This window comes from Trichosurus vulpecula, chromosome 4 (genome assembly GCF_011100635.1).
Source record: "Trichosurus vulpecula isolate mTriVul1 chromosome 4, mTriVul1.pri, whole genome shotgun sequence".
NCBI lineage: Eukaryota > Metazoa > Chordata > Mammalia > Diprotodontia > Phalangeridae > Trichosurus > Trichosurus vulpecula.
The window spans coordinates 253,253,091-253,487,904 of NC_050576.1; the positions used below are offsets into that span (position 1 = coordinate 253,253,091).

The 234,814-nt window shown below is 40.3% G+C and overlaps 3 protein-coding genes across 5 annotated transcripts; 2 read left to right on the forward strand and 1 right to left on the reverse strand.

Annotated features, from left to right (window-relative positions):
- The first annotated feature begins 20,155 nt into the window (after window positions 1–20,155).
- PIK3CA (phosphatidylinositol-4,5-bisphosphate 3-kinase catalytic subunit alpha) lies at window positions 20,156–111,499 on the forward strand. 2 transcript variants are annotated; one of them, XM_036753798.1, is made up of 22 exons: window positions 20,172–20,235; window positions 63,509–63,874; window positions 72,277–72,709; window positions 73,325–73,534; window positions 75,777–76,027; window positions 77,632–77,877; window positions 79,396–79,481; window positions 79,972–80,077; window positions 80,693–80,845; window positions 80,979–81,113; window positions 84,918–85,042; window positions 87,370–87,451; window positions 87,779–87,943; window positions 88,220–88,323; window positions 93,255–93,426; window positions 94,928–95,034; window positions 95,951–96,072; window positions 101,522–101,600; window positions 105,588–105,758; window positions 106,545–106,662; window positions 106,778–106,929; window positions 107,693–111,499. In XM_036753798.1, the coding sequence occupies exons 3-22, from the start codon at window positions 72,358–72,360 to the stop codon at window positions 107,961–107,963; spliced, it is 3,207 nt and encodes a 1,068-aa protein (XP_036609693.1). In that variant the 5' UTR covers window positions 20,172–20,235; window positions 63,509–63,874; window positions 72,277–72,357; the 3' UTR covers window positions 107,964–111,499. The 2 variants fall into 2 exon arrangements, with proteins under 2 accessions (XP_036609694.1, XP_036609693.1); XM_036753799.1 differs by lacking the exon at window positions 63,509–63,874 and having other exon boundaries at window positions 20,156–20,235.
- Window positions 111,500–117,251: 5,752 nt separating this feature from the next.
- KCNMB3 (potassium calcium-activated channel subfamily M regulatory beta subunit 3) lies at window positions 117,252–203,382 on the reverse strand. The gene is made up of 5 exons (XM_036753800.1): window positions 203,205–203,382; window positions 173,546–173,591; window positions 129,065–129,235; window positions 118,878–119,076; window positions 117,252–117,657 (listed from the first exon to the last, which is right to left on the reverse strand). Exons 1-5 carry the CDS (start codon window positions 203,233–203,235, stop codon window positions 117,283–117,285), a joined length of 822 nt encoding a protein of 273 aa, XP_036609695.1. The 5' UTR covers window positions 203,236–203,382; the 3' UTR covers window positions 117,252–117,282.
- A 261-nt stretch (window positions 203,383–203,643) lies between these two features.
- On the forward strand, window positions 203,644–222,369 carry ZNF639 (zinc finger protein 639). Of its 2 annotated transcripts, none has more exons than XM_036756268.1 (6): window positions 203,644–203,701; window positions 212,560–212,641; window positions 213,387–213,455; window positions 214,408–214,518; window positions 216,161–216,295; window positions 216,373–222,369. In XM_036756268.1, the coding sequence occupies exons 3-6, from the start codon at window positions 213,398–213,400 to the stop codon at window positions 217,524–217,526; spliced, it is 1,458 nt and encodes a 485-aa protein (XP_036612163.1). In that variant the 5' UTR covers window positions 203,644–203,701; window positions 212,560–212,641; window positions 213,387–213,397; the 3' UTR covers window positions 217,527–222,369. The 2 variants fall into 2 exon arrangements, with proteins under 2 accessions (XP_036612163.1, XP_036612164.1); XM_036756269.1 differs by lacking the exon at window positions 203,644–203,701 and adding an exon at window positions 204,038–204,230 and having other exon boundaries at window positions 216,373–222,011.
- Window positions 222,370–234,814: the final 12,445 nt, after the last annotated feature.

Here is a 234,814-nt window from a genome sequence, read left to right on the forward strand (position 1 = left end):
ATTCCTTAAAGTAAAATTCCAGCGAAAGGAAATTTCTCAAGCAGTTCCTAAAAAAAAAACCAACAACAATATTTCCCTCAAAGAAGTCCTGCATGTGGTGCACACTTCCCAGCAGCAGAGGGTGCTCTGGCACATCAGCCACAGTCACTGTGCTTCTCTCAGGTTCAGTTCACAGGTGGTATCTTATGTCATCATCCAATCAAATAGCATTGCTTGAGCCCTCATTCTAGTAACTCCTCCAATTTGTCCTTTACCTGCTGAGTTTTACTGAAAATCATTTACAAAGACATGCTAGAAAAAGGCTTTAATCAGAACAGTAGAAGTAAACCGGATTGAAAGCAATACACCCACTAGATGCATTATCAGCCTGCAATCCCTTAGTTCTAACAACCTGACAAAAGATGAACAAGGAAAGTCTTGAAGTTCTTCCCCATTGCTCAAACCCAGGTCTGGGCCAGGCTTTACTCAGAACTTTTCCCTCACAACCACACCCTATGCACAGTAATCAACTTTTGTTGATGCAGTGTTGGAACTCGGGAAGCCTTTGCTGGTCCCTTCCCAGGGAGGTACCAGATGTTGAGCAAGCAATGGTTTCACTTTCAGGCTCTGGTGCTTCCCCTCCCCAATCTCCAGCTTGCATTCTCTGTGGCTGCTAGGTTTAAGCATTTAACTTAATCTCTGTCCCTGTAATGCTGAGCAGGTTTGTGGAAGCCTAATGGTCCAGGCCAGTAATCTGGGCTCCTGAGGAGACTGAGGCTGGTGGATCTCTTGGGTTGGGGAGTTCAAGCCTGCAATGGGCTAGGCTGATCAGGTATCTGAACTGTCTGATACTAAGAGGGTGAGTGCCTGGAACCCAAAACCTGATCTCCCTGGGAAAAAGAGAACAAGTCTCAAAAAAAAAATACCAGGCAAGTCTGAGGCAATTTCCTGAAAAGATATATAAACTATCTAGGCATCACAGTCTCACCAGGGCAGATAAAGAGGCATGCACAAGCTGTTTTGAGCAGGGCATCACTTCCCCAACCTTGATCATTACGTTCAAAATCAATCTCCCTTAAAAAAATTCTCTCTGCCCCAGTTCATCCCTGTCACTCACACAAACATGCTTCCAGCCATGAGACTCATACCTGGAGCTCTATAGGAGGGGCGCCAGTTACTACATTCAAATAAGACAACAAATTTAAGCATTTTGCAAACTTCAAAGCACTATATAAATGCTACCTGTTGTTGTGGTCGTTACTGTCACTATATTCATAGGCTACCAGCCCTGATATCACTGTCCTCTAAGGTAAAACTAGAAATTATTGATGAATACCATTGATCACATAAGGACACTTAGGGCTGCATAAAACTGAAATGACAACTTATGACTCTACCAGAGCTCATTTTGATATTAGTTTCTCTTATTCCACCCCCCCAAAAAAATCACTGTATATGTAGGTATATAGATATAGATATCTTATCCTTCCCCCAAAATTACCTTGTATATATTTCATATAAACATATAAATATGTGTCATTTCATAGAAGTAGAATAGATTTGGGTTTTGAATGAAGGAATGATGACTTAGTGACTAAAGCTAGCCAAAAGGAGACTGGACTACCTCAGGAGAAAAGAAGTATTCCCCTCCACTGGTGAGATACTGTGATTGTACAACCTTGTCTTACCTTGTAGGGTTTCTGGTGGCTGCCAGCAATGACAGACTTCCTCTTCCCTTTTTTTAAATGCAATGTCTTATTCACCTTCTAAAATAAATTTCTTTCTCTTTTTGACTATCATAGGAATTTAGTCAGTCTACTCTCAGGTCTATAGGATGTGGCTAACAAAGTAATTAGGCTGGTTTCAGTAAGCCACACTTAAAAATCTGCCATCAGCTAATTATAACCAGTGCTGGTTTTTCCAGCCAATGCAAGTGAGCCCTTCCAGCCAGTCAGCAGTCCAACTCCTTAGGGACAAAGCAGAACATTCTTTATCCATTATGATTTCACATTTCTATGGCGCTTCAAACTTTACAATGTGCTTTCCTAATAATGCCAGTAGTATTATCTCAATTGTGCAGAGGAGGAGGGAAGGTTTCCCTACAGATGGCAAGAACTTTTAGATGCTACTGATTATGGATGGTGTTATGTTAATTGCATTAAGCCCTACAACATAGCACCTTCCTAAGTGAGATCATAATCACTCTAAAGGAGGGACTCTTAACCTAGCCTCCATTAACCAGGGCTTGTTTTTTTTTAATATATTTTGATAACTGTATTCCAATATAATTTGCTTCTTTGTAATCCCACATATTTAATTTTGTGCATTTAAAAATATTATTTGGAGGAGGGCCCCATAGGCTTCACCAGACTGACTACCAAAGGGGTCCAACACACACACAAAAAGTTAAGAACCCTTGCTCTCTAGAGTTTGGCCTATCTGCCCAGATAAAACCAAGTGGTTAAAGAATGATTGTTCTTTGGGCTTTGATAAGAAACTGAATAGACATTATAAAGCTTGCCCATCAATGTGTGTGCATGCATTCATGTGTGCATGCATACTTGTATATTTTTCAGTCAACAAAACTATTAAGTGCCTCCTATGTACCAGGCATTGTGCTAAGTGCTAGGGATACAAAGAAAGGTAAAAAGGCAGACCCAGAACTCAAGAGGCTCACAATCTAATGGGAGAGACAATATGCAAACAGCTATGTACAAACAAGCTACAGGCAGGATAAACTGGAAATAATCAACAGAGGGAAGGTACTAGCATTAAAGGAGCTTTAATTAAATTAAAATTAAAGCTCAATCCATGTGTCCCTGATAGAGATATTTACATACTTACACGTACATATATCACATAGGCACTGCAAATGAACAATGGGATGAACCTAGACTTGCTTGGGAAAGAGTGGAAGGATTAACTTTAGGAAATTGCAAAGTGTTTCTGATGACCCCAATCTTCTTGAAGCAGAGATTCGTTTTTTTAATACCAATATGCTTTTGATAATGTTGAATACCTATGAGTCATAAAGCACTACAGCCCCAAAGAATTTAAATTGAAGCATGCACGCTCAAAAGGCAATGCAAAACAAGCATGGTGGCCTTTAGCAAGCTGCAAGAATTAGGAAGTGAGAAAGGATGTCATCAAGGAAATGGATAAGTGAAAGAGAAGATGATTTAGTCATGTGGCATGCATAATAATGCACTGCAGAACTTCAAGTTTTATTTCAATATCATCTGTTGTTATTCATTATAAAAATATACATTCAAGTTTAGCTCTGACCTATAATTGACTGGTGGGCAGATGAGGTAGGAGGTCAGAAACTCTCCAGTTACTATTATCTCCTCTGCTTAAATGGACAATGCCCCTGTTCAAACTATGCTACTCCTTTATTTCCCTAAATGAAATGATATAACAGCCATCCCCATGTCCATTTTCTTCTATTTCAACCAATGACATTTTCCCCTCTGGGGATCTGGAGAAAGAAATGACCTTCAACAAAGTAATCATCAATATCCTTTGGCCAAAAATTGTTTGTGGGCACTGGAGAGTTGGTGTGAAGGGGGAAATCACAAGAATGAACTTTGTAATGGAGTTGAAGCATGGCCTCTGTCAGAGGAAGCTCTGAGGGGCCTCAAGCCTTGGATGGGCAGGAAGCCCTTCTTCCTGAGTCTCTTCCGCCACTGTGAGTTCTAGCTTTAAAAACAACTGACTCTTACATTTGTCTTGAAAGTCTCAGAATGAGGTCAGAACTGCCCTACCCAGCTAGCATTTCCTTCAGTACCAATCTAAGAATTCTAAAAGTACCCTGAAGCGCAGCCCCTTGGCGTCCTATTCCCAAAAGAAGCAAGACCCAGAATCTTAGATTTAGAGCTAGAAGTGACCTTAGAATGATTGAATCTAGCCCCTTCATTTAAGAAATGAGAATACAAAGACCCAGAGAAGGTTTATTGAGAGAGAAGTGACTAGTCCCTGTCACACAGATAGCAAGTGGTATGGCTAGAATGCAATCCCAGATCCTCCAGCTCTAAGGCCAGTGCTCTTTCTCCTGTTTTAAGGGGATGCTGTTATTTTATGCTAAATGATATTAGTCATGTTTCCCTGCCAGATCATCTGCCCAAAATCACAAGAGCTTCTTCCATTAACACACAGGTCCTCACTGAATGCCGCACTGAAATCCTCACCTTCTATTGCTCAATATATAATGGCACATCCACACAATATTCTCCCAGTCTTGACTCCTATTTTTACTTTTTATTCTAGTTATCCAGTTACCTAATAAGATTTCCAGGGGCAGTATGGTATAGTACAGGGGTGGGGAATCTGCCACCTCAAGGCCACATGTGGTCATCTAGGTCCTCAAGTGAGGCCCTTTGACTGAAATTCAGGTCTGTACTTGAGGTCTTAGAGGACCACATGTAGCCTTGAAGCCACAGATTCCCCACCCCTGGTAATATATAGTCAGTTTTACTAGGTTCAAAACTTGGGTTCAGACCTTCATCTGCTAGACAGTAGCTATGTAAACCATGGGCAAGTCTTTTAACATCTTAGTACCCCCAAGCAATTCTCTGAGGTGGTAAATTACAGAAGAGATGCCTATCAGCACTGGTAGAAAAGATTCTTGATTGGGAACTCTCTGTTCCAACAAAATCATAGTCTAATGGGGTGGGGGGGAATGGGGAGGGGTGCTACTACAATGCCAAAAATCTACTTATTAAAGTGAACATCACATAGAATTAGTATAATTGTAGTAGGTGGTAGCAAGCCATTAAAAGGCCGTGACAAATGGACATCCTTGTGACCCTGGGAGTTTCTTGGTCATATCTGAGAATTTCATGTTTACAAAAGGAACTACAGGCAAGGTACAGTAAAAGACATCACTCACATCTTATAGCAAGTCATTTATGAGTTTTGTTTAAGAATTATCAAATTCGGTGAGCTTGAAGATGCAAATAGCTCTGATGTTAGGAAACTGACTGCAAAGTCCAATGACCCACTCCTTATTCTGTACATACCCATGTGTTTTGGACTGATTTCAGTCCTAAGCATCATGGCTTCTAAAGAGAGGACTTTTCACACTTTTCTGCTCATCAAATCCCTACCCCATGCTCTGGGGAAAAAACTAGTTAAACCTTAGGTTATAGCTCATGTCACATATATCTCATATGTATTTCCCCCAAAGGGAGAGAGTCTTGTGCCTGATTCACAATGTACTATGTGATTCAGGCATGAAGCAGGTATTTATTCCTATATGATCTGTTTATAAATGCTAAACATAAAAAGACTCATGGTAGGTATTAACAGAATGACTTAAAATAGCACTCAGTGACTTATAACTACTGCTAGAATCTGCTGGAGATTACTACTTAAACATAATCAGAATATATAGGAAATTGGGGGGTTGATTAGGCATTTTGCATTTCACGTTGGTGCTGCACTGTCCAAGCAACATTCAATTCATGTCTATAATCAGGAGACTACTGCAGTAATGTAGACAAGAGGTGATGAGGGCCTTGAACTAAGATCGTGGTTATAGGAGTAGAAAAAAGGGATCTGATGCAAGGGATGTTGAAGAAATAGAAAGGAAAAGATTTAGCAACTGTCTGGATATCTGTGCTAAGGGAGAGTGAAAATGATAAGGAGAAAGGGGATGGTAGTGCCTTCGACAGAAATAAGGAAGTTTGAAAGAGGGAAGAGTTTTCAGGGAAAAGTAATTGTTTGGTTTTGAACAAGTTAATCTCTCTGAACCTCCTTTTCTCATTTACAAATGAAATAATAATTTCACAACCACCTCATAAGTTAGTTGTGAGGCTTAAGGGAGAATGTGTGTAAAGCATTTTGCAAAGCTTAAATAACTATGTAAATATCAGCAATTATAATAATAATAATGATAATTGCTGAAATTTATACAAAGCTTTAAGGTTGGAAGGTTGGCAAAGCACTTTATAAACATCATCTCACTCTTTCCACAGAAAACCCTTTGAAGTAGTCTCCATAGGTATTATTATCCCATTTTCTAGAAGACGATACTGAGGTTCAGAGAGATCAAATGACTTGTCTACAGTCATACAGCTATGAAATACCAATAATAAGATTTGAACCCAGGGGAAATGCAGAGATACATCTTCAGATTCATTAACATTTTCTCCATCACTTTAAGTCAAGACAATCAACAAAACAATAGGTCAAGCACTGGTTTGAAGCATTTATAGCATTTCTGAGGTGCAAGTGCTCACTTTAGCAATTGGCTCCATGAGATGGCTCCAGAACAACCTCGAAGAGCTCACTATATCTAGTCTGCCCCAGCCACCAGACCACAGAATCTTCCTGCCAAGCTACAGGGCATGAACTCCTCCTCCTCCTCCTCCCTTCCCATTCCTTTCTACCTCCAGCTCCCAAAGCAGTCTCAACCCAATCCAATTCTTCTGGAAAGGTCACATCATACGCTTGCCCTTGGTCCTTTCTGTCAGAGAGCTTACACTTACACTCGGTGGGGGGAGGGGAGGAGGAGATGATAAATTTAATTTCTTCATGACATCAGATCATCTCACAAGGAGGTGTTTTGAGGAATTTGTTGACAGATACTGGCTTGAGGTAGGATAGAAGGTGGAATAGCATTCCAGTTGGATTTTTGAAGGTTTTAATTCATTTCTTCCGCCTTTGATGGATTACAGTCTACTTCAGGTCACATTCTACGACACCTCCATTAAGCAGTTTGGTTTATTGGATAGAGGGTAGGACCTGGAGTCAGGAAGACCTCAGTTCAAATACCACCTCACCTTACTGGTTTTGTGACTTTGTGTAAATCACTCAATCTCTCTGGACTTCAGCTTCTTTTTCTGTAATATGAAGATGGCCTCTAAGGTCCTTCCAGCTCAAAATCTATTATCTACTTTCAAGTCCTTCTTAACTCATGGGTTCTGACATCACTGACTTGGTCCACACACCCTGAATTTTTTTAGTCTTAGCACCTATCATAAATGTCATTTAGCTTCATTTATATGTCATAATTCATTCACAAACATGCACATTTATTAGCATACATGCATATTCCTTTTTTCTCTGTTCTCTACGAGCAGCTCTTAGAGTCATTTTCATTAAAACAGTACTGATGTCAAAGACTTATAGAGCTTGCAATTGGATAGTCATCCTGATCACAATACTTGAAACTTATACAAAGTGCTAGAGTTTGCAGAACCCTTTCACATACATTATTTTTTAAAAAGGAACCTCAGAATTTCAGTTATCTAACTTTTCACTTTGGGGATTACAGTCTGAAGTCTTACCACAAAATTCCTTCCTGCTCATTTTCTTTTGCAGGAACTTTCTATCAAACTGTATAACCAGCAATACAGCATTTCTAGTAATGGCAAGAACTAGTATGAGGTCATGTAATACCCATTTAGCAGTTATGAATGTCAGTGTTTTCAGGTAGCAGCCAGAGTGAAATATTCCCCATTATTCTTTCTTGTTCTATTCTCTCTCAGCTCCACAACTTTGTTCATGATATGCTACATCTCTATCTGTTGAAATCCTTCCCTATTTCAAGCACCAATTTGGATGCCAGCTCCTGTATGAAACTTTCTATGGTGCCCCCAGATGAAATTTGTTTCTCCCTCCTTAAATTTCTCATGGCATGTTGTCTGGGCCTCTTCTCTGTTCTTATCATATTCTGCCTTAAATTGTAGTTATTTGTGTTTATGTCCTTGCATATTAGACTAGAAGCTACATGAAGTCAGGAACCACACATGCACACACACACTTTGTATTTTAGTGACTAAGACATCTTATAAATTATTAAATATGCATTAGATCAAATTATATTCTTGAACAGTGAAATAAATGGTATGCCGATGTTTCCATCTATGGGGTTTTTTTAATGTCTTCCTTTCATTTAAAAGGCCAAAGCTTTTGAGTGTGATTGTGAGCTGGTACTTAGCACATTTACTGAGTAGGAGGACATTACTACTGTAGTCTTATAATTCAAAAATTCAACCCTTGTTTTCAGAGGCTGTCACATAACAAGGACTCAGATATACTGTGGGGAATCTTGCACTTCTCAAGGGCAAGTGCAGATTCATGCCTCCACCCAAATATCTGGCACACACCCTGCGTGACACTACCTAGTTTGTTGTCACTGAAACACCCATTGAAAGCATTCAGTTCATGAAACTCAAAACAGAGAACTTTTATGTGTATCTCTCAAGCCCCATCTCAGTTGTGACCCTTTGTCAGCTCCCCCCCACCCAGGTTCTTGGTTTAGGGGTGGTCATCTTAGTAATCCAAATCACATGCCTGCAAATTCAAAGCAACTGGAATTAGACCAAATTTTAAAGCCTCCTGGCAGTCATTGCCAAATATCCCATCCTAACACACCTACCTTTAGAAGAGTACTAATCTCGCTTTCATTTAACACCTTAGTGTCTACAACAGAGTATGAGCATATTAGTCAATCATAGCTGGTGCAATAGCCTTCTTGTAGCTCTGGGTCCTCACTAATTCACCTGTTTGCAAGCTCTAAACCTGTCTCTCTCTCTCTAACCTCCAGCTTCTGTTTCTGCTCTTTCTCTAGGTATATTGTTATTGAATATTCATTCACTCCTTGCCTAGTTTCCAGCAGCCTTGCTCCTGTCCACAAGTTGCTTGCTTCTAGGCAACTTCTTTCATGAGTCTTTCCTCCTTTCCCCCTCCCCAGCAAAATTCCCATCATCTTTTTTAATTGGGCACATTTAAAACTGTTGACTTGTGCAAAGGCTTCTGGAAGACATAATTACCAAAAGTCAACATGGTGCTCTATTCCTTGGATTTTATCCCATTACCTACAGGTTCAAGAAAACAACATTCACTGAAGAGTTCATGGAAAATGACAACAACCAGAAATAAGCAACCCTTACTCAGAACACAGGGCTCCTCTTGTAGTTTATCATGGTTCCCAGCAGGAAGCATATGGCCTGCTAACTCTCCTCCAAAGAAAACACTTCTCTGTCATGGGCCTTGTCCATATACAACAAACATAATATTCCAGAGTGTTCCTATCCTGACACATAGATCTTCCAGCATTATAGCTCAAACATAGAGAAGGGAGCTTCTATCTGAAGTCTCATCCTTTTTTTTTTTGCAGTTTTGCAGTTCCTACTGACCTCTAGCTTCCTATTAAATTTACCCTGAAAATTGGTCCAGGGGTTTGCTGATGGTGCTTAAAAAAAAATAGGTAAGACAAAAGTTTAATCTGAATTATTAACATTTTCTTCATCATTTTCTTAAGTCTAAACAATCAACAAAAGAAAACAAGTTCTGATTTATAGCCTTTGGTAATTTCCAAGGTATAAATGTTCCCACTGAAAATTTAACAATTGGCTTTAGGGAACCAGTTTAATACTGGCACCAGCACGCATCCCTGATCCAGCTTGTATTTGAAGAATTCCAATGAAGGGGAATGAACTCATTACTCATGATATAATCCGTTCCATCTTTGAGACAGCTCTTATTGTTAGGAAATTGTTCCTTCTGTTGAGCCCAAATATATCTGCAACTTTGAGCCATTTTTCCTAGCTTTGTTCTCTAGGGTCTACCATGCTTATATGACATAGTAGAGTGGAAATAAGATTGAATTTGAAGGCTAAGATCCTGGGTTCAAATCCTACCTGTGATACTTATGACTTATGTAACCTTGGACTTAACCTCTCTGAGTCTCAGTTTCTTTATCTATAAAAAAAAAAGAAAAAGTGTGTGTGGGGGGGAGACAGTGAAAGGGGGTTGAACTGGATGGCCTTTAAGATTCCTTCCCAATCAAGAGGGGAGGTGAGGGAGAAAAATTTTGAACTCAAAATCTTGTAAAAAGGAATGATAATTATCTTTACACAAAATTGGAAAAAAAATAATGTTAACAATATTTTAAAAAGATTCCTTCCAGATCTAAATCTATAATTCCAGGTTTCACATGAGCTCTTCAGCTTGAAGAAAGTTATCAAGCCCCCATTATATTTTCTCTTCTTTAATTCTTATAAGTCATGGTTTGCTATCCTGTCTTGTTCTGGTCCCCTTCTTCTTGATCTGCTCCAGCTTGTCAGTGTCCTGCCTGAAGTGAACTAAAACCAACAATCCAGACTTGCTCTGACCAGAGCAGAGTATAACAGAATCAAGTCAAAAAGCATTTATTGAGTACCTGCTGTGTGCCAGGCACTGTGCTGAGGTTTGGGAATACAAAGGCAAAAGATAGTACCTGCCCTCAAGGAGCTCATAATCTAAAGAATTTTTTTCTTCCTCTCTTTGGACCCTAATTGGCCTAGTATAGCGTTAGACTGGGGGGCATTTGTGTTGCGCTGTTAACCCATGTCTTCCTTGCTATCCATTAAACTACAAAGGTCTTTTTCAGGTTAGCTGTTATATAGCTGTGCTCTGAAGATGGCCACTAGGTGGTGCTGTGGACAGAGTACCAGTCCTGGAGTCAGGAATACTCCTCTTTCTGAGTTCAAATCTGGCCTCAGACACTAACTCACTGTAACCCTGGGTAAGTCATTTAACCCTGCTTGCCTCAGTTTCCTCATCTGTATAATGAGCTGGAGAAGGTAATGACAAACCACTCCAGTATCTCTTCAAAGAAAGCCCCAAAGAGAGTCATGAGGAATCAGACCCAACTAAACAACAAAAAGCTATGTTCTGTTTGTAAATTAATTTTTAATCCAACTGTAAGCATTTTATATTTATATTTATTCCTATTCAGCTTCGTCGTAGTAGATTTGTCCCGTTTGCCTGTCAAGAAAACTTGGAAACCTAATTCTGTCATGCAACATATTAGCTGTTCCTCACAGCTTTGGGTCATCTGCAAAATTAATTTGTTTCAGTCACATGATACTACAGTCTAATTTCTAGCCCCCTTCTCAGATTAGGAGTGCATTACTGAATGGGACTTTTCGGAAACCAAGGTCTTGTCAAATAGTGTTCCTGTCTCCTCAGAAACAAAATGACCAAAGTCTTGGGTGCAGTTTCATTGAATATACTGCATTCAGATAATTGACTCAGTCTTTCCAGGAATGGTAATGTCTTCCCATTTCACTATCACTATACCATAAGTCAATAGCACATTCAATTGAATTCAACAAACATGTATTAAATATCTGTCATCTGGCCAAGCACTGTGCTAGGACCTGACAATAATAATAGCTTTATATATCACTTTAAGGTTTGCAAATAATTTTGCATATATCATTATCTCATTTGATCCTCGTGAGACCCTGGTGAGATAGGCATTATTATTTTCCTCCATTTTACAGATTAGGAAACAGGCTAGGAGGGGTTTAAGCGGCTTACCTAGGGACACATAGTATCAGGCATAATTTAAACTCAATTCTTCTTGACTCCAAGTTCAGTATTCTATCTGCTATATCGCCTACCTACCACTACAAAGACCAAAATTAAACAGCTTCTGCCCTCAAGGGTCTTACATTCAACTGAGGGGAGAAAACACATTCTTAAATTAGTAAATACCACCTATACACAAAGTTATTCAAGGAAGTGGGGCACTCTAACACCTCAGAGATCTGGAAATACTTCTTGTAGGAAGTATTTGAGCTGATTCTTGAAGGAAAGTAGGAATTCCAAGAGGCTGAGGTGAAAAAGGAAAGGATTCCTGCAAGGGGGACCAGATTAGGCAAAAGCCTAGAGGCAGGAGATGGAATGTTGTCAGCAGCAAATAGTGAGAGAGCCAGTTTGACCAGAACATAAGCTTAGGAGTGGGAGTAATGTATAATAAGCCAACGGGGAAAGGGTGGAGCCAGATTATGTCAGGCATTAAATGCCAAATGGAGGAATGTTTGTAGACAATTGGCCAAGTTAGGGATGCTTCTGACTACTAGAAAGTGACTCTTGGGAGGTGGTTGTTGCTGTTGTTGTAGGTGCTATTGTCATCTCCATTTTATTAGATGAGGAAACTGAGGCAGAGGGAGGTGAAATGATTTGCCTGGGATCACACAGCTGGTAAGTATGAGACAAAATTCAAACTTAGATATTCCTGACTCTAAGTCTAGCACTCTATCCATTTATGGCACTCTATCCACTTCTTGAAACAGAACTTCCTAGCATCCTGATTTTCATAGGATTGTTGGATTATATATTTTGAGCTAGAGGACACCTCTAAGGCTATCTAGTTCAACTCCATCATTTTAAAATTAAAGAAACTGAGGCGCAGGAGGTCACTCAAGCAGTAAGCGTCAGAAGTAGGGTTTGAATAATAAACTCCAGTGATTCCCTATTACTTCCAGGATCAAATACAAAATCCTCTTTTTGGCATCCAGTGCCCTTCAGCACCTGCCCCCACCTCCTTTCCAGTCTTCTTACACCCTAATATCCACTATGACCTCTTCAATCCTCTGACACTGACATCTTGGCTGTTCCACAAACAAGACATCCTACCTCTTGGTATCCCAGCATTTTCAGTAGCTATCCCCCATGCCTGGAATGTTCTCATTTCCCATCTCTACCTTATGGCTTCCCCGGATTCCTTCAAGTCCCAACTAAATTCTATCTTTCACAAGAAACCTTTACCAACTCCTCCTAGTTCTAGAGCCTTCCTTCTTTTAATTATTTCCTATATCTTCTATATAGCTTGTTAATACATAATTGTTTACTTGTTGTCTCTCCCGTTAAAATATGGGCTCCTTGAGGGCAGGGATTGACTGTCTTTTGCCTCCTTTGCATCCCCTCTTCAACCCCAGTGCTTGGCATATAGCAAGTGCTTAATAAATGCTTGTTAACTGACTGATTGAACCCAGGATCCTTCTGACTCCAAAGTCAATACCCTTTTCAGTGCACAGTTGGAGAAAATGCAGGTAGATATTCATTAAATTATTCCTCCAAAGAAAAAAGCTTGTCTGATTGGCATTCCTCCAATCCTTCAAGGAGCTATAATTTTATCAGTGTGAATCTCAAAGGTCGTATTGCCTGAGGATTAATCAAGAGTTACCCCTACAGCAAACCTGGGGATGAGCCTCCATATTTAGCTAGGCTGCTCCATCCCTGGGCCCATACTTGAAGCCTTTCTAGCTTGCTAGGAGCAGTTAAAACCTTTTACTTCATTGTGTGGAGAAAGGACACTTACACAATTGGTGCTGCCTTTGAGAACCCAGAGTTACATCCACACAAAGATTAAGCACTGGAAGGTAGAGGATGACAGCTATCTTTTTTAAATTTATTTTTTGTTTTTAGTGTACAACACTCAGTTCCACAAGTTTTTGAGTTCCAAATTTTCTCCCCCTCCCTTTCCACTCCGCCCCCCTGACAGCATGCAATCCGAAATAGGTTCTACATATACCTTCACATTAAACTTATTTACACAATAGTCAAGTTGTAAAGAAGAATTATGACCAATGGAATGAACCATGAGAAAGAAGAAACAAAACCAAAAAAGAAGAAAAAAAAGAGAGCAAATAGTTTGCCTCAATCCGCATTCAAACTCTGTAATTCTTTCTCTGGATGTGGATAGCCTTTCCCATCATGAGTCTTTTGGAGCTGTCTTTGAAGCTTGTATTGCTGAGAAGAGCCAAGTCTATCAAAGTTAGTCAGAGGACAACAGTTATCTTGATAACCACTTTTCTCTTGATCTATTTAGCACTGGAGTTGTTAAACATATTTCTTTCAAATATTCTTTTATAAATATGTCTGCCATTTTCTAGGTGACAGAATTGTCCTGGTTTTGAAGAAGGGATCATGGAAGCTGGAGGGGTAATTCTCTATTGCAAACTTTGAACAAAAATCTTCATAGCCCACTATGTATTCAGATGATGGTGACCAGCTGTTTTCTATGTCCAGTAAAGAGAGAATCAGAGGAAATGCCTTAAACTGCAGCATGAGGGACTTGGATGTAAGGAAATTTCCTGACATTGAGATCTGTTAAAAAAAAAACAACTTGTATGTGTTTGTAAGGGAATCTATGAAATATTCTCCCATGGAAGTCTTTAAAAGGCTGACTCTGAGCATGGTCTTTCACAACTAGAATACATAGGATATTGGATGTGTTAAGACTGGTGGATTACTTGAGCTCAGCAATTCTGAAGTACAATAAAATTAAACTCCGTTGAGTGTCTTCACTAAGTCTGAGACCAATATGGTGAGTGAGGGGCACCAGGTTCCCTAAGAGGAATGAACCAGCCTCGGTTGTGAAGGGAGTAAGTCAAGGCTTCTGTGGGGATCAGCAGTGATCTCTGACCCTATGCTGCACTTCCAGTCTGGGCAAGAGAGACAGACTTATGCTAAAAAACAAAATAGAACAAAACAAAACAAAAAAAAACCCCACTCATTTGTCTGTTTGTAAAATCCTGACCAAAGGTACAAGTATGGATTCTGTGACCTATGACACTGTACTTTAACAAAACCCATGCCACTGATTCACAAGTACAGGATGGGGGCTAGGACGCAAGACAATATAGTTCTTGGGGGGAATGCCTGTTTATTTGTTTGTCTTAGTAAACTTCAGGGTCAACATTAGTTATATAAAAGTTAAAAAAAACACCATAATATTATCTTAGACTCCTGCATAGAAATACAGTAGCCTAAAACAAGTAGATTACATAAAAGTAAAAAAATTAAAAATTAAAAAAACATACTATTATCTTTGACTCCCGAATAGAAATATAGTATCCTAAACAAGGAGGTTTATAACCCTCTGTACTTTGCCCTGGTTAGTCCACAGTGGTGCATTGTGTTAATCTCAGATTGTCATGCTTCCAGAAGGATATTAACAAGCTAGAGCCAGATCAGAGGATGACCAGAACACTGAGGGAGTTGGAAATCACAACATACAAGGATTTGGTTGAAGGAACTAGAAATACTACAGAGAAACAAAATGGTCTGCTGGAGAAAGCAGAACTAGAAAGTGACTAGAAAGTAATAGAGTTAAGTGTGATATAGTAGAAAGAGTATTGACGCTGGAGTCAGAGACCGCTGTTTCAAATCCTGACTCCCACATGTATTACCGGTACAATCTTGGGCGAGTCATTTAAAAATAGTTTCCATTTGTATAATGTCTGCATGGGGCTTTATGCATATTATCTCATCTGATCCTCACAACAACCCTGGGGGAGGGAGGGAGGAGCTATTATTGCCCACACTTTACTGCTGAGGAAACTGAAGCAACGAGAAGTTAAGTGCCTTGCCTAGGGTCATACAGCTGGTAGTATCTGAGGTCTGATTTGAACTCAGATCTTCCTGAATCCAAGTCTAGCATTCTATACTCTACCACTGAACTACCCCAATTTAACCTTGGGCCTTATTTTCTTCAACTGAGATGAGTTAGACTAGATTTCTTGTTAAGTCCTCTTCAGCTCTACTCTATAGAAAAGTCTAAGTTCAAATCCTGCTCAGATATTTATGAGCTGTTGCCAAGGCCTTAACTTCTCTGATCCTTGGTTTCTTCATCCATCCTCCCCCTCTCCCAGGTTTGTTGTGAGGACCCAGTGTAGTAGTTGTTGTTCAGTCATTCAGTGGTATCTGATTCTTAGTGACCCCATGAACCAGGGCACACCAGGCCTTTCTGTCCTTCACTATCTCTCAAAGTCCATGTAAGTTCATGTTTGTTGTTTCTATGATACCCTCTATCCATCTCAACCTCTGCTGACCCCTTTTCCTTTTGCCTTCAATCTTTCCCAACATCAGGGCCTTTTCCAATGAGTCCCATCTTCTCATTATAAGGCCACAGTATTTATGTTTCTTCAGTATTTGACCTTCCAGTGAATAGCCTGAATTAATTTCTTTTAAGTATTGACTGATTTGATCTCCTTGCTTTACAAGGGACTCTTGAAAGTCTTCTCCAGCACCACAGTTCAAAAGCATTGATTCTGCAGTGTTCAGTTTTCCTTATAACCCAACTCTCACAGCCATGTATCACTTCTGGAAAAACCATAGCTTTGACTATATGGAACTTCTCAGCAAGGTGATATCTCTGCTTTTTAGTATGCTGTCCAGATTTCCGTAACTTTCCTTCCAAGAAGCAATCATCTTTTCATTTCATGGCTGCAGTTGCTGTCTGCAATGATCTGTGAGCCAAAGAATATAAAATCTGACACTGCTTCCATTTCTTCTTCCTCTCTTTGCTGGGAAGTGATGGGACCAGTTGCCAAGCTCTAAGTTTGTTGTTGTTGTTTTTTATGTTAAGCTTCACGCCAGCTTTTACGCTCTCACCTTCATCAAGAGGCATCTTGATTCCTCTTCGCTTTCTGCCATCAGAGTTGTATCATCTACATATCTGAGATTCTTGATATTTCTCCCAGTAACCTTAATTATGGCTTTTGATTCATCTAGCCTGGCATTTAGCATGACTTACTCTGCATTTAAATTAATGAGGTGACAATATCTAGCCTTTAAAATTTTCTAATCTTAAATCAATAAGTTGTTCCATGTTAGTACTGTCCATGGGGCTTTCTTGGCAAAGACACTGGAGTGGTTTGCCATTTCCTTCTCCAGTGGATCACCTTTTCTCAGAACTCTCTACTATGACCTGTCTATCTTAGGTAACCCTACATGGCATAGCTCATAGTTTGGTTGAACCCCTCCACCATGACAAGGCAGTGATGGGGGTGGGAGGAGGGAATCTAATGTATGTAAAGCCTTACAACACTAAATAGCAATCAGCTACTATTGTGTAGAAGAGATTTCTGTTTCGGGTTGGACTAGATGACTACTAGTGAGATCACTTCTAGCTGGAATTGATGTAAAAACAGTTTTCCCAACAAGAACTAAAATTATGGTTAGTTGCTAGAGAATGAAATAAGAGTTGGATTAGGATGACAAGATAAAGAAAAAGGGATGAAAAGCATGGAGGGCAGAGAAATCAATCAAGAAGGGGCAGGTCTATTAACAGCAAAGTTGCAACCATATCATACATACATGTGGAACTATCATTTTATATGTGAAACAGGTATTCAAGCAAAGGCTGTCAAGGATGTAAAAAAAGAGATCTCTACACTGGGTTGGAAGTTTAATTCACAGGAATTAGAACCGTATGGGACATCTTGGAGACCCTAGTTCATGCAGTTTATCTTGCAAATTAATCCAGAGAATTTATGTGATTTGCCCAACAGACACCTCTGGAGTTCAGAGACAGGGCTTCTGATTCCCCACTACAATCATGTTACTGGACTAGAAGACTTCTGAAGTCCTTTTCAGTTCTAAGAGCCTACGAATTTACAGTGTGCACATGCTTAGGGATGTTGTTCCTCAGCTCACTGTTAATAGCTTAAGAAGGCCACTAGGGGGAGTAAACCCTAGAGGCTAGGCTTCCCTTCACATTAATCCGCTCCAAAGCTTGTAAGATCCTGTCCATCCATTTGGCAGCACTTAAAACAGGAGCCATCCCACATCACCTTGTGGTACTAAAAGACAAACGTTCACTAACTACACCCAAAGTCCCAAATTTAATCTTTAGCTAACAAATAGGCTCATGTGCTCTTTCAAGTGAAGGGCTGAAAGGAAACATTGGAAACCTACATTTTATAGATGAGGAAACTGAAGCCTGGAGAGGTGATAAAGCCCAAGTTTATATAAAGCATCTAAATAGATCATAGGATCATAAATAGAGAGCTAAAAGGGACCTTAGAAGTCATCTAGTCCACTGTCTTCATTTTCCACAGATGGAAAAAACGGGCCCAGGGAAGGTCACAGTAGTGCACTCTGGTAGAAGAGTCAGGATGAAACTCCAGGTCTCGATTTCTAATTTGATGCTTTTTATGTTCTCTAGTACAACCCAGAAGCTTGGGGGGGGGGAATTTGATGAGATGACTAAATCATAGGTCAAGAGCTGGAAAGCACCTCAGAGACCATTTGGTCCACACATATCAGCCCCTCATCATGTTACATATGAGGAAACTGAGGACCAGAATAGCTAAGTATTTTGCCCAAAGTCCAACAGATAAAATCAGAGGCTATATTTGAACCCAGGATCTCTGACTCCAGAATCAGTATTTCCTCCACCTTACACTGCTTCCCATCTTAGATTTAGAGCTGTAAGGCATCAACCTTCTCATCTCACAGAGCAGGAAACAGATACCTTGGAAAACTTAAACGACTTATCCAAACTTAGACAGATGTAATAAAGTTGCAAAAGGTAGATTTGAGTCCAGGTCCTTTGGCTCTGGGTCGAGTGTTCTTTCCATGATACCAAGCTGTGGTAAAGTGATTTCTCCAACATCACTAGTCAGGAAAGGGGCAGAGAGGAGGAGCAAATTCTTCTACCCAACTAGGATGGAAAGTATGTGTAAAGGTTAATTTATTGAGCCTCCTAACTTTAGACAGGATGGCATCTTAGACCAAACTGGTTCTAAAAATCTAAGGCACACAGCAGGTTGTGGTTAGTATAGCTGGTGAGTCTGAATCATAGAGCTCACCCAGAGTTTAGTCAATCAGCAAGTATTTACTAAATGCCTACTACCGTTGCTAGGCTCTGTGCTAAATAAACCCTGTGAATACAAACAATAACAGTTAGCATTTTTATAGTGTTTTGATGTTTGTGAAACCCCTTTACAAAAATCCCATTCTATCCTCACAACAACCCTGAGAAATGGGTGCTATTATTATCATCCACAATTTACCATTAGGGAAACTGACTAAAACAGAGATTAAGTGGTTTGCCTAGAGTCATATAGCTAGAAGTATCTGAAGCAGGATTTGAACTCAGTTTCCCTGACTCCCAAGTCCAGTAAGCTATCCACTGTGCTAGCTATGAAAATGAGACTCACCTGGATGCAATAAACTCCACCACCCTTTACCAAGACAACCCTAAAACTGTAAGAGAACTGAGCCACATACCTCACTACCTATACCCCTGCACACTCCTCTTGCACAAATCTCACTCTCCCAAACCTCCCCTGATATTTGGGCTTTAGGTTGGTGGGCTATTGAGCTACTCTAGCCGCCCCTCCCCCCCATCAGGGTCATTGAGAGCTACAATGTCTTTGTTAGGAGTCATACCCTTTCCCAGAAGTGAGCTCAAGGTGGCTAGAGGCCAAGTTTGATAAAACTTTGTGTCCCTTAGCGCACAGAGCTGCGCAGCTGGAGATCAGTCAATGTTTGTTGGGTTTCAATGAGGGAAAAGAGGAAAGAAAGAAAAAAGAAAAAGAGGGAATGATGGGGAGAGGCAGGCAGACACCGAGAAAATGGGCAGAGAGGAAGACCCATAGAATGTGAAAGAGAGAGGAGAGGAGAGGAGAGAGAGAGAGAATGCAAGAGAGATACACAAAAAGAATGTGAGAAAAGTGATCGAGACAGAGAGGGAGATAGAGAGGGACTGAGAGGCAAAGAAAGAGGCAGAGACACAGAGACAGAGAGGGAGATAGAGAGGAGCAAAGACAGAGAGACAGAAAAAGAGAGTGGCAGAGAGAGAGACAGAAACAGAGACAAAAGAGGCATAAAGGCAGAGGGAGAGACAAAGACAGAGAGAGAGAGGCAAGAAGAGAGACAGAAAGAGAGAGAGCGGCAGAAGGAGACAGAGACAGAGAGGCAGAGGAGACGGAGGAAACAGAGCAAAACAGAGAAGCTGAGAGGCAAAGAAAATGTGAGATAGAGAGAAAGAGAGAGAGAGAGACAGACAGAGATACAGAGACAAGAGAGGCAGAAAGACGGAGAGGGAGACAGAGAGAGGTAAAGAGGCAAAGACAGAAACAAATACAGAGATAAAGGGGGAGACAGAGACACATAGGATGAGGGAGGAGAACACACTCGAGAGGAGGTGGAAGCGCGCGCGCAGGCGCAGTGAAACACCGCAGCTCCCTCCTCTCCTCTCGGGCTCTCTCCTCGCGCCCCTTCTCTTCCCTCCCCACCCCCATCCCTCGCGCCCGGCGCCTCGGCTTCACTTCCGCCCCGCTGAGCCTGTGCTTCCGGGGCATGGCAGGCTCAGCCCCTGGGAGGCTGCTGGCTCTCTCGCTCTTCCCCTCCCGGAGCCCGCGGGGGGCGGGGGCGAGGAGCTCGTTGTTTGTTTACATGATGTGAGCGGAAAAAGAGACCAATAAAGTTTATTCTGGAGACAAAAGGGAAAAAAAAGCGGGGTGGGGGGGGGAGCCGGAGGCCGAGGGAGAAGCCGGGGCGGGGGCGCCGCGAGAGAGACGCGGGCGCGAGGTAGAGGCGCGCCCCGAGCGGAGCGGAGCGGGGAGCCGAGCGGGCCGGGCCGGGGCCGGGGCGCGGGGCAGCCAGCGGGCCTCGGGAGCCGGGCCCGATGCGGGCGAGCGGGCGGAGCCGCCGAGCCTGGAGCAGCCCGAGCCCGAGCGGAGCGTGAGTAACGAGGGCTGCGGGACGGGACGGGCTGGGCTAGGGCCGGAGCCCCGCGAGCCCGGAGGGGAGCGCAGCGGGTGACAGGGCCCGGGGTGGGGGGGAGTGTCTGCGGGGGTCGCCCCTCCCTCCCCTGGGGGGCCTCCCCCGCCCCCTCCCCTTCTCCTCCCGTTCCTCTTGACCCCCTGCTCCTTGTTTTCGTCTCGCCTCCCTCTTCCCCCTCTTCTTCCTCGCCTCCTCCCTTCCCTTTCCCTTGTTTTTCCCTCCCTTCTCTGCTCTCCTCTTCCTCCCAGCGCTCCCCGCTGTGTGTGCCCCTCACACACCCACCCGGGCCCGGCCGTGGGGCTGGGGTTGTTTGGGACCGAGGTGGAGGGGCAGCCCCTTCGTTCGTCTCCCGGGGCTCGAAGGGTCCTCAGCCCCCCTCCTCCCTTGGTGCTGTGTCATTTTCTCACGGGGTGGGGGGGGTGCGCTTGGAGGGGGCCGTCAAATTGCCCAGCAAGCTGGTAATGGGAAAACTATCTCGTCTTCACTCTCCCAGGGTCTTTCTTTTCTTTAACCAAAACAGTAAATCATCCTTCTGCTTAGAGAAACTCATAGAAACATTGTCTCGTTCGGCATGTGTTTGGATACTTATTATCCTGCCTGTGTCATAGTGTAGCTCCAGAGTGACCGAGGCATAGGAAGGTTAAGTGGTGCCCTGTGCTGGCCTATGTAAAGGGTAAGCATTTAGGAAATGTGATTTGATCGTAGCCAAGGGATTGTCTTAGGATGACACTGGTACTTAATGATAGAGGTAGGTACTAAGGCTTCCAGGCTTGTGAAACCGATTCTGTTCTCATTGGTTTCAAGAATTTGGAACTGTTTGTGTAGTTCCGGTAAAAAGGGGTGGGGTGGGGTGGAGTGGGGTGGGTGGTTGAGAGGATGCTTTTTAAAGTTCCCTGGTCATTTAAAAATATACATGTATAAACTGCAGTGATTAATTCTTTCAGCTGAAGCTTCCTCATTCCAACAATGTTTTTTTGTAACTGCAGGAAATCAGTATGAGGGGAGATGGTTGGAATACTATCGTTTCTATGAAAAAGAAACATCATTATTGATTCAGTGTAACTCATGCCAGTTGCTACATTTGAAGCAGCTAGGAATGATAGTATAGACCCCTTTCACTGCTAGGAAAGTGCCATAAGATGTTTTATTTATTTGGTAGGTTCCAAGCCATGGCTGTAAAGACTTAAAGAAATACAGATAATTACTACCATAAGTAAGAAAAAAAGCTGTTGTATATTTGTTAGAGTGACTACTGATCCATCGAGGAATTCAGTCGAGTCAGCAAGCATTTATTAACATCCTACTATGTGCAACACAGAGTGCCAGAAACTAAGACTATAATAAGTCATATTGTATATTGAAATTTTGGAAGTTTTTGATAAGGTGAAGCATTTTATGGGAGATTTTAGATTGGTGGTGTACTTTGTGTATGTATGTATGCTTATACACACACACACACACATATGCATGTACATAGTATGTGTGTAGACAGTATATATTAATCAATCAACAAGCATTTGTTAAATATTTATTATATACCAAGGACTATCTTGGAGCTATTAGGTGGTGAGGTACATAGAGTGCTGGACCTAGAGTCAGAAAGATTCATCTTCATGAGTTCATATCTGTCCTTAGACCCTTACTAGCTGTGTGACCCTGGACAAGTCACTTAGCCCTGTTTGTCTTGCTTTCCTCATCTGTGAAATGAGCTGGAGAAAGAAATGGCAAACCACTCCAGTATCTTTGCCAAGAAAACCCCAAATGGGGTCACAACTGAACAACAACAACAACGACTGTCTTAAGCCTTGGGAAAACGAAATAAAAAAGAAAAACCAGTCCCTACTGTCAGGGAGCTTACATTCTAATTGGGAGATAACATATACCTAAATAAGCATGTATGGAATATATACATGGAAGGTAGGGGGAGGGGGTGTACTAACAGCTAAAGGGGCTGGGAAGGCCTGTAAAAGTTGAGCTAGATCATGAAGAAAACCAGGGGTTTGAAGATGTGTCAGTCAAGAAGCATTTATTTAGTGTCTTCAGTGTGTCATGAATTGTGCTAGTTATTGGGGTTCCAAAAAGAAAAGACAGGTCATACCCTGAAGAAGTTTATATTCTGCTAGGAGGTTACAGCAGGTTCACAAGTAAGTAAATACAAGGTGTATACAAGGCTTAGTGTATAGAGAGCTGTGCAAAGAGCCGGAAAGATCTGGTTGCAAGGCCCACCTCTGAAACATATTCATGGTGTGAACCTGGAAAAGTCATTTTATTTCTCATTACTCCAGGCAATTCACTAAGAATATAAATTACAAAAAATATATCGCACTATATCACTTAAATTATAAGTCCTATTCATATAAATAAATAAATGCGCAGTGATTAGGGGAAGAGGAGTTACCAGTAACAACTAGGGCAAGGATTCTTAACTGTTTTTGTGTGTTATAACCCACCACCTTTGGCAGTCTGGTGAAGTTCCATGGATCCCTTCTCAGGATAATGTTTTTAAATGCATAAGATAAAGTACATAGGATTACAAAGGAGACCAATTACATTAGAATACAGTTATCAAAATAAAAAAAAAAGTTCATAACCCTTGCTTAAGAGCCCCTGAAGTAGGAGAATCAGGAAAGGCATCTTGAAGGAGAGGGCTCTTTTATTTGAGTCTTGAATGGAACTAAAAGTTCTCAGAGGTAGAGATGAGAAAGAAACAGCCCAGGCAAAGGTGTGGATGCAGGAGATGGAATGTTATGGAAGGGGAATAGCAAATAGCCCAACCTAACTGCGCTGGGGCGGGGGAGGGGGGGAGGGGGAGAGGAGGTAGAGGGGGATGTGAATAGAGAGAATAGGGTAGAGGTTAGAGGTGGGAAATGGATAAGATTTAGCAACTGATTGGATACATAGGGTGACAGAGACTGAAGAGTCAAGGCTGATTCCTAGAAGGCCAAACACCCAAATTGAAATAGCGAAGGGAGGGAAAGATAGCATGCTCTAATTTGGACATGTTGAGTTTGAGATGTCTATAGGACACCAAAAGTCTTAAGAGAAAGCTTTTATTTAAAAAAAAAAAGTTGTTTTTTAATCTGGGTTTTGTTTCTTCGCCAGTGCTGTAGAGCACTCCAATATCAGCATCACAAATGAGATTTTAGAGTTGAGTCTTGAAATATATCAAATAATTTAGAGCTCGATGTACCTTAGAGATCATTTAGTCTGCTTCCTTCATTTCTTTTTTTTTTTTTTCTTGTGGGTTGCAGCAGAAATAGAATGTGTTCTGAACCTGTGATTTCATCTGTCTAGGAAACTCCTTAGCAGGTTTTCTGTAGCATATAGTCAGAGTCATCTGGACTCATCAAGAGATTAGGTGAATTGGCCACAGTCACACATCCAATTTGTGCAGTGCTTCAACATATGTCTTCCTGACTCAAGGAACCTGTAAAACTTTGCCCCTTATCAGTAATCGATGAGCATTCTATTAAACACCTACTATGTGCCAGTCATTGTGCTAAGTCCTAGGGATACAAAGGCAAAAGTGAAATAGTTCCTGACCTCAAGGAGCTTCCATTCTAATAGAAGAAACAACACATTTAGAATGCATAAAGATGAATATAAAGTTGTTTTGGAAGGGGTGAAGAAGGTTTCATGTAGAAGATGGCATTTGAGCTGAGTCTGAAGGAAGTGAGGTATTTCAAGGAGTAGAGAAGAAAATAGAAGTACATTCCAGGTCTGGGGACATACAATGCTAAGGCATGGAAATGAAAATGCAGCATCATGTGTATAGAACAGCAACTGACCAGTCTATCTGGACCTCAGAAAGCATGGAGAGAAGTCAAATCTAAGAAGCCTGAGAAAGGTAGCAAAGACACAGGAAATGAATTGAGGGACCACAGTCCGTTTGTTTGGCCCTTTAAGTAAAGCCTGTAGAACAAACAGTAGGGCAGAGCAACTTTACCTCCTTTCTCCCTGTTGCCAATAAACGTCCTCAGTTTCAACTCCAAACTTATAAGCTAATACTTAGAGAATATAGTAAAGCCCGGTTGTCCTAAAGACTTTTGTCCTTTGTAGGAGTGACTGTTTCCTATTAATATCACTTTAACAGTTTTTGAATAATTGTAACTGATATTTATGTAGTGTTTTGTTTTATAAAGCACTTTGTCTACATTATCTCATCTGATTCCTCAACAAACACTTTGAAGTCGGTGTTATTATCACTGTCTTATAGACAGGAACTTGATGCTTAGAGAGGTCATGACTTGCCCAAGGTCATATAGCTAGGGGGTGTCTGAGGCAAGATTTAAACCTAAGGTATTACCATCTTGAAGGGTATATGTTCTCATTATCTGTTTATTTGAAGGGAGCCAGTTTCATTGGATTGTTGATTTTGAACTCATCTAGTCCTTATTCTACAGCTGACAAAACTGGCCTAGAGAGGTTAACTGATCTACTTGGCTTCATGCAGCTAGAGTAGCAGAGGGAGAATATCAGTGCAGGTCTTATTTTGCGTGCTCTAGAGTGACATCTCAAGGACCTTTTCCCTGTTACCTCTGTAAATAAATTTCTATGTGTGGTAGGACAACTTGGGTTGTTAAGTGATATTAAAGATATCGTCAGCAGGCAGCTAGGTGGCGCAATGGCTCTCATCTTTTCTCATCAGAAAGGCTTATTTTCTGGAGTTCAAATCTGTCCTCAGACACTAGCGGTGTGACCCTGGGCAAATCACTTAACCCTGTTTGCCTCAGTTTCCTTGTCTGTAAAAGAAGCTGGAGAAGAAAATAGTGAACCAATCCAGTATCTCTTCCAAGAAAACCCCAAATGGGACTTATTAAGAGTCAGACATGACTAAAAACAAATGAACAAAAAATATGTCATCTCCAGGGATGCCAAGAGGAGTTCTCTTTTGCAGTAGCAGCTGCCTCCATTCCCTCTTTTCCACTCCCATCAAGACCCCCCCTGACTCAGGGACCTCTTCATTTCACCTCATTGTAGTAGCTTTCTGACTATTCTCTTTGCCTTTGTTTTGTTTTTTGTTTTTGGCAGGGCATTTGGGGTTAAGTGACTTGCCCAAGGTCACACAGCTAGTACATGTATCAAGTGTCTGAGGCCGAATTTGAACTCAGGTCCTCCTGACTCCAGGGCCGGTGCTCTACTCACTGCGCCACCTAGCTGCCCCTTCTCTTTGCCTTTGAATGGGAGTGTGGCAAAGGACTCAGACCATCATCTAATACAGGGCTGTCCAACTTTAGTTTTTTATTGAAACAATAGACAATATATTTTGATTTGCGATTTTAGTGAGAGCTCTGTGGTAGCTCGGCTTCATTTACTAAAGCATTTATGTAAATTTCTATGCTTGTAGGTGGACCCCCATTTTGGACAGCCCTGATCTAATCTAAACCCTTTGCTTTTGAGATAAGGTCACTGAGACCCGAAAAAGTGGATTTGGCAAAGGTCATCCATCTCTTATACTTCTAGTGAGAAATTGTTCACAAATGTTGATTGTATTATGGATTAGAATTACTAGAATGATTTATTCGTTTCACAAAAGAGAGTCACTCTGGACATTGCTGCTCATGTGAACTTCAGTAAGAAGTTAAAATTTTAGAAATAAGATCTGTTTGCCCCCCATTCCCCAACAGTCAATTAGCAAACTTATATTAAGTGCCTACTAGATACCCAGAGCTAGGTTAAGTGTTACAGATAAAAGTAAAAAGTTCTCTCACCTCAGGAAGCTAGGTACACCTAGAAGTACTGTGTACAAAATGAATATGATATAGTTTGGTGAGGGAGTCAGTAGGAACTAGGGAGACTAGGAAAGACTTTCTTCCTGAAGAAGATAGCTCCTGAACTAGCAGGAAAAGAGGGATTCTAAGGGGCAGAGGTATGGCTGGAGCACAATCCAGGTATGGGAGACAGGAGATGGAATACCCCATGTACAGAATAGAGTGGGTCAGAATAACTAGATCACAGACTGCAAGGACTAGAGTAGAATATAAGGTGACTGGAAATGGAAGGAGAGGCCAGGATGGGAAGACATTTCAAAAGAGTATATATTAGAGCCTTTCTCTAGGCAGTACAGATATTAGGGAGGTTATATGGCTGGGCCTGCTTTCTACGAAAGGCAGTACAGTGTGAGTTTGGAAGATGGATTGGAGGGGGTAAGCTCCAACCAGGGAAGTGCTGGAGGACCCTCAGAAGGCATTGAGCCCAAACCCCTCCTTTTGCAGTGAGGTGTAGAGAGGTCACATGGCTCAGAGGTGGCTGAGGCAGGGTCTAAACCCATGTCTTCCTGGCACCAAGCCCAGTGACATATCTACTACAGCACGCTGCCTTTTCAAGTCAGCTATTACTTGGTCCAGATGAGAGGTAACAAGGCCTGAGCTAGGATAGTAGCTCTGTTGTCATTTTTTTCTATGTAGTGTGGAGATAGAAACAAGACATTTTGGCCAATGACTGGATATATGGAGTAAGTATGAATGAAAAGCTGAGGATGACATCAAAATTGTGAACCTCAGTGACTAGAAAGATGGTAGTGCCCTCAGCAGTAAAAGGGAAGTTTAGAAGAGGGATGGGCTTTGGGGGAAGAAAATAGAGTTCACTTTAGACATGCCTATATCTCATCCAGTTAGAAATGTATAATGGGCATTTAGTAATACAAGAGTAGAACATGAGAGAGACTAGGCCTGGATATATAAATCTGGAAGTCATCTGCACAGTGAAGCTAATGTTTTCAAGAGAGAATCTAGACAAAGAAGAAGATCCGGGACAGAACTGGGGTACACCTATGGTTAGTGAGCGTGGCATAGATGAGAACCAGCAGAGGATACTGAAATAGTCAGACAATTAGGAGGAGGAACAGGAAAGAACAAAAACTCAGAGAAGAGAGAGTGTCTGAGAGGAGAAGGTACATAGTCAGTAGGGTCAAGTGTTGCAGAGAAATCAAGGAGCATGAAGATGGATATTATCGGTAATATTGGTGAAAACAGTTTCACTTGAGTGAGGGGGTTGAAAAATAAAATTTCAGGGGATTAAGAAAAGAAGAAGGGGAGAAGAATTGGAGGCTAAGAGTAAAGATAGCTTTTTTCAAGTAATTTTTCAGAATAGGGGAGGAGAGATGTTGGAGGATAGCTTGGGGGAAGAGGAATGGTCAGATAAAGAGAGAATTTTTAAGGAGAAGACAGGGTGTGTTTATAGGCATCTGGGAAGAAACTAGTACATAGAGATTGGAGATAAAAGGGGATAGAGCTAATGTGCTAGAGAGATGAAAGGAGATTAGGATGAGGGGTACATGTAGAATGGCCCTGGAAAGGAGAAGAGATACTTCCTTATCAAAGACTGAAGTAAAGGAGGAACTGGTGGGAGTTTGTGAAATGAGGTGAAGATGGGAGAAGAGAGTACTTGTTAATTTTTTCAGTATAATATGAAGCAAAGACCTCAGCTGCGTAAGTGGGGTTAGAGGGTACAATAGATTTGAACAGAGATGACAAGGTTTAGAACAGCTGTCCGGAGAGTGAGATAGAGAATTAGGAAGGGGTAAAAGGAATGCTGCTGATGCAATTTGATCATAGAAATTCATAGTATGCTTAGTCAGCATGATTTTATTACTGCCTCCGGCTCTGTACAACAACATGTAGGTAGTGGCATTGGTACGAGCAGAGGAGGCAGACAGTTGGAATTTGGTGAAGTCTGAGTGGTTATAGGACTAGGGATCAGGGGAATCGAGTAGATGAATGTATAGATGCAAACTGGCTTACTGAGGAGTGAATGAAGGTTGGTCAGGGAGGTGAGTGTAGCTAGAGCCAGGGTGATGGCCTGGCAAAATACAGGGATGTGGAGAGATCCCAAGTGCAGATGAAGAACAGATTTTGTAAGAGTGAAGCACTGGGAAGACAAGATGGCATGCTTGAAGACAGTGAAAGGGAAAGGAATTTCACAGTTCTTGGGCATGTCAGTGATCTGTTTGTGGTAGTTGGCAAGACCAAGAGCATTTCCATCTCTGTGTATAGTTGATGTAAGGAGGGAGAAGGATGAGGAGGCCATGGAAGTAGATTGAAGAGCAGGGAAGTGAGGGTATTGGAGGAAAAAGCCATATACATGCTGAAGTCCCTTAGCATGAGCACAAGTATTGGAATGTGTGGGGAGGTGCTGTGAGCCAGGTACTGACCTCATTGAAAAAAGAGTGAAAGTACCCTGAGGAGTGTTAGATAATAAGCATGAGGATCTGGATGGAGTGATAAATTTGGATAACATGAATCTTCAAGTAGGAAAAGTTGCTAGAGTGATGGTGGTAGTGGAGGTCAGGGAGAATTCTGACCACCACCAAGACTTGGGGTTGGAAATATGAGAGAAGGTGTGACCAATTTTCCAGGGCTAGAAAGACGTGCTAGACCTGGGATGAAGTCTCATCAGAGAGGAGCTAGGTCTCAGTGAAGGCCAAAGAACAGAAAGAGCTCAAGAGGAAGAGGTCCAAGATAAGGGAAAATTTCTTAATTATAGAGTGGGAGTTCCAGAAGGCACAATGGAAAGGGTACTCAGGTATGGCATTAGTCATTGAAGTAGTAATGTTGTTGTTCATAGAGAAGAGAGAGTGCGCAACAGCTGTTTAGAAGGGAACTCTGAAATCACAGGTTTGTCGTGAGTAAGAATAACAGGGGATGAGGCTTTGCTAACTATTGGGGAATGAGTCCAGATGAAGGAGGAGCTCTGCTAATGGAAGTAGGTGAATAAGTTATTATTTGTGTAGTCTCACCTCATGACCTCCCCCATGCTGATGACCTTTCTAAACCATTTTTTGAGGGGGGAAGACAAGGCAATTGGGGTTAAGTGACTTGCCCAAGGTCACACAGCTAGTAAGTGTCGAGTGTCTGAGGGCAGATTTGAACTCAGGTCCTCCTGACTGCAGGGCCAGTGCTCTGTGTCACCTAGCTGCCCCCTTCTAAACCTTTTCATCCCTCTTCAAACCTCCCATGTCTGTCTCTTCCCCATCCTCTCAACTGAGAACCTTACTTCATGTTTTACTAAGGGAAAAAAAAAGCCATTCGCCAAGAGTTCCCTCTTCTCCCCTCCTCATTTCCCATCATCCAGAAGTCTTCTGCCACTTTGTCCTCCCTTCACCTGTCTCATATAGTGAGATAGCCCTTCTCCTTAACAAGGCAACTTCTTCTGCATGTGTAAGTGATCCCATTCTATCCTGTGTTCTCAGCATATTGTTCTTGATTGTCTTGATTATCTTCAGTTTTTCCTTGTCTACTGTCTGCTTCCCTATTATCTACAAACAAGTCCAAACATTTTGCCATCTCCCTTTCTCAGAAAACCCTTACTTGATTCATCCCTACTAATTATCATCTCATATTTCGTCTCTTTTTTGTGACTAAACTCCTTGAGAAGGCCACTAATAATCAATGCTTCCATTTCCTTTCGTCTCGTTCTCTTTTTAACCCTCTGCAGTCTGGATTTCAACCTCATCATTCAACTGAAACTGATCTTTCCGAAGTTACCTCTCTTATTTGCCAAATTCATTGGCTTTTTCTCAACCCTCATCCTTAAATTGTCTTCAGCCTTTAATGCTGTCAATCACCCCTTTTTCCTTATATCCTCTTCTCTTTGGGTTTCTGTGACTACTAAATCCTAGTTCTTTGCCTGTCCGAATACTCCTTCGGTCTTCTTTGCTGGATTATCATCCAAGTCAAACCTGCTAAAGTTGGATTATCCACCTACCCACCCACCCACCCAGGGCTCTGTCCTGGATCCTCTTCTCTTCTCTTGCTCTACTATTCCTTTTGGTGATCTCATCAGCTTCCATGGTTTTTGTTATCATCTCTAAGCTAATGATTCCTAGATCTACTTTTCCAGCGCCCTTGATCCCTGGACTCTCATCTCCAGTTGCCTATTAAACATCTCAAACTCTGTAGAAATCAAACTCAATATATCCAAAATTGAACTCAATTGTCTTTCACCCCAAACCCTTTTCCCTCTTCAGAACTTCCCTCTCACTGTCGGAGGGCACCACCATCCAGTCACCTAGACTCACAACCTAGGTGTCATCCTGGACTCCTCAATCTGTTGGATGTCCTGTCAATTTGACCATCCTAACATCTCTTATATATGCCCCCTTTTCTCCATCCTGGTGCAAGCCTTCATTATTTCATACTTGAACTATTATCATAGCTTGCTCACTGGTCTCCCTACCTCCAGTCTCTCCCTACTCCAGACAGGTTATCTTCCTAAAGCACAGATGTAACCTTGTCAACTCCTCCCTTCCCCCATTCAGTAAATTACTGTGCCTACTTCCCACCTCTAGGATCAAATATAACATCCTCTGTTTGGCATTCAAAACCCTTCATAGCCTAGACACTTCCTACCTTTCCAGTCTTATATTTTGCTTCCCCCTGACATACTCTGCAATCTAATGATGTTTGCTTCCTTGCTGTAGCTCACACTACACTCCATCCCCGAATTCCAAGCATTTTCACTGGCTATTTCTCCTGCCCAGACTACTCTCCTTCCGTAGCTCCACCTCCTGGCTCCCTTTGTTTCCTTTCAGTCCCCACTAAATCCCATCTCTAGAAGAAACCTTTCCTCATCCCCCTTAATACTAGGGCCTTCCCTCTATTGATTATCTTCAAGTTATTCTGTTCATGCCTTGTTTGAACATAGTTGTTTGCATGTTGTTTCTCCCATTAGACTGTGAACTCCTTGAGAACAAGGTGTGTCTTTTGGCTTTCTTTTATCTCCAGTGCTTTGCACAGGGCCTGGCACACAGCAGGCACTTAACAAATGCTTATTGACTGACTGAGCATAAATCACATTACTAAGCAAATTTCAAAGCATCAGCACTACCACTGCCCTTCTTTGATAGGTTCAGAAATGGAGAGATGATTATGTAGATGGGTCTTTCAGTGGGCTCCCCAAATCAGACTCGTCAACCAGAAGAATGGAAAAATTTAGAATTGAGGATTCTTTATTACAAGAGACAGATTTAACATAGTTGATGGAGAGCTGGAGCCAGAAAAGCCTGGGTTCTACTGTGTGAACCTAGGCAAGTTCCTTAACCTCTCAGTACTCTAGGGAAGAGTCAGACATGGCCCACATGCAGAGGAACCAGATTAAAATGTAATTGAGAGATACTTTACAAAATAAATAAAAGTACAACATAGATAAAGTCAATATGTAGTTTTCTAAGTCAGTATGCAGCCCAGAGCAATCCTTATATATAGCTTAGTGGCCCTGCTTCTATTTGAATTTGACACCACAACTAAGCAACTGTGTGTTGCAGAAAAAGTCCTAACTTGCATTGGCAGAGGGAGTTTTCTCCCATGGAAATTCCATATATCAATGAAATAACCAATCTGGTTCTTAGCCTTTTTCTTAATTTGAAGACCCTATACATAGTCACCAAAATAAAAAATTGGAGACCACTAGTTATCAATAGTCTGGACCAGAAGACTGATTTAGGGCATAGACCTGAAGAACAACTAGAACTCAAAAAGGCGTATACTAAGGCTGAATTATCTGTGTTAGATCAGCTGTGTACCAGGGCCTTATCAGGGGGAAAATGTTGATGTTATTCTGCCTCTAGGACAGTGTGCCATGGTTTTGTATGATGGCAACTACTTCAAGAAAACTTCATTTTTCATAATATTATTAGCAATAGTTTTACTTTAGTGAGAAAAGTATTATTCTATTGAAATATTTTGAAGATTATCTATGTTCTTTGATCAATGAAGAATTCTGTGAGAATTATATTTTGAAGTACATGTACATTTCTGCAAAAGTACTATACTGGTCACTATACTAGTGACCAGAAAGTTTGGGCAGAAAGTATGTGCCTTCCCTCTGAGATTACCTCCAAAGTACCCAGTATGTATACATCTTGTATAGACAGAGTTATTTGCATGTTCCCTCCCCCATTACAGGTGAGCTTCTTGTGGGTGGAATTTGCCTTTCTATTTTCAGTTCTTGGCACAGTGCCTAGCACATAGTAAGTGCTTAATAAATGCTTGTTGACTGACTTTTGTTGACTGACAGAAGAAAGTAAGGTGTGAAAGGACAGACAAGTCCCGGAGTATCCCCCATTTGAATGCCTGAAATTTTAATTACCTACAACCTTAGACTTAACTGTTGTACTTTGGTTTTGTTTTCTCAAATTGTGTGTATCATTTGGTTGTGGTGGTGTAGATGCATCCCTCTTTCACTTGTTAAGGAAATTCATTATTTGAATCCTTAGTTTTATATACTGCTTAAAGAGTGCTTCATTTCCTGAACTTCTTGTACTTTTTACAATTTTGTGTTTATTTCATAAATGCAATAATTAAGTATAGCCCAAGTCTATTAATTCGTGAAATTTCTTATTTTCATTTTGTCTTTATCTTAATAGCATCTCTCCTTTCTCTGCATGTAAATCATACTATACCTGATAAAAAGCACTTCATTCTGGAATTAGTGAAAATATTAGCTCAGAGCTGTCTTCCTATGAATTTTTTGATAAAACTATTTAATGTGGTAGCTTTAACTATGTTCTGTTATGCTTATAAAATGACACATGGTGAGTATGAGGCTGTAGCATGTTAAAAATAGTAATATAGCCACACGTAATAAAATAGTAAGAATAGCATTTATATAACACTTTAAGGTTTTCAAAGCATTGTACATATATAATCCTCACAACAATTCTGTGTGTTGGGTGCTTTTATTGTTCCCATTTTATAGATGAGGAAAAAGAGGCAGAGAGAGAGGTTAATGATTTGCTGAGGGTCACATAGCTAGAAAGTGCCTGAAGTAGGACTTGAATTCAGGTCTCCTTGGCTTCATGTCTCACATCATGTAGTGTTCCACATAGCTTTCCAAAAGATAAGAGAGATGTTATTGATTCCATATATGATCAGAAAAGGAGTTTTCTAGCCTTTAATTAAGAGCAGCAACTGGATACCTAGAGTGTTACCTTGGTACCTCCTAGATACTTTTTCCAAAATCTTAATTTTTATTAACACTTTTAAAAAATCCCTTTGATTTCTAGATATATCCTTCTCCCTTCCTCTACCACCAAGCCATCCCTTTTTAACAGCAATGAAAAAGGGAGGAAAAAAGCATTTTGTCAAAACCAACCAGCTGTCCCTGACAGTTCATAAAATATTCCACATCCATAGCCCTCTGCCTCCACAAAAATGGGAGGGCAGTGAATTTTTAGATTGGTCGTTATAATTATATAGTGTTCTGTTCTGTTCAGTTTTTGTTCTTTCTGTTTACATTGTTGCACATAATATCTAATGACTACCTCATGTGTAGAATTATTTTCCTGTTTCAATTTACTTCACACTGTATCAGTTCTCCCTATGCTTCTCTGAATTCTTCATATTCATCATGTCTTATAGTACAATAATATTCCATTACATTAGTTTATCACAATTTGTTTAGCCATTCCCCTCTATAAATGCTAGTTCTTTGCTACCACAAAGAGTGCTGCTATAAATATTTTGGTGTATATAGATAGGACCTTTCTGGTTTTGACCTCACCAAGTTGTTTTATTTTTTTAATGAGAAGGCTTCCTTATCATTGGATCAAGCTTCTGTAATTGTTATTAGTTTTACTATTATAACTGCCGTAAAAATTTCCAAGTGTATATATATGCATATATGGTGTGTGTAGATGTATTTACATATGTCTCTGGGGAAAAGCATATATATGTGTATATATGTGCATATATACATACAATATATTTTCTCATTTGAGCTTCACAACAATCTTGTGAGGCAGATACTATATGGATTGTTATCCCCATCTTGCAGGTGAGATAACTGAGGCTCAGAGATGCTAAGTGATTTTCCCATGGGCGAATAGCTAGTAAATAATAGAGGTGGGATTTGAATCCAGAGCTTCTTGATGCCAAGTCCAGCCCCATGCCTGCAGTTTATTGAAGAGCACTGACAAGAATAACATTGGGTGCTCAGAGGACTTTGAGGGTTTACAAAACTAATATAGAAGTGAGAATAACTTTGTTTTCTGGCCCAGTTGCCAACATATTCCTTTTGAGTTCAGCTACATCTGCCTCTCTCTTCATTAGTAAACTGGGAATTATTGGCAACCAGTATCGTGTTATGTAATTCAGATATTCTACATTTTTTTAAAACTCCTCACAAGAAAGGTACAAACACTATTATTCTAAAGAAATATCTGATGCAGAAAGAGCATGATAGATGCTTGGCTTAACTATAAAATACTTAACTATTTTTGTTGGCCATCAAAAACAATGTTGAATACTTCTAAATAGTTGTAGTTCTGAATAATTTTAATGATATAGTTTTACTACAGAGAGAAGCAATGTTGATAGAGTTGGAGTAAAGCCCCACCTCTGAAATTTTTTAGCTGTATACCCCTGGGCAGTCACTTACTCCTATGAGCCTCAATTTCCTAGCATTTCTCTTGTAAGTCAGAAGAGTTTTTGGTGTGAGTTGGTGAATGTTTTGCTAGTGGAGGGAGTTTCCTAAGCTAACAAAAGCACTAATTCTTATGTATTCTGTATTTTCAGGATGTAGCTGATTCAGATTTCACAGAGGCAATTACTTAAATAATTTGAAATACTTGTGGGCTAAAATCAAGAATTCCAATAAGAAGAATTTATATGAAACTTTTGAGCTCCACAGCTAAATGTGGTTGTAGTATTTAGGAGAAGGAAAGGAGAGATCTTACAGCTAGAAAGGAGTGTCCTCTTTGAAAAGAACCCTTCCCACCTATCCAGCCCCCCTCCCCATTTGAAAACAAATAAGCACAGTCCCAGCAAACAAATCCATGTCAGACAATGATGTGTGTCTCCTTCTGAACCTACAATCCGTCACCTCTCTGTTGTGAGATGGGTAGTGCATTTCACCATCAGTCTTCCGCTGTTGTGGTTGATCATTGCATTGATCAGAGTTACATCTTTCAAAGTTCTTTTTCTTCACAGTGTTGTCATTATAGAAATTAGTCTCCTGATTATACTTAATTATAATTTTGTTCATTTTGGAAAAAAATGTATTTTCAAAACTGCAAAATTCACTTTGATTGACTTTTGGTCATGCTACTAATGTTAGACCATCTATAGATTATAGCTTTAAAATATAGCTGATTTTTCCTTCTATTTTTAATTGGCAGGTTTTACTAATATTTGGAGGTGTTTTTTTTTTTTAATAGACTTATAGAACACAAAAAGGCACTGTGCTACAGAGTAGTAGAACCATGAGTCTGAAGACCTAGGACCAGCCCTTCCACTAACCAGCAATGTAACATTGGGCAGCTGAGCCACTCTGGGACTCAGTTTCCTCATCTGTAAATGACAGTTAATTTCTAAGATTCCTTCAAGCATTTGTAATGCAATAACATGACATGATACAATACAATAAACATTAAGTGTGTACTATGTGCCAAATACTGTGCTAAGTGCTGAGGATACAAATAAGAAAAAAAGAAAGAGTCCCTGCCCTCAAGGATCTTATAATTTAATGGGGGTGACAATTCATAAAAGAAAACTGAAAAGGGTGGAGTGGGGAAGGTACTAGGCATGGGGCATGATGATGGTGAAGGCAAAACCAAACACTCCAGTTGGTGAGAGATGAAGAATTGACTGAGCCTCTAAGACATCTTTAAGGGGAGGCTTTCCTTTAAAAGGCATCTCTCTGACGTCAGCAAAGAGCTGAATTTCAGAACACCTATTGCAGGTGGTTTCAGGAGCTGTCTAGAAATGTTGTTCTCACATGTTTGAAGCCTCTCGCAGGAAATTTTGCAGCTAGAAAAGTTGGTAACATTCAAAAAGCAGTGAAGTGGAAAGACTTTGCAAGCCAGTTGCTAATACTGTCAGAAACAGTAGGCCTTTCACAGTATCATTTAAATACCTACTAAGGTACCAGGTACTCTGCTAGGTCCTGAGAATACAAAGACTTTCAGGAAAGTATACGCCAAGATTTTCTTTGCCAAGTTATTTGCTTTTGTCCAGAAAACAGGTGTATTGTGCTGTTTTTCTTGTTGAAAGCTTAACTTCAATCAACTTATCAAGAGAAGAATCAGGTTTGAGAAAGGGGTTAATAATTGTAGAGAAACATTACTTTGTATATTGTTTTTGTTCCTGGTTTATTTTCAATCTTTACATGCAAATTATTCAGCTTTCTCTTGGATGCTTTAAACCACTAACTTTCTCAAGCAGTAGATAGTGTTCAGAACCACTTTGAATGTGTAGTAATTTTGCAGTAAAAGCAAAGATGAATTTTATGGCTTAACTTTCCAATGAGAAGAGAGATTTAAAAATTATTCTTAATGCTTATGGATGTTATCTAACTTTTGGTGTTCTGTAGGGTTTGGGGAGAAATCTATCAGCCCACTAAATTCAGTTAATGTTTAAGAGTCTGCTTATTCTGGCAAGTTACTATGCTAGGCACTGAAGATACCAGGACAAAAACAAACTAGAACTGGCCCTCAAGGAGTGTACATTCTGCTCAGCTGAATAATGTGCCATTACATTTGGAATAGACTGTTGCCCTTATTTTGCATACCTTGATTTCTACGCCTTATAGAACATAACCTTATAGAACAAAGTACCTTGTAGAATGTAACCTTTTCTCCCCAGCTGCCAATGCTGTCTGCTCTAAGGTTAAGTTCCATCAATTCTGTATTTATTATGTATGTTGTGAATTATGTTGTCTTCCCAATTAGAGTGTAGGCTTCTTGAGAGCAAGGATTGTTTTGGTATCTCAAGCACTTAGTACAATGCTTGGCACATAATGGATACTTGGTAAATGCTTGTTAATTAATTGATTAAATATACTGTTAATCATCTTGGAAATCTTTGTGGTGCTGTTACTATTCTACATAATAAGGTACTAGAATGCATTGTCAGCTAGTAGCATTACCAGGAAAACCATGAAAGACAAATTGAGATCAACAGCATGTGAAATCAAGCTATACATAACAGTGAGGAGAGCAAACAACTATATCCTCAGTGCTTTATTTTCTGTCTTGCAATATTACCTGAAAATCAGCTAGTAGCTATAAGGATGTATGACTGAAATATTGGCATCTGCTTCTTAAGGTATGTCTGAAGGTATTCATATTGGTATCTGTTTCTTAAGATATTCATGTTTAATGACTTTATCCTATAAAATACTTATACTTTTTAAGGGATATAAAAGACCTAGTGTTCGTTACTTGCTCCTTATCTATTCTTTTAAGAGCATCAAAAAGCTTTGGCACTTCCTTCACAGTAGGTGCAGTTACAGTGTTGAACATAGCATTTTCCAAGCAGGTTATGATAATTGTAATATCAATGGGAGACTAAAAGTAGTTTCAAATAGCATCAGTCCTTTTGAAACAATCAGAATGCCAAAGAGGCTTTGTCTTCTCCCCTGGAAGTTAATGCTTGGCTTAAAGAGGAAGACTACATTCCAATCTGCTTAGTTTTCTATGAGACTCCAAATTCCTTTAAAGTTGTTTTTTTAATATCTTTTTTGACTATATCTACATGTGTAAAATTAAGCACTGCCAAACCTTTCATCATAGCTGCCCTCATAGCCAGGACCTCCTAGCATCGCTCAGCTGTTCATGCTATAGTTATTTCATGCATGAAAATATAGTCTTTCACATAGATGTTAAAAATTAGCTCTCAACAGTGGAAAAACTAGATGGCAGTCTGAAAAGTCATGTATCCTTTCAATGTATACAAAGCACTATCCTCAATTACAGCTCTGTAAGGTAGGCAATATAAACATTATTATCCACTTTTGTCAGATGTAGAAACTACGACACACAAACATGAATGTGATCAGCCCATAACCACTCCCCTAGAAAGTGTCAGAGCTGGGGTGTGAACCACTTCTCCTCTCTAACTTTTAATTTTTTGTATACCACATTGCCAAAGCTACTGGATTTGCCAAGTTTACTGACAATCATGATTTGTTTCTATGTTATCAAACTGTCATTTGGTCCCTATTCTGTAGAAATCTAGGAGTATAGATTTGGATCGTCACTGAAGGAAGAATGTAAGGTGTGGAAGTAAATGGATATGACTTTTTGATGTGTGGACTGACTCGTGGAAAGCCTTTTCAGTGTGAGAACAGTCTAATCTTGGAACTACAGAGCCATCAGCAGATGTCTTTTGGAACTCTGCCATCCATGTAGTGTCTGCTCTGTACTCTTCCTTACTAGTCACAATTTTGTTCATGAAGTGTTCTTCACATAACATACCGTGTGAGAGTGTACTCATGAGTTGTTTTCAGGTTCCAACTTCCCAAAAGCTTAGTTTTACTCATCCTGGGGTCTTTCCAACCTTGAAGTCTCATTGGAACATCCTGATTAGCTCATTTATATTCCAACTTCTTGTTGCATTGTTTATCATTGACCCAGATGAGGTGTTGACTATACATGTCACTTAAAATTAACTGTGCTTCTATAATTTCCACCAAATCAGTGGAATCAGAGGAGTTAGCCTTTGCTTGTCTTTACATAACTATTGTCTACATGTTGATAAATTTTTCCATGCAAATACATCCCTATCAGTTTAGCTGAGTCAAAAATCCTTTCTCCCTGCAGTTTATCTGTCTCCTCTCATGCTTCTCTCTCTGCCCCTCCACAGTCCATATTCTCTTCTGCTCTCCAGAAACCCTGATCTAGTGTTAACATACTCCCCTTCATCCTAGATATCTTTGTTTTGTAGTCTTCCATCTGATACTCAAAAAGCCTTAGTCACCTCCAGAAGATATAGCTTCCCTGATCACTCTTAACAGTGCAGGCCGTTCCACCGAAACTTTTATTTTTTTTCTCACTGGCCTTTGTTCGTCTTTGTTCTCCCAGTCTATCAACACTGCTCTTGCTTTATTTTTCTCTTTTCCTGGTCTTTATAGTTGACCAGCTCAATTATATGTAGTCTTCCACAAGCAAGGCTTATGTGATGCCTCCTGCACCAGGACTTTCCTTACCCCACACCCTCCCTCCCACCCCTGGTTAATAACACGTTTTGTGTGTGTGCGTGTGTGTGTGTGTGTGTGAGAGAGAGAGACAGAGAGACAGAGACTGTCTCTGTCTGTATAGATTCGCATTACTTGTGTATGTTATATCCCTGTCCTCCCAGTGTAGTGGAAGTTCCTTGAAGAGGGACAGACTTGTTTTTATCTTTGTATTATTCCCAGTGCTTAGCACCAACCCTCATCTCCTCTCACCTGGACTACTGAAACAGCCTTCTAGTCAGCCTCCATAGCCTGACTTACTCCTTTATTCAGTCCATCCTCCACAGAGCTGCCAAGTGTTGTACTAACCATACCATGGTCCTGCTCAGTGAGTTCCAGTGGCTCCTTATTGCCTCAAGGATTAGTAATTATCTTCTCATCTTTAGTGATTCTTGTCTATATCCCCTCATCCTCATACATGCCACTATATTACGCTGCATTGTCCATCTGCTCTGGCTGCCCAGGCTATATGTACAGATGAATGATTGCTTGCCCATCCAACTGCATATCAAAATCTGGACTATAGGTGTTCTTTATACACTTAGTTTTTCCTCTATGGAGAGTTGGGCCAAACTTTCTATTGATTATGAACCTCATTTAAAAGGCCTTTAGTATTTTGCAATCTGCACGATGTCATCTTCAAACAGGAGCACTTGGAGGACCTCACCAACTATAGAGAATCTCTTTTCCATTTGGAACTGGATATCCTCCATAATAGTGACAGTATACTTTTGGTGAGCATCAGTCTCTTTTTCATTGGTCCTTTAACAATAACCAGAGCTAAGTCGTAAATGATTCCTACATTGGCAACCAGTCATTTCCTTTTTATTCAAATATAATTGATTTATTTTATTATGCTGCTACATGGTATTCAGTATGCTTAATGCCTCCTGACTTTTGTTGGATAAAATCTGTATCTCAGAAAACCTATAAGCTTAACCCTAACCTCATCACAAACTCTAGTCTTTTGTATCATGAATTACTTGCTAAAAACCTCTACCTGGATATCTCATAGGTATCTCAAAAATCAGCATATTCAAAACAAATCCTTGTCTTTCCCTCTAATACCTCCCCATTCAGCAAACATCACCGTTTCTGACAAGAGCTCTGTTATCTTACTATTCACTCAAATTCAAAGCCTCAGTCATCCTTGACTCTTTGCTCTCCCTCACCCTCTATTTTCAATCAGTTGCCAAGTCTCCTAGATTCTGTCCCAGACAGAATATTCTTGTATCTCTCCTCTCTTTTCCACTCATACTCAGCACCCTCATTCAAACTCTTATCACTTCTGCCAATACTATTGAAATACACTTCTAAATGGTCTCCTTGCCACTTGTTTCTTTATTTAATCTTACATCCTCTATTCAGTTGCCAAAAGACCAGTTTGGTTTGACCACATCAGAACCCATTTGAAAACCTTCAATGACTCTATATGGCCTGAAGAATAAAGGAGAAACTCTTGAGCTAGAAATCAGGGGCTCACCTTTCCATACATCTTTCATATTATCCCACACTCAATGGTTCAGCCAAATTGGAGTACCAGTTTGTCCTCATGTCATCTGCCACTATTGTCCATTCTCCCAAACTGTGGCCAGAAACCCTGAGGGTTTTCCCCTCCCAGATTGATTGTATTTTTGTGACTAGGTGAAAAAGGTCATTCTTTGCTTCATTTCTTCTTTCCTAGGCTTAATCACTGAATGGGCATTGCCTCAGACAAACTGAGACCTGGGAAAGACCTTAGCTTAAAAAGACCAAGCCCTCCCATTGCATCCAGGACCATCTCCAGTCATCCTGATCTATATCTCGCCATTGGACCCAGATGGCTGTGGAGGAGAGAGTGAGGCTGGTGACTTTGCACAGCCCTTCCTCATTTAAATCCAGTTCACTGCAAGTCATGGCATCTCCTTTCTGATGTCATGGTCCTCTTTGAGAATGAAGGACAAACAACAATCCCCATGCCTCCAATGCCTTGCCTCCTTATCTCTGCCTTTCAGACTCTTTATCTTCTTTAATGGCTCAGCTTCAATGCTACCACCTTCTTGAAGGGTTCCCTATTTCGCCCTTCCCCTGCCAGCTATTAGTCTATTCTTTCCCTCCTCAAATATTAATAATATTGAGATTCCAACTTAATCCTCCTTACTCCCCATCTGCGTTACATTTGAATTCTATGCATTTGTATTGTATGCTCATGGTGAGATCTAAGTTTGATAGCTGAAGAAGTGGATAGAGTGATGGATTTGTAGTCAGGAAGACCTAGATTCAAACCTCTTCTAAGTGAAACTTAAGATCACTTGCTTAACCTTTTTGTCCCTCAGTTTCCTCATCTATAAAATGAGAGGGTTAAATTTGATGTCCTTCCCACTCTGAATCTGTGACATTTTGATCCTGTGCTCTTGAGGGCAAGGACTGTTTCATTTTTATCTCACTTTTCTCAGTGCTTGGTTCTGTACCTCACTCAAAGTAGTCACTTAAAAATATTTTCTTGAATTAAGTTACCAGCATCACTTTTATTGGCCTGATACCCAATTTGTCATCAGGAACTAATTATTAAGAACTTACTCCCCTACTTGACAAGTGTAGAATCTTAGAACTAGAGGAAGCCAGCTGGCCTATTCCCTCATTTTATAGATGATAACATTCAGACCCATAAAAGTTAGATTCCTTGCCCATGTTGTCATTACTAGCATATAGCAGAGCCCTAGCCTAGTAGTCATATCACTGTATCACCTTAAGCCACCATTATGTTGAACACGATTGATGAAGAGATTGGACTAGATAAGCTTTAAGGCCTCTTGTATGAATTTGCTGACCAGGAACTTAGAGCTTTGCTATGTGGTTATGGTTAACACAGTTCTTAGTGAATTCATTGTTAACCTTTAGTCTTTGTGGCATCATAAAAAATGATAGCTGCCTAGCTGTGGTGGAAAGTTTTCTTGAGGTCTTCTGATACATGTAAGGGGAAGGCACGTACAGTTATCAGTGGTTGCCTGGAACTGATAGTCCAGATTTCTGAGAAAAGACCATATGTGTGCTAGTATCTCTTTTGATGGTGCCAAGTTCATTCTCCTGTCAGAGAAGAGAAGCAAGTAGTTATTAAAAATTAGTATCTATAGCTTATATTAAGCCACTTCCTGCTACAGCCTGCCTGCACTTCCTCTATAAGCATAACCAAATCTTTTGCTTGGACTGGAACTTCAAAGAAGAGAAATCAAGGTTGGCTGTAGGAATGAGACTTTTTATTTCTCCAATCAAGTTCCCAATCAATTAATTTTCTCTTCCATTAGGAACATTGGACCGTCATTGTTTTCATCTTGCTTCTCCTGTAGTTGACTATGATTACTTTCAGAAAATAACTTTTTAAATGCTATTGCCACATATTTCTCCTTTGGAAGTTATAAACCCTGTTATGGTGCCTTAATTTTCTTTTTAAAATTCAATTACATTTTATTTTCAGGTCCACATTCTCTTTCTCCCATCCCTTGCCCCTCCCATTTAAGAAAGCAAGAAACTTTTACAAGCATTTATAATCAAGAAAAACTGCATCTGGGGCCATCTCCAGTTGTCCTGATCTGTGTCTTGTCACTGGAACCAGATGGCTGTGGAGGAAAGAGTGAGGGTGGTGGCTTTGCAGAGCCCTGCCTCGCTTAAATCCAATTCATTTTCAAGTCAAAACATCACCTTCCTGATGTCATTGGTCCTCTTCGAGAATGAAGGACAAACAACAACAATTCCCACATTGGCCATGTCAAAAAAATTTTGTTTTGTTTTGTTTTTGAGGGGGGAAGGCAAAAAAAAGTTTTTTTTTCCAGGTTTCCAGTCTTTATTCTGAGTCTTTCACCGCTCTATCAGGAGATGGTTAGCATGTTTAACCATAAGTCCTTTGGAATTGTGGTTGGTCATTATGTTGATCAGAGTTCGAAATCTTTCAGGATTGTTTTTCTTTGCATTATTATATTATAAATTGTTTTCTTTATTCTACTCATTTGACTTTGCCTCAGTTCATACAAGAAAAACATCTCCTTCATTATTTCTTATAGCACAGTAATATTCCATCACGTTCATTTACCATGACTTGTTTGTCCATTTCCAATTGATGGGTGCTCCATCAGTTTCCAATTCTTTGCCGCCACACACACACACACACACAAAAGCTGCTATAAATATTTTTGTACATAAAGTATTTTTCCTCTTTCTTTGATCTCTTTGGCCTGTAGACTTGGTGGTATTACTCAGGCAAGAATATGTGCAATTTAGTAACTTTAGGGGCATAGCTGAAAATTGCTTTCCATAATGGCTGGACCAGTTCACAGTTCTACCAGAAGTGCATTATTGTACCTGTTTTCCTTCAGCCCCCCCAGCATTTGTAATTTCCTTTTTTTGTCACTTTTCCAGTCTAGTGGGTATGAGGTGGAATCTCAGAGTTGTTTTAATATGCATTTCTCAACTTCTTAGTCATTTAGAATATTTCTCATGTGGCTATCGATAAGTTAAATTTCTTCCTCTGAAAACTGCCTATTCATATCTTTTGACCATTTATAATTGGGGAATTAATCTCATTTTTATTAATTTGAATCCATTTCCTATATATCTTAGAAATGAAATGTTTTTCACAGAAACTGACTTCAAAATCCACTCCCATCCTCAGTTTTCCTGCTTCTCTAATTTTAGCTTCATTGGTTTTATTTGTGCAAAAATTTTTTAATCTAGATGATCAAAATTGCTTATTTTACCTCCTGTGAATGTCTCTATCTCATGTTTGGTCATGAATCATTCCCCTATCTATAGATCTGAAAGGCAGTTTCTTCCTTGCTTTTCTAATTAATTTATGATGTCACCCTTTATGTCTAAATCATGTACTTACTTAGAGCCTATCTTAGTATATAGTGTGAGATGTTAGTTTAAATCTAGTTTCTGCCAGACTGCTTTCCATCTTTCCCAGTAGTTTTTGTCAGATGATGAGGTAGTACCTTACTTTCCTCTCCTTTCCTTTCTCCCTGTTGAGTATCTGATCACTTCCAAAGGAAATGTTGCCACAATGAGCAGACATCCTTCTAAGAAGCTCTCTCTGAAGGGTAAGGTTTCTAAGGATTTCAAGTTTCTGTAGTAAGGAACTAGTTAGAAAATGGGTACACTGAAAGGCGGCAAAGCTCCAGTCTCTAAATTAGAAACACCTGACTTAGGACGCTACCTTAGTTACAAACAAATATCCTGAGGAATGGGAGGCCCTGTTCTCCTTGAAGTCCTAAAGCCCAACATGTTATTTTCCCCCAAGAGCCCATGTTCCTTAGTAGGAGTGGCAAGACTTGTTTTGTGCAGCGCTGTGTTCCTTTCTAGTTAGACAGTCATTGGCCAGTATGGCCAAAGGGAGTTATTCTTGGCATTCTATATTCCAAAAACAGTGACCTTGAAAGGAACTTATGAAATGCAGCATATTTGTAAGTTGGAGAATTCCTATATTAAGGAAAGGATAAGGATGGGAGCACTCTTAAAAGAGGAAATTTTTAGGAAAAAATAATATGGCTCTAGAATTTGTGGAAAATATCTTTACTAGGAAAGTATCTATAGAGAGACTTATAAAATAAATGTAAGTTTAGTATCTTTTTATCTCAGCATTGACCTTAGATTTGATCTGGGATCTGTATTTGTCCTTTCATCATGTTAAGTCAATGTCTAATTCATGTTTTCCCAAAATATCTCTACTTTTGTGAAATGGTTTGACTTTAGTGGTCTGACCTGAGACTTCCTTATGTAGCCGAAATATTTCAGGTAGTAGCTATCATTACATGAACAGTGACAAGTTATGTGTATATTTTAAATATTTATCTCTTCAAGGCTTAGCTCAGGTACCACCGTCTATGGGAATACTTTCGTGATTCTGCTTCTTTCCTAGCCCACCCCTCAACTGTTAATATTCTGTTTTCCCTTCAATTAAAGCTCCCTGAGGACTTACACAGATATATTTTTGTCTTTATACCTCTAGAATCTGGCATGATGTCTTGTACATAGTATGTTTTTACTAAGTGTTCATTGAAATAGCAATCCATTTATATTTTAATTCCATAAAAACTCAATTTCTAAAGTTTCATATGCATTCTATTAGTTTAGTATACATGGGGTGATGTGTTAATGGAATTCAGAGGCCAGCTGCACAATTTAGACCCCAGTGTGCCATAGAATACATGGAGCTGTGGTTTAAACCAAATGTTACCAATGAAATATTTAGTAGCAACTGTCCTTTTAAAAGACACATTTTAGAAAATTATAGGCATTTGTAATATCCTCATATCTAGCTGTCAGCTTTCTACTTCTTCAGCCAACATTTTAGGGTTGGAAACCAGAGAAATGGAAATCAGGGTACCACAGTTAAAGATTTGAGAATATTGTTATAGCCTATGAAAATTTCCAAATAAAGGCCTTCAGTGAATCTCAAAAGATTTTTAAATATGAATATTTATAACAACTTAACCCCAAATGTGATTAAAGTGTATGCTATTATGAGAGAGAGAGATGAAACAGACCTACAACTTCATTGGTACAGGGAACTCCCTGAAAATCACTGTGCTAATAATGTAGGTTAGCACCTTCTCTGCAACTTTTATAGTCTTAGAGAGTCACCAGAGCATTAAGATGCTAAGTGACTTGTTCACGGTCACCCAGTCAGTATGTACTTGAGCCCAGGTCCCCAAAGGCTAGTTCCTTCCCAAACCACTATACCACACTGCAATACATAAATGTGTATATGTGTATATACACACATATATACATACATACATGTGTACATGTGTACTTGCATGTATATTATAGAAGTTTATAATAGTGTTGAAATGGAGAATTTAAAGAATTTCCAGTTTCAGCAAAAGGTCCCAGCTATTAAACTTAGAGATTGTTGAAGCAAATCTGAAAATTCTAGTCCCATTTTAACAGTCTGTTCCACTGTTTCTTTGCCTTTAATCAAAGCTTAGTATGTAGCTATTGTAAAGATAGCCTGATACTAAGCTACTTCCACTATAAAAGGCAAGATAAATTCTGGTATTAAAGACACAGTTTCTAGAAGTTAAAACTCTAGTGTTGCAAGTGTGGCCTAACCAAAGGTAATGACAGTGGACAAGTGCATAGTAAAAATTTGCATATTTTGCTAATGAGAGAAATATGAAATAGTTTAAGGAGTCTAAGTTTCATGAGAAGAATTTACTAACAATCTCTACTTTTTCTGTACACTAGACTTAAATGGACATATTTTAGTTAATCAGAAATGTAATGATTAGAAGTTAAAGCAAATAATAAAACTAGTGGTTCATAAAACTGTCACTATAAAAATTCAGAAGAAAAAAATTCAGAAGAAAATTTATTTTTTAAGGAAAAAATTCACAAATAATATGTGGAGACTACTTCAACATAGTGTTATTTGTATATTAAAAGGGCATACTCATGGGGAAATCCAGAAATTATAGTGGGAAAATATTACGTAGAACACATGGTTTCAGATCAGTGGAGAGAGAGACAAAAGTGATTTTGTCGTTGCTGTATACTATATAACACCTGGACAGAAGGAGGTAATGGATAAGGTGTTTGGGAACCTTGAACAAAGGCATGATATATTATTGATAGTGGTGAGGGGGAGTCCAGTTATCTTGCCCATTGGACATCTTACCATCTCTCCCATTTTCCCTCTATTCTCCTTCAGGAACCACAGAGGCCAACTTTTTACCCCAAACCACGCCCTGCTACCCCCCCCCCCCCTCCACTCCTGTTTTCTAGGGTAGATAATCCACTTATCTTTGGCTCTTTGTCCTGGTGCTAAGCTGTTCTAATTAGTGGACGGATAAAAATTCACCTTGACTCACTATATCTTCATAGCTCCAGACCCTGCTTCATATCAATTCAGAAACCAGAGTACACAGCAAGGGCATCTTAACTATATTCTCTGCTGTCACTAGTGACCACCCTCTCTCAACCTCTTGTTCTTATTCTTGCCCAGGGAACAGTAATCAGATCAGTGCCATGCTCAGTGGTTCTTCTCACCATCACTGTAACTCCTTTCCCTAACCCCTGCTCTCCTAGATACATTGTCCCCCCCTTCCAGAATTTCAGCTCCTTGAGGAGAGTGACTGTCTCAATTTGGTACTTGAATCTTTAGTGCCTGGTACACAGTGGCCACTTGATAAATATTTCATTCATCCATATGTCTCCTGGAACTCTCTACTCAAAACAAAGCAACAAATATTTTCTTGACTTGCCTTAATGATTTTTTTAGTCCTTCAAAAGGTGAAAGGAAATTATATACTGGCTTTTTTTCTCACTAACAGGAATATTGCTCTGGGGGAAATGATGGGACTCTTGGGGGGAAATTGACCACTTCTTCCTAAAGCTGTGATAGAGGAAAACTGGACAGCAGATGTCAGAGAATTCAGAGGAAAGATAGGTGGGTTCCCCTGGCCTCAAATTCTTCATGGGAAGTTAGCTAAGGAGGGATAGGAAAATTCCAAGAATAAGAAAGAGTATGAAAAGGGAAACAATTCCAATAAAGGGGAAAATGGGAATTGTTAGAGACTGATGTGAGTGCACAAAGAATGGACAGGGAGAGTGCATTCACTAGCCCAAAGACATGGACAGAAGGTGGCAAAAAAGGCAGATCACACAAAGTAAATGTGAGAGTAGGCCCCTTCCTTTAAAATTAGTGTCAGAAGTGTAAAATTCACAATGAGTGGAGGCTGGAAAGGAAAGCTAAAGTTGGCCTCTTTTTTAAAAGTTTTATGGAGGGAAACAGGAGAGTCAGAGAAGGGGCTTGGGCTGTTGTTTGGAGGTGGATGGGACTGTGATAACTGACAAATGAGAAAAGCCAGAGCTGTGCAGTCCTGGTTTTGTTTCTAGTTTCTTTGCCATTAAGAGCAATGCTTGCACTAGAAATGACAACAAAAATGGCTCATAGGGAGTTGATGCTCAAGGTATGTAAGAACACAGAGAGCCCTTGTTAGCCCTTATTGAATTCAAGATGAACTGTATCCTTGGGAACTGAAAGGAGTAGCAGATACAATTACTAAGCCACTGAAAGATTGTGGAAAACAGGGGGCACCACAGGACTAGAGAATGTTGTTTAGATTTTCCAAAAAAGGAAGAAAACAAACTACAGACTATAAGCCAGTAAGCTTGAATTTCATTTCTGGGAAAATTCTAGAAGAGATGGTTAGCGAAGATCTGAGAAAGGAAGCAGAGATTACAAAGAGCTAGCCTAGCTTTGTCTGGGACAAATGATGCTCAACTAACCTTATTCCCATATTCAGGAGAATATGTGGATTACCTAGATTTTAGCAAAGCTATATCTCCAGCTGTTAGGAGGGATTTAGAGCTGGTCGAGCCGTGGGACTCAGTCGCCAACCATTTACTAAGTACTTGGTCTGTGCCAAGCACCATGGGGATACAAAGAAAGGCAGAAACTGCCCCTACCCGCAAGGAGCTCACATCCTAATGAGGAAGATTATGAAAATAACTGGGTACATAAAAGATATACACTAAGGAAATGGAAGGGGATGTGAGAGGGGAAGGCAGCTGAGGGGTGGGACATTGGGAAAGGCCTCCTGCAGAAGGGTCAGAGTTGAGCTGAGTTAATGAGGATAAATGTAAAGTCTCATACTTGAATTCAGAAAATCAGTTTCAGAAGGACAGGATGGGGAGGAGTTTAGACAGCAGTTTGCCTGAAAAAGCTCTTGGGGTTTTAGTATACTGCAGGCTTATAGTGGAATAGGCAGGGTGATATGGCAGCCAAGAAAATGAAGACAGTCTAGGGCTGAATTAAGAGAGGCTGTGCAGTCCCCCTGTCCTCTGCTCTCTAGCTCACATCTAGAGTGCTGGACACATATCTTGCTGGCATAGTTCAGTAAGGACATGGGTAAGCTAGGAAGTATCCTGAGGAGTATAGTAAGGATAAGGAAGAGCCTTGAGTTCATACCATATGACAGTTGATTGAAGGAACTGTGAATATTCAACCTTGAGAAGAGAAAACTCAGGAGGACATGATAGCTATCAGGTATTTCAAGAACTGTTATGTAGAGACTGGTTGTTTGGCACCCAGAGGGCACAACTGAGAGCAGCGTTGCAAAGAGGCCGACTTGGGCTGGATGAAAACTTCCTGACAAGGAGTTAGCCAGTCGAGCTAGTTGAAAGTAGATCTGACTGCCTTGGTTATTGAGAGGACCCTCGCTGGAGTACTGGAAACCTGGAATCACCTATCTGAATATGCTAGAGAAGGTATTCCATGGGGATAGGGGACGTGTCCTACAGATGGCTATTGACATCCTTTCCAGCTCTTAAATTTGATGATTCTATCATAGTACTTTAAACAGAATCATTGTTAGAAATAGAGATTTCCGTTACTGGGAGACTGACAGTGCTTTTTGTATGTAATTATTAAGCATTTAATAAATATTGAACTGAATTGAAAATTCCTAGTATATATTAAAGCATATATAATTTGTGTTCAGATGACTTCACTAATTTGAAATGTATAAATTTGTAGTTTGTAAAATTTTTTTTAAAAACATAGATAATGGTAATAGAATCATAGATTTAAAACTGAGAGAGACTTTTGAGGTCATTTAGTCCAATATCCTTATTTTGCAGAAAAGGAAACAATCCCAGAGAAGCTTAGTGACTTTCCCAAGGTTAGAGGCAGGAGAGTGCTGGCAAATGGTAAACATATAAAATTCATTTATTTATTTTAATTTTATTTATACATATACAATATATATTTTCCAAGAATTTAAGTTTAATCTGCATTATTAACATTATCTCCATCACTTTCTTAAGTCTAGACTCTAGACAGTCACCAGAACAATAAAATCAAGCTCTGCCTTGTAGCATTTCCTGATTTCTGTGATGTTAGTGCTCACACTGAAAATAAAACGATTGCCTTCCTTGAGTTTAAACAAGCAGGCTTTAAGACACCTATGATTACAGAATGGCAGACTTGGAATTTGAACCCAGATCCTCTGATTCTAAACCAACAGTCTTTATACTTTATTCTGTGCTGCCTTCATAGAAAAAGAGGATAAGAAAAAAAATGAGATTGTTTTCAGAATTGAGGACATTTGGGGGAGAAAATTGTGAGGTTGTTATTGCAACCTAAATAATAAAAATTCCCCATCATTTGTCAATTTTCCCATTTTGATGCATAAACATATTTGCTTTGTTTCATTGTACAACAACATATGAATGTCAGAGCTTTTTACCTACAATACTGTTGAATTTGTTTCACTGGCATTATTTCCGATTTTTTAGTGCCTTTGTAGTAGACACTTGCTCTCTGTTTGTCTGTGTGCCCTGGAAAAATGCCAGCCTGGCAGGACAGAGGAACAAAAGAGCCTGAAAATATCGAGACTGAAGGCTGTTTTCCTGTCACCACACCAGATTTGGATCATATTATAGCAAGAGCAGACAGATGGACAATTCGGCTAGTTTAGGAGTGACGAAGATGTTAGAATAGAGAAAAGAAACATTCTGTTCTTTTATTCAAAGAAGAATTTTAGGCAAAATTACTGGCATCAGTAATAAGCTTAACATTCTGACCAAAGAAACATTATTTTTTGCCCTAGGGATAATGACTCATACTCTTCTCAGAATTTTGCTTTTGTGGAATCCAGTGCAGTCATAGATACGGCTGGATTATTTGGAACACCATGCTGATGACGTTGTTGAGTATTCTAGTGATGGATAAAAACAGTGGTATAATGAACCCCACTGTAACAAAGGAACCAAAAACATGTTTTAATTATGAGTTAGTTGGTTCTCGGAGGAAAGTGAATGTTGTTTCTTTTTTTCTTTTAGTCTAATAACCCTAGATATTATAGTTCTTTCATCATAGAACAAAAAAGGGACTGTGTGACTTTTTAGTTTGTTCCCTTGTAGTTCTATCTACAGATCTGAGCTTCATCTTTATGGAGTTAATATAGAGAAGTAGATTTGTTATAGTGATTCTTAAGCCCTGTACTACTATCTAAGATTGCCTCTGGGAGTGTTTTTCTGTGTGCAATTGTTTCCCTGCCTCTTAAAAATCTCATGTTATCAGACTGTTCTTATGGACAATAAAATAGCTGTCACATAATAATAGAAGCAGACAATGTTAGACTTTGTTAGGTTTGCACTGGAAACCTGAAAGTCAAAGATTCTATTTCAGTTTTCTTAAATCATATAGGTGAGGAAATTAAGTTTCAAATGTGGCCCTGCACATGATCTCAGCCTCAGTCCTCACAAATAGTCCTTTGGGGGTCATAGGGAGAAGTTGAGTCTCCCTTTCTTGCCCAGGCTGGAAATGGATCAGCCACTTAATGGACCTGATATCAGTGTTAATCATCATGCACGTTTTCACCCACTCCATTTATCCAACATGTGTCAGTTTGCTCCTCCTTAGGCAACATGGTAGCCTTCCACTTCCAGGAGTTCATTTTGTTGGTACTACACTTAGTGTAAATACCTAATTGGCTTTAGTCCGACTGAAACTCAGAACTCCCAAACTCAAGGGATACACCAACCTTAGCTTCCTTAGCAGAGACTGTAACAGAGGCATGTGCCACCATGCCCAGCACAAATGGTACTTTTTAAAAATATCATGGACACTGCCTCATTTAACCATCCCTCTAATTATTTTAATGGGTATATATAACTCTTTGAAGTCCTCTGCATTAGACTTCTCATGCCTTCCTGCTACAATACTTCTCTCCAGCCCAGGATACCCCATAACTTCAAAGCCTCAAACTCCCTCTTGAGTCACATTTTATCTTGAAATACCCTTCTCACAAGCATGTTCCTTCATCTAACCAGGGCATATGTTAACTTGGAATTGTATATAACTCATGGGATTCTCCTTTGAGAACTTATCTCCTGCTCCTCCCATTTAATGTCAACAAAATATAGTTAATGAATCATAACTTGTGAAATTAACAGCTGCCACTATTATAAAAATTGATGAGTTGAATAATAAGCATAATGTTAAAAGTCTGTTTTCTGATTCACTAGGCAAATATTGAGGAAATACTTTTCACTGCTTTCCATTATTGGCTGATCATTTACTACTTCTCTGTCAGGGGAGTGACTCTGGGTGCTTTACAAGTCAGCAGAGTATAAAGCTCTAGCAGATTCTTTCAAGCTGGGAAAACATAGAGTATGGTCCTAAGGACAGAATGCGCCTGCTCCCCAAGGACCAGACTAATGAGATCTGGAGCACTATATCACTAGCAGGTTGAACATTAGGCATATCTTTGACAACTCATACATTTAATTTTTATTTCATTGTAGTTTTTGGCTGATTAGTGAGCTAAATATATTATTACAATATGAATATATTGTTTATTTTAATTGTTTATTAGAATTGGTAGAAATCAACAAAATGAGTTTCCTATGTCAGGTTTATTAGCTTGTTCATTAAAAATATCTTATACATTTCCATTTGGCATGTTTTGAACTCATATATTTGTTCTCTATCAAGAATAGATAAGTTTTCTGTGCATTTTGAGGAGGATGAACTTTTTTTAACAATTCAGTTGTGTGTGTGTGTGTGTGCGCATGTGCAGCACACACACACATATACGTACATATATATATTTTAAATTACCTTGGAAGTTCTGTGTTTTGGAAAAGATTACTGTCTCTCTTCCACTGTTTGCACACATTCATGTAACTCTTGATTAGTGTCAGTTGCAGCTCTGCAGGTTCTGCTGTTGTTTTACAGCCTCATGCTTTGGCCACAAAAAATGCTTGGGCTGAGATCAAGCCACTCTTTCTAGTTGCATAATCATAAGGTTTAGCCGTGGCCCTTACATGCCAGCCATCAGTGGCCACGAAGCATTGCTCCGGGTTGCTTTTGATTTTAATTAAATATCCCTTTTGCCAAAGAACAAATATTGAAGGATAAACAAATTATGTACCTAGAAACCATCGTTTAAGTTGGAGTTGTGTACAGTGCAGTATTTCCTTGTAACATTGCTAATAAAGTAGTGGAATGTACTGTTATTTCCAACAAATGATGCAGATAGAATAACATCAAGAAAAAAGGTTGCAGCTAGGGCTTAGATAGTTAAAGCAAAAGAAGTTATTTTCAGATTTCCATTGTATATAATGCCTTTCATCAAATGACACAATCTCCTTTTGAAATAAATCCTTTATCTGTGGATTCACTTTGGGAGCATTAAATTAATAAACATTCGTAATAACAAAAAATTCATAAGATTCAGAGATAAGAGCAGGACGGAGTATTTTCACTGCTAACTTGATAGTTTTGTGTGTAATTAGATTAAGCAAAGCTGAGAAAAACCAGTCTATCTTTTGTGCTGCAAAGTAAATCTGGCACTCAAAATAAGTATGGTTAAGAGAATGGGCTAAAATGAAATAAAGCTTCAATTTGAATAGACACCATGTTTTATATCTATGTATAAGAATGCCAGGATGTCATCTGTCAAATCAACAAGTACTTATCAAGTGACAGGTCCTGGGGATATAAAGAAAGGCAACAACAGTCCCTGTCCTTAAGGAACTCACATTCTAATGGAGGAGACAACATGCAAACGATGATGTGCATATGAGCTATCTCCTGGGTAGATGCCAGAAAAGGTATTCACATTTAGGAAGCCAAGAAAGGTGCTTTCTGGAAGAAGACAGTACTTTATCTGAGACTTGAAGGAAGCCAAGAGTCAGAAGTGTCGGGGGAGAGCATTTCAGGTATGGGGAATAGCAGTTAGGAGAGGATTATGTGGGGGGGGTGGGGAGAGAGGGGTAAAATGTAAGAAGACAAAGGGTAGGTAACGGCTAGATTATAAAGGGTTTTAAATGCCAAACACAGGATTTTGCATTTGTTCCTGAGTAGTAAGGAGTTTATTGTAGTTTCTTGGTGGGGGTGGGGGGGCATTGTCAGACCTGCACTTTAGGAAGATCACTGATACTGAGTGAAGGATGTACTGGAATGAGTAGAGATTTGAGGGAGGGAGACCAGCCAGAAAGCTACTGAAGTAGTCTAGGCATGAGGTGATGAGGGCCTGCACCAGTGTGGTAGCAAGGTCCAAAGGAAAGAGGGGAGCGTATAAAAGAGATGTTGAGAAGGCAGACTTGACAGGACTTGGAAAGAGATTGGATATAGGGGGTGAAGAAGAGTTACAGTGACACTTAATGTTATCAGCCTGGGTAATTGCAAGAATGGTCAGTACCCTCAACAATAAAAGGGAAGTTAGGAAGAAGGGAGCATTTGGGGTAGAGAAATGAGTTCAGTTTTGGATATATTGAATTAAAATTGTCTACAGCACATCCAGTTTGAGATCTCCAATAAACAATTGGAGAAATGAGAAGTCGGGAGAGACCATATTAGGTCTCTAGACCCAGTTAGGGCTAGCTAAGTAGATTTGAAAGTCATCTGGAGATAAGATGAGATCATCATAGAGAGAAAAGAAAAGTGGCCCAGGACAGAGCTTTTGGAGACATCCATGGTTAGCAGGCATGAACTGGAGGAACATCCAACAAAGGAGACAGAAGGAGCAATCAAACAGGAGAACAATTAGGATGGTGGAGTTTCCTGAAAACCTAGAGAGAAGAGAATATCAAAGAGAAGAGGGAGATTAACAGTGTCAAAGGCTTCAGAGAGGTTAAAGAAGATGAGGACTGAGAAAAGGCCAGTAGTTTTGGCAATTAGGAGGTCATTGGTAACTTTGGGGAGAGAACAGTTTGGGTTGAATGATGAGATCAGAAGCCAGATTGCATACAGTTACGAAGGGAGTGGAAAGAAATGGAAGCATTGATTATAGACAGACAGCCTTTTTAGGAAGTTTAGCTACGAAAGAGAGAAAAAAGAACAACAGCTATTGGAGATAGATGAATCAGCTGAGATTTATTTGACAATGGGGAAGACATAAGCATATTGTTAGGCACCAGGGGAGCAGCCAGTACACAGTAAAAGACTGAAGATTAGTGAAAGAGTAGAGATATTTGGGCAGTCTGCTGGAGAAGATATGATGGAGTGATCTCACTTGTGTGCATAAAGGGCTATTACCTTAGCCAAGAGAAGGTTCACTTCTTCGGGTTGGACCTTTGCAGATGACACAAAATGGGGTGGATGACAGTCAGGATCCTAGAAGAGCTTTACAGGTCTTTTGGTCGGTTAAATCTAACAAAATGAATTTGAATAAATATAAATTGCACTTAGGCTAAAAAGATCAACTACACAAGTATGAGGTTAGGGAGGCATGTCTAGAGAGCAGTTGGTCTGAAGAAAATGTGGGATTTAGAGGGCCAAAAGCTCAGAAGGAAGTAATGCTGTGATTTGGTAGCTAGGTGATGCAGTATATAAAGTGCTGAACTTGGAGCCAGGAAGACCTCAATTCAAATCCTGTCTCATACACTTAATAACTGTATGACCCCTGAGCTGCTCTTAATCTCTTTCAGCCTCAGTTCCTTCAGCTGTAAAGTGTAGATAATTATAGCACTCACAGGGGATCAAATGAGATAATGTAAATAAAGCATTTTACAAATCTTAAATGCAATGTAAATATTAGCTGTTATTATATGGCAGTCACAAAAGCAAATGGGATCTTAGGTTGCATTAAGAGAAGCATGTCGTACAGATTTGGGTACTACATTTTATGAAGGACATTGATAGGATGCTACCCTTCTAGAGAGGGTAACCAGGATAATGGAGAATCTTGAGCTCATGCCATCTGGCAACGAATTGGGAAAAAAGCTAGCATTTATATAACGCTTTGTGGTTGGACAAGTGTGTTACAAATATTGTCTCATTTGATCCTCACACTAACCCTCGGAAGTAGGGCTCCTGTTGGACTCATTTTACAGATGAGGAAACTTAGACAGAGGTTAAATGGTTTGTGCAGGATCAACAGCTAGGAAGTATCAGAGCCTGTTGTAAACTCAGATCTTCCTGATTCCTGGTCCAGCCCTCTATCTACCAATCAGTGTTTCACCTGTAAAAGATAACTCTTGGGGGATGGGGAGGGGAGGGAAGGAAATGGGCAGGAATGACATCTGTCTTTAAGTATTTGAAGGGCTAGCAAAGTCTGTTTAGCCCCCCAGGGCAGAACCAAGAACAGTAAATGAGCTGCAGGGGCAGGAAAAACTTTCAGACGATTAGAGCTGTGAAATGGGCTGCTTTGGGTGCTGGAAAGATCTAGTTACTAGAAGTCTTCAAGTAAAGGCTAGATCAGGGCTTCTTAAATTTTTTCCACTTGGGACCTCTTTTTGAGTTTCAGTAGCATTTGTGTTGGTGTTGTGTGGTATGACAGCATGCGCAGTGCAAAGTGCACATGCTGTGTGTTCAGAACCAAGGCTGCAGTGAAGTTGCCAGATGCAACATGGGCAAGCACTTCCAGAAACACCTTGGATTCACTAGGTGTTTGATTTTTAATTAATTTTTGGTAATTGCACATTCAGAAACCTTTTACTGTTGCCAAATTTTTCAGTTCCCATGTGGGGTCACAACCTACAGTTTAAGAAGTATTGTAGATGACCACATGTCATCCATAGGAATATAAAAGGGATTCTGTTGCCCAGGTTCGACTTGGTGGCCTCTGAGGACCTCTCCAACTCTCTCACTTTGTGTGCTTGTTTAATTTTTTTAAACTCGGTAAAGGGCTTCACAGTTTGCTTTCAGCCATTCCCAGCTGCCCACATATTCTGGCTGCCCTGAGTGGCTCCTTCTTCACTTTTCCTTGTACTGTCCTTGTTTGTGTTGCTATTGTATCCTCTGAATGGAAAGTAAGCTCCTTAAGAACAGGGAGGATTTCAGTTGTGTCTTTGTATCCCTAGAGCTTGGGACAATCTTTGTCCATAATAGGCATTTAATAAATGTGTGTTATTTTTTAATAACTAGGGACTAGGCCACCAAACCACTCCCTGGCCTGCTCCATGTCATGCCTTCTCTATATGAATAATTCCTTCTTCCACATGGGTAATTTGAACTCTGTCTCTGGGAGAGGATAGCTTTTGCTTTAGCTGGCTAGGAACCCAGGCCTCCCTGCCAGTGCCCTCCACCAGTCCATGCCACCACAATTCACATCCCCCTCTTTTCCAGCTCCCTTTTTCTGTGGTCTTTCTGCATTAGAATGCAAGCTCCTGGAGGTCAGAAACTGTCTGGATTGCTTTTATTTGTGTCTCCAGTGCTTGGAATATGCCTGGAATATGGTAAACATTTAATAAATGCTTTACCTAGCTGTCTTTGTGCTAGATATTAGCTATACCTACCAATTTTGTGTAAATGGCAAATTTAATTAATATGTCACCTACACTTTCACCATAAATTTTTTAAAATGTTGAACTGGACTACACTGCCTTGTGATACTTCATTAGAGACATCCCTCCAAGTTGGTACCCTTCACAATGGACTTTTCACTGAATTCCAAGGAGAACCAGTGAAGAAGAATATGTGAAGTTGCTATTAAAAATACAGTATTTAATACTATAGACTTAAGTCTTCTTCCTTGATATTCTTCTCTTCCCTTATTTCTATAACATTGTCCCTTCTTGGTTCTCCTCCTACTTCTCTGATCCTGTAAGTTTTCCTTCGCTGGTTCTTCTTGCCTCCTAAGTTTTAGTTGTTACCCCATGTTCTGCCTTTGGCTCAGTTCACTCTGTAGATTCATCCTTTCTTTTGGCTTCAGTTTTCTCCTTTGTTTAGTGAGCTCTCCCTCTTCTCTCCTGCTCCTCCCTCTCTGTCTCTCTCTCTGTCTCTGTCCTTCTCCCTCTTTCTCCCCCTCTCCCTTTCTCCTTCCCTCCCTCCCCCCTTCTCTCTCCTCCCCCCAACTAGTTATCTTGCCAACTGCTTAACTTCGAGTATAATCCTGAAGTAATCTCTCCTCTAAAGCTTGCCATCTCCTCAAATCCCTCTTGGTGCCACCTCTAGTCCACCAGGCTGGAAACTTCCCAGTCATCTTTCCCTTTTCCCATAGCCAGTCAGGTGTCAATTCCTATTAACTGTACTTCTGCATCGTCTGCTACATCGGTCCCCTCTTTTCTAGCCCTGATACTACGCACCGTATTTATGTCCTAATTGTCTCTTTTTTGAACTACTGAAAGGCCTTTCCGAACTAGATTTCCTGTCTCGAGGTTTTCCCCTCTTGAAACATGTTCTCCATATGGATACAAAGTAGGCTAATTCATAGATCATAATAAATGACAAATCATTGCTCTGTTCAGAAAGCGTCCATGGCTCCCTGGTGCCTACCCCTTTAGAGTGGCCCTCGAAGCCCTTTGCAGATGAGCTCTAACAGAGGTTTCTAACTTACCCTTTCACAGTCTGTTTTTTCACCTGTTGAAAGCTTCCCCTTCAAGGCCTAATTCTCACTGGAAGACAGAGTGTACAAATGAATCGAGACAGGAGAATCGAGGCAGTAATTGGATTGGCTGGAATATGGAATGTAAGAAAGAGGTGACCCCTTCTCCTTGGAAGCCTTTTCTGATTTTCCCTAAATAGAAGTTACCCTTTCCTCTTCAAATCACTCATGCTACTCTTTGACCTTTTATATATACTTATGTTAATGTGATTATTTCTGTTCATATATCATTTCTTGTATTAAATAAAAAGTTACTTTAGGGCAGGGGCTCTGGGTTTTTTGTTTGTTTTTAAATAACCTGAGCTTAGGCCAGGTTCTTCCACATATTAGAGGCTTAGTAAATTTAGTACCAAATGAAATTATTTTATTACCAGTATTAGAAAAGCAAGACAAAGTGCACTTGTTGATGGTGGGGCAATAGTATCTTTGCATATGAGACAGCATTAAATTCTTTCTTTAGTAATCAAATTGTAATGTAATATAGCCAAATTGTAATATAATACAGAGTGTCCTGAAAGTCTTGGTTCAATTTTAAGCTACTAAAGCTTAAACATTAAGTGTAATTAGTAATGAATAAACCAAAAATCATATAATAAAATAATACCGTAGTGGCCTAAGAGCTACCAGAGTTTCTAGAGTTGCCTAATATGCAACCAGTTTCTTCTGTGTGCCTGTGCACACTTGAAACTGTACTTTATCACGTTCTGTATTATAGAAAAAGAAATATTTATCTTAAAAGTCCTCACTCTTAAGATAAAATTATTTATGTTCTATTAAATATATAGTGCTAGAAGATACCTGATTGCCTTCTCTGTGTTATAAAGCCACTTTCACTTCCTGCTAGCCTACCCCTCAATACACTTGTGATAAAACCTACTTTTGGCTACAATGTAAATATTCCTTATCAGACATTTTGAATTTTTAAAGTCTTTTGACCTAAGAAAGATTGGGGGACCACTGACTTAGAGTCTAAGCACAACTTTTTTTTTGTATGCCTGATAAAATAATGAGAATTAACATTAGTAATAGGCATAGTCAGTTTTTAGCTGTCTTTTAAATTTTAAATTATTTGCAGCATTTCATTCTTGACCTTTCTTTGTACTCTGTTCTCCACGCCATTTGTTCTTTCCCTTCACAAAGAATTTTTCCAAATATTAGTAGATGATGTGAGAAGAATAGGATTGAAGTGAAAGAAGGAATTTTTTGTCAGTAATTCTAATATTCATTACTTAAGACTTAGACATTTCTGTATGTTGGTTCTAGTATCTCTGACACATTGTTTTGGCATGGTCCATCATGTGTACAAGGCCCCCTAATCATTATTGGAAATTCCAACAAACATTTTACTGTTCGTCAAAATTTGTTTAGTAAATTGAAGATATACTTTTTAAATTGCAAAACATATCAATGAAATTTAAATTTTCTATAATCTTGCCATAAAAACAACACTTTGTGCCTTGATGGAGTACTATGTGGGTAAAATCATCTTTTCATCAAATAGATGAGTTAAGTCTGCATTTTCATGGTTAACATGCAAAGGTCAGTGAAGGATACCAGTTTAAATGTAGTAGATAATGTGAATCCTTCCAGAACCAGTGCATATTACAGCTGTGCCTTTGAATTCTAGTCAATTACTTAGTGATTCCATTTTATGGATAAAGAATAAAATAGATTTTCAGGGGCTGACAATAGGCACCGAAAATTTTGCTCAAGTCCATTTATCCCTCCTTATAATTGCAGTAGGATGTGCGCGTGCGCATGTACACGTGTGTGTGTGTGTGTGCGCGCACGCGCGTGCACACACACACACACACACATATGGGAATTATCTTTAACTTCTTTCCCCTCAACCCCCATCATCCAATCATCCAGTTTTCAGTTTGAATCTTCCAGTGCATCATAAGACACAATTGATCCCTTTCTTTTCATTACCATCACCACTATACTCTACTATAATCACCTATTGGGAGATCCACTTATTTACACATCTTCTCCAAACACAGATTAATATTCTGACAGCAGAGCTTTCAGTTTTACTTTCTTGCCCCAAACTTTTCAGTAGTTTGCCAGTCATCTATCAGATAAAGTCTAGTGCAACAATCTGCCCCCAATATGCTCCTCCAGTTTTCTCTCCCTCACATACACGATGAAACGTGTTTCCCTTCTGTCAGGATAGAGACTAGAGACTGTTACATTATCGGACTAGGACATCATATGGGTTGTTTTTATGTAACATTTTCTTACAAAGTAGGGTTCCAGGAGTACAGAGTGGAGCATATCCAGGAATGTGTGTGGCATAAAAACAAAAGGTATCAGTAAAACTTAACTTAAAAAAAAAAAAGTACCTCCCCCTACTCCTGTCACAGGCTCTGACCAAATTGGTCTACTGACTTTCCCAAAGACTTGTTTATTTCTTCCATTGCTCATATCTTTCCTTTGTCTGGAGTGGCCTCATCCTTGCCTCAGATTATTGAGATTCTAATACATTCTTCAAGGCATTGTTCACATGTCATTATGGCTTCTGACATGTGTTGCATGGTGCCTTTTAATATGGTTGTTGTGTATCCGCTGCTTACCTCCCCTAGCACCTTAAGGACAGGGGACCATGTGTAATTCAGAGTTTTATCCCCAGAGTAATACAGCACAATATCTTGGACATATTAGGTACTCAGATACAAATTGGATGAATGATTATTGTGTTACCTTAATGAAAAAAGTTCATCTTCCTGTCTCTTAACTGTTTCCTCAGTATGTATGTGTACATGCACATACATTCACATACTTCTTTTCAAAATGTACTATTTAAAGAGTGCTGATTTTTATATCTTCATCCCTTTCAGTAAGAGGAGCTGTTAGGGTAGCACCTAATTCCCTAAAATGGGAGCATGAGAAGAATAGGAATATGGCAAGTGAAGAAATATGGGAACTAGTTCTGATCAGCCACTAATTACTAAGTAGTTGTATAACCTAGGCAGGTTACTTTCTCTGCACCTCAGTTTTCTCATCCATTATATGGGGAGGTTGGAATCGATTATTAAGACCCCTTCTAGCTCTATCATTTTGGGTTCTACGATTTCAATTCTGAACACCTAAGTTGACGAGCATGCCCCAGAGGAAGGCCATTAGGATGGTAAAGGGCCTTTTGTTCATGCTATAGAAGGATCAATTAAAGCAAGTGGAGGTCTGTAGGTTAGAGAAGAGGAAACTTGGTTGGAGAAGGTGTAACTGTGTTCAAGAATTTGAGGAACTGCCCTGTGGAAGAAGAATTAGGCTTGTTCCACTAGTCCCCAAAGAGTAGCATAACTTAGAGTATGGGAGTAGAGGCAGAGAGGCAGATTTAGGCTTGATATGTGGAAAAACTACCTGTTAATTAAAGCTATTCAAAAGTAGATTGGTTTCCATGAAGAAGTGGTAGCTTCCTTATTGATAGAGCCCTTCAAACAAAGGCTGGAGGACCAACTTCTGAGTATGTCACAGAAGGGATTCTTGTTTGAGTATAAGTTAGGCCTTTAAGGCCCCTTTCCAGTACAAAATGCTCTGATGCTGTGAAGTCTCCAGAACTATAACCCTGGGCTCTGATGAGTAAACATTTCACCTTATCTTGCTCATTCTCAGGCTACCATGGTACTTTGCAGCCATGTCTATGCCTTGCCTGAGACATCCTTTCTTACTCTAGCTCTGACAAGAGCAATCAAATCAGTAGTACTATTCCTGGCCAGCACATACCATCTAATTGCCCTGTTACTCCAGTTGATCTTTCCTCTGACTTCTCTTTCCAAAACACTCTTCCCTGGCCACTACTGCCAGATGTTATCCCAGATGTTAGCCTGTAGATTCCTTGAGGGCAGCAAAGAACTTGTTTGTTTGTCATTATGTTGATCTGCTTAGCATACTGCTGATATATACACTAAGTGCTTAATAAATGCTTCTTCGGCTTTCATTCATTAATTTAGGACTTAGCTACCCAGCAGCTTTGCCTGTCAGGAACCTGGTTGAAAACCAGAAAATAAACATAAAAGGCCTCTGAGTGTCCAAAATAGAGGGCTTTTTTACTTAAACCTGTACTTTACACACTTTTCTAACAATCTCGGATGTCTGGTTTCTAAACCTGCAGAAATTAGAATAGGGACAAAGGGCCATTAGGTACGGGGAGAGCAGATTAAAAATAACGGCTGACTCTGAGAGAGGAAGCAGGAAGCCACAAAGAAAACTCATAGTTTCTCACAAAACTGTGTAGGCCTGCTTGTGGCTGAGGCAAACAGTCCTGTGGACTTCAGTGACTCTGGAGGGGCATCACTGTCACAGTAGAGTCCATCTAGAAATAACTTAAGTTGATTCAGAGGCAAGAAAAGTCTAAATTGTGTATGTTCTGTTTTAAGGCAGGTTAGCATGTGATATGTTTTATTCATATTTGCATTCCAATTAGTTACTAACTTAAAGGCTTTCCTACTTAAAGAATGCAACATTCACTTATCCAGAAAGTCTGGCAATTTGCACAAAATCATGCATTCCTCAAGGGTTCCAAGTAACTGAGGTTTTACTGTATTGGTAACCACATAAACATTGAGTCCAAGTCACCAATATGTAACTCAATGGCTTTGGTACTGCTCTTCTTGTTTTGTTTTATATAGTAAACATAGCTACGTACCAGGTTCAGACAAGCCTTACAGTGTATAGGGAGGGGAATATCCTTAGTTAGATTAATAATTTTTAAAATTGTGATTTTTTCACCCTTTATCTTTATTCTTGATATCTTTTTATAAACCTGTTTCTCTACATGGAGATTTGGGGTTCTTTTACATTTGATATCATGTTGCCCATTGTTTTCTCAGGTTTTAAGGTTCAATTCAGATACTTTCTAATTTTGGAGTTGGGAAGAATGACATTAAAAAGTTATTATAGCTGAGTTTATTAATGTCTATTGTACATTTTTAAAAGGAAAATTGGTATGTTTTTCCTTCTGCTAGATTTTCATCTCTATAGAAATCTAAAGGGAAGAATAAGAAAATAACCACATGCAAAATTCAGGATTGGCAGTTTCATGCCATCAGCGAGAAGGAGAGGATCAGCAAGGGATTCCACCTACTCAAATGGCAAAGAGTCATCCTGGACCATATCATTATCCTGGAAGTCAAAGAGCTTTGGGAACTACAGGAACATCCACAGTTGGGTCTCCTTCATTGCTGTCCCAGGGTCTGCCCAGGAGGATTAGCACTCCCACATTCAGGATTGATTCCCTGGAAAGGCATACCACATGGAGCCCCTTGCTTCCCTATTTCCATTTGTAACTGAGCCCTATGCAGGGCCAACCATGGAGGAGTGACCCAAGCAGGGTTAGTGTCCAGTTTGTTCTAAAGATTCCAACCAAATCACGAATGTGAGTGGGCCACAGTTGATGCCAAAGATCTGGGGTGGTGTGTAATTCAGAAGGGTGATACACTGAGATAAAAAATGCACCCAAACTGCCTTTTTCAGTCATAACTATAGAATGTCAAAATTATGGCACTAAATAGTATCTTTCTTCCAAGATTTTCAAGGTGCCATATGAGAAATAACACATTGGTAAAGCACTTTATAATTAGGAAGAATTTTAAAGGTATTACTTCATTTTTATATATTTCATTTTCATAAGCTCTCTATAGTTTACGTAGCATTATCCCCATTTTGTAGATAAGTACTAGGTAAAATGAACTTGCCCATGATCCCATAATTAATAGGCAAATATCTGAGTAGAAACAAAGCCAGTGCCATTCCCACTGCCCCAGTGTATCTCTTTTGTCCCTATAAGCGGAAGGTATCTGTATGGTTGATTATTGGTATTTTACAACTAAAAGGGCTGACTACTAATCCTAGATCCCATTTCTGTAGCATTTTGAGGCTTTCAGAGTACTTCCTCCTAACTACCTCCCTGTGAGACATGGGCAGACTACCCAGAGAGGTCTTGACTAAACCCAGGCTCCTGCTAAACCAGGGATCCCTAGGAAACCAGTGCTCTTTCTACTAAACTTTTGCCCCTGATACTAGAGCTTCCTCTACTAAATCGGAGCATTTTCTACTAAATTACTCCCCCCCCACACACACACACACACTCTACAGCAGACACTTGAATGCCATTCTCCTTATTTATTGTATACGGTAGTTATCCCTACCATTGCATTACAAGTGGTATTCAAATTCAATAAGCAAAAACATAAACACAGCTGTTGTTTTGGTGTGGCTTGTGGTTTTGGTTTTGATTTTATTTGAACTTTTTAAAAATAGACAATTTGTCAAGCTTAAAATTAGTCTTTAAGCTCTTTTCCTGTCCATTTTTATGTCTTTCCTTAAAGTGAGCGTAGTGATCACTTCTTTCTATGCCAGCTTTAATGAGCTAACTCATTTTTCCCCACCAATTTAAATTTTGTTTCTAGAGAGAGAGGAATAAAAATGGCTTTATTTTTCAAGTCCCATGACTTTGGTAACTCCTTCTATAAGCACGAAGAAAAGCCAATATCACTTAAACTTAAATATTTCTTCTTACACTTTTAGATTTGAAATGGTCTTACATCAAAATTAATTCCCCTGGGGAAAAATTTCTACATTGCCCTCTGGGCTTCTCCTTCCTGATACTGTAACCTTGAAGGAGGCCACCAGAAATGGAAGTGCAGGTTAGAAATTCAGAGGACAAAAGTGCTACATAAAGTTCGTTGCAGCTTGGAATGTCTATGTAGCACTAGGGAAATAAGCAAAGAGTTATTTGTCCTGGGATAGTCTCAGAGATCCAGAGCTGAGCAGAATATGAGGGCATTGGTCAACCCTCTCATCTTACACAGGAGAAGACTGAGGCCAAGACAAGAGGCCAAAGGATTTGTCCAAGCAGACACAAGGTGTAAGGGAGGGTCAGAACTGGGATTTGAACCAAGTCCCTCTGATTCCAAATCCTCCACTTTTTTCACAGTACCACCCACAAAGAGGTTTGTTGACCCTAGCAGGTGGTTCTCTTAAGGTTTTATTGACACACAGACATGCCATCATACGTACACAAATACAAACATACACATATATACACATATATACATACACACATATATATTTCTTTACCTAGGTATTAGAGTTCAGCAGGAGTTACTTTTATTTCATGCTGTGTCTTTGATACAGTTATTCACTCCCCTTCAGTGGTTCCTATTACATAACATACCCTTAGCTGAAACTAACACTTGCTGGTAATCTGCCCTACGTTGATACCCAATTTGACTAAATTCAACAAACATTTATTTAATACATTCATTCACTGGGTGCTAGGCACTAACCTGTGTCCACAAGGAGCATACATACTTGTAAGGTGAAAAAAATGGGCCAAATTCAACAAACATTTATTGCTCACCTACTGTGTGCAAAGGTCAAGTATAACCCATCTCTACCTTCAAAAATCTTGTATTAAGTTGAGGGAGAGATATGGTGACTCCCTATTACTTCTGAGATCAATTATAAATTCCTCTGTTTGGCATCTAAAGTTTCTGTATCTTGACTCTCTCCTTCCTTTCCAATTCTTCTTATATATTATTCTCCTGCCACACACAGTAAGACTAGCAGTATTGGTCTAGTTGCTGCTCTGCCCACTTGACGCTCCCGTCCCACTTTTGTGCCTTTGAATAGAACAACAAGCAAACATGGGCTGTCCCCCAACCCTAAAATGCTCTCCTTCCTCCTTTTCTCCTCCCAGGATCCCTGGATTCCTTCAAGACTCTGTTCAAGTGCCACCTTGTCTTGATCCCCCCAGCTATTTGTGTCCTCCCTCCCCAAACTAGCTGGTATTCATTCTGTGTCTATTTGATCGACAGTTCTATGTGTACATTTTGTCTTCTCTGTGAGAAGGTAAGCTCTTTCAGGGCAGCGACTGTTTCACTTTTGTCTTCGTGTCCCAAACACTTAACACAATGCCTGGCACAAAGTAAGTGATCTATAAGGACTTTTTAATTATAAAGAGCAGTTGATTGATTGCTACAACAAATTTGCAAATAAGTAAATACAAAGTAACTTTAGAAAGAAGATATCACTGCCCAATGGGCTGTGCAGGAGAGCTTCATGAAAGAGGCAACACATGAACTGAGTTTGGAAGGAAAATAAGGATGCTAAGAGGCAGTGAGAAGAAGGAAGGAATTTGTGTCCACTTTGTCTAGAACATAGAGTACCTGAAGAGTATTAAGAAATCTGTTTGCAAAGGTGGGTTGGAACCAGGTGGTGGAAGGCCGTTAATGCTAGGCAGAAGAGTTTGCATTGTATCCTAGAGGCAAAACAGAGCCTCTTCTGGGTTTTAAGCAGGGATTGACATGGTCAGAGCTCTATCTTAGGACTAAAACCGGTGGTCATTAATGAAATACCTACTGTGTTCCAGGTATTGTGCTAGGTCCCACGGATAAAAACAAAAATAAAGCACTTCCTGTCCTAAAGAAACTTACCTTCTTTTCCTTTTTTATAGTTACTTTTCTTTTAACTTCACATTAAAAACAATTTGATATATCAGGGACCAATTTTAGTATAACACCACAGTTACTAATGCACAACTTCATCAGCAAGAAACAGAAAACTGCAACCAGCTGAACTGAGCACCCCAAACATCTCCCAGCTCCTTCCTCAGGTCACTGTCTGTGCTGTCTTGCTAGGTTGGGTAACACCAGTTCACAGTAGCTCTCAAGCAGCAACTCCATCCACTCACATTTCTCTATGCAAACTTGAGTTCTTTTTCAAGGTAAAGAGGCACATTTATTGTATACTTTCTGGTGTAGTTGGAGCTGTGGACTGAGGAAGACTGGTCCACTCCTGCCCCTTTCCTACCTTTAACCTTGGCTGAGGCCCCCTCACTCAGAGTTGTTGGCCATCAAGGCTCCACTCTCTCGCCTACATCGACTTAGCTTACTCAGCCCAGGTTCTATAGGAACTGGGCAGAGGCCGAGTAACAGCCTGAAGCTGCTACCATCATCACTGTTTTTTGTAGGATTTATGTATTTTTTAACCATTTAACATGTGTAAAATTGTGCTACCATTTTTATTAGGTTCCTGTTTTTTTTTTTTAATGTGTCACTGATGAAGATTTTGTTCCTAGATCTAGCCACACTTTCCCCACTAGCCCTATAGTTTTCATTTTGCAATTTTGCACAGCACAGTGATTTCTCAGAATGCGTATTTCACATTATAGCAGAACTGACTATATCCCTCTCACTCAGCAAGCCTTTCCTTGCAACAAAAAAAATTCAACAAAATCAACCAACAGATTGACCAAGTCTGATAATATATGCAATATTGTACATCCATAGTCCCCTATCTCTGCATTGAGGGCACAGAAATTTATTTTTTCAACTCTTCTCCAGGGCCAAACTTGGTCCTTATAATTACACTATGTTCACTTTCATTTTATGCTTTCCATTGACAGTGTTGTAGTCATTGTATATATTCAATCAACCATCAATCAGCAGGCATTTGTTTAGCATTATGTACATATAGGTATATACAGTGTAAGTGGGCAGTAATCCCAAAGAGTAGTAGGAGGAGGAAGGCAGCCTCTTTCAGAAGACAGGATTTAAGCTCAGTCTTAGAGGATGCTGGAAGGCAGAGGGGAAGAGGAAGAGAATTCGAGGCATGGGGAGCAGACAGTGAAAAGTCAGAAATAGGAAAGGGAATGTACTGACTATGCAAAAAACAGCAGAGACCAGTGTTGCTGGATCATAGAATACACAGAAGGAAATAAAGTGTAAGAATCCAGAAAGGGCAGGAAATTGGCCAGGTTCTAAAGGGCTTTAAAAGCTAAAAAGGGCATTTTGTATTTGATCCTGGGTGGAATAGGGAATCATGGCAGTTTTTTTGAGTTGGGGGTTTAACGTGATTAGACCTACACATTAGGAAGATCACGTTAGCAGCTTAGTGAGAGGAAGGATTGGAGTGGGAGAGACTTAAAGCCGAAAGACCAACCAGCAGGCCATTACAATAGCTGATGAGAGCCTGGGTCTGCTCACTTGACTCCATATTAGTTCTTTTAACTCTTCCTGTGTCTCCCTGAATTGTTCATATTAATGGTTTCTTAGGGCACATCAGAGCCTGGAGAAGTGGAAATATAGGAGAATGTGAATTGTCAGAGTTTAGATACATGGAAGAAGCAGTTCAGATTGATGGTGTGATCTCAGGTGGCAGAAGTGGAGTGAAGAGCTGAGAGGATATTGATAAACTGGCAGGGGTGGTAGAGTATTCAAGAGAACATCAATATATGTATGTAGGCAGGCCTCAAAGTGAAGGGGATGAGTGTGAGCCAGAAGAGAGAGTAACTTGGATCTTGGTAGATCTCAGCAACAAGTATCTTAACCCGTCAAAAAAAAAAATAAATGGCCCCTTCCTCACAGGAAGAACTTACAGAATGTAAGCAGAGTGGCATTGGGGAGCAAAGTGCATACCTATTCCTCTTTCTTGGTGTGTGTGTGTGTGTGTGTGTGTGTGTGTGTGTGCGTGCGTGCGCGCACGTGCATGTGCATACTGGAGAGGATGACTAGGGATATCTTCCAAAGAGAGCCAGGTTTTGGGGAATATAAGAAGAAAGAGACTGAAAAGACATTTAGGATGAAGTTAATTTCTAGACCAAGAATCCAGAGAGCATAGTAAGTGAAGGCAGTGGTAGAAGATCAGTACTGGGAAAGAATTAGAGCTCAGCTGGGTGGAATTAAGAGTTCAGGGAGAGGTGACAGGGGTGTTAGACTGGAAACAAAAAGTGACAGTTGGCTAGAGCCTTATCCTTCCAGGTCCTTTGGTTACGGTCCGTTGGTGTCAAGTCTAGTGTCACTTTTTTTTTGTAAGAGGAGGCACTGGACATGACAAGCAGTGAATATCAAAAAAAAAAAAAATTACTGTCTTAACAGATGAGAAGTGAATAGTTACTGATGATATGGTACTCATTTCTTAATCAACTATTTACAGTCAGATCATTAACTTGTTAGCTTAAAGGTCAAAATTAACAACAAACTAAAGGAATGGTGAAATAGGAACATTACACATGTGGCCTGACATTTTTTTTGAACAGGCTATTAACCCTTAAAATTAGGAAGTGGATAAAAGCAAGACATTGATTCTGATTATTATAGTTTCTTAAAGGAGTTTGAGGAAGCTAAAGAACACAGGAACAACTTTAACTGACAAACACTTGATTCCCTTAATAAACAGCTAGTTATATCAGCCAAGGTCAATACCATTTTAGGGTACATGCCAATTTGCAGAACATTCTGGAAGACATTAACCAAAGATTGTGAGCAGTATCAACTCACAAAACAATGTGAAAGAGTGGAGATGAAATTTTACCTGTCAGAAACCTTGGTATGAAACCAAAATGAATTCCCTGAGAGCCATTAGAGATGAATAGGACAACAAATAAATAAGAAATGAAACACATCTTTCTATAAAGATCTCTTGTTGTCATTGAAGACAATGGAACCACCATGTTTGTTTTACCACTTTTTACCTTTTATATAAGTCATAATAATAGTACTTGGGAGACAAAATTAGAGAGTGGCCAGACTTGAATACATGCATTCAGAAAAAAAATGTTTTGAAAGTGACACAGTTTTAAAGGAACTCAAGAATTAATTTCAAAGATAGCAAGAGAAGATGCCAAAAAGAGAAATCACCACAGTTGTATGTACCCCCAAAAAGGCATCCAAAAGATATCAGCAACTACCAAATCATATACTTCTCATCTACAGAAATTTAATGAGAATAGTCTATATGTGTCTGGAGGGAGTCCTTGATGAAAACATGAGGAGGAAATAAGCAGGTTTTCACAACTGAATTTCTACTACACATCTCATTTTCTTAGTTACACAACAGACTAAAAGCAGATGATATAAGATCTTGCTGTGAGTCTCTTGATTCTAAAATATAATTTGACTCCATGTATAACACAACCTAGTGGCTCTCTTCCAACAAGGTACCTTCTGTCAATATATCAGGATCATTAAAAAAATTACCTGATAGAACCAAAAAAATAGCTTTGTCAAACAGTCTTCTTATCAAGTGAGGCATAAAAGACAGAAGCTCGACAAGTGTTCACCAGTTTCATGGGAGATGCTCTTTACATACAGAGTCCAATTGAAAGGAGGGGAATATGTGTGTGTGTGTGTGTGTGTGTGTGTGTGCGCGCGCGCGTGCGTGTGCGTGCGCGCATGCTCATGTGTTTTATGTAAAACTTACCAAGATTTACCGTTTGTGGTTGGCATTGTGCTGATTGCATCAAGTCCCAAAATATTACCCTCCAGCAATGATGGCCTAGCAGTCCACATGGGCAAAACCAAATACCCAAATACCCTAGCACAGAATGCATAGTACTCAGGTTGACATGCATGTGGATGGGTAGGTAGCCCATTGAGTTAGTCCATCAATATATAAGCATTAAGCATTTTGGATGGACAATGAGCTGGACCTAGGACTAGAAGATAAGATTGGACTCTGTCCCATTTGGGAGATGGCCCCACACTTTTAACGATCTAAAAAGCTGCTCAGATCTAAAAACAACTGCCAGCTTGTTAGCCTGAAGATTCTCTTGGTGATGCTGCCATGAGGCAATATAGTGGAGTAGATGGCATATAATTTCGAGTAAGAGGAGCAGGGCTCAAATCAGCTCTGTTTCTTATTATCCATACAACTAACTAAGGCAAAACATCTAAACTCCCTGAGCCTTTCTTTTCCTCATCTGTATCATATAGAGAGTGGACCAGGTGACTTTTGAGGTCAAATGTTTGTTGAATAAATCTGAGCTCTTTTCCATCTCTAAATCTGTGAGACTATGAGCCTTTGAACAGCACAGTCTCAGAAGAATCAAATTGTAAATGGCCCAAAGGGTGGTAGAAAGATATATGGCAGAAGGAATTAGGCTATAGCATATATTACTAAAGATAGGTATATGTGAAGTGCCATAAAACATATCCTCAAAGTTGTGTATAACTGGAAAAGACCAGTCATGTAAAAAGAATAGCTAGACAGCCCGAATGTTTCCCAAGTATCCATGAAATAGTAAACTACCACATTAAGTAGACCCGATATGCTATACGAAAGTATTTGTGGAAGGAAATGGTCAAGAATTGTACAGAATGAGAAGACACGGATGGGTAGTGACATGTTCCAAGTGTAGGGATTATCCACATTGTTGATCCACACATCCATCTTAGGGCACTGTTAGTGAAGGAAAGATTCAGTTGAACTTTAGTGAGCCATGAGAATGCTAACATAAAAAACCTCTTCCCTTTAAAGTATGCATCCTTTTTTAAGGTGAATCTTTTATTTAACATCTTTCTTTTGCTTTCTTAGTCATTAATTATGTAAAGTAGTTGCAGGACTGACATCCATGAAAAAGGCTGAGAATGCCCTATTTATTAAGTAATTATAGGAGGAGATAGATGTGCATATGAGGGACTGGAGGGAGACACTTTTAGAATGAAAGGCTAATGCATGTATTTTGAGCTGTTTGATTATTTTTGTAGATCTAAAGAGAGATTTTAAAATATCTCTGGGCTTCATTAAAACTCCGTGGTTTATTCATTGTGTTGTTCATTTTTCTCGATAGTTATATGATAAATTTACCTTTGCACCTCTACTTTGTAATTATATTTTTCAAAATGACTTCTGTAATCTTGGGCTATAGAGAACTCTGTTCCCCAGGATTATCACCAATATTTACCCGTTCTATAGCTGCTACTCTCCTAATAAATGTTTTTCCTTTGTTTAGGTCTCACCTCTGGATGAGCAACATATTTAGATGCTTGAAATAATTTTGTATTGTATGTAAGACCACCAAAATTTTAGAACCATGCCTCCAAGACCATCATCCGGTGAATTGTGGGGCATCCATTTGATGCCCCCAAGAATCTTAGTAGAATGTCTACTACCTAATGGAATGATAGTGACTTTAGAATGCCTCCGTGAGGCTACATTAGTAACTATTAAACATGAGCTATTTAAAGAAGCAAGGAAATACCCTCTTCACCAGCTCCTTCAGGATGAAACTTCTTACATTTTCGTAAGTGTTACTCAAGAAGCAGAAAGAGAAGAATTTTTTGATGAAACACGGCGACTTTGTGACCTACGGCTTTTTCAGCCTTTTCTAAAAGTCATTGAACCTGTAGGCAACCGAGAAGAAAAAATTCTAAATCGAGAAATTGGTAAGATAATTTTGTCATCTTCATTTTTTTCTTATAAGTTTATATTATGAGGATTAATTATTAAGCAATGAAGCTGATTTTTTGCATATGACTTATTGACATCAGTAACTTTAAGATACTAAAAGACGTTAACATTTCCAATTCAGTCCCTTTTAAGCTTAACGATTATTCTCCAAACAAAGTCATGGCAGATTTTAAATATTTTTTACCACTAACCCGCTAAACTGACATTTTTAACTCTTGCTATCCCCAGTAAGGTTTTCCTTAATAGAAATTACTTGGGCGGTTGGGAGAAGGTATCAAGTTTACACTTACAACGTTTGGGGAGAATGAAGTTAATAAAATAGAATTCTTTGATTATTTGCAGTGGTTATTCATATTATTGGCTGCATTTTGCCAAATGTGTCTTCAGGCAGTTTTAGAGATAGTCCTTAGCCCTTCCAGGATCCTCTTTTTAATTGGTCAAATACCTCTAATTCTTTCAAGGGGGAAAGGACAATCTTCTGTGCCACATAATCTCCATCATCAAAAATAGGCAATTGCCAAGATAGATAAAATCTTTTCATACCATGACATTGGTTTGGTTATTGAGAATATTATTTTGTATTTTTTAAGGTTTTGCTATTGGTATGCCTGTTTGTGAATTTGATATGGTTAAAGATCCAGAAGTACAAGACTTCCGAAGAAATATTCTTAATGTTTGTAAAGAAGCTGTGGACCTGAGGGATGTCCATGCACCCCATAGTAGAGCATTATATGTCTATCCTCCAAATGTAGAATCTTCACCAGAATTGCCAAAGCACATATACAATAAATTAGATAAAGGTAAGAAGCGTTAAACAGTTACCTTCTTTTAATATATTAAAAGGTTTGCTATTGTTACAGTGATCAGTGTAGTAAATTCTACATATATATGTATTTAAAATAATTTTTCTGCACCCAGATTGTAAACTTTTTGTGGGTAAGGATTATGCCTTACACATGACCAATTTTTGATAGGCCACAGCTACAGGTAAATACACACATGTAAAGGATCGGTTATTTTGTCAGTGTGGGGTGCTGCACTTGTGGGACCTTCCCTCAGACCCAGATTATAGCCCATATCTGACTTGGTGGGTAAGTTGCTAAATTTATCATAGGGGCATTGATTTAGAGCTCAAGGAAAAGCAGAGGTCATCTAGTTCAAACCCCCCCCCCCCCCCCCACACACACACACACAGATGAGGAAACTGAAGCAGAGAAGGGAGGTAACTTGGCCTACATCACACAGATGGTAAAGAGCACAGCTAGGATACCCCTATTGGTCCTCAGTCTCCAGAGCTAGCCTACTCTTCACTAGACTTTAGGGCAAGGGTGTGCTGGAGCCAGCTCAGACCCTCACAAGAAACAATTGTTAAACTTTCAGTATGACTATTTGACCTCAAAAATGGGCAAAAGCTACAAACCAGGACTTGGTTTCTTATTTAGTTGACCGTTTAGACTTAAGAATGCATTGGATAAAATGGTTAATGAATACATTTTTTTCCAGGGAGTCAGTTGTTAAACATTTACCATCATGCTCCTGTTTAAGGCCTCCCGCCCTTAAGTACCAGGGAGTTGCTGAGTGCACAGAGGGCTTTGTCAAGTGTTTTGCCTGGGGACCCACAGCTAATCATGGCCCAAGTGAGATTGGAACTTCAGTGTTGTTTCCTCCAAGCCATGTACTGTACTATTCAGCCTCTGGGACTCATAGTCAGTACACAGGAAGATCTTAAATGTCAGGAGCCAGATCTCCACTGACTTGGGGTGCTGACCAGTTAAGGAAAATTGTTCCCATAAGGCTCGAACTGTTGTCTATAGACATGGATTATGCACTAACTCTCAGTTTGAGATCCACAGCTCCCTGTTCTTACTTCACCATCAAAAATGAAATTAGAATTAATTACCAGTTTTTAAATGAAAATGGGTATTAAGTCAGACATTTTCAGAACTCTTTGGAAAGATGTTGGTGTTGCCATTACTCATATTAAAAAATTGTTGGTTTTTGTTTTTTGTCACCGTATTAGTAACAATTTCTATCCAGTAACTTAGTGCTATGGTTATCATTCTAAATTATGAGATAACTACATGCAAGATTCTGGCCTTTATTTGCCTTTTATGCTTTAATCTAATATGAGGCAATTCCTAAAATAAACCATTAAAATGGAAGTTGTCCTGTTTAGTTACCATAAACTTCTGTTTGTCATAGGCCATATGCTTTTAAAAATAATATTTTTAACTCCAGATCTTTCAAAATTTAAAAAAGATAATGTTTTGCATATGACACAGATTTAGTTTTAATTCTTATTTTATGGAACATATCAATTCATTATTTTTAATAATATAAAATATTTGATTACAGGGTTAACAAATAACCTTACTAATAATATTTTACTAATCATGTTTGGGCTTAATTTATGCAACATGAGTAGTTATCTCTTTCCCTCTAGCATATACTTTTGATCTTATATTTTTCCCATATATTTATATGCCTCTTGATTTTCCCAGCCTTCTTTGCTTTAAGAAAATTTACATTTTCTCATCTTCCATCATTTTAATTTATCACGTATTTTAGCTACCATTGCATACTTTTAAAATGGGCCTCCCAGTTATAAAACTGTTGGAGTTGCTTCAACCACTCATCCACTTTAATAGGCTATTTATCTGTTGCAATTCTGAATCAATCACTCCCATAATCAGACCCAGGGGATGTGGCACCTTTGCCATAGGCATATTTTTGGAGACAGGCAATCAGCTTATAACTTAGCAGAGTAAGAAGGGCCAACACATCAGTCATAAATGAGTGGGAAATGTGTAAATGTGTGCAGTGACGTTGGAAAACATAACTACTACCTATGGGATCATCAAGATTTTGATTGAGATTGTTGAGCAGAAATTAAGATATATTGTTTGTGCATTTCAATTGTTTTTACTTCATAGTTGCCTGGGTCTTTGACTTACAAATCTCTTGAAAATGATCAATTTCTTGTGTCTTAAAAATAATATTGTTCATGTTGATGACACATAACAATATTTCATTTTGTTGTAGGGCAAATAATAGTGGTGATTTGGGTGATCGTTTCCCCCAATAATGACAAGCAGAAGTACACTTTGAAAATCAATCACGACTGTGTACCAGAACACGTTATTGCTGAAGCGATCCGGAAAAAAACACGGAGCATGTTGCTGTCATCTGAGCAGCTGAAGCTCTGTGTTCTAGAATATCAAGGCAAATACATTTTAAAAGTGTGTGGATGTGATGAATATTTGCTAGAAAAATATCCTCTTAGCCAATACAAGGTGAGCAATTTTGAGTTTTTAAGTTTTTATTAATAGAAAATAAAAAATCATTACAGTGTAAAGGCACAGCCTCTAAAGCATCACCTCACCCATTTCCATCTAACAGTAACAAAAGCCCTTTGATGTCTTAGTGTAAAGCCTATTATGACATTGTACTGGACAGTGGCTGTTTCCTTCCTGTCTCCCAGGAATCAGTGTGCCCTCAGATTGGTATAGAATGATTCACAGAATTTGAGAATCCAACCCACACCCTGAAGGAACCCCCTCTATAACAAGCCCGACAAAGGACCTCCAGCTTCTGTTCAAAAATCTCCAAGGAGGTAGAACCCCCACCTGTCTTGGGGCAGCCCAATTGAGTCTAGCCAGTCAGAAAATGTTTGCTGAGCCAACACAGGAAAGGTGTCTTCCTTTCCTTCTGGTAGTGGAGAGGGAGAGATATTTCATGGAAGAGAAAAGAAGGGAGAGGTTCTAACCTGGTGGAAGCTTTTTGTGCTGGCCTTTTCCTTTTCCTTCTCCTCTTCAAACCCTTTCCTGCTTTTCTTGTTTTAAACTTTAATAGCAAATCATATCCACTTAGGATCATCTTCAATCAAATTTACCCAGGAAATCTCTTCCATTCATAATAATGTTCCTTTGGAAGTCATTTATTTTTGAGGAACCAATTAATGATGTTACTTAGAAAAGTATAGCTGTATTAGTGTCATGTATAAAGAGCATCTTTCCTAGAACAGACTAAAAAAACTTTAAGGTAACATTTTGTTTAGTATTGTCCATTTATTTGGCCTTAGTTTATGCTTTGCCTTTCATGCAACAGTTAATTAAGAGTTGGAATACTGCAACTGAAGAAACTAAAAATGTTAGAAGTTAAACTTTAGTAGAAACGAAGAGGTCTGAACCTCTAAATTTGTTGTAAAACCTTTACACTAACCCTCTAATTCAGTGTTCAGTCAAGAGCTACCAGCATTTGCCAGTTTTAAAGAGAGAAGATTTATAGTGATGTTTCTAAGCTTTCTGCTTAGTGTAAAAGGTACCCACTTCTTCAAAAAATGGAGGCCAAAATATTTGTTTTAATTTTTTTAATATAGCCATGGTTTTATCTTCTTAAATGATTCCTTCTTTTTATAGTATTTTTGTTTATCTCATTTTAACTACTGGGTGTTAACTTTGTCAGGAAACCATGGACAGAAGAGGTGAACCACTCCACCTCTTGCTTAAATGGTGTCCCAATCCTTTGAAAGTTTGTTTCACCATCTTAATGAGCAGTCTCCTCATGTAAATTCCATACTGTGCTTGTGTTTGTAGTAGAACAATGCTACTCCTATACCTAAAGAGGAACATGGTGGGTTTTCCCCCCTAATTTGTATTCAGTATTACATGGTTGACCCTACTGTCCAAGTTCTTCCAGAATGTTAAAATTTTAGTACAACTAAAAGCAATCTTAAATGACATAAACATAGCAGTGGTTATAAATGTTTCTATAAAGGCTGATTTTATCTTTGTGCATTATATAAGTATTTTCCTTTTGATATTTGTAGGCATTATCTCTAAAGAAAAAAAAATACAAGCACCAATCTTCCTCCCCTCCCTCCTCTAATTTGTTACAGTACATAAGAAGCTGTATAATGCTTGGTCGGATGCCCAATCTGATGCTGATGGCTAAAGAAAGTCTTTACACCCAGCTACCATTGGATACTTTTACAATGCCATCTTATTCCAGGCGAATCTCCACAGCCACGCCATACATGAATGGAGAAGCTTCAACCAAATCCCTTTGGGGCGTAAATAGTGCACTCCGCATAAGAATTCTTTGTGCAACTTATGTAAATGTAAATATTCGAGATATTGACAAGGTAAATTAAAATACTGATTCTTAGTCTACAAAGAAATAATTTTGTAATGTCTGTTTGTATCAATTTTGTGTACTGACTCTGTAAAACTGCATTTGCCTATAATGCAATGTATTCAAGGGCCTAGAATAGTAATAATACCATCTGTTTGTACAGGGCCTGTGTTGTTATTCACATCCCTCAATTAATCCTCACAAGACCCTTGGGAAGTGGAAAGGACAGGGAGATTTACACCAACTTTCACATATGGAATTGAACTTCAGAGTTGGGGAGTGATTTGACAAGGTTCAAGCGGCTCTAAAGTGGCCCAGCTCAGGCGTAGGCTCCAAATTGAGTTCTGTTTCTGCCACAATGTACCGTCTTTCTATCTAGAAAATATCTTAATCCTCTCTGAGAATAAGAAAGTCAGGTTTTATTTGGTTTTCTAGTTTCTGCTACTAGGTTTTCTTTTTTTTTTCCCCATCATTGGAAATCCTGCATTTCAATAGTTCTGCTTACCTTCCTCATTCTGATTGGTGGAGGCAGCATAACCAATGTGAATATAAGTGCACATTAGCTCATTTTGTAGCAGACTAAAGAAAACACAAAAACATATCTGAGATTTGTTTTAAGAATGAGGTGCTTTATTCAGTTGAGCTCAGAAACCATTAAGGGCCTGGTATGTATAGAGCCCCATGCTAGATGCTGGGAGACATACAAAGATTAATTAAGACATGGCTCCCATACTCATGGAGTCTCAAAGGAGGATATCAAAGACAGACCATAATACCTAGTTTCATCTACCTTATGTCACTTGATGTGACATCCAAGGAACAGAGAGAACTTTATGGATTGGAGTAATATAGGAAGTCTTTATGGAGGTTATAGCATCTGAGCCAGACCTAAAGGAATAGGTATGCTGGTTAGGAGAATAGAATGGAGAAACACCATATGAGCAACAGCATAGAAACAGGAAGCTTAGGTTCCATGGGGTTGAAGCAAGTGGTACGTTTTGGCTAGATGATGGAGCAATATGAAGGCAAAGTTGAAGGAGATCCAGCTAGAGAGATAGGCTATTGCCAGATTGTGGATGGTTAGACTGAGAAGGGGAAGAACTTGATTCAGTAGATATGGAGAGCCATGGAAGCATTTTGAACAAGCATTTTGGGTGCTACAGCCAGATTCATACATAAGGAAGATTAAGTGAAAGAATGGGCTGGAGAAGGAAGAGAGTGGAGGTGGGAAGCCCTAGAAGAAGCCCGTTGCAGTGAGCCAGGAAGATGGTGCTGAAAGTTAATATTATTGTGGTGACATTGGGAGGGTTTGTTTAAAAAAAAAAAAAGACAATGGGTACCAGAGATATTTTAAAGGTAAAACTTATCAACTGTGGTTGAATGTAAGGAGTGAAGGTGAGGGAAGAGGCCAAGTGATACGAACAATTTGAGTACTAGAAACTAAATGGATGGTGATTCCAGTAACAGAAATAATAAAGCCATTGGTTATGTTACTCTTACCCTAGTTAATGTTATATTCTTTTTTTAGATCTACGTCCGAACAGGTATCTGCCATGGGGGAGAGCCATTATGTGACAATGTGAATACTCAAAGAGTACCTTGTTCTAATCCCAGGTAAAGGAAGCGTGCCAGTTTCTATTTCTGAGGTCATAGTTGTGTTTATAATCATGTCTCGTTTAAAAAAGGATTTTAAATCACTTGTTGCAAATTATTAAAATGATAATGGAAATGATAAAAAGAAGTAGGGACGAAGGAGGAATAGCACTTCCAGACCACATACTTACATTTCTGTTGATTAACCACCATGGGTATAATTTCATAATTAATATACTGGCAAATAAAATGCATTTATTGCTTAATAACCTAGTTTACCCATCTTTCTGTGATGTTTTGTGGTATCGTTTACTTCATTCTTTGATCTAAGTGTTTTGCGTTGCTTCTTAAAAAGTAGGCATCCTGAAACTGATACGTTTTCCACATCGTCTTTCATTTCATCTACCTACTGACTTTCTGATAAAAACCTAACTTTAATCATGGTGCAGAAGTTTGTTAGCTCTTTTGATCTAACTATTGAATTCTGTTTGACCTTTTCAAAATTTCCTAGATGGAATGAATGGCTAATGTATGATATATACATTCCTGATCTTCCACGTGCTGCTCGACTTTGCCTTTCTATTTGTTCTGTTAAAGGCAGGAAAGGGGCAAAAGAGGTAAGGACTTGAGGAGCAAACATGTTTACCTTTAAAATCTTTGTCATGCCTTGATTGCATTTTCTTAATAGAAATCATTACAGCACAGTGGCACAGTGAATAAAGACCAATACTTGGAGCCTAGAGTATTTGGGTGGTAGATCTAGATTCAAATCTTATCTCAGATGGAATTTTATAAACCACTAGAAAAAGTAAATCCCCTCCCCATGCCACACCCCTCAAACAAAATACCATGATGTTTTATATAGCCTTGGGAAGAAGAAAGACTATGTATATTTCAGGATTCTGTTTAAGATAGGAAATATTTCCTGAAGTTCATTTATTAAAAATTATATGAACCACCTAAACTAGCCACCAAGTGACTAAATTGCTTTCTTCTTTCATAATTACATTCCATATAAATAAAATTAAAAGAAAATTAAATATTTAAATGGGAGACAGCAAAGATATGCCAACACTTAAGCTTTGAAAAAAAAACATTGCTTCCTATAGATACAAACATTTTACAATAAAAAAATGTCATTGAGAGCCATTGTCTGAAAAAATTTATTTTTGCAATGAAATGTGCCTATAGAGAGATAACTAAAGAATATTCATTGTTTCTCTTCTCTCAAGGAACATTGCCCATTGGCTTGGGGAAATATTAACCTCTTTGATTATACAGACACTCTGGTATCAGGAAAAATGGCTTTGAATCTGTGGCCAGTACCTCATGGTTTAGAAGATTTGCTGAATCCTATTGGAGTTACTGGATCAAATCCCAATAAGGTCAGATGTTGCTTTCATGTTTATTTTAAAATCATTTATCTCTTTTGAAAAAAGATGAATAAAAATAAAAAATATTTGCTAACTTATGGTAGTTAAGTGGACTATAAATGACAGTTCCTCTTTCCTCTCCTAGGAAACTCCATGTTTAGAGCTGGAATTTGACTGGTTTAGCAATCCTGTAAAGTTCCCAGATATGGCAGTGATTGAAGAACATGCTAATTGGACCGTATCTCGAGAACTAGGATTTAATTATTCCCATGCTGGGCTGGTAAGGCAAATTTACTTTTGAAAATAATGGAGCATTAGGTATTTACAAAAATACATAGCCATTAATCAGTGCTCTTTCTGTCTATACATGAATTTTGTTATTCCAAGGGTTCCAGGTTTCACTTGATTATCCTTATTAGATGACACTGAAGCAAGGAAGTATTTTTTATATAGCAAGTGATCTTTTTATGTATTAATATGGTTTAATAGGAGGCAATGATAGAAGTAAAATATTTTTCCATATCAACAATAATAATTCATAATTATGTAGCAAGTAAGGTGGAGAGAGTATTTTCCTTACAATAGCTCTGTAAGGTAGGTAGTACAGATACTATGATTCTCATCTTACAGATGAGCCAACAGACACTCAGAGACAAAAGCAAATTTCTTAGGAATAAGATATGTCCTAAGTGTTAGGACCAGAGCTCAAATCCAAGTCTTCTGGCCTCAAGACCAGTACCCTCTCTCCTATGCCACACTGCCATTACTATGTGTCTAGAAAGCTTTTGGTCTTTCAGAAGAGATATTGCAATTCTCTCAGTCAGTGACAGCCCTGAAATTGATTAATGATGCATTTATGACATTTCTTAATAGTCTAGCTTTCCATGACACAGCCTCTTAATTGTGGTTATTTTTATGTAGCTATTTATATCTTATTTCTTCCTACATCTGACTTAACCATATTGATTACAGGTAGACATTTATTTCCTTTTACCTAAAGTTTGCTAGTACATTCATTCTGACATGTGAGATAATATATAACACATAAAACTGTAAACATTTATATAATCTGTAGTAGTATTAGTAAATTAGTGTTTTAGATGGTCTAAAAACAGTCTTATTCTTAGTAATTTCTACAGTTTTTCCCACCACTCTATTACTGCAGAGGCAGAAGGATATTGTATAAGACTGAGGGCCAGTTTTAATTCTTCTTCGCTTCTTTGATTCAAAGAATGTATCACTTAGTGGTCTACCTGCCTATCCTTGCCTCTCTGTACCCAGCTCAGGGTGTTGTTGTGAGCATCCTCAGTCTAGGGCGCTCTGGCATGGTAGCTGTCATCAGAGCTCATGGTCATCTTGCATTGCCTTTGAGAGCTCAGGCTCCTCTGGGTAATGGGGTTGTGGAAAAAGTTGTGGATTTGGTGTCAGATACTTGAGTTTCAGTCCCTGCTCTGCCACTTATTATTTGTGTGACTGTGGGCAAATCGCTTTCCTTTCTTTGCTGGGGCCTCAGGTTCTTCATCTGTCAGATTACAAAGTTATACTGGACAATCATTGAAGTCCCCTCTAGCTCTAAATCTGTGACCCTCGAACCTATGGTCCCATCTTATTAGTAGTTAGCATCAACATAGGAGTTCGAAGCTTCCCATGCGGCTCTCTTCTAGTACTAGTATGGTCATGATTATAACAGGTGACCACTTTTGATCATTAGTACAGGAGGTGAACCTTCTATTTTATCACAAGTACCTCCTCCCTAAAACACACATATATTTTTACACCTTAGTGATGGTGAAGGAAAATGAACAAATGACACAATCAAAATTGTGTCACTAACTTGTCACAAATTCATTTTAATTATGAGACTAGAAGAACTGATATGTGCTAAGAGAAAAGTTACAGTGGATCAAATGGTTAGATGTCTCATCTTGGATATAACTTTGGAATCATAGCCCAACTGAACACAAGGAGAGAGACATTTGCTCGATCCTATTTTCCAAGGCCAAGTGGCCCAAGTTTCTCTCAGGAGGAAAATATCTTTATTCCCTTGTACCTCTACTGATATTTGGTAGTAGTTCATGGGAAGGAAAGTCAGTAATCCTGCATGAGGGAACACCTAAAAATAATTCCCCAAATAATAGTGATATCAGGAGAGCAATATCTATAGGCACTTTGGGATATTGAATTATGAACTGTATCACTCTGTATTTAATACTGAATATATAACAGTAGGTATTAAAGATAGACTATAAAGTAATGATAACAGAGGCTCTTAGTAGCTATTAAAGATTTACTTGTGTAGCACAAGTTTTAATTGTTATGGATAATCTATTTTACTGCATGAGCCTTATTAAATTAATTTGGGTTCATATGACCAGAGAACATAAAACTTAACATATATTCACAGAATCCATTATGTATAAGTAAAGTGTCTTACTATTGGGTTAAGAAGTAGTACTCAGAACCAAAAATCAGTTGAGTTGATCAGATTTTGATTTTGGCTGTCAGAAATGGTATGGCACGCCTAGGCAAGGCAACCTAAGGGAGAAATAGTGGGCAACGTATGCCTGGCAAGTCAGGCCATCACCAACACTACCTTGACCACCATCTCACCTCAGATCTAGATGATAACCCAAGAGCCAAGAGCCTTGGGAATGGCACTGCCATCCAGACCACCAGACCTGCTTCCAGCCCAGCCCCTGCAGCCATCATTTAGGGGAGAAATCATTGTGGAGAAGAGGCCCACCTTCCTATCACCATAGACAACTGCGGTCCCATTACCACAGTCAGGCAGACGGGCCTGGAGATCTTGGGAGTTGTGGCACCCTCAAGCCCAACACTCATAGCCATCATCCAGAGAAGTGGCTCCTGTGAAGAGGGACCAGCTATCCCCACTAGCTGCTGCCCACAGGGCAAGCACTCCAGCCCAACTGAAGCAGCAAAGCACCCTGAAGGAGAGACAGGCAAGCCGAACCACCATCTCCCCTTGGACCTTGATAGAGACAGACCAGAACCCCAGACTCATGGTCCTGGAGAGCAGCATGGCTTCTAGCCCAGTGCCCTCAGCCATCCTCCTGAAGGCAACCCCTGTGGAGATGCAGCCTGGACCTGCTCCTGCAGGTGCTACTGAAAACCTAGAAAAGAAAGTTCTTACTGCCAGAGTCATTGACACTGTCCAGTGGTTCAGCATTTTACTGGAAGAAATGACATTAAAGAAGAGGCCTAAGCCTCTGCTCTGCTGCTGTACCCCAAGGACCATAAGACCTTTCCATTTAACTTGAGACTGAGCACACCCATTAGAAAGGGAGCTCCGAGAGCAGGGACCGTCTGACTCTTCTGAATGTGTCCCAGAGCATAGCACAGTTCTTGGCACATAGCAAGTGCTTAATCAGTTTGTTGTGGTTGAAGAATCCTTGATTCAAAATAAAAAGAAAATGCATAATTTCTAAGAAAATGAAGCTGGATTTGTTTTTACTTCACTTTTTATCATATGGCTTATAGAATTTTACTAGTGTTCGCCTTTGTTTCTTACATGTCTAATAATAGGTGTTGCTACAAAATGACAAAATTTGAGAGTTGTAAAGGACCTCATTGGCCATCTAGTCCAACCCATATGCAAAAGGAACGTAGGGAAAGTCAGAAGAATGATTTAGAGTGGGTCTCTACCAAGAGTGAGTCTCCTGAAGACCTTCAAGGTTTCATTCGTTTTTCTGCCAGTCTATTACTAGGTTCCAGTGGAATGGGAATTGGGCCACACTGGGAGCCAGAGAAATGAATTATTCATTATTTATTTTTCCCTACCCCTCTGTCCAGGCCTTATCCTCCATTTGCCTTGGTAGACAGTATGGTAAATCCAAAATTTCAGGTAATTTAGCCACACTTACACCAAGAATTTGTGGGACAATACTAAGTGGAAATTTGGCCTTTCCGGCTTATCTCACATAGTTTTTCCATTCAGTTAGTCCATGTTAATACTATAAAAGCATTTCATATCTCTTTATTAACTGTTAGTGTATATAACTGAAATGAATCCAGAAAGAAATACTACAGGGGGATACTGAAACTAATGTGTTTCTTTGTTTTACAGAGTAATAGAATAGCTCGAGATAATGAATTAAGAGAAAATGACAAAGAGCAACTCCGGGCAATTTGTACACGAGACCCTCTGTCTGAGATCACTGAGCAAGAAAAGGACTTTCTTTGGAGTCACAGGTCAGGGTTAAAAGACACTCTCAAAATATGGTTTGTTTTTGTAAAGCCTAGTATTGATTTTAATTGACTATTATTTTACTGAACACCTTTCCATAAATCTAATCTATTGTAAGGGAAAATGTATTTCACAATGCACACAGCTGAAAATTATAGTTAAGTTATATCAGTAAGTGTACTAATTTTCCAGTTCTCTCTGAAAACCTTTTTGTTTCAACCGTGTTAAAAAGCCTTTGTAATATATGTCTTCTCTCTTTTACCTTAGTAAATTACATTATCAGGGTTGTCCTTCTGAATGTCAAGGTTCATACTGTAGGTAGCATTTATATAATAACACTTGATGATTTACTTACAAGTCCTTTACCTCAGTTTTATTTTAACTTGATCCTCACAGTCGCCCTGTGAGGTTAGTATAGATACTGTCTCTTTCTCAGGGGAGGGAACTGAGGCACGTCACACACAGTAAGTGTACCTCACCTTGTAAATTAGTCGAAGGAGGGAGTAGTGAGATCATGTCTTCTTGGACCTTTCACTTCCGTCTTTCCCCATTCCAGATAATTGATAGTTCCAACTCTACTTACAACATTCAAGAATCATCCTTGTTTCTTGTCCTTCTTCCACTGCCTGTCCTGGGATCTTTATTTTGTTCTGGGTGGAATTTTAAATTAATTAATTTCACTCATTGTTAGCAACTTTATTGGGTAACTTTTATTGGGTTTATTGGGTAAGGAAATTAAAATTAGTGACTAAATGGAATTGGAGGCCAGCTGTGGCTCCCAGTGTTCTCTCCCTGGGCTTCATGTCTTTAAGTTAATGATAGGGAACTGACTGTTGCTTTTGCTTTTTAAAATAAAAAACTTTCATTTCTCATTTTAAATCTCACTTTTTAACTTTCTTAGTTATACTTAAGTCTAGTTTTCAGTAATCAAAAAATGGGGTAATATAATTTGAATGGTGCAGATTTCCACAAGACTCTAAAGATGTTTGAAATTACATTTGAAATAAAACTACTGCTATATATTAAATCTGTTGTATATTGCATAAGTGGGCAAATGGATTTAAGACTGACACTTTAAAAAGCTTCTTGAGTTGTTCTGCCCTATCAGAAGAAGCAGTTGGTATAATAGGTAGAGCTGGGTTTGAGTCCTGCCTCTGATACAGAATGGCTCATCATTTAACTTCATGGACTTCTAAGCAACTTTCTAAGATCCAAAGTTGCAGAGAAGGCACTGATATATATTGGTAGAAGGAGATCACAGGCACAGTCTTCTTCTCTCTTCTGGCCCACTAGCTGAGCTCTCTTCAGGGCTATCTTTCCTTTTCATTTCCCCATTAGATTAGTACCATTATAAGTTTCCTATTTATCTCATCTTAAAAAAAATTTTATTGATATCTTCTTTTTCATATTTCCTACATTTCCCATTATATCCTTCTCCCCTATCCTTTCCAGAGATTCCCCCTTATCACAAAGAATAAAAAAGGGGAGAGGGAGGGAAGCAGTCCTGCAAAAATAATACACATTTCAAAAAGGCTGACATACATGCAGTGTTCCCCATCCATAGCCCCCCACCTCTGCAAAGAAGCATGAGGGAGAGGGAAAGTGCCATCGCATAACTATTGGGGGGGCCAAGATTAGGTATGATAACTTCACAGCATTTGGTTTTGGGTTTTTGGTATCGTTTCGAGGTCTTTCTGTTTACGTCATTGTTGTATATGTTGTTTTCCTACTTCACTTTACCTCATAAGCCTTGCCATGTTCTATATTCAGCATATTCATGTTTTCCTACAGTAAACTAAAATTTCATTCTATTCATAGAGCACAGCTTGCCTAGCCATCCCCCAGGCGATGGGTTTCTGATTTGTCTCCAGTTCTTTGCTTCTACAAAATTTACTCCAAATGTCTGTAAACATATTTGTGTAGATAGGCCTTTATTTTTGTCGTTGCTCTCTTTTTTCCTACTTATAATAGCTGGCATTTATATCGCACTTTAAGGTTGGCAAACTGCTTTATATATGTACTCTTATTTGCTCACAACAATCCTGGGAGGTAGGAGCCATTATTATCATCACCATTTTACAGTTAAGGAAACTGAGACATCTGGAAGTTAAGTGACTTGCCCAGGTTCACACAGCTACTACGTGTATGAGGCAGGATTTGAATTCAGGTCTTCCTGACTCCAAGTCCAGCACTCTGTGCCCTCCATCTACTTATTTAAAAACTATAGTGATATCTATGAATTATTAATAATTAGACAATGAAAACGTTTGAATAATGTGCAAACATGGTAAATGTATGTGTTTAATTATCTTATTTGTTTATCTTTGCACAGGCATTATTGTGTCAATATACCAGAAATTCTACCTAAACTTCTTCTGTCTGTTAAGTGGAATTCTAGAGATGAAGTAGCCCAGGTAAATGTACACACACACCCACACATACCATTGTTGGAAAAACAGGTATGAAATGAGCATGAATTGATGGATTTTATTTTTCTCTAAGTAACATATATATATAAAGCATGTAATCAGTGGTAAAAAAAAATCTTCTGGTAGAATTAACTGAGCATATAAATGATGCCATTTCAGCTAATAAAATAAATAGAAAAGCTTAAATTATATATTCATAGTATTTTTTACCTTAATTACTTTCAGAACCTGGAAACCCACACACTTGTATAAGCTTTGTTCTTAACTATGTATATGTAAGACATATACAGATGTTTTTGTTTTCACATACAGATGTATTGCTTGGTAAAAGACTGGCCCCCGATAAAACCAGAACAGGCCATGGAGCTTTTGGATTGTAATTATCCAGACCCTATGGTTCGAGCTTTTGCTGTTCGATGCTTGGAGAAATATTTAACTGATGACAAACTTTCTCAGTACTTAATTCAACTAGTTCAGGTATGCTCATGTATTTTATCAATTAAGATTTCACCCATAAAACATCATCTTGATTTTATATGTTTATAGTAAATGTTTTCTCCTAAGATATACTAAATATATAAAATCAAAAGCCACCTAATGTGTGACTAACCTGCTTATTCTTTCTAAAATGTGAAAATTCTAATCCATTGTACTAAAAGCACAATAGCTACTTTCACTGTGAACATTTTTTTTCAAAATTTTAGCCATCTACAAAATTGTCTCCATTTCATGTAATGGTTTTTTGTCCATTAGGTTCTGAAGTATGAACAGTATTTGGATAACCTACTTGTGAGGTTTTTACTCAAGAAAGCACTGACAAATCAAAGGATAGGACACTTTTTCTTTTGGCATTTAAAGTAAGTTACATTCCCCTCTCTCCCCCATCCAGTTCTCTAGTTGTAATCATGCTGTGAGCATTGGGTATTTATCAGTTATGATTTACTTATGAATCAGTGCACCTGTTTCTGGGTAGTAGAGCAGATGAGGGTTGATGGAGGTTAGTCAGAAGGCACCAAAGGTACTTCCAGGGCCTTCTGGCCGAATGTGTACTTCTGACGAGTCCAGTGAACATCCAGGGAAGAAGTGTGTTTTGTGAGTGTGGGGCAGCTCTGGTAGGTGGTGGACAGAGAACCAAAATCTTCCCCTTTGCTTCTTTGTCCCATGGGTCTTAATTTTGCCTTCCAGAGCCCAGCAAACCAAGTTGAATCCCTCTTCTCAATGACATTCCTTCAAATATGTGGAAAATATCTATTGTTTTCAGCCATTTATTCAACAAACATTTATTTAGCTGTTAGAATATACAAGGCAGTATAGTCTACTGAATAGAAGTGCTAGTCTGCTGGGAAGGAAGATCTGGCTTTATGTCTCGCCTCTGGCACATCCTAGCTGGGTGACCGTGGGCAAATGATCGACATCCTTACTGCCCCAGGCAACTCTCTAGATAATAAGTTATAGGGGAGTTGCCAGCATCCATTGGTGAATGGAGTTTACACATGGAGAGTACCCCCACCCCCCAAATGCGGAAGACACTGTAAGATATGGATACATGAATAAGACAAAAACATCTCCTGCCTTCATGGAGCTTAGAGTCTCTTGGAAGGATAGGATATGTAAACAGATAAGTAAATGCAATATAATTTAAAGAGGAAGAGAGCACTAACAACCAGGGGTCAGGAATGGCTCCCCAAGGGAGAGGACCCCTAAGCTAAACCTTGAAAGAAATTAAGGATTCCAAGAGGCTCAGGTAATTAGGTAATTAGCTTCTCTTCTATGTTGTAAACATCCCACCTTGCTTCATGTTATCCTCACAAGACATGGTCCCCAGTTCTCCCACCATCCTAGTCACCCTCTTCTGAATTCACTCCAGTTTGTCAGTGTCCTTCCTAAAAGGAGGTTTCCATAGGTGAACACAGAATTGCAGATGTATTCTAAACAGAGCAGAATAGAATCAAGTGTTTGCTACCCTCATTCTGGACCCTGTGCAGAATTCTCATCATGAAGCCAAGGTAAACACTTTGATCGCCATGTCACCACTGTTGGTTTAGATTGACTTGGTGATCCACTAAAGCCCCAGGTCTTTTTCACAGGAACCTTCATCAAGCCATGACTTCTGGATCCACTATTTGTGGAAATAGGTTTTTTGAACCCCAGTGGATAGAACTTTACGTTGATCCCTAATCCATCTCATCTCATTAGATATGGCCCATCCTAACAGCCTGGTGAGCTGTTCCAGCTGTTTGTCCTCTGCAGATATGGCAAATATGTCTTCTGTAACTTGATGCAAATCATAGATAGAACTGTTGAGCCCCACACAGATCCCTGGAGCATCCACAAAAGATATTAAACCCAACAGGCATCAACTTTCCACTGCTATGTAGGTGGCACCGTGCTGGGTGCTGGGGATACAAAACCAGAAAACAGTCCTGGCCTTCAGGGAGCTTGCATGATACTGGAGCCTACAAACAAAGAAACAGCTAAGCAAAAAAAGATAAAACCACTAACCACTGTGGGGGGTCAGAAGAGGCTTCTAGCAGAGCAAGTGGTGACACCTGAATGAAGCCTTGGAGGAAGCTGAGAATTCGAGATGCCAAGGTGAGAAGGGGATGTGTTCTCAGCATGGAGGACAGCCTCCATGCAAAGGTATGAGGTCAGGAAGTTCACGGAGACCAACTGGGGTCTAGAAAAGTAAGCTGGAGCCAGGTCAGGAAGGGCGTTAAGTTACAGGTTTGTATTTTTTCCTGGGGGCAATAGTGAGCCCTGAACATTTTTGAGCAGTGGCGTTGCATGGTTAGACCTGTGATTTAGGGAGATTAGTTTGGCTGTTACGTGGAGGACAGATTGGACACGATTATAAATTGGAAGACAGAAGAGCAGTTTGGCCATGCCATCTTCTCCTTATGTTCTCCCAAAATCTACTGTGATTTTCAGATTCTGCCTGGCATTCCTCTTCTATCATGAATTCTTTATGGCTGAAGCCAGTTTCTTCTTATTGATCAGAATCTGGTCTAGAATATCAGCTCCTTTTGCAGCTGCTTTTATGTTTCAAAAGATTAATTATCATTAGGGCAAGTCACAAATGTTACCAGCAACTCTGCTTTTGGCAGAGAGGTAACTCCAGCATGTCAACAGAGTATTGATACGAAGTCTTCTGTCCCTACATGTTTCCATGACAGTTTTGTGATCGTTTCCCAAACTCATCTGATTTTTCTTTTTATCCAGATGGTCTGTGGTGTACTCCATAGCCATGTTGCTTCTCTCTCCCCCCATTTACACCTTCCCAAGTTTTCTCCTCAGTGTTTGCCCTTCAGGATCCAAATTTTCATCATGAACATATTTTCTTATTCAGTTCTTTCTCCACTGTCTTTTATCTAGATTTTCCTTTTGATTAAAGAATACGCTTCCAGAGCTTTATTCCAGGCATGAAACCCTGCCTAGCCTCAGTGATGTCTGAGGTCAGATTACTTCTTTGCGTTCATATCTCTAATTCATTCTATTTGTTACCAATACTTTATGCACTTTATTGTGATCAGAGGGCATTGTTTTTAGGGCCAACTCTTTTCCTGGATTTCCTTCCCATGGATTACTGATTCATTCTTCTGCTTTTCTACTTATGTTGTACCTCCTAATCTCTTATGATACCAGGATTCATAAATCTACAGGGATGATTTTCTCTTTAAAGACCTCTTGATGAGAACTATAAGACTCTAAGGCAAATATCTTTTTACTAGACCTTACTAGATGTTCTCCTTTCCTGACCAAGAGCCAGCTTTATCTATTCAGCTATAGTCCATACCATATAAATCCCATTCTCAGATACCAACTTTTTAGTCAACTTTTTTTTCTCTTCTTAATCTCCTATATTCAGTTAGCAGTGGGGATAGCAATGCCAACTTTCCCCCCTAAGGTCTTTGTCTAATCCAGGAGTTCTTTATCTTTTTTGCATGAAGGACCCCTTTGGCAGGCTGGTGAGGCCTGGGTACCTCCTCTCAGAAGAAGGTTTCTAAATAATTGAAGGAAATCCTAAATTGCAGTTAGAGATTAGTAAGCATAAAGATGTGAATTTTTTCCAATCTAACTTGACAGAGATTCCCTGAAGTCTATCCATGAACCCTTATCAGGGTCTATAGACCTCAAGTGAAGAACTCCTAATCTAAGATTTCATTACTCTTAGCAGTGTTCCCTTGGTTCCTTCTGGTGATAACATTGGTCCTCTCCAGTTTTACATACGAAAGTTAAATCATGTCAGTAATCAGTTGATATCTCACTAATTCTTTGAAACTGATTCAACAGAACCATGCTGCCTGCTAATTACTCTAGTCCAGATTACATTGAGCATATTTCCAAGATTCAAAATATTGTGAGGAACTTTTAAATTTAATTTTAAGTATCCAGGCTAATATTTGAACGGGTTTCACAGAGCTAGTAGGCTTAGACTATTCAAAGATTTTCCTTCATGTCATTTTCACTTGTTATTATTCATCTGAACAAGTTTGTTGGTGAAAAACTGAAATTTATTAGGGAAGAAGAGGAAGGGAACAAGTGTTTGTTAAATGCCAACAATATGCCAGGCCCTGTGCTAAGTGCTTTATAAATATTACCTCATTTGATCCTCTCAGCAACCTTGGGAGGTAGGTGCTATCATCATCCCCATTTTACAGTTGAGGGAACTGAGGTAGACAAGGTTAAGTGACTTGTCCAGGGTCACACAACTAGGAAGCATTTGAGGCTGGATTTGAACTCAGGCCTTCCTGAGTTCCTTTGAACTCCAAGCCCAGCACTCTATCCATTGTGCCATCTAGCATCCTCAAGTAATAGATAACATTTTGCTGGAGGTTTGCAATAATAAGCAGAGTTGAACTTTTGTGTTTTTTTTTTTAATTTAAAGACATTTTGTCTGATAAGGTTTCAGTACCCTAAAGCATCTTATCAGGTGTCAGTATATCGCTTTCTCCAGTGAGACAGACAGATCACTGCCCATCCATGCCTGCCCAGCCTGACAAGTTTTATCCTTATTTTATTGAAATGAAATTAAAATTGACTGTATTCTGGGTCAGTTTAGAGCAGTGGGGTTGTTCTTATGCCAGAAGACTGTGATTATAGAGCTTCCTTAGTCCTTCAATTACTACTCACATGCTCTCATGCTGTGCTACTTGGGCATATACTGACCCTCCCCTCCTTATCTAACCTCCTGGAGGTCAGAGACCACCTTAGTTATCTGGGTATCTTCCCCTCTCCCTAGCACAGAGCTCTGCATATGGCAGGGGCTCCATGAGTGGCTAAACGTACAAATTAGCTCTTTGCTTCTTCCTCTTCTACTTCATTATGAGTTCACCTAACTTTGATCATTACTGACCATTCACATAACAAATAAATGGATGACAATTAATTGAAAAAAATGCCTAATGGTAATATCGAGCAGTCCTATAAAAGTCTCCATTTGTAAGTGATAGCTAAAGGTCTCAATTCTAATTGGTCCACCCTCATTAGGCTTGCCCTCACCTCCAGATATGGGGTGTAAGATTTGGTTGTTGCAACCTGGGGTACTGGATGGGAAGCTGGGCTTGGAGCCAGGGAGACGCAAGTTCAAGTCTCACCCTTCCTCCCTCTCAGCAAGGTTCTGACTCAGACTTGGAAAGGGAGATCACAGGCTGAGCTCCCAGGCCCCACCCACCTGTTGCTTTAATAAGTATTTAAGTATCCATAGAAATGGATACTTATGTAGCACATACAAATGATATTCAAAATTAGGTATTTGAAACTATTTTTAAGTTTCAAAATGTCATTTTAGGTCGGAAATGCATAATAAAACTGTCAGCCAGAGATTTGGCTTGCTTTTGGAATCATACTGCCGAGCATGTGGGATGTATCTAAAACATTTGAATCGGCAGGTAGAGGCCATGGAGAAATTGATTAACCTCACCGACATTCTCAAACAGGAGAAGAAGGATGAGACACAAAAGGTATGTCTTTCTTTATAGGTTCCCTCCCAGCCAGTAGATGTCTGAAGTTTCTTTCCTTAGACCAACCTACTGTTGTAAAATCCTTTTTAGCAGTGTTCTTGGAAATACCAGAGTAATGTTGTTTTCACAAGGTTTGCTGGGGAACAAGTGAAGTTACTGACATGAGTACTTTGTACATATTCATACTGTAAATTTGTGACAAAAAATGTTATTTATAATCTCAGCCCCTGGTTTCCTAGTTGGGTGACATAGTCCACCAAGCCAGTTCTTATAATAGTGAAGAATATGAAATGGAACTCCAGTGGTTTCCATCTTTCCTGCCCTCATACATTTATCTTTTTAATTCTATCTGCCACATTCCCTAATAGCAGTGGCATTTTTATTGTATAGACTACAGAGAGGATTTTCTTTAGTTTTGGAGTTAAGCAGTATGACTGTCTAGATTCTGATGTGTGTGGAGATCATCAGGCATCTCACTGTAATTGATTCTTCACCCCAGGGGCATGGTTATAAGAGCCCAGTTTTCTTTATAGAAACTTAGAGCCGAGGCCAGTGTTGGACACACAGATGGAGTAGTTGGCCTCCTGAGTCACAGTCTGGGTTCTATTTATCTTTGTACCCTGCGTGGGTTTTTTGTTTGTTTTTGTGGTAGATTTTAGATGAGTGTGTAGAATACAAGCTAAAATGAGAATGATCCCAGTAATTCTGTCAGTACTACTTCTTACCACCCACCCACCCACCTCAAAATAAATAAATCTATAGAAGAAAGTCACTGTGTTAGCCTAAGAGACAACTAGAGTGTGTGGTTCATTCCTTGAGAAGTGATTATACTGTCATACTTAGGTATTAATTGAACAGCAGGAGATACCCCACTGCTTAGAAATCAAAAATGTATATTTAGATGCATTTTTTCCTTAAAGTAACTGAACTTGGACCCAAAAAAAACCAAAACCCTGCATCAGTCATTAAATGTATTTTAAATAAATTTGCATATTCCCTAAGACTAGTTTGAAGTAGTGCTAAGAGATTTGTAGTTCTTTCACTGGACCCCTCATAAAATATAGAACCCAGTTAAGCATAGATACTTGCTGAATTCATATGGCTGATTCTTTGCTTTTTTAAATTCTCGGGATCATCTCTCCCCGCTACAGGGAAAAGGGCAACACTATTGTCTGAAAAATCAAAAGGTTGTAGTCTGATGTACCATAGCATGTCCAGATTCTTCTCCCATAGCCAAGAACTAGTGCTGTGTCAGCAGGCACAGGGCAGTATCCTCAGCCTTCTCTCCACTTCGTGCCCTGCAAGGAGTAGTGCAGGGCTGTCTCTCCCAGCTTCTCTCCTTTTTTACAGCTGCCTTCTTCTGGTGCTCAGCCAGGTGCACCACAGTCGTGTCAGGGTCTAGTTCAAAGACTCTTGGTTATGAAAGAGGAAGGATTGCTTTACTTTTTGTGAAATCTATGCCATTGTATTTCTCAGACATTGATTATAATTATTTTATCAGGTACAGATGAAGTTCTTGGTTGAGCAAATGAGGCGACCTGATTACATGGATGCTTTACAAGGCTTCATCTCTCCCCTTAATCCTGCTCATCAACTAGGAAATCTCAGGTATGGTGCTGTATCACATCTTTATGAGTAAATTTAAAGATCCATTCAGAGCTAAGCATGAAGGCACACCCCTGTAATCCTAGCTACCAGGGAGGCTGACTTGAGAGTTCTGATCCCCAGTGGGCTGTTGTAGGTCTGCCCTCAGTTTAGGGCATCAGTCTGATGGGCCTCGAGGAGCAAGGAGGTTGCCCAAGGAGGGGTGAACTGGCCTAGGTAGGAAGTAGAGCAGGCAAAGTTCCTGTGTCAGTTGTGGGGCATTGGCCTGTGAATAGCCCCTGCATTCCAGCCTGGGCAAGAGAACTCATCATGAATGAATGAATGGATACATAGGGTTCATTCATGATGATCACCTCACTTCTCTGATCCTCAGTTTCACCATTTGTAAAAATGAAAATGATAATACTTGTACTGATTACTTCCAGGGTTATTGTGCAGAAAACACTATTTAAACTTTTTAGAGTACTTAAGGAAATGTGAGCTATTATTAGATAGACAAAACATTTTAGAAGAAAATTATATTTTTAAAAACAGAATAAGTGAATTAATTGATGCTATGATTTGTTTAGTCTTCCCCCAACAGAATAGTAAGCACAAAAATAGTGTGACTTTGGATAAATACAAGCCTAGCATATGCTATATTTTCTTTAGTAAGACTCTGTGGTTATTTTGTAAAATAAATTTTATGTGATTGTTATATCACAATGCTCAGTTAAAATTTAAGCTGCTAGTTGGAAATTACAAACAAGCTAATATTTAGTTATTTTCATTTCCCTAGAGTACCTTAGAAATGTCCACAAAACACAAAACAGAAAAGGAATTTTTTTAAATTTAAAAGTATTGTTTCAAAAGCCACACTTTGTAGATAAGTCTGGCATGAAGATGCTATATTTTATATAAATTTTTAATCATTTTAAAGGCTTGAAGAGTGTCGGATTATGTCCTCTGCAAAAAGGCCACTGTGGTTGAATTGGGAGAACCCAGACATCATGTCAGAGTTGCTATTTCAGAACAATGAGATCATCTTTAAAAACGGGGATGGTAAGGAAAATATTAATGAACTTATAAAATTGATATATATGCCACTGCCTAAGGATCTTAGGTACTACAAATAAAACTTTATTTCAGATTGTTTTAAAAATACACTCATGAAGAAGTACACTGTGCTTATCTTGCCCTTCATGAGAAAAGATGCAAAGAAAAGCATGACATTTAAATCTGATAGGATTAACTTTATAACAGCAACAATTTATTGGATCAGTTTTTCCTATCATTACTGAAGTTCTGAAATGAGCACATATGCATGTAAACATACAAATTAAACTAAACATTTATTAACCTCAACTATTTTAGGTGATAAGGATATAAATATAGATGTGACTCCACACATGATTCCACTCTCAATGAATGTACAGTCTAATTCAGGGAAGAAAATATACAGAAATAACTGTGTTACAAAGGAAAGTAAAAGGACTATGAGAAATTTGAGCAAAGAAAGATCATGTTCACTTGGAGGAGCCAGGGACAGAGCCATGGATGCAGAAGGTGGTCCCTGACTCAGGCCTTGAAGAATGGGACAACAACAGATAGCAATTGAAGGGGGTTGGGGGGGAGCAGTGAATAGGAGATCCATTCCAGGTATGAGAGGCTACATGCTCAGGAGCACAGAGACTAGAAAGGCCCAGACAAAAAATACTAAGGAGTCATATGAAATCTAAGTCAGCAAGCACTTACTAAGAGCCTGCCTTTGTTCCCCTGAGAAACTTACATTTGACTGGGGGTGAACAACACAGATGTAAATAATTGAACACAAAATGTGTACTGAGTAAATATAAATTAACTTTGGGAGGGAAGGGGGAGCACTACCATCTGGGGGAGTCAGGAAAAGCTCCTTGGAGGAGGCAGCACTTGAACTGATCTTGGAAGGGAACATAGAGGAGAGGAGGGAGAACATTCTAAGCCAGAGACAACTTGGGAAAACACACAGAGGTGGGAGATGGAATGTGAAATGAAGACTATCAGCATCAAATAGGTCAGTTTGACCTGAATATGGAGTATAGGAAGGGGAGGTCATATGAAATCAGTGTGAAAGAGGTTCAAATCTGATTTTGAAGGATTTTAAATGCCAAATTGCAAGAGTTTCTGGTTTATCCTGGAGACAACATGGAACTCCTGAAGCTTCTTGAGCAAGGGAGGACCCTGGCCAGACTTGTGCTTTAGTCATTCCGTAAACACTGGGGATACAGAAAAAGGTATAAGAAAGATCCTTCTTTCAGGAGCTCATAGGCAGATGGGAAGACAACATGTAAATAACCATGCACAAATAAGCTGTGTGCAAGATAAATTGGAAGGAATTCACAGAAGAAAGGGATCCAACAAAGCTACCTGCAGAAGGTGGGATTATAACGGATACTTGACGGGAATCTGAGAAGCTGGGAAGTAGAAATGAGGAAGGAGAGAATTCCAGACCTGGGAGACGGCCCAAAGCAATACCTAGAGTAAGGATAGGGAGTGTCTTGTTTTAGGAACCTCAAGTAGGCTGGTGTTGCTGGATCCCAGGTTCAGGAAATGGGGGAGGCAAGCATGAGGGATAAGACTGAATCTCAAACAGAAGATTTTCTATTCACTCCTGCAGGCGATAGGAAGCTGCTGGAGTTTATTGACTAGGGGTCAGACCTGCAATTTAGGAAGATCACTTTGACAGCTGAGTGAAGGATAGACTAGAGTGGTGAGAGCTTTTTGTCAGGGAGACCAAGCAGCAGCTGCCAGTAGTCTAGGTGTGAGGTGATGAGGGCCTGCACCAGGGCAGGGTCAGTGTCAGAGGAGAAAAGGGGGTGTGTGTGAGAGATGTTACCAAGGGAAAATCAACGGGCCTTGGCAACAGATTGGATATGGAGGGTGAGTGAAGAGTTGAGGGTTCCACCAAGGTTGCAAGGCTAGGGGACTGAAAGGATAATGGTGCCCTTGACAGTAATAGGAAAGTTGGAGGTGAGGGAAGAAAAGGGGAAAGTTAACATATGAAATTCAAGGTGTTTATAGGACAGTCGGTTTGAGATGTCCAGTAGGCAGAAACAAGACGAGGTCAGCAGAAGCATTAGGACTGGATAAGTAGATGGGAGAATCATCAACATAGAGCTGATAATTGTGTCCATGGGAGCTGATGAGCTCACCAAGTGCAATAGTATAGAGGGAAAAGAGAAGAGGACCCACCTACCCCCCCAATGACCTGGATGGAAATCTGGCAAAGGAGACAGAGAAAGAGCAATCACAGAGGTAGGAGGAAAACTAGCAGAGAGTAATGTTACAAAAACCTAGCAAGATGAGAGTATCAAGCAGAAGAGGGTGATTGATGGTATCCAAGGTTGCAGAGATGTCAAGAAGGAGGAGGACTTAGAAAAGGCCATTGGATTTGTCAACCAACATCAATTGTAATGTCAAAGGGAGAACTCTCAACTTAATAACAAGTTGGAAGTCAGACTATAGAGACTTGAGAAGAGAGTTAGAGGGAAAGTGGAAACATCTGTTACAGACAGCCTTCTCAAACTTAGCTACAGAAGGGAGGAGAGACTTGAAATGACAGTGGGATGGATGGATCAAGGGAGGGCTTTTTTGAGAATGGGGCAGACATGTGCATGTCTGTAGGCAGTAGCAAAGCAGCCAGTAGACAGAGAAATTGAAGGTAAGTAAGAGTGGCACTGACAATATAAATACAAAGAATGAAAAATCCCTCCTCTTAAGCACCTTCTCTCAGAGGAGACAATATGTACATATATGAGCATATGTCAATGCACATATATACACACAAATATGTATATGTTTATATGTGTATATACGTAATAAATACAAAACAAAAACAGCATAATTGGGGAGAGTTGATCCAACAATGAAGAGTCATCTAAGACACTAGTCTAAGGGGACAGCAGTTTTCAGAGAAGGTTTTTAGGAACAGGAAAGGTCTTGGCATATTTGTAGTCAGCAGAGAAGGAACTAGTAGAAAAAGAAAAGATAGCTGGGCTAGAAAGTTGAATATATGGTGAAGGGATAGTATGAAACAAGGTAGAACAAGTAGGCTAGAAGAAGATTATAGTGGCCTTAGAGGGTTTGTCAGCAGTTCATACTTTACCTAGTAGTTAATGTGATGGGAAGAGGAGCTATTTGGAAGCACTCTGCTGGGCCAAGAGGAGCAACGTGAGCATTGTAGGTTAGGAAGGTCATTTGGGCAGTTGTGTGGAGGATGGACAGACTGGAACTAGGAAAGCCTGTTAGGATCCTGGTTGAGGCAAGAAAAAATAAGAACCTGGACCATGATGGTTATAGTAGGACTGAAGAGGATAGCAAAAAGAACCAAATATACAAACTGTAGTCTATTGATTTAGCTTAAATTTCGAGGTAAATTCTAGAATGTATCTTTAAAGAGATGGCAAATATCTAGAAAGGGAAACTGATTGCAGAGAGTCAGTATGGCTTAATCAAGAACAGGTCAGGCCAAACTAACTTCATTTCCTTTTTTGGCAGGATTACTAAACTAGTAGAGGAGGGGAATGCTGAGGATGTGGTTTACCTAGATTTTAGCAAAGCTTTGAATACAGTAAGTCACACTGTTGTGAAGAAGATGGAAAAATGTGGTGTGGATGACAATACAACCAAACATAAGGGTTCCGAATGCATCGGATGTCTGGAATAAAAAGACCCACTGTCAATGCCTCCGTGTCCGCATGACAGAGGTCTCTAGCAGTATGCCCTAGTCTTTTAGGCACAGCCCTCTGCTCTGTATCAGTAACTGGGATTAAAGCATATTGAGTTTATTCATCCAATTTGCAGTTGACACAAAACTGGGAGTGATAGCTAACACTTTATATTGACAAGCTAGAGCATTAGATAGAATCTAGTAAGATACATCAGTGGGGATCATTGTGAAGTCTTTCACTTGGATACAAAAACAAATTAACCTCACAAGTATAAGCTGAGGGAGGAGAGGCATGGAAATAGATGCCGGTCATTCTGAAAAAGATCCAGGGGTTTTAGTGGACTGCAAGCCCAAAATGAGTCTAGTAGTGTGATATGGTAGCTAAAAAAGCTACCTTGAGAAGGGGACAGCTTCCAAGGTCAGGGAGGCAATAGCGCCCCTGTCAGACTTCATCTGGTTCTGGGTATGACTGTTAAAGAAGGCGTATTGATAATCTAGAGTGTCCAGAAACAAGTGCCCAGGATGGTGAAGGTCCTAGATGTTGGATCCATGACACATGGGAATGGTTGAAGGAATGGGGTTATGTTTAGCCTGAGAACGAGCTAAACCCAGGGTATGTGATAGAGATCTTCAGGTAGTTACAGGGCTATCAGGAAAAGGCCAGGAGACAGCAGTGGATTGGTGGGAGTCGCAAAGAAGTAAATTTAAGCCTAACATCAAGAATAACTGCCTGACAATCAGAACTGTGCAAACAAGGAATGGGCCGCCTCTCTGAGCACTGGCTTCCTCCTCATTGGAGGTCTACAAGTAAAGGCTGGATGAGCACTAATCAGGTGGGGATGCTTCTCATGTATAGGAATGACCCCTGAGGTCCCTCCACCTTTGGCATTTTCTGATCCTGACTGTTCGGAAAGCTAGAACAGTTGTGTGGGAGCACACTGGTAAGGAGACCAAATGAGAAAGAGCATCTCACAATGGCAGGCTGTGTGTTGTTACAAGGCAAAGAATGCTACAGACAATCAAAATTTGGAGGCTCTAGTTCCCCAGTAACAGTTTTCAACCCATGGGACTTTGGGCAAGGCCTTTCACCTCCTTAGGCCTCTGAAGTCCCTTCCAGCTCTAGAGCTATGTTTCTTTAATCCTATCAAGTGCCCCAGAGAGATGAGGGACAACAGAGACAATAAAAATATTAGGTTTAGCCGTGACATGATCAGTTGAAGGGTAAGTGGATGGTAAGGAGATAGAAAAGTATAGACTTTGCTTTCTTAGGAGTCTAGTAGTGAAATGGAGAAGAGAGAGTGATAGAAAATCAAAAGTTTTCAAATGTTTTTTAAAGCCTTTTATGAACTATATGATGACTAATCTTGAATTTGTTCCACAAAGGTAATTGTTTTCATTTCTTTTTTTTTCTTTATTTTTTGGTCTAGACATTTAATTTTAGCACTATAGAAAACTCCCGATGTGGAAGTTTCTTCCTTTGATGTAAAATGGTAACCTAAGGTCTTAGAGAATTGCCTGGGACACTGAGAGATTGCACAGCACATATATGTCAGGAGCCAGACTTGCACCCCCATGTTCCTATTTCAGGGCCAGCTGTCTGTCCACTATGCCACACTGCCTCTCGTATTTGTTATACTTTAAAAATAATAACAACATTATTACTTATTGTTACGAGAACTCTTCTTGGGTGAATGCATCTATATATGTCTAGGATATTGCCTATTTCGAATTCGTTGGAATCACATAGTACCCAGATTTCCACTATGGTATTATGGAATAATATGTTGTATTTGGTTGTTTCAGACTTACGGCAGGATATGCTAACCCTTCAGATCATTCGGATTATGGAAAATATCTGGCAAAATCAGGGTCTTGATCTTCGGTGAGTAATAGAGCTAATATAATGAATGATGGATTTCTTTTCGTATATATGGAAAGTTGGCTTAGCCTGAGAAAGCCACTTAGTCATGATTAAATCAGTTGCTCTCCAACATTGAGGGTGGCAGTACATAAATATATATATATATAAATACACATATATATGTTTATTATATATATGTATTTTTTTTTAAGCAACATCTGAAATAGTAGTTTACAAGAGTTGGTCACTCCTTTATTCCTTCATTCCTTCTTTCCTTCCTTTGCATAGAACAAGAGAATGAAATTTGGTACAAGCTCTATCCAGTAAGAAGAGCAATCACACTGTCAGAATTTTTAAAATTGCCTCTGGAGCTCCAGCATGGATAGTGGGGCCTGCAAAGGGAGACAAAAGACACATGTTTTAATACTAGCTTTCAATCATTCTTGAAAAAGTTTTCCTTTCTGTGCAGTAACTAGGAGTTTAAAGCAGAGAGAGATTGTAATCTTCTTCAGTGCACTTTTCAAACACCATGCATGCTCCATCTCACCTCCATGCCTTTGCACTGGCTGTCCTCCAGACATTCCATCTCTTCCTCTTCGCCCCTGACTCTGAGTGAAAAAAGCTAGAGTATGCAGAGTTTAGTCACTTTGGGGGCAGAGTTCTAAATTATGTTCCAGAATGGTTGGAATATCTCATAGCTCCACCAGTAGTACATTAATGTTCTCATTTTCCCGTAGCCCCTGAAACAGTTGGCATTTTTGCCAGGCAATCCGGTGGGTATTAAGTGGAATCTTGGTGTTGTTTAAGTTTGATGTTTTGTTGTTCAGTCGTTTCAGTCATGTCTGACTCTTCATGGGACAAAGTTTCAGAAATACTGGGAGGCTTAGTGTAAAGTTTGACCTGAAGTCCATAGAGGTCAACTTCAGGAGCTATATTTTGGCTTATTCTGGACCAGTGTTGCTTTAAAATGCATTGATAGCACTTAAACTGTCATGCTTATTTTTCTCATCTCTAACACTCTAGAGCTCTGTTGGGTCATTTAATTTTTGATTCATTCTTCCTTAAAATTTCACAATTTGTCAAAACCAAGCTGATTTAGTAACAAAAAACCTTTAAAGCCTCTGAGATTGATGGCGCTATGTAAAAAAGTACCAAACTATCAAATTACAACCCTCTAGAGGTCTGCTTTTTAAGGCTTTAAACATTATCTGAAGGTTATATGTGTGTATATGTAGGTTCAAATACAAACATCTACAAAATTCTACCTCTTCCTAGCTTATGAAAGGTGAAGGTGTAGATCTTTGTGGGGGAACAGCCTCCACATGGACTTGAAAGAGATTGCAAATGTGGTTATTACCAACATTCTTCTATTTTTTTTTTGTTGCTGTGGGCATAAATCAAATTCTTTGATGAACCAAGAGGTTCAGCTAAGTCCACATGGACAAAAAATGTTCATAACATTACTTATGATAACAAAAAACTAGAAACAAAACATATCACTATTGATTGGGAGATGACTAGGTAAATGCTGACATGCGAATGTGATGAGATATTACACCAGAAGGAATGGTGAATGGGAAGAATCCCAAGAAACCTGGGACGAATCGTGTGAAGGTTGCAGAGACAAGAAAGCAATATCCACGTTGATGGCAAAATGCGTGTCAAAGCAGAAGGCCACATCCCTGCTTTCTGGTAACAGGCAATGAAGAGCTTCCAGGGAGTGTGCTCTGTAAGGGGCTTCAAATGTTTGGCAAATGTGTGTTGGGGCAAAATGTGCAAATACCCTTTTTAAAAGATTGATAAAGTGCATTGGAAGTGTACAAAAATCAGCCCAAATATCCATACCACCCTTCGATCAACCATGTTAACTGTAGTGTTGCTGTATATTCCAAAATGAGGTAAAAATAATCTGGGGATGATTTGCACAAGCTGATATAGTTTATATGAAAGCCCTTTTAAAAAAGTTGAGGTCATTAGGGGGGCAGTGTTCCTCACTCTGCTTCCATGCATTAGTTGAATAATGATGTCATAAGTGAATCAGGTTTCATTTCAATTTATAATTTTATACATTTGAAGAAAAAAGTAGAATTAGCCTAGGTTTTTGTATGAAAAGTAGGTCTGCCTATATTATTCCTGTCACACCCCTGCTGTGCCTACCTCCTGCTGACAGATACCTCTGAGCTGTGGGACCCCAGCCCATCATTCACCTCTTGGCCTAGCACTCACCTCACGAAGTTGTTGTGAGGACCACGTGTGATGTCTGTAAAATACTTCGCAAATCCTAGGGCAGCACATGGAGGTCATTATTATATCATTATTAGCTAACTAAGACTTTACTGACATTTAGAGTCTGGCTTCACCCACTTTCAGATACTTGAAGGGCCTCAGATTTGCTCTATTTGGCCCCCACGGGCAGAATGAAGAGCAGGGAGAAGTGGCAAAGAGGCTGATCGTGGTTTCCTGTCAAGAGAAGCTGCATTCCCACCAGAGCTGTCCCAGTATGCAGCGGGCCCTTCCTCAGTGCAAGGCTTCAAGCAAAAGCTGGAGAGAGGGGGTCACCTACTGGGTGGGTTGTGGGTATAGCGGGGAGTCTTTTCTCAGGTCTGGGTTTTCTAGATGAGCACTGAGCTCCCTCCCAACTCTGAAATTCTGGTTTAATACCTTTTCAGATGGATTGCACACTACTATACTTTATGCATTGTACTGTGCACATGGTCCTACAATTATTCCCAGACCTTAGCTTACATTCTCCCCTCCCTTCATTTGTGCAGGCTCTTTCCTATCCCCGGAATGCCCTCTTCCTCATTTCCACCTGCCCAAAACATCTTCTTTTTGGGCTCCAGGGCCACTTCCTTGATGGAGCCTTCCAGCTCAAAACAGTCTGTCTCTCCAGTTTTCCTGGTGCATTCTGTGTTGATCTCTTCTTCTCTGCTCCTTTATCATGCTCATTTGTGCACATTTTCTGTTTCCTCCTACCCTGTTACACTGTGAACTCCTGTGAGATTAGGATGTTTATCTTCCATGTTGGTGTCACAGAATAGGCATATTCTAACATAGAATAGGCACCTAATAAACAGTGATTGAATTGGACCAACTACAAACACCAACTGGCCTTTCTGCCCTGAAGAACCTCACAACTTCCCATGAAGCTTTATTTCGTGTTTTTAGGGGTATTGCTTTAAGTTTATATTTATATAGCCAAATGATTTCTTTAAACACCTCCCAGTTTCATGGTTTAATATTTTTTACTTAAAGTGTTCAGAAGCACCTCTGGCTGCAGTTGTTTTCCTCACAGTTGTTCTTTTGTGGTATAAGATCCACAGGTTCACTGCCAGTGGTAGTTGCGGTGCTTCCATGCCTTCTGGGAGCCTATATACAAAGGGTCCCCCTGAGCTTCCCCAGGCTGGTTGGGATAGCAGTCTGGGTTATCTGAGCCTGGATCCAGAGCCCTTCCAATATGGCGAGACCTACCCAGGCATGCCCTCTGCTGGCCTAACATCCCAAACATAGGGCTACTTCCACACTGCTATCATCAGTCAGAAGAGGAATAAAACATTCAGCAGGCCATGGATGGCACAAAACTACAATGACTGCTCCCATTTCCATAACATGTTGTGATTCATAATGGCTTTTCTTATAACTTCCTTGTGGGGGGAAGGAGGGGGCTGTCCTATGAATTGTGGGAGGTGACGTTCTTGGGAATATTGCCAATTATGCTACAATCAAAAGCTGATTAAGATATAGTTTTCAGCAGTGCCCAGAGAGTTAAGGCAGGAGTAAGTAACAAAAGGAATAGAATTTGAGCCCCAGCTCACCTGCCTTGTGACTCTTGCCCAGCTTTACTTTCATTAACTGGAAAGCCCCTGCCTGACTTTGGAGGCTGGGAGGGAGAAATGTGTTTTTATGAACCTTCAAATGCTATATAAATACAGCCTTCATGTATTGTATTGCTAAGTGGTTTGGGTTTTTCCTCCAATTGCCTATAAATTAGTTAATGCTTTTTTACAGGATGCTACCTTATGGTTGTCTATCGATTGGGGACTGTGTTGGCCTCATTGAGGTGGTCAGAAATTCTCACACTATCATGCAGATTCAGTGTAAAGGTGGCCTGAAAGGGGCCTTGCAGTTCAACAGCCATACATTACATCAGTGGCTCAAAGACAAGAATAAAGGAGAGATGTGAGTTGATTTCTTCATGTTATCTAATAGTTCCTCATTGTTTGACTTTTGATAGGTCTGTGTGTTATTTCCCTCAGGGTCTAGGTAAAAGGTCATTTGATACCTTAGCTGTAAAAGGAAAAATGAAGTAACTCTCAGATCCTTGCTCAATTAAGTCTTTACATTCCATAAAGGTTAAAAGAATCAAAGTTTTTGTGTATGTTTAAAAATTTGTTGTAGAGATATTTCTTATGTTTAGTCCAAACTTGTTTGCTAATAGATTGACTTTTTAAATAGGGTTCCTTAAAACTCAATTAGTTAACAAGGAAAGGTGCAGGGTACTTCCAATATATTGATGTTTGATGAATCTAAAGGGCCCAAAGTGCTACAATTCAGGCGAAGCCTTTATATCTTTGTGCCTCAAAAAGGGTTTTGTTATCAAAACATACTCTCTCGGTATGTATACTTGGTTTTTTTTCCCTTTTTCGAGATGAACACATTTGCTTAGAGGTAGTTTGAGTACTAGTGACGAAAAACAATGCACCAGCAACCCTTTGTCATAAGCTTTCTCTATGTAGTCTTACTAGATGACTTCGAGAAACTTCCCTCAAATCTCTGAGTCATCCCCATCAGACTCTCAAAATTGCTTTTGATCAAGCCAAAAAGGAGTGGACATGTTTTCCATGTCTAGTGTCAATAACTTATGTACCTAATTAAAATGGAACTTGTTGCTGCCTCTCCTGACTGAACAACAAAGTGAGCTCCATTGTGTTTGCTACTAAAAGTCTGTTCTGTTTGTTCTTATAGATATGATGCAGCCATTGACTTGTTTACACGTTCATGTGCGGGATACTGTGTGGCTACCTTCATTTTGGGAATTGGCGATCGTCACAACAGCAATATCATGGTGAAAGATGATGGACAAGTAATAAGCTTCCTTTTTTAAAAAATCTTTTGACATTTGAACTTACACAAATTGGATATCTCACGTGCTTGCATGGGCCAAAAATATAATATGATTTCTCCTTCTTTTTTAAAAGCTATTTCATATAGACTTTGGACACTTTTTGGATCACAAGAAAAAGAAATTTGGCTATAAACGAGAGCGTGTGCCCTTCGTCTTGACACAAGATTTCTTAATTGTAATTAGTAAAGGAGCCCAAGAATGCACAAAGACAAGAGAATTTGAGAGGTAAGATTCAAATACAGATAGCTGTCAGGCACAGTTTTCCATAATAAGCTCATTAGAGAGGGACAGAACAGAGCATTGTGATGGGAGGCCTGACGCAGAAGCAGGGAAGCCCTGAGCTGGCCCAGTCCTGTTGGACAGCAACGTGAGCTCCACAGAGGGGCCACTGGGACTGCTGAAAGGAAGTTCCCATCCCATGGACCACTCTGGCCCCAGCTGAGAGGCTTTCCTAGTAGGAGTGGTAGACACCTGACAACTAGTGCGGCCTCCTTATTCTACAGAAGAGGGAACTGAGGTACAGAAAGGTATGTGACTTCTCCAGGATACATACATAGAGGTAGAAGCTGATAAACCAAGGAAAAGGAATAAGCATGTGTTGTGTGCCAGGCACTGTGCTCATTGTTTTACAAAGACTATCTCTTGATCCTCCCAACAACACTGGGAGGTCAGTGAATTTATTGTTCTCATTTAAGGAAACTGAGGCAGGCAAAGGTTTAGTGACTTGCCCAGAGTCACACAGCTTAGTAAGTGTCAGAGGCTGGATTTGAACTCATGTCTTCCTGACCAGATCTAGCACTCTATCTACTCAGGTGCCACCCTGCTGAAAGCTGTAACAAGACAAGGTCCTTTGACTACAAATTCATTTTCCACTGCTCTCTGTGGTAGACTAATTCCAACTTATCAAAAACAAACTAGAATTGCAGCTGAAGTGAGACATTAATGCCATTTATCCCATGACGATCTGACTGTAATTTTCTATTTACAGATTTCAGGAAATGTGCTATAAGGCTTACTTAGCTATTCGGCAACATGCCAATCTCTTCATCAATCTTTTCTCTATGATGCTTGGCTCTGGAATGCCTGAACTACAGTCTTTTGATGATATTGCCTATATTCGAAAGACCCTGGCCTTGGATAAGACTGAGCAGGAGGCTTTGGAGTATTTCATGAAGCAGATGAACGATGCTCACCATGGGGGCTGGACAACCAAAATGGATTGGATTTTCCATACAATAAAGCAGCATGCTTTGAACTGAAGCAGTAGCCTCAGGGCTGCTCCACACTGCTCTCACTGTCAACAGGCCAAGGCTGCTTGTGTAGGAATCGCACAAACCATGAACAGCATTAGGATCGACAGCTCTTTCTTCTACCATTGAAACAACCTAAACGCAAACAGGGTTTGATAGCACTAAACTAGTACATTTCAGAATTAAGCTTTAGTCTAATGCGCAATTTCATGTTATGCCTTAAGTCCAAAAAGGTAAACTTTGAAGATTGTTTGTATCATTTTTTTAAAAAACAAAACAAAATATATAGAAACTGATGGTTAAGGAGAGAGAATAATGTTCTTTTTGTGTTGCACATGTTGTATGTTTTGAAACATGAAAGCGACAAAGTCTGTCTTTACTTCAAGTCCAAGGAAACCAGAGAGTGGTGTTGAGCTGCATGAGAATTGCAAAGAATGAAAATCCATCACTTTTCCACTGTATTCAATTTATAGTTTGAAGTGAGTTTTTTGACTCCCAGTTCTCATGAAGAAAAACACTTGGGGTGGAACAGAATCTTTAAATTTCACTAGGGACTTTTTCCTTTTTAAAAATCAAACCTTTTGATGACTTTGGGCCTTATCTGCATAGTTTGGGGAGCAAGTAGAAATAAGACCTTTTAGAAGGTGCTTTTCCTGGACAAGCATTTACAAGGATCCAGTTCATTTCCCAGGGAAATTCTGAGTTCCTATGGAAAATAAACTGCCATAGAAAAGGAACGAGAAGGACCAGCTGTCATGTACCAGAATCATACAGTGTTCACCTTAGGTCTGACATTTTCCCCCTTTTTGCAATTGAACTGAATACATTTTTCATGCATGTTTTCCAGAACCTAGAAGAAAGTATTAATGTTATTAAAAGATTATTTTTTATAAAAGGCTATTTATATTATAAAAACTATCATTAATATATACTCTTTATTTAGATTATCTGTCCCATACTCATGCATTTATTTTACAGCCTCAGAAATCTTGGTATAAGACTCTGCCTTCCGTAGTGACATAATCAGTCGTTCTCTTGGTCTTTGAGAGAAGCCCAGGCACTCTTCCATAATGTATGCCCAGGGATACACTGTTAAAGTTGGCAAAATATCCTGCTCAGGACCACCTCTTTCCTCCTTTTCACTTTTATCCCACTCTCTCTCTTCTACCAAAAGAAACTTAATCAGTTTAAATCAGCTCAGTAACATGCAGATTCTTGTCCTGTTTGCATTAACCTTCTCCTAAATTGGAAGCACTTATAATGAAAGGATCCTTCCAAGCAGCAGGCAAAAAGGAACCAGGACCGTTGTCTATTTGCAGGCTTTCTGCCTATAGCTCAAGAATAAAAATGGAACCCAAGGTGATTAAGATTGGTTCCCACTTGAAAGTGGCCAGGAGCCATTTTCCAGGTTTCTTAAGTTGCACTTAAGCCCAGGATAAATTCATAAACATTTGGAAGAAGTGATTCACCCCTCTTTTTTTTTTTGATTGGGAGTTGCAAGGGAAGGGGTTAGGTGGTGAGGACGCTTTACTCACTATAGACCCAGCATTCCACATGGTATTTGGAGTAAATGCCCGCGGGCCTAGGAAACAGCTTCTGCAGATGTCTTTGTGCCACAGGAAAAAAAAGTGCAATAATGGAGAGGATGTCTAGATTAGGCATGATATCAGAATATAACTTTATAAAAACTGTACATTGTGTTCTCTGTCTTGGTAATGAGCTACTGAATGGTTTACTTCATTTAGAAAAAGTTCTTTAATGAAATTAGTTACTTATCCTAGAGCCTTGGATCAAGCAAACCAGGGACTATAATGCCAAGATTCATAAAACATATTTGGCTATTTTAGGATGCAAATGGATATAGACTCCCTAGAGTTAGTTATTGAAGATTTAGGTACTTTATTAAAGCATGTAAATAATACTGTCTTAGTGAAAGCCACCGAGAAAAATAAATCTGGAGTATTGGAATATTCATTTTTCATATTTATAATTGACTGTCTTAGAACAGGTTCAGCGGATTTTAAACCCATTGTTGTTAAGTCTTTGGTAATTGTTCTCCTTTGCAGTTATGAAAGCTTTCATAGCTAACAGATTCCATCTTCTCATTTGACGCATAACCAATGATGTATCTTTACAAATTGGCACTTGACACGTGCTGGCATTTTACTTTTTTCAATATCAGGGATTGATTACGGGAAAACCTAATGAAATAGTAAACATCTGAAACCCTGATCAAGTCCCTTAAAGTTATAACAGAGAATGTTGTTTTTACCCAAATGTCCCTAAAGCAGTAATTTTATGAGTCTCCTTGCACAGAAATAAAAAGATACTTGCATCACCCACATCAGTATAGATCACTTTCTAGGGCCCTGGTGAAAATTTTCGCATGAATTACTGTAGCCAAATTAATTTAGTTTCAATTTATCTCAAATGTGTAGAAGAATTCAGGACAAAAAAAAAAACCAGAAACCAAACTAAATGACCTGAAAACAAACTGAATCATAAACAGACCTAAGCAGAATAGAACTTAGGGAAAGAAAAGTTGAGAAAGAGAAAGGAAAAAAAGAGGGTTCCAAAAGACCAAGCCATTGCAGCTAGAATTAAGCTAACTGTTGGATGATTCAAATTGATTTCAGGTCAGAAGTCATGTAACAGGCTCTAAAATTACTTAACTGTTGGGATTGCTTCAATTCCCAGAACCACCTCTCAGAACTTCGGCTGTAACCGTTGACTGTCAGTATCATTGGCTCTCCCAAGAAATGTTTTCTTGCTTAATCATTTGGAGAAGGAGAAATGGAGCACATTTTTGAAGAGCAGAAGCCCTAACATTTAATACATCCTAGAAAGAAATCCAAAAGCCTGCTTGACCTTTCAGCATAGTCTCTCCTTAAAGGGACACACCCGTTTTGAAGACTGAGAATGCGTCTCTAAATCAGATAATAGATTTTATTTGACGTTTTACCGTAGAGCTTGTTTCTCTTGGTTTTTAAGTGTCACCTGTAAAATTGTGTCAAAAATAATCAATTCTGAGATTTGTCCCATAATCGATTTGTGTTTATAAGCCCATTAAGAAAATGGGGAACTGGTGAATATGTAATGATTTGTAAAATATTTTAATGTAATTTTTTCAACTGTGAAACTGACTATTGGTTTTTTGATGAAAACAGGCTGCTGATAAAAGTATTTTTCTGTAAAGTGTAGTCTTTACTAAATGAGAATATGATGTATTGATTAGAGTGTGTATACACTCTTGGGTTTTTTCCCCTTTTCCTCTTTTAAAGTGTATTGCTACGTTTTCTTAAAGGTAAACCAACTGGTTATATAATGGGTTTTTTTTTTTAAACTGAAAATTGAGTGGTTTGGGATCTTGTAGAAAAGATTCAAGAAGCCTGCATATTTCAAAGGCGCCACAGCAATTTCACAGCTTGTAGATAAGTTTGTATTTGATTACCCCCTACTGTTTTATTTTTTTCTCATCTCAATAATTTTGTAAATCCATTTTAGTCCTATCATGGTCAATAACTCATGCTTGCTAACTCTTTAAAGACATTTCCTTTGCTTCATTATTCTGTAACTAGCATGTTAATGTCTGCTCTGAACAACTGTAATGTTCCTTATATTTTCCTGTCTGTACAGGCTGCAGACCTGGGCTGGACCCATTCATGATCTGAAAAGTCCTCTTTAAATAATGATAATATAGATGCCTAAGACATCCCCAAAGTACTTCAATTTAAAGAAACTAGTATGGTATTAGTGAAGTGTTATTTGCTCCTTCTACTCTCTAAACACAACTTTCTTATTTCTGGGGTTTTTTTTTACTCAAATAGATAATCACTTTTTATACCACTCCTGTCAGATGCATGCCCTGTGTTACACAGAATGCCAAAAGGTGTGAGAATACGTTGTTCATGTAGTGAATGTCAGCCCTTGCCGGCGAGGCATCTGTTTTTATATGATTCCTTTTATCCAAGTAGCCTGCCAGTCCATTTTGAATAAGATTCTTACAGCAGTAGCTTCAGTTCTAATTTATAACTCTATGGTAATCAATGACACATTCTGGCCTTTGTCCAAGAACTGTGAAAGGTACTTGAGATACCCACCTGATAGGAAATCTGAGTTGCAAAAAGACTAATATCACCAGATTTTTTTTTTGTTTGTTTTTAAAGCATATCCACAAACACTCTGTTTATTTTTCACTATCTTTTTTTAAAAACAAAACACCTTCACATCTGGGACTTGAGATACTGTGGCTTTGATAAACTCTTTAAAACAGATCAGTAAGGGGCATTTAGGTGGCACAGTGGGTAGAGCATCAGCCCTGGAGTCAGGAGGACCTGAGTTCAAATTTGGCCTCAGATATTTGACACTGTGTGACCCTGGGCAAGTTCCTTAACCCTAATTGCCTTGCCAAAACAAAAAACCTAAAACAGATCAGTCTACAGTTCCTGAGCATAATCGATTTGTAGAGCTCAGTATAAGAGATGACCATGGATCTAACTAAATTTGACTAAAGGCTTTCCCTCTTAAGACCCACTATGTCAGAGAGCCAAAGCACAGAAGTAAATACATATGAGTTTCAACTCAATATGACAGATGTTAATAGTACCCAAGTTTTGCCAAGCAAAGCATCATGGATTTTTTAACTGGCTATTTTCATAGCACTGAAGGCAGATCTCCACTGAAAGCAACTAGGAAGCTTCAGCTTTTCACATTAATGGGCCAGCTATGCTTTGGGAGGAAAAAAACCTGCCAACAGATTTGTTAGTGCTGTGAACAGGGGCTTAAATTTTTAGTTTTATTTTCTTCATTAATAGCAGACTTGGTCCCTACATATAGACACACATGTGTATGTATGTATGTGTGTAGATATGTGCACATATGTGTATTATTTGTTATGCACGTGTATTCATACAGGTACACTGCTAGGCCTTAATTTTATTGCTTTCAGAGTATTTAAAATTAGAGAAAGGACTTTCAGGAGCATTTGTAATACACTGAAGTTTCCAATTTAACTTTTAAATAGGTTTGTATTTCGTTTCACATCTGCCTCTGTTTTAAGGACCCTCATTTTCACTCTTAATAGCTGCCATACTGTCCCTCCTACTTGGTCTTAGGAATAGTAGTATATTTATTCCAGCTAACCAGGTTACTGTCAACTTAGGCCACTGGTTTAGAGGTTAAAGAAAATTTTCCACTTTAAAGCCCAGCTATAGGCAAGAGCTTTCATTTTTGATCTTTAGAAAAAATTTAAAAATTGGCCCATTATACTGGTGCTACACTGCCTTGGGCAGCTAATGCTCACAACCTACCCTCTGACTGGAATCATACATTTACACCTGATAAGTGTGCAAGGACCTAGTAAAGCCTGAGGACTGTTGTTTGGTTGTTTTTTTTTTAACCAGTGTGCAATCTTGATTTAAACCATAACTAAGATAAAATTGTCCTGTGTGGTGTTAGCTGGTCCAGATCATTTTGTATCTGTCTTAGATTGCCAAAGAGCCTGGAAGGGGTTCCTTTTTATGAATAATTTCTCAAAATACTTTAATCATTTTAAACTTGGTTCCCAATTCTAGTGTGATTTTTACAAAATGAAATCATTATCTGCTGATTTTTTTTAATAACTAAATAGCGACTGGGGATAGTGGGGTCTACCTGGAGTCCCTGCTGCCTGGGGCGGGGGGTTGGGGAGGGGTGGTGTGGCGTTAATACCTGTGGATCTCTGCAGCTGGGGAGTTCTGAACTACAGTAGGGCAAAAGCAGCCGCTAGGGTGTCAGCACTAAGCCAAGCACCAATATGGCGAGCCACTGGGCCTCCTGAGGAGGAGCATGCTGGCAAGGACCAAGACTAAAACCAGGCCTTACAGTTCCCAGGTCAATGTTCTTTCTAATGCACCATAGGACCCAAAAGGCTATTCTCTTGTTTCAGAATATCAGCAAATCTCATTAATAGCCAGGAAAATTGTACCAGTAATAGAATAGTTATGATCTGACTTACTTTGGAACCTTTGGAAAGGAGAGATGACCCCATTTCAGACTCATCTGCTACCATAAATGTATTGCTCTATAGTTATTTTGTCATTCTCCGATTGAAATCTTTTGGTATAATGCGTTATACCTATTTTTAAAGGTTTTTAAATTTTATTTTTTATTATAGGCCAAAAATTATTTAACACACAGCAAGATGCATGTGTTTGAAAATGTAGAGTATTGCAATATTAAATCAATTTAAGATGACATCTTTCTCAGCCTTGTTAGTCCTGGCAAGAAGACTTTGGCCTATGACTGCACTTAATGTAGTTGTGTTTAACTTTGCAGTCTGTAACATCATCATCATGGTATTTATTTTTTAAAAAAGACAAAGCAAAAAGTAATTATTTGTACTTAGGTGTTTGAACACTCCTTAGTGTTCTTTGTACTTACAAGAAAGACATGGTAAAGTATGGATGTCTCATTTTCTCCTGTGTATTTACAAGCAAAATTGTGGTAGTCTTAAGAATTAATTGTTTCTGGATAGCTCTTTGGTTGACAATTTAATCCTCCTCAGCAGAAAGTCAAATAAGGAATTTGGGCCCATCACACAGTGGGTTTAGTTGCAGAATTTAGAAATTAGCCACGCATTGTGGCAGGCTGGGCTTTATGCAGTAAAGTCTGGGGAAGGAAGCACAACGGTAGGACGCTGGTAGGTTCAATGTTTAGTAGAGGTTAGGAAACAGACTGCGTTGCAGACCAGTGCTACAGTTCAACTCTTTGGACTAGAAAATACTGTATTTTCTTCTTCTCTAGCAGATAGGCACTGAAATCTCATTTACTTATTATACAATTTCCCCATATGATTGAAGGATCAAGTCTTTTCCTGCACTGACTGTTCTTGTCTGGTTGTTTCACTTCCTTAAAAATAGCCCAGTTGGTCCTGTATGTCATTTTGAATACTCTCTATAATCAACCCAGTATAAAATACTAGGATTGCCTATAGTGTAGATTGGAATAATTTTCCTCAAAAAATAAGTCTTATGGTAAGTGCTCTCCAAACTGGGAAAGATGATTTTATCTAAATGGATAAAATCAACTATTGACTGTGTTACATTTCAAAGGGATTCTTTTCTTACAAGAACATACCAGAAGGTTCCCAGAATCACCAAATTGGAGAGTTGGACGAGAACTCATGAACCATCCAGCCTGACCCATGCACAAAAAGAATCCCTACTATAATGCCCAACAGGTGGCCATCAGGGGAAACTGAAGACCTCCCAGAAGGCACCACTGTCTCCATGGCAGCCGCTCCCGTTCTTGGATAGCACTTGTTGATAGGAAGTTTTTCCTGATACCAAGCCGAAATTCGCTTCTTTGCAACTTCTGCTCCTGGTTTGGTGCTTCGGGGGCAACAAAACAAATCCCTCCTCCACTTGATACCCCTTCAAATACTATGATGTTCCTTTTTTTTCCAGGTTAAACATACCCAGTTTCTTCAACTGATCTTTTAAAAGGCGAGACCCAGTGCTCTTAGAATCCAGAGCTCTGAGATTAGCCATGATCATTGTATAGCCGGTCCCTTTTCCCGCTCTCCTGAGATTTCAACCCTTCTCTTCCAGTCTTGCTCATAACTTTGGAAAGGCCAGGGCAGAGATAAGACTGCCTAAAGGGAGTAGAACTTGGGCAAAGTTTTCAAGTCTTAGAAAACTTTGTGGAAGAAGAAAGTGTCCCAACCCTTGCACCATTATTGCTGTCTTCTACTTAGTTACTGTGAGCCTATAACCTAGAAATTCATTTCTATCACTGTGCTGAACTGGAATTTTCATATCAACTTCTAGATCTAGAAAGTATTTTTTACATTAACATTCAAATTCTGCAAGCTTCAGTTTTACAGGAAAGCTTTTGACTGGTATGGTCACAAGAAACTGTGACTTGGTGACGTCCAGAAGTTATTTCCGAAGTTCCCCATTTTCTATTCTAGAGAGCAGTGTGGTAGAGTATAGAGGGCACTAGATGTGGAGTTGGAAAGATCTGGCTTCCAGTCCCCGTTCCCCCCGCCCCCTGCCAGACCTTTACTAGCTGTGTGACCCTGAACAAGTCACTTAGCTTCCTTGGGCCCAAGCATCCTGTTTGGCAAAATGAGGGGATTCACCTTCAAAGCCTCCAAAGTTCCCTCTAGTGCTAGATTCATGAGCCTATGATGATACTGAATTCATAAGATTGTAGATTTAGTCCTAAAATGGACCCTAAAGACCATAAGGTCACACGTTTAGAACTGGAAGGGGTCTTATAGACCACACAGTCCAACACTCTCATTTTACAGATGAGCAAACAGCCCTGGAGAGACCAAACAACCTGCCCAGAGTCACTCAGGCAGCAAGTCCTTTATGTTCTGCAAATACATCAAAAAAAAAAAACATTACCGAGACACTCTAATAGCCAATAACCGGCTTTATATATTAAACCCCAGGTTGTTCAGAATTAATCTGAAAAACATTATTAAAGTCTTGGAACTTTCATGATACCGTTTTCAAGGCAGGATCTTTAAAAGGACTATCAGTTGCTGCCTATTTTGTGGGAATTAACTATGTTATGGATTGCCTCCAGTGAAGGCTAAGCTCTCAGCCATTTTCTTCCCAGTTCAGGGCTTCCCTGCAACAACTACCCAGCCAATATATGTCAGTGTGGAATGTGTATGTGTGAGGACTATTAACTCATTTAACATAAGTTTATGAAACATAATTAGGAAGAGAAACTTGAACAGAAAAAGACGTGCTCATTAAGAAGTGAATATAAATGGTTTTCAGATTAGCCACCAAATTTTCCAGGTTCCCCTGCCTCAGTACATCATCAGAGGCCAATTCTAATCAAAATGGCATACATTTGAGTATAGATGATATACTTTCCTCTCTTAGTAGTAGGATTTGGAAAACTTTCTTTTCAGCTTTCTATAAAGAATGAGTTGACATTTAGACTTCTGCCTAAGCCAGTTTAGAGGGGGGACCCCAGTGTGTCTACATCTCAGCTAATGGTACCATTCTGGGGAGCAAGTGATAACGCTTCCACGTCATTGACAGATTCAAACTAGAATTTAAATCCAAATCCAAAAATATCTAGATCTTGTGTTTTTTTAGTTATGTATCAAAAACTAGCCTTTTAGATAGAATGGAAAAAAATCATTGGAAAAGGAACTGGTGCATTTTTAATTGCTAAAACCATGGTCCTTTTTTTCACAATGAGATATACCATATAACTTAATTTCAGAGTTGCCTTCTGCGGAGTCTGCAAGCAGACTTAAGCAGTGACTAAATGAACCATATGAAGAGAATAGTAGACACTTTTTAACTGGGCCACCATCTTAAAAACCCTTGATTTCTTTCTGTCTCCCCTTCCTCCACAGTTTGTATTGTTGCAGCTCTTTCTGGGAAGCTATGTTGCCAGCTTCTCTCACCATATTGGTGTACTCGTCACATAGCACTGACAAGTGTTGTGTTAATTTCACCATACCCACAATCAGTGCACCACCCAAAAGAGTCAGTGATGGCCAAAACAAGCAGTGGAAGATAAGCATTTGGTCATACTTTTTTATCAGGACAACATCCTCTGGTTTGCTGTCTGGGCTGTAGAAGCAGGAGAAAGGGGTCCCATTTTTGTGATCAAAGAATTCCTTGATGTCCAGAGCACTGTTGAGTAGATCATTCCTATCTCGATGGCACTTTGGTGTGTAAAAGCACTAGGAAGGGGAAGGAGGAAGAAAGAAAGACATGGTCATGAGGTATGCCATGGCATGAGACAACAATTCCAAAATGCTGAAACACCTTTAACCTAGATGTGGCCTTAGTCTCATGACCATGGTGTGGTGGTGGTGGTGGTGGTGGCAGCAGGGTATTGGGACAAGAGTCCAGAGGATGAAGCAGTGGTTTGGCAATCTCGCATTGGGAATCAAAAGACAATTCATAGTGAGAAGCTTTGGAGGATGGAGACCACCTGGTATCTTGAGTTGTTCCTTCTCTCTGCCTTCCTTTCACAACAGCACTCCCACTAGGACTCTGTAACCTTGTCTCTCCTTTCTGTTGCCTTACTTTGCTGTTTGAAATTGCCAACTTCTCAAGTTATTCATCTTGTGTTCTTGTGTCCAGCAACTAAAATGCTGGTCAGAAATATCTCCCAAGCTTGCCATATTGTGTTTTTGCCCTGAATCCTTAGATAAGGAAAGGGCTGGGGGATGAGGAGAGGAGAGAGAGACGGTGTCATGGTTCTGGTAGTAAACATCCACTCAGGAAGATAGTCTTAGGTAAGAAGGGCGTGGCTCTGTTAGCTGATGTTTGTGTTGGTTTTTTTTTTTTTTAAGCATCTGAAGTTCACATGAAGAACTTGGAGGCACAACACTGGAGTTAGAGGACAAGGGTTTGAATCCTGACTCTCATCTGTATGGTTCTGGGCAGATCACCCAACGATCTTCTCACTTGTGAAATTAAGAGGTCAGACTGGATCAGAGGTTCTTACCCTGAAGCCTGTGAACTTTTAAAAAAAATCTACTTTGATAACTATATTTTAATATAATTTATTTTCTTTGTAATCCTATATATTCTATACACTTAAAAATTATCCTGAGATGATGTCCATAGGTTTGACCAGATTGCCAAAGGGGTCCATGATACCAAAAATGGTTAAGAAGTCCTAGACCATTATTCAAGATCCCTTCCAGATAGAAATCTATAGAACCATAGTTCTATAACCCTACTCATCCTCACCTCCAGATTTTGACTTTTTTCCTCTTAAGGCTCTTTGATCATTTTAACCTGCTTTCATTTCTATTCATTGGGGAAGGACACAGTGTGATTTCCCAAAGCCCCCCCAAAGAGTAAGCTCTAGACCCTGGACCCCTGGAGGGAAGGCTCTGCCCCTGATCCACAAAAAAGGCTGCTTATACATCATCAGCACATACATTACCTCTGGGTTTATCTGAACAGCTTCTTCATTATAGTGCAGGAAAGCTTTCTGGCCAGAATGGGAGAGGTTTACAGACACCTGGAGGCAAGGGTACTTCCCCTGGCCCCGGCAGTCGACCCCACAGGTGAACGAACAATCCAGCCAGTCATCCTTCACATGTGTGTCCATAATGGTACAGTTGGCCTCTTCTCGCTGTGTGCTTGAATTAAAAAATATTCATGATTTACCTATCCTCTAAGTCTGGCAGGTCAGCATTTGGTATATAATCAAATAAAGTCTGGCAGGCTGCCTTTCTTTTCACCAACATTCTTGGCAAAGGGTTAAGTTGTCGAGTCAGGGCTCAGGTCCTGTGGACCCTGATTTCTGCCTTGCCCCCTAAGACTTGACTACCCTGAACAAATCAGGGAGAGGTTTATTTTCCAAAGAGACTGAGAAGTCATGGGTCAGTGTGATTCAACAAGAATTTACTAAGGCATTGTACTGAGTGCTTGTGATGGGTCCAGAGCTGTGATTTCTTATTTGTTGCTAACTCCCTGTTCGGAAACACTCTCTATTGATGCAGGTCAACAACTGTGCTGTAACTTTTAGACCTAGTTTCCTGGAACGCTGGAGAGTTAAGTGACTTGGCTAGTTTCACACAATCAGTACATGTCAGGAACACACAATACATCTTCCTGACTGCAGGGCCCATATCCATCAAACTACACCACTGTTTGGGATTTGGGAATATAAAAACAAAACATCCCTCCCATCAAGGAGCTTCCTTCCTACTGACTAGCCCAGGTGATAGACTCTATAACTTTGGCTTTGCAATGAAGAGGCAAAAGATTGCTCTCACCCAATACATAATCTTAATTTATTAAGCCATGCTTTATATTGGGTATCAACAAGCAGCAGGGGGTGGGCCAGGTCTTCAACAAATAATTATACAAGATTAAGGCCAGAAGGACTTTCAAAATCACTTAGTCCAGTAATAATAGGTGACATTTTTATAGTGCTTTGAGGTTTGTAAAGCATTTTATAGACAATCTCATTTGACCTTTATGATTTGAAAACTTACCGATATTCCAGGATTTGGAGTCCAGAGAGACAAGCATTCTCACTCAGCCTTGCTCTCTGAACTAGAAGACTTGAGTGACATGCAGTTGTTTATAGAGAGACACACACCAAGTTCAAGAGACAGACCAAGAGGAAGGATTGGGTAAGGGAGCGCTGAGAAGAAACAGAAGCAATGTGGACACAGAATCCCCAGGGCTCACCTAGGACTTAGCAAGCTGAGCTAGCTCACTTATGGAAAGAATTGCCATGAAAATCCAACAACTGAGAGGAAAAACTATTAATGAGAAACTGAAGGGAGAGCTGGGATGCCACAGAGAAGAAAGAGATCTAGGTAGACCATTGGGCCCTTGACATAAATGATTCAGATAGAAGTTATCAGTTGTCATCACCTCCTCAAGAAATGAGGGAAGTTCCCTCCCTCCTCCTCAAAAAAGTTAGCTCTTTCTGTCTGTCCAGTAACAAACACTATAATATACTCTGCTCACTTCTTTTACCTAAACATTTCCTGTATTCTAAATTTGCTTCAAATATTAAGAGGGCATGAGTTAGGTGGAAATAAAGCTAGGTCCTAATTAGTGTGAATCCTCTGAAGCAGTTGCATGTATTTGAATTTGCATTATTTGAAGTTTTAATTCTGTCAGTATGGTCATTGGTTCCAGCCTAATGGAAAAAAGCAATGCAAATTTGAATAATGTAGCCACTTTGGGGGACTCATTATTTGCACTAATAAAGACTGAACTATATAAAATTTTAAATTAGGACAGAAAGCCAAACTTCTGTTTGAATGTTAGGAATTTTCCACATTAGGGGCTCTGAGCTATTGTTATTATATTAATAATTTTTCATCTCATATAAATTCCATAAAATAGCAGAAACATGTAGAAATAAGGGCCATTTTGTTGTCCCTAGGCTACAAGTAAACTAGCTCTTGTAACAAATGAGGTAAACTAAATGTCCCACCAAAAAGCAAGCAGGGTGGAAATATTAGGCAAGGTCAACAGTACCTTCCACTGACAACTCACTAGTGTTACCCAAGTATTATCCCTATTTTACAGATGAGGAAACCGAGGCTTAGAGTAGTCTAGTGACTTGCCCATGATCACACAGCTGGTCAGTATCAGAAATAATACTTGAACAGCATTGAGCTGTCAAATCCACAGAAAGCATAGATGAAAAGTCATTAGAAAAAGGTGTATTGTCTTCACAACCCCACGAAGGAGGCAAAATAGCTATGCCCGAGGCATAAACGCAGAAAAACCAAAGTGGAAAGAGTTTCAATTAACTTAGCCATGGTTACTTGGCAGTAAATGGCAGAGTGGGTATTTGATCTCAACTCTAGAACTTTTTCCCTGATACCACCTGGCGAGTATCACTGGTCTGCCTCTTCCCATAACCTGCTCTACATCATCCCTAATCATTCCCTTTATTCTTTTAGCCTTTGGGGGTTAGGAAACATGATGCTGACATTCTGGATAAGACTCCTGGCCACCAATTTTTTAAACTCAACTGAGTTCCATTCATGCTCAAGTACTGGCATGGACCTCTAATTATATCAACAAAAGTTTGGACCAGAACGAGAAATGTACAAGCTCCCTCTCAGAATGGCTCTATCATGCTCAAGAAGGATTTCCCCTGGAAGGGGTCCTACAGGATTCATCTGAATTCTTCACTAAGCATTGGTACCATCTTCCTCAGTTAAATAAGGGCTTTGGGGGAATTATGGTTAGAGGCATGGGATGTATTACACTACTTTAGAGCATTTTAACATTAAAATCAATTCTGAGCTACCACACAGCACAACCTTTGATCTCTGCTATGGGCACACCCTAACGGGAGGGCAATTGGTCTCATAGGATAGTATTGGGGTGGTAGCAACGGCTTCATGCCTGGAGTCAGCCTGCTCATCAACTGATTGCCTCTTGGGGTCCTGAGTGCCTGAATCCCTGCCATTCCTGCCAGTGGAGGCACAGACAAACACAGTTTGACACGGGGTCAGGTGGTGGGGATGTGTATAAGACAAACTTCTTTAGATACCTCTTCAAATAGATGTCGAGTCAGGAATGAACTTGCAAAGAAAGGATCCTGAGAATCACAGACTACCACAGCCACAATGAGACCCTTCCCTCTCTAGCCCCACATCCATCACTGTGTATTCATCCAATCCTGGGGCTCATAACACAGCAGCACAATTACCCTTCCTACACTATGAGTAACTTCCACAACCAACTTCATGTCAAACAGGCATTTACCAAGCACCTCCCACATGAGATGTCCACTGCTGGGCACTGGGGCGGTATAAAGTTCTGCTGAGTCATAATCCCTGTCCTCATGGAGTTAACCTTCTAGAAAGGGCATTAGACCTAAGCATAGACAACCAAAACACACAGTATAAGAGTATCTAAGAGGAGCAAATAAAAATGCCCCGTATGCTCTAAGAAGGAAGGTTGTTACCCAAAGCATGAATCGGTGAAGGAAAGCTTCATGGTGGGTATGGTATTTGCACTGAGCTTTAATGAATGGGCAAGAATCCAACAGACAAAAAAGGAGCATATTTTCCTATCTATGTGACCAAGTGACAAAAACCAGTCTAGTTTGGCTGAGGCATTGAGCATTTGGAGATGAACAATATGAGTAAGGTAGGGCAGCTCAGTGGCACAGTGGATAGAGTGCCAGGCCTGAAGTCAGGAAGACATCTTCCTGAGTTCAAATCTGGCCTTAGACACTTACTAGCTGGGACAGGTCTCAGTTTGCCTCAGTTTCCTCATATGTAAAATGAGCTGGAGAGGGAAATGAAAAACCACACCAGTATCTTTGCCAAAAAAACCCCAAATGGGATCATGCTGAACATGACTAAACAACAACAGTGTGAGATAAGAGTAGAGAGGCAGAATGGCACCAGAGAGGTACCCCCCTTTGGATGGCCTCAGGTGCCAAACAAAGGAGCTTGGACATGACCTGGGTGACAATAGGGAAGCCTTAAAATTCTTTTTTTTTCCACAGAAAAGAGTAATAAAGAGGCAGTGTTACATAGATCACTGGACCTGAAGTTAGGGAGACCAGAGTTCAAACCTGCCTTAGATACTTACTAGCTGTGTGATCCTGGGCAAGTCACATAATCTCTCTGTGCCTCAGTTTCCTCATCTATAAAATGAGAGAATTGGACTAGCTGATCTCTGAGGTGCCTTCCAACTGAGTCTATGATCTTATTATCCTCTGAGTGCCAAGGTCAGATCCATGTAAAAGGAAGATTAGTCCAACTGGTGGGGACGTCCGTACAGGTGGAGAAGGATAGAGGGAGGAACACTCACTAAAAAGTTGTTGTAATAGACCAGACAAGTGGCAATGGAAACTTCTTCTAAGTTGACAGCAGTAGGGTTGGAGAGAGGAATACGGATATGACAAATGTTGTAAAAGTATAATCAATGGAATCTGATAACTGATTTGATTACAAAAGATGAAGAAGACAGACGTCAAAGTTAACACCAAGATTTCCAATATGGAAGATTGCACAGCAGTGCCCTTGATTGAAATAATTAGTTCAGAAGGAGGAGAAGATTTAGAGGAAAATAACTGGGCTTCAGACATGTTAAGTTTGAGGTGATGGTGACACATTCAGTTAAATAGTCAACAAGTATTTGTTAAAGTACCTGCTATGTGCTAAGAACTATAGTAAGCACTGGGGAAAAGGAAAGAAAGAGAAAGAAAGAAGGAAAGAAAGAAAGAAAGAAAGAAAGAAAGAAAGAAAGAAAGAAAGTAACTAAGAAAGGAAGTAAGAAAGTAAGTAAGATAGAAAGTAAGAAAGAAAGAAAGAAAGAAAGAAAGGAAGAAAGAAAGAAAGAAAGGAAAAAAGGAAGGAAGAAAGGAAGGAAGAAAGGAAGAAAGGAAGAGAGAGAGAGAGAGAAAGAAAAGAAAGAAAGAAAGAGAGAAAGAAAGAAAGAAAGAGAGAGAGAAAGGAAGGAAGGAAGAAGGGAAGAAAGAAAGAAAGAAAGAAAGAAAGAAAGAAAGAAAGAAAGAAAGAAAGAAAAGAAGGAAGGAAGGAAGGAAGGAAGGAAGGAAGGAAGGGAAGAAAGAAAGAGAGAGAGAGAGAGAAAGAAAAGAATGAAAGAAAGAGAGAGAGAAAGAAAGAAAGAAAGAGAGAGAGAAAGGAAGGAAGGAAGGAAGAGAGAAAGAAAGAAAGAAAGAAAGAAAGAAAGAAAGAAAGAAAGAAAGAAAGAGAGAAAGAAAGAAAGAAAAGAAGGAAGGAAGGAAGGGAGAAAGAAAGAAAGAAAGAAAGAAAGAAAGAAAGAAAGAAAGGAAGGAAGAAAGAAAAGAAGGAAGGAAGGAAGGAAGGAAGGAAGGAAGGAAGGGGGGGAGAGAGAGAGAGAGAGAGAGAGAGAAAGAAAGAAAAAGAAAGAAAGTGAGGGAAGGAGGGAGGGAAGAAGGAAGGAAGGAAGGAAGACAGACAGAAAGAAAGAAAGAAAAAAGGAAAGAAAGAAAGAAAGTCCCAGCTCGCAGAGAAGCTCGTGCTCTAATGGGGGAGACAACATGCAAACAATCATGTCCACTCAAGAAATGCTAAGTGCCTTATACGTACTTGAAGAGTTGGGATAGCACTCCCAAGACACTTCCGAATTGGAGCTATAGATTTAGGAGCCATCTGCATAATAGAGTTAGCTGCCAAAGATGAGAGTTAGAGGACCAAGAACAGGACCTTGAAGAACACCTTAGAACACCTTAAGGAACCACAAGGAGGATGAGGAGACAGAGAAGTAGCAGCTCGAATGAAAAAAGAAAAAAGCTTTATTAAGCACTGACTAGGTGCTACAAACACTGTGCCGAGTGTTAGGAATACAAATACAAAAAAAGCAAGATACTCCCTGCCTTCAAGGGGCTCACATTCTACTGGGAGGAAGAGGAGGGGAGAACTTACATTCCAATAGAGGAGTGGGGGATGGGGCATGCTTTGGTTTAGGAAGTCACAGGGGTGATGAATTGATTGGTAGACCTGCCAAGAATGGAAGAGTTCATTTGATTTCTGTTTCTAGAGCAAAAGTAAAAAGCAAGCATAATTAAGCATCTGTGTGCTGAGAGCTGGAGGCTGACTTTATTAGCTATGTAGTCATAGAATAAATTACATTGTTTGTGGTAGCACGGCATGAAAATGACCAAAGATCAACCTGCTAGGGTTTGGGTCTGGCTATATATGGAGGCCAGGGCCCTGGGGCAAGGACCAGGCGGAAGAGTCAGTCCAGATCAATGAGGATAAAGATGGCAGAAGTGTCAGAGGAGAACAAGAAGAATATGATGACCCTGTTCTGCTCCAAAAAATTCAGTACCTCCCTATTTCCTCTGGAAATACTACAAACTTCTACAGGCATCTAAAAGGTCCTTCCCATCTGGCTTCAGCCTACATTTCCTGACCTTTCCTATACTCTACTCCAGCTGAATTGGCCCCACCTTAGCATTCCATCTTCTACCTCCATGTATCTGCACAGGTAGTCCTCCATGACTGGAATCCACTCTTCTTTCCTTAGAGACTCACTTCCTTCAATGCTCAGCTCATGTGCTAACTTCAAAGGCAATATCTCTCCTCCAATTAGCATACACACACTGTTTCCATATTGTATGTTCCAGTAGAGTGGAAACTCCTTGAGGTCAGGGAGTATTTTTCACTTTGTCATTGTATCCCCAATGCCTAGTACTTAAATACGTGAGATCAGATTCTATTGGGTTGAAGGTAAAGGAGGAAGCAGTGAGGAAAGAGATTAAAGATGCAAAAGACAGAATGATTGATGGAGAAGGGCTCTAGAAGAGGCAGCCATCATCCAGATAGCAACCCTCATGGAGACTGGTCCTACCATCCTCACCAACATTAACCACTGACCTATTGCCACCAGCAGCAGACAAGGCAGCCTAGCTGAAGTAGAAATACACTCTAAGAGTAAGTCAGAAGACTGTATGTGCCTGGAAAACTAAACCACATCAACCCTCAACCACCACCTCCCCTCAAACCCTGGTGAAAGCAACCCAGAGCCCTGTACCCAAGAGCACCAAAATTAAGAAGTGACCCCAAACCACCAGCCCTAATTCCAGTCTGGACTCCACAGGGACCCAAGGAATTTTCACCACCAAAATCCTCAGAGCTGTCAAATGGCTCAAAGTCAGCAATGGATATTTTTTAATCAATACTAAAGAAGATCCATTACCATCCATCCACCTTGCTGTTGCACCCTTGTGATTGTCCAGCCCTAACAGGAATTAAGAGTTGGCATTTGTTTAGTGTTTTATGGTAATAAGACAGCCTTGCACACATTTTTTTTTTATTACTCAAAACAACTGTATGAGGTACCAGAGAGCATTACTATCTCCTTCTTACAGATGAGCAAACTGGAGTACAGAGAGGTTCAGAAGATCTGAGTTCACTTACAGCTTTAACACTTACTAGTTATGGGCCCAACCATTCCAATTCAAGTCTAACAATGCTCCTTACATCATGCCATTTCCCTTCTCTCACCCTTTTCACCCCTAAATGTGTTATCTTGGATATCAATACCCAGGGAAAGATGAGTCAGTCCTTTATCGCTGCAGAATTCTTTTGTCCTAAACAATGAGAATCACTGAAATGTACAACTACAGAAATATGAAATAGACAATACAATAAAAAGAACTCTTCATGGGTGCAGTGGACAAAAACATTGGTCTTGGGGTCAGAAGTAGTGGGTTCAAGTTGAGATTTGATATTAGCTGTGTAGCCCTGTGTTAATGGAGACGATTAATTGTCCATGCATCGCCTACCTAACAGGTTTGTTGTAAGGAAAGAGATTTGTGAGCCTTACGCATGAGTTTTTATTTAAATATAAGCTATAATTATAATAACATTATAGAATGATATTATATCTAGTAATATCATAGTTTGTTACTATATTACATGTAATGTTATTATATTACATTATAATAACCAACAAAAACATTTTGCAACACAGGACCCTATGGCATATAGAAAACCCTTGAAAGGCTTCTGAGCCAATTCCTGACCACAGAGGGACTGTCCACCCAGACCTCCCAAAAATATTCCTGGGCTACAGGTTACTCTATTATAATCCTGATTCAGTCCTTACGGAGTTTACCTGCAGCTGTAGCATTCAAGCACCAGGAAGACAGTTCAAAATGGTAGCTCAAATTCTAAGAGCAAGGTTACTCACTTAATGGAATAGGGCCACATAATTCATTCTAAACCCTAGACACATTTAAAGGAGCAAAGAATGACAGTGCCATACAGTGGAAAGAAGACTGATTTTGTAGTCAAAGGACCTGGGTTTGACTCCCAGTTCCTCTACTTACCTAGGTCAGAGGGATCAAATTCATTTTCTCCCTCTGGGCCTATTTCCTCCTCTTTAAAATGTCGGTCAGACTAGATCTCCAGAAATGCTTTTCTGCTCTAAATCTATGATCCTATTCTCTCTTATCACCCAGTTACTTACTATATTTTTAGCAGAAATATTTATTTTGCCCCCATTTGTCTAGCTTTGTTTTTGTAATTTTATAATGATTTTAAAACACTCAATTACTTACAACTTTAATCATCTGAATTCCACATTTAATTATGCAAGAACTTATGAGGCCTATAAATGGGGCTCTGGTTTCAAGTACTCAAATAGCATTCATGGGCAAAACAGCAGTAATTGGTATAATAATTCAGTAAGTGTGGATAAAAGGGATGATCAGCAGACCTTGAGTGCCAATGTGAACGGCTTTAGTATCCATTATCTCCACAATGTCTCATGAAATGTCAAAGTGACTACTCGTTCTTTGTTGAATAGTGCGTCATTTCAGTTTGATAAATTTCAGGGGACAGAATTATTTAAATGCTGCATTGAGGAAAACATTAAGTCAGGAGAAAGGGGATGCAACGTCATTTCACCATCACTGAGAAGAATTGGGTCGCTGTACGATATTATAGATCTGGAATTTGGGATATATTTACCTCCTTGTTCAATGGTAAATGCCTCCCTAAACCATAACTAAACCTCTTGGAACATTAAGCTGTCAGGACTCCTACCAGAGGACCTCTTCAAGGAGCTTTTTCTCCATAATGAGCTTTCTTGCCTATACTATTTCAGACGATAAATTTGATTTGAGAAGGACCAAGCAGCTAAAAAAATCAAAGATATCTTTCCCACCGACATCAACTTCCCTCGGTGACTTGAAATGGTCCCTGTTAACATTCAATAAGTTAGGTACAAATAAGTGACGGTGTTGTCTCCAGAAGGCCAAAGTCACTGTGTGACCTTGAGTGGGTGACTTCCCCTCACGAGGTCTCAGTTTCCTTAACTATAAAATGCAAGGATTGTGCTGGATAATGTCAGAGGCCCCTTCCAACACTAGTGTTCTATGATTCCACTGGAATGGCCACTGGAAAAATGGGCATGGTTTAGACAGCCTGTTATCTTCTCTGAGCACAGGTTAGCTAATTAGCAAATTTCAAGCAAGGGAGATCACAAGATTATTGATCTAATGGTAGAAGGGTCCTCAGAGGCCATCTAATCCAGCTTCCTCATTTTGCAAATAAGGAAACTAACATAACACTGTGAAAAAGAGATGAGAGAAAGAGTGGCAGAATAGCTTCCCATAACTTCAATGAATAGTGTTGGGCTTAGGGTCAGGAAGACTGAGTTCAAATCCTACTTCAGATACTTACTGACTGACCCTGGACAAGTCACATAACCTGTCTCAGCTCATTTCCTGGTATGTAATATAAAATCGGGATAAGAAAAGCACCTTCCTCATGGAGTTGTTGTGAGGATCCAATGAAATTATGTCTGTAAATGGCTCTGCAAATCTGAAAGTACTGTATAAACGCTAGCTGTTATTCTAAGGACACCATCCCTCTCTCCAGCCTGGCTATTCTCTTCTGTATTTGTCTATGTCTTACCTAAAATGTGATTCCATATGCTAGATGTAGTCAGCCCGGGGCAGAGTAGAGGGGAGTTTCACTTTCCCTCATTGGACACTAGGCCTTTCTTCATATAGCCAGGAACAGCATTAACACTCTTGGCTGCCATAACTCCTAATTGGCTCCTACTGCGTTTGCCCAGCCCATGAGCAGTGATGCAAACAATTAGCATTTCTTTTGGCTATTTGTTTCTTACCTGAGCATGAGAGGTTTTAGAATGGTGACTCCAAGCAAAAAAAACATAAGGACAGAGAAACCCATCATTGCAAACCCCAGGAGAATAGCTCGATCTTCTCCTGCACTGGAGGGAGGTTTTTTCTGCACATCTGGAGCAGGCTCTCCATCACCACGGTCTTTCTTTTTCCTCCTATCAGAAGTAGAGAAGGCTGACCTTTGACAAGATTGATTTAAAAAATGTATTATTTTAAAATTAACATTATAATCTCGTATAAGTATAAAAATTTATCGCTCCCCAAAAGAAAAGAAATACTCCCTTTTGTTGTCATTCCCCATGTAAGACTATAAATGAAAATAAAGTAAATTCATATATGTATAGCCTATATCAGATTGTTTTCTGTCTTGGGGAAGGAAAGAAGGAGGGAGAAAAAAATCTGGGACTCAAAATCTTATAAAAGTGAATGTCGAAAACTAAAAGAAAAGAAAAAAGTTGCACAAGTACTAGGATTCTACTAGGGTGGAATGAAGAATAGGTTAAATTTGTTCCCACTTAATGGCAATTGAGTGCCCACCACAGTGCTCTGCAGAGCAAAAACTAGTGATTTCAGCACCTAGGGCAACCACTACCCGGGAGCAAGACCAACTGAAACAAATCGCACTAAATTTGCCTTCTAATCAATTTTATAATCCATGTTGTGAAAGTAATACGACAGATTCAGATGAATGGAAGAGAAAATTGCTTACTATAGCATCTTAGGGTACAGAATCTCATTGGTATAAGGAACTTGGAGATTTTATTTTTTGGTCTAAACCAATTCAAGGGTCCCAGGCTCCATCTCATACAGCTGCATAAAGGAAAGTAGAATTGGGATTTTTACTTGCCCCTGTTGGAACAGTTTGGTTCTGTCTTTGGAAGGAAGATGGGATTGAGGATTATCACCCGGAAAGAGGGAGGAAATCCTTGTTATAGCATCTGGGAAAGGTGTCTATAACTGGGGAATTTCTTTATGAACATAATGGAGAGAAGGAAGTAGCAAGCAGGTTGTAATCCACTGCCCTCAAAGTTACCAGAATCCTGAATCTCCTCTTTTCTATCCTCTGAAAATGTCTAGCCTCCATTTGGTCTCTGCACTAGACATATGACATGACAAATAAACGAGTCTGGTAAAGATAAACAAACAAATAAATAAATAGATGAATAAGTAAATAAATAAATGGATGCATGGATGAGTAAGTTAATAAATAAATAAATGCAAAATTTAAAATAAGAATAAAAAAAGAAATGAAGATAAAAGAAAGTAAATCCATACTAATTCAGACTTATGGGGGTTGGACAATAGGGTAAAAGACTGGTCTAAAATAATGAAAAGTTTTCATCACAGAATTTTTTTAATGAATGCAGTTTTGCTCCTTTCAAGGAATAAACTCATCTGATTGTTCAATGTGATATGGAGAAAGAGGGTTACATATAGAGTCAAAAGACCCTAGTTCAGATCCAAACTCTTCAGCTTATTACCTGTGTGACCTTGAACAAGTCACTTAACAATTAGGAGTTACAATATGTAAAATGAAATAGTTTGACTAGATGACCTCTAAGGTCACTTCCATCTCTAAATCGCCATCTCTCAGAATTCCTAGTTTTCTTCAGGAAGGTTTTCATTATATTCTCAGCTACTAATACATTCCTCCGTCCCCTGAACCCACCCATCATTTTATATCTATTTTGTCATCTGTTTTGAAAATGCCGGCATATGTAAATATCCAGCCTAATTTCCCCCCCCAAAATTTCCTTTTGTCTATTTTGTATTTGTATCTCCAGCACCTAACATTATACTTGGCACACAGTAGGCCCTTCATAAATACGTGTTGATGAATTGACTTTGTACATACTACTATATGTATATGTATATCCTATTCCACTCCAACTTCACTGTAAGCTTCTTGAGGGCAAGAACTACTCTCACTTTTGTCTTCAAATCTCCTGCACCCAGCAGAGAATCCCACACACAATCAGCTCTTAATAATTGCTCATTGTTTGATTGATCCTAAGACTAAACTGGCAAGTATGGCCTAATAATAACAACAGCTTGAATTTATGTAGCACTTTCAGGCTTACAAATCACTTTTACATTCATTATCTCATTTGTGTCTCACAATCGCCTTGTGAGGTAGCTGCTGTTATTTTCCCCCATTTTTTAAGATGAGGGAACTGTGGCTCTGAGAGGTTAATGACTTGCCCAGGGTCATGCAGCTAGTATCTGAAGCCAGATTGTAATGAAGGTCTTTCTGACTCCAAGCTTAATAGTCTATACACTATGGCACATTTCTTAGGCATCCTTAGCTTTTTATGGGAGAAGTAGCTCTATTCTGAGTACATGTAGTAGGTAATTGCTGCTGAAAATGATCTACCATAACACAAAGCATAACAGTAAAAAAAAAAACTAGACTATGCTTAGGGTAAGTTCAGATATGAGACAAAAAACCAACCTGAACAAAGATTAGAATTCTAATAAGGGCTCTTATAGACACAATTACATCATAATAACAAAGAATTAATTCTTTTGCAATTTTGTACATTACTCTAGACCATAAAAGTTAAAGGAAAGACAGATTGATAATCCCATGCTCCCTTCAATGTCATAAAACTTGAAACAAACTTAGTTAAGCAAAGTCATAATCTCATACATCCCCTAGGGAAACAAACCTAGTTAAAAAGACTCCATTGGCAAACTAAGTCAGGTTACAGATTAAACTGCTTTTAGAAGGTTCAAACACAATTGGCCAATTGAGGGGAAGATTTACATGTCACCAAGACAAACAAGAAAACTGGTGTCAGGGAAACCCTTACACAGTTAGCTAGGGGAGCTAAACTAAATCACTTTGGGGAGCTCAAATTTCCCTTTTGGTTTTTATCAAAAGAATATCAAACAGTCTTCCTTAACACTATTATTCTAGAAGTCAGGTTTTGGCCAGGCAAGATTAATATTACAGAAGACAGGCTGTTAGTCAATCAAAAGTTGCCAAAGGAATGGCCCTACATAATAAAAATTAATAAAAGGAAGTCAAGAATCAAAAATTTCCCATATCAACTATTTTTCATCTAATTCCAAATCAGTGCACATGACTAACAAATTCATTTTTAAAAGGACTTTCTTTTTTCAAAATCCACTAATTCATTGTTGGTTGAATTATGAACTGATTGAACCATTTTGTGCCCCACAACAACTTCACTTTCATTTTTTCCTCTAGTATATTCCCTCTAGTATGCTCCCTCCTCTTCCCTTGGCAAGATCTTCAGGGAACATAGGCAACCCCACTGAAGTCCCAAGAGTCCACCTAAGAAAGCTCTGACTCACACGTTGGCAGGATCCATGGCAATCTATTTATTACAGGCCAGTGAGCTAGTTTTGAGATCTTAAAGGTCCCTTTCTTTTCCTTCTTAATCCCATCAGGCAGAATGGGCGAGAGAGGAGAAGAAAATAAAATTCAAACATTTATACTGTGATCTGAGAAGAGAGTAACTGAGGGGAGGCTAGCCTGAAGCTCTGGATTTAAGTCCCAGATCTGAAACTGACTAACTAGGTGACCACAAGCAAGTCGTTAGATCTCAAATGCTGGAAACTTTTGTCAAGACACTACATGCTCAAAAGGGAACTTCTGGTACTGTGGACAGCTCCGGAATTATGCCAAGACCTTCCAATGAGTGTTCTTAAGGATCCAGGCATTATGGGAGGAATTATCTCCTAATAAGGTCCTGGTGGGATTCTTAACACTTTATCATGGTATATCCTGGCACCAGAATGACTTAATGACATCAGTTGGGAAGTTATTATGCCACGTTTCCCTGTCTATAACGTTCACCTAAAGGCCTTTTGAGGAATGGTCAGATCTCTAGCCCCTCAACCCTTCAAGGAGAGAGTTAATAACATTTGGTGTTTAGTAAACATTTCTTATCAGAGAAGTGCAAGGCAAATTTTAAATGTCACAGGGGACCCCCAGTGAGACCATTACATAAAGATGATCACTTGCTCTCTGGGAACAATGGAGTGAGATAGGGGAAGAATATTTCTTATGTCCTTTTGGCAGATTCTTTCTCTCACCTTCCCAATCACTCTGTATCTAATTTGCATATACCCCTATATGGACCTATTGTCTGCCCTGGATAGATTGTAAACTCCTGAAATTTCTTTCATCTTTCCATCCCCAGTGTCTAATACATTTTAAGTGCTTAATAAATGCTTCTTCATTGATTGATTGACAAAACCTCTAAAGAATATGTTGTCTTCAATTCTCTCCTAGCTTCCCCACTCTTACTTATGGAGCTGTATTCTGGCAGAAACTAGGACAAATCAAGGGGAAGGGGAAGATGGGACATGCTCAAGACCAGCTTATGTCCTAGTCACCATTGATCTAACCCTAGTTAAGAAAGGTGGGTTCATGAAGAGGCAAGTGGTGGTAACAGGATGCCTGGGGGAGGAGGTGACACTCAGGCCAGAAGAGACAGAAGGGAGTACTTCCTATCCCAAGTCCTGACATGGGAAGAAAGACAAAATGGTTCCTTCTCATGGCAGTCTTCCATGCTATGTGGTCCTTCATTGACCCCACAATGCCCAAGAAGACCATGAGGAGAAGGAAAAGGATTGCCTTCACTACCACCACCAAGTCACCATACTGGTTCAAAACTCTGCTTGCCCCAGTAGGTTACAATTCTGCTTACTTGAAGAATTGGAACTCACCACCTCTATCATCATAGCATCATAAGTCTAGAGTTAGAAGAGACCTAAGAGACCATTGAGTCAAATCACCTCATTTTACAGATAAGAAAACTAAGGTTAAGTCATGTGCCAAAGGTCACAGAGATGATAAGTGGCAGGAGTGGGGTTTGAACTCAGGTCCTGGGACTCCAGTCCACCATTCTTTCCACCACATCACACTGCCCCTCGAGGAGATTCTATCAGGAATATAAGGAAGCATAAGATATGGGATCCCATAACAAAGAAGCAAACTGGATTGGATCTTCCAATCCAGACCTGAGTCCCAGGCTGTCATTGGGACATCACTAACCAGATGTCTTCCAATTTCACAGAAACACAAAGTCTGAGAGGAGGAAGTGACCTCAGTGGTCATCTAGTCTAACTCATACCCCAAAGGAATCTCCATTATAACCAATCTGACAAGTGATGGATTTAATACAACCAAGGTAAGTGTCTGAGAACTTTAATAATGTCATCTAACTTCCTTATCTAAACTGGGTCCTTCGGGGTGCAGATGGCCTCTCCTAGGACCCTGAATCTTGATAATAAGAACAAGGATAGCAGTTGTCTGTCTTTATCCCTCCCAAAGCCCTGCTCCTGACTCTCTGGACTTTCTCTACCAAGCCACAGCAAGCAGCCTTCTTACCCTGAAAGTTCACTCCATCCCTCTGGTCCCGTCTTCCTCCCAGAACCTTTATTTTAAAGGAAGTGCCCAGGTCACCCATGTCTTTTCTCCTCTCAGGACTCCCTAGAATTTTTCCATACTCTCTCCCTCCCCTTTTCAGCTTTTTATGTTGTCTTTCCCCATTAGAATGTAAGTTCCCTTCTGAATGCAGAATGGGGCAAATTATTTGCTCTCTTTTTTTCCCTTCTTTTTTGGTTTCATTTCTTCTTTCTCATGATTCATTCCATTGGTTATAATTCTTCTTTACAACTGGACTATTATGTAAATAAGTTCAATGTGAAGGTACATGTAGAATCTACACTGGATTATATGCCATCTTGGGGGAGAAGGGGGAAAGACAGGGAGGGAAGGAGAGAAAATTTGGAACCCAAGAACTTTTGGAACTGAGTGTTGTAAACTAAAAATAAAAAATAAATTTATTTTTTTAAAAAGGAAAAAAAAAAGAAATGTAAAATTCAGTTGAGGAATAAAAGTGTACAAAGAGTTAAAAAAAGAACATAAGCTCCTTGAGGGGAGAAACTGTCTTTCTTATTGTACTCATATTCTCAATGCTTAGCACAGTGCTGGGCATAGAGCAAGTGCTTAATAAACATTTGTTGACTTAACTTTCTTTCTTAACTTGTCTTCCAAAGATTCAGAACTCCCCCAAAATGTGACCATTTCTTCACTGGGCTCCCTGTGGGAGTGGGAGGCTTCTGAACAGTTGGTCTATTGAATTAATAATAGTTCTTTTTTAATTGTTTATAAAGCATCAGAGACCTTCCCTAGTCATCATTTTTGTACATCTATTTTCTAAGTTTAAGCAGAAATTATTAAACAAACTCTCTCTTTGGAAAGAGCAGTACAATTCATCAAACTGAATGGGAAAATAGTGTTATGGGTTAATTAGTCATTTTGGGAGTGAGAATGAGAGTGCATTTGCTTTGGGGGCAAGCTTACAACTAATTATATCATGAGCATCCATCAGAGTTGGGGTCAGAGTAACAGGACTTGTTTCCCTGACTGGTTTTTTAAACTTCTAATGTCAAAGTGTAATGGTGCTCCACATAGTAATGAGTCACTTATTTTCCAGAAATGTTGTTTTCCGAGATTTGTTTTTATTCCTTCCCCTATCCTGCCTCTGGTTCCTGCTTCTTCTATTATTTTTCCCAATTTCTCTTTGCCTTGCACCCTCCTCCCCCTTTACTGGGCTCTCTTTTTATCTTTCCCAGTCTCCTATAAACCTGTGTCTGTGTTTAAGGCTAAAGGGTATGATATCGGGGAGGTAACTAAGAACTTTAGAATCTTAATCATTGCCTTCTCTCTGTTGGTCACAGGACTGGGAGGGTTCTTTTGCCTCCAACACTTCCAAGCTGTGTAACCTTGGGCAAATCACTGAATCTTTCTGAACCTCAGTTTCCTCATCTGTAAAATTAGGATAATAATACCTACACTACATGCCTCCCAGGATTGTTGTAAGGACCAAATGAATTGATGTATGTAAAGTGTTTTGTCAGTCTTAATGCATCTCTCTAAGTAATATTATTCATGAGACTTTACCTATTACAGACCTCTCAGTTTATACCTAAAAATCCTGAGGCCCTGAAGGTTATAACTTGCCTAGGGTCATATGGTTGGTAAATGGCAGAACTGGGATTTGAACCTAGATGTTCTGTCTTCCAATCCACTGTTCTTCCAATATATGATTGGACTCCTAGTTCTATCTTTGGTCTTGACACACTGGTACAATGGTCAAGTCTCATGCTCTCTTTGAGTATTAGAATGTTACATCCCAGGAGCTAAGCTTGTATCCACTTAATGCCCCTGTCCAACATCTACCTTTGTTTCATCTTCCTCATTCCTCTTCTCCCTTCCAGTGAGTCACATTATCGGCCAAGAGAGTACCAAGTGCCAGGACAGAACGTCTCAAGGTTCTCAGCATAAGGCAAAAGAAGCCTTGATTTAGTTGAATTCAACAAACATTTTAAGCACCTACTATTTGCCAGACACAGTGCTAGGTGCAGAGGATGCAGAGACAATGATAGAATAGTCCCTGTCCTCAGGAATCTTACATTCCTGGGGGGAAATAACATACATAGGCATAAATAAACAAATACAAATACATACTATATGTGAAAGTTGATCAATACACATTATTTAGTAAAAACCTACTACGTTGAAGATGTAATGTTAAGCGCTAGAGATAAAAGGCCAAATGAAAGGCTCTGCCCTCCAGGATCTTTACTATGGGGAAAACACTCAGCAGGGGAAAACAACTTCTACATAGATAAGGAATTGCAGAAATTACCCAAAGTAAATTCAAAATAATTTCTGAAGTCCTAGGTTCTGAAGTCCCACTACCCCCTGAAAATGGAATACCACCAGGAAGGTGCTCTTCCTCTTTCCTCTCCCCTTCTTCCCCATGTAGGAAAGCCTATCAATATCCTTCAATGAGAAGAACTGGAGTTAATACAGTGAGTTCTTCCTCTCATTCTCAGCTCTTGCTCAGTTCAATGCCCTTCTGCATCTGGAAAGAATCTAGTGTCACTTACCTTCCCTGGCGCCTCTGGCTGCCCTGCAGTGTGATCTGAATGGGGACGTTGAACGGCTGCATGAGGCCGGGGGCTGGGCAGAATGGACTCCTTTCACTTGAGTCATGGCCTCAAAGGGAGCAGGGGAGGGTGAAGTTTCAGACCAAACGGAAGTGCGGTCCCTGAGGAAGCCATCAGCTGCAGTCTCTGTAGCAGCCATCAGGAGAAGCCACTGCCTCACCCAGTTCTGTCGACCTCCTACTATTTGGGGTTTCTTGGTCTCCTTGAGAATTATGAACTTCCTGCTTGGATGTTGGCATGCCACAGGTGCCTGGTTCATTCCAATTGGACATTTTTAAAGATGTTCAAGAAGAGAATGGTCAATTTTCTAGACATAAAGCTTCTAACCAATTATTATCTAATTAAAAGCTGCTTCTCCATCACCTGTGTTTCTGCTCCAGCAACCTGATGCATCACGATGGAAACCTAAACTCTTGTGGAAAGTTAGGAGACCACAAGGGACCACTTTGTACTTAGTGAAGAATATTTTCAACTCAAGGTTAAGGGGGAAGGGACATGCCACCCTCACCAGATTAGTCTGTTACAGTAAATAGTTTAAAAGGAACTTACAGTGCCTCAGAGTCACCAAAAATTTAAGAACTTGCAGTAGTCAAAAAAGTTAAAATATGTAAAGTACTCTGCAAATCTTAAAGTGCTATACAATGCTGTATGTGCTAAGTGCAAGAATACGAAGAAAAGCAGTCCTTAACTTCAGAGGAGCTCACATTTTTATAAGGGAGACAACATGAAAATAACTTTGGACATATAAGGTATGCACACTGTTTTTTGTTGTTCAGTCATTTTCAGACATGTCTGACTCTTCATGACCTCGTTTGGCAAAGGTACCGGGGTGGTTTCTCATTTCCTTCTCCAGCTCATTTTACATATGAGGAAACTGAGGCAAATAGGGTTATGTGACTTGCCCAGGGTCATACAGCTGGTAAGTATCTGAGGCCATATTTGAACTCAGGTTTTTTTGATTCTATTTCTGGCGATCTATCTACTGACCCACCTAGCTGCCCTATGTACAGTGTAAATGGCATATACAGTCTATAGCAGGCTCTAACATAAGCCCAGTGTGGCTCTGCTGTCATCTCTCCACTTGGAGATTCTGAGGAGCCTGCTAAAGGGAGAGTAGTGATGACTGTGGTGAATTAGAAGACATTCTGTAACTGGTTTGGGTGGCTAACCACATGGTGAATGGGAAGCTCCTTGACTAGCTGCAGAGGATTTAAAAATGCTTGAGTCAGCTTCAGCCCACCTTCTTCTTAGGGTTAGGGTTAGGAGGATTTAGTGGACTCCTCTGCTCTTAGTATGGAGGAGAAACCATCCTCTCCCTAAATGGAGATGCCTTAGAGCTTATTCCCACTCTCCCCTCAGGCTATGAGGCCCAGTGAAAGGGCCTTGGTCCTTGGCCTTTGCATTCCACCCTAGATCAATTTTTTTTTTACTAAGTGAAAGAGGCCATTCTCTGCCTCATTTCTCACCTAGGCTTAAGCCCTGAATAAGTGTTGCCTCAGTCAAACTAAGACCTGTTAAAGACCTTAGCTTAAAAAGGCCAATATCTCCCATTGCATCTGGGGCCATATCCAGTACTCAATCTATATCTTGCCACTGGATACAGTCAGCTCTGGAGGAGAAAGTGAGGCTGGTGACTTTGCACAGTCCTGCCTCACTTAAATCCAATTCATTTGCAATTCAAAACATTGCCTCCCTGATGTCATTGGTCTTCTTTGAGATCAAAGGACAAACAACAACAGCAACATGTGGAGGTAGTGGAATCCCCAACCTTCTAAGTTTTGAAAGGTCAGGAGAACATGGTTGCAGAACCTGGGAGCAGGAGTCCAAGCCAGGTTCTGAAGCCAGTCCAACATTGGATGCCCCAAAGGGTAGAAGACCTAGGGCAGTGGAAGCTGAGAAAGGCCTCATTCAATAGTCAGCCTGAATCAGAGTGTGGACTTGGTGAGACCAATGTTCTGTAGGAACTGAGCTATGATTGTGTCCCTGAGGTATTGGGGGGAATGTTTGTACATTTCATCTTACTATATCGTATAAGTAAATGTCCTGAGGAGCTAGCTACTGGTCCTTAACAATGGGATGAACATAGCTGACAGAGGCTTAAGATGATGGCATTAGAGTAGAGATACCCCAAACCCTTCAATGTACCCTAGAACCCTGAGGGACGGATGAAGTTTGCTTGGCTCTACAAAAGTGATCCAGGGCATACTCACTACACATGAATATCTGACAATAGTAAGAATCATGCTATAGTTATACTAGGCAACTAGGTGGCACAATGGTTAGAGTACCAAGCCTGGAGTCAGGAAGACCTGAGTTCAAATCTGACCTCAGACACTTACTAGCTGTGTGACCCTGGGCAAGTTACTTAACTCTGTTTGCCTCAGTTCCTCATCTGTAAAATGAACTGGAGCAGGAAATGGCAAACCACTCCAGTGTCTTTGCCAAGAAAACCCCAAATGCGGTCATGAAAAGTTGACTGACTAAAAAGATAAAATAACAATACTTATCCAGAAGTGTTGTTCCTAGAATCCTGGGTAATTCAGCTGAATTGAGTACCTGCTGTGTGCTAAATTCTGGGGATATGACAAAACAAAAACAGTCCTTGCTCTCAGGGAGTTTATACTCTACTGGAGTGAGGAGGGAGGTTAATAAGAAGAGGAAGGCATCACATACACATACAAATAAATACAAAGTCATTTCAAGAAGGAAAAACTAATAGCTGGGGGCAATAATCAGAAAAATCACTTCTGCCTAATGTATGATGCTGTCGAAGGAAACCATATAAAAGCTTCATGAAAATTTCAAAAGCATATTTCCTTGTAAATCATCATTTATTCAGTGCATTTTGCCCCCTTCCCATTTAGATTCTAATCTCTTTCCCAATTTTATGCCCTGAAAATTCACATTGTAAATTATAAATTAAATTATTTTTAATGAAATTGAAAATAAAATATACAGTGTTAAGACTCTAGGAAGGAGGGCAACCCACTGGTCCTAGTGATGTATGAAATCACAATGCCTTCACCAACTCTCCTATGCCTAATGTCTCTACAAGTGTCCCCCCCAGACCACATCGGGAGAAGGGTAGGCCCTTAGTATTTTCAGATTCAAAAGTCAAAGAAGAGTCAAACTCTTGGGCTGCCACATCAAACCTCACACTGCCTCAATTCATTTCCACAGTCATTTATAATCATTTATTTTGTATCAAGCACCAGGTTAGGCAGTAGAGATATAAAGACAAAAACACAACAGTCTCTGGAAGTAGGTAGCTCAATGAAGAGTGCTAAACCTGGAGTCAGAAGCACCTGAGTTCAAATTAGATGGTTTTGTGACCCTGAGCAAGTTGCTTAACCTCTGCCTCAGTTTCCTCAATTGTAAAATGGAGTGATAAGAATAGCACCCACCTCCCAGAGTTGTTATGAGGATCAAAGAAGATAATATTTGCATAGTGTCTAACACAGAGCCTGGCACATAGTAGGTACTATATAAACGCTAGCTGAACAGCTGACTGACTTGGAGCTAGAACTGTCTGAATCTTGCCCCTGACACTTACTCCCTGTATGACCATGGACTACTCACATTGCCTCTCTAGGTCTTAATTTCTTCCTCTGCAAAACTGATCATAGATCCAGGACCTCAGAGGCCATCTAGTCCAATCCCTTCATTTTATAGATGGGGAAACTGAGGCAGAGGTTAAAGAGAGATGTTAAATGAGAGAGTTGTCGAGTGACTTCCTAAAGGTCACATAGGGAATGAGCATCAATGCTGATCTGAACGCAGGTCCCCTAACTGTTGAAGCAGGGCTCTGTCCATGGTGGTGCACCACAGCTAACTGACATGAAAGGACTCTACCTGTGAACCACTTAGCTAGTCCCACCAATACAATGATCCAAGACAATGCCAAAGGACTTAGGATGAAAAATGTTATCTACCCCCAGAGAAAGAATAGATGAGGTCTCAATGCAGATCATAGCATACTATTTTCATTTTCTTTTTCTTGGTTTTTTTCTTTTTCTTTCGTTTTATTTTTTTGAGGGGTCTATGTTTTCTCTTGCGATATGGCAAATATGGAAATACTTTTTGCATGATTGTATATGTGTAATCTGTATCAAAGTGCTTGCCTCCTCAAGGAGAGAGGAAGGGAGAAAATGAAGGAAGGAATCTGGAACTCAAAAAATTTATTTTAAAATGAATGTTAAAATTATTTTTACATGTAATTGAGAAAAAATAAAATAAAAACATTCTTTCAAAAAAAAACAATGAAAACAATGAAATTAATCTCTTAGGTCCCCTTCTAGCCATGAGGCTGAGGAAAGAGGAAATGAACCACAGGGGAAAGAAAATCCTCAAAGGATCTGAGTAGGAAGGAATCCCTGTTACAGGGATACTTGTCAATCAAAACATTTATTAAGTACTTATTATGTTCCAGGCACTACGCTAAGAGCGGGGGATACAAAAAAGGTAAAAGACAGTCCTCGCCATCTAAGAGCTCATAATATTTGGAGGAAGAGCAACAAGAAGTTCCCTTTCCAGGCTCATCCTCCAGATGTAGTGCATAGGAAGACCTGGCTTCAAATCCAGCCTCATTGTGTGACCCTAGGAAGGTCACTTTACCTCTAGATCCCTCTGTTTCCTCATATATTTAATAAGGAGGTTGAGCTAGGTGGCCTCTGAGGTCCTATCCAGCTCTGGCACCACAGTCCTAGGATTCTTATGATTCCTACAATTCTACTCTACACCATGAAAATCTTTTTGGTGCCTCTAAGAGAAGGCTCGATGAGGCTGTGGTATCTACATCTGAGCTCTCGTAGCTAAGGGGTGCAATGGAGAGAGTGTTGGGACTGGAGTTAGGAAGACCTGAGTTTAAATCTAGCCTCAGACACTTACGATCTGTGTGACCCTAGGCAAGTCACTTCATTTTTTCTTTCTCAGCTTCCTCAACTATTAAATGGAGATGATAATAGCACTTGGTTTAAAGGGTTGTAGTGAAATTCAAATGAGAGAGAAAGTGCTAAGCACAGTGCCTGGCACCTAGCAAGAGCCTAGTAAATGCTTATTCCCTTCTCCTTTCCCTCACATGAGTCACCCCAATATTTAGTATTCTCTCTCTCTCTCTCTCTCTCTCTCTCTCTCTCTCTCTCTCTCTCTCTCCCTCCCTCCCTGAAATTGCTTTGTATATACTCTGTAGTTACTCAGATACCGAACGTATTCCCCGCCCACCCTGAGTTGTAAGCTCCTTTGTGTCTCAGTATCCTCAATACCTAATGATTAGGGAAGCTAGGGGGCGCCATGGTGCATAGAGCCTGTGGGCGTAAAGTCAAGAAGACTTATCTTCCTGAGTTCAAATCCAGCCTCAGACACTTACTAGCTGTGTGACCCTGGACAAGTCACTTCACCCTGTTTGCCTCAATTTCCTTGTCTGTAAAATGAGCTGGAAAAGAAAATGACAAACCACTGCAGTATCTTTGCCAAGAAAACCCCAAATTGGTTCACTAAGAGTCAAACACAACTGAACAACAACAAATATCCCCAGTACCAAAAGATTAGGGGAGAGGGATTTCACTGACACAGCGAACTCTCTGATGAGGAAATTCTCTTTAAAAATAATCAAAGAATGGCATAGTATTAGACAACGGAGCATTGAGAGGTTAAAAGACTTGTCCAGCATCACACAGTCAGTATGTGTTCTGAAGCCTAATCCGTAGTAGGTGCGATTTCTGTGTTTTAGGTAACTCCTGGGGAGAAAACACCATCCAACCATGCATATCAGCAACTACTCTGTAGTTTATTGTATTAAAGAGTTTCTGGGGCACCGAGTAGTTAAAATTACTTGTCCCAAGTCACATGGCCAGTATATATCAGAGGCTGTACCTGAACCCTCAACATCCTGACTCCAGCTCTCTAACCACTACACCACGCTGCCTCTCCCAATTCATCCTTTAAACCCATCTTTACCCTGATCTGCACATGTGCAAAACTGGGTAAATACAATTTAAACTGTAGGAACATGGGCAAGGTCAATTACTGACTCTAAAGTGCTCTGAGATCGCTAGATGAAAAGTGCTTTGCTTGCAAAGCATTGTGGTCAGATGTTCTGTTCTCCTAAATTTTCAGGAGTCAGCAGGCATATTCATCTGAGTTTTCCAGATGGCTTTTCCCAGAGGAAGTGGAACCCTCCCTTTCTCAGGAACTGAAGACTACACATACACGCTCCTTCTTTTTCATTCAATCCCAATTGCTTCTGACCTATAATTGGGAAGAATGGGCTGGTTGTAAAATCCCTTAGTGCTCCTGAGTGGCAGTTCTCAGAGTGGCTTTTCAGATTGACAGCTGAGTAATTTAAAAGGCTAAAAATTCCTGGAGAGAGGGAGGGGGTGTATGTATGTGCAGGCAAGTAAGAGAAGCACTAACTGCTCAATCATGCTGGAACATTCTCTGATTTGGGCCCATCTGCTTTTGCTTCAGCAAACAACAATTGAAGCTGTCATAGGCACATCCTGATCTGGAGTGCACATTCTCTTTCCAGGTAAAAGATGAGCAAGCAGCAAAGGGATATATTCTATGTGCCACAAACCTACAGATTCCTAAAAGCACCCTCTTCTCTTTTTTCTTCCTTGGGGGGAAGGAAGAGAAGGGAACAAACACTTGTAAAGTATCTACTATATGCCAGGCACTGTGCTAAATGCTTTACAAATATTATTTCATTTGATATGAACAGCAACCCTGGGAGGTAGGTAATATTATAATCCCCATTTTACAGTCAAGTAAACCAAGGCAAAAGTTAAGTGATTTGCCCAGGGTGAATAGCTAATAAGTGTCTAAGGCAGATTTGAACTCAGGTGTTCCTGAATCCAAATCCAGCACTCTAACCACTGTGCCCTCTAGCTGTCTTTGTTGTCCTGGAAACTCTCTTTGCTAAGATTTTGAAACCTGGCTTTCTAATGAAGGAACCTGATGCTTAAGCTAACAGGATCACTGTGGAGTTCAGAGTTTTTGTTTTTCTCAACAATGGAGAAAAGGCACAATTTTTGCACAACTGCTGGAGGATTGAGGCAGGAAGTTTACCTTGGGACTAGACGCAATCCCTTATCATCTATACACTAGGAAACAAAGAGAGGAATTTTTTTCATATTTTATCTATGTTTTCTTTTAATTTGTCTTTAGTTTTCAACATTCACTTTTATAAGATTTTGAGTTCTAAATTTTCCCTCCTCCCTTCCCTGCCCCCTCCCCAAGATGGCCTGCAATCTGTTCTAGGCTATATATGCACAATCATATGAAACATGTAAGAATTATTATTTTAATAAGAGGTGGCCCATAGACCGCCCAGAGAGGGAAATAAGAGTGGCAGTTTGGAGCTTGACAGAAAAAGAGAAAACTGCTAACAATTAGAACTGGCCAAAAGAGGATGTGGCTGCCTTGGGAGGTAATGAGTTCCCCATTACTGAGTATCTTAAAGTAGAAATAAACTGGATGACTACCAAGGGATGTTGTAGAGGAAATTCTTATTTCAGTGTGGGTCAGACTAGATGGCTTTTGAGGTACCTCCCAACTCTGACATTCTGTAATTTTGTGTGGGTTTTTACTCTTCCTACTAGACTGACTATAAACTCCACGAGGGCAGAGGGCATGTCCTCATTAAACATTCATTCTGTTTCTCTTAAAGAAATGCTAATGAGGTCCTAAGGAAAAGGTGATTAATGACCATGGAATCAAAGAACATTTCATGGAGAAACATGGCATTTGAGTTGGGTTAAAAAGACCCTTTCAGAGGTTGTAAAGCAATTTACTCACAATACCAACTCTAAGAGGTAGTTACTGGGGGCTTTATTACCTTTTTTTTTTTCAAATGAAATCACTGAGATTGAGAAGATGTAGTGACTTGCCCAAGCCAGTCAAAAGGTAAAAGGCAGACCAATCTTGACCCAAGAAGAGATAAGAAAATGGACCTTACTCCTTTCCTGGGAAGTGGCAAAGGTCTATGGGTGTGGAACACAGCATTAAGTTTTGACTTAGTTTTGCTGAAGTGACTTTCTTCCCTATTCTTCTTAAAATCTTTGTTACTGGGGAGGGAAGAAGAGGCACATGTTTAGAAATAAAGATCATATAAAAACAAAAGAAGACAATACTTTATAAGATGGAAAAAAAATACAACTGCATCCAAATTCAGATCTCTCCTGACTTTGGGCCCAGAACTATTTCCACTACAATATGGAAATTAGGACAGAGGCTATCTTTCCAAACAGTAAAAAAACTCTGTCAGTCCTTTTAATACCCAATGCATTCAGGTCAAAATGAAACATGAGGCAACCTTTGATTTGCAGTGATAAAGGAGTAAGGACTAAAGAACAGAAACACAAATGTGAGCTAGCATCTCATATTTTTCAGAAGGGCAAGATGGCATAATGGAAAGAATACTGAATTCACATAGAAAAGTTCTGAGTTTGTCTTGGCTCCCCTTCTTAACTAGTCTATGTTTTTTAACTACCTTGGGAAAGTCATTTAACTTTTCTGAGATTTCATCTCCTCTTGCACAAAAATAGAGATCAATAAATAATACTAGCTAAAGAAGTTGTTGCAAGGAGCAGACCAGATAATATATGGGAAGTCACATTGTCAGCATGAAGCATTGCACAGATGTGAGCCATTGTTACCATTAATAATCCCCAAAATGTATTTGTATTTAGTTAGGGCCATTTTGTTGATTTCTTTCTAATTAAATATTTTCTTTTTCCCCCAATGCCTCTCATATATTCCTGAGAGACCCTAGAATGTAAACATTATTTGGCAGAAGCAATTTAATCTCTGGAAACTCCTAATAGAGAAGAGTTGTGCATAAAATTACCAAGAAAACTGAATAATTCTTATTTATGCTTTGGATGTCCTGTTTGCTTGTCACCAGAAAGAGATACTCGGATGCCCTAGGAGCTCACTCTAAATCAATGGGAGATTCAAGAAAGGTTCAGTGGGATCACTGACCTTCCACCATGGAATAGACCTCAGTTCAACCTGTACTGGGATGACAACCCCCTAGGGAATAAGTTACCATACGTAACCAATATGTAAAGAGCTTTGCAGTTCCATATGAATGCTAACTATCATCAACAGCAGCATCATTATCGTATACCTGACAAGTGGTTGCCTAGTTTTTGCTTAAAGACCTCCTGAGGCAGCACCTCCTCCTTTGGGATAACTTTAGTTGTTAGGAACCTTTTTTTCTGACAGTAAACCTCAGTTTGCCCTTTTTGCAACTTTTGCCTATTTCTGCTGGTTCTGCTCTCCAGGGCTCAGCAGAACCAGTCCAATTCTCTCTTCCTCATTTCTTGCAGACACCCAAAGATGGCTTTCATATCTCCCTCAATCTCTCCTCCATGTTATAAACATCCGCAATGCCTTCAATTAACTGTGATAAGGTCAAGGGTCTAAGCACTCTGCCATCTTGGTTATCTTCCTCTAAACACTCTCCAACTTACCAACATCCTTCCTAGAAAGTTATGCCCAATACCCCAAGTGTGATCTTACCAGGGCTGATCAACTAATCAGAGAAATCAGGGCTGACTCATTTCATAAAGCCATTGAATCTGAGCTGGAAGGGGTCTCCAAAGTCACTTAGTCCAACCTATACTCGAAAAGGGATACTGTCCAAGCTGTGGTGTCAACCACCCAGCCAGTGGGCTACATGAGGGCAACTCCCTCGTGCCACTGAATTGGATTGAAATGTAATTGGAAAATATTTAGCAAAATAAATAAAAATCCAATAGAACACAGATAATATTAGTTTTCTAAGTCAATATGCAATCCACAGGGATCCTTATGTGTGGTTTTGTTGTTGTGGTTGTTCAGTTGTTTCAATTGTGTCTTACTCTCCATGACCCCATTTGAGGTTTTCATGGCAGAGATATCGGAGTGGTTTGCCATTTCCTTCTTTATCTCATTTTACAGATGAGGAAACTGAGGCAAGCAAGGTTAAGTGACTTGCCCAGGGTCACACAGCTAATAAGCATCTGAGGCTGGATTTGAACTCAGGACCTCTTGACTCCAGGCCTGGTGCTCTATCCACTATGCTACCTAGCTGCCCCTATGTATTATTTAGTGCCTCCCATTTCTGTTCGCATTTGACACCCCTGATCTACATTGGCCAGCCCAGTTTCCACTTCAAGACCTCTGCAAATTAAGCATTCACCTTCCAAAATAACCCACTCCACTTTTGGAGAGAATCATGGGATTAAGAGTGGGAAATATCATATCTGACCTCCCACTCTCATTTTCTTGATGAGAAAGCCAAAGTCCAGAGGAGCTAAAGGACTTGCCCAAAGTTACATAGCAGCAAAACCAAAATTTGAATCCAAATCTTCTGGCTCCAACACCAGTGCTTTTTCTACTGTACTAAGATGTGTTCATAGTAACAACTCATACTTCTATTCCCTTTTAAGGTTTGTAAGCATGTTGATAGACTAACCATGTGAGGTAGACACTGCAAATATTCTCATCTTGGGCTATCTTTACGCAGTTCATCTTCAAGGTCAATTGCTTCGACTTGTATGGAATTCTTATCCTTTCAAAGTTATTGTATTTTTCTTCTTGCTGATTTTATTTCTGTATTTTTAAGTTTCAAATCTATGATTTTCTTTCAGAGCTTCCACTTTGAAGAGATTCTTCATCATGTGTTCTGTCTTAATTCTGTACTTAAAGCTCTGATTTTCAACCTAATATCCACCCTAATATTATCTTACAAATGTTTTATTTCTCGTTTGAGAAAAATTTGTTTCTCTTTTGAATCATTTGAGAGCCTCCTGTTAATGTTCCATGATCTCTGAGGAGTTCATAGAACACTCTTTTTCATCAATGCATTTTGGTTCACTTCTCTTCCTTGTATAATGTTTATTCTATGTGTTAGGACTTCCCTTTCAATTTTTACTTATTTTTTCCTTCTATCTTCATAAGTCTTTCCATTACTTTATATACCTGGGAGCTAGATGAATATCTAGGCTTTCTCTCTTGGGTTGGGTTGGTTGTTTGCCTTCCAGTTTTTTTTCTTGTGTAATGAGAGACTGGCCAATAAACCATCTTTATGAACCTGAAGAGTGCATCAGTGTGCTAGATTGATACAATTCCCTATATGAAAGACTTTAGAGGCCTGCTTCCAGGAGAATCATAATGAAATGTAATAGGAGTACCATGAAGAGAGTATGGAACACGCATAGATATTCTGTGACTGGGCCTGATCTGTTAATCATGTGATGGACAGCAGCCTCTTTTATTGGTCATAGTCCTAAAACAAGAACAAGAAAAAGGGGTGCCTTTAAAACACCTTGGTTGGCCTCAGGCTCTCTCTCTATTCTTGGTAGGACCACTGCTCCTGGTTTGACTCCTTCCCTGAAAAACGATGCTACAAGAAGAGACTTGGCTCCTCTGTGGCCAACACATGGTTCCATGACTATGAGTCTCAGTTCTTTATTTGCTTCAATATTCTTTCATTTAAGTGAAGAAGATTAATCAGGAGGCCTCTATCCTATGATTTTCAGAAAGTCAAAAAAGGGAACCTATAGAAGACTGGGAATCTAACAGTCAAGCCCATGATGGATGCTGAAGCCAGCTCAGCACTGATACCTTGAAGAGTGAGGAGCAGCCTCCAAGACCCAGCCCAACAACAGCTGAGAATTTGACTGATTCAGCATCGATACTACACTTCTACAGGAACCTGATAAAACCAATGCTATGTGGAAACTCTGCTAAGTCTGAGCCCATTCTCCCTAGGCAAAAGGACTGATCCCAGATGGGTTTATTTTCCCTAAGCCATGAAAGTCTCTAGACATTCCACCCATCCTCCTGTTTGAACTTCCTTTCCTTTCCAGGACTAAATAAAACCAATGTCTTCCATCTCCTGGAGGCTGAAGGGAACATTCAGACTGAGTTTCCACTACTTGTATAAGGGACAGAGACCCCCATAAGTGGATTTGGAAGTTCAAGCCTAAGGAGTCATTTTCACTGGCTGTATCCAAAGCCTAGCATGGGTTAGAGACTGGGACACTGAATAGAAACTCAGGATATCAATTGTTATTTAGTGAAGATTTAATCTTTTGTAATGTTACTGTTTTATGGACTTAGCTTTCTTTATAGATGGTACATATTTCCTCTTTTTTCAGATTCTTGGTTGAAGTGATTTGCAGAACACAACTACTCTACCATCTTGTTTATCACATGATCCCTATTTTCATTTCCCAGAGAAGCCAACTAATGTGCCCGTAGTCACACGGCTAGTGATTGTCAGAGTTGTGATTTGTACCCTGATCCCCAAGACCCCAAGTCCAACTGTCTTCTCCATTATATCACACTGCTTCTTATAGCTGTACTTCCTCAGGATGAGTCAGAAGCCTTTCTCTAGTTAGAAACTTATTATTAGTGATTCAGCTTTCATAAGAGTCAAGTAGTGACCTCAGCTGTGGTTAGAGGAAAACTAAGAGTTGCTAAGCAACAGAGGAGCTGACAACAGTGAAATCTGATTTATTATATATAGATGTGGATCTGCATGCACATCTATATATAATTTCCTAAAAGAGAAGAAAAGGTTTCTGTTGGAAAATGGGAATTCATGAATGAAAGGATGACTAAGAAGAATAGGATAAAAAGTGAGTTTGGATACACACCTCCCAGCTTGGCAAATCTATACCTACAGGAAATCTCAATTTTCCAAAAACCCTCATTATTACCTATAATGTTCACACTCCCACGCATTGTCTTTATTGTGCCTGAGCAGATCCTCATCTGAACATCAACAAGAGCCTTTAAAAAAGCATTTTTGATAATGGTTTTGAAACTAAGTATCGCATAGTGTTTATTTCTTTATATAGCTCAACGATTTTTATAAAAACTGATTGATTACACTTTCCTGCTCTCAGTTGAGCAATGGCGGACCATAGGTGCATACGCTGTCAGATATGGTCCATGGATGGCTTTATTTTGCTTGGCTTTTTCTTTTTTACATCTTATAGGAGAGCAGATGGTATTGAGAAAGGACAGAGTCTTAAAAGAATACACACACACACACACACACATACACATATACACATATGTGTGTGTATATATACATACATATGTGTGTATACATATGTATGCATATGTATATACGTATGTGTACTTTTACATATTATATATATGTGTGTGTCTATATCTGTACATACAAATTGAAACAGACTTTAAATGCTTTGAAGTGATTCCTGCTTTGGATATATATTGAACTAAACGACCTTTAAGTGTCATAGACGTGATGGTCAGGGAGCAGATTTTACCCCATCTCAAATATTAAATCAAACAATTTCATTTGGCAAACATTTCCGTTTTAGGACTTACCTGTTAGAAGCTTTATAATTGTTTTTTCCTATATTTTGTGTCTCTGAATTTCCCCTGTGGTGCTATTGTAGTTATTTCTCCTCACTAGTAAGCTTTCTCATTCAGTCTACAAGGTTTCTGACATAAGAACTCAGGGTCCTTCAGTAATTGACACCAGTGTAGCACCGCCCCCCCAAAAAAAAGTAGGGAAAGAAGGACCCAGGAAGTATTCTCCAATAAAACAAATGGCCAATATAACTCAGTGGAGATTTGGGATTCAAATTCAGGTCCCCTGGCTTCAAATCCAAGGCTCTTTCCACCACATGTCTCATACACAGTTCCTTACCCTGATGAAGCTTTTCTCAGTTCTTAAATGGCTACCAAACCTCCTTGAGCTCCTGAAAGAAGCCCTCCACAGTGCCCAACACTTCTGTCACTTGTGAGGTAGGGGGTTGCCCAAGGGGCAGACTTTCTTCCATAGGTGGGACATGACAACGATACAAGCCTGGAAACAACTCACATTAATTTAGGAATCCAGGGAGATGGGAAAGCGTTTTAGGCAGTCCGTAACCCATCAGTGATCTAGGAAAGCAATGCCAACTGCTTCCTGAGTTTCAAATTTACTTCTGCCAACTTCAGACACAGCCAGTCCCTCAGAGCTCTGAGCCAACTTCCTGATAACATTGCTCTGGAGTCTCTGGAGCCCCCTTCTGGGGATCTTGCAGTACAACAAGCAGCTCTGAGCCAGTTGGCCACCCCAACTGTATTTGGCCAGGATTAAGCAATGCCAGTGATTAGGTTCTCAGAGTGCTGGGGGCAGAGGTTGAGATCTGACTTGGAATCCCAGGGAGCATGAAGAAAAAGTCGAGTCAAGTTAGGAATCTGAGGTTCATTGGAGCAAAGAAACCCAAGGGGTCAGGATGCCAATTGTAGTCAGACAGCTTCATTATGGGTGCCTTCAAGGGCCCAGATGGAACCCACTGGGATCCCACTTCCTCCTCCTCCCATTCAGTTAGAGTGTGAGTTCCTTGAGAGCAAAGACCGTCTTTTTCTATTTGTACCCCCAGCCTTGAGACAGCTATTGGCACATGGCAAATGCTTAATAAATGCTTTTACCCTGATGCATGTGTGCATTCATTCAGTAGGCTCCCAACTGGTCTTCCTGTTTCCAGCTCCTCCCCACTCCAATCCAGCCTCCACACAGCTACCAAATCAATACATAAAAAGTACAGGTCTGAGCTCATCACTTCCCTGGCCAAGAAGTTTCTGTAGCTGTCTGGTGTTGCCTCTAGGATAAAATCTGAACTCCTCTGTGTGTCACTGAGTGCCCTGAACAGCTTGGCTCCAACTTAGCTTTCCAAATTCACACTATCTCCTCTCATACATTATACACTCCCACCAGACTCATCAACTTACCATTCCACATACATAACACTCCCTCTCTCCTGCCTCCATGCCTTGGTCTGCCAAGCTTTGAAGACCCTCTCCTCCTAACCTGTACCTCATGGAGTCCCTATCTCTCTTCAAGGTTCAATCCAAGTGCTACCTCCTACTAAATGAAGCCCATCTTTATCTCCCCAGCTGTTAATGTCCTATCTTGAAATTATCTTGTATTTATTTTGTCTATATTCTGTATTTATCTAGCTATTAACATGTTGTTCCTACTGCTGGTCCCCAGTAGACTGTAAGCTCATTAAGTGTAATGGCTATCAGCCATTACAAAGGCTGTTTGGTCAAAAAAAAAATGGCTGGTTTTTGTCTTTTATCCTGGAATGGTGCCTGGCACATAGTAAACACTCTTTTATAGTATTTTATTTTTTCCAATTATATGTAAAAACAATTTTTAACATTCATTCTTAAAATTTGGAGTTGCAGATTTTCTCCCTCCCTCCATCCTCTTTCCTGAGAAGGCAAGCAATTTGACATAGACTATATATGTTCAGGCATGCAAAACATAGTTCCATATTACCTATGCTGTGAAAGAAAGCATAGACCAAAAATAAAAGTTTTAAAAGTATGCCTCAAAAAAATGCTTCAATCTGCATTCAGACTCTATCAGTTGTTTCTCTAGAGATGAATAGCATTTTTCATTATAAGTCCTTCAGAATTATTTTGGATCTGGGGCTAGCTAAGTCGTTCACAGTTGAACATCATACAATAGTGCTGTTACTGTGTACAATGTTCTCCTGGCTCTGCACACTTTACTCTGCATCAGTTCACATAAGTCTTTCCAGGTTTTTCCAAAAACCCTCCTGTTCATCATTTCTTATTGCACAATAGTATTCCAACATAACACATACCATAGCTTGTTCAGCCATTCCCCAACTGATGGGCATCCCCTAAGTTTCCAATTCTTTGCCACCACAAAGGAGCTGCTATAAATATTTTTGTACATATAAGTCCTTCTCCTTTTTAAAAAAAATATCTTTGGGATACAGGCCTAGTAGTGGTATTGCTGGGTCAAAGGGTATGCATAGTTCCAAAATGCTTTCCAGAATGGTTGGATCAGCTCACAATTCCACCAACAGCGCATTAGTGTCCCAATTTTTCCACATCCCTGACATTTGTTAGTTTCCTTTTCTGTCATATTAGCCCACCTGATAGGTGTGAAATGGTACCTCACAGTTGTTTTGATTTGCCTTTCTCTAATCAATAATGATTTAGAGCATTTTCCCCCATGACTATAGATAACTTCAATTTCTTCTTTAGAAAACTGCCTGTTCATATCCTTTGACCATCTATAAACAATTTCTAAAGGCATGCTGCATTGGATTTAACAGCGAGATTCTAAGATTTCATGAAGGAGTGAGATTAGAAGAGAAAGCAGGGTGGGCAGAGAAGAGGATAACTCAGGATTTTGCTTCAGTCACTTGTTCTGATATCACATGGGCAAAAAGAAGGGAGCTTTCTTGAAGGCATCTTCATCACCAATCATAGAAATGGGCACTGGAAGGGACTTTAGAGTCTATCTAGCCCAATGCTTTCATTTTACAGATGAGGAAACTGAGGCCCAGAGGAGGAGAAGTGACTTGCCCAAGGTCATACATGCAGCCAGGATTTGAAGGGAGATTCTTGGTTCTTGTGCCTTTCCCATTATACCACACTGTTCTTCTTCAGGCAGTGAAGACTCCACCCTAGAAAATGTGTCCCAGTGAAAAGAAACAGTAGCTCATCAGCTCCCATCACAATAACCCCCTAATGACTCAGAAAAGAATAAAGTGAATACCAAAATCAAACTTGCCTCTGGGTCAATTATCAATCATCATTTCTGGCCCCCTTCCAATTCATGGGATGTTTAATCATCCACCCTCCATTAACAGCCACTTCTGAACACTGAGAAACCGTTCTCCCATTGAGCCAATCATGTGGCATGTTTATTTACAGAGTGCACACCACTGACCCCCAAAGGCCCCACAGAGCTGTCAGCCTCATTAGCTAACTCCTCTGACTCATCAGAGCCAAAAGGACATATCACCTTACCAGGTTAAAGAAGGGGAGTCCAAAACAAACCTTCAAAACCTCCTGAGGGCCCTGTCTCCAGGTGCCAGAAGCATAGATCCATTACTCAGCCCTGGAAAAAACCTGCGTTTCCTAGCCCTGCCAACCCTCTTCAAAATCAGAGTCCGAGACTCTTCCTGAATGTCTTTAAAGGTCTTTGGGAAGATTGGGGGTAGGGCACCTCCTCTCCCTCAGGAATAATTTGAATTTTTCCTTTCAATGTCTTTTTAACTTTTGGAAACTTTAGCTTGACTGACACATGACTCCAAGTACAAAAAAAAATTAACTGATTTAGTCTTTTCTAAATTATGGGACCTGGCCAATGGCAGGCCATCCTCAGAGCCTCCATGTGCTCTGCCTGCTGCCAGCCCATGGGAAAGAGGCTGGGGAGCTTGCTTCCAGAAAGATGTGACGATATGTGATGGAAAGTGAGAGAATTGAGGAAATTAGGATTGCAAGTGGTTACTTGTGGGAAGTGAGTGAAACACACTGATTCCATCTTGTGACTCAATTCTGGAGCTAGTTTAGTTTCTATTCAATTATGGGTCTAGTTCAAATCCTGTCCTGTGAAAAAACTTTACTTAATTGTGGGCATTAGGGGAAAACCTTATAGTACTATTTGAACCGAGCCCTGTGTGACTGGGAAGCTGGACCACCTCTCTCTGCTGCTTAGAGACCCTTAACTAAAGACCTAGGTTATGCTGGCTAGACCAAAGATTGATGCAAGGAGTTTTCTCACAATTACACACCTCAAGCAACCCACATGTCTTGTCTGAAAACTAGCCCCATACTGATCAATTAGTTATCATTTCCATGTTTTTTTTTAATTTATTTATTTAACATATTTAGTTTTCAGCATTGATTTTCACAAGAGTTTGAATTACAAATTTTCTCCCCATTTCAACCCTCCCCCCCACTCCAAGATGGCATATATTCTGGTTGCCCTATTCCCCAGTCAGCCCTCCCCTCTATTATCCCACTCCCCTCCCATCCCCTTTTCCCTTCCTTTCTTGTAGGGCAAGATAAATTTGTACGCCCCATTGCCTGTGTATCTTATTTTTTAGTTGCATGCAAAAACTTTTTTTGTTTTTGAACATCTGATTTTAAAACTTTGAGTTCCAAATTCTCTCCCTTCTTCCCTTCCCACCCACCCTCCCTAAGAAGTCAAGCACTTCAACATAGGCCACATATGTATCATTATGTATAACCCTTCCACAATACTCATGTTGTGAAAGACTAACTATATTTTGCTCCTTCCCAACCCATTCCCCTTTATTGAATTTTCTCCCTTGACCCTGTCCCCTTTTGAAAGTGTTTGTTTTGGATTACCTCCACCCCCATCTGTCCTCCCTTCCATCATCCCCCCCCTTTTTTATCTTCCTTCCTCTTCTTTCCTGTGGGGTAAGATACCCAATTGGGTATGTATGGTATTCCCTCCTCAGGCCAAATCTGATGAGAGCAAGGTTCACTCATTCCCCCCTCATCTGCCCTCTCCCCTCCTCCCACAGAACTGCTTCCTCTTGCCACCTTTATGCGAGATAATCCACCCCATTCTATCTCTCCCTATCTCCCTCTCTCAGTATGTTCCTCTCATCCCTTAATTTGATTTTATTTCTTTTAGATATCTTCCCTTCATCTTCAACTCACCCTGTGTCTGCTCTCTCTCTCTCTTTTATATATATATATATATATATATATATATATATATATATATATATATACACACACATATATATACACATAGATATATACATACATACACATTCACTTATATATATATATACATAAACATATATATATGCATAATCCCTTCAGCTACCCTAATACTGAGGTCTCATGAATCATACATGTCATCTTTCCATGTAGGAATGTAAACAAAACAGTTCAACTTTAGTTGCAATTTCTGGTTTTTTAATTACCTTTTCATGCTTCTCTTGATTCTTGTGTTTGAAAGTCAAATTTTCTATTCAGTTCTGGTCTTTTCACTGAGAAAGCTTAAAAGTCCTCTATTTTATTGAAAATCCATATTTTGCCTTGGAGCATGATACTCAGTTTTGCTGGGTAGGTGATTCTAGGTTTTAATCCTAGCTCCATTGACCTCCAGAATATCGTATTCCAAGCCCTTCGATCTCTTAATGTAGAAGCTGCCAGATTTTGGGTTATTCTGATTGGGTTTCCACAATACTCAAATTGTTTCTTTCTGGCTGCTTGCAGTATTTTCTCCTTGATCTAGGAGCTCTGGAATTTGGCGACAATATTCCTAGGAGATTTCTTTTTGGGATCTATTTGAGGAGGCGATCGATGGATTCTTTCAATTTCTATTTTGCCCTGTGGCTCTAGAATATCAGGGCAGTTCTCCTTGATAATTTCTTGAAAGATGATATCTAGGCTCTTTTTTTGATCATGGCTTTCAGGTAGTCCAGTAATTTTTAAATTATCTCTCCTGGATCTATTTTCCAGGTCAGTGGTTTTTCCAATGAAATATTTCACATTGTCTTCCATTTTTTCATTCTTTTGGTTCTGTTTTATAATATCTTGATTTCTCATAAAGTCACTAGCTTCCACTTGCTCCAATCTAATTTTTAAAGTAGCATTTTCTTCAGTGGTCTTTTGGACCTCCTTTTCCATTTGGCTAATACTGCCTTTCAAGGCATTCTTCTCCTCATTGGCTTTTTGGAGCTCTTTTGCCATTTGAGTTAGTCTATTTTTTTAAGGTGTTGTTTTCTTCAGTGTATTTTTCAGTATTTTTTTGGCTCTCCTTTAGCAAGTCATTGACTTGTTTTTCATGGTTTTCTCACATCCTTCTCATTTCTCTTCCCAATTTTTCCTCTACTTCTCTAACTTGCTTTTCCAAATGCTTTTCGAGCTCTTCCATGGCCTGGGACCAGTTCATGTTTTTCTTGGAGGTTTCTGTTGTAGACTCTTTGACTTTGTTAACTTCTTCTGTCTGTATGTTTTGTTCTTCTTTGTCACCAAAGAAAGAATGCAAAGTCTGAGACTGAATCTGGGTGCATTTTCGCTGCCTGGCCATATTCCCAACCAACTAACTTGACCCTTGAGTTTTTCAGTGGGGTATGACTGCTTGTAGACTAAAGGGTTCTATGTTCCACGTTTGGGGGGGATGTGCCAGCTCTGCCACACCAGCACTGCTCCTTCCCCAAGAACCCCCAACCCGGACTGGGCTTAGATCTTCAGCAGGCTGTGTACTCCTACTCTGATCCACCATTTAATTCCTCCCACCAGGTGGGCCTGGGGCAGGAAGCAACAACAGCTGTAGCTGCCCCACCTCCGCTACCCCCGGGGGCTGGTAACCGAACCTCGAACTCCTTCCATTCCCGCAGCTTTTCCCACTAACCTTCTCCGCTGTCTTTGGTGCTTGTGGGTTGAGAAGTCTGGTAACTACCGCAGCTCACTCATTCAGGGTGGTAGGGCATATTCCGCCCCGCTCCTGGTCTGGTTGGTCTGCGCTGCTCACACTGGGCTCTGCTCCGCTCCGCTCCCAGCTCCCAGCTCCATGTGGGATAGACCTCACCCAGAGACCATCCAGGCTGTCCTGGGCTAGAGCCCTGCTTCCCTCTGCTGTTTTGTGGGTTCTGCAGTTCTAGAATTGGTTCAGAGCCATTTTTTATAGGTTTTTGGAGGGACTCGGCAGGGAGTTCACGCTGGTCCCTGCTTTCCAGCCGCCATCTTGGCTCCACCCCCTCCATGTTCCTTTGATTGTTTACAGACACTGGGGGAAGGGTAATGGGACACTTCTTTTTCTGAATTCAGGGAACTGCACCTGTTTGCTCTCCCCCTCCCAACTTGGAGGGAACCATCTCCAATCATCCTCATCTATATCTGGCCACTGGACCCAGATGGCTCCAGAGGAGAAAGTGAGGCTGGTGACCTTGCACAGCCCTGCCTCACTTAAATCCAATTCACTTGCAAGCCATGGCACCACCTCTCTCGTTTTGTGGTCTTCTTCGAGAATGAAGGACAGACAACAACAACTTGGAAAGTCCCTAATCTTTCCTCCAATTAGAAATCTGATGAACTAATGTTGCACTGTTTCCCTTTGATTAATTGGCCTTATTTAATTGATTGTTTTTTAATGTACAAAGTCTATCTCCTTCTGTATTCAGGGTCTAGCTCGAAGCTGAGGAAGGGACCTAGTCCCAATATGTTAGGCAATTGGCATCCATTGCTTAATAAACTGATAGGTTCAGAAGATCGAACCTTTGTTTCCTCAGTCATTTCATCTTTAACCTGCCACAAAAGGTTCTTCTCCCATATTTGGAGTGTGTACAAGGATCCTGATTGTGTCCAGTCTCCTTGCCACATGAAGGAGAGCAGTCTTTGAATTGGTGGTTCACCCAAAAGGCTCTCACAAGCCATGATGTTTTCTCTTTCCTAGCTGCCTGGAATGTTCCAGCAAAGAGTAAGCCTTTCAGTGGAGAGAGTGGCTTACTACCACATGGCCCACAAGTGTTCAGTCTTGCTGTTACTTCTCTCTCTACTGTGTCAATTCTTTTGCTTCTAGGTGAAGGAGATTGGGGGTGACTACTACAACCTTGGTGAGCTTGGAGAGGCCAGGAAGAGCAAATGCCGGAAATCTGGTAGCTGGAGTCTTGCCAAAATTTGCCAGAGGCTTAGCACAGGTAGGGAAGTAGCAGAGGCCCTGAAAAGTGACCTTTCTCAACTTTCTTCTACCCACTGGGAGCTGAAACAGAGAAACATCCAGTAGCTGTGCTGCATTCGGAAGTGAACTTCATCAGACAAATGTTCTGTATAAACTGTCTTAAGTTTGAGACCATCCTCCCTATTGGCTGAGGTGGTACAGGGGAGCGTACTGTTTGTACTTTTGTACTCACCATATTTTCTCAGTAAATCTCATATTGTACAAGCTAATTGATATTAATTGGCTAAATGATGCTAATAACTGGAGGGTTTTGATGATTTAAGGGCAATAATATCACTGATAATTGATGCTGGGGGAAACATACTGAAATGGGGGCTTGATATGACAGCTTTAGATAATCATGCCCAACCCCCTTAGAGGTACCCCTAGAACTCTGAGGGGGGAGATGCAGCTGTGCTCTTCAGGGGGAGTGTGAAAAGGCAACACTTTCATACCTTAATGGATTTGTGATGTCATTGATGGAAGTACTCCCTCCAACAGTACTCATAGCAGTCCATGTTCTACAGCTCTTGTCTATATCTTCCTGTAAATCTCCTATCAAGGGTCCAGCCAATACCCTGGGGGCTTTCTTTATATCTCTGAATAGCATGCATACTATCTGTTATTTGTCTCTTGCCCTCACCCCAGGTCTGTCCATCTTTTGGCGGGGGAGGTCCAGGCATTTTTCTGATGACATCGTTTACTTACACTGATTGCCTTCTCCAATTCCTTGTTTGTAATGTTTGCCACCTACTTACACCCACCATGCCCATCTGTGCTGCCCTTTGGCCAACCCTCTGTTTCATGGCATTGGAGAGAGTAGTGTTCCATGACTCAGAACTATACCACATCATCAGAAAAATACAGGGATGAAAAAAATGAGTGTTTCAGAGAGAACCTTGGGGTCATGAAAAGAACTGTATCAATTCCTAATGTCAAGAAATCAAAAATATGGACACTAAGGCTATAGCCTTATACCTTTAGTGTTCTGTACTGGCCTTCCACTGGAACAAGACCTCATGCCACTGAATTAGAGACCCAAGAAGAACTTAGAACAGACCATCCCCTCCCAATCATACATCCCACCATCATCTGCCTCAGACCAGCCTGTGACCAAGGGCAGGTCACTTAAGTCCTCTGTAAAATGAGGGGAAGGGGTGGACTCAATGATCTCCGAAGTCCTTTCTTGTTTTAGATCTACAATCCTATGACCCTGAGTGAGTCACTCACATATGTGGGCCTCAGTTCTCTCATCCTTAAAATGAAGAAGTTGGATTCAACGACCTTTAAGGTCTCTTAAAGCTCTAAATCTATTGTGAAAGATTGTGATCCCAGAACTCCTGGTGTATCCTGAGAGCACAATGTCTACCCTGTTACAGTGGAACAAGCACTGCTTCTAGATTGAGAGGACCTAGGTTCAAATCTTGCCTCTGACACTAGCAAGATTACAGGATTGTAACAAGATTGTAATCTTGGACAAGATGCTTAAATTCTGTGGGCCTCAGTTTCCTCATCTGTAGAATGAGGAAGGTGGAAAAGATGGCATTTGTGTGGATTTCCAATCCTGTTGTAAGTCTACTATGTTATGATCTGTCAAAAAGGCACTTCCTAGCAGCTGTGGTGCCAGCAGGCCAATGGTTATTTTAAACCAAGAAAATTTCCTTAGCAACACAGGCCCCATTTGTAGCTGCATCTACAAGATTGAAAATAAATCTAGCAGGTGCACTGAAGGGCCCTCCAGCCTCAAAGGCTTCAATTCAATGGGCCAGAACTGGAAAGTCAGCACTCTGTTCCTGGCCGGCTGTAGCAGCCGGCAGCCGACAAACAGCCTGATTTCAGCCTCCGTGAATCCTACCATATGCCTCCGCTGGTCAGGCTTGTCTGAGCTCTTTCTCATGGAAGCCTGACTTTCTGGACAAGAAGAGTTGGTTACACTGCTGAAAACCAGAAATCTATTCTGATGGAAGTATTCTTCTCAGCCGAAGGATGAGTGGATAAAGCTTGGGGCCTGGAGTCAGGAAGACCTGTGCTGAAGTCTAGCTTCAGACACTTACTAGCTGTGTGACCCTGGGCAAGCTATCTAACCTCTGTCTGCCTCAGTTTTCCCAACTCTAAAATAGGAATCATAATAATAAGTACCTCCCAGGGCTGCTGTGAAGAAAATGACATGATGTTTATAAAGTGCTTCTTAGTACAGAGCACTTAACAAATACTTATTCTCTTCCCTTCTGGAAGTAGAACAAAGCTCGTGGGACCAGGGATAACTGGCAAAAAGAAGAATTCCAAGGCTTGAGGACAATGGTCCTCTCACATACCTGAGCTTCCCTTCTTTAAAACCACTGTTTGTCACCAGTTCAGAGCCCTCCCTATACACTGACTTTTGTGGATCTCATTCCTTTATCTCAAGAAGGCTCTTTAGAAGAAAGCTAATACAAGATGAAGAGAAGCTTCCTGGGGTGAGGGGGGCCTTCTAACAGGCTTGCAGACATGCTGCTGACCTTGGAGATCCTATAGGCAAGGAGAGATCAGAAGATGAAGGGATTCCAGATCTAGAGCTGGGGACCTCAGCTGCCATCTAGTCCAGCACTCTTCATGAATAACCAGTCACCAAGAAAGATTAAACCACTCACCCAAGGTCATACAGCTAGATAGAGAGACAGAGACACAAGGACATGTAGAGAAAGAATGCAACAAAGACTTTTTTAAGCACTTAATAACCAGGCACTGGGATAAGTAGTACAGATGAAAATATAAGCAAGTAAGATAGTACCTTAAAAAGTACTTACATACAAAGTACTTACATACATCAAAGAACTTATATTCTTTTTTTAATTAAGATTTTTTTATTTTTAGTTTACAACACTCAGTTCCCTACATGATTTTGAGGTCCAGATTTTCTTCCCCTTCTCTTCCCTCCCCAAGATGGCATGGAAACCAATATGTCTTCTATATATAACTTCACATTAAACTTATTTACACAATAGTCAAGTTGTAAAGAAGAATTACGACCAATGGAATGAATCATGAGAAAGAAGAAACAAAAACAAAAGAGAAAATAAGACAAAAGAAAAAAAAAAGGAGAGCAAATAGTTTGCCTCAATCTGCATTCAGACTCCATAGTTCATTCTCTGCATGTAGATAGCTCTCTCCATCATGAGTCCTTTGGAGTTGTCTTTAAACCTTGTATTGCTGAGGACAGCCAAATATATCAAAGTTAGTCATCACAGAATCAATGTATCTGTGGTTGTGTATAATGTTCTCCTGGTTCTGCTCCACTCACTCAGCATTATATCATGTAGATTTTTCCAGGTTATTATGAATTCCGTATCTTCCCCATTTCTTATAGCACAATAGTATTCCATTACATTCATATACCACAACTCGTTCAGTCATTCCCCAATTGATGGGCATTCCTTTGATTTCCAATTCTTCGCTACCACAAAAAGAGCCGCTATAAATGTTTTTGTACATATGGGTCCCTTTCCCATTTGTGTGATTTCTTTGGGATACAGCCCTAGAAGTGGTATTGCTGGGTCAAAGGGTATGCACATTTTTATAGCCCTTTGGGTATAGTCCCAAATTGCTCTCCAGATGGGATCAGTTCACAACTCTACAAGCAATGTAACAGTGTTCCAATTTTCCCACATCCTCTCCAGCATTTATCATTTTCCTGTTTCGTCATGTTAGCCAATCTGACAGGAGAGATGTGGTACCTAAGAGTTGTTTTGATTTGCATTTCTCCCGTCAGTAGTGATTTAGAGCATTTATTCATATGCCTATAGATATCTTTAATTTCTTCCTCTGAAAACTGCCTGTTCATATTCTTTGACCATTTCTCAATTGAATGACTTGTATTCCTATAAATTTGACTCAGTTCCCTGTATATTTTAGAAATGAAGCCTTTATCAGAGAAACTAGTTGTAAAGATTTTCTCCCAACTTTCTGCTTCCCTTCTAATCTTTGTTGCATTGGCTTTGTTTATACAAAAACTTTTCAATTTAACATAATCAAAATTATCCATTTTGTATTTTGTAATGCTCTCTATCTCTTGTTGTGTCATAAATTCTTTCCTTTCCCATAATTCTGATAGGTAAACTATTCCTTGCTCTCCTAAACTGCTTATAGTATCAGCCTTTATTCCTAAATCATGAACCCATTTTGACTTTATTTTGGTATACAGTGTAAGATATTGGACTATGCCCAGTTTCTGCCCTACCATTTTCCAATTTTCCCAGCAATTTTTGTGAAATAGTGAATTCTTAGCCCAGAAGCTGGATTCTTTGGGTTTATCAAAGAGTAGATTGCTATAGTTGTTGACTACTGCGTCTTGTGTACCTAACCTATTCCACTGATCCACCACTCTGTTTCTTAGCCAGTACCAAGTAGTTTTGATGACTGCTGCTTTATAGTACAGTTTAATATCTGGTATGGCTAGGCCACCTTCCCTAGCATTTCTTTTCATTAATTCCCTAGATATTCTGGACCTCTTGTTCTTCCAGATGAATTTTGTTATCATTTTATCCAACTCTGTAAAATAATTTTTGGTAGTTTGATTGGTATGGCGCTGAATAAGTAAATTAATTTAGGTAAAATTGTCATTTTTATTATATTAACTCAGCCTAATCATGAGCAACTGATGTTTTTCCATTTATTTAGATCTGACTTTATTTGTGCAAAAAGTGTTTCGTAATTATGTTCATATAGGCCCTGGGCTTGTCTTGGCAAGCAGACTCCCAAATATTTTATAGTGTCTACAGTAACTTTAAATGGAATTTCTCTTTCTATCTCTTGCTGTTGGGCTTTGTTAGTAATGTATAGGAATGCCGAGGATTTATGTGAGTTTATTTTATATCCTGCAGCTTTGCTAAAGTTGTTTATTATTTCAAGTAGTTTTTTACTTGATTCTCTAAGATTCTCTAAGTAAATCATCATATCATCTGCAAAAAGTGATAATTTAGTTTCATCTATGCCTATTCTAATTCCTACTTTTTCTTCTCTTATTGCTACAGCTAACATTTCTAGTACCAAATTGACTAACAGGGGTGATAATGGACATCCTTGTTTCACCCCTGATCTTATTGGGAATGCATCTGGCTTATCCTCATTACCAATAATGCTTGTTGATGGTTTTAGGTAGATGCTATTTATAATTTAAATGAGGGCTCCACTTACTCCTATGCTTTCTAGTGTTTTTAATAGGAATGGGTGTTGTATTTTGTCAAAGGCTTTTTCTGCATCTATTGAGATGATCATATGGTTTCTGCTAGTTTTGTGGTTGATATGATCAATTATGCTGATAGTTTTCCTAATATTGAACCAGCCTTGCATTCCTGGAATAAATCCTACCTGGTCATACCGTATTATTCTCCTGATAATTTGCTGCAATCTTTTTGCTAATGTTTTATTTAAAATTTTTGTATCAATATTCATTAGGGAAATTGGTCTATAATTTTCTTTCTCTGTTTTGACTCTTTCTGGTTTAGGTATTAGTACCATATTTGTGTCATAAAAAGAATTTGGTAGGACTCCTTCTTCACCTATTTTCCCGAATAGTCTGTAAAGTATAGGAATTAATTGTTCTTTAAATGTTTGATAGAATTCACATGTAAAACCATCTGGCCCTGGAGATTTTTTCCTAGGGAGTTCATTGATGGCTTGCTCAATTTCTTTTTCTGAGATGAGCTTATTTAGGAATTTTACTTCCTCTTCTGTTAACCTGGGCAATTTATATTTTTGTAAATATTCATCCATTTCTCTAAGGTTGTCAAATTTATGGGCATACAATTGGGCAAAATAATTCCTAATTATTGTTTTAATTTCCTCTTCACTGGAGGTGAATTCACCCTTTTCATTTTTGATACTGGTAATTTGGTTTTCTTCTTTTTTTAATCAAATTGACCAAAGGTTTATCAATTTTATTGTTTTTTTCATAAAACCAGCTCTTGGTTTTATTTATTAATTTAACAGTTTTCTTGATTTCAATTTTATTAATCTCTCCTTTGATTTTCAGTATTTCTAATTTGGTATTTAATTGGGGACTTTCAATTTGTTCTTTTTCTAGTTTTTTTCAGTTGCATGCCCAATTCATTGATCTCCTTTTTCTCTATTTTATTCATGTCAGCATTTAGTGATATAAAACTTCCCCTAAGAACTGCTTTTGCTGCATCCCAAAAGTATTGGTATGTTGTCTCATTATTGTCATTCTCTTGAATGAAGTTATTAATTGTTTCTATGATTTGTTCTTTGGCCCACTCATTCTTTAGAATTAGATTTAGTTTCCAAGTAATTTTTAGTTTGTTTTTCCATTGTTCTTTATTACAAATAATTTTTATTGCATCATGATCTGAAAAGGATGCTTTGACTACTTCTGCACTGGATTGTGAGGTTCTTATGCCCTGGTATATGGTCAGTTTTTGAGTATGTGCCATGTACCGCTGAGAACAAAAGTATATTCCTTTTTATCCCCATTCATTTTTCTCCAGAGGTCTATTATATCTGCCTTTTCTAAAATTCTACTCACCTCCTTAACTTCTTTTTTATTTATTTTGAGGTTAGATTTATCAAGTTCAGAGAGGGGGAGGTTGAGGTCTCCCTCTATTATAATTTTGCTGTCTATTTCTTCTTGTTACTCCCTTAACTTCTCCTCTAAGAAGTTGTGTGTTATACCACTTGGTGCATATATGTTAAATAATGATATTGCTTCATTGTTTATGGTGCCTTTTAGCAGGATGTAGTGTCCTTCCTTATCTCTTTTAATTTGATCTATCTTTGCTTTTGCTTTGTCTGAGATTAGGATTGCTACTCCTGCTTTTTTTACTTTAGCTGTAGTGCAACATATTTTACTCCAGCCTTTTACCTTTACCTTGTGTGTATCCCCCTGTTTCAAATGTGGTTCTTGTAAACAGCATATTGTAGGACTATGGTTTTTAATCCATTCTGTTATCCGCTTCCGTTTTATGGGAGAGTTTATCCCATTCACATTCAGTTATGATTAGTATCTGTGTCTTTTTCTCCATCCTATTTCACCCTTGTTTATGCTTTTATTTCTCCCTTCTCCCTTCCACTCCTCAACAGAGTTTTGCTTTTGACCGCCACCTTCCTCTGTTGATTGATTCCCCTCCCTTATCTTACCTTTTTCCCCTTGCTACTTCTTCCCTCCCTTCTGACCACCCCCCTCCCTTTTCTTTCCCCTTTCCCCTCCTACTGACTGTAGGACAAGTTTGATTTCTATACTTATCAGGGTATGTTATTCCCTTCTTGAACCAAATCCAATGAGAGTAAAGCTCAAATACTGTTCTTCTCCCTCCCTTCTTTCCCTCTACTATAATGTTTTTGTGCCTCTTCATGTGATATAATTTACCATTTTCTACTACCTCCTTGCCTCTTTTCCTAGAACCATCCCTTTATATCTCTTAATTATATTTTTTATCATTGTATCAGTTATTTTATACTGACACCCACAGTCTATGTATATCCCTTTCAACTGTCATAATAACTGTACTATTCTCAAGATTGACATAGGTATAAAACATATATAAAACAAAATAATCCTATATAGGGATGTAATTAATTTGCCTTATTGATTAACTAGGGGTTCCCCCCCCCGTTTACCTTTTTATGTCTCTCTTGAGTTTTGTATTTGAAGATCAAATTTTCCATTGAGCTCTGGCCTTTTCATCAGGAACGTCTGGAATTCCTTTATTTCATTGAATGTCCATCTCCTTGCCTGGCAAATTATGCTCAGTTTTGCTGGGTAGTTGATCCTTGGTTGTAGTTCAAGCTCCTTTGCCTTTCAGAATGTCATATTCCATTTTCTCCTGTCATTTAATATAGAAGCTGAAAGATCCTGTGTGATCCTGGCTGCAGTTCCACGATATTTGAGTTTTCTTTCTAGTTGCTTGCAGTATTTTCTCTTTGATCTGGTAGTTCTGGAATTTGGCTGTAATATTTCTTGGAGTTTTCAATTTGGGATCTCTTTCAGGGTGTGATGGGTGGATTTTTTCAATGATGATTTTACCCTCTGGTTCTAGAACCTTGGGGCAGTTTTCCTTAAGGATTTCTTGGAAGATACTGCCCAGACTCTTTTTTCTATCATGGCTTTCAGGTAGACCAATAATTCTTAGATTGTCTCTCCTGGATCTGTTTTCCAGGTCAGTTGTTTTTCCAATCAGATATTTCACGTTTTCTTCTATTTTTTCATTCTTTAGATTTTGTTTGACTGATTCTTGATGTCTCATAGAGTCATTCGCTTCTACTTGCCCAATTCTAATTTTTAATGTAATGCTTTCTTCCTTTAGCTTCTCTATCTCATTTTCCATTTGGTTGATTTTACTTTTCAATGAGACATTTTCTCCATTTATATTCTGATTCTCCTTAACCATTTCAATGATTTTGCTTTTTATAAATTTTTTTTCACCAGTGAATTTTTTTCCATTTTTTCTATTTTTTCTTTTACCTCCATAATTTGGTTTTTAAAGTCCTCCTTGAGTTCTTCCAGAAATGCTTTTTGGTCTGGAGACCAGTTCACTTTCCCTTTTGAGGTTTCAGATGTGGGTGTAGTGTCCATGCTGTCCTCTTCTGAATTGGTATTTTGATCTTCCCTGTCTCCATAATACGAATTGATGGTCTTTGAAAGCTTCTTAGTGTTCTTTTTCATGGTGTTTTTTTTCTCCTGGTTTCTAAAGTGGATCTCTGCTTCTGGGGTCCAGGGGGCTCTGTCCCAAGTTTCTTGTGTTGGGATCTAGCTTTATGTGCTATGACCTCTGGCTTTGTGAGGTGTGGGGGAAGGGTGGTCTGGCTGCTGGGAATCTCCTCTTCCCCAGGACTGCTCTACAGCATGAGTGCTCTCAGCTGTTGTCTGCTGCCACTTCCCCTCACTGTGCAAAGCCACATCTGAGGTCCTGACATTGATGTTTATTAGCTCCACCCCCCGGGGCTCAGTTACTTTCATTGCTCTGCTGAGATGAGGGCTGCTGGGACACCTCTCTTCCTGCACTAGTCTCCTTCTGCCACCACAAGAACTTCTGTCACTACTGTAGCCCCCTTCTGGCTCCTCTGTTCTTCCTGAGGTAGTATTCTCTGGGTTTATTCAAGGGAGGGATGAGAGCCGTTTTACATGGCCATCGTAGCTCCTGGAAGTTCAAGAAGGCAAGTTTCAAACCCTTAGACTGTGGGTTGGAGGCCTCCAGGCTAGCTGCTCCCACAGGCTCTGTGTTGGTGTCTCCCATAGCTCCAACAGACTCCCATCCTGGGCTGAGAGGCCTGGAGCTTGATCATGGCTGTAGCCAGTACTTCCACTCTGGGCCTGTTCCTGCTCCAGTGTTTTGCTCTCCCAGCACTCTCCCAGACCAGCGCATTGGCTGGATTCCTCTGCTGTTCCCAGTAGGTTTGGTCTGGTGCCTTGTGTGTGCCCTGCGCTCCTGCCCTTCTCAGTCTACTAGTAGCTTCTAACTCTCTCAAATTTGCTCAGATTCACTTTTTTAGATGTATCTGACAGAATTTGTGAGAGAGCTCCAGTAGTTCCTTCTTTTCACTGTGCCATCTTGGCTCCGCCCCACCAGAACTTACATTCTTATGGGGCATCAGAAAAATAGAGGCAGTACAGAGGGGAGAGGGAGTTGGAATCCAGAAACAGACCAGATAAGAGTAAGGTGAAACATGTCTGGGGCCCTTCCTAAGGTTCCAGGGAGGGAATTCATTCATGAAAGGAGAAAGGCCCAGGACTGAGGATTCCCAGAGTGTTGACGCAACAAGAGAAATGATGGAAGTGGAGTCCCAGAAGAATACAGGCCTTCTGATCCCCAATCAGCACCCCTTTCACACACCTCATTTCTGATGCTGAATCATTAGTGAATTTATCCAAAAGACTCATGATAGAAAATACCATCCACATCCAGAGAAAGAACAATGGAGTCTGAGTGCACAGCAAAGCAGATTATTTTCTCTTTCTTTGTTATTTTTTTTGTTTTTTCTTTCTCATGGTTTTCCCTTTTGATCTAATTCTTCTTTCATAATATGACTGATATGGAAATATATTTAATATAATTGGACATGTGTCAGACTGCATGCCATCTTGGGGAGGGGGGAGTGGAGGGGGTAAAGAAGTTTAGAACTCAAAATCTTATAAAAGCAAATGCTGAAAACTAAAAATTCATTTTTTTTTAAAAAGAAGAGTCCATTATTCCACAATATCTATTTTTTGGCCTAGAAGGCAGAAAATGTTCCTAATGAGTTATTAAAATGTCAATTGCAAAAAGGGGTTTGGGGCTTATGTTAATTCATGCCCAAGGCTTGTCCCTGTTGTTCCAGCTGCAGAGGCTAAGTCTCAAAATACTGCAAAGGAACCCTAGCAAAGACTTGGTGGGATACACAGAGCCCTCCTGCTTTAGCTATCCTAGCACCCCTAAGCTGAGAACATAGCAGGAATTCAAGGTTACTTGGAGATTTTCCTTTCTGATTTGTTTTATTTTGATTTAGCTCAACTGTGGAAACAAACGTGGAACTATAGCACTAAAAGCCATAAAAGGCATAAACCTAACATTCTGACACAGGTGTAACTAGGGTGTGGTGACTAGATCTTTTTCCCAGGGCACAATGATAACACTTGTTTTTCAGCAGCATAAAAACAACAAAGCTTACCACTTAGCTGGCATGAATAATTACTTAAATTAGGAAGCTACTAGATGGTAGGCTAAGATGAGTACCTTCCAAACCTGTTTATCAACTCATGTTCAATAGCCTTGCGTCAATGACCCAGGATCTTTATCTTGCCTTTGTGTGAAGGGTGCCACCCTCACCCCCACTCCCTACACATACACACCTCCACTACTACTTAACTGAGGATGCATTTCATGATGCTGGCCCTAAGCAGAATTTGTGATATTTGGCCTGAGCACATAAATTCCTTGGAACAGCCTTGTATTTTAGAGAAAATATGAGGAATTTATTGATTGATAAATTAATTGATGAATTAATAAATTGGTAGGCATTTATTAAGCACTCAGTGCTAGGTGCTGTACCAAGTGCTGAAGATACAAAGACAAAATTGAGATAATCCCTTCCCTCAAAGAGCTCATATTATAAAATGCCTCTAGGTGGCGCTCTGGAGTCAGATAAGAAGGGAGGGAGGAGCCACATTGCAGGTTTCAGAGAGAATGAGAGGAAAAGACTGTTGTTTGTACTTCGTTCTCGAAGAGGACTTTGACATCAGGAAGGTGATGCCATGTCTTACAAGTGAGTGAGGGAGGGCTGTGCAAAATCACCAGCCTCACTCTCTTCTCGAGAGCCATCTAGGCCCACTGGCCAGACATATATCAGGACGACTGGAGATGGCCCCTGAGAGGAAAAGAAGTGGAGGCACCAAGGTCCTTTCATAATTTAGCTAAGAAGGGAAAGACAGATCTAGAATCTACTTATTTTTTTTATTTTAGGATGGCAGAATACACTCAAGCACATGTGTATAGACAAAAAGGAAAAAACTAGTAGACAAGGAGAGTTTCAAGGTTAACAAGAAAGCGGGGATGATAAAGAAAGCACCCCACCATTCAACTGAACTGCTCTCTCCAAAGTTAGCAGGGGTCTCAAAATGCCAAATGTCTAGCTTTTCAGTCTTCATCCTCCTTGATGTGTCTGCATCACTGGACACTGTTAACCCTCCTGCACAGTCTCTCCTCTCTGGGTTTTCATGACTCTCCAGTCTCTTAGCCACCCTTCTGCCTCTCACATCACCCTACAGTCTCCTTTTCTGGATCTGGATGTAGGTCATACCTACTAAACATAGGTGTCCTCCTCCCAAGGTTCTTTACTGCATCCTCATCTCTTTTCTCTCTATACTCTCACTTGGCTATCTAGTTAGATACCATGGGTTCACTCTGATGCTGATCATTTTCCAGATCTATATCTTGGACCTTAATCCCTCTCTTATCCTCCAGTCCCATATCACCAACTGCCTTTTGGATATTTTACTTGGATAGACCATAGGCATTTAAACATTGAAATCCTGTGGCAAGGGCAAGTGACAAAGCAGCAGGTATGGATACACCAGGAGCTGTAGTTACACCCTCGAAACAGGTGACCCAGGCCACAGGGTCATCTTCTCACTGAACTGAAGCAGCAGTGGGATTCAGCAGCCCCTGGGTATCTGAGCAGCTTTTTTAACAGGTGTTTTTATTTTATTTTACCAGAACACAAATACAAAATAGAGAAAAGAAACAAAAACATATAATAAACTTGAATATTGAAACTTAAATATAAAGTAAGAAAGCAAAAAGCATGTTATGTGCATAGCAGAACATAGGAGAGGATTCAAAATATGTAATGATACATTTTCATCTCAAGAAAGCCTGTATGATAAATAATACACCTTGTGTTGAGAATTGTCCATCTTTTCTTTGCTTCCTTGTGTTTTCTTTTGTTCTCTGCTGTGCACTTTTTAACTTTGCTCTTTTTTCCCCTCCCCCACCCCCTAGAAGGCTACAATATAATTTAGATATGTTTCACAATATATACATACACATACATATACATACTTATACATATATACATGCATCTATAGACATATACTTTCCCAAACATACTCCACTCCTGATCCTTGTTTTTATGTTTGTACATATCTTTTGTTTCCTATCCCTCCTGCCTCCTCTACTTTACTTACCTGCTACATCACCCTCCTATTACTTGCCTACCCCTCTCCTCCACTAACCACCCCTGCCCTCCTATTACTTGCCTTCCCCCCTCTAAGGATCCCTCCCATATCCTCCCATTCCCATTAATTTAAACACCGTTTACTTATTCTCTCATTCTCCCCTCTAAAAATCTTTCCCTTATCCTAATCCTTCCCTTCTCCTCTCCCCCCTGACTATACCCCTGCCAATTTATTTCTTCTAAATTTAGAAGACTTTTATACTCTTCTAAATATATATGTATTGCTCCCTCTTAAACCCATTCCTGATGAGAGTAGGTTACCAGAACTACCAGTCTCCTCCCCCATCTAAATCCTCTGTATCCTTTCTTCCTCTTGCACCTCTTTTGTATAAAATGGTTACTCTTTTTTAGCTATTTCTAAATGGTTTTACTTTTTAAATTCGTATCATAGTCAGGTTTATCCCCCTCTTTCTTATGAGCTCAACAATTATTAATAAGAATCTTAGACATACATTTTACATTTTATGTTATGTAAAAGTTAATCCTTATGAATCCCTTATAGTCAGTCTTTGGTATGTACCTTATGTTTCTCTTGGTTCTTGTATGTCAAATCTTCTATCAAGTAGAGGATTTTTTAACAAAGTCTTGAAAGTCTGAGGGTTTGTCAAATGTCCATTTTTTTTCATTCAAGATAACACTGAAATTTGAAGGGTATATTTTTGGCCAAAGCCCCAGGTCTTTTGCTCTTCAATAAATTGTGTTCTAAGACCTGTGATCCTTTAATGTCTCCGCTACTAGGTCTTGTGTAATTCTAATTGTGGCACCATCATATTTAAATTGTTTTAATCTTGATGCTTTTAATATTTTATCCTTGAGCTGGGGGTTTCAGAATTTGACTATGATATTCCTATGAGTTTTCCTCATAGGATCTCTTTGAAGTGGTGTTCGATGGATTTTCTCTATTTCTACTTCCCTGCCTTGGTCTAATGCTTCAGGACAATTTTCTTTAATTATTTCTTTTATTATTGTGTCAAGATTCTTTTTTTGATCATAACTTTCAGTTACTTTGATTATTTTTATATTTTCTCCTCTTGATCTATTCTCCAAATCTGTTGTTTTTTTATAAGATGTTTCACTTTCTCTTCTATTTTTTCCTTATTCATGTTTTGTTTAATTATTTCTTGATCTCTTATAATTTCACTTGCCTCACTTTGCCCAATTCTAATTTTCAAGGTGTCATTTTCCTCCTTGAGATTCTGGATCTCCTTTTCTAATTGGTCAATTTTCCTTTCATAACCTTTTTTGTTTTTCTTGGATTTTTTTTTTAGTTTTTCCTCCATCTCTGTCATTTGATTTTTAAAGTCTTTTTTAAGATCTTCTATAAATTACTTTTGGGCAAGTGACCATTTGACATTGCTCTTTGGGGGTTTCTTTACTTCAATATCCTCCTCTGAAGATGAACCCCGGTCATCTCTATTTCCGTAATAGGTTTCTGTGGTTGGACTCTTTCTCCTTTGCCTGTGCATATTTTTTTTGTGGGAATAACTTGATTTTTGTAATCACCTCTAGCCCTGGGGTATAGGAAATGGTGCCTCTTGCCCCAGATCTTCAATTCTCCTCTCTAGCCTGGAACCAAAGCCAAACCTCCAACCTCTGGTAAGTGCCCACAGCCAGGGGCTTTCTGCCCCACTGCTTCTGCACTCACTGGCATGTGCTGGTTCCTTCTTGCTCCCATTGCTCTTCGAAGCACAGCTGGGTCTGGCATTCCTCATCAGCAGAGGTTCCCTCAATCTTCCTGGGCTCAAACGCATGACTCCCCTCACTATCCTGGGGTGAAAAGTTCCAGGGGCTGGGGCTGAGGCCTCTCAGACCAACTAACCCCAGGCCTTGCCACTAGTTGTTTAAGCAGCTTGCCGCTTGTTGTTAAAACGGAACCAAGCCTGTTTACTCCTTGCAGGAACCAAACCTGGTACTGGGATTTTTCTTCAGATCTTCTGAAACTGTCCCAGGATGATCCTGGTTGTACCCCTGTTCTTCTTTGTCTCCACCCACACTTCGTCCACTCTAAGGTGCTATTTTAACTCTTTTGTGGGGGAAAATCTTGAGAGCTTGGAATTTTCTGATCTACTCTGCCATCTTCCCAGAATCCTCTCCCTGAGCAGCTTTTTTGAAGGACCATACTACTCACCTCTTGGCATGAGGAAGGGATCAAAAAAGGTGTGCTAAAAATTGTCTGCTTCACCTAATCCTGGCCTGCTTAGCATGGCAGGGAAGGATTCCACCCTGTAGTCAAAACATACAACAAATGTACAAAAACTTTTGTGAAGATGATTCCACTCACCATTGGAATATGCACATGCTTGCGGACAATAGGAAATCCAGTAGACCTGAAAGACAAACAGCTTTGTGAGAGAACTCAGTAGTTATTGAATCCAAACAACAGACCTGGGTGAAACAAGGCTGGCAAATGAAGGTCAGCTTACTGAAGTCAGAGCTGGATATACGTTCTTCTAGAGTGGCCTCTAGGATGAGGAGCACTCTGAAGCTATAGGTTTTGCAATCAAATCTAATCTAGTCAACAAGCTTGTATGCCTCCCAAAAGGTATGAATGACAGACTCATGACAATGTGATTGTCACTTGCAGGAAAATTACATGCCACCATCATCAGTGAATATGCTCCCACCATAATGAACCCTGATGAGGTCAAAGAAAAATTTTATGAAGGCCTGGAGACCTTTATCGTCAATGTGCCAAAGAGGACAAGTTTGTAATTCTGAATGACTTTTACACCAGAGTGGAAAAAGACTACCAGACATGGCAGGAGTCCTTGGGAGAAATGGAGTTGGAAACAGCAACAGCAATAGTCATTTACTACTAAAGACTTTCTCATCACCAACACCGTTATCCATTTACCTGAATGCAATAAAACTCCATGGATGCACTCTCATGGCAAACACTGGCATTTAATAGACTATGTCATTGTTAGGAGAAGAGACAGGCAGGATGTGAGAGTGACCTAGGCAACATGTGGCATAGAGTGCTGGACTGATTATAGACTTATCTTCTCCAAGACAAACATTTGAATTCAACAAAAGTGGCAGACACAAGGCAAGGCAATCATCAGAAGACTCAATATCAACAGATTAGAGCATTTCTCCTTGAGTGAACAATTTGTTGCTGACTCAGAAGGAAACTGAACCAACACACAATTGGCAACAGTGGAGCAGAAAAGGAATGGACAGCTTTCAGAGATTTGGTATATAGCACTATATTTACTCATCTGGGCCAGAACACTTGCAAACATCAGGATTGGTTTGATGAAAGTGATAGGGAAATTTAGAAGCCACTAAATGAAAAACAAGAACTCCACAGGATTTGCCAGCAGAATAGTTCATCCATCTCTGATAAGGGAGAATTTGATTCTATCAAAAGTAAAGTGCAAGCAAAGCTTAGGGAGATGTAGGATTCTTGGCTCAGTAAGAAGATAGGTGAGATTCATTTATATGCTCATAATAACAATACAAAGTGCTTCTACAATGTTGTAAGGGCTATTTATGGGTCAAAAACCTTTGGTGCATCTCAGCTATTCAGTTTTAATGGAGCCACACTGATCAGTGATAAGGACATGATGCTGGAGAGGTGGGTTGAACACTTCCACAGTGTTCTCAACAGACTATCATCAATCAATACTAAAGCCTCAGATGGAAGTCAATCCCTCTCTAACCAAACTTCCAACTGAAGAAGAGGCTTTGAATGCCATTAGGCTCCTCTCGTGTAGCAAAGCACTTGGGGCTGATTCCATTCCAGCAGAGATCTACAAGGCATGGAGTCCACTGTTCATATAAAAGTGGCTGAAATCTTCTGGGTTATATGCAAGAAGTTATCTCCCAGGAGATAAAGGATGCCTCCATAGTCCATCTGTATAAAAGAAAAGAAATAAGTTGTTGTGTGTCAACCACAGGGGGCACTCTCTCTTAGTTATTGCTGGAAAGATTTTTACCAGAGTTCTCCTTAATCAGTTGATCCTTCACCTGGAAGATGGTCATCTACCTGAGAGCCAGTGTGGTTCCAGAAAGATCTGAGGAATAGTCAACATAGTACTTGCTGCCCAACAACTCCAGGAGAAATGCCCAGAGCAGAACAAAAGTCTGTACACAATGTTCATTAATCTGACTAAGGCCTTTGATAACTGTCAGTCATGAGGGCTTGTGGAAGATCATGGCAAAATCTGGTTGCCCAGCTCATCAGTATTGTACACCACTTCCATGACAGCATGCTTACATGGGTCTGGATGATGGAAAATGCTCTCAAGCTTTCCCAGTCACCAATCAAGTGTGCTTGCTTCCATGTTTTTTAGCTGATGTTTCCAGCAATGTTGTCCTACACCTTCAGCAAGGATGAAAATGGCATCAAGGTCAGCTACCATACTAATAGTAAATTACCTAACTTAAAAAGGCTATAAGCCAAGACTAAAGTGGAAGGAGAGCTGGTGTGCGACTTTTTTTTTCCCCACAAATGATTATGCATTTGTAAAGGCAATCAGTAAATGAGCAGATCTTTCCTGCCCATTTGAATAGGCTTCAGCGGGGGCTCTCAGGGTCCTAGGGGGAGTGGCTGAGATCAGAGCCAATGGTAGATGCCTGAGTTCTGGTCACTCAGGTGATGTTCTAGTCGACGGGGTGATGTCTGGCAACTATATAAAAAGGAGAGAACACAGCTTGGAGACTGAGATGTAGTGGAGGCAAGAGAAGGAGAAGTGGTGGTGGAGGCAGCAGCAGAAGTGGTGGCGGCAGCAGCAGCATGTGCTACTGAAACAGGACTGACCCTCATGCAGACCGGAGAGTGCTGAGCAAGGGCTTGAGGCCAGTGGGTAATCTTCTTACTGGAGGACCCTAGCATTGGGGGGAAGCACCAGTATGGCTTGGCTTGCTGCCATAATATTTTTCTGTAACCTCCTGGTCACTATTGTGAGATGGGCATATTGGTTTTGGAAGGTTCTTGCCAGGCTATTGGATTAGGGACACTGGTCCATGAGTCTGCTATTTTGGAGTTTGAATAAATGCTTTAACTCCTCTGCCTTCTACTTAGAGAATTCCTTATATCCTGCAATTCTGGACCATTCAGGCCCATTCATGATTCTCTTTGAAATTATGAATTCTGCCTTAATGATATAGCATTCAATGTAGCCTCTGAGTCTGAGATGCAACAAAGTATGGATAAATTCTCTACCACTTGTGCTAATTTTAGCCTGCCAATTAACACCAAAAACACAGAGATTCTCCACCAGTCAGCACCACACCATCCATTCACAGAACCAGTGGTTACAGAAAATGGAGAAATATTGAATGCTATGGATAAATTCACTTACTTTAGTAGTATACTTTCCAGGGAAGTACGATGCACACATTGCCAGAGCTAGCTCAGTATTTGTGAGACTGGGAGAGTGACTTTCATGTGGGAGAGAAGAGGTATTAGGTTGCCTGCCAAACTGAAGGTCTAGAGAGTTGTTGTGCTGACCTCATTGTTGTCTGTCTGTGAAACCTGGACAGTATACCAGGGCCACGCCAAGAAACTGAATCACTTCCATTTGAATTGTCTTAGGAAGATACTGAAGATTACCTGGCAAAATAATATACCAGACATTGAGGTCCTTTCTTGAGCTGAACTGCCAAGTATTCAAACTCTACTGCAGAGAGCACAACTCCAACCGGCTGGCCACGTGGTTCAATGCCAAACTTATGCTTGCCTAGACGACTAATTTACAGAGAACTCACATAAGGCAAGCTTTCACGTGGAGGTCAGGAGAAGCAATACAAGGGCACTCTCAAGGCCTGAAGAACTTTGATATCATGAAAGACATGAAAGACACTGGCACAAGACCACCCAGCTTGGCATGCCCACATTAAAGAAGGTTCTGTGCTCTGTGATCAAAGCAAAATTTCAATAACTCAAAAGAAATGTGAGACGTGCACATTTCAAGACATCTCTTTCCAAAACATTCATATGGATTATTTGTGCCCCACCTGCAGAAGAGCCTTCTGAGCTCCTATTGGTCTAATCAGTCACAGTTGGACACACTTATACGTTAGCCCCAACATAGTGATGTCATCTTGGTCCTCTTCACGTACGAAGGACAACAACACAGACATCTTGAAATCAATGTCTAAAACAGAATCTATCTTTCCTCCCAAAACAACCCCTTTCCCAAACTTACCTATTACTGTTGAGGACACCACCATCCTCAACAACTAGGAAAGTCCTCTTGAAGAAAATGACATTTGAACTGAGACATGAAAGAATCTGAGTCAATTGATCCTGATCAACAACCTCTGTCCCCCAACAGGACTGAGAGCTGGAAAGCACTGCAGAGGTTATCTAGTCCAGTACTTCTTAAACTGTGGGTCTCAACCCCATATGGAGTCCTGTAACTGAATGTGGGGGTTGTGGAAAATTTGGCAACAGTAAAAGGTTTCTGAATGTAAAACGACCAAAAGTTAATTAAAATCAAACACATAATGAATCCAAGTTGCTTCTGGCAGTGCTTGCTTGTGTTGCATCATACAACTTCACTAAAAGCCTTGGTTCTGAAATACAACATGTGGACTTTGGATTGTGCATGCCGTTCACTCCATGCAACGCCAACAAACGCTGCTAGAAACACCTCGGCTCAGATTCAAAACCATTGTATGTTATAAACTGCAGTGTTTTTTACTGTATATATAAAATCGCTAAATGAATTTTGGCTTGGGATTAGGACAGAATTTCCAACAATTTCTGAAAAGGCCCTAAACATACTTCTGCCATTTTGTACTACATATTTATGTGAAGTGGCATTCTCAGCATTGATGATTATAAAATCAAGATATCAATCAACTCTGAAAAAAATATTAAAAATGTCCTACAGTATCAAATATTCCAAGATTTAATTTTTATGTAAAAATAAAAAGCATGTCCATCTTAGTATGCAAATTTTCTTTCATATTTAATAAATGGTAAAATTATATGTATACCAATGAATTGTTTCAAAACAAATTTCTTTATGATTTATTATCAGCAAATGATTAATTTGTATATCTATTTTACATACCTATATACCTAGGTTGGCATAAAATTTTCTCAGGCAAAAAGGGGTCCAGAGTGGAAAAAGTTTAAGAAGCTCTGCCTAGTCCAACTCATTTTACAGATGAGGAAACTAAGATCCTTAGGAGGTCAAGTGACTTATACATTGTACAAAACTGTACAGCTAGTACGGGGACAGAACCAAGATTTGAACCCAAATCCTCTGATTCCACAAACATCTCTAATGTTTGCATTAGAAGAAACCTCAGGGGCAGCTAGGTGGTGCAGTGAATAGAGCACCGGCCCTGGAGTCAGGAAGACCTGAGTTCAAATCCGGCCTCAGACGATTGACACTTACTAGCTGTGTGACCTTGGGCAAGTCAATTGCCCTCCCCCTCTCCAAAAGAAAAAATTAGGGCCATCAAAAAAAAAGAAGAGACCTCAAAGATCAGAGGAGCATAAGATTACTGACGTAAAACTGGAAGGACCCTTCCAGGTCATCACTTCCAACCCAGAGAGATTAAGTGATTTGCCCTTGGTCACAAAGGAGTCATGATTGGAACACAGAAATTGAGCACTTTTCCAGCTATCTCATTTTGCCTTCCAACAGCAGCAGCAGGGAAGAAAGTGGAGGATTTGGGGCCACAGCAGCCGGGGAGACATCAGACAGTCTGGAATTACTTCAGGAGGGATCCTGCCCCTGAGAAGGCAGTCACTTGACAGATTATCTGGCTAAGAGGAATGCTTTCCTTGAAGAGGTGCTGGGCAGCTAATCTGCTCTGTGGCACCAAAGTCAAACACTTCAATCTATTCCAGAGTGGGATGGGCTGCCACAGGAAGCAATAATAACAATACCATACAATATACAATAATAACAGTAATATATAACGATATAACAATAATAATAGCTGGCATTTATATAGCACCTACAATGGGTGGTGAGCTAAGTGCTTTACAAATATCTCATTCCATCCTCAAAACCACCCTGGGAGGCAGGTGCTATGATTATTCCCATTTTACTATTGAAGAAACTGAGGCAAACAGAAACTAGGTGACTTGTCCATGGTCATGCAGCTAGGCTGACCATTTGTCAGGTACACTGTATCAGGAGCTCCTTCTCAGGTGTGAATTAGTCTAGATAGATGGCGATGCGCCCACCTAACTGAAATTCTGTAATTCTGACTCATATATAGGTTTGACTCTGAGAATCCTTCTAGTTCTGAGATTCTCTGACCAGCAGAAAGGAGAGAGGGGAAAAGCAAATGTGGGTATAGCTCTTACAGAGTCTATATGCTTCAATTAATTTGCAATTTCTTTCCATGGACAATATAGCAATATAACAGAAACATCTCAGTTTCTTTTTGCCAGGAACTTTGCAAACACCCTTTCTCTCTTCATTGAGTGCCCCTCACCCCTCCGAGTCACTATTGTTAACCCATTTTTATAGGTAGGAACATGAGTCGTTGAAAGGTCAAGGCTCTTGTTCAAGGTCATATGCCAAATCCAAAACAAACTTTGGCTGGAGAAGACTTGAGATCTTTGTCAGTTGCCTGGATCTCTAAGTCACAGCACCTCTCTTGATTAACCTACATTTTCCAAGAAACAGATGAGGCCTGAATTTCAACTAGAGTACCGATGTTAACAGACCGATAGACTCCCCTCAACTAGAATAAATCGAGCATTTTATTCAATTACATGCCAATGGAAAATGAATGTTTTCCAAGCCAAGGCACTGGTCCTGTTAAGTGACCCCTTAACCCCAATTACCCTGCCTTCTCCCCTCCAAAAAAAAGACCTAAGTGACCCACAAAGAATCTCAAGGTGACCCAGCCAACCAGCCAGTTACTGCAAAGGTGAGTTTTTTAACCCACTTTCAGGGGAGAATTCAACAACATGACACACAAAAGGAACAGGACAGTGGGATTTTGGACAACAGCAAAAACAATTAGATTTCATCTATATAGACAAAGGCAGATCTCACTTGATTCTGGCCATTGAGTCCTGAGTATGTCTAAAATAAGCCCATGATGATCCCAGATATCTGCTGTTCCTCAGAAAGCTGATGGGATGAATCTAAGGGAATAGGTTAAATATGGGAATTCTGGAATACCTGGAAACTTCCCCCCTCAGACACCTAAAGCTTGTGACCCCAGGCTACCTCTTAGCCTCATAAAATGAGGATAATAATAGCACCTAGCTCATGGGATTACTGTGAGGCTCATGATACTATTTGTGTAGGAGGGGTGTCTCTCATGCCTCCCCCCTCCAACAGAGCATGCTCAGAGTTGCCCTTACTGCTTCTGTAAAGCCCCAGGTAAATATCAGCTCTTACTTCCCCAATAGAATGTAAGTTTATAGAGGACAGGGACTAATTGGTGATGCTCTGCAAATAGCAGTGGACCATGCAGAAAGTGGGGGGGGGTGAACCAGAAAGCACATGATCTGAGTTCAAATCGCAACTCTGTGACTTACTACCTATGTGATCTTTGGGCCTCAGTCTTCTCATCTAGAAAGGGAGGGAGTTGGACTAGATGGCCTCTAACGTAACTTCTATCTCTAAATGTGAGAGCTTATGATTCTCAAGTACGATACCTGGCACATATTGGCAAGTGTGTAACAAATGCTCAATAAATTAAATCAATAAAGTAGAAAAGCCATAGGATGGCAGAGATTAGAAAGGCCACTTATACAGGGGACAGAGCACTGATTCTGGAGGCAAAGGCCCTAGGTACAGATTTTGGCTCTGCTACCTATCTGTGAGACTTTGAGCAAATCTTGTCCCATCTGGGCTGAGGTTTCCTCATCTGCAAAATGAGAGGATTGGAAGACCAGTCAAGATAGTGGAATTGGAGAAAATATTACAACCCAGTTCCCTTGACACTTAGACAAAGGAAGATCTCAGGTCAAAGCCGGGCTGAGTAGGTGGACCACAGAAGGTTATCTTTTCAGCCCATTATTACAAATTCAAGCCACACTTGGAAAGGAACTAGGGCAGTCCAGGACTGAGGAGTCAGACCCCAGGACAAGAAAAGGGCCATTAAAGCAAAAGAGGGGATGTTCAAGCAAAAAGCAGCAGAGGGCTGCTGCACTTTTGCTCTGACCCCAGTAGCAGAATACCAGATAAGACAGGCTAGGACCATATCAGGCCACTGTAGTCTCATCAAAAGTACACCAAACCTAGCCCTAAACACAAAGTTCCAATCTGGGAAGAAAGGCTGGAAAAAAGAGTAAATAGCAACAACAAAACAGCAGTGAGAAAAAAGACAAAGTGCAATTATGGTGCCAGGAATGACCAAAACATAAGCTCAGAAGAGGAGAATGACTCCAAAACATCTACAAACAAAGGAAAGGTGGAAGAATATAATATGGGGAAAAGGAGAGCTTTCATCCAAACTGGTCAAAAGAGGGTTGAAAATACACTTAATGATTCTGGTATAGAAATAAATTCAACTGAACAGGGAAAGAGAGAGGGAGAAAAAGGGGGAATAAGAGGGAGGATAGATTCAGGGAGGAGTTAGTTATAAGCAAAACAAACCCTAATCTCAGAGTGGGGGATAATGAAAATGGGTTTAAAAATAAAGAAAGAAAACCTGTGATAAAGAAGAATCAAGGAGAAATGAGAGGGGAAGGTATAAAAGGATAAAATAGAAGGAAATACACAATTAGCAAGCGTAACTATTAATGTGAAAAGGATGGACTCATTCATCAAATGGAAGAGGGTGACAGGATGGATTTGAAAGCAGAATCCCATGAAGTGCTGTTGTTGCTGTTGTGTTTGCCCTTCGTTCTCGAAGAAGACCATGACACCAGGGAAATGATGACATGACTTGCAGTTGACTCAATTTGAGTGAGGGAGGGCTGTGCAAGGTCACCAGGTTCACTTTCTCCTCCAGAGTCATCTGGGTCCAATGACCTGATATTCACCAGAACAACTGGAGATGGCCCAGGATGCAATGGGAGACCCTGGCTAAGGTCTTTTCAGGTGCTCACTGTGAGTGACGTAACTGCCCATTCAGTGAACAGGCCTCTTTAAGAAGTTAATCAAAGGATGGCTCCTTTAATCAAAAAAAAAAATCAAACTGGGAAGGGAAGACCCTCAGAGTTCCTGGTTAAAAGAGAAACAGTTGCTATTTAGTATTTACATTCACTCCTGTGCTAGGAGGGTGGAGACCTTTGTCCGACCTATGAGCTCCAGAATGAGGTGGGTTTAAGGCTTGGTTTTTGAGAAAGAAATCTAGACAGTAAACCCAAAGTAAAGGAGGCAGACTTCAGCCATCAAAATGTGTGAGGAGAGGAAAGGATGGGGGGAGGGGATAATTTCCACAGTGATCATGACAACAATGAGAAAACATGCCAAAATTTTTAGATGTGACAAAAATTTTTCTCATGGGAAAGTGTATATCTCTAAACGCTTTCATCAACAAGAGAGAGAAAACATATCAATAAATTTAGCATGTGACTAAAAAAACTGGAAAACTAACAAATTTTTAAAACCTCAATTAAACATCAAAACTGAAATCCTGAAAATTAATGAAGAGATTAATAAAATTGAAAGCAAAAACAGTTCCGTAATAAATAACACTAAGAAGTGACCTCTTAAAAATAAAATAGATATATTAGCTAATTTTATTTTTAAAAAAGACAAAAATGAAATTACTCATATAAAAAATGGAAGGATTCACAACAAATGAAGAAATTAAGGCTATTGTTAGAAACTGTTTTGTCCAACTGTATGCCAATAAAACTGACAACTTCAATGAAATGGAAGAATTTTACAAAAATATAAAATACCCAAAGTAACAAAAATAAATAGAAAATTTAAACAACCCAATTCCAGAAAAAGAAATTAAACAAAAAGTAAATAAACTCCCAAAGAAAAAACCACCAGGACCACCTTCCCCCCAAAATCCAATATTGCACAAATTATTCGCAAAAATAACAAAAGAACGAATCCTATCAACTTTCTCCTGTGACACAAATATGGTCTTAATACCTAAACCAGGGAGAGTCAAAGCAGAAGAAAAACAAAACAATTAAAGATCAATATCCCTAATAAACAGTGATGCAAAATTTTAAAATATTAGCAAAGATAAGAAATGATGAACAGGAGAACTTCAGAAAAACCTGGAAAGACTTATATGAACTGATGATGAGTGAAGTGAGCCGATCCAGGAGAACATTGTACATAGTAACAGCCACAGTGTGCGATGACTGATTTTGATAGACTTAGCCCTTCTCAGCAATGCAAGGACCTAAAACAGTTCCAAAGGCTCATGATGGAAAATACCATCCACATCCAGAGAAAGAACTATGGAGTCAGAATGCAGAGGGAAGCAGACCATTTTCTTTTTTGTTTTGTTTTGTTTTTCTTTCTCATAGTTTCTCCTATTCATTATAATTCTTCTATGCAACATGACTAATGTGAAAATGTGTTTGATAAGAATATCTTCTAGAGCTCATAGCAGACTTCATGCTGTCTTGGGGAAAGAGCAGGAAGGGAGGGGGAGAAAATATAAAACTTATGGAAGTGAATGTTGAAAACTAAAATTAAATTAATAAAAAATAAAATATTAGCAAAGAGACTATAGCAATGAGTCACAAAGATTATACACTATGACCAACAATGCAAGACTAGTTTAATATTGGGAATATTATACACATAATGGAGCATACTAATATTAAGAATGATAAAAAGTCATATTACACCAATTGATGCTGAAAAGTTTTTGGCAAAATAAAACACTTATTTCTGTTTTTAAAATTCTAAAAAATAAATAAATGTACCATTCTTTAACATGATGTAACTGGGCTTTGCACATGCCCAGATCACCTTAAAGGCACCCATGTGGGAGATGGCAGGGTCCAGATTGTTGGGAGGAAAATCATTTTGCATTTCCTTACCACAGGGATAGGAATAGCTTCTTGATTCCAGGCTAGATATTGTAGCTAGCACAGTAGGGAAGTTCAAGAAATTAAGGTGCCAGGACAAAAGCCCAGGGGGCTTTAGACTTGGAACTTAAGGGATCTTGCTACATTGGAACTGTAGACCTACTCTCCCTTCCCTTCTCAGACACTGAGATGGTATAGGGGAATTATGCCTCTCCCCCTCAGGTATTGGGGTTAATATCTGCATGTTTATTCTTGTTATTGTGGTTTGTCCTTCATTCTTGAAGAGGACCATGACATCAGAGAAAAGATGCCATCATATGCAAGTGAATTGGATGTAAGTGAGGGAGAGCTGTGCAAAGTCACCAGAGTCACTTTCTCCTCCAGAGTCATCTGGGTCCAGTGGCAAGATATAGATCAGAATGACTGGAGATGGCCCTGGATGCAGTGGGAGACCTTTAAAGTAAATATTCCTTTGTAAAAGTTGATCTGACTATTAAATGGTTAAATGGAACTTGGAGGCGGGGAACCCTAAAACTGTAAGAACACTATTAGTGAAGGCTTAAATGTCAGAGACTAGATACCCTTAAACCCCCTTAAAACTACCAGAGAAACCTGGGATAGGGTTAAAAAATAACAAACCTGGCTCTCAGGCAGTGAGGATCAGAGTAGTCATTGTCAACAACGGAAAATAATATGTACTTAAACCAAGAGCTAGCATTATATGTAATGGTGATAAACTAGAGGCCTTTCCAAAAAGATCAGGGTAAAGAAACCAGAATGTACATTATTACCACTACTATTTAAGATAATGTTAACTATGCTAGCTGTAGAAAGAAAACAAGAAAAAGAAACTGAAGAATAAGCATAGGTAAAGAAGAAAGGAAATCTGTGTCTCTCTGTCTCTCTCTCTGTGTCTCCCTCTCTCTCTCTCTCTCTCTCTCTCTCTCTCTCCCCTCTCTCCCTCCCTCTCTCCCCCCTCTCTCCCTCTCTCTCTCTCTCCCTCTCTCTCTCTCTCTCTCTCTCTCTCTCTCTCTCTCTCTCTCTCTCCCCAGATGATATTATATTATAGAGAATCCCAGGGAGCCAAATAAAAAAATAATTGAAACAATAATTTAAGCAACATTGTAGGACACAAAATAAATTCACATAAATCATCAGCTTTTATTAATATTACCAATAAAACTCAGCAAGAGGAAATCAAAAGAAATTCCATTTAAAATAACTACAAAACATATAACATATTTAGGAGTTGACCTGCCAAGAAACTGTGTGAATACACTACAAAATACTATTTACATAAATAAAGACAGGCTCAAAATAATTGGAGAAATATTAATTGCTCCTAAGCAAGATGAGTCAATGTAATAAACACTACAACATAACCTAAATTAACTAACATACTCAGTGTCATACCAATCAAACTACCAAGAATTAGAAAAAAAAATAAACCTGAAAGAACAAAAAGCCAAGGATCTCAAGAAAAAATAATGGAAAAAAAAGTGGGAAGGAAGGAGGCTTCACAGTACCAAATTTCAAACTATATTACAAAGCAGTAATCATCAAACAATTTGTGACTGGTTAAGAAATAAAGAGGTTTTTCAATGGAATAGATTCAGCACATACATAGTTAAGCAAATGAACCTAGTGTTCTATAAACCTAAAGACTACAATTACTAGGGTTAAAACTCACTACTTTACAAAAACTGCTGAGAAAAATGGACAAAAATCTGGCAGAAATTAGATTTAGGCCAATGCCTCACACCATACACTAAGATTAGCTTCAAATGAATATATGACCTAAATATAAGTGTAAGGAAAGAGGAATGGGTCCGTTATGTATGGAGGGTGCCCATACGTACAGAGAGGCCCCATGTGTGGCAAAGGTTGTCATTGTGTGGCTTAGAGGGAGGCAGAATAGACATCTCTGACCTTTTCTCACCCCTCCACTCACCCACCCTTTTTCAAAGGGGACATTCATTTCTGTCTGGAAGGGTCGTAGGAGGTTTAGGCCAGAGGTCTACTCTGCTCTTTTCAGAGAAAGGGAGCAGTGGGTTAGCATTATATTGACCTGCTCCCTTAAATATTGTTTGTCTAAGGAACATGAATGGGTTCAGGCTAATTTTTCATCACTCTGTCACTTTTAGGGGGAGGAAGGACCTCAAGTTCTATACCCAAGGTTTGACCCATTTCCCACTAAATACCAATTCCACAAAAGAACACATTTAGAAAAGAGCAAGGAAATGCATTTATCCAAATCAGTAGCAAAACAGAAGTCAGGAAGGTATACATAAGAGAATAAATAGCAGACAACGCAAAGCCAAGGATCTCTCCTATTGGGAGCATGGTAATTCAGCCCAAACAAGACAGAGTTTCCTGAACCTCACTCAGGGAAACTCCCTAAAGTCTCTGGTATAGCAAGCTGGGAATACGCACGTGATGGTAACTGCCAACTCACTGTGTGTTTTCCCAGAGTCTTTTCCTTCAGCAACCTGAAGTAGAATTGGCCTCTCTATCTTCTCTCCTGAAGTTGAAAGACAGAAGTACCTGACGTAACTCAACACTTGAAGCATCAGGAAGGAAACTCAGAGCTTGATAAGCCTCCAAAGGGGACTGGTCCTGAAAAGTCCCAAAGAGAAACTGATAAAGGCTGGGGCTCTCTCATCTCTCACCAGCTCTGCCCTGCCCCTCCTGCAGGGCAGGGCATTCATCTCCACCAAGAAGAAGAGAGTCCCATACCAATGGGCTTTGGCACAGGAATTAGAAAAGAAGCCACACCGCAAACAAAATAGAGGAGCAAGAGAGAAATTATCTTTCAGATCTATGGATAGGAGGGGAAGAGTTTATGACCAAACAAAGGATAGAGAGGATCCCAGAAGATAAAATGGACAAATTTGATTATATTTAAAAAAAATCGTACAAATACATCCAATGTGGCTAAGATTAGAAGGGAAACGGTTAACTGGAGGGGGGTTAGGGGGGAAGGTTTTGCAGCAAGTTCATCTGATAAAGACTTTAGTTCCAAGATATATATGGAATCAATTCAAATTTATAAGAGTAAGAGCCATTCCCCTTTCAATAAATGGTTGAAGTGTGAACAGGCAGTTCTGAAGGAAAGAAATCCTAGCTATTTATAAGCGTATAAAAAATACTCGATGTCACTAATAATTTAGAGAAATGCAAACTAAAGAAATTTTAAGGTTCTGCTTCATACCTATTTATTAGGTTAGCAAAGTTGACAAAAATAGAAAATTACAAATGTCCAAGAGCCTATGAAAAAATAAATACATCAGTTCATCATTGGTAGAGCTATGAATTGGTATGGCCATCCCCCCCCACCCCTTTTTTTAAAATAAAAGCAGGATTAAGTGACTTGCCCAGGGTCACACAGTAAGTGTCTGAGGCCATATTTGTACTCAGGTCCTACTGACTCCAGGGCTCTATCCACTATGGCACCTAGCTGCTATAGTACAGCCATTCTCAAAAGTGATTTAGAACTATAACCAAAAAAGTCACTGAATATTGTCTCACCCTATAAAACCACTACTAAGCCTATATGCCAATGTATAGGCCAATAGGCCTATGTATAGAATAGAACCCTATGGAGAGAGAAAAAGTGCACAGAGTTTGAATTATCAGCAACTGTTACAAGGCAGACCCTCCTACCTTTTAAAGGAACTTTTGAGTCAAACAGAAAGGCTAGTTACATTATTACATCGTTTTATTGTAGTTGCAATTAACATTCTGTACTTTGTCTCTCCTTCTTATCTTTATTTGATTGGATGGTAACATATACTGCTATCATCTAGTGGGTTGTTTCAGAGAATTCCTTTGCTTTTTTTCTAGGTAAGTATTGGTTTTCAAACAAGCTAATGGGTGTAATGGGAATTCAAGTTCATTAAAGCACTGACTTAAAGGATATTCGCCAGCCTATGGAACTGATAATATCATACTAAGCTTTCTGTTTCTAGGCCATAACTAATTAGACACCATGCCTAGCAAGGAGGAACTAGGACTTTGGCATTTCTTGGGAGTCTCTAGAAATGATCAAATGCTTTCAAATCTTTTTTTTAACTTCCTGTCGTCTATCTGGCTGGTTGTTAAACAAGGCTTGCACAGAGCCACTTGCACAAACATGGGGACATTTGTATGAACTGATGAAAATGGAAAACGCAGAACTAGAACAATACCAACAATCACCACAATAACCCAACGCTGTGGAGTAGTGGAATGTGCAATCTGGAGTCAGGGACCTTGGATAGGGATCTCGGCCCTACTAATGAGGATGTTATGACCTTGGGCAAGTAACTTAACATCTTTGTTTTATAGCCATTTTATGGATGAGGACTTGTTTCCTCATCCATAAAATGAGGTAATTACACTAGACAACCTCCAAGTTCCCTTTCAGCTTTGAATCTGTGATCCCATGTTCCTAATATAAATTTTAGAAATAACACTAAAAGGCTGCCAAACCCCTTAATTTCAAAGATCAATCTTGGTCCCAGAAAATAGAGGAAGAAATAGAGAAGTGACAGATTGTGGGCATGGAATGTTGCATACAACTGTCAATCAATGAATAAGCATTTATTAAGCACCTGCTATGTGCCCGGCATCATACTAGGCCTTATCAGATACAGTCACGGTTCTGTTGGTTTTAACTGTTTTTCTTTCTTACAAGGTAGAATTCCATTTATGGGTGAAGCAGTGGTCACAGAAATAACTACAAGGTAAAAACAAAAGATGTCAGCAAATTGTTTTTTGAAGAAAAAAAAAAGCTAGTCACTTGCCTTAGATTTATAGCAGAGCTTTGGGGTACACCTATGCATAGGGTTTGGGACATGAATGATGATCCAGCAAAGGAGACAGGAGTGGCCAAACAAGTAAGAAGAGATCCAGGACAGAGCAGTGTCAGGAAAATCCAGGGAGGAGATTAATCATCTGTGAATGCTAATTTTATTTGTTGACAGCCTACTGGTGTTTTTTTAAGAGTTAAGATTAGCTGGTTAAAATCCTAGTAAGTTCACACTTCCTAATGTGCATGACATTCATTTCTCTTTCAGAAGAAGGAAAAGTCCCAGAGCTCCGATCTCCAGGCTGTCCATTACTCCTTTTCATCATTCTTGAAGACAGGTTCCATAAAACAAACTACCGTTGTGTCAACCAGAGGGTCTCATCTTGAGCCTCTCAAGCCCTTACAATCTGCTTCCCAACTCATCATTCACTTAATTGCCCAACCTGATGCCTTCTTCTCAGCCATCATTCTTCCTGGCCTCTCTGCTGACTGCCATGCTGGCCAGCCCCTCCTCCTGGATGTTCTCTCTTCTTTGGGTTTTCCTTGTTTCTGTCTCTCCTCCGTCTCTTCCTGCCTAACTGGCCACTCCTTCTTGGTTTCCTTTGCTGTCATCCTCGACTCTTCATTCTCACTTACCCTACAGAGCCAAACAGTTGCCAAATTTTGGTACTTTTACCTCCACAGTGTGCCTTAGATCCATCTACCCACATAACCACTACTATAATTGAGGCTTCTTTCACACCTGGTATCTACTATTGGAATAGGCACCTAATTGCTCTCCTGCCTCTAGTTTGTCCCCTCTCCAAACCATCCTCCGAATAACTCCCAAAACTGAAATTTCTAGGTATCCATGTCACTTCCCTGCTCAGATTCCATTGTCTCTCATCCCCCACCAAATTACCTTAGATTTACTTTATACATGTGGCACCTCCTCTGAGCAATGCACCCCCCCCCTGCATGCACCCCTCACTCTCACAGACTGGGTCCCTTTGGAGAATAACTATATCAGATTCAAGGCATCCTCCTAAAACATAAGCCCTCTACAACAGGTTCACCTTCAAGAGTGAATCTGAGGACACAACTCAACACAAAGATATGTAACTGTAATATATGCCATATGTATATACCATTAACTATAATAGCATAATAAGAACAGAAACTACACAACATGTTCCTGTTTCAACAATTTGGCTGGCAGCTACTGTGGCTGTGTAAAACCAACAACAACCAGCACACAGAATGCTGCAAGACCAGGTTCTTTTGATCTGCTTTACTAAGGAAAGCAACTTTAAGGGGTTAACAATCTTACTTTAATCCAACATACAAATATCATTGCTTAGCTCAGGGGAAAAAGCCAGCACCCTGAACTTCAGAGCAAATACAAACAAATTACAAACATCAACAGACAGACCTTGTCTGATTCAAATCTCCATTCATAGTTACCAGAGTTTAACAAAGTCTGAACATCTGGGCAAGCTGGAGGGCTCTTAACTACAGCTGCCCAGAGTCTCCACATCAGTGCACCACCAACAGTAAGAGCCCTAAGCAAATAGCTCTGTCTTCTCTTTTTATGCACTCTTTAGCCTTCATCAAACCTCATCTGAGCAACCAGCACTTAAGCTCTTACTATTGGCTCTGGTCTTAGCAACTCCCCTTAGGGCCCTGGGGGCTTCACGCCCACGCTGGTTTAGCACCTAGTAGCTAGGGGTTTTGGGCCTACTTGGGAGTGAAGATATAATCAGACCTCCCTTCATTGGCCCCACTTGGAGCCCCACCTTAGTTCCCAATGCAATTCCCCATAAACCTGGGCCATACTTTCCCATAAATACCCATAACCAGTGGAAAGAGAAGGTACCCACAAGGACACTGGAGCAGAAGGACTTGTGGAGGAAATATGCATGGCTATGGCAATTCACACCTCAGACCCTGCAGGACCCCAACATCCTTAGTCACTGTTCCTTCACAATGTTCCCCATTGAGACAATGCATCTTCTGAGAACGTTGTTTCACTGGATGCTGTGAGCCTGAATATCCTCAGAGCTTAACTTTGAGTGAATTACTATGCTGAAAAGGCAGAGAGCTGGGCTCTTCTTTCATAGTTAACCTTTCTTCTCAACTGACAGTGATGGTGGCCTTCCCAGAGTTTGCTCATGCTTTCTAAAACCTCCAGGGGTTTGTATTTCAGCCAGCCAATGGCTAGGTACCCCATAATTCCATCAAATTGATCAAGTAATGCCTCCTAAAGAAAAGAAGTGTGAAGGGGCAGCTAGGTGGTGCAGTGGATAGAGCACCAGCCCAGGAGTCAGGAGGACCTGAATTAAAATTCAACCTCAGATACTTACTAGCTATGTCACCTTGGGCAAGTCATTTGCCTCAAAACAAAAACAAATAAACAAAACCTTTACAGTGACAGCAACACTGTGCAATGATCAACTTTGACAGACAGCTCTTCTCAGTAATACAATGATCTAAGACAATTTCAAAAGACTCATGATGGAAAATGCTGTCCACATCCAAAGAAAGAACTATGGAGTCTGAATGTAGATGGAAGCATACTATTCATTCTCTCTCTCTCTCTCCTCTCTGTCTCTTTCTCTCTCTCTCTCATTTTTTCTTTCTTGGAGTTTTTCCCTTTTCTTCTGATTCTTCTTTCACATGTATAGCCTATAATAGATTGCTTGCCATCTTTGGGAAGGGAGCATGGAGAGGGAGAGAGAGAGAGAGAAAGAGAGAGAGAGAGAAAGAGAGAGAGAGAGAGAAAAAGAGAGAGAGAGAGAGAGAGAGAACTTGGAACTCAAAATCTTATAAAAGTGAATGTTGAAAACTATCTTTACATGAAATTGAAAAAAATAAACTACTCTTAAGTGGGGGGAGGGAAGAATACTTTTTTCAGTTATTATGATGAGTTGGTTCAGACTTTTATCAGGAAGTTTTCCCTCATGTCCAGACTAATAACAATAATAGTAAATAAATAAAATAAGTAGTAATAATAGCTAGCATTTATGGAATGCCTTATGTTTTACAAAGCACTCTACATGTGTTATCTCTTCTGATCTTCGCCACAACCCTGTGAGATAGATGCCATTATTTTCCCCACTTTAGAGATGAGGAAACTGAGGCACAGATCATTTATGTGACTTGCCCAGGGTCACACAGCTAGGGAGTATCTGAGGCAGGATTTGAACTCAGACCTTCCTGATTCCCAGTCCTGTACCCTTTCTACTGCACCACCTAGTTGCTTAAATTTGAGTCTTAGCATAACCCTCCTATTGCTCCTTGTTAAGACCTCCAATGCCAAGGAGAACACAGCTAATCCATGATCCACATGACTCCACTTCTTCCATTAATCCTTCCCTCTTAGCATGCTTCCTCTGCCTTTCTTTTCTGCTAGGTCATTTTCAGCATTAGAATTGTGAACACTCCCTCCTGTGTGGCCAGGATGTGATTAAAAGCTCCGATCTGCTCGGCCCCTCTTTTTTAGGCCCTCACTTTCTAGAGAAGAGAATTCAAATGGAGCAAGTATACAATTAACCGGTAAAAGGTTTCCAGTGCCCTCCCTGAAGAGTAGCTTTTCATTCTTTTCAAATGTTATAGGGCACTTTGGAAACTCCTCCTGCTCCCAGCATGCCACCTGCTTACTTCCTTTGACTAGAACTCCCGGTAAATAACATCAGAGAAGGTGCCCGGACTGAGTCATCAGCTCCCTGATAAAGCTGGTCTCCAGTGAAATCTTGCTTCTGGATTCTTGCTAACACAATACTTAACCATTCCCTCTAACAGTCGGCCTCTGGGCTGCCAGTTACGCTGTATGCCCCTGCTTTGGTGACACGAATTCTTTGCCCCTCCACCTATCACTACTTTCAGTCTTCACTAGGATAGTACAACTGGATACCATAAGAGCTTAGATGTAGAACTGGAAAAGATCTCAGGACTCATCTTGTCCAACCCCTCCATTTTACAGATGGGGAAACTGAAACCCAGAGAGGTCCTCAGGAATTTGAATCCTCTTAAGTCATGAAGATGAAAGAACCAGAATTTGACCTCAGGACCTTTGACTCCAAATCTAGTCTTCGGTCCACTATGCCAAGCTGCCTCCTGTTATGAATATGTCAGAGGTGAGGGAAGGAGGGGGATAAGTAGAAAATTTTGTAATGATTTTTTAAATGCCAAAAATTTCCGATTGTTTTTGGAATAATGAATAACATACTCAAGATAAGGCCACATATATTGCTCACCTCCACTCTCAAAACAATTTCCAAAAATGCTGTAATCAGAAGTTTTAGAGTGTGATACAGTGGAAAGGGAACTGAATTTGGAATGAAAGGACTTGGTTTTGAATCCTACTCTGCCACTTAATACTTGTGTGACCTTGGACAAGCCCCTTTACCTTCTGGGGTCTGAACTTCCTCCTCTCCAATCTATGGTGCTATGAATTTTGTGTAAAACTAGATGTGTATGTGTATGTATATGTGTGTGCATATACATGTTTATGTTTGTGTAACCCTACACACTGAGAATAAAAGATCTATGAATAAAACGGCAATGAAGAAACATGGTAGGCAACAGGGTTATAGTAGAAAGATCACAGATCTCAAATCCCAACCCTGCTACCTCTTAGGTCCCTTCCAAATCTAGAGTCCAAGACCTACCCATGATAAACAACCTATAAGTAAAAAAACCTTAGACTCTATTATAGGCAGGTTCTGTCCGGGGTCTTCAACTATTTTCTCTCTATACTCCCTCTCTGGGTTTAATTTTCATCTTTGTGAAGATGACTCCCATGTCTTTATATTCAGCTCTAGTCTGTCCCTGAGCTCTAGGCATTCATCTCCATCTTCCAAATGGACATTTCAAAGTGGATGTCCCATAGACATCTCAAACTCATACATCCCAAACTGAACTCATTGCTTTTCCCTTAAAACACACCTTTCCCTCTTCAGAAGCCCCCCATTTATGTTTAGGGAACCACTGTCCTTCCAGTTGGTTGATTCAATCAACAAGCATTCATTAAGCACCTACTATGCCCCAGGCCCTACACCAAGCTCCAAGGCTACAAAAATGAAAAAAAAAGAGACAGTCTCAGCTTTTGGGAACTTGCATTCTACTGGGGAGACACATACAGAAACACACACTTACATACATCATACATGTTTGTGTGTATGTAGAGTTGGGGAGCTATGTAGGAATAGCTCCTCACATGAAAAAAAAAAACTACAAGGTCATTTTTGAGGAGAAATGGATTAGAGTTGGGGAAGGCATGTGGGAGGGGGCGGATGAGGAAAGGCCTAAACAGAGTTTGGCACTTTTAAAGGAAATTAGCAATTCTAAGAAATGGAAGTAAAGACCCAATTCATTCCAAGCTTGTGAGGCAGCCAATACAAAGACAGGGAGATAAGAGATGGAATGTTGTGTCTAAGAAACAGTAAGAAAGTCAATAAAATTGATACACAAAGTTCATGCAGAGCAGTGGTGTATAATAAAGCTAGAAAGGCAAATGCAATTTATATTTGATCCTAGAGGTAATAAGTGGTGTGGTCACTAGGTGGCGCAGTAGATAGGGCGCCAAGCCTGGAGTTGGGAAGACCAGAGATCAAATGCGACCTCAGATACTTACTAGCTGAGTGACCCTGGGTAAGTCGCTTAACCCTTTGCCTCAGGTTCTTCATCTGTAAAATGAGCTAGAGAAGGAATTTGCTGAGTAGGATGGTGATGTGGTCAGACCTGCATTTTAGGAAAACCACTTTGGCAACTGAGTGGAAGATGGATTGAGACAGACTACAAAACCTCCGTTTAAGGAGGGGGCCTAACAGTCTTTTCCCCATTTCCCACCAACTACTCTGCTTTGGGACTTCTTCAGATTTTTTCCATAATGTCTTCATGTCCCAGAAAACTCACTATTTCATTTTCTGCAAGATTGAATCTGCCTTAGAACTCACATCTCATCAGGACCCTGTGCCCCTCTGTTTGGACCCTCTGACTGAAGGGCAGAATCACAAGCCCTCAACCCTCCACTTAAAGAAGGGTCCGGGCAGAGCCTTTCCACCCACCCCCTCCATTTATCACCAACTGCTTTGCTTTAGGACATCTCTGTCTCCATCATGCCCCTTCAATGGATACCTTCTTCCCCCCTCTCCCTCTTGCCTTTCAACTTCTTTTTGTATGTTACCCTTCCCCATTAGACTGTAAGCTCCTTGAGGACAGGGACTATCTTTCTTTTTATCTATATTTGTATTCCTAGTGCTTGGCACAGTCCCCGGCACACAGTAGGTATTTGATTAAATATTTATTGACTGACTATTTAGGATGCTATTGCAGTAGTCCAGGAAAGAGGTGACAAGGGACTAAACAAGGGGAGGTAAGGGGTCACTGTGTAAGGAGAGAGAAGGAGATAGAGATAAGGGGCACTGTGGAAGTAGAAAGAGCAAGATTTGGGAAAGTATTGGCTACATGAAGTGAGTGAGAATGAGAAGATAAGGAGAACACCAAGATTTTGCACTGGGTGACTGGGAGGGCAGTGGTGCCCTCAAAAGCAATAAAGAAGCTCCAACTTCAAGGGCCTTCATAACCTAGCCCCCTCACTCTCCCAGTGTTCGGATACCTCACTCCCCAACCTGTATACTTCCATCCAGTGATCCCAGCCTACTCCATCTTAAGGCTGACCCCCACCTCCATGCCTGGAATCCTCTCCTTCCTCCACTCTGACTACTGACCCTCTCTGGCTTCCTTAACTCCCAACTAAGACCCCACCTTCCACAAGAAGCCTTCCCCAACCCCTCTTAATTCCAGCACTTTCCTTCTGCTAATTATTTTCTATTTATTCTGCATCTAGCTTGTTCTGTATATATTTGTTTGCCTGTTGTGTAACCCCTCCCCATTAGATTGTAAGCTTCTTGAGGGCAGAGACTGTCTTTGCCTCTTTTAGTTTCTCCAGCCCTTAGTGCCTGGCACACAATAGGCACTTAATAAACATTTATTGATTAGGCATCCTAAGCTCTTTCCACTACATTCTGACTCAAAAACACAGTATCAAGATGGATTTTTACCCAGAGTGGGAAACTGAAGGATTGGGGATTGGGGAAAGGGATGTTGCCATTTTCACAAGAAAGAAGAAGGCTTCCTCACCTCCTTGTTGGTCTTTTTGCCTTCATTCTAGAGGCTGAAGGATATGTTCTCATCCTTCTGACTATTCAAGGGGAAGAATTTAGCAGTGGATGGAAGCTGCAGAAAGAGCTCAGCTGTATGAAAGGGCAGTGACCAGCAGGAGCCTGCCCTGCACCCCTACCTCCTCCTTTTTGTTTTGGGTGAAACAAAATAAGTAGCACAGAAGGAGCAGGCATAAACAAGAGGACTAGAGGGAACAAACATTTATTAAGTACTTGCTATGTGCCAGTCATTGGGCACTTTACAAATATAATCTCATGGGTTGGACTAGCCTGAAACCCATCCATACGTCAAACTTTCCTATTACAGTATTTTCAAGGTCGGGCAGGTAGACAGGGAAGTGGATAGAGTGGGTAGAGGAAAATCACTTAACCCTGCTTGTCTCAGTTTCCTCATCTGTAAAATGAGCTGGAGAAGGAAATGGCAAACCACTGCAGTATCTTTGCCAAGAAAACTCCAAATGAGGTCACAAAGAATCAGACATGAAAGAATAAGAATAATTCCCTCTAATTTTCTTGTTGTCTTCCCCCATGAGATGGTGAGCTCCTTAAAAGGAGGAATTCTTTTTCTTTCCTTGTATCCCCAGCACTATAGCACAGGGCCTGGTGCATAGTAGGCACCTAATAAATGTTTGCTGACTGAAAAAATGAATGAGCAAATGAATAAAGAATTTCTCTTCTCTCTAAAGCACTAGCCAGAACTCCACCAGTTAGATTAATCTCATGCAAAATGCCCCAGGCTTGACTAGAAATCCAAGTTACAAAACTGTTATAATAGAAAATATTTTAAAAAAGAAAAAGTTCCATGTTCTTTCTGGATCCCTGCACGGTACCTTTGTGAAGTGTGCTATTTATTTGTTCCTTGAATTGCCAAGTAACAAACATGTATTTGAGACTGCACGGGGTAGCATAAAAAACAATGAACTTGAAAGGTGGGAGAACCAGGGTTGAATCCCAGCTCTACCCTTAGTTTTGTGTGCTTTGATAAATTGCTAGACCTCTCTCAGCCCTAGTTCCTTCATCTGTAAAGTGAAAGGATCAGAATATATGGTCTCTAAAATCTCTGCTAGCTCTAACACACTGTGATCGTGGAGATTCTAATATAACTTAAGTTTAGGCGCTTGTTAAGATGTCTGTGGATAGAACCGTAGTGAACCAGAGGACTAAAGACCCATGCTTGGTTGTCCAAGTGGACTGGATACAGTGGGTCGGAGATGAAAGTAAAATAGCTGGTCAGCAGTTCCACAAAGGGCCTTTACCTTTGGGGAGGGAGGGAGGAATATGACAGATATAATGAGTTGAGATTTGACGTTTTTTAAGTACTTGTTAATGCATACTTATAAGCCTTTTGTGCTTTAAATATTTCTATGGTAGAAGAAATAAAGCTGTCCCATACCTTATCTACTTTGTACAATGAGCATATTTCTTAGAAGGGATCTTGTTAATCCCTTCTAGGGTTACTCTAGACAGAAGCTCTCCCTAAGCTTTGCTTTAGATACTATTCTCTGTAGTTCTACTCCTGGGAGACGGTATTTTGTGAAAAGCCTGTTCCCTTCTCTTTGGGGCAAGACATCCCTAGTACTAAACCCAAGATGTGTGAGTCCAGAGTAGGAGCCTCTCTGTGAGGAGTGCCCTGGGGTGCAAGTAACAAGCATTGTTCAGGTATCTATATGGCAAGACCTTCACTCCATGGAGATGGCACTAGGTAGAGTTCCTCTGATAATTTCCTGGGAGTCTAGGGACCCATGTGACTCAGTGCTGAAGAGCTTGGGCTTTGAGATGATGAAGCAATCTTTGTATTGGCCACTAAGCAAAAAGAGCCAGTGACTGGATGGGTCTTGTAAAGGAAATAACCAAATGGACAATTTCGATTAAGTAAAACTAAAAAGGGTTTTGTGCAAATAAACCAATACAATTAAAATCAGAAGAAAACCAGTTAAATAGGGGGGAGAGAAAGGATATTCGCAGCAAAATTCTCTAATTAAAGTCTCATTTTGAAGACACATAAGGAATTGATTCAAATTTCCAAAAACAAGAGCCATTCCCCAATACATAAATATTCACAACATATAAACAGGTACTTCTCAAGGGAAGAAATCCATGTTATCTATAAACATATAAAAATATTCCATATCACTAATTTAGAGAAATGCAAATTGAAGCAACTTTGAGGTTCTCCCTCAAACCCATCAGAGTAGAACAGATAACAAAAAAGGAAAATGACAGGTTTTGGAGAGACTGTGAGAAAACAGGCCCATTAATGCCTGTTGGTAGAGCTGTGAATTTGTACATCAATGGTGCAAAACAATTAAGATCTATACCCAAAAAGTGACTAAAATGCATTTCCTTTGATCTAGTAATATCACTATTAGACCTATGTCCCAAAGAGATCAAAGAAAGAAAAGGACATATACAAAAATATTTATAACAGGTCTTTTTTTTTTGTAGTGTTAAAGGATTGCAAACTAAGGGAGTGCTTGTGAATTTGAAATTATGAAAGGAATAGTTTCAGAGAAACCTGCGATAACTTGTACGAACTGATGCTGAGTGAAATAACCAGAACCAGAACAATTCATACAATAACAACATTGCCCAGACAAACAACTTTGAAAGACTCTAGAACTCTGATCAATGTAATATCCCACCCCAGTTCTAAAAACCGATGATAAAGCATGCTACCCACTCACCAGTAGTGAAGAGACAGAGGGACTCAAGATTCAAACTGAGGCATATATTTTTTTAAATTTGGCCAAAATGGAAATTTCTTTTCCTTTACTATGCATATTTGTTACATGGGCATTTAGCTAGACTTACTAAGCATTAGCTCCAGGTTATCTCCTCCACTTAATGTTTCCTTCCTTGATCATAAATGAACAAAGAGCAACCCTGAGACATACGTGTACAACCTTGGAGGCAATCTTGTGAGTTAGAGAGGCCCAGAGATACTGGGTGCCTTGGTCAGAGTTGACTTCGAGCAGAGAGGAATTGCTGTGCCAGAGAAGATGACCATCAACAAACAGAAGAACTCAGCCCCTGAACAAGTTTGCCTGAAAACATGGTTTTCGTTGTTCAGTCACTTTTCAGTTCATGTCCAACTCTTTGTGACTCTATTTGGAGTTTTCTTGGCATAGATACTGGAGTGGTTTACCATGTCCTTTTCCAGCTCATTTGACAGATAAGGAAACTGAGGCAATCAGGGTTAAGTGACTTGCCTAGAGTCACACAGCTAGTGTCTGAGGCTGGATTCCAACTCAGAAAGATGAGTCTTCCTGACTCCAGGCCTGACACTCTATCCAGAGCACTACCTAGTTGCCCCTAGAAAACAATCTCTGGACTAGTTTGTTCATTTATGATAGCCTGGAGCTGATGCTTAACTTCATAGTACAAATCCCCTTAATAAAAGGATTTGTTCTGTAAAACTTGGACTCAGTCAAAAGGCCACACCCAAGGACCTAGAAGACCACATGTGGCCTCAAGGCCACAGGTTCCCCACCCCTGGAGAGGAAGAGGGCCCAGTACTCCAACCCCTAGGCCTGGCAGTGCACAGATATGTGTTTGGTATGTACCTATATGCGACCATGGTATCTCTCATTAGAATGTCAGCTCCTTAGGGCAGGACTGCTTTACAGTATCTTTGTATCTCCAGCACCTAGCACAATGCCTGGCACATGGTAGGTGCTAAACAAATGCTTACTGGCTTGATCATTAGAAGTCCACAACTGAGCCTCAGAATCTACAAGCCTCTGCATGTTGGGCTTGGTCTTATTATAAAAGATAGCAGGAGAGAAGAAGGGGAGGGAAAAGAAATGTAGACAGAACTGAAGCTACAGATACCTCAGGACCTTGGGAAGGCCATTGCATTAATGTGCCCCTCCCCCAGGAGAAAAAGAGCTATTGACAGACGAAAAGGTAAAAAATCACTGTGGCAGAGGGGCACAATGTGCAGCATCAACCTGGATCTATCCTTTATTGTATGGTGAGTCATGTGGACTCTGCAGCTCCTAAGAGAAGGGAGGATTGTTGGAGTCCCTGGCAACAGTGAGGTCTTTCACCTTGTTGGGGAAGTCAGAGGAAGCCCATGTAGAGGAATACTTAAATTTGGAATCCTGTGTTGGTATGATGGAGGCCCACTGGAGAGGAGAGAAGAGGAAGAGTTGTCTTGACTATTTATAAGCTCAGAGAAAAGTTCTTTGTGGTTTTTATTGGGATAAGATAACACCTATACTTCAAGGCATGTCTGTACTGTATGTGATATCTTGTTACCCTGGGTGCTTACCCGGAGGGCTTTTACTTTTGTGAAGGAAACTGGAAATTCTGATGTTCCCAGAGGAAACTGTGGGTAAGTGCACAAGTAATTATTCCCTCTTATTAGAAAGTTTTCAAGATTGATCCCCTCCCCCATCCATATGCACTTAGGGCTGTGGTTCTGGGTCTGCTTTTGCTGGGGTTACAACAATGGAATTAGAAAAGTAACCCCAGTTGACATGACACTGAGTGGTTTCTCATTTAGGGATATTGTATGGGGCCATTAAAGTTTTGTGATTTTTCCTTTTTATTAAAAGAAATCTTTCATTTAGCAGAATGTTGTTTTTTTGAAAAAGTGAATTTCCACATATTACAAAGTGGTTAAGAATGGAACCCTGTCCAACAGAGTATACAGAAAGTTTCATTTAAAGATTTGCTGGGAAGCAAAAACATGATCTAGTGATCCCATTCCACCCCCTTGTGGTTATTAGGTTGGAAGTAAACAATTTTTTTCTTCCTAAAAGAGATGTTATTCTCCCTTTAGTACTTTGGGTGCCAGGGAATGTGGATACACAGCTAGACTTGAGTCCAAAAGTTCCAAGGTCAAACCATCTTCTGTCATTAACCAGTCATGTAACTCTGTCTGGATCAGTTTACCTCTCTGCACATTTCTTCCTCAACATAAACGGGGATGACAACTGCAGAGAGATGTTGAACAAGATATAGGATGCCAAGAGTTTTGACAGCCTTAAAGCCCCATGTAAATGTCAGCCCTTATGGTCAGTTTTACAAGAGGTCAATGATACCTAAATTGGTCAATACCTGATGACCTCCTTGCTGTTGAATTGATCCTAAATGTAAAAATAAAACCACAGGATGGTTAAGACTAGAAAGGACCTTTGACAACATCAGGTCCAAATTTCCCATTTTACAGATGAGGAAACAGGGCCATAGATAACACAGAAATTGATTTGTCTGAGTTCATATTGCTAGAGGGCAGACATAGTAGTGCTTAGAACAAGGATCTCCTGACCTACCCAGTACCCAGCTGTTCCCAGTAGTCATATCTAGAACAGCCATGACTTTTGAAAGCTAAAAAGGAGATGACTTGATCTGAGATCCAGAGCTGAAAAAGACCTCAGAGATCATTTAGTCTAGCCTATCATTTTACAATAAGCACCTGAAACCCAGAGAACTCTAGTGATTTGTTCGTGTTTCTTCCAAATCCAAAGCTGATCCTTTTTCAAGCTGTTTAAATCACATCCGCTGATGTTTACAGGGTAAGCATCTTATAGCCCATCTTATGTGATTTATGCACATTTCATCGACATACTGAACACTAGGAGTGCTTTTGACTCCTCTGGGGAAAGCCCAGGCCTAGCTGTAAAGAAACATGTGACACTAAGTCACCTTGCTCATCTTCCACTGCCTGCTAAGGCCCTTGGAGATTTTACAAGCTCAGTGGGAAGAGGTTGGGATCAGATTTGAGCAAGAATATTCTTGCCCTACTTTGATACGAACTGGTGCTCTCCAAGGCACTTTCTTCAACATGTATCAGAATATACAACTGCTCCTTTCCCCCCTCCCCTTTTTGAGCATGACAGGAAATAAGAGGAGTTTTGTAGTGGAAAGGGAACAAAATCTGATGAGAATTTGCAAAGTTTGGATCCCGAATTGGGACTCATTGCCCATCTGAGCCTCACTTCTGTAGAGTGAGGGACTGGAATCAGGGTGGGGAATCTTCAGTCTTGAGGCCATTTGTGGCCTTCTAGATTCTTGGGTGCAGCCTTTTGACTGAATCCAAACTTCACAGAACAAATCACCTTAATAAAAGGATTTGTTCAGTAAAACTTGGACTCAAAGGACCACACCTGAGGGCCTAAAGGGCCACATCCAGTCACTAGAAGAATTCTGAAGTTCCTTCCAATTTCTGATCTCATGACCCTATGGCAGAAGGAAAAGCTAGAAGATATGATCACTTCATAGAGAGGCACAGTGTCCAGAGAAAGGGAAGGCAGTAATCCTAGTACTGTCTAGCAGACCACACCTAAATGCTCTCATTCTGGGGGCTACATTTAATAAGGACATTGATGCCTTTTGAGGAAGCAGAATGGTGGCTAGAGGGCTGACTTCCAGGTTAGGAAAACCTGGGCTCCAGTCCTTCCTCTAATCAATGCTGTCTGGGTGGTCCTGGTCAAGTCACTGAACTTTTCAGTAGCCTAGGCAACTCTAAAACCATAAATGGAAGAGCAGATGATCTCCTTTGGTTGAAGGAGTGTTCCTATCCCACAGTAGACTCTTCCTATGCTAATGAAATTATAGGTCCTCCAATTTAAAAAACATACAATGAACAATATTGCCCACTTTTCAAGGTAATTATGAGGATCATATATGTGAAGCTTTTTGTAAATCTTAAAGCATTATATGAATACTTATTTTTATATCATTGCTATAAGTGACTTCCCCTAGTGTCAACAAGTAGTAGGTAGAATTTACTAGCAGCTGCTGTGGCCCAATGGATAATAGTGGGGCTTGCAGGCAGGAAGACCCGAGTTCAAGTACATCCTGAGATAATATCTGTGTGATCTTCCGCAAGTCACTTAGCCACTGTCTGCCTCGGTTTCCCCACCTGTAATATAGTAGTATCTAGCTTTCAGGCTTGCTGTGAGGATCAAATGTGATATTTGGTACATGGTAGGCACTACATAAATACTAGCTATTAGTAATAGTAGGAGTAGAAACAAGTCCTTCTGACTCGTAACTGAGGCCGTCTCTTAAATAAACAGGTTAACTGTTTTGCAGATTTCAAACGTTACAGAAGGGCAAGCTGTCAATAGTTAATATTAGGACTATCTACCTCTGAGGTTGATTCGCGCTTCATCATCCATTCACCGGTCCATCCGCACCCCACCCATGCTTCCATCCTTCCTGACCATCCGCCGGTTCGTTCACCCCTCAGCGGGTCCCAACTCCGAGGGTCTCAGACTCCACCCCTCGGAGTCAGGTAGTGGGCTCAGTCCGGGCGCGGACGGTTCACGGCCTACACACCTGGGCGCCCGAAGGCGCAGGAGGGGGGAGGGGGAGGTCTCCAGCCGGGAGCGGTCCCGCGTGGCTGGGGGCCCGCACGCTGGCGGGCTGCTCGGCCCCTCCCCTGCCGGGGCGGGGCGCGGGCGGTGCAGCGGCGCGGCGGGTCCGGCAGGGGGCGCGCGGCGGCCGCCGCCTGCGCAGGGGCTGGAGGCTGGTGGTCTCTCCCTGGCTGGGTGTGCGTGCGGCCGCCGCGCGCCACACTCCCGCCCCGCCGCCCCTCCCCCGCCCCGTCTCCGGAGGCGCACGGCGCAGGCGCGGAGCCAGGCGGTGAGTGCGGGCTGCGGCGGGGCTGGGCCGGGGGAGGTTGAGGGCGGACGCGGGGCCGGGGCCGGGGCTGGGGCGAGCCGGGGCCTGCGCGGGCGGCGCCCGGGGCGAGGGCTGGGGCCTTCGCGGGCGGGCGGCGTGGCATGGCGTGGCATGGCGTGGCGTGACGCCCTCCCCACGGCCGGCGGGCAGGCTCAGCGCGTGGCCTCCTCCCGGCGCGTCCGAGGCGGCCCGAACCATGCTGCGCCACGCCGCGCGGGCCCTCTCTGCGGGGCCTCAGTGGCCTCATCCGCGGAGTGGGCGCGCAGAACACCCGCGCCCATTGTACGGATGGGCAAACCGAGTCATCCGGGTGAGGCCGTGAGTGGCTGAGAACGCCGGACCTGGAGTCAGAGAGACCCGAATTCAGGTCCGGCCCCAGCCTCTTACTAGCTGTGTGACCCCGGGCCGGCCCCCGAACAGCCCTGTGCCTCGGTTTCCTCGTCTGTAAAATGGGGGACGCGCTAATACCTCCCTAGCAGCGTGGCCCTGGGTAAGTCAATCACCCGACCTGGGCCTCAGTTTCTCTATATGTAGCATGGGCTCGATAATAACCCTACGGGGAGGGTGGGGGGGTGAGGTGACGCCTCTGTCACGATCCTGGTTAAGTGCTTTGCAAACCTTAAAGCCCTGAGGGCTAACAGTTCCTCGTATTATTAATGATGATGATAAGGCTACTTGACCCAGGCAGCAAAGATAGCTTGTTGTAGATGCAATATTGGAGGACAGGTCCTCCGACCCGGAGGCCACGAGGCTTTTGGGGCTGCCTCCTGTATAGGAAGAGTGCTCAACAAACCTCGAAACCTTATGTAAACTGCACTCCGACTCATTCCCCTTGTCCCCTCTCTGTGGGACATGCATTAGACTGAGCACCCACTCGTGGCCTCGAGGCTTTAGACGAGTGATTTGTCCACTAGCGTTTACTAAGTGGTGCTTCGCGTGTGGCAGCCCGGGAGCCCACGGCTGGGGATGAAAAGAAAGATAAAAAAAAAATGCCAGTGCCTGCGCTCTAGGAACTCAAGTGTCTTTGGGATGATGGCTTCGAAATAACTATGTATCTAGAAGATAGATACAATGTAAATGCAAGGGAATCTTCAAGGGAAGGCACTCGGGAGAGGGACCAACAAAGGCCTCCACCCTAAGATGAGTTGTGAGCTGTGTCTAAGGAAGAACTGAGAAGCCAGGAGGTGGAGATGAGGAAAGGAGAGCATTCCTGGCATGAGGAACAGCAGATGCAAAGGCATGGAATCAGGAAATGTTCTGTGAAGAAGACAGACTAGGCCAGGGACGCTGGATCATAGGATGTGTGCATGGGAGTAAGCTGTAGAAAGGGGCCAGGTGACTTAGGGTTTTAAATGCCAAACAGAGGAATTGCTATTTTATCCTGGAAGTAATAGGGAGCCATTAGAGGTTAACAATTCGATTTGATTGAACGTACCTTAGGAAGATCACTTTGACAGTGGAGACCAGGAGACCAATCAGACACATCACTGTAAGTAGCTCCCCTTTCTGGGTCTCCCATAGAGGGAGAGACACAGAGCTACCTACTGTCATGTGGAGCTTTGGGTAGAGTCCCTTTCCCTCTGACACTTAGTAGCTGTGCAACCCTAGGAAAGTCACATAACTTGTGTCTGCCTCAGTTTCCTCAACTGTAAAATGAGAGTAACAGTAATAGCACCTACTTGCCAGGGTTGTTGTGAAGATCAAATGAGATGATATTTGGAAAGTGTTTAGCGCAGTGCCTGGCACACAGTAGGTGCTTAATAAATTGCCCTTCTCTGGACATAACACCAAAAAGAAGAGGTTAGCTGAGAGCCTGGGAAATGGACCTTTGGGGCCCTGGAGGTAACCTAATAAGTGTGAAAGTTAAGGAGTTTCTGAATTGGGAGCCAGCTGCTTGTCAGAGGAAAAGCAGCCACATTGTGAAGAAGATGCTGCAGCTGAAGAAACTAAGGAAGGCTCCCAAGCCGCATCCTGACCTGCCAGGCAGCCTGGCCCCAGTGGACATTGAGGTAGTGTGGGTCTGAGGCAGAAGGGAACCTTCGTTTCAGCAGCATCCCAGAGTTGTCTTTATGTGATGGGCTTAACGATCAAAGTAGAGCTGGACTTGGTGATCTATGATAGGGCCTTCCTGCCCTAACTGATCATATGTGTGCAGCTGTTTGTAAGTGTCTAAAAGTGATGTAAATGTGAACCCCTGTCATGGCTGCATTTGGACAGCGTTGGTAGTGAGCCAAATGCAGGCAGCATCGTGAGGCCTTGGTAGAGTCGGGCCTCACCAGCTTCAACTGTTCAAAAACTGTAGCACCCGCTCGGAACAAGGTGCTCTGCGCAACCCACAGGGGAGACAGTCCTCATCTTTATGCTACCCTCTGCTTAGTAACTGTAGAACTTTGAGCCAGGCCCTAAGCATCCCTGGGCCTCAATTTCCTCATTTGTAGATTCTGAAGTGTGATGATTGCAGTAGATGAAGGGTCATGTGGTGGTGGCTAAGTGCCAGGATGAAGCTGCCTATTTGGGTGGGCCTCCTTTCATCTATTATTTATTTGGAAGGATAAAACACAAAACTTCATTTTAATAATAATAACGGCATATTGGGATGTCTGTTTCTAAGGATAAGGTGATCAGGAATGGCTTGCTAGATGTATTTTTGTGGTGCTGTAAAATTTATGAAAGCTTTCTACTACCCCAGTGAGGTGGGTACTGCAAGTGTGATCATTTTCCTGCTGAGGAAGCGGAGATTCAGGGAAGTGAAATGAGTCCTATTTGTCCAGGGTAACTAAGGTAGTGGGTGTCAGAGCCTGGTTTGGGATCCGTGACTCTCACCAGGGGAAGCAGATAATATGATGGCTACAGCTTGTCATTCTGTCTCAATGCTGGCTTTACATTCCAGTTTGCTTCTGTGTGGTCTTGGACAGTTCAGCAGTGGTTCAGTTCCAGTACTTGTTAAGTACCTACTGTGGGCAAAGCTTTGAGACCTCATGGAGTGGTAGATAAAGAACCAGTTTCGAAGTCAGACGTGGATTCAAGTCCTACCTCTGACAAATACCAACTGTGTCCCAGGGTTCTCCTGGACAATTCACTGAGTTGCAGAGAAGATACTGATGGGCAGTTTTAGAGGGAGTCTTATTATCTAGAGCTCTCTACACCAGTGAAATCAGAGGTTTGGTGCCACCTCTATCCTGCGTGTTGGGAAGGAACTGTGCTAAATGCTAGGGTTCGAAAAACAAGCCAGTCTTGTCCTCTGTGAATATAAAGTTCCTTTTGGGGGGGGGGGAAGGGTTGTGAGGGGGAGATGCAATATTGAAATAAATACAGTAACTCTGAGGAAAGGGATGATACTCACAGGGGCATCAGGAAAGGCTTCTTACAACAAGCAGAACCTTGATGAAAGTTAAGGATTTTAAGAACAGAGGTGAGGAGGGAAAGAGAGCAGCCCAGGGATCAGGACCCAGCCTGGCCCAAAGGCAAGCTGGCAGGAAAGGGAATACTGAATTTCTCAAATACGGGTCAGCCACTCTGGCTGCAGGAGAGAGAGTTTGAAGTGAGGAGTGATTTAAGAAAAGTCTCCAAAGGTAAGTTGAAGCCCGATTTTCTGAGTCTGTTAGTGTAAATCATGGAATTTGTGTTTTACTCAAGGCCTTGGGGGTTCTTGAGTAGGGGAGTGGGTTGGCCAGGTCTGGGCTTTAGTAGTGTTCCTAAAACTAAAAGAATAAAAAAAAATAACCTTGCAGCCACGTAGAGGATGAATTGGAGAAGGAGAGAGACTAGAAGCAGAAGACTAATAGGAGGCTGTGGGCAGAGAAGGGCCTGAGCTTTGGTGGTGGCCATATGAGAGGAGACAGGAACAATATGAGTGATACTGTGGAGGTAGAATTGATGAGACTTGGCATCTCATGGGATATGGGGTGGAAGGAGCCGGAAGAGTTGAGGTTGTGAACCTGAGTGCTATAAGAGTGCTGATGCCCTCAACAGAAATAGGGAAGATTGGAGGAAAGCTAAGTTTATTGAGGAAGTTAATGAATTCTGTCTGGAAGGTTTTCACTTGGAGAAACTTAGGGGCTGTTGGGGGGCAAATGCCTGGCATGCAGTTAGTGATGCCAGTTTGGGGGATAAGAAATCAGAAAGGGCAAGCTACTTACCCTGCTCAGCCTCAGTTTCCCCATTTGTAATATGAGTTGTTTGCCCTAGATGATTTCCAAGGACCCTTCTGCCTCTAAGATTTAGGATCTTGGGGGCAGCTAGGTGGCGCAGTGAGTAGCACACCAGCCCTGGAGTCAGGAGGACCAGAGTTCAAATCTGTCCTCAGACACTTGACACACTTACTAGCTGTGTGACCTTGGGCAAGTCATTTAACCCCAATTGCCCTGCCTTCCCCCCTCAAAAAAAAAATTTAGGATATTGGTTGGTTGGAGCTTCTGCCCTACTTCTTTCTGTTTGCCTTAGCTTCTGATTGCTTCATTGATCTGTCCTCTAGTACAAAGGGATTATGTCAACTTTCCTCTGACATAATTGTTGGTGATTGTGCAGCCCCTTGATCCATTCCCTTCTCCCTCCTCCTTGTCCCCTTGTATGGAATCCATTCAGATATTGTCACACTGGCTTATTGGGCAATACCTCCATTGTCTATTCTGACTGGCCATCATTCCATCAGCCAGCTGAACTAGAAATGCCTGTCAGGATGAAAATGGTACCTCCAGTCTCTACCTCTCAACATTCTCCTTTTCTGAGGCGAACTGGAGCAGATGTATTCCCCACTAACTGTCTGGAGCAGGACATTTCCTAGGATGGGAGGCTGACCTTTAGTGTTGGCTACTCCTTACCACAGTGGTGCAAGGAGGGGTATATGTGTGAACATTGACTGTATTGTTGCAAACCTCTCATAACTGACTGATGAGAATGAATCAATGAGTGAAAAAGTTACATTAAGCACTTACGTTGTAGATACAAATAGGAAAAAAAAAAAGAGCCCTCAGTGAACTCACCTTGCATTACAACAGGCCTACACAAACTGTGGCTCTTGGTCACACCAAAGAATTTTGGACACCCTCAAAAACATAGAGGAAGACATCTACATTTTTCTCAGGCCGCCCAAAATCCTTTGGTGGGCTGCAGGTTGTGCAGGCCTGCAATAGAAGGAAACAGCCTGTACAGGAGTGTTCAGAAGGTAAGCCCTAGTGGTCTCCTTGGCAAGGAATCTCACTTGGCTGGAATGTAGAAGAGATGCCTTTCAGCCAGCAGATTTAGAGATCATCTCTTTATTGAGAGTTTGGTCACCTGCCCTTGGGTACTCCTGGCACGGAGCACTGGGTTTCACTTTGTTTTTAATAACCTTGAGGACAGAAGAGTAGGTATAGGATTTAACAAAAAATACATATTTCTGTAATACTTTGATGTTTGCAAAGCTCTTTCTTTATGATACCTTATGGGGCACGTCATAGAAATGTCATCCACATTTTAAAGGGGAAGTTGTAGTGCTCACAGGTTGGAACTTGCCCAAGATTATATAATGTTAGAGCTGAAATTTGATCCCAGCTTCCCTGAATCCAAATCTTTTCCATCACTTTATCATTTTGCCAGCCTAAAGGAAGCTGGAAAGGACCTCCCTCTCCTTTGAGGTTAAGGAAACTGTCCCACAGAGGTTGTGATTTACCTGAAGTTACATTGATGGTAAATGACAGTGCTAGCATTGTAACTCAGGTCTTCTGCCTCCAAATCTAGTTTAAAACACTTATTACCTTTGTGCTCAGTGCTGTACTAAGTCATAGGAGCGAGACTTTCCCTCTCAAGGTTTTGCTATATTGCAGGTTAGCATAAGAAATTAAATAGGAATTTGGGAGGAGTTTTGTGGAAGCCGCAGATGACATATGAAGGCCAGCGGACGACACAGAAAACATTTGGAAACTCAGAAATGCATAAAACATTTTGTAGTGTTGTATAATATGAGCATTTTTTAAATGTTATAATAATTCAGACTTCTTCCTTGGTTTGGAGAGAGGGCCAAAAATTTTTACCCAGATTTTTCCAGATGGGGAGAGGGAGGTGGGTGGGGGATATGTACCTGTAACTCCCTCAACATTGAATGCTGTTATCGTTGTCGTTATGCCAAAACAGAACAAAAGTCTGACCACCAGAAGCTTACATTCTTCTATCGAAGGGGCCAACATTTATGCACGTGAGATGTAGACAAAGAAAATGTGAGCTAATATGAGGGCAGGAGTAAAGCACTAGCTGCCTGAGCCATCGGGAAGAGCCTCCCACAGAGCAGAGAAACTAACGATTGTGGGTGTTAGGAAGGAGTGCTTTCCAGGCATGGAGAGAGGCCTGTGCAAAAGCTTGGGACCTGACAATGTCATGAATACAACCAGAAGAGGATGAGTGTGGTGGAACCAAAGAATATTCAAAGGTAGAGAATAGATAACAAGACTGAAAAGGTTGAAGCCAAGTTGAAAAAAGCTTAAAATGCCAAACAGAGTTTGTGTTTGGTTCTAAAAACAGTAGGGAGTCACTGGAACTTATTGAGCTGGGAAGTGACATAGGGAGAGCTGTGGTAGGGATGTATCACATTGGCAGCTTCCCGTAGAAGGTCCCTACGATGTGCCCAACCCTGTGCCTAGGTCTGAGATACAAAAAAAGTCAGTTTGTATCTTTGTATCAAGTGCTCACAATTTAGTTGGAGAAAACAAACACAGGTAACAATAAAATATCCAAATAGTTTGTTAACAGTAGCATAGGGGCTTGCACATAATAGGTACTTAGTAAATATTTGTGGAACTTAAGTGAAGTCTGTATGGTCATAGAATTAAGAAGTTGAGATGGGTCAGAGATCATGGAAGACACGTAGGTATGGTCAGGAAAGCCCTAACCATGATGAGAGGATTGAACTGAATTACAGGGGCAGCTAGGTGGTACAGTGGATAGAATGCTGGGTCTGGATTCAGGAAGACCTAAGTTCAAATCCAGTCTCATACACTTTCCTAGCAGTGTGCCCCTGGGCAAGTCACTTAACCCTCTTTACCTCAGTTTCCTCATCTGTAAAATGAACTGGAGAAGGAAATGGCAAACCACTCCAGTATCTCTGCCCAAAAAACCCCAAATGGGGTCAGGAAGAGTCAGACATTACTGAAAACAACTAAACACCCAACAACAAAGAATAGATGAGATCCTGGATCAGGGCTGAACTACAAGCTTTTGGTCACCAGGAATGGACACACTATTAACCATTGATGAGTCTCTGTGTCTCTCTTTTGCTCTCTTTCCCCTGATTTTCTCTCCCTCCCCTTTCCTCTTCTCCCTCTCCCCACCTCTTTTCCTCATCACTTCTACCTCCAGCATCTCATAAATCCATCCCCTTTTCTCAATCTGCCCAGCCTCCACTTTAGTTCTGATGGTCCTCACTGTTCACCAGGACTTCCAAAGGAGTCTGTAAATTCATTGCTTCCTGACTTCTGTTCTTTCCCTTCTCACATCCGCCATTCACATGCAGAATCTTCCTAAAACACAGGTCTAACCACATTGCTCCTCTAAGAATCTTCAGTGGCTCTCTATTGCCATCTACAGCCTGACTCTATTGCCTTTCCAGACTATTTCAGATTCATTCCCATAAGTCCTCTCTGCTCTTCTCTCCAAACCGTTGGTTTGTTTATTCCCGAAACTCAACATTCCTTCCACTGTTCTGCCTTTGCACTGAATATTTAGAATGTAATCTCTCCTCACATCTGCCTCTTAGAATGCATTCTAAGAATGTATTAGAATCCTTAGCTTCCTTCATGGGTTTGATTCAGATGTCACTTACGTAGGGAAATCTTCCCTGATTGCCTTCTTCAAATCATATGGTATTTTTAGTCTTCCACACTCAGTACAATGAAAACTCCTTGAGGTCAGGGGCTGTTTTTCATCTTTGTTTTTATATCCTCACTTGTAGTAGGGGTTTAACATGTTTTTTGAGTTGGATTAAATAAAGTATGCATTTGTATCTCAGTCCTGAATGGAAAGTCTCTCTTTCAAAACATGAAATTTAGTCCGATCCAAAATGAGAAGCCCTGTTTCCTGCTCCAAGAGGTTGTTAGTGATATTCCATTTCCCTAAAATTTAAGATTATTTCCTAGAGGTGGTCAAGTTCTGTGTGCTTCAGAAGTCACCCCAGTGATGGTTAGATAAATAACCTATAGTGCATCGAGCCATGATTTCAGAATGATTGTGATCACCTCTGCATTATGTTTCTTCTGCTGACTCTTCTTACATATGTATGGCCTAATAAGCCATAGATCCTTACAGAGTCTCAAGAGGTTGAGTGTTGAGAGAGAAGGGGATGAGATGCAGATATAGTTCTAGGCAAGGAGTCAATTGGAAAGCAACAAGAAAAGTTGTGTGAGAACATGTAGATGTCTGATTTTGATCACAGGATCCTAGATTTAACACTGCATAGGACCTTGGAGGTCATGTAGTCCAACAACTCCCTCATTTTATAGAGGAACATGGGGCTTGGAGAGGTCAAGAGACTTGTGTAGGGTCACACCACTAGCAAAGGTCTGGGGCATGATTTGAACCCAGGTCTTATTGACTCCTAGTCCATTGTTCTTTCTACCACTCACCATGCTGCTAAGTCTAGATCACCTCTACTAAATCCGCAAATTAAAATGTTCCTTGTTTGATTCTTTCCCATCAATTTGGTATTTTGGGCTGCTTGGTTTGGGATTCTGATGGCATTCTTTTATCTTGGAAACTTCTCTTTGTTTTTGCTATAGATTAATATATTCTGGCAGTCTTTGGTGGTCTGGTGGTTTCCTGACCTTTTTGTTGTTGTTGTGTTTTATTTACAGGTATTTTCCCTACTTGTGGAAGTATTGTAACATAGCATTCCTTTGTTGTTCTGCCAGATTCCATTGTTAAGAATTACACCAAGTAAGTTAGTTGGAGAGGAATTCTTCATCATTTTTGCAGCTGTTTTGGTAAATGTAATGTTTTCACATCGATAGTCCCAGCATTGAATGGTTTCCACATGGACTGCCTAGATCACTAGTAGAATGCTGAATATGACTTCATAGTTGAGCAAAGGAATTTTCTCTAGAACAACTTTGTATTCCCTCTAGTTCTGGGAACCAGGAGTCATTGCAGATTGGCTCTAGTCATTTTGAGGAACATCTTAGATGAGTTTGGAGTCTGCAGTAAAAAATTCCAGATTGTATGAACTATATCTGTGGAATTCTCTGTGTAATAACTAATGCAGCATTATAGGCTTAGGGTTCTTTTTTTTAATGAATTTGTAATTTTTATTGAGTTTGAGGATTTTTAATGAATTAAAAGCACTCTTTATTTATAACAGATGATCAGTTGATACAAATAATTTGTAGTTGTCAGAAGTAGTTTTAATGTATATGTATATAGACTGAGAGAGTATTTCCCACCCAAACTAAGAAATAAAACTGCAACCAATATCGTAATTCAGTACTTGGAAAATAAATACAAAATATAAGTAGAAACAATTTAATATTCTTCTTTTATGAAGTAGGTTATCAGTTGGCCCACAGTTTCTAAGTTTCTTGTTTCCTTTTTTAAAAATTGCATGATAACAAAGAATCTTTGTTTCAACATTAGCTGGTTTTTACCAATTCCCTGTTTCAACTAAATTATTTTCATTTACTTTTAGATTGAAAAGATATGAATGAACATCCTAAAAAAAGAAAAAGGAAGACTCTACACCCTTCTCGTTATTCAGGTCAATATGTAATTTGTTTATTTTAAAATTTGTTTATGAATTAATGCAATTTTCCTATAAAATCTTATCCTGGTCTCCGTTGAAATTAGATAAAGGTCGTTAAAGGTTGAAATGCAAGGATGATGATTTGTATTATTTATCTGAATGTTTATAGGGTAATTCAAACAATATGTTCATCTATTTCATATGTGTGTGTGTACATGTGTGCATATATCTCTCTATATATTCTTTTGCAGATCAATGTTTCTTTTTCTCATCAATAGAAGATATTTCACAAGCCAAATACTTTTATTGCATCCTAACAGATAACACAGTCCTGTGTCAGTTATTTTAAAAAGCTAACTCTATTGTTGATTGTGTAATTTTGGCTTGTGTGGTTTAATTTGGTCCTGTACTGCATAAGCAAGGAGTGACATAATGAGCGGGATGATTTGGTCTCTTTGGTATGTAGACAGTGGCATACCTCAATCTTTTCTTCACATGTTGCTGTTTGTGATAGACCCAGGCCTATTAGTTGAACCAGAATAACCCCAGGGTTCTTTATCACTGGAGCAGTACCTCTCTTGTTGTTTCCACATCACCTAAGTACTCCATTCAGAACCAAGAGGCCTCAAAGAGCCTTCCATCCCCCGAGCTGATGCTCAGGGTGATCCCTACCCATGTAATCAGAGGACTTAAGGAAGCTCTGAGGGACTTCAGGTCTTTGTAGTAAATTCATGTAGTAGCAAAGCCTTCTCTGGTGCATCTATAGGCTACAGATCCAAGTAAAAGGTAAATGTATTTCAATGGCATTTTACTATTTTTTTTTTCCAGTCTCCTATGTGAATCTTGATTAGAAATACTGGAGTTGATGAGCTGACCAAATATCTAAGGAAAATAGTAATGTTTTTTGAAGTTTACAGATTACTTGGCATGGTTGTAACATGGATGCATCATTTTTGTTTGTATTCAGATTCTGCTGGAATAACCAAAATTGCAGATGGATTCAATGGAATATTCTCTGATCATTGTTACAGTGTCTGTTCTATGAGACAGCCAGATTTAAAATATTTTGAGAACAAAGGTAAATATTTGAGGTGTGTTTTAACTGAAATACATTTATTTAAAGCCCATGTAAATATTTCCCTTTCTCACTTGACTTGAAAATGTGAATGAGAGTAGTGATTGAAATCATTCAAATGAATTAAAATTTTAAAAAACTGGGGGCAGCTAGGTGGCACAGTGAGTAGAACACCAGCCCTGGAGTCAGGAGGACCTGAGTTCAAATCTGTCCTCAGACACTTGCCACACTTACTAGCTGCGTGACCTTGGGCCAGTCACTTGACCACAATTGCCCTGCCTTCCCCCCTCCAAAAAAAAAAGAGAAATTTTAAAAATTGATCTTAAATATGTACATCCAAATCTCACCTGATCCCTTGACCAGTTGCCCAGTGACTGAATGGCAAAGGCCCAGAGAGTGGACGTGGGACCTGGTGAATCATTCACCTTTAGTTCCTCTTGTCCTCATCTACCCACTCTCTCAGCTTCTTGCTTCATTTTGTTAGGCTGCAGGAACAATGAGAATAAAGAGCACAGAGTGAGGGAGTCATTCAGCCCTCTCAGAGCATGGCCTCAATGGTCTTCAGTGGTTTCTTTTGACTTCCGCTTCCCAAGTCTTATTCACTCTTGAAACTTCAGCAGAAAAGAACAGTTCTGGGGTACAGCCTCCCATTTCTAGCCCTAGATCTGGAGACTTTTAGATCAGGAATGAACTTGAGAGATCTAGTCCACCCCATACCCATTTTACAGATGCAGAAACTGAGGGTCACTGAGATTGAGGGATTTGGCTCTGGTCACTTTAAAAGGGTATGGGAAGCTAGGTGGCACAGTGGATAGAGTGCTGGGCCTGGAGTCAGGAAGACTTATCCTCCTGAGTTCAAATCTGGCCTCAGACACTTACCAGCTATGTGACCCTGGGAAAGTCACTTAACCCTCTTTGCCTTAGTTTCCTCATCCATAAAATGAGCCAGAGAAGGAAATGGTGAACCATTCTAATATCTTTGCCAAGAAAACCCCAAATGGGATCACGAAGACTCAGACATGACTGAAACAACTGAACAACAACGGCAACAACACAAAAAGGCAGCTAAACAGCAGGGACTAGAACCCAGATTTATCTGGTCCCCAGACCTGAAGTCTTTCTGGTGCACTGTGCCACTTCCCCCAGTCTGCACCTGTGGTTTCATCAGGAGGAACACAGTGAGGAAATTCACTCCTCTTCTACAAATCTGCCACTTTTCTGCAGTGTGGGGCTATGGAGAGCTTCCTGGGAACTCTGAGAGGTTCAATGACTTCCTCAGGGCCACCCAGCCAGAGGGCACTGAGGCAGGACTTCCTTTCCAGGCCTGCTTCATATTTGTTATGTCCTGCTGCCCTAATTTGGATGGCTTTAACCTATTATAACCTCAGAATTTGGGGGCTGGAGAGTAAAGATGTACCCCAAGCTCATGGATTGAGTAGATTATTCCTTTGTAATATGGAAAACAATACAGTTCACCTTTTCTATGGAGGGAGGAACAAAAAGGAGAGAGAATATAAATCTCTTTTCATGTCTATTGAGGAATCCTCATAATGTATCTACTTTAATGCTTTAAATCCTTTGGAAGAAAATTAATCCTTGAACATTGTTCTGATGTTAATTACAGCTATTTTCTCACTTTTTCCAGATGAAGATTCTGATACAGAGACATCAAATGACTTGCCTAAATTCACCGAGGGGATTAAAGCAAGAAGCAGAAATCAGAATCACCTGGTTCCCAGTCCTGTGCTCAGGATCCTAGATCATGCTGCCTTTTCTGCAGGTTAGGAAAAGTCAACCTTTTTGCATTTTCCAAGGGGCTCGTTGTATTTTTCTCACTATTTTGTCTTTCTCTTTCAGAGAAATCTGCAGATATTGAAATCTGTGAGGAATGTGACTCTCCTGAGTCGGTTCGCCAGCAGCCTCGTGAGGAGAGCCCTATCGAAGTGCGCACAGCTGAAGACGTGCCCATCGCTGCTGAGGTGCACGCTGTCTCTGAGGATTATGATGTAGAGACCGAAAACCTGTCCTCAGAGAGCCTTCAGGACCAAGTCGATGAGGAGCCCCCTGCTAAGCTGTGTAAAATTCTGGACAAGAGCCAAGCTTTGAATGTCACTGCTCAGCAGAAGTGGCCTTTACTGAGAGCAAATAGCAGTGGCCTCTACAAGTGTGAGCTGTGTGATTTTAACAGCAAGTACTTCTCTGACTTAAAGCAGCACGTGGTCCTCAAGCACAAGCGCACCGCTGCCAACATCTGCAGAGTCTGCAAAGAGTCCTTCTCAACCAACCTGCTCCTTGTCGAGCACGCCAAACTGCATGAGGAGGATCCCTACCTGTGTAAGTACTGCGATTACCGAACGGTGCTCCTGGAGAGCCTGAGCCAGCACATCGCTGACGCCCACTTCAGCGACCACCTGTACTGGTGCGAGCAGTGTGATCTGCAGTTCTCCTCCAGCAGTGAGCTCTACCTGCACTTCCAGGAGCACAGCTGTGACGAGCAGTACCTGTGCCAGTTCTGTGAGCACGAGACCAATGACCCTGAGGACCTGCACAGCCATGTGGTCAATGAGCATGCCTGCAGGCTCATGGAGCTGAGCGACAAAGAGAGTGGTGCTGGTGAGCACGGCCACTACAGCCTGCTGGGCAGGATCACCTTCGACAAGTGCAAGAACTTCTTTGTCTGTCAGGTGTGTGGGTTTCGAAGTCGACTGCATACAAATGTTAACAGGCACGTGGCCATCGAGCACACAAAAATTTTCCCCCATGTTTGTGATGACTGTGGGAAGGGCTTCTCCAGCATGTTAGAATACTGCAAACATTTAAATTCACATTTGTCTGAGGGAATTTATTTATGTCAATATTGTGAATATTCGACGGGACAGATTGAAGATCTCAAAACTCATCTAGATTTCAGGCATGCAGCTGACTTACCTCATAAATGTAATGACTGCTTAATGAGGTTTGGGAATGAGAGGGAACTTTTAAGTCACCTTACAATCCATGAGACAGCTTGATTGTTTTTTATCTTAATTTGCAGAGTGTTGGTGTAAAATAATAAATTCATCTTTTATTAGAGAGTCTACAGTTGATGGTTTTAATAATGACACTGAAGAGGGTTATAGGCAGCCTTATTTATTTATTTATTTAGGCATTGAGGGTTTTTTCTGGCTTTAGTGTGTAGACTTTACAGCATGTGAGGGTATCTTAAGTGTGCTACTGTCAGCTTTGTCCTTTCAGATTCTGGATTGCCTGCCAATGGCCTATGCTCTTAGGTATCAAGGAGAAAGGCAGGGAATGGGAGGATGGAGTGGGAAGATAAATAAGCTATTATCTTCCCTTAATAACTTTAACTGCCTCAGACTTTTGCAAATACAAAAGTAAACATAGTTGTTCAGTTATCAAGCATTTTTATTGTAAGAAGTCATCCAAATACCTAAGTGCAAGAGGGATAGGCAGGATAGAGGCGTTGTGTGTGTGTGTGTGTGTGTGTGTGTACATATCTGTATATATAATTAAACTATTTCTAGGATGAGGACCCAGACCTTCTACTTACTCTCTCCTCCAGCCATCATTCCCAAGGCATTCAGACATCTCTTCTATATAAATCCAAAATTATAGAAATGCTCTTAGCTGTGGTGGTAAAAACAAAAAATTTATTATCTTTAGTAGTAGTTTATTTTTAAAAAAACAATCACATCCTTCTGCCCCATCCCCCAGGCTAAATTAGTTGTGAAAAATTGGTGTAAGATAAAGGGCAAGTTTTTTTGTTTTGTTTTTGTCTGGTTGGGGATGTTTGTTTTGTTCCAGACCTGTAATTTCAATAGGCTAGAAAACTGTGGAAAACTTTAAGCAATACCAAGAGATACACTAAAACCCTAGGATAGTGTAAGTGTAACACTACCTGATGGTGATATGAAGAAAGTTTCGCAAAAGAGATTGTAAATGTATTTAATTGGAGCTCATAAATATTTGGCTGAGTGATGGCAAATGAAACAAATGTATTTCATGGTCTTCAAGTTCAACATTGTTGCAATGTAGTTTTTTTACACCATGGTTGGCTCTTAGTTATTGAAGTTTTTCATAATCCAACTTCATTTCCCATTGATTTCCACCTTGGTAATGTGTCTTCTGATTTCACCATATGTGATACACCTACTCACCCACCTCCAATTGTGAAATCCCAGTATCCCAGTGGCTTCTTAGGATCATGGACTTGGCATTTCAGTATGTTAGAGTTAAATCCCTACTTTAGAGAGCATTCTTAGCCCAAGAAAAGTAAAGTGATTTACTCAGTGACACAGCAAAACGAAGTGGCAAAATCTGGCCTGGAATCTGGGTTTCTTGCTGTGCTTTCTCATGTTCTTTGCTCATCCCACCTAAGTTTTCATCAGTTTTGTTACCTTCGCTTCATCCATTCACTATGCATGTCCAGCCCAATGGAACTGAGCTGTAGGGAGTAGAACTTTAAAAATGGTCATGATAATTAATGCCTCATATTTTTGCATAGTGCATTTTGGTCACAAACTATGACTGTTGATGATCAAGTACTTGACACTAACTAAATGAGGATTAGGTAGGTGAGCCCAGTGGAAAAGTCCTAAGAAGTACCAGTAAATGTGTTACGTACTTTTTCACGGGCCTAGAATTGAGGTCCTCACTGTCAGGCTCAAGTGGGGCACTCTTGGCATTGTCCCAATTTTCAATTCAACAGTCTTTATTAGACAGTAAACTGCTGACATAGCCTCAGTTGCTTTCAGATCTGTAATCTTCACTTAGTGAAATTATTTGGAAAACCATGCTGCTTTTCATTTTTTCCCTAAATACAGACCTAATTTTTACTGTGTCACTTGCTCCTTGGCCACATTTATATTTCAGGGGCACGTGGTTGATCATGCTTTATAGAAGTCAATACAAAAGAACTCTTGACTTAGTGCATTCTCTCTCTCTCTCTTCGACAATGAAATTCTTGGGTTTTTTAGAAGAGATATTTTTTAAATTACAAAAGACTTCTCCTGCACTCTGAGTTGAGGAAAAGCCTTTTTTGGGCCAGTTTTTAACAGTTTGCCAGTTAGGCTGTTAGGTCTCAATTCTGACTATTGTTGATGGCTGAATCACTAAATACTGGTGAGTTTCTTCATTCTCTTCGGCTTTATTCAGAAGATGCTTTAATAGTATAGGTAGTAGATTATAGGCATTATCAACATACTTTTTTTAAAGTACCACACAAAAATATAGTACAAAAAAGCTCTACAAAACTAGACATTTCTTCAACTCAGCATTCTATGAAAAGTCGTATGATAAAATATGAGGCTGGATCTGTCTGTTTTATATCAGCCTTTTATGAGATTCTTGGTTACTGAAGAGTTTGTGAGGTATGTTTCACATTTGGCTACAACAGTAGCTTCTGACTACTGTTCACCCTGAACTGCTACTATTAATGGAAAAAGTCTGATTCCTGTACCGCCAAGCTATTGTTGATATGTAAATTATGTACAACTTTTTTAAAAAATAGAAAGCAAAGATCTTTAAAAACCAAAATGAGATTCTAGATAAAGAAAAGATTGACCACAGTCTTATTTTCTGATTGTTGCCAAGTTTAATGATCTAAGAGTATTTGCTATGTCAGTGTTTACCTCCTGGTTATACATTCCACCCACACACGCACACACACACTGACTGTCCATGTCCAACTCCAATAGTCTGAAATGTAGAAATGAAACTAGATTTAATGGTTTTAAATTTTCTCACCATTAGCTCTTAATTTCAGTTCCAGTGAATGAATCTCTTGAGAATTATGAGTGTGAATTACAGGAATGAAAATTAAATACATTTTCATAACTTTTATATTTTAAAATTCTGCCTCATCTTTACTTACATTTCATGTAAAAAAAATTTTTTACTGCCATAGTTTTCTGTTTGAACAACTCTTAATCCAAGAGTAAGAGAACTGGAGAAAGCCCATCATGGTAATTACTGAGCGGAAATGGCAGCCAAAAAGCTTGTAAATTTTCTATTTGTGTTGAATGTATTTATTAAACAGAAAATTTTTATATAAATCCATATTTAAAGTATTTATACTGTGATATTGTCTTGTTAATAGAACATTACAAAGTGAACATATGCTCATAATACTTAATGTTTGAAAAAAGTTGACTTCAATCTTCTGTTCATTGAGTTTGGGGGTGTGATTTTCTCCATATCAATGATCCTTCATTGTGTATAAAAAATAATTTTCTGAATAGTGAATTCCAACATGGAAGTACCATGAACTATTTTTGATGATGACATCGTCTTCTGAAAAGTACTACTGGAAGGAAGCCTGAACAGAGTGGAAACAACAGTACTTGTTTTTTTTAATTTCCTCTGCAGTATAAAAATAGGAATTATGAAAAACAAATATTTAAATGCTAGTTGTAATTTTTAAATTACAGTTTTAATTGTCGATTAGAAACTTTGTTGGTTTGTCTCAGCATACCAAGATCGTATAATTTTAAAATAAAATACCCTCGCCCCCAAATAAATCATAGAACCCAAAGCAACCATTGTGAATTAAGAAAAATAAATCTTTTGAACAATGCTTGTTAACTAAGTGTATCATAATATAAACATCTCATTTCTATCATTTGAAAAATAAGCACCAATGATTTCTGAAGAGAATTTTCAACATAATAAGCTGTTACAAAGTAATAAAAGAGGCAAATGATTTCAAGCTATCTTAGTGTGAGCAATGAATTTGGAGCCGGAGACCTTGAGATCCTGGCTGTCATTTGCCCCCCTGTGATTCTGAGCAATTCAACCTCTCTAAGCCTCAGGTATTTTTGTAAAATGAAAGCGATCAGATGATCTGTAAGGCCCCTGAAGCTTTCCCCTTCCTATTGTCTGATAAACTTTGTAAGACTCAAAGATTCAGATGAAAGACTGTAACCTCACATCATGATGAAGTGTAGTATCAAAGAACTAGTTCTCTTTTAATGAGGGTCAGAGTCCCATGATTCCTAATCATCATACTAGGCAGTGGGCATCAACCAGTTAATACAATTCCTGTGAAATATTTTTGTTCCTATTCTTGGATTAGAATACTGATGAGTAGAGTAGTTGGAATCACCTTGACCAAACTTGATTTTGTGACTAGTCATTTTAACCATGTGCTTCACAAAGTCCTTTCTCTAGCAGGTTACCTGGGCCTGCTTAGCCTACTTGTCCAGCACTCTTTCCATGGTTTCCCCACATACAATGTTCAGTTTTATTTATTCACTACCTTATTATCCTTTCCATTCCTCATTTCACCAGACTATAACCTACACCTTAGACCTTCCTTCTTTCAACTCAAGCTCTCTCCCAGCCATCTTTTAAGAATTTCAGAAATTCCCTAGAAAGCCAGAAGCATTTCCTAATGACTAGTTATCATTTTTGAATTTGAAATTTTTTAAACTTTTTGTTTTGTTTTTGGAGGGCAATTAGGGTTAAGTGACTTGCCCAAGGTAACACAGCTAGGAAGTGTGTCAAGTATCAGACCGGATTTGAACTCAGGTGCTCCTGAGGGGCCCGTGCTCTACTCACTGTGCTACCTAGCTGCTCCCTGAAATTTTTTAAAGGCTGATTCTTTCCTCCCTCCATTTCCTGAACCTCATTCACTTTGTACCCTGTACCATGCCAAAGACACTTGACTTGTATATTATGTAAATGCATACAGTATTATCACGTGTGTGTATATAAATGTATGTCTGTACAATTTTGCTCTGCCATGTTTGGATATGTCAGATGTGTTTCATTTTAGCTTGTGAGTAGTGGGCTAACTTGTTAAGTATACAAAAATACCATGTAAGTCTTAATAAATACTTTTAAATGATGAAATGTAATGATTGTAATGGTTAAATTACTTCTGATCAAAACTCATTTGACATACGATTGGCATCTTCATGATTCCCAGATATTTATATTTCTTGGTTCTCGTGCCTGTATAACTGTTCTTTCACATTCTGCTCCATTAACTTAAGTGTGCCCTCAAGGCTCTCTTCTGGTCCCTCTTCATTTCTCCCTCTATACAATTTTGCTTGGTAATCTCATTAGCACCCAAGGATTCAATTATCTTTGTGCAGATGATTTTCAGTTCTGTGTACCCCATCCTAGTCTCTCCAGATTTTTAGCATCACCAGTTTGCTTTTGGTGATAAAAATGTCTAAGAATAAGAGTCATTCCCCTATTAATACATAGTCTGAGGCTGGCATTTCTCAAGAGAAGAAACCCAGGTATATCTATAGCCACATAAAAAAATACTCCACAAATTGTGAAATGCAAATCTAAGTAATTCCTAGTTTCCACCTGATGCCCATCAGATTGGGAAAGATGATGAAAAAAGGAGGGGTTGTGGAAAAACACACATTTATGCACTGGTGATAGACCTGTGAATAGATACAACCATTCTGGCAAGCAATTTAGAATTAGTAAATAAGCATTTATTAAGCACCTACTATATGTTAGGCACTATGTGAAGCACTAGGGATACAAAGAAAGGTAAAAGATGGTGCCCTTAAGCAGTTCACAATTTGATGGGAGAGATAATATGCAAAAAGTACGTACAAGTTAAACAGGAAATAGTCAACAGAGGAAAGGAACTAAAATTAAGAGGGATTGAGAAAGGAATTATACACAGTTACTAAACATGTATGTCCTTTGACCCAGCTCTACCCCTGCCAGGCTTATACTCAAAAGAGATCAAAGAGAAAAAGGTCCTTTGCGTACAAAAATATTCATAGCAGCTCTTTTTGTGGAGGTAAAAAAAAAACAACTGGAAATTAAGGAATTACCCATTAGTTGGGAAATTACTGAACACATTTTATGTGGATGTGATGGAAAACTATTGTGCTCTAAGAAATGAGGACACAGATGATTTCAAAGAGACATGAAAACATTTGTGAACTGATTCTGAGGGTAGTGAGCAGAACGAAAAGAACAATTTGTGCAAAAATAACTGCTAACTTTGAAAGATATAAGAACTCTGATCAATACTATGACTACCCATATTTCTAGAGTCCCAATGATAAAGCATGGTATCTACCTTCAGACAGAGATGATAGATTCAGGTCCAGAGTAAGGTTTTGTTTTTGTTTTTGGAACATGGCCAATGAAGGTATTTATTTTGTTTGAGCACTCATAAAATTGTTGTAAGGAATTTTTTTTTCCCCAATGGGGTAGGCTATGGAAGTAAAGAAAATAATTTCTTTTCATTAAAAATATATCTTACAATTTGAAAAATGTCCTGTGGGCATCTCAAATTCAGCATGTGCAAAAACAAAACCAAATAAATCTCATTATCTTTCTCTCCAATTTTGCTTCTATTTCTAAATTCCGTATTCATGTTGAGGGCAATGTCATCCTTCAAGTCACCCATACTTGCAGAGTTGGTGTCAACCTTGACTCCTCACTTTCACCCCACCCCCGCTACATAACCAATGTGTTGCCAATTTTCATTGTTTCTTCCTTCACAGCATCTTTCCTATATGCCCCATTCTCTACATTCACAAAAACCACCACACCTTTGCAGTGCCTCATTACCTCTTTTTGGACTATTGCAATAGCCTTGTGGTTGGTCTTCCTACCTCCAGTCTTTCCCCTAATTTTATTAAAACTCAGGTCTCACCATGTCCCATGTGACTCTCCACCCCTAACAACGCACTCAACAAATTCCAGTGGCTTCCTACGACATCTAGGAATGAATATAAAATCCTCTATTTGACATTTAAAGTCCTCTCTACTTCACAGACTTCTTACACCTTATGGCCCTCCATGTATTTCTATGATCCAGCAACCCTGGTTGTCTTGCTATTCCTTGTATATGGCACTCCATTGCCTAATTCTGTGCCTTTTCACTGGCTCACACATTCCTGGAATGCTCTCTCCTTCCCACCTCTGCCTTCCTTCAAGATAGCTCAAATCCCACCTTCCACAGGAGGCATTTCTGTGTCTTCCTCACTGGTAGTGCCTTCCTCTGATTACGTTCCATTTATCCTGTACATAGTTTATATACCTCATTATTTACCCATTATCTCTGCTGTTAGCACTGGAGCACTTTGAGAGGAGGAACTTTGTTTTTGCCTTTGTTAGTGTCCCCAGCACTTAGCACAGTGCCTGGCACTTAATAAATGTTTGGTGACTGATGTTAACGTGCAAGAACAACGGACAAAAGTACACGTGATGGAAGAAGCCAATTCCCAAGTATGGGAACTTACTGTTTCTCCATTTCTCTTAAAGGGAAAAATCAACTTTGAAAAATGTACTTTATCACAAAATAAGGTTTGTTACTTGTGAGAGGCAGCATGGTATGAAAGAAAGGATGTCCAGCTGGAAGAATTGAATTCTGGCTCCACAACTCATTTGGTTTTGTGACCATGAGCTGGTCCTTTAACCTGTCTACTTCTTCTCACTATCACGTATGAGAAGTTTGAGAGACATAATTTCTGGGTAATTAATCATGTTAATTATGGCTAGTAATTAATAAAACAACAGTCATTTGGCTATCTCTTATAAACCAAAGACGACATATCTAACAGGCCTCTAAATGCTTGTATGCCTTTGGAAGAGTGGGTATTCCTGACAGGCATCAATCAACTCTGATTAGTAAACCAATGAAAGAATGAATATTATAAGGTGAGGTAGGTTTATTCTGATGAGGGGTTGAAGGACACAACTGATCACTCAGTCCTAGACAAAAGACTTATCTCTTCCCAGACCACCCCAGGCTAGGGCAATCTAGATAAGAGGGGGAATCCACTTCCACTCAGACCTCTCAGACCAAAACATAATGGGCCACCAGTTCACCTGGACTAGAACTTCTTTACCTTTTGATCGGATCTAAGTTCTCCAAGGTGGGTAAGTTTTGCCCAATAGGAACATCTTACTATCAGCCTTGCACTTCAGAGGCCAGCTGAATAATTTACAGGGGCTGATTTCTGAATGAGGAAACAGAAGGGGAAAAACTTTAATCCTAATTCAATAATTTATAATTAATATATGAGAGAAATAATAATTTCCCTCACCACAGATGAGAATTCTTTTCTCATAGAATTGCTCTAGGATGGTTTGGGAGAAAAGGCAATGGACTTGCAAGTAGAAAAAGCTGGGTTCTAGAGCTTACTGGTTGTCTGATTATAGGAGGCATCTGACTTAATCTCTTACCTTCAGTTTCCTCAATAGTAAAATGGAGATGATAACCATGGCACTACCCACCTCATAGGGAAACACTTGGAGCTATTATTGTCCAAAGCTCGGTGCCCTCTGCTCTTTCTCTATACTCTTAATGGAATGACGCGTTAGATTCTTCTGACTTACACAGGAGGAGGACTTAAGCAGAATGATGATGACTAGAAATGGAGAAGAGAAAAGGTCTGGGCAAGAGCAGAAGTAGAAAGTGAAGGACAGGAGGAAGAGGACTTTCGTACCACAAGGAAGAACTTGGAACAAGGGATGGGTGTTGCAAAGGGGCAAATTTAGATTTGAAGTAAGAAAAAGAAAAACTTCCTCATAATTGGAGCTATTCAAAAATGGAATGGGCTGCCATGGTCATGGGTTACTTCAAAGAAGGTCTTCAAGTAAAGGTTCATTGATTACTCTAGGGGCATGTTATAATAGGAACTCTTTTTCGGGCACGGTTTGTATCAGATGGTCACTGAGGGAGGGAAGGAAGGAAAGAAGAAAGAAAGGGAAAGAAACGTTTAAAGAACACTTGAAAGTTTGCAAGGCACTTTACAAATATTATCTCATTTGATCCTCAAAACAACCTTGGAAGGTAGGTGTTATTATTACCATTTTACAGCTGAGGAAACTGAGGCAGACAGAGATCAGGTGACTCAGGCAAGGTCACACAGCTCATAAGTGTTTGAGGCTGGATTTGAATTTAGGTCTTCCTGACTGCAAGCCCTTTGAACTGATGTGATTTAAACTAAAGAAGAGTAGGAGAACATAGATAATAAGATGGTAAGACAAAGAGAAGGAAAAGGAAGTGGGCTAGCTTGGCTGTCAAGAAGTTCAAAGAAGTGAGGAGAATGAAAGCTCCAGCATTAAAGACTACCACAAGCAGTTTGCCATAGCAATTCTCTAGCAGATATACAAGTAAAATGACAATGTCTGAGCATATCGCTTCCCAGTAAAGTAGGACAAAAAGCATTTATTAAGTGTGTGCCAGGCACAGGGAGTTCAAAGACAAAAGCGAGACAGTTCTGGTCCTCCAGGACCTTAATTGGAGAGATAACATATAGAGGGGAGTAGTGGCCAGGGAAGGGAGTTACAGTATATAACTTCCACGGAAGGAGGTAAAGGAAGACACTATAGGTTCTTTGTTGTTTGTCCTACATTCTTAAAGAGGACTTTGACATCAGGGAGGTGATGCCATGACACGCAAATGAATTGGATTTAAGTGAGGGAGGGCTGTGCAAAGTCACCAGCCTTGCTTTCTCTTCCAGAGCCATCTGGATCCAGGGGTAAGATATAGGTCAAGATGACTGGAGATGGCCCTGGATATAGTGGGAGACCTTGGCTTTTTTAAGCTAAGATCTTTAACAAGTCTCAGTTTGACTGAGGGAATGCTCATTCAGTGATTGAGGCTAGGTAAGAAATGAAGTAAAAAATGGCCTCTTTTACTTAATAATAATAAAAAAAAACTTATCTGGGAGGGCAAGACCCTCAGGGTTTCTGGCCAAAACAGAAACAATTGCTACTTACACTCACTCTGAGCCAATGACCAAGTAGGGGCTTGGCTTGAGACCTATTGTTGGCCAATCAATGAGAGCCAGAATAGATTTGGGTTTAATGCATGGTCCTTAAGGAAAATCTAGCTGGTAAGCCCCAAAATATCAAAATTTAGATTCCTTTGGGCAGAGCACAAAGGAAAGAAGGAAGGAAGGAAGGAAGAGGAGCAACTACTCCTCCTCCTCACAGAGACCATAAGAGTACTGAGAGCAAGATGGCGGAAAACTGGTTGGAAATGAAGAATGATGGTCCCAGAGAGGGCAGACCACAGTGACTTATGGCCCACAGTGGTTTGGTTTGCGTAATGTGCAATGTTTGACCTTCTGCCAAGGCCAGTCAACCACTTCAAAGTGCAACTTGATCTCCCTCCTAGAATAAAAGATAAATGGAAAGAGGGGCCAATAAACATCTCTATACTTGGGGTTAGGAAAATGAAGTATTCCCTTAAAAATGAAACAAAAGTGCTTCAATGTAATAAATAGGAGAAAAGTGCTCTGCAGAGGCAAAGGGAAATCTTGGATTGTGACAGGAGGTTGGAGGGCAGAAGGACATAACAAAAAACTTCCCAGACTTGTCAAAGCAGAACACTACTACTCAGTTTCCGGTCATGTATATGAGTATAAATTATACTCTTCAAAGGAACCTGGGAAGCATTGGCAAAAATTATAAAATCTTGGATAAGAAGCTGAAGACTCTTAGAAAGCTGGGTAGCATTTTCATCATTGCTGCCTACAACAGGTAAAGCATTCGGATGAGAAAAGCTGATTTGGAGAATGGTTATTGATTTACCTGATAACCACCTAAAAACAGTAGAAAGGATTGTTGTCATCCTGGGGCATAAAACCAAGATATGATAGAGAACCTCTTGGGAATTGTCAGACTGGATAATTACTACCCATTTTAGGTGACTCATGTGGGCCTAATTGATACTACCAGAAGCATGACAAAGTCTTGGGTAAGAAAGTCAGTCAGTAAATAAACATCTATTAAGTGCTTACTAAATGTAAACCCTGTGCCAAGTGCTAGGGATATAAAGGCCTCAAGGAGCTTACAATCTAATGGGGGAGATGGCATGTGAATAGCTATGTACATATTATATGTACATGCAGAAGGAATGAAAGTTAGTCTAAAAAGGGCAGGAACTAGAGGCCTGGGAAAGGTCTCCTGGGTAGGATTTGGGCTGCACAAAAAAAAAAAACCCTGAAGCTTGGGATAGTACCCCCCTCCACCCTGGGAGCAGAGCCCAACTTTAATATAAAGTTAAAAGTCAAGAAATAGCCTGGAAAAATGAACAAACAAGAAAAAAAAGATCATGACAATAGAAAAAAACTATGGCAACAGGGAAGATCAAAACACAAACTCAGAAGACAGTCAAACAAAGTCAAAACTGCTATATCCAAAGCCTCAAAGGAAAATATGAATTGGCCATGGAAGAGCTCAAAAAAAGATTTTAAAAATCAAATTAGAGAGATAGATGAAAAATGGGAAAAGAAATGAGAGTGTTACAAGAAAATCATGAAAAAAAGAGACAACAACTTGGTAAAGGAGGCACAAAAAAAATACTGAAATAAATAACACCTTAAAAAACAGAATAGGTCAAATGGTAAAAGAACAAAAATCCAACCAAGTGAAGAATGCCTTAAAAAGTAGAATTGGCCAAATGAAAAAGAAGGTACAAAAGCTCAATGAAGAAAATGATTCCCTAAAAATCAGAATTGGGCAAGGGGAAGCTAATGACTCCAAGAGACATCAAGAAGCAATGAAACAAAATCAAAACAATTAAAAACTATCAATCAGTTGAATTCCCATCCGCTTTTAGGAAAGAGACTTACTGAAAAGTTAGCGAGAGACCAGAAGTCAGAAAATAATCTCCAACTGAACACAGGGTTCCTGGGGAGAATGGACTCAGACTGTTGCGGTCTAGGGGTGCTGGGAACCCTGAAATTCAAGGGCATAAGGCTGCCTCTAAAGAATTTGACTCAATCCTTCTTTCAGTCAGAGATAAGGTTTATTAAAATGCCTGTTGGGGTGGGCAAGATTCCTAGTGAGCCTGCGCTATTGGCCAGATTTTAAGAATCTGAGCAATTTAACGGAGGGGGCAAGATGGACCTTTTACACAGAAAGACTCCGGGAAGATCTGGATGTGATCTGGGAGTGGCCAACAGACTTGGGTGACCAGGAGGCAAAAGAGAAGGGGTCTAAATGGAATTAAGAAGTGGAGAAATAACCTGCAGTGGGGCCAGGTGCAGACCATGAGGGCCACAATGAAAGGCACTTAAAAAGATTATACTGGGATCGGTGAGTGCCTCAGGAAATGCCAGAGACTTTGGGGTCCTTTTAGGGGTCCAGGGAGAATCCCATCTGCCATCAAGACTTGAGGCATATTTGTAGAAAACACCTGTGGCCAAGGGGTAATTGTCAGTACACGCCCTGAAAATCTTTCTCCTTCAGTTGTGGAGTGCTTATGAAGCTCTCTAGGTACAGCTCCTTGCTGCCTGTGAGGATCAGTGCCTTTCTAGAAAGAGTTCATAGCCAACATTTCTCTTTGACCTAAGGGGTCACAATCCCTCAAGCTGCCACTGTCCTCAGGGTATTGTCTTTCCATCCCCCCAGGGCAACTGTCAGACATGAGTGTCCACAGGAGAGCCACCAGAGTAACAAAGAGCCTCAACATCATGCCAAATAAGGACCTGGGTATGCTTAGCCTGAAGAAGACAAGACCTAGGAGGGACAAATAATAATTAACATTTTTATATTACTGAAGGACTTTTAGGTGGAAGAATTGTTCTGCCTGCTCCCAGGAGCCATGGGTGGAAGCCGCAAAGAGACAAATCTTGGCTTCCTGTTGGGGAAAACTTGCTAAAGATTAGAGCTCTCCCAAAGTGGACCAGTTTCCTTTAGGAGGCAGTGGGTTTCTTCATCATTCAAGATCTTCAAGGAAAAGCTGGAAGACCATTTGTTAGGTAGCTATAGAGGAGAGTCTCCTTCACTATGCTTTGGAGTGTATGGTCTCTGAGCTCTTTTCCAACACTGGAGATTCTCAAGGTACCAATTATCTCCACTCTGTTGATGGGTGTTAATATCCATACCTAACCCAGGGCTGCCCTGCTATAATAAAGGTGGATTGCAGTCCCATACACAGGCTATTCAAATTCCTGCCTTGATAGTTTAATAATAATACTGATGGGGTGCTTGTGCTTGGACCCTAATTCTAACATCACATTTCTCCTTAGCCTCTGCTTAGGTGCCATAAGTGCCTGTGCTGGGACCTCAGTTCCAAAATCATATCCAGTTTGAAAGTCATGTCTCTCCCTAGCTTCAAAACATTGGCCCTAGCAGTTTCTCTCTAGCAATGCAGGACAGCATACCCTAGCAAAACACTTATCTCTCCTCCTGATACTGTGGCCAGCTGTACCTATAGAATTTATTAGTTTGGACTCCCTGTATATGTGCTGAACTGGCTGTGTAGTGGGTCATAGAGATATTCACTACTCATTGGCCTATCATATGTATGCTAGACCTAGACAAAGGTATACTCCCTTACATTTATCTTGTCTAACAAGACATTGATGGAAGCAGCCTGGATATTTCCAGTCAGCCCTGACCGTTAGTCGACTTAGTGATATTTCAGGCCTAAAAACACACCTCCATGAAGCCCCACCCGCCTTGGGCTATTTCCCAGTGAACTCTGGGTAAGATACCTGCATAGTAGATACAAAAAGTACATGTTCCTTTAAGAAGTAACCACTCCTTAACCACTTCCCAAGTCCCACCCCAAAATACCTAATTAACATATTTGGCACAAGCTTCACCCCAAAATGTCCTATATAAACTTTACCTGCACCCCAGTAAGGTTGCAGTTTCCCTAAGACCTCTTGCCTGCTGAAAAGCATAATGAATCTTTGCCACCTTGACTTAAAGAATGATTGAGTCCATGAATTCATTCCAGACAGGGTCTTTGAGGGGTACTCCCTCTCAACGACCCTGTCTGGGAATTCCAGTCTTGGGGTTCCTGGACCTCGTCTCCCTCAACCCTCAACAATACCACCATATCCCTGCTGAAATTCACCAATCCAAATTCCATACTTCCTTACAAGCTTAGCTCAAGTCTTTACTTCCTTCAAAAAGTTTTTTCAACCACCCCCACCTATAGTGATATCTAAAATCTCAGGATTTCTAAAAGTACATATTTGTATCATACAATCTAGAACTTGAACCTCACCCCAAATCTTCCCACTCGATCTGGCTTTTCATGCCCAAATAGTGTAGCCTAGCCTTTTTTGTCTGGTTTCCTCCAGATTGCCTTCTACCAGTTTCCATCTTTGATCCTACCAAAATATCTATACCCAAGTCTGTTACCCTAGCCCTCTATTGTTTGTCATTGTCAAATAGCATTCGGCTATTTCCCACCCTGGAGTCTGACCTCACCGCAGTCACCCCAGTCCTCCCTAATCTCCTCCTCCCATCACCCCAGACTACTTGACCACCCTGGATCCCTCTCACAACCTTTCTGTATATAAGTCTCATCTTGCCTCCATGAAGGCACTCAGATTCAATCTAGCTTAGTTTAAGTTCAATCTGGCCCACTGGCATTAGCGATACAAATGCTCATGCTCCGTAAGGGTCTACCCAAAGTGGTGAATCTTTAATAAACTTTGTTTTTCTCTTTGGCTGAAAGAAGGCTTGAGTCGAATTTATTCCAGCAAGATCCAGGTGTGTCAGTATTTTGGGGTCCAGAGCACCCTAACCCTAATATATGGTTCCCTAAACCTCATCATTCCTACTTTTCAATTAGATTATAAGCTCCTTGGGGCAGGGATATCTATATTTTTACACCATATATCACCTAGTCCCTTCTTGGTATAAAGTTGGGATTTATTAATGTGATTAAAATTTCCTTTACAATGAACTCTGAGATGGCCAGTTTGTTTGCCTGAATAAAAGTGTGAGAAACGTGGTTTTGGGGATCACTGAACTTCCTAGGCAGGGCCAAAGTCCTGAAGAAGAACCCTGTGATAATCCCTAGGGAAGGCTATACAGACCACAGGACTCCCAGAGGAAGACCAAGTGGTAGCCATCCCTTAATCTGTGGGGATCACAGGGCCTCCTAGGGGTCAGACCCTAAGAAAGACCCAAGTGATGGCCCCTTAGAATGGCAGTAAGACCACAAAGCTCCTGAGACAGGGCTGGAAGTCTCATGTGATGTCCCCTTAAGAAGGTCGTGCAGACCACAGGGTTCCCCAAGGGAATCCACAGTGGTAGCCCTCTTAACACTGCAGCAGGGAATCACAGGACACCCCAACACAAAATCCAGGAGTAAGCCTGGTGAGCTTGCGTTGCTTTCCTTCACTTGATCTTAGGAAAACCCATGTGATTTGCCCATTCACACCCAAAGAACTCAGGACCAGAGTGGACACAGAAAAGCACTTTATTACACCCCCCGGGAGAGCAGATGTAGTGCTTAAAGGAACACTCACACTGATACAGCTGCAGGAGCAGGGGTAACCATTCCCTCCACTCCTGCTAGAGTCATGGTTAGTTTACAATCTTTGTTTTTTACATAGTTTTCCTAGGTTATACAGTTTATATAAATAGGATAATAAGGATACAGAAGCAAAAGTGAAGTTAATTAGATTTTCCTTGTCTTAGTTTAGGATTAAACTATATTCTTTTACTTCCCCTACTTTCCCTCTTTAACATATGCAAATTAGGCCTGGATTCTTGACCAAGACCAGACCCTAGATAAGCTTGAACTGGTTCAAGTGGGTTTGGCCTCTCTAATTCCCCAGACTGCCTTCTCAAAAAGCATGCACATGCTTAGAAGCCTCTGACCTCCCACCTGACCGACCTTGAGGCCTGGTCTCTGCTAAAGCTGGGGTGGGGGAGGGCAGGGAAGCACACCTTTAGTTCTGTGGAAACAAAACTCCTCCTCCCATTTATTACAAAAAGGAATTATTCTCGTGTAATAAAATGTTTTTAGCTATCACATTGCTAGCATGAAGGGGCTGAAGATGAAACTCAATTCCAGACTCTGGATGGGTGAAAGAGACAGTTACAAAAAAAAGGTGCTTTGAATTTTCTAGGGAAAAAAAGGGACAGATTCACTCTTTTCTGCCCAGCTCTCAAGGTATGTATATTTTAAATTTGCATTTCTTAAGAATTTAAGAGGGGGGGGGGCATTTCAAAGGTTAAGGTTTTAAGATGCGGGAGAAAGGAGCTTTAAAACAAAAGTCCAAGACTGTGAAAAGTTCGAGTTCTTTTCTTAGGGCAGGGAACCTGCGTCCTCCAGGCCGCATGTGGCCCTCTGGATCCTCAAGTCCGGTCCTTGTGAAGAGGTTTGGGGTGGAGGGGTGCTCGACACCCCAAAGTACCGACACACCGGGTCCTGCCAAAAGAATTCGACTCAAGCTTTCTCAGCCAAGGGAAAAGACAAAGTTTATTAAGAGTTAGCCAAATAGGCCTGCCCCAAGAGATCCCACACCTTGTGACGCCTGTAACAAAAGCAGGCCAGATCAATCTGAGCTAGATTGGATCTGACCACCTTCTTGGAGGCAAGATGGTGATTATATACACAATGATTGTGGGTGTTCTGGGGTGACCAGAGGAGGGGTCTAGGGAGGGACTTGAGGAGTCTAAGGAGGAGCTTGAACGCACTGGGATGAGGTCAGACTCCAGGGTGGGAAATAGCTGAAGGCTGCATGGAAATGACAGACAATAGAGGGCTAGGGTAACAGAGCTAGGGTATAGATATTTTGATCAGGATTAAGGGTGAGAAACAGCTGGACAATAGAGGGCTAGGCAAGGTAGACATTTGGGCCAAATGGTTATAACCTCAGGCCAAGGCCAGATCTAGTGGGAAGATTCAAGGGGTTCCCAGAGACTTCCCTCATCACTTCGGCTGAATGCAAACTTCACAGACCAAATCCTTTTATGAAGTGTTTTCCTTAAGGTATTCCTGGCTGGTAGAAAAAACTTACTACATTCATTTCCTGTTTTCCTCCACTCACCCAGATCACCAGAACTGATTATTTGGTTCTGAACCATTCCTATGGTATTTTAAAATTAGGAAATTATATTGCATTTGGTGTAACGAGCTTTCCCAATGACATTCAACTTCAGAAGGTCCTTTTTTAAGGGGTGACTTTTCTGAGAGTAACTAGGAATCAAGTTAAAGGGGATGGGACGGTTCCTCTCATTAGCTAGTAAATGCGATTTTCCTCAGCACATTTTTGGATGAAACCCTAAATGCAAACATTCCTGGAAAGGGGAGTGGTGTGAGACACATCAACTATGCCTGTAATCAGTCATGTTAACATCCGTCTGGGAAAGACGTAAAACTCCTCCCCGTCAAAGTACCTAATCCCAGCTGTTGATCGAGTCCCTGGGGCCACGGCCAAGCTGACCTCCATTCAAGGCTCGGCTCGTGCCCCCTCCTCTCCAGGGGTCTTCCCCGTCCCCTAACCCCCCTCCCCGACTGTGGTAGGGAGGGCATGTCCCTGCACATTCTCCTCTCCCCTTCCCCCAGCAGAAGCTTCTGAAGGGCTGGGACTGTTCCAAG

Excerpts from the sequence above, each read along its gene's own strand:
- ZNF639 (XM_036756268.1), top strand. The coding sequence starts at position 213,398 with ATGAATGAACATCCTAAAAAAAGAAAAAGGAAGACTCTACACCCTTCT. Across the intron at positions 213,456-214,407 it reads ACACCCTTCTCGTTATTCAG|ATTCTGCTGGAATAACCAAA; the intron begins GTCAATATGTAA and ends GTTTGTATTCAG. Across the intron at positions 214,519-216,160 it reads AAAATATTTTGAGAACAAAG|ATGAAGATTCTGATACAGAG; the intron begins GTAAATATTTGA and ends CACTTTTTCCAG.
- PIK3CA (XM_036753799.1), top strand. The coding sequence starts at position 72,358 with ATGCCTCCAAGACCATCATCCGGTGAATTGTGGGGCATCCATTTGATG. Across the intron at positions 88,324-93,254 it reads TTTTTCTTTTGGCATTTAAA|GTCGGAAATGCATAATAAAA; the intron begins GTAAGTTACATT and ends ATGTCATTTTAG. Across the intron at positions 106,930-107,692 it reads AAGACAAGAGAATTTGAGAG|ATTTCAGGAAATGTGCTATA; the intron begins GTAAGATTCAAA and ends TTCTATTTACAG.
- KCNMB3 (XM_036753800.1), bottom strand. The coding sequence starts at position 203,235 with ATGGATGATGAAGCGCGAATCAACCTCAGAG. Across the intron at positions 173,592-203,204 it reads AGCGCGAATCAACCTCAGAG|GTCTACTGGATTTCCTATTG; the intron begins GTAGATAGTCCT and ends TTTGTCTTTCAG. Across the intron at positions 117,658-118,877 it reads CTGTTCAGATAAACCCAGAG|TGCTTTTACACACCAAAGTG; the intron begins GTAATGTATGTG and ends TCCCCTTCCTAG.